Raw genomic sequence first — 237,170 nt, 5'->3', positions numbered from 1 at the left:
CTGACGGAAAGAGGGAAGGAGAAGGGGTGAGGCGGAAATATATATACGCGGTGCAGCACTGGGGGCGCTTCGCCACTGAATCTGTGCAGCTTGCAATGTACACAAACGCGTCTATAGCGTAAACGTGTTGCGGTCTACGAATAAAGCCTCGTTGTTTTCACAGATCGGATCGTGTTACTCAGTCAAAACAAAACGATCGATCGAGTCGAGAGAAGAAGAAAACGTCTAACGTGTCACTGGATAATGGCCTGTCAATGATCGATGCACGCCCGGAGGCTTTCAAAGTAATCAACGTTCATGTTGTTGTTGTTGTTTTCGTTGTTCGGTGTTTATATAGAGTATGCTCGGTATTAAGCGGTGCGCGTGTGCGGGAAAGATGTTGGTAGCGCGAAAGAATAATGGATGGTTGCGCGAATCCTTACGCGCGCGCGCGAGGCAACTTTCACCCGATCGTCGTCGTGATCGTTTGGATTTCCAAAGCTTCTTTGTGAAATTTCGTCACATTCGTCATCGAAATCGTTGTAGTAGTATTTATATACATACATAGTAAGTCGAGGCAGCGCAGCGCGCAAACGTCGCATAATTACAAGTTAATAGGCGCGAGAGAGTAAGAGCGAGCGTACACATAATAATATAGCGAGCGATGAACTCGAGGATAAGAATTGGCGCTATCCACGCGCGGAGAGACGTGCTCGATGAGCACTTTTTGCTACGCACGCGGATTTTTTCTCCATACGTAACGGAAGAGACCGGTAGTCGCCGTCGATAGAGAGAAAGAAGCAAACAAAAACCAAATCTAAAAATTTCAAGTACGCTGTTAGAACTTCATAATCGAGATCGAGGCAAACGATTAACGCAATGCCGTAAGGCCTTCCGCGATCGCGTCACATTGGCTGCGATTTCATCGGATTTAACTCGCATCTATAGCAGGTCTTGGATGTCGAAATCAAATGGAAAGACAAAAATAAACAAACAAATAAATATATCGATGGCTTTGATAATTCAATACATATACACATTGTCTTTATGATGTTTTATACAGGTATACTTGTTCACTTCTGGATAAGATAAGCGAGAAGTCTATGAGAAGCTTCTTATAGACTGCTATGCTCGTTCATCGACATTTATCACAACGTATAAAGTATCGAATTATCTCGTCATTGTGTTCTTCTGGCGCTCGTGGCTACGTCAATATTTCTCAACGATATAATCCTAGCTGAGATATCTTTTACTTTCATCGCGACGCGTAAATATTTAGATATCGTATACGACCGTATACAATAAACGAGGAGTTTAAAAGCACCGACGACGGCTCGTTTTCTTTCATTCAGAATTATTTGCAAACACAAGCTCCCCCCGCACATGGCATACGCGCAATAAAATATCGCGAGCTTCCGACTCCTATACTCGTTTTCTTGAGTGACGTATACGCTCGTGGCCTTACGAGCTGAGTTTGGCTAGATCGGGTTGCGTTGATTCAAACCTTAAAAGCCTGTTAAACGTTCGAGCGAGTTGTGACATTTACGTATTATACTCATTTACTCTTTTCGGGGACATAAAAAGGCAGCCAGTTTTGAAACGAAAAGTCGTAACGACGCGCGTTATCAATAAAGGTCGGTAAGGAAGAAAACGAAGCCTCGTGGAGATAATATTCGATAATAACGTCGAGTGTAGATGCAGAGAAATCGGTTTCTCTTAAATTATCGATTATTAGTTTAACTTGGTAAAATGCTCAACAGCGATAAACTCCAAAATGATCGAGTCGCGGGAACACGAGGAGTTTGTCGTACGCGCGCCAACTTCGCCGAGCCGCTGTCATTCGAGAATCGAGCTCTCTCTCTAGTAAGTACGGAGGCAGGCACGACGGCGCGCAGTTCGCACAGTACACAGCTCTGCCTCTGACTACTGTGTCGTCCCCACCCCCGTTGAAGAACGAGTCGTCGGCTCGTGCAAAAAATCCGTATGCGAATTCGTAGAGGCGCACAGGAGCAGCCCAGACGAACATTTGCCTACTGCTACGACTGCTCCTACACATTATATACTGCTCCACGCTGCTCTCTCTCTTTCTCTGCCTCGTGCAGGCCTATCAGTTTTATTCGTACACAGTACTGTAAGTCTCGCAGCGTATAAAGTAATAAGTTAGCGTGTTGAGAGAGAGAGAGCGAGAGGCACCTTCGCTGCTCAGTAGCATCTCGCCTTGGCAGTAGTCGGCTACGGTCGATTCTCTCTCTCTCTTTCTTTTTCTCGCTATATATCCGAGATTCGCGACTTTCGAGCAGCAGTAGCAGCGAGAGTTTGTGAAAACGTCCGAGCGAGTGTTTTGTCGTTATACAGTGCCGAGAGTGGTGAGTCAGTGACAGTAGCAGCAGAAGAAGCGGTGGCGGCGGCGGCGCGTGCACGAGTGTTTCGGAGCCGTTGCTAATTGCGAGGCTGCAGCGAACAACAACAGCACAACGACCATTTAAACTCGGTGTTCCGTTAACCCAGTGACCTTGGGCGTCCACGAGCCTTTTTGTACGCTCGTGTCCGAGGAGGGAGACGCCGAGTGGAAGAGATCATTTTATCGCATCTCTTGCCAATGATCAGAGCGAGAAGCACCATTCATTAGCCGACGCTATTCGCAGATCGCCATTCCATACGTATACGCACGACGCATGGACCGAATTGCACGAATGATCGACGCTTAACCTCAAACGGACTGATTCGCGACCAGACGACCGAGAACAGAAGGTTCGTGCTCCTTTAGCTCACGTTACCATTGTTTTGTTCTGCAAACGTCAAAGCTCCCTCGGTCTTGCACGCGCGCCTATATAACGTAATTATCGCTCGGGGCTCTCTCTGCTACTTAACTTGCTTATAGCCGACTAATTAAGCATCGAAGGCCGCTGCAATCGGTGCCACAGACAAATCGATTCGTTTACCGCCTGGCATGCTACTTTTTGTGCTCTGCATGAGTGTAGGTCCCAATCGTCGAACTGATGCGCAAAATTCATAGGCCAAAGCTCGACGCGTTGCTGCAAGTGTACTCGAGAATCGACGGTCGAGGGTCGATAAAACCATATGGGAGAAGAAGCGATGCGAATTGCTTCAAAGTATATGCACGACTCGCTGCTCGTGCAACGAACGATCTCGTTTTCTCGGAAAGTCATCAAAGCGCGAGTAATTATATCCAGGCTCGCGGCATTGCATCGCGACGCGCAGCATGCGGCTCTTGAAAGGCGCGCTATTACTATATACTCTCAGCTGCACACTGGCATTACAAGCTCTTTATCGATCAGCTGTTTGAAAGCGCGCAGATTTACTGCGAAAACTTTGCGACTAACGATTCCGTTCGATACGGCCTTCAACGCGAGAAGCCGAGGGACTGATTTCGATTTTACGCACACGTGCGTAGCTCGAGCGAGCTTGCGACCGAAACGAACGCGTGCTCTTTTCTCGACTTACGATCCTGCAACATGTTGCTTTTATTACGCTAACTGGGATGTAAAGTTATTTCGCTGTTTCTGCCATCAGCACGCTGTCGCGATTGATGCAACGGCTAGAGTTCCAGCAGTTTCTCGGCATTTTTTTCTTTTTTCTTCTTTATTTTCCAGGTCGGGGCTTGGAAAAGTTTCGTGCCCTCGCGGCCGCGCTCAATTATTGACAAGCGCTAAAGTCGCTCGGTTGTAAAGCAGACCATTTATACACTTTTGCGCCTATACCGACTTTCGATCGGTCGCGTATAAATGCGAACACTCGGCATATCGTAATCAGCGGATCGAATATAGTCGTCGTCGTTTTCGTAGTGTATGATTGCGGAGCGCTGATCACTGCTGTTAGAGCGTATACTTGTACAAAAGAAACCGCTGAGCGATTCCCACATGTGCCGCTTGGAACGATCTTATCGATTACTTTTCTTATAAGATACGAACATCTGGCATCGTCGTGTTGAACTTCATTTTGGCGATTCGCCTCTTGAACGTTGCCGGCTTCTGTATAATTAGTTCGAAAGAGAGTCAAGAGCAGCCGCGTAAAATGAAAAGAATGTCCCGTTCGAGTGGGCGATATACAAGCGAATAACATTATACTGGGACTCTGTATAGCTTATGCCGTTCTGGTAATTACAGGTGATAAGATATAGAGGTGATCCGACCATTGATTCTGCACTCCAAGCCTGTTCAAGAGGGACAATCGACGCGTCGATTCGAGTGTGTCGTTTCGGTGATCGCTTCCGGCTCTCGGCAGCTCGCGGGGGACAGAGAGATATGCGCGATGGATCTCAAGAGCAAGTACTCGGCCACCAAGCGAGCCAGGAGAAAAAGCCTCTGCTGAGCAGCCATCGATGCGCGACCGCCAGTCAATGAGCAATGAGCCGCCTACACCTTCATTATCAGCCTTCCCTGCGTACTTTTGAAGATTACGTGCACAGAAAATCGGCCTTCTTGTATGCTCGCCGCCGTGGAGTCGAGATTTATAGTTGAGCATCGATAAGGTGAGTAGTACACGATCGAGCTCGAAAAATAAAACCCGTGTGGAGCGAGGTATAGTGGGCTTCCACGTGCGCGGTGTTTTTTTTTAAAGCTATTTCAGCGCTCGGCGAGTCGAGACTTTTCACCGTTAACGGCTCCTTCGTCTTATTTTCCAGCAAATGCTCATAGCGAGACGACGAGATGTCGCGCCGCATGACTTTCTACTGTCTGCTGCTCTTCGCGACGCTCTGCATATTCTTCCTCGCGATAAGCCAGAAATCCAACAACTACATCGAGCACCGGCTCCAGCCCCTCATATCGGTAAGTCCAGCCTACTCTAAGCACGAGACAATTATACATGGAGTTCGAAGCACGCGTGCAATGAATTATCATCGATTCTGGTGTATGGAAAATCCGACGCTCTGATGCGCGTCGACCTCACACACTGCTATATAATATGGTGGCTTCCAACTGTCGTATGGAATAATAAAGCTATATCTCTCGGTTTCTTTTACTTGTAATTGCACGCACTACGCTTAAATTTATTCTATCGACTATTACAAATATATCTGGGCTCGATACGAATTTAAGCGCCTGCGCGTTTAATAGGCGCTCTCGACGGTGATTTTTGGCTTTTTATCGTTATAACGCAGCTTATCGCACATGCTCTTTTTTTTTTTGAGTAACGGTACCGTGAGAGATCGACGTCTGCGACACAGAAACACGCACGCTGCGCCGCGCACTGTAATAAAGCAAACGAGCACATTTCCTTCGGCACATATAATTGATGCGATCACGACTGACGAGCTCCAACTCTACCATAATAATCTCTATATGTTTATATGTGTGTGTGCGCGTGTATCATGACAATATTGTTGTTGCACGCTGATACTGTTTATTAAGAGTTTCACATATGTGAAACGCTATAACGCAGAGCACCGTACGTGCCTTCACCAATGGACCTTTGACCGACGTAAGGCGCAAGCTCGTTCGACCTATTTAAGATAGGAAAACGGAAGCAAAAAAGAGACTGAAAACCGCGCGAAATGATTAAATGCTCGCGCTTATCTAATTGATAGACGGAAATGGAGTAACGACGTTTTCATCTCGAGGAGAGCTTAAAAAATTGCAAAAATTTGATTAGGACTTAACATTCAAAATTACCCAACGCAGTGATGACTCGAATAAAATTTAAGTGTGTATAACTACTATTTTTTTTTATTACATCAGGAACCGGCGTTAAATGTACATTACAAATATGAAGAAGCAATGACTCTACCAACAACTGTCAAAGATGACGAAGACGATCCCTTCACGGTAAGTTTAAATGGATGACAATTATTTTATCAATTCCTGCCCGAGTTCAATTAGAAAAATGGCCCAACAGCCAAGAAGAAATATCGCGATCTCTGGCTTAATTTTGTAAATTGCATCTGAAATTAAGTTGAATTGGTCGTCGTTTGTTTTCCGACTAAAACTGATAGCGTAGAGCACTGGTAACAGTTATACGTATACATTTCGCCTCGATAAAATCTCGCCGCTGTACGTGTGTAAATGAGTATCTCGAATGCGGATGTGCGAATTCTTGAAATTATACTATGACATCTTACTTATTATACGACACGCGCCAACTATATGAGCACCGCAAGAGACTCGACGAGCCACATCTATGTCTGCCACGAACTCGACATTTCCAAAGAATGTCCACGCCGCTTTCAATAACTCTCGACACTCACGTTATCGCTGATGACACTCTCGCACACGCATCGCATTTTGTAAACAAAAAAAAAAACGCAATGGTTGAAGGTTTACTTGCACGACGAATCACTTCTCTCTCTTTCTCCCCTGTCTCTAATACATGTATGTGATTCATACTCTGTATGTTTTCGATTTCCAAGACTGCAACGCACGATTCTGCAGAAATAAAAGCACTGCAGCTTCTCTCGCGCTTGGCAATAAAAAAGAAGTACGAGTTTTTTTTTCTTCTTACTACAGTAGTAATATGCGTGCAAAACGAACACGTCAGACTGCGCACGAGGTGCAGCGCGTGCATTATCGTCGTTTATCGCGCTTTGTTTTCGTACCGATTAATCGCTCGTCTGTCACATTCGTCTCGGACTCTCTCGATCGGCGCGCGAGCTTCCATAAATCCGCGCGCGCCAGCGAGTCGCCGCCGCACCGAGTCCTTCGATTCCGACGCAGGAATTATGACTCGGCGTTACAGGCTAATGATGCAATGTGCGGTTGATCTTGACGGGCGTGACATTGGACTATACCGGATAGCGTTATTTTTCTCTCGATCGCTTTTAATTGATATACTGCCCCGCGAGTGTGGATCCAATTTGCCGATCGCTGTGTAATATCGAAAATTGTAAGAGGCTTAGGGTCGATTACAACCAATCTAATTTGTACGATGCGAACCAAGTCAAAATTATTATCCTTCGATTTCTTTGGAACTGAAATCCTTAGTTTATTGATATCTTTGACACCTCGGTTTAACTAGATATTATGCAAAAATAAATTATTTTTCTACCTCATTTTCAGTAGCGCAACTTTATTTCGTAGAAATTAATACTAATCCATTAAAAATCGTGTTTCATCGCGCTTAAACGTGATTGGGTTTACAAAAACAGCTTAGTCAGTTTCACAAGAGCCTCTTCTAAGCTATAAAAATTACGCGGCTTCTTATTTTTTTTAATGATCTTCGCAGAGCTACATAAGAGGCAGAGGCTTCAGCATAGAAAACATCACCCTTATGGAGATCGACGATGTGGTGGATCAACAGCGACGCATCATCGAGAAAGAAATGGAAAATTATGTGTATCCAGACGGCAGGTACGGCAACTACGCAAGGTATGTATTATCTTCATTAAATTTTCTTCTCGGCTTGATTTTATCGCTTCGTTTACAAACGCGCCGATCTTGAAATTAAACATTAACTTGTCCGTATTGGCTATTCCGAGTGTCCGATGTTTTTTATGCGCCTGCAACGTAACTGTTTATTTTATAAACAAGGATTAGTCTAAACCGTACTTATAACGCAAGTATTTTTTACCGTAAACCAACGCGGTCGTTATTACGTTGCGTTAAAAATGACGCTGCGTCGGAGCTATTTTCATATACATTTTTTTCCGCCTCACGAGCGTCCAAGTGAAACATGTCAGCTTCGCGGAAAATTATACTACTGTTATGGTTTAATGATACGTGAAATCTCTTTTTTTAACGACTATTTTATCCTTATTAATGATTGTAACGAATGAAAATTTCGTAAACAGCAAACTCGATGATTTGGTGATGACGCAAGGTGGAAATCCAATCCGCAGCATCGTACTCACAACCTGGCGAAGCGGAAGTACCTTTCTAGGTGACATTCTCAACTCGCATCCAGCCAATTTTTATCATTACGAGCCACTTTTACACTTTGGTATAATTCAAATTCGGGAGCCACCCCTCTCGGACGAAGCCTTAGATAATTTGGAGTCCATGTTTAAATGTGATTACTCGAACTTAGGTACGGTCTTATTTCAATTATTTACATTAAAGAGCTTTGTGAAAGTTCGCATTTGAAATACAACGCACATTTCAACTTTGCTTGCAGAACGCTATCTTAGTTTTGGTAAAAATGCCCATCCATGGGTCTTCAATCACAATACGCATCTGTGGAAACAGTGCCAACTTCACAAGCGTATTTGTTGGGATCAGCGATTCGTAACCAAATTTTGTAAACTGTTCCCCTTTCAATCCATGAAAGTCGTTAGATTAAGACTGCAACCAATGGAAAAGTTTCTTAGTCAAAACGAGTGAGTTGCTCTCTATCAAAATGGTAATTTTCGAAATTTTGCAATCGACTAATTACTTCATGTTTTCTACTCAACAGACTAGGTTTAAAGGTTGTGCTACTCATTCGTGATCCTCGAGGAGTTCTTCAGTCACGAAAACATCGTGAATGGTGTCCGAATGAACCCGACTGTTTCGATCCGACGACATTGTGCTCCGACATGGTTTCCGACTACAATGCTGCAGTTAGATTTTTAAAACTATACCCAGATTCATTCAGGTAAGGATCGATGCTAGTGATTCATTACAAACATCTCGCTTATTGAATTTAATCAATCATTCATTTTCCTCAACAGCGTCATACGTTACGAAGATCTTTCACTGGATCCGTTTGCACACACGGACAAGCTTTTCAAGTTCTTCGGGCTTCATTACCACGAAAACGTCCAACATTTTCTAGAAACTCACACGAAAACCGATATAGGAGGTCTCTCCTCGACCTTTAGAAATTCAAAAACTGCGCCATTCCATTGGCGCACCGAACTCGACTTCGACGAGGTCGACGAGATTCAGCAAGAGTGCGATCAGGCCATGAAACTCTGGGGATACGCATTCGCGCGTAACGCCACACACCAAAAAACCTTTGATCCTGTTACTTCTTGCAAACTTCTTGATAATAACAGAGTTTAGCTGTCAATTTCCGCGTGGTTACTAAACATTCATTATGCCAGATGGAATTGTGCTGAGCAGCTATTTTATGTTGTTGATTGAATAGATCTGGTAAATGATGCAGTGCGAGTAATTGTACATACATATCTTCGCATTTGTAAAAACTCGGCCTGCGATTCAAGATTAATTGCGCTTTCTGTGATTTTTATATTTTTAGTAACATGTTTAAACTTAAGTTCCAACCATATAATTCATATTCATAAGAAACAGTATTATTTTAATAACAGTTTAAATGTGCATTACGAACGTCGCACTTACTCATGCATATGTTACAGCTCTCTATTCAAATGAATTTTAAAAATATTTAATATCAAAAGAATTGTATATACTTTGTACGTAATTAAGTTTTATACATGTTAAGCTGCCATAATATTTATTAAATGAAAAGCAGTCGTCCTTTTTATGAGGATACGAATCTAGCATCACATTTAACTTTCTCAGGAAAGTTGTGAATTGTACATAATATTTAATTTATACAATATCATAAAATAATATGATTCGTGATCATTCGTCCAATTTTATTATCATTAAATAAATTGGTAATTGTAATTAGATAGAAAAAACGAAAAAAAATTGTATAAAAAAATTTGTGGACATCGCACGACACATTAAAATAATTTTTACTATAGTTTTTAGTTAGTTTAAAACAAAATTAAGTCTTGATAAAGATAATTGTAATAATGAATCACAAGGAAAAATACTCAATAATTACTTTTATCATTGCACTTAATTTTTTTCTTCATGTCTCTAATCGTGATTATTTTGAATGTCACAATCAGACTACGTAAATTACATTAGAATTTTATGCAAATTCAACCCAGTTGAAACTAGTTTTCTGTTATTTTATTATGAATTGCGCACAAAAATGTTTTTTCTAATAAGTTTTTGTTTGTACAATAATAAAATATATCAACTTCTAAACTTTGAAATATGTTTTACCTTAGAACCTAATCATAGTTTTTTTTCAAAGCTTATAATTTTAATTTCATCAATTATCATAAATTCATGAATGAATATAGTCACCAAGTAGTTTGCATAATCTATTTCATGAAGTTTGATAAATGTTTGTTAAGTAATTTAATTAGATAAGTAAGTATAATTTTTGTGGGATCTCCGACAAGGTGAAAAACAAAAAGAGTGAAGTTTTTTTCATGTAAAACGAACATCTAGAGGTGACATGGTATTTTTAAAATGCTCAGTCATCTAGTAATTTTATGATGAAATCAAGTTTTACATATCTAATTTTTTGAATGTTTGATTAGTTTGTGCTTAAAAATACACTTATGTACATAGAAATCAAGCAACTCTTTAAAAAATTTTAACGTCAAAAAATTGCAATTCAATATAACACAATCGTAAACGATAAAAATAAGACCGGTTTATTAAATCAACAATAATAAGCGCCGATATCAGAACTAGAGATTACACGTGAATCAGAACACTCAAGATTCCCTATTAAGCTTGTGGCGACTGCCACTCACCGACGCGCACCCTAGCGCCACACGCGCAACCGCCGTGCCATTGTAAGCGACGCCTGTCGCCTCATCATTGTAAGCGACGCCTGTCGCCTCGCACGCTGCGACGTGCCACTCACTCTCGCTCCGACTGCTGAGCTGTAAGCATCGCAGAGCAATAAATACTTCTCTACTACTTAACCTATCGTGTCAGTGTCTTTGTCTCTCTCTCTCTACCTCTTCACCTGCACGCGGTACGAAGCAACCCCTTCTGACCAGCAATCAGCCGTCAACCTGGCGACGGCCAATGCTTCAAGCTTGAGACGCGTTTACAAATCGTATACTTGTACGACAGTCGAGGACGACGGTCGATTGTGCAAATTGTGCGGTATACTTGGAGCAGGTTTGAAGCGCCAATATAGAAATGGCTAATCCACACGTCAACGTGAATGGTGGTCGACTCAAAGGTTTTACCATACGAGATTTTGAGGGAAAAAATTATTACGCTTTTAGGGGAATACCGTACGCCAAGCCACCTCTTGGTGAACTCAGATTCAAGGTATTTCTTACGATTTGATGATTACTCTTACGAAAGCGAAATGTATTCAAATTGTTGCGAGTTTTTAGAATAATAGAAAACAAATGTGCTAATGGATTAATTATATTATTTTCCTCAATTTTCGCTGTTTTTTTCAATATTACATTGTATGAATTGAGGGTTCGTCCAACAAATAATGAGTTATTATCTAATCAGAGGCGTATTTATTCAAGCTTTATCGGCAGAAATAAATTATCGACTCCAACAAGGAAAATCGAGACAAATTGAATTTTTAAGAAATGGATTCACTTTTGACTGTTAATACAATCTTTTCAAACACATTTTCTGAGATTTTCACAAAATAATTTTTGAAGAAATTCTATTTTTAGACATCCGCGTAATTTTTTCAGGAACTTTTCATTTTAGTATCGATATTTCATTAAAATTATCGTAGGACCCAGTACCAGCTGAAAAATGGATTGGTACCCGAGACGCTTTAAATTTCGGTCCAATGGCGGTTCATTTTGACATCTTCAAAAAAGCCATCGTTGGCTCAGACGATTGCCTCTATATAAATGTCTACACAAATGCCATCGATGACTCTGAATTACGACCAGTTTTGGTATGGATTCATGGAGGTGATTTCATTTTTGGATCGGGTGAGGACGATTTTTACGGAGCAGATTATTTCATGAGGAAAGATGTGGTCCTCGTAACGTTCAATTACAGACTCGGAGTCCTAGGTGTGAGCCCAAAATTTTACCATCGATTTTTCGTCGCAGTTTTTTCAATTTTTCAACGAGTCTACGTCATTTATAGGTTTTTTGAATTTGGAGGATGAAATTGCACCGGGTAATCAGGGGTTGAAGGACCAAGTAATGGCTCTCGAGTGGGTGCGAGACAACATCTCGAATTTTGGCGGAGACCCCGATAATGTAACAATTTTCGGCGAAAGCGCTGGTGGAGCTTCTGTGCATTATTTGACTCTCTCACCTTTGGCCAGAGGTCAGTCCTTAGATAAATGAAAAGATTTTTAGTTTTCAACTCGGAAATAAATCCAACAGGTCTGTTCCACAAGGCCATTTCTCAGAGTGGAGTGGTACTGAATCCTTGGGCAGCGGTACCCGAAAATCCGAAAAGCTACGCCTACAAATTGTGCAAAATGTTGGGCAAAGAAACCAAAAATTCCAAGGAGATCGTCGAATTTTTACGCACCATACCCTACACCGAACTGATGATAGCACAACAGAAAATGGCCGAGGCAAATGTGAGATTACTAATAAGAAAATAACTTACGTTCATGTATTTAAGAATCGATGTAAGTAATTTTAAATTTAATCAATGTAGCTAGATGATAATCTGCTCAATCCGTTTGGACCTGGCATTGACGCGAAATCATCCAAGCCTTTTCTGCCGATCGAACGCGAGATAGCCGCAAAACAGGGAGCTCACGTACCGTACATGATTGGCCATAACGATCGCGAAGGAACCATGTTATTGAAAAGTTTGTGGGCTACTTAATTGATTCTAGGTTTACAATTTTTTTTTACCTATTTTAATGTTTACGATTGTGACAATTTTTTCAAAGTGTTTGGAGCTCATGCTTATGAGAATATCAATAAGAAATTTGAAAAAACCTTGCACCCATTTACTCGGCGCACATTCGAACATTTATATAATTTAACGCCACTGGAGCTGAAACAAATATACTTCCATGGCGAAGAAGTATCCAAAGGAAAAGAGGCCAATTTCATAAAATTTGTCAGCGACATGAATTTCATTCATGGTATTCACCAAGTCATTAAGGCTCAAGTCGAAAGCAACTCCTCATCAACGTACATGTACGTTTTCACTTACGACGAGGAATATTCTTACGTTCGTTCGCTATGTAATACGGATGAACCAGGTGAAAATCTTTTGCATACATTACATAATGTTGGTCAGTTGTCCCTTACTTTATGTGACAAAAGCTATTCTATACAGATATCTCTTAGGACTCATGCCCAATGACAAAAATGATTAATTATAATAACTTTTTTATTGTATCTCAGAATAGTGTTAAAACTAAGAGTTTGTTCTACAGGTGCTTCACACATGGATGAGCTCCGTTATCTATTTAATGCTAGGCCTACGGAAATTTTTAAAATAAAAGCCATCGAGAAATCGACAGTTTCGTATAAAATGATGGAGACGATGATAGAATTGTGGACTAACTTTGCCAAAACTGGGTATGAAAATAACTCAAATGTCAAAAAGGAGTCAACTTTATACAATCAAGAATGTACATTTTTCAGAAAACCAACTAAAATGCCTAACGATTTGATATCACTGCATTGGTTACCAGTGACAAATGGAAAAGTTTTACGTTATTTGAACATTGGTAAAAATTTGCGAATGGAAAAAATGCTCAATATAGAAGAGAAATTTAATTAGAATCTGATTCCAATGATTCAATGTTTTAAAGTGATTTTTTTCTAATTTTACTTATCATGTATAATATATAAATAAAGGGAATATGAAGAAATAATAAAATGTAATTTTTTTTAAAAAAGTTTCTTTATTTTGTTTCATTATAATAAGTTATTTAAGTCATAGTTAAAAACTAAGCTTTGAATGCTTTCATATTTCTACTCTTACCTTAGAATATTTCTACTCTTACCTTACTCTTATCTTTGTGGCTCTAGTTGTAGTTTGTTTCTGAAACATAAAAGTTTATTTGTTAGTACATTCATTTTTCGTTGTCAATCGTTTTTTAAAATTATAATACTGTTCAGTAAAATGTTTGATTTCATAAAAGCTTTCGTAGCGTATATTAAAGCATCATAAAAATTAATGTAAAATATTATTTCATCAATAAAAAAATATATACCTTCAATTAAATCAGCGTCACTTTCCAAAAGGTTCACTGGTCAATTGAACATGAAAAATTGGTTCTGAAAAAAGAAAAATTGTGCTTAGAAATAATGTTTTCCAAAATTAAAACTAATGAATAGTATTTGGTTTTTTATCAGTGAGGGCAAGTAGTATTCATTAGATAATTCATAATAGCGTATGTATTGGATCATCATATCAGTTTGTTAATATCAAAATTTAAATTTTAAAAATGTAATAATTCTTACATTGTGGAATGCAGCTGTAGTAGCATCGGTGGCAAAGAAAAGTAGTTTGCCAATAAGTTTGCCATGTAGTTTGCCAAGTAGTTTGAAGTTCCTGTAAATGAAAATTACATTTAGTAAAATGTAGACTTTGATTATTACATAAATATTATAATATATGCAATATCAGTGAAAAAGTGACATCAATAATGATCAGACATATGCTTGTCAATAAATCATCACAAAAAAAGAAGATTCTATTGGTGATAAAATATACTAATAGAATTTTTATTACCTGTGTAACTTTTGAAGTGGTTTTCATTGCTACCCTCAATTTCAACAGACTTCAAGCTGAAAAAAAATTTCAAATTTAATAATTTAATTTCAACCTTAGGGCAAAAGTTTGTTAGTGTTTTAGTTATCAGCGTAGTATTTTCACCATGGTCATGTAAGACAGGGATAACTAATAATTCATCATAACAATGGATAGAAAAATGAGTTACATAAAGAATCAATGTCTTACCTCGAGTGCAAATTGGCATTCATGCATATTTGTGGCAAAGAAAAGCAGTAGGTCAAGGTGTTCAGAGTTCCTGTAAAATAACATTACTTTAAGTAAAAAGTTGATATTTTTATCATTTCATTAATATTGCTACGTATATAATATCAGGAAAAAAATGACATCAATAATGATCAGTCATATGCTTGTCAATAAGTCATCATGAAAAACTAATGAGAATCTAAAATGTTAATAGATTGTTCATTACCTCTGTGTCATTAGAAGTAATTGTCATTGCTACACCTCATTTGGCCAGGCTTGAAACTGTAAAAAGAATTGACAAATTAGTGATTCAATTTATTACTTTTGGGTAAAATTTAATAAACGTTATAGTTATCAGCGTAGTGTTTTCACCATGGTCATGTAAGACAGGGATAACTAATAATTCATCATTAAAATTGATTGAAATATTTGTTTCATAAATCGATTTCTTACCTTGATTGATTATTGAGTCTTTCGAGCATATTTGTGGCACAGAAACTTCAAGATAGTCTTCCATGTACAATCAATCTGAAAGTAAAATAAGTGGTTAACTTTTGTTCATTGTATCAAGGAGTATATAGATTTATTTCTTTAATTTTCAGGAAATTAACATTCGTCACAACATCTCAGTTTGACTAGGGCGTTAATGGTATTCATCATAGACAATTTATAAAAATTTAAAGGAAGTCAAGTGAAAGTGACAATATTTACCATTCATGCTTGTAGGTGTTCATCATCCTTTGAATAATTGTATCACCCATTTACAATTGATAGCTGAAATGAAAAAAGATTATTAGTTTTGAAACATATTAACCATATAAGAGATATGTAGGTAATAAATTTTTCAGAATAACCGAATCAGTCACAGACTTCAGACTGGGGCGGTAGAGAAATCATCATTTCAAGTGTAGTTTTTATTTGTACAATACAGCTTAGCAAGCAGTAATAATAAGATATTAAAACTAGAAACTTTCCTTAAGTTTTAAGCTGAAGTCAAATAGGATAGTCTATTTCAGTATTAAAGAATAAATTGTCAATTGGTAAAATAACCTACCTTGCACCATGTGTGAGAGAAATTCCAGTTGATTCCCATAATGAAATCATCATTTTATACATTTTTCATATATCTGAAACCGATAAAAAAATAAATTATTGCAATTGTTAAATTGCCTCATACTTTGACTTATTGAAAGTATATATTCAGAAACACTGAATCAATCATAAATTTCAGACTGGGGCAGTAAAGGAACATCATATGAAAGTTAAAGAATGATCATAGACTAGAATTAATTTCTAGTAGAGAAAAGTAAAAAATTTGTTAAGAGTTTACCTCAAAGAAAGTGCAGTGCAGTCTGATGATTTTAAACCTTGTCATGTGTATATCAGTTCATTAACTTATACATTTCGATTTTTTGTTAGCGAAATGCCCTAAAAAATAATATTTTTAATATAATTTGAACGTAAATTGGTTGAGAAATAAAAAAAATTTTTCAATGCTTCAGTGTTGTGTTTCGAATCATAGAATTCATACGAACGAGACAATCATTATCATCATTAAGGAATAAGGACAGAAACAGTTCAATTGATATTGATAAAAAACTGAGACAATACTATTAATTTTCAAGCCTAATTACAGTAAGTAATGAAATGATATAGACAATTGGTTTTAAAAAATTGTACTTAAATGCATTCGGTAGCTTAGCGGCAGTAAAAAAAGATGTGAAATAATCAAAGGAACCGGTCCAATCTGTAATATAAAAATGAAAATCTTCTAACATGCATTGAATATACTCATTGTACTCAATAAATAAAAGAAAAAAAGAAACGTTTAGTAGTTAACTGAAGCAGTAATTTGTGTAGAAATTTAAATTATAATCGAATCATGAAGAAGACATGTTTGAAATTATTCATTCAACGCTACTTTGGTACCCCTTCGATGAAAAAGTTTAAACAACAATTAAATATGTAATTAATAATACAATTAAAAAAATTAAATGCTTGCCAACAAGATGAGGAATGATTGAAACTATAAACGTTATTAGATAGAGCCGATGAAATAAATTAGAAACTGATGCACGTGGATTAAGATAGTTAGGTTAGTAACGTAGTAGATGGTGGAGATGCTTACCCTATTTCCAAGTGCTGCGCCCATGGTGAGTGCAGGTATGCAAGATGAGACTCAAGTTGCAACTGCCTCGACCAGGAGCTCGAGAAGGAGTGATCGAATCATGGTCTGACTCGAGAGAGGTTCACTCAGCGCCAGCGGCGAGCGGGTCTAGAGCCGCCGCATTTTACAGGGTGGGAGAAGGTTCCGGTCCGGCGCATGAAGCCCGAGCAGTTTTACGCTACGAATCGTCACATTACGAGTGCATTGAGCGCGTTTTGCGGTGCAGCATACGCTAGATTTGAACTTGTGACGTTAGTCACTAACTATAATTTATGAAGAAGAATGTCACGCGGGAGTCGGGACTCGGGATAGGCAAATTTGATCTGCTATTCAAAGTCCCGATCCATTGTGTTTTTAAATCGTATATAAAAAATTTATAGAAATTTATTCATAAAATATAACTTTATAAAAACTAAACATATATATCTCGATTTTTGAAAAAAAATACGGCACAAGTTGTTATTTCCCCTGGCATAGTATCGCTTGGTTTAATCACAGCTACCTAAGAGTTAATTTTAAGTTACTAGACTTTAATATGTGCGCGCTACGCGCGCATGGAACTCTTATGAGTATGTAATTTAATATATGAAAGATATTATTAACTACAGAGGGCGTATGTAGATGACACTAAAATATTTCTTGTACTCACATGAAGTTGGCTCTAAGAGGGTTCAATTCGATCTATAATCGCAATGGCTCTTATATTAATTAGATTGAAATTTATTTGGAAAACTATGTTGCAGTTGGCAAAAAATACTTGTAAAAATAATCAAGCAGAAAATGAAACTTTATAATTATTACTAACACGTATGATATGTAAATGTGAATATAACAATGATTCTTATAAATTATATGAATGATTGATTATACTTTATTTATATTTATTTATTTAATTTTTTAATGTAATTTTTATACTAATGAAATTCAAATTGAAGAATTTTTAAATTATAGAAATATATTAAATATTTATGGGTTCATTCATGCGCATCTCATAAAATACAGGAATTGTAAAAATGAATTTCATCGTTAATGTATTTTGAAATTTGTATTGGCCTCGGAGAATCAGGAACCTCAATCGAAATATTATGGAAATAAAAAACGAATATTTTTACGCCATTTATTTTGAACTAAAAACCTTTTTTTCAGTTGAAGCCCATCAAAATCAATATAGCAGATAACCTTCGTACGAGAGTACAAAAAATGAATTTTTGGTTCTCTAAAGCGCACCATATTTGCACTACGTTGTTTAGTTGGCTTCTTAAAAAAATAATAAGCGTATCAAAGAAAGTATTTCTCTGTGGTAAAATTCATGAAAATTCATAGATGAAATTCTCAGAGATATCGAATAAATATCTTTCTACGTGGATTTTTAGAAAGCTTAAAAATGAAGGAATCGCATGGCCACGTGCTAAACAGCGAACATGACTGGAAACGTTCAATTTTATCCTGACTTTGTTAAGCTCTCGATATAAATTGTTAGAACAAAGTTAACATTAATTTTTATCCAGTAACATGTTTTTATGAAAAGAATATTGATGCAAAAGTTGTTATATGAAAATCATTTGTGATAATGAGTTATTTATTCAACAGCCATGTGGAAAACATTTTCTTGTTTCGGTCGGCCCGGTGATTTTTGAACAAATATTCGGTTAACATTTCAGAAAAAATGTTTTCAATTTTTAATAAAGCTCTTCGATTCAGTCGACTACTTTTTTAAACTTTTTAGATCTATTGAAAAATAAAAAATTTCAGTATTTAGCAAAGGTCTTTTTTATCTTATCTCATATGTTTATGAGTATAATGTCTTTACGTGAAAGTGAATCATAATAGCTCAAAATGTATACATATTAAAAATGATCGCAAAATTGTATTTTAGCCGTCAGCGGTCAGATTCAGGTCGACAAATGTGCATGGCGTGAGGCAAAACATTACCAAAGTTCACGCTTACTGCAGATTAACTCAAACTTTACAGACCTCGCATCTTCGGAGTATTCCACATTTCACTTAAATTGTATATCTATGTATGTATACACACTATATATACATAATACACATAACACAGTACAGTTTGCACTAACACACAGGCACACACACGAAGTACATTGTAAATCTAAAGTGGCCGATGATGGCTCAGAATCAGAACGGCTGTGATCAGTGATGTGATGTGATTTATGTTCTTTTATAAGAAATATCGCAAATTTCTTATACTTTAAATCAGGATTGTTATCCGAAACAGCTGTAAACTCAACTCTGGTACTGTCATTCTAAAAAAACTTCAAGTTTGACGCTTCTTTTTGCTTATATTGACTTATCAATAAACTTCGACCAAAATGGGAGTCCCGAAGTTTTTTCGATATATTAGCGAAAGGTATCCATGCCTTAGTGAAAAACTCAAAGAATATCAGGTATATTTTTCATTTTGAATCATTATATTATTATAAGATTTATTATCTCTGTTCACATTATTATTGTTATTCAATTATAATGTTCATTATCTTTATTTGTTTTACTTTCTTAGCTCTCAAAAATATACTACATTTACATACATTTAATGTTTTTAATGCACAGATAATAAATTTATTAACAAACTATTTATTTTCCAATAATTAATTTTTTTATTCAATGAGAATCCTAATTATTTTTCATAGGTTAGTTTATGCCCTTGACAATTGAAAATATATAAATAATTCATATTCAATTTTTTTAGTGTCTATTTATAAATTAAATTCATTGTTATAAAAAGCTACTGGTCATCCACATAAAAAGTAATAACTATCAACATTAATGTAACTTATACAATATTTTAATTTACAGATTCCTGAGTTTGATAACTTGTACTTGGATATGAATGGAATAATACACAATTGCTCTCATCCTAATGATGCTGATGTTTCATTTCGAATCACTGAAGAAGATATATTTAAAAATATATTTCACTATATAGAAATACTATTTCGCATTATTCAGCCTCAAAAATTATTTTTTATGGCTGTTGATGGTGTAGCTCCTCGAGCTAAAATCAATCAACAAAGAGGTAGACGTTTCAGAGCAGCCAAAGATGCTGAATTGCAAGAAATGAAAGCCAAAGCTAAAGGTCAAGAAATACCAAAAGCGGCAAGATTTGATTCTAATTGTATTACACCAGGAACAGAGTTCATGGCTCAACTTAATGAACAATTGAAATATTTCGTTACTTATAAAATGTCAACTGATGAAAATTGGCAAAAGTGTAAAATAATTTTAAGTGGACCGGAGGTAATTATTAATAAAAATTCACCATGTTTGACAATTACATATAATTTATTTTGATTGCAGGTACCTGGTGAAGGTGAACATAAGATAATGGACTATATAAGATACATGAAAGCTCAGCCAGATTATGATGGAAATGTTCGACATTGTTTATATGGTTTAGATGCTGATTTAATAATGTTAGGTTTATGCTCGCACGAACCCCATTTTTCATTGCTACGAGAAGAAGTAAAGTTCGGTAAAACTCAAAAAAAAATATTGACTCCAGAGGAGACAAACTTCTGTCTTTTACATCTATCATTAATGAGAGAATACCTTGAGCATGAATTTTCACCAGTTGCAAGCAAGCTCAAATTTGAATATGATGTTGAAAAAATAATAGATGACTGGGTTTTAATGGGATTTTTAGTGGGAAATGATTTTATACCTCATTTACCTAATTTGCATATTGAAAATAACGCATTAACTATTTTATATAATGCTTACATGGACGTGTTGCCAACCTTAGATGGTAATAATTAGTAATATTAATTTGGAAAAATTATTTTTTTATGCAATATTACACAAATAATATTGTATTAAAATTTTTATTCCAGGCTACATAAATGAAGCAGGTACTTTGAATCTTGCAAGATTTGAAAAATTCATGGAAAAATTAGGCCAGTACGATATGGAACAATTTGATGAAATTTATGCTGACCTCAAATATTTCGAAGCTAAAACAGGTAGAAGAATGTACGATAATGGGAAAGGTGAAAAAATAATTCCAGAAGAAACTATGTCACCTGCAAAGACATCCAATCATCCAGCTTTAGCTAATCTGATTTTAGCAACTGAAAATGAGGTTAATATAGCAATGATATTAAACACAAGAGCAATGCTTGATACTAAGGACATTTTTTAAATTTTAGCTTGGTGATGACGAAGACGATGAATCTGAAGAATCTGATGACACTGATGTTGATATGAAGATGGAATTTGTATTGCATAAGCGTGACTATTATATGAGTAAAATGGAGTATGAACATGTTGATGCGTAAGTAATTGATCTTTTTCTGCATTTGACTATCATATGAACAAATTGAAAATTAGTTATGTGATTGATTTTTAAGTGAAACAATGCGATCCCAAGCAGAAGGTTACATTAGAGCTATTCAATGGAATCTTCATTACTATTATAATGGATGTTGTAGCTGGTCATGGTATTACCCTCATCACTATGCCCCATTCATATCTGATATTAAAAATTTCAAAGATTTGAAAATAGATTTTGACCTAGGAGAACCATTCTTACCATTTCAACAGTTATTAGCTGTCCTACCAGCTGCTAGCAAAGCTTTATTACCAAAAGCTTATCACAATTTAATGACAGAAGAAAATTCTCCTATTATTAAGTACTACCCAGTAGATTTCAAAACTGATTTAAATGGTAAAAGGCAAGAATGGGAGGCTGTGGTATTGATTCCTCTTATTGATGAAACAAGTTTAATAGAAGGTTTGTTAATTTTTGTTACAACTATTATATTAAAGTGCTGAAAGATTTTTAACAATTTGTTTTTAATTGGTAGCTATGGAACCATGCAATGAAAAATTAACTGAAGAAGAAAAAAAACGAAATAGACATGGTCCCATGGCAATATTTACACATTCAAAGAAAAATTTGGGGATTTATAAGGCTCCTCAGTACTTTCCGGACATTCGAAGATATGCTAAAATGCAGCTTATTCAACGAGAAGAAATTCTTGTTCCCATTGAAAAATTAGTGAAGGGATTATGTAAAGGAGTTAAACTAAGTGTTTATTACCCAGGATTTCCTACTCTTCAACATGTTCCTCACACTGCTACCTTGGCTAAAGCAAAGGTTCTTTTCTCATTTAAAAAACATGAAAATGTTGCTTTTCAAAATCTATTTATTGTATTAAATGTTCTTAGGTTAAAGTATTTGAACAGCCATCACGACGAGAAAATATGATATTGCGTGTATTACCAAAAAAAGAAATTCCACTTCTTAACGATATTGCTCAGAAGTATCTTGGAAAAACTGTATTTATCGGCTGGCCACACCTTGTTGAAGCTTATGTTGTGGGTGTTTCAACAGTAGATCAAAAAATAAGCATTGTACATCCATCTCAGCAAAAAGGCTTACCAGAAGCCAAATTAAATTTTTGCATTGAAGAGGCAAACGATTCATATGTTGCAGGATGGAAAGTACAAAGAAAACATATTATTGAAAAGTATGCATTTTTCCTTTATAATATATTATAGAATGATTAGGTCAAAAAATATAATTTGTGTAATAAAAAACGATTGGTATAACAGTTACAAAAGTCGCTTGGGCATAGAAGTCGGGGAAACAGAAGTACTTGTTCACGCATGTCCAATGGTTGGAAGACAATATGTGTACAGCTCTCAAGGAAAAATGACTCTTGAAAAGCAATGGAACGAAATTTCAGTGCCATATGCATATCAAGTGGTACTCCTTGATTTAACTGTACACAACCAAGACTTCATTCAATTTACTTCTATCGTCGATGTTTACAAACCAAAATCTACTTGTTTCATGCTTGGTCATCCCCATTATGGGGCAATGGGAGAAGTGAGTTCTTGATTAATGTAATAAGAAATTGCATTTATTTCAAAGTATATATTTGTATTAAAAAACTTACTTCAGGTTACTGAACAAGGTGTAGACTTGAAAACAAGCCGAATCAAAGTAGCCATGCGAGCCATACCTGAGCCGAACTTCCAAAAAGCTCGTCAACTTCAGCACGAAGCTAAACCGAAGTACATGCCTGGAAATATAGCTGCTCAGCGTCTTGGTATAAGCAGTCACTTGTTGAGCCGAATAACGGGTTGCATATTTGTCGTTAGTTGTGATGCCGCTGAACCGGGTAGAACCAATCTGGGTTTGAATTTAAAGTTCAATAAGAAAAACGAAGAAGTAATAGGTTTTACTAAGAAAGACAATAATGGAGCCTGGTTGTATAGTGCAAAAACTGTTTCGTTTTTGGACGAATACATGGGCAATTTTCCAGAACTAGTTGAACAAATCGATAAAAACTTAGTGTCATCGGACGTTTTTCAAAAAGAAGACTTATTTTCTCCAGGATTGTAAGTATTATTATTTCTGTAAATTTAAAATTGCACAATTTACAATATTTTGTTTCATGTAAGATATGCATTGTATTTTTCAGAGACTATAATATTGAAACAGTTGCAGCTTGGCTAAAAGAGCAACAAAAAGCATTAGGTACTCAAACTAGAGTCTGTGGTACGGAGGAAATTGAGGACGACGTTGTTAAGATGATTGAACAAGAAGTTGAAGAGCTTGATACAAACACGAGTAGGACAGTACTCATGCAAGTCAAACCACATTTACTCTATAAACCTGGACTTAATACAGGTAGTCTTCCTCCGGATCCCAGAGCATATCACAGACTGTTCGATCGAGTGGTTTGCGTTCGAAATAGTTTCACGGTACCTCTTGGTTACAAGGGTACAATTATAGGAATACAGAAGGCAGATACTCCTGCCGCTTACGTTTACGAGGTTTTATTTGATGAGCCATTTGCTGGTAAGAAAAATATTCTTTTTCGGGGGTATAATATAGCTTGATAAATTTCATAATTGTATCTATTTTTAGGAGGATTAGTTATTCATAATTGCTCACCTAATCGAGGGTATCGATTAGCTTGTACAGATTTCATAAATATAACTTACGGTCAGCGTGCTGAAGATAAAAATGCTGTTAAATCTAACTTACCAGCTCAACAAAATTGGCGTACTCAGCCGCAATCTCAGCCCAAACAGTCTGCTTTAAAACAACCTCAAATTAAACAAGTTCAACTTAAACAAAATCAACCCAAACAAATTCAAGTGAAACAATCTCAATCGCTGCAACGCAAATTGCAATCACCTGCTACAACGGCGACTGACTTCAAGATGGCCCCTGATCCATCAATTCTCAATAGTATTCATCCAAAGTTTAGTAAAGATGTTAAAAATGAGAAACAGCAACAAATACCCAAAATATTGCAGAGGCCACCAGATGCCAAAAAAAAAGAATCACAACAAAAACCAACTGTTCTGAAAAAAGAAGATGAGAGTCAATACCAAGCTATATGGAATGAGCTTAATAGCATTCAGGTACATTTTTAATTGTTGCATGCATTAATTTTAAAATAACCGAAATAATCGAAAAATGGTTTTACTTAGGACCAAAAACAAGTCAATGCTGTAAATGAGCAAATCATGCAAATAATAAAGTCAAGCCCTCAACATAAAGTACCGGCGAAACTCCAAACGAGCGTGAAATCGGATGTAAAATCTGACTCTTTAATGAACGAAAAATCAAGTACAGATACTGTAAGTAAAAATAATAAGAACTACCATCAAAATTTGTATAAACTTTGTCTAAAAGTTATTAAATAATCATAATGTTTCATTGCACACAATTAACATATTTAATACATATTTTGAGAGAGGACCTTATATATTTGAAAAATCTCATATCATATGAAAATCAATCACTTATTGTTAAAATGTCTTATCAATTTTTTTATCTTGCAAGCTTTCTTGGAATAATCAGAATTGGGTAAATTATCTTTATTTTTCAAAAGTTTTAAAAAGTAATAAATTAGGATCTATTAATTTTTATAATTAATAGAAACACTAGCCGATTTTTCTATTTAAAACGTGTTGAATTTTTTCAATCTTTGACTTTTACAACAAATGATGGGTTATATTATGAAAATTATAATTAAAATATTAATTTTTAACGGCAGCCACAAGATCCAAGTGCATTCTTAAAGGCAATGTTGAAAATTAGTGATGACAGTCCTAATACATCTACTCATTCATCGCATCAAATGGTAACAACGACAGCGTCTACAGTTTCAACATCTCAAAACATCAGATCATCTAACATTAATTCGAGCTCAGTACAAGATGCGCCACCATTAGTTCAACAATTGTTTGAAGTAAAGTTTGATTTATTTATATAATCGTTCTATTTGAAAACAATTCTTATATCAATAACTCAAGCTAAACTATACACTAACAAATACATCTTTTCACATTTCTTTTACATACAATTTTACTGAAAATTTCATTGAAAAATAATAGTTCTAATACTTAGTTAATGTAGGTTATAAAGACAATAAATCCTTACTAACATTTGCAGGGATGTGTACTATTCATTACTGTAAAAATGAATTTTTTTTCTAATTCCAGAAAGCAAGAAAAGATGAATTGAACCAAGGCAATATCTTTTATTCTACACGAATATTGTCATACTATCAGCTACTAGGACAGGGTTTTCCACGTTATATTTACCTAAATAAGGATAATTTGGTATCAGCCCAAATAATTTTGCCCGATATGCGCGTTTTTCAAGGAGATTACGTTCGATCGCACTCTGCAGCTGCCGAGTCAGTGGCTAAAAAAGTTTACGAGGTACTTATAAAATTGTATTAGTTATAAATTATATCTGTAAATACTAAAATAAACAAATTGATAGTGTTTCACAAAAATTTTAATTTCTTATTTCTATTAAAAATTTCAGGAACTTCAATTAGATAAAATCCCGTATCCGCCAAATATTGCGCGATCTTCTGCATCGCCTATGCCACAACCTTCACCAACTCGACAACCATCACAACAACTTCAACAAAAAAATTATCAAGCTCCGCAATGGTTCAATAGACCACCAATACCTGCGGCTGGAGCGAGACCCATGCTACCTGCTGGTTTTCCCCCAGTATCTCTTATGCAAATTCCCATGCCAAAATGGAGTCCTCAGTGTCAACAAGGTCCTGGTTTTGTTCAGATGTCCCATTCCAACAATCCTCAACAGACCAGATTTCCGCAACCACCTTTCCAACAACAAAATATGCAAATACCTCCACAACAGATGCAGCAGCAGCAACAGAGCATGCCAATGCCTCCACAACATAGGCAACAGCAAAATATTTCAATGCCTCTTCAACAAATGCAGCAACAGAATATGCCAATGCCTTCCCAGCAAATGCAACAACAACAGCAGCAGCAGATTAACATGTCAATGCCGCAACAGCAAATGCAGCAGCAGAATATGCCAATGCCTCCTCAACATAGGCAGCAACAGAATATATCAATGCCTCCTCAACAAATGCAACAACAGCAACGAAATATGCCTATGCCTCCTCAACACAGGCAACAACCGAGTATGCCGATGCTTCCTCAGCAAATGCTGCCGCAGCAGAATATGTCGATGCCTTCGAAACAAAGGCAGCAACAAAATATGCCGATGACTGCACAAAAAATGCAGCAACAAAATATACCCTCTCATCAACAATTACAGCAAAATCAAGTGCCCCAGAAATTACAGCAAACCCAAAAAGTGCTGCCACAATCACCACAGTTCCAACAGGTCCAGCAAAATCAAAGAAAATTATCGCCTTCGCAAACAAACAGGAAAAAGTCAACCCCGTTTGTTCCATTGCAAGCTCAAAAGAAGACTCGAAAACAACATATTTCTGATGAAATGAAGCCATCAAAGGATAAAGATAAAAAAGATAACAAATCATCTTCACCCATGGAACAAAAGTTAAAATCTGGTGCAAACAAGGTAATTTCTTAATTTAATTAGTTAAGACAGTTTTTCTTGGTACTATTTTCAACTTATTATAAGTTCAGAAGCCCAATAATATTTTTTGTTTGTTTTTAGGAGGAAAAACAAGATAAACAGTCAAGTAATAAGTCAAATGAGCATGCATCTCAAAATAACCAAGCTCAAAATAATGCATCAAAAGGTCAAAAATCCAATGCTCAAAGACAAAGACGATCTCGAGTGGCAGCCAAGTTCATGGCTGATCCTATGGCCAATGGCAGTGATCGTCATTAAAATCGTTGAAAATTCATCAATTTTACGTATTTTATTCTTATACAAATTTGTAAAAACATTTTAAAAATTTTGAACGTCGGTGTTGCGATAATATGGATCCAATAAGAGTTTGAAGACAGTATGATTACAACTTTTCATGTAGTATTTTCTTCTTTATACCAATTATTTTTCATGCTTGTGAAAATGATTCTAGTGTGTTAACGAAGTAACACAAATGTGTTAGAATTAATATGTATTTCCGACGAACATTTTTAATTTAAGTTTTCAAAACGAATAAAATTAATTTTATTTTTGTAAAAACAATCAACACCACAATCAATTTAAGGCATAGTGTGAATTAATTTAATCTTTTTATGCATTAAAATGAATAATAATTGTTTATCACGTATTTTTATCTTAAAATCATTTTAAATATCTGAATGTGATTTAGATTATTGCCCAAACCTATCGATATATTTTCATTCTTAGGCTAACCGCAAAAAATTTTTTTTAAATGTAAACTTTTAAATTTTACTTTTAAAAATCTCTATCAAAATTAGGTAACCCAATATAATACTTAAAAAATCAATTCGATAAATTTATATTATTTATTTTATTTATAAAACAAAAGAAAATGTTTTGTTTTTAGTGTTAATTACACTCTGTAGTTATTTTCCTATTATATGGCGCTAAAAATTATGAACACAAATTTAATACATAGGTTACATGTAAAGATAGAACAAAATTTTATTTTATTTTTAATTTCATAAATTGAGTCTTACTATAAAAAAATTTTATGAAAATTAAGATTGCAAGTTCATATGAAACAAACCTATCTAGAAAATTCGATAACTACGTCTATGAGTATTCATCGGACTAAGCAAAAATTAAAAGAAATAACATTGGATTTAATAGTTATGATATCTTAATTCTAATTATGACAATTTTTTCATACGCCCAACTTATACTTTACAAAAGTAGAACGATACAAAAGTTATTCGTCAATTGTTATCACACATTGGTAGATAAACTCATTAAATATCATTGTTCATTTTAATTTTTAAATATTGAAAATTTGACCACAGTTTACTTTGCTCCCGTTGATTGTCGACACAGCAAACTAAAATCTTGTAGCTTATTGTAAAGACGACGCTTATTTGTTCTTTCGCGTAGTACATCCTGAACAAACATGTTTCGTTGGTTTTCAGTCACTGCATTGGCCTGTATGAGCGCAATTTGTAGCCACTCAGCTGTCCATTCGAAACAGGTTTTATTTAAAGCAAGGAGCACTTCTGCGTGGGGCTCAAGCTGTGATCTTGGTGTAACGCTTCCTATAAATATTTTATTATTATAAGTAAAGTGTAAAAAGACATACAATAATTTTATGGTAATTGAAGTAATTACCGATGCATTGTAGGAGAACACAAATCAACTCTTGACCGACAGGGTGTATAAAAGTTTGTAAATGTGGACTTGTGGTAATGGCATGTGTTAAAAAGTAGCCAGCAGCCTTAACAGTAGCATATTCAGGTAACAGTAGACAACCTATTCCTATAAGGTAAAAGTAATTGATAAAAATTTCATACATTCAAACAAACTAAATTTTCATTACTGTAAATTATGTTTTAATTTATAATTTTATATTCTAACTCACTAAAATTTTTCAATCTCTGCCACCTCAGACTCTGTTTATTACATATTTTAGTTATCACGCGTCAACTTTATCCTTAATTTGTCCCATCATTTTTACTTCATTTTTCTTTACTTGACTAAATTTCTTTTTCAGTCCCTCAATAACTGACAAATTGTTCAGCAAAACATTATTGTAAAATGCTTTGAGCTCTTGAAAAGCAGCCTCGTGTTCTTTTAATAATCGATCTACATGTTCATTTTTTCTCTCTTCAACTTCAGCAATCTCGACGTTGTGTCTGAGAGAAAAATTTTTTCTGTAAGCAGCTATTTTTTCGTCATATTTATCTTGCATGTCCAGGGTATTCCGTTTGAATTCCTCTTTAGCTTCTTCCAATACTTTTCTATGTTGCAACTTTAGAGCTTGTGTTTGAACGAGATTATCTAGATTGGCTTCATTTTGAATTTTCATGGCATTGTTGTTATTGTTGATTATTTCTGTTTTTTTCTGCACAAAACGGTTTTGGAATTTCTTCAAAGCTACTAAGTGTTCCACATTAATGGTCGCTGCTTCCGTTTGATAAGTATGAACGAGGTGGGTGAACTTTTTTCTCGATTGTAAAGCTTCATCCTCAAATTTTTTAGTAAAATCATGAGCTTCCTTTTTTAAAACACGATTAAGTGATTTTGATTCTTGCAGCTGCTGACGAGTTATATCCCAAAACGTTTGTATATTGTCTCGTTCGAGTTGGAAATAATTGCGCTCTTCGCGTTCGCGTTCCAATTCTTCGAGTAATTTGGCCGAGTAAACCTCCAGTTGTTCTTTGGTCATTTTGGCAATATCGACGCCGGCACTGTTCTTTCCGGCGCCTCCCGATCCCTTACCTGCTTTTGGCATTTTGACAAGGTTTTCGACCCGAGGTGGCAGAGAGTAAAAATTCAAATAATTTAGTTAAGTTCACTCGAGTGACGTTTTGACCGAATGAGTCAGCGTGCTTGGAAAAAGTCATGGTTGTTATGGTTACACGATCAACAATTTTAACGCTTTCCTGAGTAACGTCAATCAAGCAGAACAAACAGGTGTGAACTTCAAATTATCTTTTATGTGTGATTTTTAAAAATAAATGCAAATATATTTTTTAACTTACCGCATCTTAGCATTTCGAGTAACTGATCCGATACTTGAGACAATAGTCCCGGATTTTTTTTACATATATGACCAAGTAACGATAAATATTCTTCCAATAATTTCGAATAGTCTGATATACAATCACCATTTGCTCTGCAAGTTGCGACTGCTTGTAACGTTATTGAGTTAATTTCTGCAAAAATAGGTCCTATAAAATGTGCTTGAGCTCGACCAAACATCAAAACTGATAATTTTAGAAAATCTAAAGCAGCTGGATGAGGATAAATTTTATAAGATGTTAAAAGTATCGAGAAAAGTGATTGAGCATCTTGTTCCGGACATTCTATCGTTGTGATCGCCTTCTGCGCACAATGAAACATTGCTTCTATAATCTTTTCATCCTTTCTCCAAACAGGGTGACTAACAATCTATTAATAATAAACACAAGATCCGTATTAAAAAATTTGAAAAATGATTTATATGAATAAATAATTACGTACTTCTTGAAATATTGGTATCAAAACATTCAATACTGCATTACCAATGTTTTTTTCTAAACTCGAAAAAAACGTAGTGATCATTTTAAAATTATTAATGACACCAAATTGCGCGTCATTGCTCGATGACTGCAAGAAGTGTTTCAATCTCATAACACATAATCCTACTGTTGCGTCCAAATGCTGTATTCGGTCGCTTTCTAGCGACAGAGAGTTCAACAACTTTCCAGCTGCATACATTAATCTCAAGTCTTCACCTCCTCCTGGAGTAATGTTTGGTAATGTTCGGCCGATAGTTTGAAGAATAGTGGGTGCAAGAGGCTCCAAATGTTTATTGCACTCACGACATATGTCTTTTAAAGCCAAACTGGCTGCAGGCGAAGTAATAGGACCTGCTGTTAGGCCTAAAATAACTAAGTGTAAGGCTCGTTCTAACCATGGCTCTGGATTATTATAGATCCATTCAGCATAGTCACCCATTGCTGAACAAGCACTGCATAAAACCTAAAAATTGATTTAGTAATGATTATTTAAATATTCAAATCAGAATCATATTAAGACTTCAACTCACTTCTCGCGGAAATATGTCATAAGGTATATTTGTTAACAACAAATCCATTATTGCAGCAATATATTGGTTATCTTCATCAATCACATGATCACAAATTGCTCTAAAACCATGTATAGATGCTTCAACTTCATTCCATCGAGAAACATCATTATTGGGAACCATTAATCTTTGGCCTAAGAGTACCAAAAGATCTTGTCGCAAAACATTAAAACAGTATATTAAAGTATCACTGATATCTTGCCTATAAGAATGATTGAAAATATATTATTTGCAAATTATTAAAATTGTACTGGTGAAGTTTTAATTACCTGTAAATTCTAAACAATTCTTTATCTTCTTTAGAACCAGCCTCATTTGGTGGTGGTAAAGTTGACTTTTTAAGCAATGTATGAGTTAGTCTAGTGTAAATTGGTTGTAATTCATTTTTAGCCAATATATCTATTGGTGTTTCCAAAGTGTCTAAATCATCTTGTAAAGCATACCAAAATCCAAGGGGTATACAACTTTGTTTTTCTTCAGTCGGGTACCGCCCAGGTGTATCACAACATTCAAGTAGATAATCAATGACCTTTTGCGATAACCATTTGTGTTGTTCATTTGATACAGTGTTGTTTTCATGTTGAGGTGTAATAGCTAATAAAATAGTTCTGCTATGTGTTTCACCTAAAGATGAAAGTAGATCGTAATAATGTTTGGCACCATGATCCTGTACCATGAGGATTAAATTTTGTGTCCATTCAAAAAAAAGTAATGGCCTCTTGGTTAATTCTAAATTAACAATACTCATTGTAAGGCACTCAAGAGCCAATTCCCACCCATGTGTAGCATCAGCATCATCCATATCTTCGCTAATTAGTTTAAGTTTGAATTATTAAATTATCTCATTATATTAGATTTTTGAAAAATTTCTTCTTATATCATGAATATTGAAGTGAAATCTTACCTTTTTGGTAAAAATCGACTACATCCCATTAAAAAATATGGAAACAAACGTTCCACAGTGTCCAAAGATAAATAGTCAACTTTTAACCATGATGCTGCACACTCTAAACATAGAATATAAATAGAATTGCTGGAAGGATCATTAGACTGACTACAAGAGTGGAAAATTTGTTGAAGAAATTCTGCAACTTTTCTCCAATTGCGGGAAATGTTTTGGCGATTTTTCAACTCATTATGTTGTTGGCATTTATCAAACTGAAAAGAAATTAATTTAAATGTTTGTAAAATTTACTTGTTTCATTACTCATTTATCGAAGAAATGAAAAATTACTTCGCTGGGTAAAGCTTCAAAAATTTTCATGACCAGTTTCGTTGTATCTGGGGTATCACAAGGTAATGAACATATTACTTCATCTACAGCACTTCTATTCGTATCTTCATAATTAGCCATGAATGCTGCTAACTATATAAATAAAATTTAAAATACAAAAAATTTTAATGGTTTTTTTTTATATTTTATTCTTACAGCTTGACAGAGCCTAGATGCAATGATTTTTGTTCCACTAGAATGTTTGAGTGCTTGTATTATTTGAGACTGCAAAGCAGAATATTCAGATTTTGGAACTTCGCACCATTGTTTTGAAATTTTACTATATAATGTATTTGCAGCATAAAATTGCACTTCTGGTGGCTGTAAAAATTTTATCATATTGACAATTGTCAAGTTGAAGATAACTTTTAATGAAAAATTAAATTTTAAAATATTATTATACTTGAATCCATACCTTTGAGGAATCTAATAATTTCCAAACCAATGACCAAGCTTCTTGTGATTCTTGTAATCTGACTAGCCAAGAATGAGCTTCATTATTTCCACTGGCATAAAACGTTTTGAGAGCATCTTCGATGTTTAGTGTTTGAGTTTGATCCATTTTTAAATAATTCGATGTACTCTTGTCATAAAAAATAAAAACTTCTTAAATCAATGATAGCTGTAAAAAAATTAACAAAAACATTATTATGACAAGTAGTGAAAAATTGAAATAGACACATAGTGTTTTGAAAATTAACATTAACCTTACGTTCAAAATAGTCGGCTAAATTTTAGGAACTCAAATTAGGTAAAGAATTTTTACGCAGAAGTACGTTCGCATAAAAATAAGTATATTTAGACCTTGAAATAAGGATAAGCTTCAACATAGCTGTGTGTAAATGAAAAAAGGTCGTTTTATATTTAGTATAATGTATTTATCTATACATGTGCAGATATCAATGCGCACCTCTGTGGTGTCACAGTAGTAGTAAAAACTGTCAGCTCATAAAGAGTCTAATACTCTAATGCTGTATAATGTGAAGTCCTAGAATCAACTTACAATAATAATGTGCTTTTGAGAAAAGTGGACTTTGCTTGATCACCTACAGATGGCGAGTAAAAAAATATAACTCGCTCTATTTCACATGTTTCGATTAGTGTATGACGAAAAAAGTCTCGTACGGCAGATATATTTCATAATATTACGGGGATGTTCATCCCGGCATAACTAATTGTTCAAAGGTGACAAAGTAGCATACACACTCGCCGATCAAGAATCTCATTTAAATAGTAACCAGTAAAAATATCTGTAACAAATTATAGATTGGTTTTTTTTTAAACAATCTGAAGTTCCATAAGTTATTGTCAGATTTGGATTTTTTTAACGTTTCAAAAGTGCAAACGGTAAAGTGTTCTTGGTGTTTTGTTTTAACCTGTTTTTTACGATACTGTGTATTACCGTAATTGATGGTATTTAATTATTTAAAACGAAAGAATACCGACTTATACACTATGGATTGCACTCCAAATAAAGGTACTGTATATTTGTGTTTGCGAAATTGTTCAAAAATTTTTTATATAAATTCACATTTTGATTGATTTGATATTGATTGCAGTGGCTTTAGTTGAGAGAAACATGGCTCCTCTAAATGTACAACTAGTTGATGCAAAAGCTATAGCTAAAAAAGCTCCCAATGATCTGGTTGAATTAGCTATGGAAATACAAAAGGTAATTACATCGATTTATAGTCCTTAAATAGATACCAATACACACGATACATTTTTTCAAAATTTATTTCACAGGCTGATAACTCAGTTAAAGTAAGTGCCTGCAGCAAATTGCAAGTTATTGCGGAACAAATGAGGTTTTTACAACAACAAGCTCATCGTATTTTGTTGGAAGCAAAAGAAAATTCATCAAGACACCATGCTGCATGTAACTTTGTAAAACATCCAGGAAATATATATCATCTATATGAAAAAGAGTCAGGTCAATCATATTTTTCCATGTTAAGTCCACAGGTAATAAAATTTTATAAATTACTTGAAAAAAGTTAAATTTTGCTCGATATTAATGTAATATTCAAATATAAATCATGTTTTTCAAGGAATGGGGTGAATCTGGACCTAAACAGACTTATAAGGGTTCATTTAGATTAGAACATGACTATTCTTGGACTCCAGTATCAGAAGTTGAAACCAAAGATAAAGAACTAGCATTAATAAATAGACTCTATGAAAATAATGAACTTTCTTCAAATGTTTCCTTAACAGAATATATGAGTATAAGTGACAGTTGATCATATTTTTAGTTAATTTCTTGTTATAATGTATTGCAAGAACTTTTGACTTGAAAGAGTCTGAAACACCATTTTTATACATATTGTAGTTATTTCAATATTGAATTAAATACTTTTGTTGAATTATTTTTTATGGAAATTACGTTTTATTATTTAATGGAAAAAAATAAAATAACATTTTGATGGTTAGTATTATGATGTTCAACAATTATAAAAAAGTTTATTCGCCCTCGTTTATCTAATAACATAATAAGCTACATTTTGTATTATAACACATAACAGCTTGCTTTTGTAGCAAAACTTGATGATCAATTGTACAATTTATTACATAACTTCCACTTCTATTTCAACTTCAATTATGTTTCAGTAAACATTTTTTCCTGCAATAAGATCAGTGCATAGAAAAGCGATTTAATTTGATCAATAAAAAATAGTTTTTCCACCATTTCTGCGCATTTTAATGAGTTCCTGGCGATTTCAAAATTAATTTTTACAGTACTTTCATTCTATTGTAAGTCAGGACATTAAAAATTTTTAACATGCATGAGAATTCATAGAATTTACAAATATTCACTGTCAAAAATAGTATTTATACCTTGTTAAAGATATCCTAATTTTTTGCCACACACAAAATTACTTTAAATTTCCTATAATCAATTTGATAGTAATTGTTTAACTTTGATAATTTGGTTTCATTTTTTAAACAGCCATTGGAATAAAGAAGTTTATATACTATTATTAAACAAAATTTTCAACAATTGATTCTTTAGTAAAGACAGGGATTTGAACAAAACTTATTATAAAAGAATCAGTTGGATCTCCATGGCAAGTAAACCAAAGGATCGTTGCGACCTTTGGTTTCATGGGTATTTCTCCTATGTCATGTGGTGTTTACACGATGAGCTAAAAAAGAAATAGCAATTAAGGAAGCATGAAAATATAAAATTAAAATTTATTATTAAACATACATGGTTTTGGTATCCTTAGAGGTTCAGCATCTTTTACTAAACATTCATGAGTTTGCATGTGGAACAAATACTGCAAGAGTAACTGCTTATCTTCTCCAACACATGGATCATAGAAACCAGGCAATTGGCTCTAATGAAAAGTAAAATGAAAATTTCTCAATTTTTACATTATAGTTACGATTGAAAACAAAATATTTTACCTTGGACGCATTATGTAGTACGAGTTTAGAATCTTTTACGAGGCACTGCAATGGAATGGTCACGTCAATTATTTCATCTCTTTGTCCAATAGCAGCTTCTTCGGCAGGACTCGCACCATGAGGATAAACAAACCTCCCATATAATGCTTTTGTTATAACTAAACCTTTCCTTTGTTCTTCCTCAGCTCTAATTCTACTGAAAGTAGCTTTCATCAAATCTATAGCTGCTTTAGCTTCTCTTTGCTTTTCCAATTTTATACGTTTATTCGCTTCTCGTTGCTTATCTCTGTCTCGTTGTTTTCGTTCTCGAATTATAGGATCAACAACGAAATTTTTCAAAAGAACCCAACTTATGAGAGGAGCTACTGTAGCATAAAACACTGGTGCTGGATACAAATCGTCGCTCAATCGGATAGGAAAGTTATAAGTTTGGTATGCTCGTTTGAGTTTTATTCTAAGACTAACTCCAGTAGGTGTTCCAACATGTACCATTGCGGAAACTGTTGTGTGTTGAGAAAGTTTTTTTTCTGCTCCATACTCCACAAACCAGCCAAATGTACCCAATCTATAATTTAATTATTTATTATTTGATTGGTTACTGAATTTTAAATTAATAAATACACATACTTTACACATCCTTTAAGGTCTAATTGTCTTTCCTCTAATTTATGAGTGTAGCTAAGACTAACAAATGAACGCAGTAGTGCAAATTCAATTGAAAAGGCAGTGTATGATTGAGGAGTACTTCTAACAATAGTTGTATTCATTCCACTTTGAATTCCTGCTCTGCATGTAAGGTATCCAATTGTGTGAGTATCTAACTGCATTGTAAGAGCTGTAAACAAATGTTGATGTTAATTGTTTGATCAATTTTATCTATATTAATCATAAGTTAATTTGGCATACTTCCTACAAATCCAGGAGTTATTTCATTTGGATTGACTCTTAGTACAGTTCCACCATTGAAAAAAATCCGTTTAGTCAATGACCTATATCCTCGAAAACCCAACGTTGGTCCACTTCCTGCACCTACTTCTACTTCAAACCAACCTCGCTGAGATACAAGACGCCTAACAGCAAAATTGATTGAACCAGAACCAACACCGTTTTTTATGCCTAATTCACCTCCTAGTACAGCTGTATCTTTTAATGTTAAAGGGGCCTCAATTGATTGTGTTAAAGACATTCCACTGACTTCAACAGCTGAAAATATACTGTTCCTAATAATAAAGTATTTCTCTTAATAATAATTATAAAAATGTTAGAAGAAAAAGGATTATTTATGAGCAAACCTAGCAAAGCCATTCCTACTGCATGGAGTAGCAATGAAAGTATTAATATTAATAATTACATAACATTCTTCAAAAAGAGTTGATTTTAAAGTAAGTGTTAAATATACCTTAAAACTATTAATTATGATTAAGAAACTAGTCATATTTAGTGTTATTAATAGTGCTTAATTATGAGTTACATCATAAGTATTAGTTATTTTACAAAATATAAGTACATTAAAATTATGAACAATTACATAAAAATAAAACTTACCCAACATCATCATAGTCTTTACTATAATCATCAGTATATCTACTGAAAAAGTCAGTTGCATTAATATTGACAGTAACACTCCCTTTTGGATTAGTACGCATTAACAGTCTTCTTTCTTCTTCTTCTTTTGCCAATCTTTCGTATTCTTCTCTCAACTCTTGAGGAGTTTTGGTTCTTAGTGCAATTTCCCATCCTTCTGTATCTAATCCTCTAATTCCTAGTGAGTCATATATTGCTCTTTTATGTGGATCGCTCAATACTGAAACAAACAAATAAATACATTATTTTATAATCAGAAGCATCATTGATAGAAAAATAATATACATTATAAAGCTCACCTTCATAAGCTTTACTGGTTCTATTAAATAGTATTTCAGCATCTTTTTTAAGATTTGGATCTGTGTGCTTGTCAGGATGATAGCACTTACTGAGTCTTCTATAGGCATTACTAATTTCTTCAGGAGTTGCCTGATAACAAAAATTTTTAAGAAATTAATTTTAATAAAAATTATCTTAAAATAATGCTTGGATTGTAAGTTTTAAAAATAAAATTTCATGGTGGTTTAGAAATGCAAAATAGTAAAATATGTGAGATGGTTGATTGAAAATGAAACATACATGGTCAGCTACTATCAAATCAAATTGATCATATCTAACAATATTGGACAAAAATTAATGAATAGAAATAAAATTTGATAGCATTCAGATGGTAGAGATCTAAAATAATTGCAGCCAATTTATAGTATTTTTGGCTATAACTGATTACTTCATCTGATTAAAAGAATACTCGAGTTATGAGACGAGCTGTGAAGAAATTGATAGGATTTTTATAATCAAACAAAACAGTTAAGACGAAAACGACTCCTCTAGTTTGTTGTTTATGTCCTTAATTTTTTGTATCAGTGCATAAAGTCAATGTTACGTCAGCAAATCGCAGACTTGCCGGGGTCACGTGGAGAGATCGATTTTGCAAATAAACCCTAGTTTAATAGGCAGGTAAGGGACTGTCCGCGAAATAGGCATCATTGAGCTTACATTTCTTGGCACATTGAGAAATGTGTAGAAATCCTCCTCCATGCGGTGCGGGTCTCGCTCGTCTTCATCCATGCTCGCACACGATGTCACACAGGATTTGATGCGCTCTAAAGAAGGTGCGTGTTGCGAAAAGTGATATTCGCGCTAGCAGCAGCCGTACACCTTGGGCGAGTGCGACTCGGACTTGGGATGCCCGACGTGAGCTTGCTTCAACTCACACTCTTCGAGTCTCTCTTGCTTTCTTTCTCTCTCTCTTTCTCGCTTTCTCTCTTTCTCTCGCTATCTCTCGCAATCTGAAATCGTGCTCCCCGCGGTCGACTGCAGGCAGATGTCCGGCAAGGCTGCTCTGCTGCACTCTGCTGCTGCTGCTGCTGCTGCTATTTAGCTGACTGTATAATTTTGCTTCGTCTGCTGCCCAGGTCGCGCGAGCGCACGCGCTGGCAAATGTATCCCACGACCCACCCTCGCAGTAGGCAGCCCGCGGAGCACTCGAGCATCGGCTCGTGCACTGTTTGCCCCACGCCGACTCCCCGATGCCTTTGAACTCGTCTCAATGCGACGTCATGATGTTCACCGATTCTCATGTGGCGCTTTGCAGGGTTATGTTGATTAGCGAAAAGCACGAAACATCTTTAATTAATGCTATTCTCGAGCAAAATTTAGAATATAGGGCATCGATTTCATTGCCTTATTACCAACCTCATCAATTCGAAAACGCGAAGCAAATTTCAATTTTGATGAACGATTTAGATGAGAGGTGGCAGCACTAGTATAGGAATTGCGGCGTTGAATTTAATGAAAAGCGCAATTGGAAAATCGAACTTGCAAGGCGCAACAGTTTACATTTTCAAATTTTATCGAATTGTTTTGCTAAACTACATTAAACGACTCCACAGTTTCGTTCAACCCATCGGTCGGTTGTGAGCAAATTTTCCTTCGTATACGTTTAAATTGATTTTTCGTTCACAAAATGTCTTTCGTGCACAGCCTGTTCTCTTACGATAAAAATCAACCCAAGAATCCATTACAGGTATGTTGGCGTGCAGCTACGATTCCCAATTACATCGGGAATGGAAGTAATAAAGTTTCGAATGCAGAAGTCGATGCCATTGACCTCGTGGACTTGTGGTATACACCCTTTCTTTACTCCTGAGACGAATTATTCATTATAATTAGAAAAATGCGTGACGATTGCTCGATGTTGACAGCAATCAAGTTCGAGCTTTTTTCGATGGGGAGAAAAAATGTCACCTCTACGTTTTGGCCCAAATTATGTACGGTGCTATGCGAATTTTCAATCAACAAGTAATATCGCTCGAAGGTAACGATAATTTCTTTGCCAAGCTTCTCAGTTATTTTTCCCTATCCATTAAGTGTGAAGATTTTTTTAAAGACGCGAGTGAAAAATTATCGACGAGAATCGAAGAGGAAAGTGCATCCGTTCAAGCAACGATGGACGATTTTCCCTCCTTGGACAAATTCATCGTTGAAGAAATTCCGCAAGCAAATGTAGAAAATTTATTCTCTCCTGAATCACCGGTCGATACTAATTTGATGGACGAAACTAACTTAAATCAGCTATCGGGAATGGAATTAGTATGTTTTTTTGCATTATTTTTAGCACTGATTCAATCAAAATAGTATCATAGTTTCTTCTCTGTATTTCATGCGATCAGGATGAACCAATTCATAATGATTTTGAAAATGACGATTCATCTTTGCCTGAAATAACATCGAGCCCACCCGAAGATTTTCTAATTGCTGTTATTAGTCAAGAACGCTTTGATGAACCGGATTTCCCCATACGATCGCAAAGGCACACATTCTCCTGTCCTGTAAGGATTAAATTAATTTAAAGAGATTTGTTGCATCGTAAATGAGTCAATATGTTTCATACAGACTGCAACATTAGATCTGTCATCGATATCCGAACAAGCACAGACTGCTGCTACCCCTCCGAAAAGGCCAAGGTTGAGCACGTGGCAGCCAGAATTACCTGCATCGCAAACCAATGTGTTTTTTATCGATCAATATTTAGATTACGAAGAGACGATGCCGGACGCCGATCTACCGCGTATAGAAGCGACTCAACTACCCGACGAGCTTGTAGAAATCTCTGAGGTTCTTCCCGAGATAAGTTTAAATTTGCCGGAATCGGAAGCAGAACCAACGCTACCTGCTATACACGGTACATTTTTTTTCGTACGTCTTTGTCATTTATTATCCTATGTACAATATTCACAGACGATAGTACGATAGCATTGATCGAACCTGCATTGATCGAACCAAATCAAGCGCCTTCGGAACAACGGACGAGCCAAGGGGAACACATCGATGCACTTACAAAGAATCATACCCACCGAGGAGGAAAAATCAAATTGTTCGACGGAGAAGAAAAATTATTACTTTCTAATCCGCAAAATCTTTCGCCTCGGGTACACACTAGAGTACGCAATTATAGCACGAAATTTACGCAATTTTGAATTGATCATTAATAAAATAATGTTTTGATTATTTTTAGAAACGAGACATCGTTCGGATTCGCCCGGAGTCGTCCGAGATTCTCCATTTGCCAAGCACCATGTCGAGGACATATGGCTGTTCATGGGCTCGTTCGATTTTCAAAAAATTTTGGAATGAACTACGAATGCGTATAATACCTGAACCTGTGCAGGGTAATTTTATAAACGATTTTAATGATATTATTTATAAGATGCTCAATAATTTTATAAATGAATATTATATTAATTTAAACATCTTTCATTAAAATCTTAGGACAAGCAGTGGATTCAGCTTTACCTGCAGTTGTCGATAATCATTTGATACGCAGTCCACGGATAAATCTTGAACCAATCGACAATCTCATCTTAGCAGCGAAAACCGACAAAGATCGACTAGTGATGGAAAATGTAAAAACATCGATTGTCGAGTCGATTGATTTTGAACCGGTACAATCTCAACCGGTGTTGACCAGCAATCATTTGATACGCAGTCCACGGATAAATCTTGAACGAATCGACAATCTCATCTTAGCAGCGAAAACCGACAAAGATCGACAAGTAAACCGAAGTGAAGAAGCGTCGATTGTCGAGTCAATTTATTTTGAACCGGTAAAAACTCAACCGGTGTTGACCAGCAAACATTTTATACGCGACATCCGTATAGTTCTCGAACGCATAGATAATCTTAACATAGAAATGAGCAACGACAAAGATCGACGAGTAAACCGAAATGAAGAAACGCCGATTGTCCATTCAATTGGTTTTGAACCGTCACAAGCTCAACCGATGTCAATTGACGAAGAACCTGAGATAATCGATTCGGAGTGTGGTTCGGTGCGGGATCGCGATGAAAACTTTTACGACGAATTATTGCCACCGGCGAAACGATCCAAAATTACGTCTCCCAGAACTAGTTCAGCGCATCAATCGTAAGTATTTTAATAAGTAAACTGTACCTATCATGAAAAAAAAAATAATTTTCAATTTTTAGTGAAAAAGTAAACTGTACCTATCATGAAAAAAAAAATAATTTTCAATTTTTAGTGAAAAAGTTGTCGAAAATAATGAAATAATTTTGGAACGAATGAATTTTTTCCGTACCATTCAAAAATTGTGGAGGAAGATGTCAACACGCGTGTCGTTTCAAACCGTAGTCAATCCATTAAATAGTACTCCTGAACAAGCCTATGATAATTTTATTCATTGCTTATGTAAGTAGTATCATATTTTCATTGTTATTTATTTACTCCCCAATTGAATTCATAAACAAGGTTCTTACTTTCATATAATTTTTTTATAAAAAATAAAAGTTTACCGTGGTAACAATAAACATTTTACCTGTGACTTATTGAATTTTATGTACATATAAGAATTTTTTTTTCAGATTTGGCAACATATGGAAAAATAAAATTGTATCAAAAGCAAGCATATTCAACAATTTTCATTCTAAGGCCGTAAGTTATGATCAGTTATATTTTATGTTATAAAAATCTCGAATTTCAACTGGTTTATGTTCATTGAAACGAATCGTTGCATTTGTAATCATTACATGTGATAAATACACGTACATGCGCATGAACTCGATTTATTAGAAAACAAATTAAACAAATAAATGTTAATAGAAATAAAAAAAATTAAAATCGAATAAATATTTTTTCTCTCCCTCGAATTATATGAAAATCGATATACTTGATCTCTGACAAGACCTGCGTATGGGTTAAGAGTTATGGCTTTAAACGCGCGTATAGGTGTATTATATTATATATTGTACGCGCTGTGCGTTCACAATGAGCTTACTCTGATTTCGACGGCATAATGCTCGTCGTCGTTTTTCCTGGAAGGCTCAATAATGAAATGAAAGCTGCGATTTGTTTCTCGGAATAGCGATATACACGCTCGTGCACTGCGGATCGTTAAGGCTATTAAAAATCGACTTGCTGAAATTTCCTTCTTCGTCAAGATTCATTTAATCTCTTTCTTTGGCTCTTGAGGTCGAGCTTTATGTTTCCTTATCGATTCGTATATTTCGCTAATGTTCGCTATTCGTGTATTCGTATACTTCGATTCGGGTCAAATTTAAATTTTTTCAGTATTGTTAGGACGTAATTTACTTACCGATCAAGTCTTGTCACTCGTGCGATCAAGTTGAATCGCGAGCAGATCGATCCACCACCGTCATCGCAAAGAAACGTTTTTGATAGTTGGACGTGTAATGGAACGTTGAAGCTGGACGAAAAGTGCAAATGTGGCATTCTCGAGCGAACGAGCTCGATGTTAATTATTGAAAACAATTCGAGCGAAGCGATCGTCGATATTATACACCTGTTCCTGTTTCCTGTGGCCTCGGGGGCTCAAACGACATTGATCGGCGCTCGTCCACACGTCTCTCCGGGTTTCGGGTATGATCATTATATTATTTAAACAATGCAAAGAAGAGCGAACACGTTCTCGTGCACGGCGAGGAGATACAGCCGCGGGCACAGAAGATCGTCGATTATACACTGCACCGAGTTACAATTGGAATATCGCGAGAAAGAGAGACAGAGATAATCACGGCCACGAAGCGATTCGCCAGATAGGCACTTTTTCATTTTCTTCTGTACGGCCGAGTCGAGCTTTGGGAGGCGAGAGACGAGTGGACGTATTGCACGCAAGCTCTGACAATGACCTCGATTCCTTCGTACACACAGGATTGCTCAACAATTTTTTTTGTCGCCTCGAAATCGCGTAGCGCTTATTATATACATACGTAACAAGGTTGTGCGAATTTGGCGAATCGACATATGCGCTGCCGCCAACTTAGCAGAAAAGTCATTTTCAGCTTTCCTGGCGCATTTTTGACATACCAACTAGAACCTCGCTAGTACACGTATCGCCGATAGCAGATGCTTTAACGAATCCATCGTGTTGCATTGTTTTGAATAGCGCTCAAGGACACGTTGGGTGTGTAGGCGCTCGAAGTTGTCGATAGCAGTGTTTACAGCAACACACAGGAGGTAATCATCGATCGAGAGTCGACATAGGGAAGCTCGCGTGTATATATCGCGATAGAGAAGAGTATACAGGCGTACACACGGAGCGGAGGCATAGCTTTCGTAAGATGTAGTCGCGGGCTGGCTGTAATATATAGAAGCATAGAAGCGGTGGAGGAGGAAGGCGGCGTCAAAGGTAACTCCGCCCGCTGGCGCATAGCTCGGTAGTACTTGCAGAATGCAGCTCGTATATAGTGCAACGAAGTAATAGGGGTCAGGTCTGGTTGCGGCACGGCTTTTCTTTCTCTCTTTTGGCTTGCGCAAGCGTCCCCGTATATGCTGCTGGCGATGCACCTCCCACTACGAGTGCTATACGCGGCTCCGTTGCTGCGATCAGCGAGAGAGAGAGAAAAAGAGACTCGAAAGAGCGCGGGGGTCGACGCGACCAAGAGCTCCGTCGAATAGCCGCTACTACTGCTACCGACGATCCGACGATCAGCGCCGAGCGAGGACTCCGGGAGTCGACTCGTATATACACGAGCGAGCGATCGAACTGAGCCGGCAGCACATTTCTGCATGTCTCTCAAACACATTGCGTAGCTTGACTCGAGCGTATCGGCGCGGCTACTACTATATACCAAATCGACGACGAGACAAAAGTGTCGTGTGCGCGAGCGCGTGCCACTGCGCACCGGATGCCAAACGTCTTCTTCGGGAACGAAAGCTCGGTAGCTCCTGATCCCGTCTATCAATCGCTCGATCTGTCAGTGTTGTGTTCGAATAAAAAACATAACGGAATCTAAGATATTCCCAGTGGATTACAGTAAACTGCAGTGGTTGCGACACTTTGTTCGCTTCTTTTTTTGGAGCACTCGAGCTCAGTGTGAATCGAGCCTCGATGTTTCGTTCCTTTTGCGTGCACGATTAGGAGGGAATCGCATCGCCGAGTGCCCATTATTCATCGACCAGTGCAAAACTTTAACTCGTACGCCTCTGCAAGCTCGCTCAGCTCCGATCGGAATAAACATGTAAGTTCATGATTCAAAGTTTAAGTGGGAAACGAGCAGACGATTGAGATGTATACGAATAACGAGACGATACGAGAAAATACGTATCGCGAGTTTTTAGCAGTAATTGGTCGTTGCGAGCAGGTTATTGTCTGCCTCGCCCAGTGCATCGCTACGTTTCTCATACGATTCTATTCGATCGAGAGATGCGTTTCGATCGAGTGCTCTCCTCGGTAATTTAGATAAAGCCGGAGCTCTCTTCTCTCCGAACGAGATAGCTCGTAAGAGCGAGGCTGTGTGCTACAGCTTTATCAAACACTTATACCCGCGATTATTGTAGTTACGTCAAACAAAACTGATTTTTTTCTCATTCTCGTGTGTATAGGCAAACTGACATCGATCGTACGACGGTGAGATATTGACGTTTCGAGATGATCGCGGTGACGTGATTTTATTATGTGTGTCAAACTTACCTGTGCCACTTTTTCTTTGTTGCAACGCCGCGCGTTAGACGCGATTAACACACTTATTGTTTCGCTCGTATGTGTTACGTACGCTCGTTTCGATGAATATCGTTTTGGTGCCTCGAATTGCTGCGATCATCAATTTCGTTTGCGATTTCGACTTATCGAGTTAGCGAGCCTACATCGCAATACTCGAAGAAAGCTCCTCGCATTGTCCAAGTGCTACGTCGAACGAGCAAGTATCGTAAGCCCTTATTGTGTTAAGAGACTTGAATTTTGCTTTTAAGCTTCGCGTGCTAAGATTGCTTACTCGTGTTTCGAGATGCGATTCGTGAAAAAAGAACGACTTAAATCTCACTTGCGTCGACACGGATCCTGCATACTTAAAAAGGGTTGTGTGATGCGCTCAAGCTCGTGGTCCTGAAGCTCGATTCGAGCCATTAATCTGGAGCTTCCGACACTTTGCAAGCGCTCCGAGGCTTAGCGACAATTAATTAGGTCTCTCTCTTTCTCTCTCGCTCGTCGTGTAAAATTGCCATCCGCCGCAGCGGAGCAAGACCGCGTGTGTGTATTTGCGCATTTTATATACACGCGCGCCTACATATTTATAATTTATCCCTTTCTCTGGGCGCATCAAAGCAAAATAAGAGGCAACAACGATTTCTCTATAGGCGCCGCTAGCTTCTTTCCCTTTTTTTCTCTTTCTCTCTTCTTTCTTTCGAGTTACACGCGCGCCAACGACTTGCGGATTGTCGAGTAAAAAAAAAACCATAATTAATCGCTACATGCGTGCGAGGATGAATTTTATTCGGATACATACTACGTTAGTACGTAGGCATCATCAAACGGGTCGCGCGCGCACGTACGAGCGCGTTTCATCCGTTCCGCTACTTGGGCCGGATGCAGCCCTCTATAATATGGGCGCTGGCTAGAATGCCATCGGATAATGTTGGGCGCCCCCAATAGATCATTTATACCTAGACACCGACGACTCGAGGCATTTAAATATAAAATTCTCCTACTTATTGTGCATCCACGCGACGACGACGACGCCTTGGCTAAGCGACGCACCGATGAATTATGAGCTTCGATCGTGATCTATTGGGGGAGTCAGTACGACGCACGACCACTTCTTTTCTGCCTTTTTATTCTTACTTTTTAAATAAAAATCTGAATCATATCGGTATTTTAATATTAGAAAATAATGTATTGCTTCTCTATAGAGAAAAGGGAGAGAGAGAGAGAGAGCTTACGTTTTTATCGATATTGTTTTCATCGCTCAAATGACAGATATTTACAACTCGTCGTGCGGCGCTGTTGTCCGAGCTTTTTCGCTTGTTTTTCGCGCTTCTTTAACGCGGCGAGATAAAAACTCGACCCGAAAAGTTCACGCGTCGAAGCACGAGAGGTTCGCGAGTTCCTGCTATACGAGAGTGAAGATGCCGCTCTCTCGGCACTCTGGGCACGTGTTGACGATTAGAAAAAAAAAAGCAAACGGAGAATTAGTCATCGCGTTCGAGTGATGCACTCCGCGGCTGCAGTTTACTCGCTGTCTCTCCCTCTCTCTCGAGGGATATCTTTACGAGCTTGTAAAACTATGGTGCTGCGCGTAAAATGCACAGGGCGAATGTGCGTCGGCTCGTAATTTTTACCCGTCGCTCGCCGAGATAAGCTATAAAAAGTGAATTCTTTGATCTTTCTTTATTTCCGAGCGTCATCGTCGCGCTCTTGCTACCGAGACACGTATAAGCAATAGATTAAAAAATAATGGATTAAAAACAGCCGTCACCGACGCTGTTTTTTTTGTCGTAGCATCCCGACTCGCAACGATCATCGGGAAGCAAAGAACGAGTGAAATTGCGCCCTCGGATCGCCGGCTTTATACACTGTTTGTCATGGCAAGCATATTGTTTTGTCACTTTTGCGACACTTGGTGTCTCCTCCGTAAGCCTATTCGGCAAGTCGGTCAACTTTAGATATAAAATAAGCTTGTTTTGTATATCCCGATCTCGTTGCATAAACAAGCCATTTTTTAAACTTGGCTAAGTTTTTCTCGCTGACGACGAGATTGCTTGCGTCGTCGTCGTTGTCTATTGGCGTCAATGAGGCTCGAACGCGAAGAGACTCGTAGCAATTAGCCTAAACTTTTTGACTTTTTCTCGAGTGAACCGCGCGGGTGGACGCGCAGCCTCCTACGCGCAGCTATATAACTCACACTTGAACCTATTATAAGTAGGCAAGATTTATGGGCCACTAAATAGGAGCGATTGTAAGTCGGATATTAAAAAAACCTTAAGTGCCTCGTTTGAGGTACAGCTGCAGAGACTAAAATCGTTGGTTCCGTTGCTGCATTCTTCCGACACGGCAATTGCTTTTTCGATTTGCGATATTTTCGGCGACTCTTTCACGACGAGATTGACGATACAACCTTGAATAATTCGACCGCTAAATGATAGACCAATATGGACTTTTGAATAGTCCCATTGAATCGCAAATCACGAGCTTGTTTGCTCTCTTTCATCTTGGGCGCGCGTCGATGAAAATTTTTCTATAATTAATTTACCCCGGAATTTATGGGCATCATTTCACTTTCCACAGATATACCTCTTCGCGTAAATCCGAATAAAAATAGACCGTCTCGACGCGTCTTTCGAAAACTTGAATCCGATTAGTGTGTTTTAGTAATAATTCTCGTTAACATCACTATTTGGTAGGGTCTATTACGTCTGGAAAAATAATATTTTGATGTCTGCTTCTTTAAAGATAATAACTACACGTAATTTAGATACTTATATTGTCGAGTATTGTTTTTCAACAAAGTAATAGATCTTCACGCGTAATAAATCCACTCCAAGTTATTCTTATGAGCTAACGAAAAGTAACAAGGTAAATTATTTCATATAAATTGGCATATATATTGGCTACTTGTACAGCTTGTTATTGGAAAATTGTATAAATCTCAAATGAACCATTTTTTTCATTAAATATTTGTAAAAATAATGTCGAAGGCGTAAAAAAATATGATACTTTCTCACGAGCACCGTATATTGTTACTAATAAATGTTTATTTGTCTTTTTCAGAATATAAAAGCTAGAAAAATTCCAATGGAGCTTAAATGTATTCAAAATTTCAATGATCCCACCAGAATCAATTAAAATTTTAACAAAGAAAAACTCGATTGAAACGAGCGAGAGCAAGCGTCAGTCCTGGTCTAAAGCTTACAAGCTCCACGCAGTTTATACGAGTCGACCGACGGCGGCTCGTGACAGCTCGCGAGAAAAGTGGCTTTCTCGGCCACTGCCGCTCTCTTCGAGAACTTGGTAGCAGCCGAGCAGCTGCACCAACAGCAACAGCAGCAGCAGCATCAGCAGCAGCAGTACCTGAACTCTTACATGAGCAGTCGGCACGCCTGTGCTAATGACAGCTACTTCGACGAATCACTGTCAACAACGGCGGCCACAGTAGCGTCGACGACGACGGCGGCGACATCCTTGGCGGCGACGGTAGCATCTCTGGACGGGACCAGGATGGTCTCTCACGTCATACCCGTTAGCTCTGGAGTTGGCTCATCCTTCGGCACCACGATGAACTTGCACAACGACCTCTATCATCATTACGTGAGTCGTTTGTTTTTCTTTTTCATTTCTTTTATTTTCAAATCTAATTTTACAAGCGCGAATGCAGAGAAATTAAAAATATATATTATATGTGAATCCGCTTTTGTTTGTATATACTTGGCGAGCTGTTAACTGCTCGCGTGTAATTTATTAGGTATACGATAAGATTGCGTCTCCAATAATATTAGTAAACATTTATAACATTTTTTAACGATAGTGTAGCTTTCGGACTAAGTTTATCAACATTGGCCACATACTCATGAGAAAACAATTAGAATCTCATTATTAATTGTATACGTTCGATGCTCCCCGCATTGATTGCAAATAAGTTCATACAGATAATAACAAATAACTTTTTCAGTAAACGCATTAATTTAGATTCATAAATTGTTGACTTTTTGAATTATTTTTAGAAAGAAAAATTCAAAATATTTCTAGATTGATGATTTTTGCCTCGTTGCAAAAGAACATTCATTTTTATGACTATTTTTTTCAAATTTAAGGTATATTTCAACAAATTTGTGCAGATCCTTTGGTTTTATCATTTATCTCTTTGATCTACGAGTATGGCAAATACATTTTTGACGTAAGATCATGTATCCGTAGATATTTATTTTCTACTTGTTGCGTAAGAGACAAATAATTTATTACTTACTGCTCAATACGTCACCAATGGATGAGTAGAGCTCCACAATCGTAATAAATATGACGGACGATACGGCGATTTTTCGTTCTATTATGTTTATAGCTGCTGCTGCTGCGTTCGAAGCAAGTACGCGTTTTCATTGACCGTTACTCATCTTTGACATTGCTAAGCTTTTCACTCGTGTGCATGCGCGCATTGATAATTAATATCTTCATGCCTTTGCCAAAGTACTCGATCGAGCTGCTCGCGCGCAGTCGATGATAACGTCTCACTGATATAGTTTCGTACATCGAGCCCTCGACGGCCTAAAAATACTCAATCAATTTTTTGTACAAATTGAAAATTTCTTTCATTTTGAAAGAGATATTTATTCGGCTGCTTGTAACGGCGAGATATTTGGTTTTCGCAGAAACGTTGAGAAAAATCCACCGTCACAATTAAGTTAAGATTAAATATGACGATAGAACATGTTTTCGTCAAGTCTGGAACTGAAGTGATGTTTGGATGATCGTATAGTACAGAAAAGTTGGTGAAAAATCGAGCCACTACATATCTCGGAACGGCAAACAAGTTTAAATGTGAGCCATAAGCGCTCTATTACGTCAAACATGCTACATGAGAATTTGCGCATTATTATTTCGATGCAATCAAAAACACGCGATATCGGGAGATGATTTTTTTTCCCCCTCGAAAGATGTTGCACTCGGCGTATTATTACAGCTCACAGCAGAGGCTCGACTGCGTGTGTAGTGCATCTTTTCTCTTGTTGCTCCATACGATTCTCGACCAAGGACTATAAATAGGTTCTCATGTTCAAAGCGATAAGTTAATAAAAAGATTTTTTTTCTCTTCGAGCCGCGAGAAAGAGAGAGAGAGAGAGAGAATTAACGATAAATTAATTTACACAAATATTGTATGATTGTAAAGCAGCGGCTAAAATGCGAAGAAGAGAAAATTCGAAAGGCACGAATCGGAGCAATCGGCAATCGTTTTTCGTTATCGATAATACGCCGCATATATGCTGATATGCAATGGCCGCTGACGCACGAACTTGACCAGGCAAGAGCAGCAGCGGCATAAGAGCTTTTGTAATAATACGAGTTTTAACGTCGGCTTGGACGACGATTGTTTTAGTTACATCGACGCCAACGATAAGCTTTGTAAAAAATAGCATAATTCCACACGTTGGAAACGCGATAGAGAAAAGTTGTATTAAATTTCGCACGCAAGCTGCGCTCGGCATTGATATTCAAATGTCTAATATAAAATAGAATTAATATTTTGTCGGTCCTCGCGAGAGCGCATGGATGTATAGTATAGGCGAAAGTACCAAAGACTTGACGATGGCCTTTTTTTCCCTCGTCGTAAGGAGTATACGCAAACTACCGAACTGATAAGTGGGTTATCGAGCGCTTTTATCAGCGACCAAGGTCTCCTGGTCAGTAGTATATCAATTCGTCTTGTATCAAGAGCTGCTCTGCCGGCCATGTAATACGCTCGTGCGGCTCTATACGAGCGTTACACGCACACGTTGCGCTCGAGCACGCAGGCGAAAATCGATAGAAAAAATCAATGTCAGGCTCGTATTGCTCGCTAATAAATAATATATACGCACACAGAGGCGGATGCAGCCACAAGCTCGCGTCGCGTAAAAGAGACTCGAGGAAAAAAACTGCGCAAAGTTCCAAGAGTCGCGAGCAACGAGCGAGGCTCGCGCGATTGATTTCTTCTCGAGTTGGCGGTTCCGCGTACCTGATCCATTGTAAGTAAGCGCAAAAATGGGTGAAAGTCGATCGCGCGATCGTCGCCTGCGTATATGTTCGAGCGCGGCGGTCCTTCGCGAGAACGAGAGGCCAATAATAGCGCAATTTCGCGAGCCTCTCCACTGCAGCAGGCGCTTTTAGGCGCGAGAGCTAATATATTACACGAGCTCGCTCGTCGTCGGCTAATCTCACTTAGCGCGCGCGTCGTCCTCGAGTAGTCGTCGTCGTGCTCGCGAACGCGATTTCTCAGTCGTGCACTCGGTATGCAGTTTTCTGCGCAGTTGTGTGCAGCAGAGCCCATTAGAGAGTCGCTCGCGTCCGCCCATCAGTCAGTGTCGTCGAAGGCGCGAGATCTGCTGCACTTGTGCTCGAGCGATCTCTCCGCGGCGTTAAATCTTCGAGGGATTTGCGCGCACACGCCTCGTCGGCGATGAAACCAGCCGTCGCGAGCCCGATCCTCGCCCGTAACACTGCTACCGTTGCTATTTGGATCCGCTCGGGTGAGAGGGTGGCGCAGAGCAGAGTTGCAGGGAGGTCGAGTGGCAGCGGCGGACCCAAGTTACACGCTTCTTTCTTTCTTTCTCTCTTTCTCAGCTTCTTTCGAATCTTATACTCAACGGAATACGAGTTTACTCTTTCACGCGACATTTGCGGCCGTTTTATAAGCTTGTTAATTTTTTCTCCTCCAGCTTGTCTTTGCACATGCATTCGCTACTCTCGCTCTCTACTTTTCTTTTTCTTCGCCACACTGCACGACATATCTGACGATTTATTTTGCGCCTCCTGCAACACTGCACACGCATATCATTCTCAGCCCCTTGTTCGACTCGAGCCTTAACATTTTAATTCTAGCTCGTTCAACGGATGCTTGGCTACAGACCACTGACATTTGACACAACGATAAGGCGCGCGTGAGCTCTTTATAATACGCCTATTGCGCATTGGTTAATCCGAATCTCGGTTACTCGTGCGTCGCTCGTTCCGTTTTTCCTTGTTTTCTTTGAGATATCCTTGTTGCTTAACGGAAAAGCCATTGCTTCAAAGAGCACGCAACGAAAATCAAATGCAACCATGATACTTCTTTATTTTCTTTCGTTCTTTGCACCGTTGAAAAAAAAGCTAAGAAAAAAGATATGTCAAAATTAACGAACTCTACTAATCCTAGCATTTTTTTATACCTTTGAACTTGATACTCGTACAAAGCCTGTCAAAACAATTGCTTCGTGTTTGTAAGCTTCTTAACTGACACAACTTCAAACAAAGTTCAGTAATGGAGCAAGTCCTCACGTGGATTCCCTTTTTACAACTCGTTCCCGTCCGTCAACAATGGTTTTCAGTGTTTTTATTTTTTATTTTCATTTTCATTTTCTTGCATCGTCGTAAATCATTTTATCTATTGACTTATTACTACTTGATCTTGTTGTTTATCGTAAATGTTTTGGTACGCGTGTATATAGTTATTATATAGCCAGTTTACTTTATGACCCGAGACAGATGCACGTTTACCGGTTTTATGTCATAGATTCCAAAATATTTTCAAAGACTCGCAAAAACATTGTTAGGTACGCCGTAATGAATCGGTGAAAATATTTTGAATGTTTCTGTATTCTGTTTATTTTAGCGATCTGTAGTGAAATGAATAAATAAATCAATGAAACGAATGTCACTTTCGATTAAATCCGAACTTTTTTCGTGTAGGATTTGCAGCAGGGAAGCGGCGGTCTCAACGGGCCTGGTCTCAGCGACATGCAGAGTTCGATTCATCATCTGAAAATTAAACAAGAGCCATTTCAGTTTTCGTCGACGGCGAGTCTTCCACACATGCATCAAGGTGAGCAAAATTTGTTACTACGCGATTAAGTTTTATTTTACTATTCGTGCGCCGGGGTTGTAGCACTGCACAGCGTCATGAATTTTTATTTATTTAGGAGCTCCCGTCGGATATTTTTATCAAGTATAAATAGGATTTTTTTTTAATAGCGCGTGATAAATCGATAAATAAAAATACATGCGGTAACATTCGTCAGCGCAGCTTGGCACGGTCAAATGATTTTTCATTGCGCCTGCGAGAGTGTCGCGGAATTTTGTCGTACGTTCGTAGTAGCTCCTCGACAAAGTGAAATGAATACGCTCATGAGTGACGACATCTAAGAAATGGATATACTCAACGCGTTCAATTTTAATATTTTCTTACTATTAGACGTTCGTTTTATTATTGTTTATTCCTTTCCTTTTTATATTGAAGAGCTAGAAACAAAAACAAAACAAACAAACAAAAAAAATATAGTAGTATACAGATGGCGTGAAATTGAAAAGAAAAAAAAATAAAGAAAAAAAAAATGCCTCGAAGACATCGAGGCATCGATCACTTGGGTTAATGCTTATTTCACAAGTATTCGCCGGTTGTAAATGTTTCGGTGCTAATCTTTGCCTCATTCCGGAGCTTTCAAAAAAGCGTCACAGAAGTAGCATATAAAAGCAGTGAAGCAGTGTGGCATGGCGCGCCGTTGCCGTGCGTGTAAGTGCCTCTTCTTCTTAGTTTCTAATAATACGAAGTGGCTGCTGCTGCTACTGCTGCTGTATGGTAAAAAGAGAGCCACAAAACGCCGCTGACAATAAGAGGGAGGAAACAAATGAGCGAGGCGTGCAACATTTCGTGTAAATGTATGCGTGCATTAGCCCGAGCAAGCTTGATCTATGGCTTGCATGCGACTAACTCGATTATATTACGCCAACTTTTAGCCCGAGCAGAGATCGTCAGATTTTTTATGAACCGAAGATATTTGCTGTCCCCACTAAAATTATTCGAAAGGCAAGCTCTCGATGCTCGTATGTTTTTGATCGATCATTAATCGTTATGATTATAAATTGAGTTCACGAGAAAACTTTATGATAAAACTTCAACTGCAAATTAGGAAATAAAATAAATCATAAGGATGTACCCAGAAAATTCAATGTATAGTCTGCTTTTGCACGACTTTATATTATGCGGATGCATTACAAAAAGCGTCGCGCGAGCTGCATTTCGAATGAATGAAAGTGTACGTTCGCGCTTGTTTATATCGTTCTTTGTTTTACGGTTATTTAATAATAAACTCTCAAACAAGTTGCATAAATCGGAGCATATATATAAATGATGTATCTTCTGGGAGTAAGTTATGAATACATTCGCTAATCGTTACGTAAATATTTATAATTTTCTTTTGCAATGTTTTTCCTTCGTCCGATTACGATATTTATATCGTAGATTCTCGTGTGCGTGCGGCTCTTCGGTTGCAACGTACTTTGCCATGAACGTGAACGAGTAATTACAGCCGCGGCTTTTTATCATTAAAAACAAACAATAGCATTGCCTCTTCGTCGCTCGGAAAAAAGATTCGACGAGTCGCGCGTTCGTGATCGGTTGTGTTACGATATTTTTTTTCCATTCTTTTCGACTTTACTGAAATTGAGATTCGTTATTTTTGGTTAATAACTTTTAGGCACAACAAGCAGTAAACGATAAAGAAAGTCTAATTCGAGGAGTACATGCGGCAAATTTGTTTTTCTCAGCCTACTGCATAATATACCACATAAATGACAAATACGAAACTTGAGGTTAAAATACTCGGGTTGGTCTTCTTTCAGTACAGCTCATCGTTTTTCTAGATAAAAAAGTCCCGCGCGCGCTCCAACTCGGCTCATTATAAAACATATTTGGCGTGTACTGTAACACTTTTTACGAAGAAAGCTCGGCGAGCTTCTGCTTAAATGACTTGTAATGAATAATTGTTGGAGAATTTATCACATTTCTACATGTATATCCACACATTCGTATTATATATAATGCAGGCTGTATGCAATTATGTGTGTACATTATGTTGTGAAGCAAAAACACGTGTTTGGCGCGCATAAAAGAAAAATTTATTGCCCTAAAGATGTGGGTGTGCGTGCGTGTCGCGAGCTTATACGCCTCTCGACCAATAATATTGTTTGTTTATTTTATTTTTATTTATTTATTTCTCTCAACTTACGTATTCGACGACGTCTTTAGCGAGTCGATATCGATACAATCGCTGAGTTATTCTTCTTCAATTTTTCGAGTTCATTTTATGTGCTTACAGGCGCTTCTATATAAGTGGAGTGGTGGTCTATAAGCACTTACTACTCGGACTAGTGATTCTCGGGCGATTTATTATGTATACAGTGTCAGCGATGTTAGCAAATAATTTGATGAATCTTGCAAGTAATTAAATTTCTTAGCCATCGATCAAAATGCCCCACTGGCGCGTGCTCAACGCTATAATACTCGTATACATATATAAGGCCTGGCGAGTCGTATACATTATTTGATAATTTTTGAGGAAAATATCTCTTAATTCACCGCATGGCATAAAAATAAAAAATTCTAGACGTCTTCTCTCATAACTATATCAAAAAAGTGAAGAAGTTCTAAATTTATCGCTATAAGCCGCTGGCGCGCATATTTGCGTGAACTCGGAAGATCATCAACAGTTTTAATAATTTGGACACTTTCTCCGTCGAGTCGCAGGCAGAGATCGAGAAGAATCGCGCGAATAATTTCATCGAACTTAAAAATAGACCCTGGACCGCTCGGTTGTACTATCGCTATTACTAAGCCGAGAAAAATTCGATACATCGAGTCGAAAATCAAATGTGATTTTACTGCGCCGCCACTATTTTACATTTTCTCTTGGAGATTATAAACAGAAACAATCCTATCTATCATCCGCGGCAAAGTGGCAAAATGTTATCGTGTGACGCGCACAACCCTCGTCGAGAGATGAACATATTTAATATCGCTCGGTCAAGTTTCGGCGATTAGCCAAAGTCTTTTTTCATTGATGCCTCGGTCGGTCATTATACTCTATCCGTCCACAAATTGTAATGCATTTCGCGTTGCTCGTACGTTTCCCTTGTAAGTTTCAGCGGCTCGGTTTTAGTTCGGAGATGCTCTATCTCTCTCCATGTTCGGGTTAATAATATATGAATCTAAGACCCGGAGGATCAGTGAAAACACGATTTTATGTATAAATATAGGAAGTAGCTATTTAAGCCGTAGACATAAAGAGAGAGGCGTGAGTTAAGCGTGCGCTCGCGGAGCCCACAGTGTATGTTGTAACCTGACAGGCCTTACCCCGCGAGCTTATCCCCGCGTGTTCGTTCGGGTTTGCGGCTTTACAATGCACACGCGTAGTGCTGCAGCAGGTCTATTTTGTGCTTCGCGTCGTCGTCGTCGTCGCTACCGAGGGAAGATTTTCTCATGCGGGCGCGAACGATCGGCCTGAGTATGCCGCGACGAGCTTCGAATTCCGCAAGCAGTAGCGCGAGATAAGTGCAAGCTACTTACATATGCAAACATCGAATGTGCTGGCCTGTGCGCGGTGATTCAGCAGTGAAATTGAAGCAACGCTTCCTGTTGCACACACGCCTTGTATATTATGCTGATTTCATGCCACGATAAAAGTGCCGAACGAATGACACCTACACCTTTCGGAGCGTCGCGATGCAAGGCGAAATTTTACACGACTCCCAACACGACTCGTCACGTACGAATTTTGTCGAGCGCATATATACTCTTGTACGAGTACAGCTTCGTCTGCCACCGTACAAGTTGAATCAATTATTTCACGAACTAATCATTTTTTAGATCATCTGAAAAAAATCGAGGAGTAGCGTGTCGATGCGTGGCGCTGAAATATTATAACGTTGAACGATCTTCCAAAATATTATGGCATCCGTCGAGCACATGGACATTAAATTGCTATATTAATGACACTCGTGGGCAGACACGCAGCGATGGCCAGGCCAGCACGCGTCGTGCGTGATTTTCGTCGGTTCCGAATAAACGCATAAAATCGGCAATAAGACAAATTTTTGAAAAATTTTCCTGTATCGTTTCTAATAATAGCCTCGAAGCAGTGCGTTGATACGCAGCTGGTGCATATAAAATCGCGTATAGACATTAAAAACGAACGAAACTCGGCGTTAGGCGAGGACGCCGACGCTATCAGATCGACATTGACGTTTGGTGCAATTCAAGAACTTTGGCAGCAGCATAAAGACTTGTATACAGAATCATTCATTAATACGAGCATCTTAATAACTATGAAAAAGACTCGTACGAAGCGATTCAGCTGCAAAGGAAGCAAAGGAGGTGAGACGAAGACGTTGGATACCGATTGGCCGTAGCATAGTATGTCGTAAATATACGCGCGGATCGATACTGGAGCGACTATATACATAAGCCGAGAAAAGAAAAACACGTGTTCCGAGCATCGATCCGCGCGCGTCATACGTGCAGCGAGCCGTGACGGCCGTGACGATCGGCTACACACACACACACTCGTACTCGTGCTACTCATCATCATCGCACTGTATAGTTGAAACGCCGCACGGAAACTGCGATCGAGCTGCTGCTCGTGTGCAGATAAGTCCAGCTCAGCTCCGCGCGTATCGGGATTTTTTTGTTATCGGAGGCACGCGGGTCTCTCTCTCTCTCGCTTGCAGTCGCGCATAATACACATGTGCGCGAGGCTTGCGAACGACGACGACGCCAAGTAGCCGGATAAACTCGAACTTGCCCGCGATGACCCCCTGGCCCGTCTTGGAGCAGCGTGTATATAAGTATAAGCGAGTCGTTGGCGTGTTTTCTCGCGCGATCTCGAGTGCGTTTAACGATACTATACGTCGATGCAGCGCAGCGCCGGGGAAAGCCGGAACAAGTGCCATACGCACGAGATACGTATAATTAGATACGGGCGCGGGCCATATCAGTGCTCTATATATGCACCGTTTTTAGTGGCTCTCTTTTTCCTCTCGAAATTTCTGCTGCGCAGCCGGAAAATTGCCGCGGGGGCCCGCGTAGGTGTAAGTACGCAGTAGTAAAGCTCGATTCGCGCTCGTTTATCTATACTTTGACTATATACTCGTACGTGCCTCTCGCGCTGCACTCGCGCGGCTAATTGTAGCTTTTGCGCGCGGAGGCCGTAGGCGCACTTGGCTCGGGCTCATTATATTCGGGCTCGTGCGCAAAACAATCTTTTGTTCGATATTCAACTTATTGCTCTGCCATACGTATATAGCGCGAGGCGGTATCGTATCGCACGCATTCGCATATATAGCTGGCACACGCAGACGAACGAAATGGAGCCTCGCGCTGGATATTACATTGGCGCGTAAGAGCGTATATAAACTGCAGGCGCGCGCGCCTCGCCTCGTACGTGCGACTAGTGGCAGCAGTAGTATCCGTCGAGCGGAAATCCAACACGATAATTCGGTTGGGCACGGGGCACGAAACTATAAACAAAGCGCGAGCGTGGCGCGCGCCCGTCCCCGCCCGCCTCTCCTGCCCTGCCCTGCCTGCCACCGTTCGCTATAATATACGCTGCTGCTGCTGCTGCTGCTGCTATATGTACGCGCGCGCGCACGCACGTATATATTCGTCAAAAAAGTCGTATATAATGCTGAAAGTGTCGGGTTTCCTTCGGTGCCAGCCACGCAGTAAATTACCCTTCGGCTCGCAAGAGGTCCAGAATCACGTAGCCACTTGCCTATATGCTATGTGTGTTTCTCTCCTCTTGCTCTTTTTATGCCCATATATTCTTTCTCTCTCTCTCTCTATGTAAGCCTCATGCCATCCGAGCTTTTTTGCGAGCGGCCAACTTTTACCGAGACCGTTCCTATTTATACGCGAATACTGCACGCTCGTGCAGAAACCGACCAATAGAGAGAGAACGAGAACGACTCGTGAAAATATCTTTTACCTTCGCTCTCGTCTCTCTCTCTCTACATGTTGTATATTAATAAAAGCACGAGGCAAAATAACCCATTACTCTGTATCGTGCTAATTGTTGCAAATTGTGCCTTATCGTCACGACTTGGCTTATACTTGAACACTCGCCCGCCCACACCCTCTTGTTGCACTCCTTACTTGAATTTTATGCTTTCGCTTGTTTTTCAACTTCGTTTCAAAAATTATATAAATTTTTGATCTACATGTTCATCTCAGTCGGATCTTTAAAATGGAAATGATCGACCAATGATTGATTTCAGCCAATGCTTTTAATGCACGTAATTTCTCACGTAAAAGCATCACGAAAAGTTGATCGATGGGTGAATCATCGTTAGTCGGTCTAAAAAGGTGCATCGCAAATGAACGCGCAGAGCTGCATACACGATGTAAACGCGCGCGTGAAAAGTAATCGCAGTTGAGGTATAAAATACGACGCTCGCGAAGCGTCGAGTTGCACATCGCTTGTACGATATTTGAGAAAGCTCTCGAGCGAGGACTTTTCGCTTGTTTCGTTTGGAAAACGTGCCTCATTGGCCGTGTTGCTGTCTCTCGCTCTCTTTTTCTACGTGCGTTCCCACCTCCGCGCGCGCGGCTGCAATTAGAGCCCCGAGAGACCAGTGACTCATGCCTCGGTGACTTAATTACGAATCTCGAGCTTCTGCGACGATCGCACGGACCGAAAGCGCTTCGATGCTTGGATCGAGCTTGTGCTTAATGTACGTATCAAAATGACCGAAACCCGCGCAGAGATGTATAGCGTAACGCTGGATTTTCAACGAGGACTCGCCAACTTCCGAGTCCGATAAAAACGAGGTCAAGGTCTTCCAAGCTGTTGCTGTTGCTGCTGCTGCTGCTGCTGCTGCTCCAAAGGCGAAACAAAACAACCGAGACAAGGGAATGCGGGGAACACTACACTTTTGCGAATGGCCGTAAAAGCACGAGGCGTCGATTCGCTGGAAACCGGCCATTATTTCCAAATAATCAGCTGCTGCCGCGCGGGCTGAGCCAGCAGTCCTGGCATTTTGTAATCTCGCTCTTATGCAATTATCGTGCTCGTCGCTTGTACGTCCGACGAAAATTCATTGTTCGCTCGATCAATACGTGTATCGGTACACGGCATTACATTCGTCGATACAAAACGGCCTACGTTGAAAAATGCGTCGCGCGGATCACGAGCTACTTTCGCCTGCACAATCTCTGTTCGACCCAAATACAAAAACCCTCGATTATAAGAAAGACAAATGAGCAACCGTTGACGGGGTAATAAGGATCGTCGTGGCTATTGCTTGTCGATTGGCTAGCAAGTCGAGCTTGCGCCTGACCAACGAAACGCACGAGACAACCAAAAGTGCACGAGTTTGAAGTTTACGAGAGCTCGTGCGGGTGTGCGAATAAAGCTCGATACGAGTAACGGATAGCAGCTCGAGAAACGAATGCGCACGATCGTGTCGTTTCTTCGAGTGTCGAATTTCGCTCATTGGGCCCGATTCACGGCGCATGGAGTAGCTCATCGAATTGCTTTTTCAGCAAATTTGTAATATATTCGTCGAGGGCTCGAATCTGGTAATGGTATACTTGTATCGAATCTAGTGCATCGGTAATGAGCCAAAATTACCAGTACACAGTCCAAGTCTCTGCTGTAACACTGATATATGCATCAGTTTAATGTGTATCGCGCGCATTATTATGTGCATTCGACTCCATCAACTGTGCTACTGGCTCGAGCCGAGCTATCGCGCATTACAAAACATCCTCTTGATCTATTATGACAAAGTGTACAAGTGACAATTTGTACGGTAGTAACAACAATATACCCGAGCCACTCGCGCAGTCCGTATCTTAGCTTATGTTTTTTTTACCAGTCGTGTTTTTCAAAACACTTTCGATATAGAAGAAACTTGAACGCACCATCACGAATGCGTGCACGCCATTAGCAGCAGCGGCAGCTGTAGTATCGACGATGACGTTTCCTTTCGCGACACTCGAAAGCTCATTTTCTAAATGCTCCGAACGATTCGATTGTTTTATGACTTCTCAACTGCAATGGATTTTTTTGATCTTTTTTTCAGATCAACTTCACAATTAGTTTGACACTTGAGATTTTTTAGCCGATTGCCTCAATTGCATCCGCTCTACGACGAGCTCTGTCGGGGGAATTTTTAAATCGCTCGACAAATCCCATTACTCCAAAGAAGGAGAAAAAACATTGCGTATGCAATAAAAAATTTACTCTTACGATTAGTGTAATAAATATGTACCTGCGTAAGTCGCTCACGCATTTTTCGTTGCAGCGCGGAAAATTACTTATACAAACTTAATAATTTGACATTTATATATAAATAAAATGTCCGAAATCATAAATAAACGATAAGACATTGAGAGATTCTACTTGTGCGTGTTGTATATCGAATATCATATTATATACGCATACAAAAAAAAGCACAAATGAGCCGTCAGAGAGATAAAAGTATATTTTTCAAAGCTCTCGCAAAGAGAGAGAGGAGTTGTCGAGGCGTGCGATAAGTCGCAGCAGCTGCAGCAGCAGCGGAGCAAAGAATCTGGGTAAAAAAATGTTGCCACCTCGGGGCATTTTCTCTCGTAACCCAAGAAGACCAATGCGTATAATGTGTAAGCTCGTTTATGCGTCAGCGATCGCAGCACTGCACGCCGCCGCCACCGTCGCAGTCGTACACGCTTATCAGTCAAAGACGATGATCCGAGCGCGAGAGTCCTGACTCGTTGCGACTGCGCACGTATGATACATGAGAATTTTTTTTCAACGATGGATTCAAAACGACTTACTAATGCGAGCGATTTCATCGCAATGTCGAAATTATATAATTAAACGATGCCAAATGCATCGGAGGCAATGACAAAAAATAAACTCGATGGTTTTTACGAGGTCCCGAAAGCGCCGTAACTACTGGCTAAACAGCCCTTGAGTATACAATCTGTAACATACGAAACGAATCGAGCTAATTGAGCAAAAGCTCGGCGTTTTACCGATTATACGGCTCCGTTAGGATCACGCACGTGGCGCGGCTCTCGTTACCTAGAGCGCAGTGCGCGAATCAGTTACGAGCCATTAATTTCAATTAAGATCGTAGCTGCAGAAGTATACGTTACAGGCCAGGAGGAAAAAAAAATCAAAGTCTCGATCACGATTACATTATACTTTGGGTAAAACGCCTGCAGTCTTATCGACGAATCGATGGATTGGTTGCACGCGCGGATAAGATATATCAGCTAATGCGGCCAGAGAGGCTCGGATTACGCTCAGCATCGGGAATTTTCTGCGCTACAGCTCGTTCGCTCGTTGCTTCGGTGTATTATACTCACGTAGTGGAGCCTGCTGCTGTTACGCTTGCACACCTCCATTGTTCTTTTGTTGCTGAAACGAGAGAAAGAGAGAAATGTTAAAGAAAAAGAGAGTAAATGAGAGAGAGAAAGAAAGAACGAACAATGTCTTTGGCGCATAAAATGAAATAAAATTAAGCGAGCGAAAAAAGGTGGCCCCATAAATTCTCGAGCAACAGCTAAAAATTAGTCGGTATGGATTATCGAGTCTGCTTCGAGCACGGCATCCGTCGCGATGTGATCGTGCTGAAATTCATTGGACCCATATCGAAGCAGGACAAACCAAACGTCCGCGAGAGCAACTGGACGTACGTTACAGCTGCCAACAGGCGATACCCCACGTTTAGTCTCGATCGGTTGCTTTTTTCCAAACTCGCGCGTATATGTATATTATTGTATTAATCCTCGTGTACGGCCTGATCGGTATACGTACGAGGTGCGATAAGCCATTACTGTATGCGCGTGCTTTCGGCCTCGAATCGCCCGCGACACGTTTGCCACGGCCGTAGTTGGCATTGACGTCGCGACGATATCGATTGCGTTATAGACTACGGTCACTCAGCCACGATTAGAAGTAAAAGCTCGCTCCGGTATAGGTCGAAATCTCCAACATTATACCTGTTATGGCTGTTGTGAGTAGTGTTTTTCATTCTCCATACACCATCCTTTCGACGAATCACAGCCAGACCCGATCATTTTTCCGCACACACCGTGGTTAACGTACTTCAGGGAAATCGCTTCGATATTTCATTGTGTCGTCGCCTCTTGTGCATTGTTCGATCGGTGGACAATGAGGCGAGCTGTTATTAGATTCCTCGCTTATTCTATATCTCTAAATCATTATCCATACTTACCACGAGCTATACGATCTTACAACTAAATCATCTACTATGAAGTATAATTTTGAAATTGTTTTTTATGATCAAACAGTAAGCAGTTTCGTATCGGAGCCCCTGTCGAGTCCCTGCATGAGTTCGCTGACGAAGGACCTGAACGCGTCGATCGGTGGCTCGCCCCTGGACTCCTCCATAGTCGGGAGCACGAGCCTCCAAGATCAGCATCAGCCGCTGCGCAGCCCGGACTCGGTGGCTTCCTTGGCCAGCAGCAGCACCACGACTCACGGCCTGGTCAGCAGCAACTCTCAGCAGCAGCATCAGCAGCAACACAGTCGATCGGTAAGACTCTTCGAATACTCGTCGTTAATTCGCTCTCTCGACATTTTCCTGATCTTCACGATTCGAAACACCCACAGTTGAAGCGCAAAGGCGAGGCCGGACTAGCTCTCGACGTGGTCGGCAACTCGAGCAGCGACTCGCTCTCCTCGCCGGAAAAGCGATCCCGCGGCTCGTTGCGCATGTCGTCGGACGAGGGTCCCAACAGCAGCACCGGCAACAACAACAACAACAACAACACCCCGACGACGTCGAGCAGCTACTCGTCCAATGCGATCGCGACGACCACGTCGAGCGGCGGCGCCTCGAGCTTGTCGCCCGGGACCGGGGCCAGCAGCAGCGACGCCAATCAGCAGCCGAGCTCGGCGGGCCAGGGCAACGACGCCAAGCCGCCTCTGAGCTACGTGGCCCTCATCACCATGGCCATACAGAGCAGCGAGCACAAGCGGCGCACCCTCAGCGAGATCTACACGTTCATAACGAGCAACTACCCGTACTACGAGAAGAACAAGAAGGGCTGGCAGAACTCCATCAGGCACAATCTCAGCCTCAACGAGTGCTTCGTCAAGGTGCCCCGGGAGGGTGGGGGCGAGCGCAAGGGCAACTACTGGATGATTCGTGAGTTTACATATAGCTTATTGTTGCAAGCTCGAGCTTTTGCGAGTACAGTACAGCACGTGTGGGATGAATTTGCAGACCCCGAGGCGAACGACATGTTCGAGCACGGCAACTGGCGGCGGCGCAAGCGCATGAAGCGCAACTTCCGCAGCGCCACTTACCCCAAGGAGCTGTACAGCGAGCGATTCGGCGGCCTGGGCGGTCACCTGGGCGCGAGCACGCGCAACTTCTTCGGCCACTCGCCGCCTGCCTACTCGACCTCGGCCTATCCCCGCTACGATACCAGGTAAATCGTCGTTTCGAAAGGCCACACCTATTATTCGCACCTACACCTTCTCCATCGTAGCCATCAGCCCCCTACTACCGCACGCTCTGCCCGAGTTCGCACGCGTACCACGCGTACATTTCTATTTATCCATATAGCAGCACCCAATACTATACCTGCGAAAACGTATTTCGATGAATTTATATGAAAGCCAACTCGGCCAATAAACGTTATCGGCTCTTATCTTACCCGTTGTAATTTCTCGTTTCAGCGCCTGGGGTCTGCAACAACAATCCTTGTCGAGCTACAGCCACTGCCAGGTAATCGAAATTCCTCTTTTTTCGCTCGCTCGCATCGAGTAACTTGGCTATAATCTCTTATTTCGTCTCACTCGTAGCTTCAGCAGCAGCTACCGATGCAATCCATGCAGATTCCAGCAATGGGCGGCTACAGTCAAATCAGCTCGTCGCTAGGTGAGTAAGAGCAACAGCGCCCGACGCGTAATACTGATAGAAATGAAAATCTAATGCCAAGAATCATCTTAAAATCTTGCGGAAATAATCGATCGATTCTCTCTGTTAAAAGACCGAATTCCTGCTGCAAGATCAGGATGATTCTTGGTGTTTAATTCCGACCTTTACACCTCAGATATCAATTCAAGTCGGCTGCTCAATGATGCATTTGACTTTTGCTGGTATCAACTCGAGCTGGCAAAGGTCTCAGAAGCATGACTGCAACTTTGATATTTCCCCATATTGATCTTACAGCAAGAATTCGGTATTTTAACAGAAAAAATCGCTCGATTCTTGCGGCAAGATCAAGATGATCCTTGGCATTCGATTCTTATTTCTATCGGTGTAGGCCCACGCGGGCCAGCCCCGTGTCAACGTCCCGGTCAAAAAGCCTTTCAAGGCAATTATCTTGATGTTCCAGGCGGCACGGGCAGCAGCAGCGCGGCGGCGATGAGCGGCAACGGTTTCGCCGGCGGATTCTCGGCCTGCTCGAGGCGCCACGACGCCGCTTCGGCGGCAGCGGCAGCGGCTGCGGCGGCCGCCGCGTCCATGACCGTCACCGAGGCCGTCTCCAGATGCTCCTACTGGCCCGACAGTCAGTATTGACTCCACCTTTAAAATTTTACCGTTTCGTTCGATCGATCGTGTAATCGTTGGAATGCTTTTACAGTGGTCAAGGAGGACCCGGCGAATACGCCCGTCTCGCCCAGCAGCGTCAGCACGGTCGGCGTGTCGTCCAACGTGTACGGCTCGACGCCACCCTCGAGCGTCTCGTCCATTGGCTACTCGCCCGTCGACTTTCAGACTCGTTCCAAATGCTTCATGTGAAATATACGCCTCATAAACCAGACTTATTCTACATTTTTACACGCAAAACGATCGAGTCTCGACCTTTATTTGCCTTGAGCTCACTTTTTTTGTTACCTTCTGTAATTTTACTTCGATATTTTCCCCCCCAGAAACCGTTACGTTACTTCGATTATTGCTCCTCACATTGATGCTATTAACTATTTTTAATCGAATATACAATTTGGAGAAACAGTTGAATTGTTTATTCTCTTTTTTTCATAGCGTTCGTGTGGCTGTTGGACAGTATTTTATGCGCTTAAAACTTTAGGCGTTTATGTAGAATTATTTTTAATCTAATCTTTAAATGTTAATTTATTATAATCATTAATCAAAGCATCGTTGCATAATTTCTTCGATTTTTAATTTGTTTGCCTCATTTTATAATGTAGTGCCAAATTGTACACGTACATTTTTATAACAAAACGCGCAACGATTTGTCTTATTAATGAGACTATTTTTGATTTGGTTCCAAGTTAAGAATCTTAGAATTTTTTTAAATTACGAATATTTCGAATTTTCTAGGGTAGCAATTCACGAAAAAAATGAAAAAAAAAACATGTAAAATTGATTTCGATAATTGTTTTATGCAACAACAATGTAATAATGATTAATAGGGAGAAAAAGTTGTTGAAAGAAAAACGTACACCCGAATGCACGAATAAAAAATTTTAGTTCTTGAGTATTCAAATATCAATCGGGTAGTTTTAAGTATATGCTACGTAATAATAAAGAAGTGTACATATTTAATGCAATTACTATTTTAAGTCAAACAATTGTAATAATTTTTAAATAAATTTTAAGCGTGTTAGTACACAAGTGTAACTTTTCAAATGAAAGATAAAATTTGCATTGTGGATAGTACAACATTGTTTAAATGTTAAACGTCGTTCATATTTAATGATAACACCTATAACTATTAACGAAAAAATCAGTATCATAATTAATATTTTATCCGCAAAATTATTGTTGTTACCTAAATATTACGATATATTTAATTATAGTTATGAAAAAATATCTTGATCTTGTAAACAGTAAGATACCAAAAAATTCAAATGGCAAAATATATTTAATAGCATGACAATTTGTTTCAAAGACATCTAGAGTTATTGCTTTTGCACATCATAAGAAATTGATACCAAATAAAAGTAACTATTTGTCGTCATTTAGTTGTACGTACCTTCATTTCTCCGAACTGAACAAAAGATAAGCTTGCTCGTCGGCAACTTCATTCAATTTAATGAAAAAATGTAAAAGCTGAAAAATTGGCAACATTTACGACATTACAGGAATTGAAAAGTATACCAATGAGAAAAGATTTTTATGCATAACGCACTGTGAAAATGAATATTTAAAAATTCCTACCATTTTTGATTTTAATGATAAAGATGGCGCTATCGATCGAGTGAAGCTAGAGTGCTGACAAAGCCTGCGTTTTTTTAAAATAGAATGTGCAAGGTGAATTGTATCCCCCTCCATCCCTACCCGTCGGGCCACGATAACTCCTCAGCTCGAGCTGCCTCTTCCCGTTGAAATTCAAACATTACGTTGGTCAACGTGCGCTGCGTCGGCGGGAAGACGCTCGTAAACTCCTTCAGTTTCGAGACTTTGAGGTTTGAAAGAATCAAGGTAGATAAGAACGCAATTGTAAGTGGTTGCATCGTGTGCCGTGCTCTGAATATTTATGATGGAACGATGATTCGGAAACTGTAACGACTAACTTTGCGACTGTAAAGGTAAGCAGACAACTCTTGCGCACGTATTATACATGTCAAAAAATTTGAAGCCCCACCATTATCATCATAGTGCAATATAGAAGTGTCAGTTGTTTCACACGAATGCCTAGACCAGAGTGACCATATTCGTAAATGTATCGGCGCTGCCGACACGTGTGTGCCTGCTTGTGTGTGTGGCTCGTAAGCCTACATAGAGAGAATGAATCGCAGCGTGTTCGCTCGTGCTTAGTGTTTACATCCGCGCACGAAGGAGAGCCGCGCTGATTTTTCCACCAGTCTAATCTTGTAGTCGGCGCCGAGCACATGTTAAAACAAAAGAAAGCCGCCGAGACCGTTAGTTTTTTCTGCATTTCTTGTCACGTTGTGATTTTTCAGAATTGTTCTTAAATACCTACGATGATGTGTTAAGCTTCTGTTCCGCGAATATTGCTAGTCTAGTTGACCGTATAGCAGTTCACAAGTTTTTTGAATTTCTACACCCTGCCGATATTTGTTATTCAATTGCAAATTGTGATCGTGACAGTGTGATGCTGATGAAACATGTTGCCCCAGTACAATGAAACTGAATTTTGTGAGCGAGTCAACGACAAATACGACGAGTACAACTTCAACGTAGCCGAAGTGGTCGAAATTGACAGCTCGGCAGATGATGTCGAACTCTATGAAGTCCACAACGACTGCCTGTTGCTCGGTGTTGATCAACGAATTTCTCCTCGAGCACCTGCCGCCGATCTCTACTATGACAGTTCCCAAAGCCCAGCGGTAATTATTGACTGTTTTTTATCCTGAATCCTAATGTACTTTGCTCGAAATTATATGAGTGATATTAAATTGACTACGTTTTATTTTCCCGCTTTTTTTATCACGCCTTAGCTGATCGCGCCTGAAAAAGGAAATACGAATTTTTTCAACAAAGCGAATACCGATTTTCCCAGAATTGATGAAGTCACGTCATACCATGACTCTTCTTCTGTACCAGAACTGTATCAGATAAATAGTTATAGTAGTAATCTTCAAGAAATTGATCGGGACGATGTTGTGGCTCTTTACAGTTCTGAGGATTTGAATAAAATAGTGCAGTCATTTGATGATAACCAAAATGAGTCTATGTAAGATTTGATCATATTTTTTATTCTGAATATTAAGAATTCAAATTCTCAATTTTTTTTTTTTTTTTTGATAGGTTTGACGAATTCATTTCACCGATATCATCAGACCCAATGGATGTCGACTTTTCGGTACGTTAAAATAAAACACATATTCGTTTCTATAATACAGAGGACATGGTAATCATTGCTTATTCAAAATAATTTTTTGATTTTGCGATTTCTTTCGAGTTTAAAAATAAAAATGAAAAACTTATTTATAATACTAAAATTATTTACAACTTGAGATAAACGTAAAATTTAAATGCTTCATATCAAATTTTTCTTTCATATAATATTTACTATTTTAGCTTTCAAATGGATCTACTGCTATGCCTCCTGAAAATGATATTTATGAAATAGGAATTTTTCCAAAAAATTCAACTTTGGTGGAAGAAACTACCATAAAAAATAGTTTCTTAGAAAAAGCAAACTTTGGATCGCTAACAAACAATAATGAAAAGGAAGAAAAATATTTATTTGACAATGATGCTGAAAGTTGTAGTAAGTCTTTTTCAAATTTGAATAATGATATTCATTTTGAGCATTGTAACATTGCAACCGAAAGAACCAACCAAGAAGAGACTAGGATCCATGAGGCACTGACAGTATCACCTACCTTATTTCCTTCTGCTACACAGTAAGTGTATTACAATTTTTAATGTTTCATTTTTTTGTACCTTGTAATATTGGAATTAACTGAACAATTTTGTTTAAGAAAATCTAGTCCAAATACCATTGATTTAAGTGATAGTCCTATGGTGAGTGATATCTTTAAACTTCATCAATATTAAATTTTTAATAATCAAACAATAACTTCTATATTTTCAGAATGAAGAAACTAAAAAGACCAAAAATGGTAACGCCAAAATGTAATTATGAAAATTTGACTTTGCACTCAAATAAAGTACATTAATTGATGAAAAAAAATGTTATTTGATATAACTAACAATAATTTATATTAATTTAGATTAGCAATATATCCAAAACCTCCTGCCAAAGGAGGAATATGTATTACATCTGAAGATTACATGTGTTTGGCTGCTGGTGAATATCTTAATGATATAATAATAGATTTTTACCTAAAATATGTACAAGAAGAAGTATTGTCACCAAAAGATCGAGATCGTACCCACATATTTAGTTCTCATTTTTATACTAGATTAGTAAAAGTACCAGATTCTGTGGATGGATGCGAAGATATTAGTTTAGCTGAAAAACGGTACGCTGGAGTTCACAGATGGACTAAAAATATTAATATTTTTGAAAAAGATTTTGTCATTGTCCCTATTAATCAACAGTAAGTATTTTTGAAAATAATCAACAGATTTCAATATTAATTAATCTTAATAATAATTTTAGTTGTCACTGGTATCTTGCAATTATTTGTTTTCCCGGCTTGGTTCTTGTTGATGATCAAGAGGTCAATACAAATATTGGAAGAAGTTGTAACCAACAAAGGTATTTGTAAAATATATTATAAAATCCAATTTTAATTATAACAATTTAATATGATTGTAATTAATTTTCACAGAACATGCATCCTTATTTTTGACTCCCTTTCTAATGCTGTTAAAAGCAAAGTAACTCGATTATTAAAAGAATATCTTCAGCTTGAATGTGCATATAAAATCAGTAGAGAAAAAGCTCATAAATTTAATAGCATTAAAACTTTTTACCCAGTATCACCAAAACAGACAAATGCCACTGATTGTGGACTATATATGTTGCAATACGTTGAGAGTTTCTTTGAAGTAAGTATTTGACTCTTTCTCAGCAATAACTTAAATCTTGATTTGAAAAGAAAATTAATATTTATCATACAACCTCAGATAGCAATCATAATCATAATTATCAAAAAAGTAATTTTCAATTCAAAACATGAAATCTGCTTTTAACTTCTTATATTATTACTTCAGCTATTATAATTATTCTTTATTTTTGAGTTTCGGAAGAATAAATGATTTAAGCAAAAAAATGAACTTCTTATACTTATTTTTTTATGAATTGTTTTCTTTAATATTCCAGGACCCCATAATTCAATTTTCATCTCCAATAAGAAATTTGAGTAAATGGTTCTACAAAAGTAAAGTAATTGATAAACGAAGAAATATTGCTGAGATAATAATGTTGTTAATGATTGATTTTCATGATGGACAATCAATTGATTTACCAACAATCAATTTTTCAGATGAACTATCAGAATCTTTCTGCGATAATTCAAATTTATCTCCCTATAAAAAAGGTTTTGATAGTGAAGCTAAAAAAAATAATTTGATTGTTGATGATGATGATGGTATTGAAATTTTTGTTCCAAAATCTAAGATAGCCTCCTCTAAAAATTTAAAATTATCAAAAAGTTTATTTGAAGAATATAGACCAATTAAAACCAGTGATCGAAATAAGCTTAAGCTAAGCAAAGATAATTTTTTTAAAAATGGAAAACCTAATATTGTTGAAAACGTATATACAACTTTAAGGAACAAAAAAAAAACAAATCAAAATTACCTTTCAAACCAGAGAAATTTAAATCACTCCAGAGAGAATTGCTCAAGAACAATGAATGACAATAAAGATTCAGTATCATCCCTGAAAAGTAATTCATTTGGAAATAAAAGAATAAATGCTAGTTCTTGTGACAAAAAGCCTTGTGGTATCTCAGATCAACCAACCATGATTTTCAAACCTATAAAAAGAAGACTTTATACTGAAACAAAAAGTTCTGAACCTGTCAATATTTCTCCAATAACACAGGATAAATTTTATAACTTTGATTTCAATAGGATTAAAAATGTAAGTGATTACATTTAACAATTCATTCAAAGTTTCTTTTATTTCAACAAACGACTTTTTTCAGGAATCAGGAATACCCCACACTTCATCATTCAATGCTTTTAGTAAAACATTTAAAATTAAAAAAAAGGAAAAAAGTATTTAGAGTTACATTCTACTAAGAATGAATAAAGTTCATAATACTGATCTAGCAATAACATTTTTTGTACGTGTAAAAATTATTTGTAAAATAATCAACATGTGCATTGGTTTGATTACAACATGGAAATTATTGAATTAAGCTTTTGAAAATTTAATTAATTTTCTGTTAGTTACTTGTGTTATAATGTATTCTTATTTTTTAATACTTCCGAAAAATTATTGTTACATCCCATTTATCCTACTGAGCACAAAATATTTTTTAATAAGATAGATATTATTTTTTTAAATGCGAAATGCATGACTTAATTATTATAAATTTATCAATAATCAATAAAATTGGTTTTTGTTCGAATAAAAATTTTTTTTTGCACTTCATGTATTAGAAATGATTTTAATCCTTATCTTGTGATTTAGTATCGGCAAAATTATTCGAAAAAAAGTATCTTCGAGTACGTTAAACCCTGCGTAAAATTGAAAATATTTTTCGTAAAAAACGCATTTAAATTCAATGAAATTAATATTATTAATTTACTTATATAACACATTTATAACATCCTGGATACATTTTCAACTGTCGTTCATTTTGATGTGATTGTGAAGTGCACCATAAAGTTTTTTTTGTATTTAGAAAAATGTGTAGTTTAAATTTCAATAAAAGATTTGAAATATCTTTATTTTTTACAGTAGTTTTGGTATTTTTTATCTGTATGAAGTTATTCATGAATTTTTTTTGCGATGAAATATTTTTGATTTGATTACTAAGCAAGTCTACGCTGATCAAATAGTCCCATCTATTTATACATTTTTTATGTAAAAATTATAGAAGATTGAGTTATGAATTAATAGTTACATGTAAGTAACTAAACTTAACTCAATAGTTTAAAAAATTACGAATATATTTTGACTATTTTTTTGCCTGGCTCTGAAGGCATGTGAAACATTCTTGAAAACAATCCTTACATTAATCAATGACAGTATATTTTACATTAAATTGTATGCTTGAATTTGTATTTCACGAAAATATTTTGCTTGAATAGGCATTGAAATGTTTGTTACAGTCCATTCTCGATTGCTTGATAAAGTTTTGATTCACACATTTGATTTTATAAACTTATTGTAAAAAATATTCAATTTCTTGATGTATTTTGGTTTTTCAGCACAGGTTTACGGCTTGGTACTCTCAACGAACGTAAGATTTGAAAGATATCATTAAATGAAACTTTATAGACATACCAGCAATGAAATGAGTTCTTTTTATATTAAAAAAATGGTAAACCAAACCAGAAATGAACAGAAAATTAACATTAGAAAAATTGACGATGAGAAGAGAAATGATACCAATTTACTTGAAATTACTGAAAAAAGAATGATATCATTCCACGCGACAGACAATTTAAAAAATGATAACAAAATGAATATAAAAAAGAGTGAAAATTATTCCAAATGCTTTGTTAAATTGGAGAGACTTAATTATAATGATCGAAATGTTGACTACAGATTTAGCGATGAAAATACATCATTGGACAAAAAAAATTATCCAACAAGCAGAACTTCCAGGGGAAAATTAAATGACCAAGCATCTACTTATGAGTGTCATAATAAAATCGTTGGGAACAAAATACCAACTGTTGTTCTTGAAAGATTGAGTTCTATAGATACATTGTTAAAAAGTAATCAAAATTTTAACTTTAACAATCGTGTCTTACCTACGGCAGATGCGATTATACTTGAGAAAAAAAATTATCTGGATGTTATTGATTTGACATGTGAAAAAGATCAAAACAATTTTGAAAATCATTTTATTCGTGTTCTAGAAGATAAAATTATAAGTAATATAAAAGTCACTTTTATAAAGAAGAAATACAATAATGAAGAAGTCAAAGTACTTATTCATTTTTCTCAAAAGCAGCAAATTACCATGTGCTTCACAATAAACGGAAATAATGTTCCAGTATCAGAACTTATGTTACTGGTAAGTAACACTTATCCTTTCGGAGGATCGAGATTTTGAAAAATTAATCGCTGGTGTGCTTATGTTTGTTTATTAATAAATATTAAGCATTTAAATGTACATTTCAAAAAATTCAACAAACTGATTGAATGTGAGTTTTTTTGTCAATCTGGTGTTGAATGAACATATTTTACTATAAAAAAAAATTTCCACTATTTCGATTTATATAGCTTTTTTTAGCTGAAGCTAAATTTAAGCTTTTAACACAGGTCGGTCCCCTTAAGCGCTAATTTCAGCAGGATGCCATTCACAGAGTGAATCGTCGGGGCCTCCTACGTTTGATTCATGAATGCGTGCCTCGCTCGTGGTGCAACGATTGGTTTTCGCGTTAAACTTGTAATTTTTATCTTACGTTCCTCATAAACCTCACGCTTCATCAAAAAGGGTTTTCTGCGCACATCATTCTTTAGAGATGCAAATTTAACTCTCAAATTTATCGTGTACTGTGTTATGTTTTAATATTCGTAGTTATATACAGGGCGCTAAATTCGGTCGAAATGCGCGTTGCAGATGTATCTTACAGAATTTTCAACCAAGCGCCGAAATAAGACTTGTTGCTAAGAGACGTCAATTTATCTGACAAGGAGAGCTTTTCAGGTTCGGGTCATGGATTTGCTCCAAAATTTTTTTGCGGTCTCCTGGTACCCAATACTGAAGTTCCCTGTGCTTAGTTTGATACGATGGGCCTCAGGTCCCATTTTGTAGAGGATTTTCCACATTATGAAAAAAATCTTTGTTATTTTCTATATCGAAATAGAAGTACTTAAACGAAAAAAATGGGACGATCAAAAGTTTTAAAATTTTTCAAAGAATCCGCTTGAATTTTTTCAGAATTTTTGGGACCATCTACCACTCTCTTTACGAAGTCCTAAAATCTACTAAAAAAAGCGTCAAATTTGAGCCTCTTGAATTAAGTGATAGATGGTCCCAAAAATTCTGAAAAAATTCAAGTAGATTCTTTGAAAAATTTTAAAACTTTTGATCGTCCCATTTCGTTTTATTTCGTTTTATTTATGTAGAATCATCATAAAGTTAAAGTTCTGATGATGCTTTTGTGCAAAATATACTCTTGAAGATACTCCAAAATTTTGTTGAACGTGTCTAAAATTCTTGGTTTCAAAAGTCCAAAGCAAAAAGCTTACAGTTTGTTATAACCTTTTTTCATACTATTATCAAGTTTGATGTTGAAAATTCACCAATTCAATGTATATACTATTTGTTATATGTACATTAAAGAATATGAAAGTTGACTCAATCACAGAATTTTATTTTTTTTAGGTTTATAAAAACATTCCCCACGAATACCATAATATTTATGAAGTTGATGATCCAATCAGCAAGTTTAGTTATGTTATTACAGCATCTCCATTAGAAAATAAAACATGGTTTTGTTTAAACGAAGATTCAAATAAAGAGTAGGTTTATTTGTCATACTTTACAAAACTTCAAGTAATGTTTCATGCTTTTATTTTTCATCTTTTTCTTACAGAACCACAGAAATACTTTGGATTTCAACTTGTTCAAGCGCTAACAAGTGTATCTGTGTATGTATACTAGTAAATAAATCATAAAGTTTTAATTCAAGTTTTAATCATAACTTTTTCATAAATTATATTAATCTGTTTTGTCTACCGATTTTAGGACCAAATAAGCAGTACAAAAAAATTAACGTCAGATTTGAAGAGAAATAGTAGTGTGTAAGTTAAACGTTGGAATTCAAACATTTTTGATAATAATCCGGGCTCTATCTATGGGTTAAGCAATTGTAACGCTTAAACTAACTAAGCGTTTTTTTGTAGTTCTAGTGCACTGAACACAAAAATAAGATTTTTTTTCGAAAAAGTTTTGTAAAAAAAGTTATAAACAAATTTATTGTTTATAATTTATAAAATATTTTTTAAAAAATCTGAAAAAAATTACATGTTTTCTTTGACTAATTTCAAGTCTTTTCTATCTTTTCTAAGATTAAAAAATATGATGACTTCCAAAAAAATTTAAGCGTAAAAACCACCTTTACGATTTTTTATCTTGATAAGAAATTCAAAAACTCAAAGAACAAAAAATCGGACAATTAGTCAATGAGTACGTGTGAATTTTTTCGAAGATTTTACAAGTTAAAAACAATAGATTTCTTAATAACTATTTTCATGAAACTTTTGTGAAAAAGCTATTTTCATTTTCGAATTCAGCACACAATAAAACCCTTGGTTACATTGACCTACCTGCTTGACCCATAGCTATAGCACCCGGGCTGAAGTTAATGCCCTATTGATGATAAGTTTAATTCATTTTATATTTTTCTAGAATTTTGTCGTATCCACCTCCACCTATTAAGTGGGAAGCAAATATTACCGTTGATGACTTCAAATGCCTAGATCCGAATCAAAATTTAAATGATGTTATAATTCATTTTTATTTGCAATACTTAATGCATGAATTATTATCAGATGAACTTCGAAGAAAAGTTCATTTATTTAATACTTTCTTTTATACAAGATTATCAAATCCAAGACTACTGGAAAATCAAACGGAATTGACATTAGCAGAGAGGCAATACAACGAAGTAAAACGGTGGACAAAAAAAATCGGCATTTTTGAAAAAGATTTTATCATTATACCAGTGCACCAAAAGCAAGTATTTTAAATTGAATTCATTTCCAACTATGACCAAAAAAATATGAATAAAAATTTTACGCTTTCTTAATTTGTAGATCTCATTGGTTTTTGGCTATCATATGTTATCCAAGTTTGATAAAGAATAACTTGAAAACATTTGACGAATTTCATGAAAATTCAAAAAAGTAAATTAAACTAGGTTTTATTAAAATATTTCAAAGTATAAAACCACATTTTTTAAAACTTCTATATTAAACATTTCAGACCTAGTATAATGATATTTGATTCTTTGACGAAATTAAGCGTTGGAAGGTCTAAAGTGGCTAATGATATCAAAATGTATTTGAAATCTGAATTTGATTCCAGAAAAGATTACAGTCAGAGTTTACCAGTGAACGATATTAAAATAATTTATCCTAATGTACCTCAACAACAAAACTGCAACGATTGTGGATTGTTTTTATTGCAATATGTTGAATCTTTTATCAAGGTAATGATAAAAAAGTTTTTACTCTGTGCTAGCACATAAATTGTTCATGTTTTTTATTTTATAGGATTTTATCGTTGCCGAATCTCCAAATTTTTCCTTAATCGAAGACTTGACAAATTGGTTCGACCACAATGAAATAAGTGAGAAGAGAAATAAAATAAAAAGATTATTGGTAAAATTGAAAACTAGTCCGAAAATTAACTAATTCAAATTAATAACATTATCTCATAAAGGTATTTTAAAATTAAAAATTTTAAATTAATTGAAGTTGAAATTTTAGTGGGAGTCCCGGAATATATATTATTTTAACTGTATCAAACAATTAAATACGTGTTCAGTGTGTTTAAGTGCAAACGATTAATTTTTAATGTTTTTGTTTATTTTTAAATGTTTTACGAACTATTCATCAATTATTTTTGATGAAAAATCTTAATAAGTAATGTTCAAGGAGATACAGAAACCAGACTAAAATAGCTAATTTCAAATACTTTTTTCGAGATTGCCTGTGTATATTTTTTTAAAAAGTTATGATGTTTTCTTTTTATTACGTTCTAAACCTTTACATGGCTTTTAAAAAATAAGTTGCGTAGAAATCTCAGAAAACGTTTACAATATTTTGTTCTGTCCTAGCTTCGGATCTCCTAGCGATAGGTTGAGTTGTGAATTTAGATTATATGAATAATATGGATTAATCAATCTTGTTTTTAATTGCAATTAATCTAGTTTTGAATTGTTAAAGTATATATTATTATATGCCATTTGTTGCAGTAAGTAGAAATAATTATATTTATTGTGTGTTAATGTGATTGATTAATTAAGTCCTAATATAAATTATTGAATAAGATATTATAATTATGTATTATTCAAAGATAGAGTAGGGTAGTCAGACCAATCATATGAAAAACAATTAAAAATATATTTATATGTACGTTATTCAATTCTTTAGTGAACGATGCATCTTTTTCACGTTCGATCATAATTTAACAAGGAAAAACAATAGTTATTGCACATCCAAAAGTGGTCATTTTACTGGTCGAAAGCGGTCAATCACTGGTAAAGTACCCTATCTTTATATTAGGAAAGCAAAAGACATGAATTTTTTGCTTTGCTCTGTACTTTTTTTTATATTGTCCCGGAAAAGTCTGTAAATCCTTTTTTAATTATTGAATTTCCTTTACAATTACTCATCGTATAAAATTGTATGTTTATCAATATGAAAGGGATTTTGGATCAATTATTTTAAAAAATAATCAAATACATAACTATAATCTTGATGCTTTTATTAAAATACAGGAGTGACAAAACTCATATAAATTATATTAGACTTAATATGTATGAATTAAATCATAAAAAGTGAATAAAGAATATAAATTGCATGACCACCATAATGATTAATGTATTCAAATACTGATTTTGTACATATATTTAAATGCAGACACAATGATTTGTATTTTATAAACATTAATCATCATGTTATACAGCTGCGCTGATTAAAGCCGTTATGTTCATAATTCGCTAGCTTTAATGCTCTTGACGCGGATCAGTGTCCAATTTACTTTTAATGTATACTATCAATTGTATAAGTAATTTATAAGCCTTTATTGTACATACTTCAACTGCATGTCAATGAATAAGGAATGACTTATGTGATATCAATTAATTCTTTTAAACTTTAACTTTAGAATCCTTTATATTCATCAATCATCCAACAAATCGTCATCCAAGTTTACATCCTGTAAAAAAAGTCAGATTATTATATTAGGATACTTTATAATTTACAGAGAATCTAACTCTACTTTAAATTTTAAATAAGTTTAATATTATTACTAGCAAAAATCAGTTTAACAAAAGTTAAAAAAATTTTAGTACAAAGAATTTTTTTGTTCTGTATTAATTTCAAACTAATTAAAAAAGTACTTTTAAATTTTGTCTGAAATATAAGTTGAATGATTCAATTTTAAAAATCTTGTTGAAACCAAAAAGGAAAAATAAAACTATACTTTGTTTAGCTCCAGGTTAATTTATAGTAATAAAATAGTGATTTTTTGCCCAATTGATCAGTGCTATTTATATACCAAGATGTAATTAATAAATAGTTTCGTGAAGATACCTTACCAGGTATATAATTAAATATTGCTGTTAATTATGAAGTTATCTTATCATGTGAAAAAATTTTTTTCGCAAAATTCGAGCATAAAAAAATTAAGGAAAACTTTAGCATAAGTCATAAAGGTTTTATGCAACTTGGTACATAGATTACAAAGTATTATTTCTGAATCAAAAATATTTAATTCTTATTATTAATAAAATGATTTTATTGAAATGAGTTAACAAACATATATATCATTTAAAATATACTCACAGTTGTATCAATGTTTTCATCAATTTCTAGATCTAGGTCGAGATCGTCATCATCCAATGTTAATGGATCTTTTGTGGATAAGAGTTCGATATTGGATGCTGCTGGTTTATTGATGTTCACATTTCTCATCTGATCCACTACTGAAAGTATTTCATCTGACTTCTGTTGTAAACCATTTCCAAATGATTCATTTGGTGAATATTCACCCTTTGCTATTGCTTGCATCATTTCTTCTTTAGCATTGCGATTAATATTTGGCTGTTGACAAAAAATGTATAAAGTTTCAGTAACTTGTAACATACAATTTTCCAAAACCTAATGGTAATAAAGAGGAATATCTTTTAAATGCGTACCGTCATGTTGGGATAGTCACTTGCTGGAATTTTCTTCTTATATTGCTCACGCATAAACTTTTCGACTTCAAGAGCCTCCCTGTAGCCTGGAAATAGATTTGGGTACTCTTCAGGATCAGCTAAACTAGTTGCTGCTTTTTGGTTGACTTTGGCTAATTTCTCTTTCCACAATTTAATACACTCTGAAATTCTGCTTGGAACATATGACCTCGCAAAGAAAGCAGCCTCGGGTATACGGTCAGTTTCGATTAAAATATTTAGACACTTATCAATGTCACCCAATAAAAAGTGGGTTAAAAATGAGATGTTATTTTTACCCAATTGATCGGTAGTTTTTGCTAAAAAATTAAAATTTTTTCTCATTTCAGAAAATTGACATTGAAAATAGTTAATGAAAAAGATATAAGATTTTAGGTGTAATTATTACCTATTTCTTCAACCAAATTAGTATTAGCAGTACTAGTTGCAAGTAACAACAAGCCTGCATGATCTTCAGCTTTATTTAAACATTCTTTTACAAGATTAAGTTGACCTTGTTGTGTTGCAAGAGATGCAAGTTGTCGCCATTTTTGTTGACTATTGGCTTCTTTTGCTAGTTCATGAGCTACTTCTAAATCTTCCAATGATAGCGCAAGTTCAAACCTATGCTCTGGATCTGTGGATACTGCTAAAGCTTGTTTCTTAAAACCTTGTTTTTCCAAAAAGTGAGCAACTCTAGTACGATGTTCTTTGGGAACAGTCGGCAGAACTTTGTTTGCAGTGTCAAAATCTTTTCGCATAACAGCAGTTTGATACTCTAGAACTGAGAGCAGTAAAGAATATGATACCACGGATAATTCTTTATCACAAAGGTATAAGCGATTGTCTTTTGGAACATATCCCAGCAGGTACATAGGTCTATCCAAGTGAGATACAGTAACAACTTCACCTCCTACAAAATAGTTTACTCTGTTGACACTGTTGGTGTAGATGAAACAATCACCAACCCATACACCAGTCTTAACAACTTCATTCATTTCTGCTATCATCTGCAAATATTAGAAATTATTTTATGACAAATTAATAATTTATTGTATCAAATAAAAAATTTAAGTATACCTCAAATGCATCTTCTATATCTTCAGCATTTTCACCAGCCATTTGGACAGATTCAACGTTATATTTAAGAATGAAATACTGTTCAGTTGTTGCAAGGGCAACAAGTGAAGCATTTTCAGCCCAATATACATGTGTAGGCTGAATATCAATACGTCTAACAAGTTTCAGAGAATCCCAGTCATAAAATGAAAGACCAGAATTTGAATAAATTCCCAATAAATGTCCACCAAATATACCTTGATAAAAAATTTCAAATTTCAATTAGATACTATGAGAGTATACATTTTTACACAAATAAAAATAAAAATCAACTGAAAATTAAGCACTAATTTACTTACTATCAGCTCCAAAATCAGGTTTAAAACTTTTTTTTTCCTTAAAATTTTTAAATACTTTAACTGTAGTTGAACTTTCTCTTACTGCATATTGACTTGAATCTGCAGCCCATACAAATTCAAATGCTTGTCCAAATGCTTTATTTCTGAGTGCCATTGATGTATAGATGATATATTCACCATCTCCACAAACTACTAAGAATCTGCCATTAGGATTATGTTGAATAGTTTGAGGATAAATTTCACAAGCACCCATATCTTTTACAATTAATGGTAATTTTTCACCATCTTGTGCTTCTTCTTCAAGAGCTTTTAAATTAACTTGTTGGATTTCACTATGTTTTGCCCAAACAATTTTACCTCCTACATTAAAATAATTTTAAAAACGTATAAATATGTAATGAACATATTATTTTATTTAAGAACTTAATTAAAATTTTTCTAACTCACCCATTGAATCCATTGAAACAGCAGGTTCTTCCCTTCCTACTTTGACCATGACACTACCTTCATCATATCCAATTGCTACATTATTAGATCCTTTCATGCAAGCAATGGTCCATACTCTTTCAAAACCATAATTTAAAGGTGATTCAAGTCTGTAAGTTCCAGCATGCCAAATCCTGACAGTTCCATCTTCAGAACCAGTTAAAACAATTGGTAATTCTGGATGGAAACATACTGCTGAAATATTTTGAGTATGTCCTTCCAATGTTTGCACACAGGTTTTATTTTGATAATCCCATATTTTTACATATCGATCATCAGCACCAGATATAAGATATGGTTTATCACCACCATGATAATAATCTACGCAATTAACTCCTTTTTCATGACCTTCAAGTGTAAAATTTGCTGTCGATGAACCAAGTTGCCAAACTTTGAGGGTACGATCAAGTGAAGCACTTGCAAAAGTATTATTATCTTTAGGGTTAAATACTATTTGCATAACATAATGTGTGTGTCCATCGAAAACTTGCTGACAGAGCCACTGTTTTTCCCAGTTCCAAAGTTTAATCTGCATATCATCTGAAATGATTTTCACAATTTTAGGGTATAAATTAAAAAAAAAAATTTAATTTTGATGCATGAATTTCAAATTAATTAAGAGTTATGTTCATTTTCATTTTTTTTTCACGTAGTAAAGTTCACAAACTAACGTACCACTGCTTGTAAGAATAAAAGGTTGGACTGGATGAACAATAATACACCTCACATAATCACTGTGTGCTTCAAAGGCATGCACTCTTTCCAGTGTGTTATAATTGAAAACTCTGATCTGCATGTCATCAGAACCAGTAACAAGCCAATTTTTTCTGGCAATGAACTTGGCAGACCTAACAGGAAGGTCACAAACTTCAAAAGTTTTGACAAGTGTTTGGCTTTCATGATTCCAGATGTTAACATTGCCTTGATACAATGAACACAGCATCCATGGCTCAGTTGGATGAAGATCTACACATTTCACCCTGTCTGACCTGGCGGTCAGCTTACGTTTAATGTCTAATCTTAGAGGCTGAAAAATATTGCAATAATAATTAGACTAAAAATTTTTGAAATATTATATGTAATCATATTTAATAAATAGATCATATAAAGCTGTTGCATTAATTTTCACATAACCGATATAAATGTATACATTATAAATGACGCACCATTATAAATAACCACTAGAACTATAGGTCAATCCCAAAAAATTTTACAAAATCTGTGATTAATTTACGTCCTGTTCAGAGCAGCAGCAGAAGGTGAATTATCAGTAGCAACAGAGCTGCGACACGACTGACGTGTCTAACGCTCGTAACAACAATACATCAGCCCAATTACTTATGAACGATCATGACTTTTAAAACTAAGCATATGTTATAATAGCTTGATACACACCATTATGAGAGTATTATCGATGTTCGTAAATAATTTTTATTAATATTAATGAAAAAATAATATGACCGGCGTTATATTACAGATCACCGCCTGCCATCGGAGACAAACTACGTGGCGCTAAAGGCGCGACTCATGTACACATTTTGCACGATTTCGCTCAAAGGCATTATTCAAGCTGATGTGGTGCTTTCACGAATAATTATTAAAAGAATAAGGTTCGGCTTAATTAAGATAATTCAGTATAGTAATTGCATTAAGTAATTTATTTCATTATAAATACAACATAATTTCAATATTTTTCATTGAAATACTTGTGCAAAATTAATATATTTTTAACAGTCAAACGTAATCTGTCAAAATAGAAATTTCTTTGTTAGCGTGAAAAAACTGTATTAGATAACGAAAACTTTGAAATAAACTTTTGTATGCTGCGAAAAATGTTAAAATGCAGATGTAGTCAGAAATTCAAAGAAATACATTTTTACCATTGTTATAATATCTGTTCACCAGATGTCATGATAGTGTTGCTTACATATGTGTGGTGTATGCAAAAAATATAAGTGTTAGGTTTGGCCTAACGCCGTTGGGTTAGTTTTTATTTTGGAATTTGGATTTGCATTGTGTAGTGTTTACATGTACTCCACAATGTGTCATCTATTATGTGCATAGGTTTACCATATCAACAACCTGTGCAATTTTCATTCATTTAAATAAGGCCCCGGTGATTTAAATTGCATGCGGTCTTCACATTGTTTAACTCTGCTGCTATTTTGATTGAGTGCGACTTGTTATGAATTTGTGATAGCAGTTCGTTCAACTTCAGTCATTTAAAGGGATACCGAAGCGAAAGTAAATTTTTTTAGAAACTCTTTTTGATATTTATGGTTAATGTTTTTAAAAAATGTACCTGGTTGCTTTTTTTTGTTTTTTTAGACAGCGACGCAGCTTTTTTAAGTAGTTTAATTTTATAAAACAAATTTGTATTAAAAATTGATTTTTAACATCAAATTATAATATGTTTAAAATGATGCAATATCTAAGCGAGGGAAAGTAATGCACTAAAATGCTTGATGTTATTTTTATATTAAGTAGTATTAAAATTAAGTATAAACATTGCACTACTTCTAATTATTTTATAATAATTTATTTTAGATCACCAAAATGGCATCAGAAGATCCCAGTATGTCTAATATAACACCAGAAAATATTGGACAAGCTAGCTTAAACTCAGTTCAAGGACCAAGTCAAAATGCTGGAGGGATTAGTGTTCCAAGACCAGATCAAGCCTCTAGGCAAAACAATCTAAATCGCATTCAGCTACGCAAACAGCAATTTTATAATTTGCCTCAAGTGAAAAAGCTTTTAAAACTTGCTAATTATAGTGCATGTCAAATTGATCAATGTAAGTGCTCAGGATGGAAACATCCACAAGTAAGAGTACCAAAAACTGAAGCCCCTACAATACCAACATTTGGAGAGAGTTGCAGATCCTGTAGTCATACTCTAGAAAACCATGTAACACACTTGATTTCATTACCAGAAGAAACAATCAATAAGTTATTGTCGATGGTTGTTGATGTAGATAATATTTTCATGAGTATGTATGGGGAAAAAGATCAAGACACAAAAAAAGTTTATTTTTATTTATTTAAACTTTTACGTAAGAGCATTATATCCAGACAAGAACCATTGGTTGTAGATGGTCCTCTTGGTAATCCACCTTTTGAAAAGCCAAGTATTTCAAAAGCAATTACAAATTTTGTTCTTTATAAATTTGGTCATTTATCCCAAAGAGACTGGTTATCAATGCATGATTTGGCAAAAATATTTTTGCATTGCTTGAATAATTGGAATTTTGAATCTCCAAATGTTAGAAAAACAGCTACAAGCAATGAAGAAGAAGCATCAGCTTATAAAATTAATTTCACGAGATGGCTTGTATTTTGTCATGTGCCTGCCTTTTGTGATTCATTACATCACCATGACTGCACTGCTGCTTTTGGTAAAACTCTATTACAAGCTGTTTTTAAATTAGTTTGCAAGCAATTAATGGACAAATGTCACAGCGAAAAAGATAAAATGACACCAGAAAAAAGATTTCTTGTTTTAAACCATTTTCCCAGGTTAGAAATTGTCATTTTTTGTCTTTTCATTTTCAAAGTTGTAAAAATCTTTTACATGAAAATAATGTTATTTTTTACTTCAAGGTTTCTCTCGATGTTGGAAGCTGAAATTTATTCAGAAAACTCACCTATTTGGGATCCAGAATTTAAACAAACTTTACCAGCTCATTTACAAATGGTTGCAGAACCAAAGGGTAATTCAAATCGCCGACTTGCAGGTGAATTTGAAAAAGTCATAGTTGCTCCAAATGATAAAGATAATTTTACCACAATCAATTTGAGTCCTGGAGTGAAAAAACTTCTAGGTAAACGACCTCACCCAGAACCACGGCAAGAGCTTTCAAAAAGGAAAAAAGCTGAAGAAGTTTTTGAAGACTTACCTGAAGAAACAATTTTAGATATATTAGCAACCATTAAAGATCCCAATCATATGTTTGGCTTAGACGCCATATTTCCTCCTAATGCTCCCAGAGATGAAACTCCAAAATTAGAAGAAGCTAAAAAAATTATTGAATTTCACATTGTTAGAAATAGTTTAACTCAACCTGTATCAAAACAAACTATGTTATGGTTAATTGGATTACACAATGTTTTTAGTCATCAGCTTACAAGAATGCCTATGGAATATATTTCACAATTGGTTTTTGATCCGTAAGCAATGACTTTTAATATTTAATCTAAATATACTATATATCAATTGTTATTATTTTTGCATCTGTTATAATTTTACAGCAAGCATAAGACATTAGCCTTGATTAAAGATGGTAGACCTATAGGAGGAATCTGTTTCCGAATGTTTGGTAGCCAAGGTTTTACAGAAATTGTTTTTTGTGCTATGACATCAGAACAACAAGTTAAAGGATATGGAACCCATCTAATGAACATGTTGAAAGATTATCACATTAGGCATGGCATTTATCATTTCTTAACTTTTGCCGATGAGTTTGCTATTGGATATTTTAAAAAACAAGGATTTAGTAAGGAAATTAAACTACCGAAAGCAACTTATCAAGTAAATGTTTACAAATATTTTTGTTTATTCAACTTAGGTTTTTTGTTTAAAATATTGAAAACTAAAAGTTTATTCATTATCTTTTTGCAGGGTTACATTAAAGACTATGAAGGAGCAATGCTTATGCACTGTGAACTAAATTCTAAAATTGTGTATACTGAATTTACAACTGTTGTTCGTAAACAAAAAGAAATCATAAAACAACTTATTTATAAACGGCAACAAGAGATTCAGAAGATTCATCCTGGTCTAACATGCTTTAAAGAAGGAGTTCGAGGTATACCAGTGGAGTCCATTCCTGGTATACATGAAACTGGATGGAAAAATTGTACTCAAACTCGCACTCGTGGTGTAGCTAAAGGTACTCAAGGTTCTGAACCAATTGAAGCGTGCATGGATGTAGTTGACTCTTTATATAATGGATTGAAACAGGTGCTATCAAGTGTTAAGGCTCATAATTCTTCTTGGCCATTTTTGAAACCAGTTGATAAAAATGAAGTACCAGATTATTATGATCACATAAAGTATCCAATGGGTATATAATTATATTTTCGTTAATATATCTCTCATTTGAAAGTGAACGTGTAAATAATATCTAATAATTTTTTTTTCAATTTACAGATTTAAAAACTATGTCAGAACGTTTGAAATCAAGATATTATGTGACAAGGCGATTATTTATTGCAGACATGACGCGGATTTTTACCAATTGTCGCCTGTACAACGGTCCAGATACAGAATATTACTCTTGTGCTAATTCACTCGAGAAGTATTTTGTGACAAAAATGAAGGAATCCAATTTGTGGGACAAGTAGTCGAAAATTGTTCTCATCTAACATTATAAATAAGCTAGGATTTTATAAATTAGATGTAAAAGATAATTTTTTTGACAATGCATGAACATCTGTCAAATGAAAAATTTGATTTATTGCTTTGTAGTTTAGTATAATTAATAATAAAATGAATAGTATTCATTGTATGTTTAGGAAAGTGACAAAAATATGTTTATGTGGATATTAAACACTAATTTATTAGCATTATTAATCTTTTCAAGGATTCTCATTGAATATTACAAATACTTTATTGCATGAGAAAAAAAAGCTTTTTAATGAACTAAAACTTTTCCAAATATTTCACGATTAAACAAATTGAAACATTTATAGAAACAGTTTCAATTTCATCTTAATTTTATCATAAGAAAATAAATGTCATCAAATAATTTGAACGTGAATTATTAATAAACGTTCATTTTTATAATAAATTGTATATAAAAAAATTGACCCGATAATTTTGTAAATATATTTCGTTTTGAGCAGAATTTTAAAAGAAAAAATTTAAAATTAATTTTCGTAGAAAGTAATATTTATCTATCAAATTCTCTCTTACAGATGTTACATTATTCAAATGTATTTAAAAAATATATTTTTTAATTAAATATACTTCAGTTTTTTAATACTGTGAAACTAAATGGATATGATTCAATGGTATATTGTTCTAAACTTTTATTTTTTAAGTCATCGTTAGCTGAAGTACTGTAATAAATATTGCATTTATAAATGCACACTTAAAATCATAAAGATTCAATCATTTCTATCATAAACAGCCAATAAAATTTCCTTCATAAGAAACTTTTAATTCAATTGAGTTTTTACATAAAAACTTTCATTAATTGCTTTTGCTGTTATTAATAATTACTTTTAGCTACTTGGAAAGGAATATGAAGAAAACAATTCAAATAGTAAAATAAATAAGAATATATTACATTTTCAATTAATTCAATATATAAAGTCAATATTTTAATTCACATTTCTAAAAATAACATGATTTTTCAAATTGATTTATAGCAACTCTTTTATCATGGTTTCTGAAAGAAAGTACACATGTATGTCCTGCAGATGTCAAGAAAAATTACATTTGAATTTTATTTTTCAATTGCAATAACTCAAGGTGTCCATTTTTTTCAGTTTACATATAAATAAAACAATATTTAAAAATGCATTATGTCACCATACTCTGAGCTTGACTATTTGTTTTACATGCACAAATTTTAAATTATTTTTTTGTATACTCAACACATCGAGATGGATCAGTTGGATAGTACTCTTGACATTTTGTCATAAGCCTTTTCAATGCCTGAATATATTTCCGTTGAGTTTCGTCATTCATTACATGAGCTACATTTTTTGAGAAAATTTTTTCTCTACCAGTACGAGCGTGAATACCAACCATGGTAACACCTATAGGCCATGGAGAGTTACCTATCGCCATTTGAAGATATGCGTCACTTGCATAGATATAGTTTCTTTCTAATAATCTTTTAACAATATCTGTCAAACTGTCTGTTATATCTTCAGGTAGGTTCTTTTTTTTTAACTTTCTGATTAATGGCTTTAAATACTCTCTTGTTTGTGCATAAATAGCGCCATCCATTTTTCCTTTGGTGCTCATTTTTTCTGCTCCTGATCGACTATTCAACTGATGACCCCACATTTTGACAAGAAATTGTAAAAACGTCATAATTATGTGCATGTCTGTCTCTCTTCCTTTTCTTTGAAAATCTTCAGCCATTTTTTGAATATCTTCATACGTTACTTCTTCTTCAGAAATGTAAACGTCATCTTTTCTTTTATGTTCTTCTTGTGGTTTAGATGATTCTAATAGTTCATCAAGATAAGCTTGATCTACTTGTTCCATAGCTTCTTGGAAATCATTTCTGAGTCCTTTGTTAACTTCAGGTTCAAGTATTTCACATCTGCGTAGCCTTTTGAAAGAATCAGTTTCTGATTCACCAAATAGGGTTATTGGTTGACCTCTTTCTCTGAGTTTGCGAATAACTTCAGTTCTGGGCAAGGTATTTTGTGAATTGTCTTTTATCATGTTCTCTGTATCCGTGGTGTTGTCACTGCACTCTGTGCTATTTGTAGAGTTAACATTGCTAGGAATTTTCACTTTTACAGCATCCAGATCTCCTCTTCTAAAGTATTTTTTATTATTTGTCAGTAAGTTTTTATCTTCGAGTTCTTTCCGTTTCTTTGCTATTTCGGCCCTGAGAATATCCATGCTGAATGCTAAGTAAATGAATTTAATTTAATACTGTATCAATTGATGGTTGATTTAAATTATAAATACAAAATTCAACCCTAATGTACAGTGTACACTTGGATTCAATGGTATACGTTGTGACACGGGCGACTGGCGTTTGACGACTGAATGCAATGATGATATAGCAGTAGGATAGCACATGTTGTATTTAGAGTTTACACACAAATCGGAGGAGGGAGATGACGCGTCACGCGGCTGTCGAAGTATCAGAACTTCGTTTGTAGACGTTCCACGCATAATGGACATAGCTATATTGAACTATGAGATGAGACAAATTATGTTTAAATATTTATAATTGTAATTATAATGGTAACCACATTATTATTTATAAAAATTTATAATAATATTTTTGTAATAATTATAAAGTGCTTAAAGAATGTATAGGGTAAAGTGGACATTTACGTGCCACCAAAGAAAAATTTTAACTTTGCTTACTTATAGAAATTGTATTAACTATTTACGTTGCAAAAAATGTAAACTTTAAAATAAATAATTACACTTCATAAAAAAATGCTAATAATATTTCTTAAGAAATTATTAAAGCAAAAAAATGCTCAAATTAACTATGTGATAGGGCACGGATTACTTTACTGAGCTATTAGTGACCTTGAACTCAGAGCTCAATTATATTTTTATTTTTGAATCCTAAAAACTTAAAAAATGAAATACGTGCTTCGAAATGTACGAGGAAACTTCTATCGGCAAAAACTTTTCGCTTTATCTCCTGATGAATAACAAGTACAGTTTTTATTTTCCGATAGCTGCACCATCTTCCAACTCTTTGAAAAAGCTCGCCGCTCAAGCTCTTCAAAAGGTTGTCTCCACACTTGAAAAACCCATAGCCAAGACAATAGTATCACCGCCACGTGTTGCCATGGCATGACATTCATTGCTTGCCTATAAGCGTTTTTTTCTAGTAAAGTTCTTTCTCATTCATATCTGTAACTGTTCTATATCTGTCAATGCAGCTAGAACGTGTATAGTTGTTAAAGTGAAGTTAAAGAAAGTTGGAAAACCCGATAAATTAGAGTAAATGTTTTATCTGTAGAACGTTACTATCCTCCTTTTTATTTTCAAAATTTCCATAGAATTTCAGAATAATGAAATGTCATTTTTTATAGACTCAAGTTCTTCAGTGCAAACGGATTGAACTACAAGTAAAATATAATACAAACTTTGCTTCATTATATATGTCACTATCACTTGCAATAATTTTCAACCTCAAAAGCTTTGGGTGAATCGTAACAATTCTAGGAGCTCTTTATGCCAAAATTTTTCATTAGTTTTTCTAAAATCGATGTTAGTTTTGAAATTGTACAAATTTAACGAAAACAGTTTTAAAATTTCTGTAATTTGAAAATCTGAAAGTATATTGACAAAATGTCATCAAAATTCAACGAAATTGAGTATTCGATACGCAAGGTGAAAAGAGATGATTTTTCCGCTATAAATACTTTGTTAGAAAGGTACTTTCATCCCGAGGAGACTATTCTCAAGTGCCTTTTGTCGCTCGAATCCATCGAGGCATCGAGATGGCAGCAAATAAACACAGACCAGCGCAACATAATCCAAGCCATGCTGCAGAATCATCCCTGCGACGTAGTCGTTCACAACGAATCTAAAAAAATCGTCGCCGTAAACATCATGATCGTCAGTGAAAATCCAAGCTCGCCACCGTCTCAAGAACCGATCGTCGATGTTTACCAGACTCATGCTCCGAAAGATCGACTAATGGTCGATTATTTTCGCTACATGAACGACATGATCGAGCAGGCTGAGATCTTCACCAAATTCTCGGAGGCGAAGCGAGCTTTGGAATTTTACGCCGTCGCAGTGGACGCGAATCATCGTCGCAAAGGCTTGTCAACCGCTCTCATGAGTCAGGGCCTCGAGTACGCTAAGAAAAACGAGATCGATGTGGTTTTTGGCCTGTTCACGTCTCCGTACTCCAAAAGAGCCGCCGAGAAAATTGGATTGAAAAATATTTTCCAGCTCGACCTTCTCGAGTACTCTCCTGTCGGCGAGGAAAATCGAGGACTGTTCAAAAATTCCGTGCCTCACAATTACGCTTCGATCATGGCTATTTCAACTTAAATAAAATTCTTGTTAATTACTTTGTATCAAAGACATAATTTATTCTACCGAGTTTCGTAGTATTTACTCAATATTTGCTAGTTTTCTTTTATTTTGTATTACTAACAATCGTATTATAAAATAAGTAAATATACCTTTGTCTAGATCAGGTATAAGTCCAAACGTCTGGAATAACATGTATTACGATCAGCGCCTGTAATAACGTGATGTAAGCGCGAATAAGCTTCAAAGTAACGCTCGAGTATAGCCCGGCAGAATATAAATGAATATAACAGATGTTATTGCCGCTTCATTTACCAATTACGCTCGTCGGTGCTCAGCGCGAAGACCGCTCACACCTCGAATCTAACTGATTTTGAATTTTGAACACACGCATCTTTTATCTTATCATCAGTGAATTATAATCTACCAAAAGTGTGTAACATAGTGTAAGACACAGAGCCCGATCGGCACGAGTATATCGGCCCCTTGAAATTCGAGTAAATAGAAAAACTTTTCTAGATTCTCTAGACATATTGAAAAGTACCTGCCTGTACTTAGTCGTCACGCGCGATCGAGAGTGTGTAAGTGCGGTGTGCATAATTAGTGCAAAAGTGTAATTATACTCGAGTGAAAAAATGTCGAGGGGCGATTGGACGGAAGAGTACGAGATGCGCGAGGCCCAAACGGACGACATGCCGGCCATCCTGACCTTCGTGAAAAACAACTTCGACTGGAGAGAGACGATGCTGCGCTTCGCGCGCCAGTCCCTCGTCGATCCGACTCAGATGAACAAGGCGCGATTTCAGCAGATGGACCTGGACCTGACCAACTTCGTCGAGGTGATGGTCCGTTGCCATAGCTGTCAGTTGTTCATTCACAAGGCCAGCAAGGAGATCGTCCTGTTCAACGCGCGCATCATTCACCAGGGCCCGACTCTGCAGGAGTTCCTGGAGGACGACTCCTGCACCAGCACCAAGCTCACCACCGACCTGCCCCAGCCGAGGGATCCGCTCTTCAAGGCCTTCTTCCAATTCACCCGGGACACGATCAGGAACGCCAAAATCTTCCAGAGCTTTCCCAGACTCGACCGGGCCATCGAGTTCGTCGCGGTGGTGGTGCACCTTCAGCACAGGCGCAAAGGCCTGGCCTTCAACTCCATCAGGGAGAGCATCAGGTACTCGCAAAAAAACAACTGCGGTGTGATGTTCGGTCTGTTCACTACCAAATACGCCAAACGGTCGGCCGAGAACGCGGGCTTGGTCGAGATCCACCAAGTGGAAAATATCCTAGATTACAAGGACGAGACGGGCGAGAAAGTATTCGAAAATTTGCCCGCGGACAGCGACATTAACATTATGGCGATAACCGTTGATCACGCCTGCGATAAGCATAATATACACTAGATTACGACTATTGTCAGACGATATTTTTAATTTTTTTATTGCAGAAATCTCCTTTTCCCGCCATGTCTTTCTCGTTTTAGGATTATAATTGTAAAGTTAAAGTTACTAGAGCAGAGTCTGGTACGTTAGATGAGCAAGATAAACGACCTTGATTATTTGGCGTCTTGTAAATACGAAATTGTAGCTATTAATAATCTCTTTCTCATTGTCCTTCAAGTATTTTTTCAATGAACGGCACAGATCTCATGTATTTATAGTAATCAGACTTGTATTTACAGTTTCCCATGAATTCTTTGACAATAACAATTCTTGGTCGTTTTGTTATGATGTGATCGATATGACTTTTAAACTGAAACTGAAAGAAATGTCTTATTTTTAAATAAATATATTACAAAACAAAATAATTTTCGTTCGGTTGTTTATTAAATATAGAAACGTAATTGTCAATAATTATAATAGATCATTTAACTAAGCTTCATTATGTCTTATTAATGTACTCACGTTATTAAACGCTCACACCATTCAAGTAAAGACGGTTAATTGCGTTTTATTTTTTTTATGTCGGGTTAGTGACTATATTTCAATCATTAAAGTTTAGTGTCATTTTGTTTTCGCTTAAATTTAATTAATCGTGTGAAAAAGTGAACTATTTAATTATTTGTGAAAGTAGTTCGTTAATAATCTATTACTCATATTATAATTAATTAATTGACCATTTGTATTGCAATACACTTATCATCTTGACTATTTAATGTTTTCAAAAGGAAAACCACCGTAGAATAAAACTAATGAATTTTGAAAAAACGATACAAAAACTACAGCCCCTCAAGCAAGTTAATGGAAAATTTTTCATTTGTGCGTACGTGCACACATCAAATTTAAAATAATCCTGTACATAAAATACACGTTTTCAAAAAATATGGCAAAAAATGGTTATCACAGGATATGGCAAATAATAGTAAGCGTGAGGAGGCTGAAAGATCTGCTACGAACGTTAGTAATCGAAGAGATGTGAGATCAAGTAGCTGCTCATAAGAAATCAGGTATTTATTAAGACTTATGCTAATTTTAGCAACCTGGGTATTTAATAAATTCACTCATTGATGCTTCACTCAATTATTTTATGATTCACAATGCAACCCAATTTTAATTTATATGAGCCGAGGACAAGCATGTGAACGATTATGTAACTTATATTGAAGAAAACTATGCTGTATTTCATTGACATATACACTTTTATTTATTATACTGTAATAATTAGGATTATATACATATTATAGAATATTTAAGGCTGATTTGAAATTAGAGTGAAAATTAAATTAACTGATTAATGAACGGAAAAATAATCATGATCAGAGAATTCCTTTGTTACATGTGACGTTGAATTTTGAACCTAGAATTGGTTTGTCTACCAACTGGTAAAAAACAATTCATTTCCATTAAAAATTATTCAATGATTTTATTACATATTTTTCTTACACAGAGCCTTTCTTATTGAGAAAGGTTTTCATTTGTTAAGTCAAATTATTACATCGGACGGTCAATTACACAGTAATTACACCAATCGCTTAATTTTACATGCACGCGCATCGAGAAATTTATGGAGTTTGCATGAAATTCGAATAAATATAACCTAAATAAATTGATTCTAAATACATAATGTTAATGGCGATTCATAATATCGTTATCGACATTTTTTTCCATGTAATACACTCATTTTACACCCTACTTTTCCTCTCTTTCTCGCTCTCTTTATATTACTTTCAATCTTTAAAAAACCATAAATAAATCAGTATTAACTGGTGTATATTATTTGTAAAAAATAATATACCTATATTTATATATTTACATACTTGAACCTGACAGTAACATCACAGCATCCTGTCTAACAGAATTCATATATTTATAATCATATTTACTATTCTATCTATACATAATACATAAATACTATATATTTTTCATCTAATTCATTCTTTACAGGCCCACATTTATTTATTTTAGTCACATATTTCACAAGTTAACAATTACGTGAATTTTCTTTAATGATAAAATTGAAGCTTGAGCAATTATAGAGATTTCAGAATTATTTCTCTCTCATATCATTATCATTTAAAATAGTATATTGCGGACCTAAGGAGGTACAAAATAAAATGTTTTAAATCACATTGAAATTATAAACCTCAAATTTGTTTCGGTTAATGAATATGTGTTATAAACCATTCTTTTTTATTTCACCTTAGTGCATATACTTTTTTTCTGGACACCCTTCACTGAAAATAAAATTTTCGTTACACCTGTCGGGTCGAAAATATTACTCTCGATTGGGGTATCAAGAAATAAGAAATAATTTTATACGATTATTGACTGAAATTTAAGATGAACAGAGAACATTATTGAGTGATAGTTACATTCATTCAGCATAGCAGATATTAAAACAATATTTGATATTGATTACAAATAATTAATAGTACAGAAAGCTCAACACATACTCCAATGTGAAATTTCAATTTAAAGATTATATCCGAAAAAATTACTTTTATAAGATTTTTTTTAAATTCGGAGGTGTATTGTGATTGGTACAAAAATGATCTCCAAGTATTAAAAAAATCTACTGTATTGTTTACAAGAAGTTTCTCTATCTCATACATGACAATTTCTATTTTATGAACCTGGTGGTAGATTTTTTAAATTTGGAAAACATCTCTTTACTAATAAAAAATACGATAATTTACCGCAAATATCATGAAAATCATATGGAATCATGTTTATCGATGTAATACTTTAATATATGAAATGATGAAGAAAATTCTCGAGTTTAGAGCTGTTTCACGCAAAATGTAGTTTTGCTCTTTAATAAATAATTTTTTTCGTTAAAAGAATTCAATTTACAAATTTTTGTCCATAGATATTAAATCCATACACATATCATATATATATAATTTATTTCTACATTTATACAATAATTTCTTTTACTCAATAGTTATACTTCTTTTAGCTATATGAGAAAATTCGCAGACATTAATCAATGTTATCTTTTGTGTAATGATAATTTACCAAATATTATGAAACTTACAATATATATTATTTTATGAATATTAATCATAATTAATACTCATACAAATTTGTCACAGTATAAAATGATAAAACGTTAATCTTGGTTGCAATATTCAATAAAATTAGTTAATATCAGCCTACAGTTTTCAATGACACTTCAATAAATGTCTTAATCACAAAATGAGCATCCAAAGAAAATCGAATTGAATTCATAATCATGTATTGCATTCAATTATTTTGTTCAGAAAAAAAATCAAAAAGTATAGGGCTATTTAAAATAAAAGTTCATCTTTGGTGCCCTTTTATATCTTGCCACAATGCACTTTATATAAATAAAAGATTATAGCTATAAACACCATAATCTATTTTGGTGTAAATTCAAAAGTTTCTTATTAATTTAAAATCACTTATACACTTTTCACACTAAAGTTTATCTTCTTGACTTTTTTCTTCTGTTGCTTAATCTTTTGTTCCTTCGAATCTTTGATTTAGCGTTGATGAACCAAGGTAAAGAAAATATGCTAAAAACGATAGTTATTTAATAAAATTTGCTATTGTTGATTAATTCATATTTCTCATGAAAAAATCTAACTAGATAGCAATGAAAATTTACCAAAGTCATTAGACATGTACTTTTTGTTTTTCAATTATTAAGTTATTAAAAGAGGTACTAGGCTTCGTACAAAACTGCAACTATCAAACAAAATTTTTTGTGCTGGTCACGATTTGACATTCATTTTAAAAATGCCCTAATAACTGATCAATTGAAAAAAAAATCTGAACCTAATGATTTTGATAAATCTACATTGCAGATCTAATAGATTTTTTTTATGAGAAATGTGTATTTATCTTGGAGTACATTAAAATAGTTTTCATATATTACCTTGCTGTATAACATGGAATTGAGGATCCAAATGCAGAAACAGGTATATAGTCGTCAACTTGAATGCTTTGCAGTTGATCTATTTCAGGCCATAAAGTTGTTACATTATTTTCCTCCGTGGCTGATAAACATGGTCCACTATGATTTAAATTGAGACATGCAGCGTGATGGTTTTGTTTTTCTTGTCTTTGTTTCAATTTTTCAATATGCCTTTGCTCTCTAAAAAAATGAAAATGTACTCAATGTATAACTAATTGAAGTATTTTTTTATAAATATATAATCATTACCTTATTCGTTGAACATCCCATCTTTTTCTTCTTCTTTCATCATTTTCTAATTTTAGATGTCGTTTATTAAAAATTTCATCATCTAAGTTTTCAGTTCCTTCCATGGTATAACAACTTGTATAAACCTTAACTCTCCAGTTTGGGACTTCCAAGTTACTAGAAGTGGTATCTTCAGGGGATACTCTACTTTTCAGACATAAGGAGTAATTAGGTTCTCCTACGGCTGTGTAATATGGTTCTTCAGAAGTTAGAAATGATTCTCTTTTTGTCAAAGATTTTCCTTTTTTTTCTAACTTTCTTAAAACTTCAAAATTAGGCCCTTTACCTCCCTAAAATATTTTATAAAATTGTATAAATTTATAATATTTCATCAGCATATATCTTGATTAATATTTTATACTTACAAAAGATTCGGGCACTGTAGACATAGTATCATTGCTGATTGTAGAAGAGCTTGATATGCCTCTTTTTCTTTTGGCACAATTATTTACAGCTGTCAACTCAGATTTTCTTCTTTTTTTACTATCCCAGGCTTCCTCGTTGGATTCTTGCTTGCAGTCAAGCTTGTCTGGAGATTCTTGTTTTACAGGTGTAATGCCGCCACTTGAACTTAATCTAAATTTAAAACTTTCATTGTGTTGAGAACTTATACATTCAACTAGATTGGAATCTTTGTTACGATCACTTTTTGAAGGAAGACTATTGGGAGATGCGTTCAGATGTGGCGGCGAACAAGGACCTGACTGATCATTTGCATTTTCAGAACTGTCAGATCGCATTTTTTGTAAATTAACTCGTCTGTCCATGCGTTCCAAACGCATTTTAAGCTGAAATGAAATTAAAAAATGTTAGAATTATCATTCGTTAAACATTTTCCAAATGCTTGTACTTCATCCAACTTATGGCATCGATTTTGATAAAATTTTTTAATTTAATAAGAATTGTCATATTATTGAAGTACTTTTGACATTACAGCAACCTATACCTAACCTAAAATATTATAGTACTGCAAACAAAATAGAGGCTAGTTTTGAAAGAGAAAATAAAAAAATGACATTCATACAGGGCGTAATGCTGATAAAAACGGCATCTTGGCTTTTCAGTGATTTTTAGATCTTTTGTGATTATTATCAGCAATCTTTGAATTTGCGCGCCGCCTCATATTATCACTGATACTGCCATCTGGTCTCTTAGTGTAAGGTTGTGGGGTTACTGGACATTGTAACCTTGGCTACCTGCAACCATCATCTCATATCTGTTTCCCTTCAACTTTGATTTTACTTGTTACACTTGACAAAAAACCATGTGATTTTTTCTGCTTCGTCATTAAGAAAACGACAACACCATGATTTATCACTAATTTGACACGATATATTGACACAAAACTCAAGGATTAATGAACATTTACTGTCACTAAAAAATTTACTAAAAATGTAAACTATTAAAATGAAATGAACCGGCTTGTATCGAATGTTGTGTAAACTAACAAACACACGCTTTGATGATTACATTGAACTAGCCTGAAGCGACATCTGGCCCGCCTTTTTCGTAAACCTTTAAAGTGGCGTTGAGCTCATATGAGAATATAAAACTTTGAGTTTTTTCCCCCTCCTTATTTGCTATCTAATATAGATGTATACGTGTATGTTATATACATATATGTGATGTGCTTGTGCGTATTACTATAAGACATTCAATTCTTTGACAGCACAAAATGTAAATACTGTGTAGTAAGGTTAGAATTAATTGCAATGACATATAAGCTAGTATATAAGCAAAGCCCCTAATCACTAAGTCTATCTTTTGAGTCGTTGCAGAATGCCTGATAGTACAACAATATTTGGATAAATATGAATTTTATATAATGTATAAGCTTGTATAGCTTGTACAATTTTAACTATGTAATAACTATTTGTGTAATTTGTAATTGCAATTTATAAAGCACAAAACTGATAAAAATAAATTATTTATTGCTTATTTAAAATTTTTTAAGTAAAATTTGACTTACATTTTCATTTTCTTGCCGGAGGGCTGTCAATAATTTATCTTTCGTAACTATTTGTTCAGATTGTTGTTGAATCAAGTCCAAATGAAGAAGAAGAAGTTCTTTCAAATGTTTAACTTCAATCAAACTATTATGTCGAGTTTCAGTGTCTTTTAAAGAACCACTTCCTAGAGCTGATGTTGCTGTGGATGATTCTCCGTCTATCATACTGGCATACATGTGATCGAAATCACAAGGATATCCAAGTATGCTGACAACTTTTCTGTTGTCCGAAATAATAGTATTATTTTTATCTTTACTTTTCAGCTCTTTTATCTTTGAGCTCACTGTCGTCAAACGTACACTATTTGTTGTCGACGATGCTGTAAGATGTTCATTCATCGCCGCAACCATGTTGTTAACAACAACTTCTCCTTTAGTTTCCTCTTCAACTTTGGCTAGGTAAAGTGATAAAATCAGAGAGTTAGTATAAGAATGAATAAAATATTAAATTTTATAAATTTAATTTATGAGTTGATAAAAATATTTTGGTAATTGTATACATAAAATTTTGATATACTGAAACTTGAATCAAGTTCATTGTTAATATTTTGAGATAAATAAAATATGATTTCTAGGGTTAGGTGTCTAGAGTGCAATGCGTTTACAAAGCAGTGGATAGACATGAAATTTCTTAATTTCAAATTCTCAATAAAATCTTACATTTTGAATTCTTATTGAGAAGAATTGCATCTTCCAAAAAGTCGAGCTGGTTAAGCTTACATCAAATTTTGCGATCGACTCTGAAGCGCACGCTCGAAAATGAAATGCTAAGTGATGATCTAGTGGTTGCTGTCATGTTGACAACAAGAAAACGTTAGCACACATCCATTCAAGTATTAATGAATGAAAATGTCAAAACAGGTATTTATTTTGGACTCATTAAGCGTTTGTGTTTATCTTATGTTTTGATGTAGATGTAGCCAGTTGAAAAACTAAGCAGCTGATTCGGAATTTATGTCAAAGATGATTTATATACATAGCCTACTTTATCACTCGTAGGTAAGTTTAATTTCAACTCGGATCTGCCAAATTGAATTTTAAATACGAAAAAAACTTGGATGGATACAGCAATATTGGTGTACCAAGACAGATTTTTCCATAAATTAATTCTATTTTCGGGAAAATTTTTTTTTTAGAGTAGTCATCTTGAAACTTGAAATATAAAAATAATCAAAACGCTTTGTCTTTGCAAGTTAACCTATGGCTGTCTACCGAGTAGCCCAAAGGAAGCACTATGTAACATTATTGCATCAATTGCATTTCAATATAGTTGTATCTATTAAAATGGTAATATTTACTGAAATTACTCGGTCGGTGGATCGTAAATAATGACTATAACCAAAGCATTCATAAAATGTGGCATGTCATAATTGAACTAACGGATTGAATGAATCCATTGCCTTTGACGTTTTTTCCTTAGCACGAACTACTTTGACGTACAGATCATCGATGACAGCGACATATAGGATTCAAGTGTTTGGGAGCATATTTTTGAACGTTTTCATACGAGTATAATTCGTAGGAAAATTAAAAGTAAATAAACAAATGCAGGCGTCAGAGTAAATAATATTCAAGACGAATGCTAACATTGATAATTCATACCGTGAGAGAGCCTGGCAGCGTTGCGCTGCCTCTGAGTACTCGAGACGACGCCGTCCAGCGGAGCCCTTGACTTTTTATGCGAAGACACTGGCAGCACTGGAGCCGGCGCTATCGCATCACTGGTCGTTACTTCACCGTTCAACACTTTGTTATGCAGCAACTGCTGCTGCTGCTGCTGCTGTTGTTGAGGCGAGGGTGATCGATGCTTGGGTAGTTGTTGTTGTTGTTGCTGCTGCTGTTGAGCAGCCGGCGACGACGACATGCTATCGGCCGCCGCCGGCAGCAGCGGCACGGCCCGTAGCCTGCCGCTCCGTAGCTGCTGCTGCTGGTTTTCTTGTTGACGCCCAGCATCCACATCCAAGCGGCTTGACTTGCCGGCCCCGATGCCTCCGGCTTGTTGGAACAATCGACAACAAACAACAGACGCGCGAGATTTCAGCGACAATCGAGTATCGAGCTAGCGCGAAAGAACGGCCAAGGTCGCTGGTAGGAGCACTTGTGCGTGGCGCGTACGACGTAGCGTGTTGCGGGCGGCAGAAGCCTGTGCTGCTGCTGCAGGCTCGCGTCGACTCGTGTCGCGAGTTCGGAGTCTGACTCTTTTTTACGATAGGTACGAGTAGTATCCTGTATACCTATAGGTATATGCGTCGAGTGGGTAGACGAAAGGACGCGCAGGATGCCGAGCTGGGCCTAGGGGTTTCAGGATCGCCGCTGATTCCGTCTACATGGCGCTATGCATTATGCACCGACAATACTATCGCGCACAATCGAACGTTGATAAACGCATTACGCGTCGCGAGTACACTTCACAATTATGATCGAACGCCCACATGTATAGGTGCTCGAAGATGCTACGTAGTTGTACGCGTTTGTGTATATGTCGTGGCTTGGGCTGTTTTGTACACCTCACTGTAAACTCCGATAGTCGGTACACACACGCGTGGTATAGGTATAACGGAAAACAAGCGAGTGTCGACTTACTGACGCTGTACGCGTGTATATGTGTGTAACGCGACGGTAAGTACACAGACTGTACACGCAGCAAGTTCGCATACATTCGAACGACGACTCGAGAAGTCTAGCCGCTGCCCGAGCCCTGCGGTCTGCGGAATGACGCGCGCACGATTATATACGTGTGCGCCAGAAACGACAAACCGATAACTTCGTGCATTTAATGTGTATGCGACTCTGAATTGCGAGTAAGCGTGTATGCACGATTGATGATTGTGTTATAATATGCGACGTTTGGCGAGAAACCACTTGCTATCGAGAGGATTTGACAATAGCCAACGCCGGACACTGGACGTCGATACGTTCGTTGTGCGCACGTTATCCGTACCAATACGTAACAAAGTAACGTTACGCTTTTTTATTATAGATCTTTGGTAATGTTCTTTTGGCGACCCGAATTCCGAAACATAGTCACCCTTATTTTTCGGGGTAAACCCATTACCCAGCTGCACGCAGTCTACAGTTGTCGCTTGTGGTGCCAAGCGCACTTTATGCATCTTTTTCCTAACCCCTGTTTTCTGCGGCAATCGCGAGCTAGATTGATTCGCGCCTTACATTCAAGTGTCTGCGATATCATTATCAATCACGAAGTCGTTTCATTTTCACTACTTTGACTAATAAACAATACTATTAAACTTTGAATTTTCTTTTCATATAAGATTGAGGAAAGAATCAATGATAAAACATTTTGAATTTGGAGAGATTTAGAATATCGTGTTAATAGTTTAAAAGTTTTGTGCACGTCCGTTATTGATGCGTTTAACACAAATGCAATTCATTAAAAATTAGGTTATAAATAATCGCGTAGAAGTTGTTGTGAATTAAATTGTATTTTATCAAATCAACCCGTTTGATTGAATAAGTTGTAGCGTAAATCGATAAAGTAATTGAAGAGCTTAGTTTTATTTGGCCGTTGTAATATTGCTTTGAAAACTGAAGTATTCGAGACAACGGAATTTTATCTCTCACGCTTTTGGTCGTAACAACGAAATGGAACGTTTGAAACATCCCGAGCTACACGTTATAGGGTGAGTAGGAAAAACACATTCTAATTTCTTGCATTGCGTGAAAAAATGAGAGCCGCTTGTCAACGGTCGAGCGAAGGAGTATTGCGCATCCGCGAGAAGCTCTCGTAAATGTTTTAAAGTCAGCTCGACTCTATAGGTATACAGTGAACAGTCGTTAGTTTTCAGATACGATGATAGCATGGGACGAATAAACATGAGAATTAAAGTTGCTCCGATTTGAAATAATGAGGAAACATCTCGACACGTATACGGGTGCACGCGCGGGCATGACTTTTGATTCGTACGTCGAAAGGTAGCAACGCAACCACCGCACAAGTGCTCTAACACTGTATATATATAAATTAAAATATATGTTTGTATACACAGTAGACATGCGTGCGTGTGTACGTGCGAGCGTGTAGGTGGAAAAACATGCACTTGTGTGGGTCAGGGGTGTGCATATAACATTGTAATGACAAGTTGGAATATATACAATCGTCGTGCTGTTGTTGACGGCTCCTCGTTGTCGGCGAGCCGAGCCTCGTCCTTCTCCACGTCAGGATAGTCGTCGTGATGGTTTTGAGCTTACGAGCCGACCACTTGGTACGATGCTACGACGTCAGCGAAGGAGAGAGAGAACGAGAGAGGGAGGCGGAGAGTCAGCAGCCAAAGCTCGCAGATGCCCGCGGTACTCGTGTGCACGGCAGTCACGAGGGTGCACGTACAACAGGCGCGCACACACAACTGACACACTCGCGCGCGTACTATTATCACTCGTCGCGGTGGAAACTTTAATTCTTGCGGCCGATTTGCCGCTTTTGCTCGCGAGCTTCCATACGACTCGCGACAAAGGCGTTCGCTGCTCGTCTCTTTTTTTTCGATCGATGCCAATCGCCTACTTATATACAGCGAATCCTCGTCTCTATACCTCTCGCGGCCGCGCCAAGGATCGAATCGAGCGCGTAGGACGACACTTTCGATTGCACTGCCTAATCGTTCATGTCTCGAGCATGTGTAAGAAACGCGTGTCTAGTCCGACGCTCTATTATAAACCGTAAAGCACGAGTCGCGATTTTGGTTGGAAGGGTGAAGTATCAGATGAACGAGCCCGAATCGAGCTTACGATGAAAAACGCCCCCTATTGCGCCTCCATAAAGCTGGACGTAGTACAGCGAGCACTGCTGATGTCGGTCTGCGCTGCGCACTCGGCTGCGGGGGTGGGGGAGGCTCGGGTCAAGCTCTGCAATAGTCAATGGGTAGCTGAACCGAGGCAGTGCAGTACCCCTGCAGGCTCTACATAAATATAAGAAACTTATGCTCGAATTAATGCTATCGACCCTTCTGGACTCTAAAAAAATTTAAATCATTTGGCTCAGACTTGTACTGTTGTCCTTTTACTTGAACGATTCATTCGTTCGTGGAGTCGGCAACTTAATCAACTTGACATACGCCAATCGAGCCGAGCTTTAAACGCGCGGGAACGTTCAAAGCTCGCCGTTCTGTAGAGCCACGTGCTCTTTTGCTCTCTCTTGCGCTATCTTTACCCGTGAGACACTTTTCTTTCCTTTCAACGAGCTCTTGAGCAACGAGCTTTGATTCGCCTAATGCATAGAGTATTTCTTCAAATTTAGACCCTAAATATATTGTGATTTATTAGTGATTTATTATAACAAGCAGATCACGTCTATTAAGTTATACCTAATGAATAATCGCACCAATTTTTGCGGATGATTTTATTCTATCTAAAATTAGCATTAGATATTACAATTTATACGTATTATCAAAGAATAAGTGAAAACCATCAAAGCTTTGACATTTATTAATGGAGTATTAAGTATATTAATAAAATAAAGACATGTCATTAAAAGAGATTATTTTTGGATATTTTTGGAAGATTTTGTTTATTTGATTAACAACAATATACGCAATTTCATATTCATATATCAGCATCAAAAAGTCTATGGAGTCGCAACTTATAATCTACGGTATGTGATCCTCAACGATAAAGAAACACAATTGATTACGCGTGTTTTCATTCAACAAGTCTGTACGCATCGAATAACATTATACACTTGAAATGGTATTAAAAACAACATGTCGTAACTAACAATGTGCATTCAGTATCGTATTTTATTTTAAATGTAAAACAACGTATTGTTATTATGTAAAAAATATAGTATACATTTAATCATGATTGGTTTCGTAGAATCGTCAACATAGCATTGCATAATATACATTCCGTGCGTATTATTCGGACCAATAAATGATTTTTTTCTACCGGTCTCAATTATAAAAAAGACGTCGTAAAAATATCTTTAAATCTAAATGATTTTACATTAGTGCGATTACACAATAAAATATGCGCATAAAACTTCAATTCAACTTATGGATTAATCAACGTTGTAATTGACCAAACAAAACTTATGGAATAAACGAATTTTTATAAAAAAATTTCAATTTAGCCAATAGTAGAGATTTTGTTTGATTTTCGTCACGGGCACTTTTTACGCAAAGTCAAATTAACAACTTCGACAATCATGCGGCAATGAACTTTTGAATGTTTCTGCGCTGATTTTGTGCCGAAGAAATGTAGCATGGAATTGAAATTCCAACAAGGCACACATTTTCGTTTGAAATTTTCAGTGCTTCAAGTTTATTTAAAAATCTTTTTAATACACGATATGCTGGTCACTTTAAACATTATTCATAATTTTTACTTAATAATATTGGGTTTGAACTGTCAGGCTATAGTAATAAGTTCAATCCAAAATCTCTACAAATCGCTTTGAATTCACAAAACAAAAATTAAGCCTCTTGGCTAATTTTTTTTCCTTTTTGACACTACTTAAATATTTATAAATACTTTTTTTCTGCGTTTCAAGTTTAAGTATACTAGTTTTAAAGTATCCACAAGGAAAAAATAGTATTCAATCGTAAACTAGTCAATCTGGTTGCAGCTTTTTAATACATTTTAATTTATGTTACGAAAAATTTGAATATTTCGAATGTAGAGTTCACTGACGATGAAAAAAAAATTAATTTAGCATTGTTAAACGAATTTAATTTTAGCAATAAAAATTGCGTAACATTTAGAGACGACAACGAAGACGAAGACAGTCTAAGACTGTAGCTTTTTACGATTTTGTTGCAAACCACTCAACTTTGGCTTGCATATCTCTCCGGGAGATGTATATATTTTGTTCAGTTTCGTTCAATAATGGTCAGAGCACTAGACATATAGAAATAGAATATTTTTTTTATTTAACTATACAACAGAGTTAGTCTAACATTGGATATATTTACAATTATTATGACACGGATACTTTTAAAATATTTACGGCACGTAATAAAATATTCAACTAATTTCTTTTTATTCTCTTTCAAAATCTTTCTTATTTAGGATACCCGCCATAGAATTCGTAAAATTGTTTCTCTTCTTCTTTGAGCTCGACACGAACTAAAACATTTTATACGTGCACTCTCATTTGTATTTGTGTACGAAATATTTTTTTTTAATTTTTGTTTCATTGACAAATTGCAGACTAGAAGTTGGCTAACAAATTTATAAAGACTTTTCGAAGTCGTTCAAATTATTTCGTTCACAAATTTACAATTATAAAAAGCTGAACAGTGACATAACGCCATGTATGCATTTAAAAAGCGACACTTATATGTTTTGAAAATTCTCAATTATGCTGCAGGATTGATGATTGCGATTTCCTTACATCGATCAATAAATAAAAAAGAATAAAATTAAACAAGTGTCGCAGTCATTGAACTAAAAAATAAATTTAAAAAATCATTTTAGCATTCGAATTTCGCTTCATATGAAAAAAGTGTATAATCGACGGCGCTTCATGCTCGTGTTTTGTATGTACAATATACATTCAGTCCCGTGACTCTGATGCCTGATTCAGTACTTTCATCGAATGTGAAACGAAACTGTTTTTCTTTTAGTTTCTCCATACAACTAATACAACTAAAGGCTAAAAATTAACTTGCTTGACCGAAGAAGCAAGAGACAATAATGATGATTATCATATCTATATAATAATTATATTATTGTTATAATATGTACACGCGCACAACTGTGATCGTTGCAATTATACTCGGGAGAGAAAAAAGCGCATATATTAAAACTCAGAGACAACGTATTGTACATTATTTTTTTTTCATAATTTTCAGTAAAAAAACTCGTGAAAAATTGCATAATCATAAGAGAAGAAAAGTTGGTTAACGATAATTAAAAAAGCGCGATGACGACAACGAAGAAAAAGATAACATTTTTCCTAGAGCAATCCATCGTCGTTCGTCTCGCGGGCCTATCGAAAATCTCTGATTATTAGTCTCGTCCGGATTGCCTGAATACTTGACGCTCGAAGATCAATTTCGCGGTTGACATGCTCGATCGACGAAGTTCGTGTGTGATTGTATATACGTGTCTGTCTGCATGTGTGTATACTCGTGTTTGAATGTATGTATGTCTATATTTCTATAAATATGTATGTATTTATATGTAAGAGACACTGACAATGGAAACAATGACGCCAAATTTCAGTCAAAGTTTCTGGAATCTGTCTCGCGCGTCGTCGGCGTGCCTGAAAACACATAGGAACTAAGTTGACAGTTTTTTTTTTGCATCTTTGCTTCGCAGTTCAGTGGCTGCGCACTCGTCGATGCTCGAACTCCGACGAGAAAGAGATATTACATTTATACATTGTACACTTATATAAAGCGAGCGAGCGAGGAGGTAAAGGAATGTACTTTCCCTTTGCCGAGGGACGCGTGCAGCAACGGCACGACGGCCCCGTCTCTCTCGCTTGCTTGCTCGCGGAGATTGCGCGCTTTTTTACACACTCAACGGGAATATAAGATGAAAAATCGCAGTTTATGGTCGCAGCCGCCACCGCAGAGCTTTACTGGTACGTTCTCTGCCTGAACATACTGCTGATCTCCTCGATGGACTTGTTTCTGGTTTCGGGCACCTTGAACCAGATGAACAGGGTGAAGAAGCACTGGAGGCCGGCGAACACGAAGAACACGGAAGAGTCCATGAGCGCCTTTACGGGCGGGAAGCCGATACCGACCAAAAAGTTGGCGGCCCAGTTGATGGCGATGGCGACCGAGCTGGCCGTTGGCCGGGCCGACTGGTTGAACAGCTCGGAAACCAAGAACCACGGGATGCTACCGGGTCCCGACGCGAACAAAATGATGTACACGATTACCAAGACGACTGCCATGATCGAGCATGCCTCGTAGTCCTGAAAAAAGAGACACGCAAGGTTGAGTTTTCCTAATCTTCACTTGAACCAAGGTGGACATAAAAAAAAAAAGGATTAAAGATTACTCACGCGGAAGATCAAGCAGATAGCTAAGAGTGTCGTGACAATGGTCATGCCGAAGAAGCCGATGAGCAAGAGGGTCTTGCGGCCGGCCTTCTCCACCAAGATCATCGAGACGAAGGTCATGAGTACGTTGACCACGCCGACGCCTATCGTTGCATTCTGGGCCTTATCTCCCGTGAGATTGGCCATCTCGAAGATGCTCGTCGAGTAGAACATGATGGCGTTGATGCCCGAGAACTGCTGGGCCAACATCATCATGATGGCGATGAAGATGGGGATGCGCAGGGAGGGGTTCCCGAAGAGCTCCCTCAATGTGACCTTGGGCGTGAGCTTCATGGTCTCGTGCTCGATGCGCATCTCCTCCATTTCCTCGTGAACTTCGATCGTGCCGCGAAGCCAAGTCAGAGCTGTCGAGACAAGAAAACGTCTTGATAAACGCCCGATACGAGAGATTGGACCACTGCCAATCGCTGATCGTTATTTCGTCCGGTTACTTACATCTTTGAGCGTCCATATCCTTTCCCTTGCTGAGCAGCAGGTACTTGGGACTCTCGGGACAGAAGGGCAGAGTGACGAGCTGGACGACGGCGGGTATGATGGTCAAAGAGAATAGGTACGGCCAGAGCTCGGCGGTGCCCATGAGTTTGCTCATACCGAGGACCTGAGCCACCAGGATCGAGATCGTGATGACGAGCTGATAGACGGTACCCACGGCACCTCGCAGATTCAGCGGCGATATCTCCGACAGGTACATGGGCGTCAGACCGGCGTTGAGGCCGGAGTTGATACCGATGAAGAGTCGACCGACGATGAACAGCTCCCAGCTGGCGGTCGGTTTGGCTATCGCTTCGAAGATCACGGCTAGCACGACCAGGGCGTTGTTGATGAGGAGACCGCCCTTGCGACCGAAGCGATCGGCCGCCCAGCCGATCATGCATCCACCGAACATACCACCGGCGCAGAATACCGATACGGCCATGGCCCACAGCATGGTCGCGTGGTCCTCGTAACTTTTCTGCGTTGCTGCATCGGGGTCGGTCACGTTGTCGCGACTTTTCGAGATGTCGGTGATCCAACTTTTCATTACCTACGCGTAGTTGGCGCGACAACAACAAAAAAGCCGACATTTTTTTATTCCCTTCCTCGCGAATACTTTTGATTTTCACGATTGAACGCAAATAAATGTGCACTTACGGCTTCTGGCGCATTGACGACTCCAGTGTTGTAGCCATGTTGAAACGCAGAACCGATCGCAGCGGCGCCGATCGCAAACGCCAGATGTGGATTAAAACCCTGTTGACAATAAGAAAAAAGATCTCAATCAATTGCGAGGATTATTGTTAATCTGTTTATTGTGTTGTACTGCAACAACTGCTTGCATAATCTTTTAAAATATTCAGAATCCACGTAGTTCGAAAATCGGGTCTTCAAAAGCGAATTTTTTTTTACTTTTTGGTACTTATGATCGAATCATGTATGTCATCGAATAATCAAAGGATGTATCATAAGGCAGAGCCAATACACAGTGATGTAAACAATCGCGTTGGCTATTAAAAGCTATCGTTGCGAATTGAAACAAAACCATCGTAATCGATGAAAAAGTGTAGGGAATCACGCGTACGTGAATCAGACCCTGCGTCAGATAGAACGAAGAGTCAACAACGAAAGATCTCGAGAGAGGGTTGAAAGCTCATCGTGAGTGTGTGTTTATACGTAACGAGTGCACGATCGAGAGCTCGTGTGCGCGTCTAGACTGCAGGGCAACGAGCTGACTTATTGCCTTGACACGCCGAAGCCGTAACAAATCAACGACGCGGGAATGACCGCGCGCTATCATCGGGCTCGCAGTGTAATCTTTCGCACTGATGCTCGTAAAAATTCAGTCTCTCTTTCTCGATCTCAATGCGTATTGTTTACGCTTCGATCTGTGCGCGCACTGCACGATATTAAAAAATCTCCATTTTTAATAACGCTAAAAAAAAAAACATTTTTTTGTTGTATTCAATTATTTTATCCGCGAGATATGATCGAGGCACAGTTTTAATTTTGAAACGCAAAAGTGCTGAGTCAAAGTCGAGATCCTATTTTTCGTGATATTCAATGTAAAAAGTTGAAGTTGAGCATTAAAGGCATCATGCATTGATTCGAAACGCTTGCTCGACGTATCAAATTGTCTTTTTCCAGAAAGCGCCGCCGAGGCCAAGACACAATATTATCAATAAAATTATATTTTCTATTGGAAACGCGATTTCTATTATCATACGTATCAAATAAACTTTCGATCCATAAGTTTATAACGTTTTAGTTACGTAAAATATATAATTGCGTCACTCAAATGTTCAAATCTATTGATTCTTCCGAGAAAATATGCATCCTGGAAATTTTTTTGACGTCTATAGGTAAATTTGAGTTTCTAAATTATAAAATGGTCGTACATTTTTTTTAATTAAATGCGGAACACGACAATTTGCGCATGCATCCACACGTGCGCATTATAATTTTTTCGTTGTCGAACGTGGTTGCATACAAAAAAATGAGCCAGTAATTGTCAGGCTCGTCACAGCGAGGATTTGAAAGTAAAATATCTGCCGTATATCGCAGATGCCGAGAAAAAGACTGCATAAACGAGTACTCGAACTCTTGAAAAGCGAAGCGAGAGCTGCGGCTCTTGTTTGCTTGCTTGCGCGCGGGTATCGGATGTCCGTTTCAAGGGAGTTCGAGAGAGGTGAGTGAGGAGAGAGAGAGAAGAGCTGAGCCGCACGAACGTCTGAGGTGACAAGTGCATTTGTTACATGCACGTATGAGCGTACATTATGCATGTGTAAGTCGCGCGTATTCGTTTACGCAAACTTATACATCCAAGTCCGAGTGTTCGCAAGGATATTTGCAATATTTTTGCTTTGTTATTTCGACATCGTCAGCGTATATAAACAGTCTCGTGGTTAAGACTTTGACTCGTCTCCCAGTCGTTCGCGGGTTGACTTTTGTATTAACAGCATGGAACTGAACCGTAGCCAGACGTTTTCGACGAAAAATTTTGGCTTGTCCGAAATTAACTAACAAAAAAAAACCAGATGAACAGAGAATAGTACCAAAACTGTACTATTTCATAAGAAGCTCGATAGCCATTATATTTGTTGGTATAGGATCAAAAAACTTACTCGAATAGGCCTCTTGATGTAAGGCATCCTTCCCTAAGAAAAGCTCGGTTCGAGTCGAGTTGTTGTGTTTTTTTTTCACGTGGCAGCCCGCAGCTCGTCGCACACAGCCGACAATATCGATTCGTTTCGATCGGAGCGAAGGAATATTGCTCGAGCCGACGCGCGCGTCTACCGCAGCACTGCGCACTCTTTTGCTTTTGGACTCTCGAGTCGCGGAAACAATGCACTGGCCAGGCCGTATAGTGTCGTTGCGCTTATAATTGTGCCGAGTGGAATTGCGAGCGATATTATATATACATGCACGAGAGAGAAAAAGAAAGAGAGAGAGAGAGGAGTGCGAGGCGACGAGAGGCAGCAGTGCAGAGCACAGGCGAGCAACTGAGCGCAGTATAATAACGGCGCGGCGTTTTTCCGAAGCAACACGTGCTTCTGCAACTGCACTGCTCGCGCGGGGTGCTGACCGGCTCTTTATATACAACCGTGCGCGTATCGTCTGTTTGCACAGCTCCCATATGTGTAATGCACACATACACACGAACGTTTTAGCTAAGTTCAACTCCATCGCTTGCGTACATGAGCGATCCCTACTCTTGAGCTGCTACGAGCGCATTGTGAGCTTTCGGACTCGTTTATATAGATTGTAGCAGGCAGGCATTCCGAGTCACTGGCACCAACACGGGTCGATACTCATTGGCGAGATTTTAAGCAGCTATATTTCAGATCGATCGAATTACGCTTCCTATATCAAAGCTCAATGACTTTGATTCGAATCCACTTTCGATTAAAAAATCCTTTTCATTTATTTGAAGTTTTATTTCCATGAAACTCATCTGTTTGTTGGATTAATTGGCATACTAGACTTTTTTTAAACTATTCTTTAAATGTGACACAGTAAAGACGAAAGAAGTTACAGTGCGTAGTGTACAATTGAAACAAATTCATATTTAACTGACACGGCCTGCATTGTCGTTAGTTTCTCGATACGTCGGCATGGCCCGTACAGTTCTCGATAGGGTCTTCGCTTAAAATAGATCTATTTTTCTCAGATCAAAAATATTATTATTTTTATCGAGAGCGGCTTATTTGATTCATCAGCCGCTTCGTACCACGAGAAAGCGATAAAACTCAAGATTCAGTTTAAGAGGCCTGAGCAAGTGGTTATAGCTGGAAACCATTGGTCTCATATTTTCTCATACGTCCACATATTCGTTCAATAATTTATATTAACGATGTACTGGTACTTTAAATAATAAATGACAAAATGAACTAGACATTTTTAGCAGGAATATGTTATTTTAATATTTGTATAAAGTTTTGATCCTTTGTACAGAATTAATTCCAAGTTGAACAACAATGGGCCTTAACTGAGCGAAAGTTGAGAAAGAGATCTTATAAGCTAAGAAAGTATCCGAGTAATTGTTTGCAAAAGATTAGCGAGTAAATAGTTCAAGTAAAGAAAATTATTACTCAATAAATCAAACAGAGCAAGGCAGACATTGAGCTTGAAACGAATTGCTTTTCTAGGATTACAGAGCTTTAGTGAATAAATGTTTGTTTTTTTACAGTTTACTTAAAGATCATTACTAGGATTATTTCCTAGCTTTTTAATATTGTATGTTTTCAATTAACTGGATTTTTTTAAATCCATGATAATCGATGATTATTTAATCACAATTCCAGAATTATTATAATAATACGAGTTTGATTAATTTAAAATTATTTTGCCAAAAATGTGAGTTCACTAAAAATCAGGTTCTTTAAAGTTCGAGAATAAACAATCGTTATACTTTTTTTAAATTCTTTTACAAGATTAGTCGTTAAAAGCTCATTGCATCACGCTATATAGCTTTTCGTGATAACATTTGTTTGGTAAAACTATCTCAGGAATCCACTTATTATAGGTAGCTTATACATTGCATACGTCAGAAGCATGTAAATGTTTGCTTGTGTTATAAAATTTGGAATTATCTCTTGAGTTAAGTCTAGACATTGTAATATACATTTTGATACGAGCACGCGCAAGTCTCAGGCGATATAATATGAGAGCAACGTAGTGGATTTGCTCAAAGTATACACGGCAAACCGAAAATTAATATTGGAGTAGTTCGCGATAGAGCGGGCAAGTAATTGGATAGACTCCGAGTTGATTGAAGGATGTTCCCCGTAGAAACTAGAATAGGACGTCACTGTGGTGTTGCATCGACATTTCGCCGTGACCGGATATTAAATTATTTATCGCAGTGTAGGCCATAGACGACGAAGCTGCGTTGTACGGTACATTGTATTGCAAATGTGCGTACGAATATGTGTCTGCGTAATATGAGCATACATAAAAATTGATTCCTAACGAAGCTTTTGAGCATCAAGATTTGCGTTGTAATATAACGGTAGCATAATTGTAGCCGGCCGCAGCGAATAAAGAGATAAGGATTAATTGAGAAACAGAATATTGCTGGCGCGCATGACTTTCGAGTAGCTCCTGCATAAACGTATACCGACTATCGCGCTATGTTTGAGTCGCGATTAAAAAAGTATTGTTACTTTGCTTGTTAAGTGCGGGAGAACGTATAGACAAGCCGCTGCAGTAGCGACAGTGCCAAGTCGTACCGGTCGTAAACGCATTCAATTCGTTTGCAATTCTTTGCCATAGGATATATATCTTTCGTCATTCCTTTTGTCCATCTTCCCGATCGCAGTTTATAAGCTCGCGTATAATAGAAAGACCCGAGCGTATAGTCTCTCCCGCAGCGTTTCGACGAAACTCGACACGCCACTTATAAGCAGACGGACACTGCTTTTGAAAAAGAAACGAGTCGCCAGATGGAATTTGCGAGGCAGCCTGCGGACACTTTCGGCCGTTCCTGCTGCTGTTGCTTGTGCAACGTGCTCAGTTTTGCGCTTGTATGTGTGTGTGTATGTGCTGTTGTGCGCACGGACTGCCGGCACTCGGATCTTTTATTGGAGGTGTGACGCTCGTGGAGGATCGCCATTGGTCAGCGATTCGGACGAGCCTCCGACTCGTCGCATTCGCATACATAATAACAGTCATAGTCCAAGTTTAGCGACTATAAGCGTGCACGAACTCGCAACTTTGAGCCGTGTGGCAGCAGACTTTTAAACGAGAGGAAGAAGCCGCGATCTGCTTTACGTATTTCTCGAGAAAATATAATATATATCCTAGGAATTTCGATTGATTTGGCCGAGATTGAATCGTTATCTCTCTAACTGATTATACCCACGCGGCTACAGTTATCTTAATGAATTGACTGTTGATTAGCCTAATACAGCCAATAAAGCCCCAAATTTTTATCGCTCTCCTAAGTTTCATTGATAAAATACCATCAGATTTGAGTGTGCAACTGAGAAAAAAACAGCAATTATATGTATCATGCTTCTTCTATTTTCGGAGATAAGCATTTGACGCTTTTTCATTTACCTAAAATTAGAATTTTTTAAGTACTACTGCAATAAAACGAAAAACTAAGAACTGAAACGATCGTTTGTAATTTTTTTCAAGACAGGTCAGTGAATATTAATTGCTTAAAAGGTCTAAAAATTAGCTTAATATTCTTTTTTGACCGATATAAGAAACTATCGATCTTATCCATCAGCAATGTCTCGACCCCGGCTCCGACGCTCATTTCAGCACCCAATTTTCAATGGCTCACGATCGAATAGATAAATAGCTCGTATCAATTTGACAATTGCTTGACGTATTCTTTCGGAGCGTCAAAGAAAAAAAGAACACGACGCTTTTTCAATGAGACAGCGCTGACCGAGCGCACGCACTGCCTTGCACGCGCTAATAAAGGTTAACAAGTTCTGCTTTACTTATTTCGCTCAGTAAAGATCAATTCCGATTGCGAAGAGAGAGCTCGACTTGTTAGTTCGACACACTGACTTTGAGAGCGTGTATTCTTAAACCAGCGCCGTTGGCCTTGATTTTTTAACATTTTACGACTGCATGGAGCAAGTTATTTTTTTTCGTTTAAAAAGTAAAAGTTGCACAAGTTTGGAATGCCGAAAAAAACTTGCTAATTACATTTTTTCGCGAAATATTACACTATTGGACGGTTTGAATTGCGACGTACTGTGTTATGGTTACGCTCATCTCCGTCAATTTACACATTTCATTGTCATCGCCTCGTAGTAAGCGAATTATGTCAATAAGGCAGAAAACATTTACCCAACAAGAGCGCACGCGAGCAGCTGATCAAAGATCGATACATTTTCCGCGATTTTTTCGCGGGAAATCGCGCGCAGGAATCTTTGTTTCTTGTACCGCCGAGTATATGCCGGAACATTTCGCGCGATGCAACGACGATAAAATGCCCCGCAAGAGGTAAACAAAATGAGAAATGACTGTACGCGATGCGATTGCTGCAACCGAGCGAGATGCATAGAGGAAAAAAAGTGCGCGGTCGATCGGTTCGAAAATCGATACGACATATTACGGTGCGCGAGCGAATTTCGCCTCGGTGTGCATGTGGTTTTCGGACGAGTTTCGTGGGTAAAAATAACCGCGTACTGTCGTGGATCGGTCTCCTCCTTTCTCGAGTCTGTATCGCGTACACTGACGCAGATTAGGATGATCGTTGCGTCAGACGTTTGGTATATACGAAGGGTTGTCGCGGGCGTCCAGCTGAAGCGATCGCTTTCAACTGCTACACTCGGTCTCAACCGATAAAAAGCTTGTTATACGAGATTAACCTTGAACGTATCGCGCCAAGTGTCGGCTCTTCCTTCGGTTTGGCTTTACTTTAATTTATACGCAGGGGCGTTGAAAAATGTAAGATATGCGTTTGCCGAGAGAAGAATGAGAGACCGAGGGGGGAAAAAACGAGCGACCGATATCATTTGCCTTTTTTAATGGAAGCATCAAGGCCACGAGCTTTGTATTTTACGATCGAGGCACTTTATTTTACTTTTTTTCAAAACAATTTAACGAATTCGAAGCAAATGTTTATTTATATCGGTTATCAGGCGAGTGTAAATTTTGGCGGCGTTATAGGAGGTGACGAAAATCGATGAACTTTTGAACCGCCCGCGCGAGGGTCATCGAGTTGACAAAACAGCAGTGGGCGATTTCACGCCGTCAAGATACTTTGCACTCGTTCTAATGCTTTTTATGACTTTCTCGGAAAAATTAATTTTTCCGTTGCCATAGGCGACAGCCTAGACGTTTCAAAGACGTGAAGTGTCGCAATTTCGATGATAATTCAATGTTCACGGCTGATATGTTCTCTCTGATAAGCTACTTTATTACTTTACGTTCGCCTTAGCCAATGGTAATTACACAGCGTGGTCTATGCCGTCGTTAATGAGAGACTAATTTGTTCATTAATTTACGATCCAATCAGGTTAAGACGACACGCCATTAATATCTTCGTTCAAATTAAAGGACTACCGTATAAACTTTTAGTTAAAAAAAAATAGGCTAATATTCGATACTATGCGACACAGGGACAAAAGAGCAACTCGATAAAAGTCAGGCAAGTAATAAAATTGTCTGTCAAGTGCCTATCTATACATGCGTGCATTTTGCACGCGTAGATATACGTCATGTGTCATCGTGAAACAGGCTAATGTGTGACTACAAAGCAATGTACAAATGAGTCAAACATCATAAACCAATTGTAGAGCCGAATTTCCAATGAAATTTTTTCAAAGAAAGAACTTGATTGTGTTGATGGATTTTGCGCTTGCCACGTTGTCGCGTACACACTACATATTCCTAGCCCCCATGAATTCTATATCAGAATTGTCAGTTGTATTTACACAAGCGATATGTATAGACAGATTCTTATTCGGGTACCCACGCACCTATACAAGCAAGGGTCTCACGCGCGCCGTGTACATGTGGACGAATCAATGAAACAAGCCCCTTCGTTTAAATACGAAACGTGTTTTTGAACAGATCCCACAGCTGAAAGAATTTCTAGGTCAAATTGTACATAAAAAATTTTTTTTTCTTGAAAAAGTCAAATTAAGAGGCTCGCCTGCGCGCCATTCACGGGCGACTCGTAACGGTCTCGGAATTTCTATAATTTTTTTTCGCTGCATTCAATATGCTTTGTCGAGAGCCTCGTTATGTACCTCGTAGCAAATAATTTTTATCGTTTGAATTTAGAGGTCGACGACCCGCTAATGAAGCAGCGCTCGGTGTATAGGTCAACTAGCGAATTGTTATGTAAAGCGATTTTTTTCTCAAAAACTTTGAATGATTTTCGGATTTCACGTGAAAGCGTTCATCAAACCTACGGAAATTTACGGCATTTTGGTTTCGCGCTTCAAGCTTTCGATTTTATTTATGGACATTTTTTTATGGTCCTTGTTTCGACTCGGCATGACATAATTCAACAAGGAATGGATTGTCGATAATCAAGCTCATACAAAATTGTATACTACTTGTTATTTTTCGAATTCTTTATATAGTCATTCAACTAATTGAATCAGAAAATTAACATTCGCGCGTTAACTAAAGTTTATAGTCATTTTGTATAGCTAGCGTTACAGCTTAATCATTTCCGTATTTGTCATTTGCTTGACATTGGTTTTGACAAGTATTTTCGAGGGCGGAAGGAAGTACTTTCCGTTAAGATGAAGTTTTTTGAAGCATTTTGAAATGTACGAGTGGGGGCCCCGCGGCAACGAAAGCGTGAAACATTCCGGTATTTCGGCAAGCGAATTCGACGAGTGAACTCGAGCGAAGAATACTCGTTGCAGCATAATCATCGAGTGAGAAAGAAAGCGAAAGAGACACTCGAATAAATTAAGAGTCTGCGCGGCGTTGCTCCCTCGTCGTCGTCGTCGTCGTCGAGTCTTGCACGACAAATGTGCGAAATATGTATACAGGGTTATCAGGCCGGCCGATTTCGAAACAGCTCACGAGTGCGATAAAAGTGTATAATATGAAAAACGACATGGAGCAGTTGCTATACACAGCTAGCCACTGCCGCGGATGCGTATAATATGCAGAAAGCCTCGACTCGAGATATCAGCTGCTTGTCGAGCACCGAGAGCTGCGACTGCTTTAATGGACTTTTAATTTCTATACGTACTTTGATTTGGAAAAGCCTGCACGATCGTTACGTAAGGTAACGTTTCCTTAATTGCTTTCTCGTCAATTAGTATTATGATTTTTTCTAGATCGGAAGACATCGCGTGAGAAGAGGAGAGGACAAATAGCTCGCAATCGTGCGCGCTCTTTTCGGATGCAGTTCAGAAAGTGGCGTTTAATTCGATATTTCCTATGGATCCGACGGTATATTTTTAGCGAGCGATCGTTCGGAGGCAGACAGAGAAGCGAGAGAGATGCGATGCGATGGCGAGTGTTTTATATCCCACATGAAATAAAATTGTCATGTGCGCACGCACGTAGCATCATTTTTCTCATCAGCTGTTGCGCTCTGCGCTCCGGCAGTTGCAGTTGCGCGCCGCCGATCCGCAATTTTCGTATTAGTCGCAATAGAAGTACAATAATAATAACTGTACTTCAATCGCATGTAATGGCCTCGTGTGTTTGTGTGTGCGCGCGCGTCTACACACATACGTGTGTCGAACTTGGAAAATGTATGGACAAATAGTCGAGCTGGCGCGCGTATTGTCGGTAATTTTTTCTGCTACGCTCGTCAGCCTCCGAGGTGCATTAAAGGCAAGTTTGAAAAGTATATTATCGGTTCGCGCGCGGCATTGTTCAAGTGCAGCTGCTCTTGCCGCTACGCTTGGCGCCCGTAGCCGCGCTATTGCCGAAGGAATAAAAAAAAAGGCGAGCTATTTTTCAAGGATCGGGCCGAATCGATCGCACAACTCGTTGTTTGTTGTCGGGTGCACATTACGCATCGTCGTCCTTTGACCACTGGCAGGCTCGGTCGCTCGTGTGCAACTCTATATCATTACGATTCAAAGTTTTGCACGCGCGTCTCAGCTGTATACAACGACTCACCTCGCCGCTAAACGGTAAAAACTTTTTTCGCGACGCTAATCGCATTCGCGGGCGGCTCGTGCTTACGTAAAGTCACAAGCTCCGAGGCACGAAAGTAGCCGAGAGCTTGACTGGGATCTAATTGATTTGCAGCAGCAGCAGCAGCAGTCGATTTGCATCGCGTCGCGGAAGAGCGATAAGAGGACACGATTCACGTTAGCATCGTGCGCGGATGATGCCGATCGATTATCAAAGACGCGCGGACCGATCGGATAAACAAAGCCGTGGCTCGCGATTTGACAATCGCTGTCGAAATTGGTAAGCACATTATTCGACGCGAGTCAGAAGCGTCGTTTACATCGATAAAAAATAATCGTAAAAGCTCGTTGGAATATTTACCCTCAAGTGAAAGGACGACCTGTTTCTCTCCGTCTTGGACATGATGAAGGAGCGTTGCCGTGGGCACTATACAAGTTAAAAAAACTGGCACAAAAATATTCGCAGGTGCTCGCTCTCGTGTCTCTGCGTGCGTTGTGTGGAGCTGCGTGCGCGGGCGGCTCGACTGGAGCTGTCTGACTGACGGACGCTCTCGCTGCTGCGCGACTCGTTATTAAACTACTGTGTGTATACCACTGGAGCACGCTGGGCCACGAAAAAAGCCTATCTCTTTTTCTCTCTCTCTTTCTCTCTATCTTTCTTTCTCTTTCTGTACGTATATGATACGAGCCCGCAGACTGACACACACGCTACTGCTTCGATGTGTATGTATACGTAGGTGTGCGTGTCGTCTCTCTCGCTCTCTTTGGATCCGAGCTCTGAATTTGTACTTGCGTGCGATATCGAACGAGAAACGAGCACTGGAGCCTTCGCCGATTGGCTGTTGGGTACGAAACTGAGGCTCGAGCGAGCTCCACACGCACCTATATCTTTCTTTCTCTCGTGAGCGCGACCGGCGCTCGCCACGGCACACACACGAGCACGCACGTACACAGTACGCACACCAGCAGCAAAGTATATAAATTTATTATGTACATACACAGAGGCACACGCACACCACTTATCGAGGCGACTTCCCCATTTTTCGATTGTGTGTATATATAGATATACAGAACTCGAGCCGCATGCATGCGTGTGTAAAATGCGCGGACAATACACAGACGTGCCCCAATACGTACGATCAGTACTCGTAGGCACGGGTGACGGGGGCCCCCTTCAAGAAAGCCCGAGCCATTCCGCGCTAACACATGTTTACAGGCAGCTTTGTAATATTAATACATGTACAGTACAATCGCTTGCACACGCACACACACATATTATTGGCGCTCGCATAGACGCGAGACAGGAACGAAGATAATAACAACAATTGCGGAGCCGAGTGCTCTCGGTTCTCTAACGGGCTTTGGACTAGGGTTCCGGAGCATATACATAGACCGGTTGGACAGCTGTCTCCTCCTCGCTTGGCCTACTTGGGCCGATTTCCTGCCACCGCGCCGACTTCTCCTCGGATCCGAACGTCGAATTATAATATCGACACGTGGTCGCCGTCACGGCTGCTTAGTTCATCGTTGTTATACTCGCGGCAGGTGATCTTGGAGTACGACGCGCCCGCACGTTCCCAAACTCTCGTTATCGTCGAGACTCGTGACGATCGCTTTTTCCCCGACGATACCTCCATGTCACGATGATTCGTTCGATACCGCGCTTTCGTCGCGATCTTTATCGATTATCGTATGGCATGTGCAATCTGTGCTGCATTCTTATGTCATGCACCGTGAGCTTGTCTCGTACACAGGGCAAAGGTCCCCGGCAAAATTGACCTCGGGAACAAAAGTCTCCCATGGCCTGGCTCTTGGAAAAGACCCATTTTGGAGAAAATGATTATTTTCTCAAATAAATTTTTTTTAAAAATTATTAGTAGCCATTTTTGTGATTAATAAACAAGTCTGCCAGTAGATAAACAAAGCCAGAATATATAATTGTAATCTTCCCAATGATACTTGTTATTTTGCACAAAGTGTACCTGCATTAATTATCAAAACACTAGAGATTTTTTGAATGATCGAATAATAAACAAACAAAATTTCTAAAGAAACTTCGAAGCTTCTTTCGATAATCAATTTTAATGTTTTGAACTCATTATTGGAAAACTCGATTGTATACCATGAGAAAGCTGAAGAAAACCGCATAAATGCTGTATTTTTATTTTGTTTTCGACTTAAATTACAATGTTATACACGCGAGATATTATTACAGCGAGCCTCACAATACTGAAATCCGCGTGGCTGAGCTAGTCTCGCGTATTTTACGTACTTTTTAATAGAAATACACATTGAAAACAATCCTATAACCGATGTAAAAAGACCTCATCTTCAGAACAAAATAACAATCGGCAAAAAGTGTCATTCTTCGAGATATTGAGCTATGTATGTTTGCTGGCCATTTTTCGGTAACAACATCGGAAAAATTAAGAAATTTCCTAGCAAAATCATTAGCCGGTTTTTTTTATTTTTCTAGACTTTGAGTTATGTGACCAAATTTTTCCCCGAGGCAAACCGCCAGAACAGATCACGAAATTAGCCCCATATGCACGAATGCGTTAGCGATCGGATTTCCTCGAAGAGATTTCAGCAAAGACAGAATTTTTCGCCACGTTCAACGCGTGAATGTATGATAAAGTAAGTTGGCAGTTGTATTACAAAAAAAGGTGTGAAAAAGAGCTCAAAATCCTCATCATTATCTCACGGTTTTGCAACCTGCGTGTATATTTGAACGAGGCAGGCGCCTACATTTAGAGCAATATAATGAGTACATAAAATGTTTATTGAACAATAAAAATCTCGGTAACATGGTTCTGATTGCGAATCGTCGAGAGCCCCTCTCAAAGCTACGAATAAGAAGATGCTCGATAAAGACTTGAGCTTTTATATTTACAAAAAAAAAGAAGATTGCCGCATGATAATCGAATAATTACAATTCAAAAAAGGCTCGTACATAGCAGTATTACTAAAGTTGTATAAGTAATAACGATAGCAACAAGTTTGCAATTCTACGGAAGATATCTGCGTACATACCGAACCGGACGCGAATCGTTAATGATAGAGCAAGACTGCTTACGACTCGACAATTTCGTAATTACATTGTACATATCGAAGCTTTCGTCGCTTATATATAGAAGCTGCGGACGCGTCTGTACACAATATCTTGGGCGCTATGGCTCGAATTCGCACGCGAGTTACTGCCAATTTTCTTAATTCCATGCGTACAATAACGTAATTGATTACTGTGTGATTTAGTTTTACGGATGACGAGTTTGGTAGTTCTGAGCCATCTTTGGACCATTCAAGCTAATTAATTGGAGCACAAGAGATCGACAAGACTGACATTCAGTTAATATAATCAAGCCTAAAGTTCATTTAATGATGCATTAAGCAAAATTTACGATGCGTTCTTAAAAAAATTTATAAATAATATTAATCGAGCTTTATCATTTGAAATATAATTTTTCAATACTTTTCAAATTTTTTTATTGAATAATTTATATATGCAATCGGTAAAATACTCGATTAGTTTTTGCGACTATCTGAAATCAAGACAAAACAAATCTAGGACAATCCGATAGAGTCGTTCATCTGGTTTTATCAATGTTTACATACAAGTATGAATATTGCGTCCAATAATTCCATTAGTTACTTAAATGCACTATACGCAACGACAACATCGTGTTTTTACAATTTTATTTAATGCAAGCACGTGCGTATGACGACAATGCGTTGCGAAATATACATAGGAAACGGCCAACGACCCTATTTATACCGTCATTCGTTGGTGCCAATATATTTACTGTTTCAACTATTCTGTTTTAACCTTATCTGTTTGAATAACAGTGCCGAATAGTTTTGGCAAATTTATTACTTGTAAACAGATTTTTATATAAATTACTTTTTGATGCTCACGTCCGCTATTTTCTTTTCAAAAGTTTGTACAAATGGTTGTGATATAAAAATTAGGTTAATACTAAGTCATGTGATTCTTAAAATTTTATTATCTTGAATGAGTCGAGACTAAACTAGTGGAAGTCGGCACCTATTGAATAGAAAAAAGACATCAGAAAGAGGCTTATCAAACTTGCGTATACGGAATCAATGTCGATATGAGAACATTATTTTTATTTCAAGTACTATGAAATCTTTGCTTGGTGATACATTTTGTCATTTCTACGGAGCTTGCGAGGAATTCAAGAAAAAATTTCAGAAAATAGCATCGTTCGAGTAAACACGGCCTGCGAACAAAGCATCTATAATTATCATGATAGTGTAATATTTTTGAAAAAATTCAAGTTTGTAGAAGTACGCAAATTTCCAAGCAATTAACGGACCAACTCAAAGTACTTGATTGTAAAATTTTACAACAAAAGAAGTCATTCCTAAATTGTCTGCCCATGAGTTGAAGGCTTACTGAAAGAGCACAATTATCGAAAGTGATATATGGCACAGGTATTCGAAACAAGTGTATCTTTCCATCGGCTCGAGCACGAGCTTCTTTGGAAGTCGCAAGCGAGCAGTGATTTTTACTCAATTGTTTTCAGTGGCGAATATCGCGAGCAATTAGCGCCGGCTAGGAGGCATCGGTTGAAATATAAGCTGATCGAAGAATATCATGCATTAGCGCCGATTATCGATGATCGGCCCGATGGCTATCGGAAAGACCGTCCGAGTTAGAGCTCGATTTACTTACGCACTCTATTGCGTCGTCATTTGTTCATTCGTATCTTTTATCGCAAAGATCGACGCACCTACGGCACGTATACAATTTGGGCCTAGTTGCAAAGATTCATTATTGTTTTTTTTATTCGCGTGCAGCTGTAAGCTTAAACTTAATGAAATCAAATTGCTTCAATTGCGATAGCAAATCATTTAATTTAAATTATTTCAAGATTATCGTTCGGAGCTACAAAAACACTCCTTATCTCGGCTGCGCACTCTTCGTGAAAATAATAATAATACGAATGTAGTGGTTTTTACGATTATAAGTTTCGCTTTTGGAGATAAATTCTACGTCCCCGCTAAATCTCAAGCGCGTAATCCAGAGAAAAAAAACCCAACGCATTTGTGCCGCCATGATTTACAAAACAAATTGACGAATCTTTATATGCATATGAATTTTGAGTAATCGTTGCTGTACGTACCCCATCCTTATCTGTGGAGCGTGGCTGCTTGCAAATTGACAAAAAAGTGCTCAAGTTAGTCCAAGACAAAACAGTTGTTAAACACAAAACGAAATTATTTTTCAACATAATAATACATAATAGGAGTAACGTTAAACATTGCCTTGCGCTACAATTGACACTTGTACTTTATTATACATCCGAGATTATGCAGACGCGCGTGACAGTCTCCGCATGCTCGCGTACGCATGTAGGCTTATAATAATACATATGCCTGATGCGCACCGAGCAATGGGCTTATTTACTGCATTAAGATAAGTACAAGATTTTGTTTGAATTTTAAAATAGTCGCATATATAATACGCCTACCTTGTCCGACGGAGCTAGAGCCGTGGGCGTCGAAGGCTGCTCTTGATTTTCTTCTCTCGACTGTTCCCCGTGAGCAAATTTATCAGGAAAGAGTCAAACATTTGATACATTTCTTTTTATTTAAGAGTCAGTGCTTTGTAATCAATTTCCGTAAATAAAAAAACCACGATCTTCAATATTATGCACATCTATAATTATTGTTATTCAATGAATCAAGATTGTTTGTAGTATTAATAGCTTACGTTGAGTATTGTTTGTTCGATTATGTATATAAGTTGTGAGGCTTGATTTACTGATTAATGAACATTTTACTTAAAGTTTTCTTTAAAGAGTCAACAAAAGAAGTGCACAATATTATTTACTTAGCAATAAGAATATTCAATTATTAATGTTAATCAGCAATCATTTACATGCAGTTTTCATGATTGTGTCTTTTTTCTGTTATTTGAAACAATCTCTTAATTTAGTTGTGCTAAGTAGAATATATTACCTTATCAATATCCATTGCCGCTTTGGAGAAAAACAATAAAAAATGTATTATTTACAACATATAAATGTAATTATTCGATGCGTTTGGGATCGATGAATGTAAACTGTGTACTAAGATAAGGCACATGAAACTCTATTTTCAAAAGCCATATTTGAACATTTTATTTTGGTATTTTTAATTATTAAAATGATTTCAGCTATTTAACTGAGTTTTTAAGAAAAAATGTTGATACTTTATATATTATGTTATTACACTTGAATCCGGTTAAAGATGAATAGCATACAATGATTAAATTGAGAATTTCTAAAAAGAAACCCGCATAAAAAAACATCCAAACTTGTTCAAAACTTTGAATACACGAAAATGTTACCCACTTTTAATGCAAATACTACGTGAGTGAAAAGCATGATGCAAGTTGCATCTGTTTTTCGATCAGAGTGAAGGTTCAACGATTCTTTAAATCGCCACAAACGAAACGACGATTTTATTTTAAAATGGTTAATTAAATGAAATGTACAAAATAAACTGTAGAATCGGAGAATTGGAAATATTTCAATGGACTGATAAAATCTGCAGTACTTCAAACACAATATGAACGATGCAGAGACCTTAAAATTTTTTTAATGTGACTAATGCATAATAGGTTGCAGTATCGTTTACTTATTCCTTACACGATTGTTAAAGAGTTTGAAATCTTCATTTAAATCTCTCGATACGTCTGAAAATTGCAAACATCGCTCACTTGTCTTTAGCAAAATCATCAAATATCGTTTAAATTGTTTTTTTAACCACTGTGTTCGTTTACGCTTTAACAATAAAAACAAGTGTAATGCAAAGACAATCTTTAGTACTTAGTCATGTTTTGAAGAATAGTTCATCAATATTGAAATTTTAAAAATTTTTTCCGCATTTCAACAGCAAACAAGCAAAGTAAATGTAGAGATAAAATGAAGTTTGTAAAAAAAAATTGAACTATAATATTTAAATCCCTTTGTATTATAAATTGGCCAAAAATCTCATTTTTTAAGGTCTCTGGCCATGTGAGCATAAATTAATTGTATTCGTACGTTCAATTTATTAAATATAGTTGCTTAGAGAATAGTTTAATCTCGAGTTCCGAAGTAAACCACTGCAGCTGCGATTGATTATATAACTCAATGGTATAGACTAACTAGTGATCACTAGTGTACTATTTAACATACAGAATTAAAAATGATGTAAAAATAACCTAGAAAAAAGATGCACCCTCGGCGCGAGAATGACTGACCTAAAAAAGCTCACGCCTACGAAATGAATCCTCTAATCATAAAGAACGGCACGCACAGCTTGTGTGAACTACCCGCGTCGCATTACAGGCTCGTGCACCGGCTCAAGCTCTAAGCTTTAAATCTTGTCGTATTCGTTACGTACCAAGCAATCTTTACGTTGGGTCGAATCAAGTTCTGCTCTTTATTTCAGCCCTTTGCGTGGACTACGTGGCCAGACTCGTAGTGCGAATGTCGTTCAGGCCTCGGCGAGAGCTTGATACACGGTGCGAATATAGTCCACGTGCGTAGACTACGGAAAGCGAAAGTACAGAATCGAAGGTGAAGGTAAGGACGAGCTCAGCCGCGTTTCTGACTATACAGCTGCGAGTATGGAGTGATTTTTTCACGCGTCGTTCGCGCACAAGGTTGAGCTTGCGACTGCTGCTGCTGCGGCCTACGGAGTGTGCTTCGATTTCCCTGCTTGCGTACTGTGTAAACGAGGGTGCGCAGCAACCCCTTGGCGCGCGCATGCGCAATTACCTTCTGCGCTGCAAGTTTTGACTCTCGATAAGTTTCTTGTGCTTCGTGAGGTCGATTTGATCGTGGCGGGAAAGCGAGCATGTTGCGAGCTTGTTTTTCTGCGACACTAATTTAATAAGGTATTAACCAAGAAAACAAGTGTCGCCAATTTTCTCGACTCGAAAAAAAAATGTGAACAACGCTCAGAAAGATGGACAAATTGTACGCAGATATTTGTAATTCCATAATTGGGAAAATTAAAAGAACGTTAATGCCCTATCATTTGATATGAAAAACTCGGCTTGAGAAGATTACATTCAGTATTGTTCGACATTGGTACTGATTATCTCGACGAAAGCTGTCACGTCGGCGAGCTGTCGTCGTTTAAACGAATGCCTCTATACGTTGGTTCGAAAACATTTTTCTCTACGATGTATGACGCGCGGTCGAGAGCTGCAATAACACACAAATCGACAGGACGTCGGTGGTGGTAGGACACGGCAACTCGGATCGATATCTCAGCGCCCGCGTGTATAGATTAGATAGAATTCTTTATATCGCGACGCGCCCACCGCGTTACACATGTATACAGAGTCTATATAATACAGCTTGATCTAGTGGTATTATAAGCCGCGCGCAGTATTATATATAAGCGCCGGATGACGTAGAGCCTGACTCTCAGCTGACGTCAGAGGGTACACTCCTCCGTCGAGCGGCTTGGCATCGCGATGTCGTCGTCGCCGCCGCAACGACCGAAAGCTCGCCCGGCTCTGCCTGCTGCTGCTGCTACGACGCAGATGTTAGCAATCCTGCAGCAGCAGCTATACATTATACAGTTGCGAGTCTAATTGAGTCAAAGCCAATTTACGATTCGCGACTATTCGATAATTTTCGAATTCACGCAGCTTTTTTATTCGTAACGTTATGCTGTCTGCGGCGCTCTTCGCTCGGTCAAATGGTTGTGCTTAGCTAGCAGTACAGACCGCCTTTAAAACGTGCGACTGATTTATCGTTGCATATGACGATTATACGAAGTGTAGCATATCAGCAACGGGGCTTTGCTCGGGACTTCCGTATATCTGTATATTAGCGTGGTACTTTCGAAATTTGTATGCCCACGATTGTCTTATCGGCTCTTAACACCGTACTTAAACGACTAATCGTCCTTCCTGTCGTGTATCGCGAGCTAGTACTCCAACTCGAGGATATTGATACGTACAAGTCGATATTTTGGCACGCTCGACTAATTCCTGTCGCGTTTTTGCCATTTACTCGACTCGAACGTAGCTATAGACGCTAATTCGTGTATATATAGGCTCGCGCGAGTATCCATGTGTGAGTAAGCGCATATTTTTATATATACAGTGTATGTATAGGTCCGCGTGCACGACATCGGCTATGCCCGTGAGACACGTGATACCGATCACGTAAGCTGTGCTGCGTGACGTCGTCGCACTCATACAACTCTCGAGCGTATACACACTAAGATAATAACCAATGCGACTAATTTTATATTTACTCCATCCGCCCTGCCATGGACTCGAGCATGAGAGTCGAGCATTCCATCATATGGATCATCGACGAAGATTTTGTATTTAGTTTTGCAATTTATTTATCATTACTATCCTAAGTACTTTCGTTTTCATGCCAATCGCACTTTGTTTAAATAACTCATATTTTTTCGACACCTACATTAATGAACAAAAAAAAAGAGAGGAAATTACAAGTGGTAGTTTTCGCATAGTTGTCTTATCATAACACAAATACATTATGCTAAAAAAAGATCTTAGCTTACGAGTGACTAATTCAGACTCTTTTCTGAACGATTTGAAAATCTTACGAAATTCATTCGTTATTTTCGCATCGTATTCGGTTTGATATAAAATCGCATTTTACTTCCGTTCTACACAAGTTGAAAATTATGTCATTTTATTTATTTCTTATGCGATTTCATCTTTATCGCTACAGACAAAAATATTGCTCATCAAATATTTCGACAAAAACAGTTTTTCTTGAAGAGTCATCCATTTGTGGTTTGCCTAACTTTATAAATTCGCCAAATCAAGTATATTGTAAAAAATTTGGTTTTTCATATCAATGATAATAAATTGATTTAGGTGAGAGATTCATCTGAATCATTGAGATGCTCGAAAATACAAATTATATTTTCGCGAAAATGAAATAAAACGAGCTTTCGAGCTGGCGCCTGCTTACATGGCAACAACTCGCACACAGACGTGGATGACGTCACGCACTGCACAGGTTGACTAGTAGTATATTATGAGCAGCGACGAGCCTCCACACGAGCCCCGTCTTGCATCAGCCAACGGCGGAGCAGCGCGGGACACTTCGAACTAATGACCTTCACCTGACGAGCCTTACCTCTTGCATCATTTTATTTTTGAGAAGTTATTACTGACGCATTATACGTGCCTCCAGTCGAGAAGCGCACAAGTAACTTGTTGAGTCGACTCGTTAATTCGATCGATATCTACGCCGCGTATGGACAGATAATTTCTTTTCTTAATTGACTGCTTTAATCAAACTTCTTAATGGCTTTGGACGTTTTTGGGCGTTGTTTACAAAGCGATGAAAGTATTTAGTGATAAACAAATGTTGTTTCGACGTTTTCACAACATCTTAAAATTTACGGCAAATTGAGAGTTTGCAAATATTAAATAAGTTCGCTACTTCAATCGTGGACACAGAAGCTGCCCTTCTTTTATTTTTATTAAGATTCGCGTCTTTTTATTGTTCACACATACGATACTGAGTTATATTTTCTGAGTTGATTAATTAATGCGAGTCTCTTACGTTTAATACAGTTACCGTCGGAATCTTTAAGTTATTTACAAATTTATTGCTACGATAATACTGGTACATCATGCTAACTTTTGAAATTTTTATTAAAATTGCTGATACTGATGATTCGATTTATTCAAGAATTGAATTCCGTGAAATCAAAAATTACTTTGTAATTTCATGAAGCTTACATAAATTCGAAAAATGCTACTAATAAAAACTTGATATTATTACATGTGAACCTGCAACACGAGGCAACACACAGAGACGTTGTTAGTCTCTCGGAAAATGTTCTTAAACGTGGCTAAACTCATTCCATTATTGCCATCTTCCAAATTTAAAAAATGACGTTTGTAAATTGTTTATTATTGTTCCTTGCTTACATGTAATGTTTTCGCCAAAGCCCATCGAAATTCAATAATTCATATGAAATTTTTATGTCGAATAATTGTTTATATTTATAAGAAAAATGATGACGACGTGTAGATTGAACTTTGACCCATTATTCATAGGGGCTCGTCGCTATCTTCAATTAACGGACAAATAAACTTATCATTATTACCGCGCTGTATCATATCATATTGCTCAGTTTAAGTTGAAAAGACTGATTATGAGAGAATAGAGATGTTTTCGCAATAACGCAAATGACTTGCTTCTTATATACTTATCAATCAATTGGGTTTTCATTCATACGAGCATCGAGTGAATAATAACTTATAACTTTAATTATTAAAAAACATGCTTTTTTTAACCTTAAAACATTATAAAAACTTCGTTTCGCGCACGGGATAATGAAAAATATCGTATGCAAGTAGTGCACGAGGAAGATGACTTACCCAGAAGTCTTTGCTCGCTCGTTTATTACGCTTGAGCCAAATCGTGGATACATAGCCTACTATTACTACGCTCATTTTAATAACTATAATCAAAGTTTTATCTTGATTCTAATTATTTGGTCATTATAAAAAACGTATAATTGTCAATGAAAATGAGTTTTATATAGTTCATTATTAACTTAACACGTTGGACCAATTTTCCTATAATTTTAAAAAAGATCCAAAAGTAAAGTATCGCATAGATTTTTTTTATTGTACACGAATAGTTGCAAGCTTTTTACAAAATAAGACACTATTGCTATTACTAGCTACGATTGGTTCTCAGATATTGCGTGGCACGTCGATTGAATGTATTTGTCATTGAATTATACTTGCGAGGCGTTCAGTTCAGTTCACTCATAGGGAAACAAGCTCGCAAAGTGATCGATACAAGCAATAGTTTTTCAATAATTTATTTTGAAAAATAGTCATCTTTGATTGAATTTTTATGCCATCCGAAACTTTCATAAAAAAATATTTCATGAACAAATCACTTACTAATTTTCCTGATAATGGTATCGTCGTATCTCGGGTGTAAATTGGAACATCCATGTCGGTGACGCTGCTACTGATACTTGGTGCTCTGGATTCTCTCAAGGGTACATTTAAATGCGTAGGCCTCAGAGGATGCGACTCCGCAATGAAGCCTTCCCCATAATCATCTTCCTCCATCCTGTAACAATCATTTCAGCGGTATTATATATTTTATTATAAGATGCTTGAAATTAGTTATCAGAAAACTTATTTCAAGAAATTTTTAAAATTTTAATGTCCGATTGTGACTTAATTTTCAAAAATAACATCTCGATACACACGATACATTGTAAAATACTCGCATGTTGTTTTTACTTTCTTTAAAGTAATTAAAGTAATTTTAGGGGTATAATATTTGGATATTGCATAGCTCTTTATACTAATTTTTACATTGTTATTAAATTTCTATAGAATGAATTTTAAAAGTAATAATATAAACTAGTTTTGAATAACAAAAAGTAAAACCATTTTTTGGATAAAGATATAATAATATCTAGAAAAATACCATCACAAGCATTGTAAATAATTCCAAATCTTTTCTCATTTACATAGTAGGAAACGTAACTATGTATTTTGTCTTTCAAGATCATCTATAATTAAATATCATACGGATACCTAAAAGAGAACCAACAAGAGGTCAATGGCAATCTATTAGTAGCTAAATGCAATGCAATTATAATCTCATGGGTGTGCTATCGTAAGAAATGAGGAATTCTCTAATAATTATATCAGGATTTCACGTGGCTTATTTTTGCAACTCCCACCAGTTCAACGATTTTTTTTCAGCTCCTAAAGAAATTTACAAGCTCTGTAGAAAACAACAAAGAATGTTTTGAAATTCTAATATATCATCTCAACACTGTTTCAATATGAATTAACTATAATTACGCATGATACATTTTTTAAAATTTACATTTAATATGTAAATAAATAGATCAATTAAAAATACAAAAATTAAGTTAAGAAATTGCATTTCAACCTATTAGAAAATCAAAAGACATCGAGTGCAGAATGAATTTACTTATTAATTTTTTATCGAATTACCTTTGGTTCATTACTCGGTACCAGGAAACATGATCTGGTGACCCTTGTCTGCAACGCCAATTCACGATATATTTTAAAAATTATGATTAGAAATTAGAATTGAAGGTTTTTACATTCTCATGGTTTCAACTGAAAAAATACTTGTTTGTTATCTGAAACATTAGGTATTTCACTCCGAAGTAAACATTTAATCTCTCAATCCGTTTTCCGGTTGATTCAATTGCAATCAAAGAGTTTGAAAATGATGTAATAAATAATTAAAAGATTCGTGTTTATTCTTCGAGGAAAAGTTCTTATATATCTTGGCAAAATCCACCAGCAAAATTGTTTAAACTTTTTAAATCATTGAACTCGAGATGCAATGTGTATATGAGGCAATCCACATATGTATATATTGTCACTAATGGCTAACAATTGAAACGAATAGGAGCGTGACTAGAACTTAACCTGCAGCTGATGGATTTGTTTTTCATTCTTGACACGGTTACACTGTTGCATATTTTCCGATCAATTGAGTCTTCTTTTCGTAGCTATTGATACTCGATACTAGCTCGTTAGGTCGATTCATAAAAAATATGTATGAGTGTATTCGTATTTTCTTTTAGTCGTGATACCATTCAATCAGATGAAAATGGGTTCATTAGCTTTGGAATGAATTGTTTCTGATATTGAATTTTCATGAGATATTTTTAAAAAATGCTGAAAACATACTAAAAGTAATAGCTTACAAAACAATGTGTCGTTTGTATTAAATATTTTTCAAATAACGATTTATACAGAATCTTGCAAACAATAAGCCTCAGCTTGCCATTGAATTATTTTCAAAAATATTTTAAAAAATTGTGCCAAACTCAAAGATTTGGCCGCATTAGTTGAAGCATATTTTTCAAGAAAGAATATTGATCTGTATTGGCCGATGGAAGCACGTCCATTGCTCGTGCAACGAAATTTCATGAAATTCTCGTGGCTTTTAACGGATGGACTTATATAGGGGTTTACGCGTCATCAACGAAATAGAGAGATAAACAAGTGGTCCGTGATGGGAGTTTGTTTTCCCAAGTGACGGACGGCTCGAGCGGTGCAGACTTAAAAAATGACAAAATTATTTTTGACTCGGCAATCGGCAGAAAATAACACACACGCGACTCAGTCGAGGCGTATACGCAAAGCATGCCTGCTTATACTCTGACATTGGCGCTCAGCACATTTGTTTATGCAACACGCTCGCCGTGAGTTTGTACGTATCGGGTCTCGACCCATCACAGCCGTAACATAATCCGTGCACGTTGCAAAAAAAAATTCATAAAAAATCCCTCGTCGCTTCGTCAACGCACAGCCACCCTTCTTCGGACTGGAGAAACCGACCGAAAGTCGCCTTTTTTCACAAGTACACTGCTGGGAAGGTGATAGTTACCTCACGTGCTGCATCTTTCTGACTTTGGCCAACTACCAGCAGCACAGCAACAGCAGCAGTAGCGACGGCAGCAAATGAAGAAGAAAAACAAAAAATACACTGTCACCTCGCACCACTGGCGGGTATCGCACCATATACCGAGGCCGATCCTTGTCTCTTGCGCTTCTCCTCGGAGGATTCGTATAGGATCTTATTCCAGCACTAGCAAGCAGCACGAGAGAGAGAGCAAGAAAAAAAGAAATTAATTTTACAGCCACGCGAGCGACAAATGCTCTTGAGACTGAGCCTAGAGGACGGGATGCTGCAGCTGCAGCATGCAGTACCGTCGACGTCGACGTCGTTGCAAGCGCTAGATTTAATTTTAAATCCCCGCTAACGTCTTCGAGTACTATACACCCAAGCCCGTGTACACACGCATACATTCGCGAATCTATAAATACGTATATATACGCATATTTTACTACTCTCTGATGCAGTAGACAATATATACTTTGCAGCTTCGATGCAGTTGGTCAGCGATGCAGTCGTGCATCTTCGCGGGTCCATGTGCAGAGCTTGCACACATGACGAGCTTTTGCGCTCTATACTTTCGTGTTTTTGGATGCGACTGAATCGGAATTGTAAAAAAATTGAAGATGATAAAAACGGAAGCGCACACTGCAACAGTATTCAAAATATTTATGAAGATCAAAAGAAGCCGAAGTAAAAATTATAACTTTCAGATACTCGTATTTTGATCAAACTTCAATATTATAGTTCATATATATTTGATTGCGTTTTTTTGTTCTCTAGAATTCTGCATGGAATTTCAGAAAACTCTCAAGAATTAATTTAAAAATTTAGCTTAGAATTTTCATTTTGATGTGATTTAACCTGGTTTTGTCAGCTCCCTATTCTTAAATATTAATTGAGCTAACGAAGTGTTCACGTTTTTATTAAAATTAATTTGTCAAATGAAAAATCAACTTTTTTAATTCCATCAATCAAGTTTTCTACTGAATTCATGATTGAAGTTGTGCTTGAAAATCGAATTATTTGGTTTGTTTAAAAATATCCGACTTCAGAAGTAATTAGTAGTTCAATTTATTTATACGTTCGAAAAAATTTGAAAAGTTATCGAAAAAAATTCATGTTGAAATTGAATATGATCTCCGTAATTATGAGCATGTGAACGCTAAAGCTTACCTATTGTGCTGTCAAAATTCAAAAACACCTATGCTACCACTCTGTTCACGAATGCGCCGCAAAATATCGTCTGCTCAGTTAACCGCATGTACCCACTTCAGTTATCAAAATAAAAATTTTATTGAAAACAAATATGACATAAGCAATTAGAAACCTAAAAAAGTTTGTCTAACAATTATATTTTAATATAAAAGTTAATGAGTTTTACTAGACAGTACTTGTTGTGTTTAAAGTTTCTATTTTTCTTGTAGTAATAGTTTCCAATCAAAATGGTTAGACTTACTACCATTTTAGGTTATGCTAAAAAAGTGCAGAAAGTAAGTTTTTCATGATATAAAAGCAATCATTAATTAATTTTATTCATCTTTTGTTAAAGTAAACGTTAAAATTGATATTATTTGTTACGCAGCCTTTGAGGAAGCATTTGAAAAGTGGCTACCTCGATAAACTTAGATTTCATGTCAAAGCTGGTACCGGAGGATCTGGTCTAGCTCAGTACGGTGGAATTGGAGGAAATGGTGGTGATGTTTACGTTAGAGCTAAAGAAGGTTTGTCTCTCAAGGAATTATCTCAAGTTGTCAAAAAAAGAGAATTGGTTGCAGGCACAGGCTATGATAGTTCTAAGCGAGGTATATTGGGAGCAGCAGGAGAGGACCTAATTATTAATGTGCCTCCTGGAGTTGATATTTATCAGGATACTGGAAAATATCTTGGTAAATTGCAATTACTTCATTTTGACTTTAAATTGAATTTTAAATTTTACAAATAATTATTTAATTTTTTATTGATTGACGATTTTTCACAGGCTGTGTTAATCAACCTGATAAAAAGTTAATTGTAGCTTTTGGAGGAAAAGGTGGTTGTAAACAAACAGATTACAGTGGACAAAATGGAGAAAGTCATCACATAATTTTGGATTTAAAATTAATATCAGATGTAGCTCTTGTAGGATTTCCAAATGCTGGCAAAAGTACATTATTGAAAACTGTATCAAATGCCAAACCAAAAGTAGCTGCATATCCATGTATGATAATTGATATTTTATTAATAGTAATAATATTTATTATAATTAGATAATAGATTTATAAAAAAATTATATATTATTTTAGTTACTACACTGAGGCCTAATCTTGGTCAAATACTTTATCCCGATGACAGAGAAATCACGATGGCAGATTTACCTGGTCTTATAGAAGGAGCTCACAAAAATATTGGAATGGGACACAATTTTTTGAAACATTTAGAACGTTCAAAATTGTTGTTATTTGTAGTAGATATTCAGGGTTTTAAGCTTTCACCTCGTCACACATGGAGAAATTGTTTGGATACTATACTGTTATTAAATAAGGAAATAGAATTGTACAAACCAGAGCTTTTAGACATTCCTGCTATCCTCCTTGTAAATAAAATGGATACACAAGGTGCAGGTACTATTTTTGAACGTTTCAAACCTAAGTTTGAAAATTTAAAGACTGCACTTTCTGAATACCCAGAAGACATGTGTCCTGAGAAAGTTTTGGAATTTGAAGATATTTTACCTATGTCTTTGATAAATAAAGACAAACAAGAAATCAATCATTTTAAAACAATTTTGAGAGAAAATTTGGATAAAATATTTGAAATGGAAGCACTGAAATTAGAACAAGAACTACCAGAACAAAAATTAGTTGAAAAATTGAGAAATCAATTAAAACTTAAAGCTCCGGTTCTTGTTTAAAAAAATGTAAATTTACATTTTGTAATATACTCTTTGTAATATACTCAATAATGTTTATGTTGACAATTTTTTACAAATATGTACAAATTAATCATATTTTTAGTTTTAATAAACAATGTTAATCAATTAATTCATTGAATTTAAGTTTAACCCATTTTCTCTTTATACCTTCTTTAGTAACTATATCAGTCCAATCATCACCAATCGGTGACTTGTGCTTTATATCTATTTTTTCAATGTCATTTCTGTTTCTCACTACATCAAGATCAACCGCAAATTTTTCAACTCCATTCCATGCAATCATTACACCATTATCAGTACATAATTTTGGTGGAGGCCTAATAAATTTAAATCCAATTTCTTCGCATACTTTTGATAGCGCTTTTGCAAGTATGTTATTTGATGCAACACCTCCAGACACAACCTTGAAATAAAGAATTCTTTAATCTCAAATTATAAAAACTTTCATTCATGATAATTAAATGCAGTGGATTATTTAGAAATAATAAATAAATTAAAGGTTCAAGTTTTGTGTGAAAATGACACTAGAAATATCAATAAAATAATTACCAAAGTTCTTTGCTCTTCTGGTATCAGTTCATTTTTCTCAATAAATTCCATAGCTCTTTGAACTCGCATACACATGTGTCTAAAGTATGCCATTAAAAATCCAGCACATAAGTTGTTTACATCTGGTATTATATCTGCACCCATAACATTGAAGTCCCTTTCTTGTTGAAATATATGTTTTTGAGCTTTAGTTTTTAGTCCAGAAAAACTAAAATTACAATCTCTATAGTGAGCTAAGGCTGCTGGAAAAAAGAATTGATCAGGATTGTCAGCTTTACGTGCTGCCATTTCTAATGCTTGACCGCCACAAACATTAGCATATTCTGGAATATTTGATAGTTTTAATCTTCTAGCTACCTAGTGAATAAAATTTACAATTATATTCATTTGATTTTAATTCATAATTTTAAAGAAATTACCTTATCCATAGCTTCTCCTGGAGCATTATCTAAGGCTTGACCTAAAATTTTAAAATCATTTACAGACTGAACTAATGCTAGAATACAGTGTCCACCAGAAACAAGAAATGCCAAGTATGGAAATTCAACCTGGAAAAATGAGTTTACACTGATAAATAATTCTTTAGAATTTTCTAAGACTATTTTGGTTTACATTTTTTATCATTCTGACTGTTAAAGCATGAGCTTTCATATGATGAATCGGTATTACAGGCTTGTCATATTCTTTTGATAGTTTTAAAGCAAAATCTCTACCAATAGTGAGTGACATAGGTAAACCAGGTTCAACAGATACAGCAATTGCATCAACATCATCCAAAACTAAATTTGCAGATGTTAAACATTCTTCATATACTTTTTGGATATTTTTTTCGTGTAGTAAACGAGCTTCAAGTGGATTGATTCCACCTTGTCTAAAATAATAAATTTTTTGATAAATACATGTACAAATTTGAACTTTTGAACAAAGTCAGAAGAAATGTTACCTAAGATGGAATTGCATTTGAGAATTTATAGCTTCACCTAAAATATTTCCATTGCTATCCACAATAGCAAAGCCTGTATCATCACAACTTGATTCAATACCCAAAATTTTTATAGTTTTTTTCTGTGTACACAAGCCTCTATTCAAATTAGCGCAGTTCTTTCGGAATTCACATAGTTTTTTATTAAAAGCTTTGAATCGAAGTAGATGACGCATTTTCGAAGCTGCATCTGGTTAATATTTTTTAAAATCAAAATTAAACGACAGCTTTTATACTTGTAATAAACCCGTTTAAATCCATTCATATGACACGATGAACTATTGTGTCTTCTGCTTCACCAGCCATGTGCGTCAACACAAAACAAAACCTGTATATGGGGCAAATTTCCTGAAGTGTCCTAGCACTCTGCCGCACGGCATTTTTTGGCCGAATCACTCAATTTCTAACTCGCTGTAAAAGTATCAAAACGCCCCTCAAAAAAATAACTAACTAATGATTTCGATAGGAAATTTCCTCAGCTTTCCGATGGTGAGGTCCAATTTCCTGGAATTTTCCATTTTCACCCGGAAAATTGTCATTAAACATTCAGAGCTCAATATCTCGAAAAACGCCACTTTTTTTGCTTTTTTTATTGTTTCAATCGAAAGATGAGGTCTTTTTACATCGGATATGGTAGTTTTCAGAGTGTATTTTTGATGAAAACTAAGGAAAATACGGGAGGTTTTAGTTAGCGCTCGGCCGCTCGGCGTGATTTCCAGCCTTGCGCGGCTCGCTGTAACATGTAACTCGCTCTTATGAGATAGTGATTTGGCTGGAAAAATAAATAAACATATGTTTTCGATAGGAAATTTTCTCAGCTTTCTCATGGTGTAGTTGGATTTTCCAATAATTTTCATTTTCACCAGAAAAAATGGACTTGAAGGTTTATTTTCTACTTTTTCTAATGAAAATGAAAATTATTGGAAAATCTGACTACACCATGAGAAAGCTGAGAAAATTTCCTATCGAAAACATATGTTTATTTATTTTTCCAGCCAAATCACTATCTCATAAGAGCGAGTTACATGTTACAGCGGGCCGCGCAAGGCTGAAAATCGCGCCGAGCGGCCGAGCGCTAACTAAATCCTCCCGTATTTTCCTTAGTTTTCATCAAAAATACACTCTGAAAACTACCATACCCGATGTAAAAAGACCTCATCTTTCGATTGAAACAATAAAAAAAGCAAAAAAAGTGGCGTTTTTCGAGATATTGAGCTCTGAATGGTTAATGACCATTTTCCGGGTGAAAATGGAAAATTCCAGGAAATTGGACCTCACCATCGGAAAGCCGAGGAAATTTCCTATCGAAATCACTAGTTAGTTATTTTTTTGAGGGGCGTTTTGATACTTTTACAGCGAGTTAGAAATTGAGTGATTCGGCCAAAAAATGCCGTGCGGCAGAGCGCTAGGACACTTCAGGAAATTTGCCCCATATATACAGCAAGCTAGTCAAATAAGCAGTGTGCAGGGGCTTGTAGCTAAGTAGCATGTGGGTAACCGATGAGCTTTTTTATGTAAAAAAATGTGATTAAAAAGCTGAACTTTGCTTAACCGACACGGTTAAATATATAGCGCATATTATATCGCTTTGGTGCGATGCGTTGTCGAGCTCGTCTTGGACGCACACTACCACGATCGAAAACAAAAATAACTGCAGATGACAGATCTCGTAATTATGTGCGTGCAATCGTCTGCGGTAGAAGACGCTTCATGCATCGCGAAAAAGGAGGATCGTAACAGTAAAATTGATTGATTTATGTATAAATTTGTATATTTTTGTACAAAAAAGTAAATTTACAATTAAAGCCTTAGTTATAGTACACATGACTTATTCAAATACGAGATGCCCAATCTAGCTTTATCATATCCGCTGCTTTTTCAGCTAGGGCTATAACTGGAATGTTGGTGTGAGCTCTAGGTACCATCGGCATAACGCCTGAATCCACCACTCTCAATCCCTTGATGCCTTTAACCTGTGGCGAGAACGAATAAAAATAAGATCAGTCACAATTCGCCGAGGAAAATTGAAGAAAGTAAGAAAATCAAAAGGCAGAGCGAATAATGTAATTACCAAGAGTTTGTTATTGACGACGGCGGTGGGATCGTCTTCGCGACCCATCTTGGCCGTGCCAGCATAGTGCCACAGCGTTATGGAGTAGGTCCTGATGGCGCACTCCCAGTAGCCGTCGGAATTCCAGGGATACCTCTCGCAGCCGGGCACACCGGGATCGTAGAGCCTCGAGCCGTACTGCTGCATGGCGTCCGTCTGGGCCACCTCCATGGCGATCCTGATGCCCTTGATGGTCAGCTTGACGTCGTCCGGATGCGTGAAGTAGCCGGCGTGGATCTTGGGCAGGTCGAACGGATCGGCGCTCCTCAGCTCGATTCTGCCGCGACTCTTGGGTTGCAGCACCAGGGGCCAGATCAGCCAGCCGTTCTGGCCCGTCAGATTGCCGAACGATTGCTGATAATGCCTGTTGGTCCAGCCAAACGGTTTTTGGAGCGACGGATTGATTCCCAAATGGGTGCTGCAGAACAGCAGTTCCAAATTGGGTGGCACATTTGTCTTGAGCAAATTGTCGGTATCGACGAAACCAATGCCCTCTACCGAGCCGATCTCGGTCAGAGGTCCCTCGCGATCGTTTATGTATTGACCAATGGCTGGGTTCTTCATGATTGACACGATAGATTGCACGTTCGTGCCGACTTCCTCGTCGACGAGGAAAGTCAGACCTCCGTAAACGACGTGATCGATGAATTTCTTGCCGACTGGCAGATCTTGTATCACCGGAATATTGTGACTACGAAGATGTTCCGCTGGTCCGATACCGGACAGCATGAGGAGCTGCGCCGAGTTCAAGGCACCGGCCGACAATATGACTTCTTTCCTCGCGAGTACTTGCATCCTTACTTTCTGGCCCAATGCGTTCTGCTTGACGAACTCGACGCCGTAGGCTTGTTTATTCACCGGATTTATCAAGATCTTGGTCACTCGGCTGTCCATACTGACGACCAGATTTTTACGATTTCGAATCGGATGCAGGTATGCCCGATTGACGCTCATTCGCTCGCCGTTGATTTGATTCGCTTGGATGTAGTTGAAGCCAATTTGCTGCTCGCCGTTGTAATCCGTTGGCGCGTAACCCATTTCCATTCCCGCCTCGACGAAAGCGTCGGCCAGTGGCGAGTGATACTTGGGATTGGCGATTCTCACTGGCCCATTGAAGTTGTGGTACTTCTTATCGATTGGGTCCAGTTTCACGTCGTTGGTTTCCAACTTTTTAAAGTATCGCAACATATTCTCGTAGGACCAGCTATAATCTCCCGTCTCCTCGGCCCAACTATCGTAGTCGGCTTTATTACCTGATGAGAACATAGAAATAATAAAAATTGTAGATATTAAATGTCAAAGTTTTTATTCCCTGTTAAATTTATTTGTCATTTTCAAATTATTCAAAAGATTTTTCGAGACGATTTTGTAGGCACGATGTCACTTTATGAAGATGTCTCTTTGAAAATCATTAAAGTGCAATTAATAGGGTGTTTGATCTTTGTTTTTCTTTTTTTAAATGCCAAATGCTCCCGAATAAATGTTTGTGCAGATGTATAATCGGTTGAGCATTATTTTGCAATACAAGCAAATCAGCTTGTCATAAAGAAAACAAGAGTATACAGCTAGATTACATAATATTTACGAATGGCATTAGAAATAGGTAATGATTTTGCGGTATTGCCTGCATAGTAAAATTATGAGTCGAGTACTATATTTTTTCTATTTATTAATAATGTATTATTTCAAACGTACCTCTTACTGCGATCATGAAGTTCATGACGCTGCTTCCACCCATGACCTTGCCCATTGGCAGCAGACATTTCTTTCCAACGCGACCGGTGCAGTGCAAATTCGACGGTTCCGTGTAGTGATGCCAATAAATGTCTTTCTGGTACCACTGGTGAAGAGCCAGCAGGGGAATGTCGTAGAGAAGCGCCTCGTTCGAGCCGGCCTCGAGCAACAGAACTCGGTTGAGCTTGTTCTCGGTGAGCCTCGAGGCCAGGACGGCGCCGGCACTGCCGGCCCCGATGACGATGTAGTCGTACGTCTCCAAGTGACGCGGCGTTCGGTTCGGTACCTCTCTGTTGGAGAACTCGATCGATTCTTGGAGAAACTTTGCGCCCCCCGTCACAAGGGGTAAGAGATTCAGTATGTTTTCCAGGAATCCCGCCTGTACCGTCGTCAGAAAAACGACCACAAGAGGCAGCAACCATTTGTACCGCGTCATTTTGAGATGTTACAATGGACGAAGAGCAGTACTAATGTTGCAAATCACAGACGCCGCACCGTTTTTATAAGATAACTTTATCAAAAGTCTTATCTAAACCATTAGCTTTGTTTTACACTTTATAATTTTTGCAAGTACATACGTTCTACATAGGCATGAGAATTGTTTGATCGGTTGTTTGGGTAAATGTTAATCGATTTGGTACTAATTTTTAACTCAACAAAATCACGCTATTTCACGTGTAGACCAGAAATGACTATAAACGAGGCGATGTTCTATCATGCGAAAAAAATGAATAATCAGCTCAATCTCAGTGACATGAGAATCATCATAGGGTAGTGGATAGTGATTTATCATCTCCAATTGGTAAAAATCATTCAGTAAATGCTAAAAATTGAATTATTGGTAGATCGTTTTTAAAAGACTTCAATAGCTTGACGGCCTTTTATGTAACTCGTTTCAGCTGTAACAACAGTGTCCAAATTGACTGATTTAGCTAAGTGTTAAACAAGCGACCGAAGTATCGTACGGCTTATTCCGTAAATTTTATATTTTCTATGACGAGACGTCGTTGTAAGATGATTTTTCAATCGCGCTTTTGGCTAAAAATAGCAAAAACATTATAACAATACATGTATCGATAGCAGGTATGAATTTTTAAATTTTTCCTAATGTACAGGCACGATTACTCGAAATTCGAAAGAATAAGAAGCGTTGTAATTTCGAGCGAGTGCCGGCGAGGACAAATAAAAGACGATTATAGCAGCTCGAGCATGTGGTATATACGCGGGAATGGTAAAACTACCCATAAAAGAAACGTAGCTGCAGACGTCGTAGCGGTAAAGCTTAGGGCTTGCGAAGCAGGAACTTTTTAACTACCAATCGAGCTTGCAGCCAGTAGCTCTACTAGCGCAGCAGCAGCAGCAGCTGCAGCATATAGGCAGTGGAGCAGCACAGAGAGTCGCGTTGGCTCGTGCTATATCCAGAGCTTGGCATGCTGCGCTCTCTCTCTCTCCCTCTCTCCATCTTGCTTTTTCCTCTCATCTCTTCGAGAACAAGTATAAGAAAATACAGAGGCGAGAAAAGACAGTATTGGCTGCTCCGACGGCCCCGTTTGCGCTTAGCCATGCCTCGGCCAGCAGTTACTTCCGCGAAGCTTTTCTACTCGCTCGCAGACACATACCTTCATGCGTACGTACGTATACATTCTTACGTAGGTACGTGCATGCCCATTGCGCTGCTCGTTGTGTAGCGCGTGAAAACACACACACTGGCGAGAGCAGCGGATTCGTTCGCGAAGGGCCAGTGATTAGGGAACTGTCCATCGATGTCGGGGTGCTTCGAGTGACCGACCGATCCGCCGTACAGAGTGGGTGTAGAATCGAAAATGGGCAATGCCCAGAAGAAAGTGGCCTACCAGCCGCCCAGCCTGCACGTACCCTACATACCCAATAGCACCGTTGGTAGCAGCGGCAGCATACCTAAGAAAGTGCACTGGGACAGACCAGGTACGAGGTGGAACTCTATATACGCCAGTAACCCAATCGTTTGCTCCGCATGTCTGGATATTTTTTTCTTTTTTTTTTACGTATTTCTTCGATCGTCGCATTGGTTTATGCTACATTTCATTTCTGAGAGATGCTTCGGGCTTCTTATAAACATAGGTTCATTTGTCGCGAAATTTTGGAATTGGTTATTTTTGGCTTGTCTGTGCATAGTAGTCTCACGTATCTTTATATATTTGATCATCACTTCTAACATTTATTAAAATGTCTATATTGATTCGCGCGAAAATCGTTAAATTGAAAAGAAATTCTCGTTATTAGACAAAAATTGGCAGCAATTTTTTTCATTATTTTGGTTCATTTCAGTTAAATTTATTCCTTTATTTTGAGGCTTTCCAGCAATATTTCAATTGCAAGATTAACATAATAAGGCCGATCTACTTTATTTATTAATTTTTTTATTGTAATATCACTTGAAAATCAAAAATTTATTGAAATAAAATTTCAAGCTCATCTTATCGAGGGATTGATTAAACAATGAAGAGTATCGTATATCATTAAAATTAGTTGTGCGAACGAGCTTGTAAGCTTACGTCGATTACGTGTATTTCTCTACTTTCTATTTTCTGTGTCGCATGGCAAACGCACACCGCGCGGGTGCAATATTCGCAATAGCTGCTCTTTTCTCTTTGGCTCTTGCAACTGAACGCATGTGTTGACCAACTGCTTGCTTCAAATGTTCAAATTGACGAGGACAGATTTTTGTACTTTCATTTTGTTCTATCGATCGATTAAATTGCACATTATCATTATTGAATTCGATAAAGAAGTATTTTCACACAATTAAAACTATTATATCAATAAATAAGCTTTCTAGCTGTTATAATTTCGTGGGTAAATTTTTCTTATCAAGTCCAGTAGTTTGGTATGTCAGAAGATTGTTGATATAAAAGAGGTTAAAGGCAATTGACGTTTGTTTGTACCGTAAAGCTATAATTAAGCTTATTTGCTTTATCAAATTACTCGAATTTACATACTTACATAGTTAATTATACAATCATGACGGAGAAACGTGGGGGTTTTAAAAGTTGACTACGTGATCAAATCAATTTTTTTCCGATTTTGTGAGTGTTGTAAAAATAAAAGCTATTTGTCATCGGCACGATTCGGGCTCTGAGTAAAGTTTGTAAAGATAAGTACACACGATGTTAAATTGCTCCGAAAAAATGATTCGCGCTAAATTTTCTACAAACTGTCAATGCGACACATCCATTGTTTAAAGCTGTATTTTCCGACTTGGCTCTCGTCTCGATTTTGCTTCATTAGCGTAGTGCAGCGGCACTGGGTAAACGGATACCTATACGCGCACAGTGTGTTCATGCTTGCGCGCGTGTGCTGCACCGAACACACAAGGACGGCAAACAAAAGGCGTCTTCGTCGTCGACGTCGTCGGTGCGCGCCGCAATAGGTTGATATACGCGAATCGTATAGGAGAAGCTGCAGCAGCACATGGGCATGCGAGCGAGCCATCGAAAGAAGAGGCGCAGACACGCAGGCGCAACCGCTGCTGCAGCTTCTCTGCCTCGCTCGGTGCCGCAAATTTTATTTTCAGCCCAGCCACGTGTGCTGACTCTCTGCCTACCTATGCGCTAAAAGCTGCAGCTCGTGCAGAAATTAATCCGAGAGAAAACTAGCCGTGCCGATTGCAGACTGCGATCGGCAGTGGCTGCGGACGCGCCCGACTAGTCTTTTGTCTGTCTTTGATGACTAATCAGCTGCATCAGCTGCCTGCTAGGGATCACTGTAACGATGGAGGTATACTGTTCGTCAACGCACTCGGTGACATCGTGTAAATTTATTTGTTCGTCATTAGTGAATAGTTTTTGACACTCATTTTCCGATTGTCATTGATCTACAGGTCGTATAGATCGAATTGCCGATTGAATGGCTGACTCGTACTCTTCAAAATGTACTCTAATACTTGGGCATTAGTTTTCAATCGTGACAAGTTATATTCTGAAATTCATTGATTTAATCTTCATTGATCCTCAAATGTACTCGATAAAAGGATTAGATCGGTCATTTAATTTATTTTTAAATCGCTCGTTGTGATCTTTCAAGAGTACATGATTTCTCAATAGAATTTCAATTATTTATGCTAAGGACTTTGTGCTGCTGTAAAGGTTACAAATTAATAACTGTATACTATAAAATAAATATGACACAAATGCTACTCATTCATCTTTTGTCGTATATAATCGCTCAAATAATTGTTTTAGAGTTATTTACACGAATATACATTTTTTGTAAAAGCATCATAATGTAAATGTTTTTGTGCTCATCCAATAATCGCGGTCAGTTTATCGATAAATGTATGCATCGATCATATGTTTCGTCCAATGTGTAAAATGTACACGAGATAAAAGTGAAAATAAATACGTTATTGTAATGATTATTAAAAACAAAGTGACACAAAAACATTTTCAGGATGAGATTGCGCCTCGAGTCGAATCGCCTGGACGTGATTCCACGCGAGCATTGCTAATTCGCTTACACAGCGAGGTGAGTCGTACCTTACTTTGCATGTCTGTTCTGCAAGGCCTGCCAGCGCCACCGGGAAAGCCCATTCTCATACCGGGCGACGAGGACTCGCAACCGGATGTCGTGGGCATTCGCTGGGAGCGCTCGCCGAGCAACGGGGGCTCCGCCATCATCGGCTATCACGTGGAGCACCGCAAAGTAGGTTTCCATCACTGGGTGCGCTCGGCGCCGGTGCTCTGCACCTTTCCCGAACTGACGCTCAGCGGCTTGGAGCCCGGATGGCGATATCAGTTCCGAATAAGGGCCCAGAATGCCATGGGCATGAGCGAGCCAAGCGAATTGTCCGATCAATTGTCGGTGACTTTACAGAGAACTGCGGCTTTGCCACCCAAATTCGATATAGAACTTCAAGACTGCGTAGCTCTGGAAGGTCAACAGGTAATTCAAATTGTGCAGTTATTTATAAAAAAAAAAGAGATTAGATCATTATCTCAAATAAACTTATCTTAGTGAAAGTTTATGTTCCGCTATTTTTGAGCTTAGTATACATTTTTAGTATTTTTTCCCCTTCGAGCAATCGTCATTACTCGAATTTTTTAATCATTTTTAAAATCCTTAGCTTACTTTGATTAATTAAAAGATTAAAGTCACTATTGTTTTCAATTTCATCTGTATTAAAATTACAGTTTTAATTATTTTTTAATTTATGCAAATTTTTGTATAAATCGACTCACATATCTATAGATTAAAAAAAACTCATTTGATTTTAGTTTACTCGCAATAAACTTTGCAATCAATATACCGTCATTATTTTTTGGCCGGCCAAAATGACTCATTTACTTCAATAACAAAATCGAACTATTTCCGTAAATTTTATCTCGATTGAGACTTTATTAATCATGGCAATAGATATTATTGTAAAATATCATTGTTGATGTGTCGCTTATGTTAAAATGATACGTGCTTGGTCTCACGTACCTGCCCAATGTACTGTGAAATATAATCGGTATTTAATGACTTTTTTCTCAAAGAATGGTAGCAAAAATGGTGTGGATTTTGTGATTTCCCACATCTGTTGAGTAATACTTTATTATTTTGAGAAGGTAAAAAAGCAAGTGCTAATATTTATCCACGGTGTATTCATTTAAAATTAAAGTCATATTTTTAAATTAAAAAATTCAATGCGAATAAATTGCATACTTTTTCTAGGCTAAGTTTACAGTGACGTTTTTGGGAACACCCGTTCCCAAGATTTCATGGTACAAAGACGATTTCGAAATCTACAGCAGCGGACGAACGACAATTACGACCGACAGTGGTAGTAGTATTTTAACTATACACAATATAACGATCGATTGCGAAGGGGAAATAAAATGTTCAGCTACAAACAGAGCTGGACACACGAGTACCCGAGCTAAACTGATAGTCGAAGGTAAAAATGAAATTTTATTTGTTCGCGTGATTAATTTGAGGATCAGAGTACATTTTCGTCGTTTGCGATTGCAGCTACCCCTCGTGTTCGAATACCTCGTCAATACGAAGAGGGTCTACTATTCGAACAGGGAGAAACGATTCGACTAAAAGCCACAAACGGTGGACGGCCACCGCCGAGTATAACGTGGTATCACGATGGCGATATCATTATTGCCGATGAGCGACATAATTTCGAGTCAATTACCGACAACGAGTCTATTCTTAAAATTCTTGATGCCAATCGACAAGATCGTGGCGAATACTCCATACGAGCCATCAATAAGCTCGGCGAAGATGTAGTATCGTTTTTAGTAACTGTTACTGGTAATTAATTAATTTTAGTAATATTAGCTTTTAAATGAAAAATATGTTTATAGCGATAAATTGAAATTACAGATCGTCCATCTGCGCCAAGTCAGCCAAGAGTTGTAGGAACTGTTGGAAAATCGTTCACATTGAGTTGGAACGAACCCGAAGACGATGGAGGTTGCAAAATTGGAATTTATACGATTGAATATTACAGAGTTAGTATATTACATGTTATTATTCGTTTAAGATTCCTTTAAAAATGAGGAAATAACAATTTGCATCTGATATCCTAAATAGATCGGATGGGACGTATGGCTAAAAGCTGCGTCATCGAGGCAAACAACGGCAACTCTCAACGAATTGATCGAGGGTTCTCAGTACAGATTCAGAATAAAAGCTGAAAATCCTTATGGGGTTAGTGACCCCAGCGAACCGAGCGAAGTTGTCTTTGTAGCTGATCCAAAAAGAGGGTAATAATTATTTACGTTAAATCGATGAATGACGAGCATCAAAAGTTTCAATTACTACAAATAATAAGTATTGATTGCAGAATAACTGAACCCAACATGCGGGCAAAGTCAGCGAGCCATCGGGATATTCCGCGTGGACGAAGCGAAAGGCGTGAATACATTGTTCGTGATTCAGGCCAGAGAACTCGCAGTCTCACTCGCGAGGAAGCCAATAATCGTGAATCTATGAACGCCTACGATAGAGCCACGTCCACTCAAAGGTTGAACGCCTCGGGAAGACCGTCCCGCGCCGACAGCCGAGTGACGTTTGCCCTCGATACGACCAGTGGTGAAAAGAATGAGCCCAAGAGACAGTGGTCAAAGGAACTTTTACCGCAGCCAGAATTGAAAAGTTCAGGTATTCGTTAGAAATTATCATGTTCTAAGATTCAAGCTTTTCTTGAAATAATTTTCATTCTTAAATTTTCAGGTCTTTCGAGATCGCTTCAACCGATAGTTGTCGTCACGCGAAATGTCAATGATACGGGAGGTCGAAGCCCCGCGACTTCTCCAACGCCTCGAAATTATTTTTCATTTCCACGAGAACACAGTCCTTTTTCGTCTCCGCTTAACAATACCGCAGAAAATTCGGCCGAGAAGCAACAAATGGAAAGAAGCGATCGTTCGATTTTGAGTCCGCCTAAAGTACCTCGTCGTCGGAGAAGCAGCGTCGATATGAAAAACTCGTCGGTTAGCTTGCACTCATTGAGGAGAGACGACGAAGATAATATGCTGCACGGCAGCTCTGAGTTCATGCTCGTGCTTTATCCTGAAAAGCCGAAAAGCGAAAAACAAGATAAGAGCAATCTCAACGTCACACCACGAGAATCAGAAATGGATAAAAAAATGTTGCTCAGTGAATCGAACCAGGAGAAAGTCAATCAATCCGCTAATGAAAATGCCGAAGATAGCGCGGATGAAAACTTCATCCTGCCACCGATGTCTCTTTCATTGCCCGAGCTTTTTAGCGCTACTCATGAAATTGTCGAAGTACTTCGAGAGGCAATCAGTTCCACCGAGCTTCTTCACGAGAGAGCTATGGAACGTTTTTATAAGGCAGTCGAAGCTGAAAAATCAGCGGAACAGGCTAAACGCCCTTCCAGCTCGGCGTTATTCAATAAACGCCCTCCAGACGGAGACTCGTATCCGCTGTTCGGCATGAAAATTCAAACGGTAAAGCGAAAATTGTCCAACAGCGGTGCCAGTTGGCAGGTGAAACGCGATCGCCGTCGATCCAGCGAGGGACAAGCCAAGATCTTCGCCTTGAAGAGCACCAAACTGCCCAACGAGGATATTTTGGAGAGCGCCATTTCCGACCCCAATCTGCCGACGAGCAGCGAGATGCTTGCGCATCCGAAGGCGGACCACCCGTGGACTAAGGGGGTGGGCGCAACTGCCAGTGGGATGGAGGACAGCGTCGAGCGTTTGCGCAGGTGGCACGAGCCCGGTATCGATCTCAGCAACGAGGCCTCCATCGCCGAAATTATCGACAAGCAGCATATTGACGATAATGAAAAGGACATCTTCAAGATACCTGAGCCGCTCCATATCAAAACAACTGTATGTTGCATTTATAATCAATATATTTTTTTTATAACTTTAGTCAAAATTTTACTTTCAGTACATTTCTTTAAGTTAAAACTTTTACTATCTAATTTTCATTCTTTTGTCTTATGGATTTCATTTTATGATTGACGATAAAAGTTAAAAATTAGAATCTGAATAATTATTAGCGATCTGGGTAAAGGGTATTGCATAGATGGTATTGATGAATTTTTATAAAAAATTTTTTTTACAGATATCACAGCAAAATGCCCATCTTTACGATGAAATTCCAATGTACGATGATGAAATTTTGGCCGAAGACAGTATAGAGACATCGGGGGCGAATTCTGACGCTGCGAGCAGCGACAGCGAAGATATAAAGCAATTAAAAGCGCGAATATTGGCCATACCGGTAATGGAAGAGCAGGAAACGTACCACCCTCGTGGTCGAATAATTATGCAAGCAGAGCACAGCGAAGTAGATACTCCTCCACCGATTCCACCTCATCGAGTTCAATCGAGAAATCTAATGACACCACCCCCGGTGCCCGAAAGAACTCATTTGTCTCCGACTCGACTGTCACCTGCGCCATCCCTGCCCGAAAGAACTAATTTATCACCGACACGACTGTCACCGGCTCGACTATCACCAACTCGGCAGTCACCAAGTCGGTTATCACCAGCTTCTTCTGCGAACAGCATTTTGCCGAAATCTATTCTGAAGAAACGCAATGAAATCGAAGCTGTTCCGGTTAACGATTTTGGAAGACCCATCCCTCCCGAAAAACCTCTGCGTAAATCAATGCTTCATGATGATTCTACGACGAATTCCTCAGTTTTCAAGTTAGTATTTTATTCTAATCTTTGACTATTCAATAATGAGTTACATTTCCACTGACTAAATTTAATATTTTACAGTAATAGATCGATATCGAGTCCAATCCGAAGTCCAGAGGTAACGCCAAAACCTGTAGAATTTTCGTCTCCTCTACGTCCAACGAGCCCAATAGGACATTCATCTTTTATGGCAACAACTACAGCTTCTACTTCGCTTTCTTCTCCGGTAGAAAAGTTCGCAGAGAATACAACGGTCACTTCCTCGATTAAGCCTCAAGTCAAGCCTCTAAATTCTTCGATTGCATCACCTTTTGTAAATTCGTCAGTTCCGTCATCGGCAATCAATGGTAAAATTATTGAACCCATTGAACCAATAATACCTACAACTATGGGTAAAATGCTAGATTCGAGCCTACCCATTGTATCATCAGCCCTTTCAAATATTTCATCTCCCGTAACGTCAGCGTTAACATCTGCAGTAACATCGAGCATATCTTCGGACAAGCATTCATCGAAATCTATCAACGATGCCGACGCAGACCTTGATAAAGAAGCAGTTATTTCTGCCGCCGAAGCAGCCGTGACAAAGAGATCTCGGATGAGGCAAGGTTCGAGGGGGCTTTCCCTTGAAGAAGAGCAAGAAATCAAAGAAGAAAAGAAGGCCGTTGTCAGCCATTACACGGAGCTCGTCCGACAATATTCGACGCCCGAATTTCGTCAACGTTCGCTCAGCCGCGATAGAGAGACGAGGCGTTACACAGAAAGCCCTTCGGAATCGAGGCTGACATCTCCTGGGCCCACAGGCTCGAGTCGCTCGTCCCTTACCAGAGACAAGCTGCCGGTTACACCGGGAAAAATTATCGAACCCATTCAGCCGATTATACCTCCTTCGATTGGTAAAATAATAGAACCCATTCCGCCGATCATACCAGCGATTCCAATACAGAAAGCCAAACCAATCGCACCAGAACAGAGATCTCGACGCGAGAGCTTAAATAACGACTCTGCTGGATTGGATTTGGAATCTCCGACGAGTAAGCGAATGTCGAGACGCGATTCCGCCAATTTGTCGCCTAATCTAAGAAGCAGAGACGACGCATCGTTAACGAGAATGGAATTCAGGCCTTCCTCTAGAAACGAATCAAATACTGTGAGATCTCGAAAATTTTCTCGAGATCTAGAGTACAACGACGAGTCAAAATTGACTGTACCTAGCGAAGCTGCTTCTACACAAATTCCTCCTGGAACTAGAAGAAGTCGATCGCGATCGAGAAACGCTTCAGTTGATCATTCAAGAGCTGCTACTCCATTGGATGTGAAATCTGAAGTTACTGATCAAAAGAATCGCAGTGAACAATCTTTAAATAACGATGACAATAAGATAGAAGACAGGAATAAAAAAGTACGCTTGGCTACGAATTTCATTATTGATTTTAGTCTTCTTATTGTCGCCGTGTATGTGTACTTGTTCCAAAAAGAAATTTTTGCTATTCCATTAATTATTATACTACTGTACAGACAAATACGAGAAGAATTAAATCCTTACTTACCTGAAAGATGGAGGCATTAGATTAAATCATGCTATTAATTTTCACAATGTTGTAACTTACCTATATTTTTAACGAAATCAGAAAGTATGTAATATTGGAATTTTGTCTCAGACTTTTTATACTTTCAACTCTTGGTTATTTCCGCAGCCAGAAAGCCAAATATGTACAATATTTTTTCTTGATAGGTCAAAAGCAAACTGATTGATTTCAAATAATAATCATATCTCGAACAATTTGTCCATTTTCAAAGAGTTAATTTTAGAGGTGACTGAATTAATAACTCAATAATTCGCATTTAAAGTATGTACAGCCAAAAAATTAATAACTTCGATTTGTATACCTCTTACAACATAACAAATATTTAATTATTCTCTAGTCTCTTTATTTCTATGTGAAAAATATAACAATTTTATTTGTAAATATGTAAGTTTTATGAAAATCGTGTAAAGAAAAAGTTAACCAATCATTTTAATATATTTCATCAAATGTAAGTTACGATTAAATAGATTATATACTTATCCTGAATAAAAAATAGAATATTCAATTATTTTGTTGAGTTTTCCTGAATCCCCTTCAACCTTTTTTTATTCAATTTTGAAGGAAAATCCGGACTATATTAAAGTAATAATCTCTTGAATATTATCGTTCTTCTACAATTTTATATTTAAAGTAAGTTTAATATAGTAAGTTGGAATGCATTCAAAGCTTGAACAATTAAGTAAATTATGTACATATGATCTTACGTTTAAAATTATTCGCACACGTGCTTTTAACGTATGTAATAATTCCGCCTCTTTTCGGTCTTTAGAATTTTAATGTAAATAATATAATTGGTTTTATTAAACAATTTTGAGAATGATTTTCAATTTAAGAAACATAAGTTTGACTGATTGAATAAAATACAAAGCACTTAACATTAAAAAAGACTTTATTAAAATTATAACGAATTTTCTGATAAGGTATAATGAATAAAAAATATTATATAGATTTGTGAAAATTTGCTCTTATGATTATTCGTCTGCGAGAATATGAGAATAAGAAAAGGCAGCGGATGCAATATATAGCGATATAGCGAAGCAAATGTATCACGCCGCTTTTAGATCAGAGCCCTGCTGCCGGAGAAGAGCTCAGGTTCTCTTAGCATCTGTTTAGTTCGGAGTTTTAGCTTTCCGCTGCTGCGCGTGGTTATTCTCTCCCTCAGCTTGTCTCTTTCTTTCTCTTGCGCTTTCTCTCTGCTTCTCTCTTTCTTTCGCGCTCGTGCGTGAGAGAGAAAGGGAAAACGCACGCGGAAGCTCGTTGAAAGTGCGCTGCAAGCTCGCTCATCCGCAGTTTTTTCTTTCCGAGAGCATCGCGTGTGCGCGTTTTTTCGTCGCAGCTATGATAAAATTGAAAGTCAAACGACGTAAATAAACGATTCATTGCGAGCGATTGCAAAAAAAGTTATGGCTTTTCCAGCAGGTAAGCCGATTTCTATTGCTGTCTGCTGGACTGATTATTTTAGAAGTCGTAGCCCAATATACTGGTACCGGTAAAATCTATGTTTAATATGGATGCCAAAACTGTGATCTGAGTGTGTGCTGTGAGTTGAGGGTGTACAGTGACTTCAGTTCAGTGCTCAAATAAGTATTTTAAGCGTCAATTAGGCTTTTAATGAACGAATGTAGTAAAGGTGTGTCGTTGAAAAATTTCAAAATTACTTTTTTATAAAAGTAAAGTAAAAGTTAGTTAAAATTTCCATTTTAAGTTATTCAAAGTTGATATTCTTAAATTGAAAGATTAAATAGTTGTACCTAATATAATTTGACTCATTTTAACAATAAAAAGTCATTTTACTTTATAAGTTTTTTTTGATTTTTTTTCCAATTTTTTTTTAATATTAATAAGTTCTGATGAATCTTGTTTTTGAAATGACAAATGAATTTAAATGAATGAAGAAAATCGCGTCAAAGATCCATTTATGTGAGGTAGAGAAAAAGTGGTGAAACGATACACTTGTAGCAGCAGTGGTCAGTGATCGAGGTGGCATCGTTCCGTAAAGATTTGGAACGGGCGATGCATCAACCATCAGTGTCATTGTCGTTATTTCAGGGATTTATAGTCTATGCAATCTATAGGGCATAAAAAAGCCGATGGCTGCTTGAAAAATATGATCGTCTGACAGAGAACTCGATGGGAAAATATTTGTATCTAGAAAAAGACCCCACGGCTTTATGATTTTCATTGTCATACGCGTCTCACGATAATAACAACGGACTTGACATTCTATTAAAAACTACCACCGACGACCTTGAACGGGAAAGTTTAAATTTTCAACGTAGTTCGGAACTTTAGTCTAAGTTTTAGCCTAAGTCTATCATTAGTAGATAGGTACGAGCGCCGTCTTGAGAACTAGAAAAGCGACCACGATCGCGCGGAAAAGTCGCGGATTAATCGATAATAGTCCGTTAGCAATAGGCAAGGCTGTTATTACAAAAACGAGCAGATAAGGTATGCAATGTTTGTATGTACTTAAGCTCGGTGTATAAACGAATCTCTGCCAAATAGCTGAAAATAGTTCGGAGTCTTTCGCTCACCGGGAGTAAGCCAGGCGGTATACTTGAAGCCGTTAATGCGCACGGCGGTCAATTTTTTCCGAATCGAAAGCTCATAATGGATCGGTGACCGCACACAGCCGCGCGTCGCGTCATCTCGTTGCGAGACCTCGCATTCGAGAGCATCGCCGAGTGAGTAGAAAACCTCAGCGGCAATTTATTGCGAGGCTCGAATCTCGCCTATGTTTCAGTTGCATTTTCCAACGTTACGAAGCATTCTTATGTATTCGTGGCGCGAATTTTTTTCTCGCCTTCCCCTTATCTTCTTTTTCTGATTTATAATATGTAGTAGTTCGTGCGCGGTCATAACACGCGGTCATTTGAAGATGATATTTTTAGAAAAGTCCGTTGCCAGACGCCAATGTATTACCAAGCTCGCTTAGGTTGTACACGAGCGTTAAACTTTGCCACGGTGGTATGTTACTTTCTTCGATGAGCGCACACCTGCTTTTATTGTTGAAGCTTCGTGATTTTGATTAGAAATTGATGAAAAAGTTTCCTCGCATACTTCGGGCAAAAAATGAATGATTTATTACTCGTGAGAAGCATGAATGTCACGTGGAAAACTTGCCAATAAATCATCTAGTATTTTAATATATTCCAATTCGGAACGAGCCCTGGTTCTAACCATATTTATTTGTTTACGTAATTCATCGTTATACCTATAAATTGATTGGATCGTGATTCAGAAATATAATTGACAGATCAATAGATACGATCAATGATAAAATTTAAAAATTTATTTTTAGATCCAGTTACCATGGAGAATCAGTCGCCATGGGAAGACGACGATGATATAAATTGGCACTGCTGCATTGATGGCAATTTTTCTGCTACACTCAATTTGCATCAAGCAGCTAAATGTGAAAATTATCAGTTTGAAATGTAAGTTGATCACAGTGTTTTTTAGAAAAGTAAAGAAAAGTAAACTTATCTTTTGAATAAAATTGCATTAATAACTTATACAGTGTTGAAGATGCAATATAGAATTGAAATCAAAATTTCGATTTTTAATACTCCATTTGATCTGAGATTACATTATTTATGTTTTACGAATACTTTCACTTAACTTTTTTTTTGGTCTTAAGTGCACAACAGTAGTTATTTTTTAAGGCACATTTCTTGAAACATTATTTCAAGAAATATTTAGCTCGATTTTCCGAGGTCAGGATTATTCTTGTCGTGTTTCCAACGAGTAGACTTGGGTCCAACTTTTCATTGCCATGGCTAGGGCATATCTGTGTTTATGACTGGAATATAATTTTAAGATGAAAAGGGGAGATAATGGGATTTGAAATTAATTAAAATAATTGTCTGAAAAAATTGATTTTCATCGATTGGATATTTTCATAATAGGCTGCAGAGTAAACGTTTTTCATTAATGCGCAAGCGTGAGTAGTTTTAAGATTACGAAATGCGTAAAATGCATACTGATTCTAAATTTGACGCCAAGTGTGCCAATCGTGTCTGTAGTTTCACTAGACTATATATTTTTAATAAGAGAATATTATTATGCAAGAATGAAAATTTTTTTAACACCAAATTCATCACAATCGATCATTAATGAAGATTATTATCATATAGTATTAATATCATGCGTTAGCTGCAATTTTTCAGTTTATATAATATAAATTTTACGATTGGTACTTTCTTGTAAAACTATAAAATGTTATTATTCACCAAATTCTTGACTGATTTTATTGTAGTTGAAGATTAAAAATTTACGCGTATATTTTTTTGTCTAAATTCAGAGCCTTAGAACGTGATCAAAAAAGACCGTTCTTGACCCGTTTTAAATACCTCAGACTTGGTGCTTAAACTTGATTTTAAGATAAATCTAAATGTTAAGTTTTGTTTTCTCGTTGAGTGGATACATGCCCAGTGTAATGCTTGTAGATATAAATATTTGAGGTAGTTTCACGATAATATTTCCTTCGTATTTATAATGTACATTTTATATTATTACATAAGATCGAGAATGTAGTATTGAAGAATAAAAAGTAGAGTCGCGTTATGCTGATGATTTGTGCGCGTACAGGTCATTCGTACAAAAATATAGGCCGGAGCTGTTTGGTGGCGCGGACAGCCGTGCCGCCGCTCGCGCTCCATCTTTTCTCTATCTCTCCGTTAGAGCTTTATAACTAGGCAAGCTCCACTGTGACGTATTGTGCGACGCCCCGCGGTACATTTCTCACGGCTCGTATGCTCCACAAACAACAAGTTCACTATCTTGCTATCTTCTATCTATCCTTTATTTGTGCTAGTTTAGTTTTTGGCATTTTTACCTGGGTGCGCGCTGCGACTTTGTTTTTATTTTTCATGTTTCGTTGTACTGGCGCCAAGAAACTCATCAAGATTTTGAGCTTTCTATTCAAAAGGAAAATGTGACTTATGAACTTCATTGTGTGTAGTGATTGTTAAAAAATATTTTGTAAAGGTTATGGAAAATTTCTTTAAACGAAATTTCAACCTTGATCTTAGAAATCGAAAATCATCGATGGTTTTTCTTCAATCAAGATAGTTCTTTAAAAAGTATCGCGTGTAATATAAATTTTAAGGAGAAAACTACTAATATATAAGTGATAGTGAATAATAATCATGGGTGGCCAATGCTGCAAATGTGATAAGGATCGAAAAAACCACATGTTCCACGTGTGGGAATCTTCGCAACGATCAATAGGGTAATAAAAAATTGACACATGATTGATAACATAATTTTTAATTTGTTTTAAAAAAGTTAATTTTATTCTCAGTAAGTTCAGCATTTACACATATTATCAATTAATAATAACCCTTGATAGTCAATTGAGACGTGTACAATAATATATAATGTGATTTACGAAAACTTATTGTAATTTAAAGAATCAATTAGATTTTTCTATAAGAAGCCATTTTTTTCAAGACTTGCAGTTTTCAAATTATTCAAGCATGTATAAAAAATGTTTTTTGTAAAATTTGTATAAAAATCGTTAGAAATGCGATACACGTGAAACTTTGTATATGAGCGTAGACATAGTTAATTTGGTAATAGGCCACGGCCGTTCATTGATTCGAATAATTCTATTTCTAATGTGTCAAAAACTATAAAAGATTATGAAGACTTTAAAACGAATTAATTCGATTATTAATACCTGAAGATGTAATAATATAAGAACCGTATGTCAAAAAAGAATAAAATAAATAATAAAAGTAATTTTTTGTGTATGATTTTCAATTTTGAAAAAATGATCACTTTTATTAACGAAAATCGAGTTATCGAAATTAGTATTACAATTCGTTAAACACTGATTTGCTATTCAATCTCTTGAGAATTACTATTTACTGAAAGTTTTAAAAGTTTTAAAAGTATTGCTGTTCATCGGTTGTAATGTATTATTATACTTACTAAAAACAGTAAGATATTTATATTTCTTACTGGGAAAGCCAGCTGTTGTCCGGATATAAATGTTTTCGTTAAAAAATTAGTATATTTTTTTTAATTTTTGCAAAAATAACTTTATGAATATGATAGATATCGTAAAAGTCTATTGCTATTCGCAATTAAATTCGTTAAGAACCTATCTAAAGATACACATGAGATAAACATTTCGTTATTTTAGAAAGTTCGTTCTATTTTATAATACTCATTAAAAATTGAATAGATGATTGTCAATTACTCGAATTTCACTTGATAGTTGATCCTTAAATATGTTATAATAAGAATGGAGACTCAAGATAAATGAAAAATTCTCACCAATACTCAATTTTTCACTCATTTGATTTTTATGGTTGAACAGATTTAAAGGGGATGCCCCGATGCCATGCGAACGATTCAGAATAGAGGCTCGTAGCAATGTGGTGCAACTGACTCTGGAGCATGCGAGTAGAAGTGACACTGGCCACTATTCTTTAAATGCCAAGCGTCATTCCAACGAAAACGAATCCGAGCGACTTTTTAAACGACGAGTTTACATGAGTGTCGACGAACCGTCATTTTTCGAAGAAGGCGATCCACCTCTTTTTCTCCGTAGACTTAGCGATCTCACTGTTAAAGTTGGTACGAGGACGAGGTTCCTTGTTGAAATACGTAGTACGTCTGAAACTAAGGTAGCATACCATCAATTAGTTATTTTCATTTTATTTTTGTTAATTAATTTTATTTTTTTCTGGTTTTAGTAAAAAATGCTTTATGAAAGCTGTTAAGTTTTAAAATTGTCTGATTACCTATGAAATACTCATGAACTCTTGATTTGGTCAAATAAAACTGTACTTGATTCAAAAATCTTTTCACTTTTTTAAAGGTTACATGGCACCGAAACGATGAACCGATTAAACCAGGATCGAGATTCTCTTTTGTGCACGAAGGGAATTTTTTCTGTGTCGATGTTGCCCCCGTGACTGTGGAAGATCAAGGACATTGGACGTGCATGGCAGAAAATCGGTCGGGTCGTTCATCTTGTACTTCTCATTTAAATATTATAGGTATCATGTCAATTATAAATTTTCATTGGTAAAATTATCCAAGCCAATATTTAATGATTTAATTTAATGATTGGCTTAAACAAATTGCTAATCACATCAAGATTTAAGTTACAATTTAATAATTTTAGTACCAAAGGCTTATAAAAGACCAGAATTTGCCAGTGAACTTCGAGCTTTATTAACCGAATTTGGTTCAGTATCTTTGGAGTGTAAAGTCATAGGAGTACCAACACCGGTTTTACGATGGTTTAAAGATAATAAAGAAATTAAAGCTGGTGATGTATTTGCTCTTTCTGCAAACCCAGATGATCCGACATCTTTGGGAACTTACACGTGCCAAGCAATTAACTGTATGGGAATAGCGTATTCATCATCTAGAGTAAGAATGGCTGCAAATTATAAATTCGTAACGATGCATATAGTATTTGCAAACTAATTCAAATTTTTATTATGTTGACGAACAGGTTCATGTTGTTGGTAAAGGAAGCAGAGAGGGATCACTGAAACCAGCAGACGCTTTGATAGTTGCTGGAGATCCACCTATTTTCAAAAGATCGCTGAAAGATGATTGTTGTAGAATTGGGGATTCACTCTATTTAGCATGTCAAGGTATGACTCATACATTGAATTTGAGTTATTATGAAAAATCGTATTTTTATAAAAGATATATTTTCGTAAAGTTCAAGTACCCCCGTGGCCAAAAGAGATCGCATGGTATAACAAAGAAGGACATGTTAAAAGTGGCGATAGGTATAAAATAATGGAGGATGGTTTGGGAGGCTATTCGATTCAAATTCAACCAGTTGAAGCTGCTGACGAAGGAGAATGGAAATGTGTTGCTACAAGTCATGAAAATATTAAACAATTTACGACATGTTATGTCGCGATGTCCAGTAAGATGATATATACAATCTTTTTCGCAATTACATACAAAGTTTAAAGATAAATCTAAACTTAAAATTTGTTTGCAGTTCCTAGAAATTACAGAAAACCCCGTTTTATGGAAAGCTTAACTGCAGTTTTAACGGAAGAGGGTTTGGTTTCATTTGAATGTAAAGTAGTTGGCTTTCCAACGCCATTATTGAGATGGTTCAAAGATGGCAAAGAACTGAAGCCAGGAGATGTATATCAATTGACAGGGACTAATTCTCTCGGTACATCATTATTGTTACCATGTTGCTGTAAAAATTTAAAAGCAATAGCTTATTGTGTTATTATTTAATATAGGTACATACTGCTGCGTTGCCAAAAATTGCATGGGAGAAGCTACGAGCACGGCTGAACTTACTCTCGAAGATATTAAAAATCAGTTAAATGATGAAGAAAGGCTACAACTGCTAACGATTAATCAACCTCCGAAGTTTATAAAAGGTTTAAAGAGTTGTGAGGCCAAAATATGCAGTGATTTTAAATTTACTGTGCAAGGTAATATACTACATAATATCTGCAAATATCTTCAAAAATAAAACGTCTTTTTTTCACTATTTTCTTGCTTTGATTTTTAGTTAGCGTTATGCCAGTACCAAATTTCAGCTGGTATCGGGACGATCATTTAATAGAAAATGAAGATCGATATCAAGTAGAGAAAGAGAATACCGGTGTTGTCCATTTAAATATTCTTAAGCTTGAATTTTGCGATCAGGCTGAATGGAAATGCGTAGCAAGTAACGATTTTGGACACAGCGTTACCTCTTGTTTCTTAAAGCTCATCATTCCAAGGCACTACAGAAAACCAAAATTCTTAGAAAATTTACGTGCTATCTTATCTGAAGGTGGAGCTGTTAATCTTGAATGTAAAGTAATTGGCGTGCCACAACCTACATTAAAATGGTATAAAGATGGAGAAGAACTGAAGCCTGGTGATATTCACAAAATCATATCTGGTCAGGATGGTACATGTTCTTTAGGAACTTACACTTGTGAGGCAACCAATTGTATGGGAACAGTTAGCAGTTCTGCTTCATTGCTGGGTTACGAAGGTAAATATTTAAAGTCAAAAAATGTTTGAAATAAAAACTAAAATACATTGAACAATTTTTAAAGATCGCATTTCACCTCGTCAATCGGGCTCAGCAATTTCAGCCAAAGTTGAAAATGAGCTTGAACTGGCTCGCAACCTTTCGTTATCTACCATAAACGAAGAGAGAACTTCTCAACTTTTGGAAACAGCATTAACAGATCAATCTATTACTGAACGCGGAGAAATTTCTTTCACTTTTGACGGAAAAGATGTGTCTGTGAGCCTTTACGAAACACCTGATTTAACTGAAGAAGAGGCATATCAAATTATCGAAATGTACGCTGATCAACTTTCTGAACATGTTTCTGGTAATTGTGTTTTTACTTATTTTATTATTATTAAAAAAGTTTCGTTTATTTAATTGATTATTTTGGTTGTAGAACACAATGTTGTTGAACTACCTCCTATGCGTTTCGTAAAAGAGACTTCAACATCTGGGAATTTGTACATGCAGGCTGTTGTCATAGATGTTTCTCCTGATTACTTTGCCAGTATAGAAGAAAATTATGATCAACGAACAGAAGCTGATTTAGAAGAAATATCAACGATAGATGTCACAACATTTTCTTCTCCAATGTCTGGTTCATTCGATGATGAAGGTACTCCAGTTCGACCACCGCGACGAAATTCCGAAGCCATTACCTCGAAAGTCCAAGAACATACTGAAAGTTATCACAGTGCTCCTGAACGAGATATTTCATTGAATTTGCCCGATAATATTCTCAACACTGAAGCAGATACCAACGCTGAAACCTTTATGGATGCACTTTCACGAGCTCAACCTTGTGATTCTGAAACTAGGAAGAAAGATCACTCTAGGAAAAGATCGAATAGTGGCGATTCTTATGGTACTGCTACCGATTTACTCTTAGATCAGACTTCGAGTCCAGTGAAGAAAAAAAAAGAAGAAATGACATACCACACTGAAACAGAAAAACAGTTTGGCCAAAAATGTGATTTTGAGGAACCAAATTTGACTTTTGTCGATCAAATCCCAGAAGATGTTATGCATCAGCGTTCATGTTCATCTATGCATTCTGAAAAAGAAAAACTATTTTTGAAAAACGATGAAAAACAATTCATTGAGTTGCTTCGAAAAATAGCTGAACCGGTGTTGGTCGTTCGGAGAGCTTTAATTGATTCAGATTTTATTTTTGAAAATGAACAATTAATCAATTCGTTTGTGACAGAAAACGTTTTGATCCCCATTCAAAACCTCTATGATACAGTTACAGATGTGGAATCCAAAGCCTTAAATAATGCAGAAGATCGATCGTTTATTCGTGACATAAGTATATCAATTTTGGAAATAATCGGTGGACCTGCGGAAGAGCTTTTACGAGCGTTTGAACTTATTCACCAAGAAAATAGCGATGGTAGCATTCGAATAAATTTGTCCATTTTGGAATCCTTAGTGGACCCAGTTGATGAAATACTATTTGGATTAGCAAAATTAGAATTTGATTTATGTGACCAAAGTATCAGCGTAAATCCAATCGTCCTAGATCGAATTATTCGAACTACTAGTAGATACAGAGATACCCTTCAAAAAAGTGATGGTAATATAAATGAAACCATGATGACGGCCTTACAAAAAATTCATTCAGCGTTGAGTACATATCTGAATAAAATCTCCGTTAATCAGGTGAGCTTAAAAATTACATTAACGTTAACATTGATCAGTTATTTAGACATTCATTTTCTGGTAGTTAGTAGTAGGTTTGTTATTATTTTAAACTATATTATTTTAAAAGATAGAAGAGAATAGTGATTATATTTTTTTTAAATCATAATATTTGATACTTGCAGTTTGGAATATGGAATGAGAATATTGATGCTGTTCTTGTTGAGTCTCTTGCCCGTCCACTAGAAGACCTTCAACGAGCTTCAGAATGCATTTTGTTAAATAACTCCATAGATAACATGGAAAAAATGTTAGAAGTCTTCAATGAAATTTTGTCACGTTTAGAAGCATTAGTGGTGGCTCTAGAAGGTTACGAAGGTGATTACAGAGCTAGTTTCGTTGTGGATCTAAAAAAATCAATAGTTATAGCAGCAGAAGTATTATCTGAAATGAAAAATGACAAAATGATATATTTATCCAGTTTACCAGAATTAATATTGGATAATCTCGTGGATACTCAAGCCTGTGTTAATGCTGTTATTATTGATTTAGAAAAATCTCATGCACAATCATCATCTAAACTTATATCTGATTTAGTGGAACTACGAGAACACCTGGCATTCGCAGTTCATAAAACAACGACTTTGAAAGCTGAAGAAATGATAGCGGCACTTGGTAATTTAGAGAAACCTCTGATCAATTTACGATTATCTTTGACAAATATTTCAGAGCCTACGGAGTTTACATCGATACGAAATGTCATTCAGCCACTAATTACATTACAATCAACATTTTCAACTCTGTTACAAAATATTGAGACACAAGAAGAAGATGATGAAATTTCAACTAAACTTCAACCCGTTAATGTGATTATTGAAGATTTGAAAAAAAATGTATTACTTATTTCAGACGAAATTAACGTCACTAAGTATGAAAGTGAGTCTAAATTCGATGAGCAGCGGGAAATTGAAAGTTCGGTGCCAGAAGTATTATATGAAATGCAATTTGCTTCGCAATTAGGGACGGTTCATTATGAAATAGCATCAATATTGGAAAAGTATGAACAACTGGAAGGAGCTGATACATCATTAGTATTACATAATTTAAATGAATTGAGAGCGAGTATTGGAAATGCTGCAATAGCCATAGACTCTATAATTAGTTCATTCAAATTGAACATAGATGGCTTAACACATGAGCTTTTAGAACTAGAAATGCCACTAAACAATGTTAATGATGTTTTAATCAATGAAAAGTATTTGTCAGTTCAAACTGATGTTTTAGTTGAATTACAACAGCCAATGGAAAGGTCAGGGTCTTTGTCAATTTAATTAATTTTCACTTATAGTCTATTATAAATAATTAAAATATATTATTTTTATTTATTTCAGGTTGAAAATTATCATTCAAAATTTTGTAAAACAAATAGATCAAGAAAGTGTAGCGTCTCCAGTTGTTGAAGCAATTGTTAATATTCAAAAAACGTTATCACTTTTTATGAACTCAAATTTTCCAATACCCAATGATAATTATGATACTACAGATTTTGCAAATGTTACCAAAATACGAGATCCAGTAAGTCAGGAAGATAACAATAAAGAATTTATAGAATCTCATGGTATAAAAAGTCATGAAAGCGAGAACGATGAATTTTTGGAAAAGCGTACAGCTTACCCGGAAGATATTTTTTTTGCAAAAATATCACAGTCTTTAAATGAAATTGAACAGAATATAGTACACATTTTAGATAAATTTGATCAAGAGTTAGTTCTTGTTAGTTCACCAATTGCGTCGAGACTTGCCGAAGCTTTAGATGGTTTGCGTAAAACAATTTTGGTAGTTCGATCAAACTTATCTAAAATTGCTTTAGAATTTACCGATGTCAAATTTGATTCGTCACAATCTGACTCACAACAAAATACAGAATGTATTTCTTCAGCATTGGAGGAATTATTATGTCCTATTTTAGAAGTACGAGAAGCTTTGACACAAACTGAAACATTTAAAGCCCCTGAAATGCTTATTTTAAAACAACTAGATCAGCCAATGAAAGCTATTGAATCAAACGTTCTCTTTTTAGCTTTAGAAGCACAATCGCGCGTAATTGATAGTGGTAAATCATCAGGTCGAGCGTGTTTAGATACAATAGCTCGAGTATTAAAAGATATTGAATCACAAATACCGATAGCTCTGGACGCAGTAAATCATCGAGAAAAAATGTTGAGTACTTTGTATGATAATTTAAAACCACTGGAAATAATAAAGGATAGAATTTCCGAAATATTATCTGACTCATCAAACGGGGACAACATAGAATTTGATGTCGCTGATATTCTCATTAAACCAGTTGATTCGCTCAAATTAATATTACATGATTTCTTCGATCAGATTGACGCAGGTGGAGCCTTAAGTTGTAAAGATAAAAATGTAATATCATCATTAAATGGTTTGATTGAACCTTTTATTGAATTGCAAAGTGCTTTATCGGTAGTTAGAAATAGTAGAAGAACCTCCATGGTTGAACCTGCTTTACAAGATGAGAAAAAAAACGTTATATTGAAAGCTGTGAAAGAATTACGATTAGGCATTGAAAATATTCATTTTAACGTAAAAAAAGAAGAAAATGATTCGGCTGCTAATGCGACGCCAATATTGGTTTCAGTAGATGATTTAGATTCAGCGTTGCAGTTGGTTCAAAATCGAATAAGGTAGGAAATACATTTAACTTGAACTAAAGGTCGGGTACATGAGACTTGACGTTGACATTGCTATTAACATGCTATCTTATGAAGACCGTTGTAGAAAAGTGCCCGTTACCACAACGGGTATTTTAGGGATAATGGCGTCCACAATTATGCACCTACCGACATATAGTATCGTATGCAAACGGTGTGGATATTCTTTTTCAAAATGAGACACAATCCCTACTTTAAATTGTTACAGAATAATTTTGAATAGTTTGTAAAAATAATTACATAAGAATGAGTTTTTGAAAAAGCCGATAACACCATAATGAAGGGTCGGCAAAAACCTACTGAAAAGTATCCTAAAACTTTTTAATTATATTGCATAAAGCTAGTTACAAAGCTAGCGATCGTTGAAAAAAGGTTTCATGCATGCGAGTAGCTGGAGCTCTTAAGGTGATGCCGAAGTCCCGATTTTGACCGACCGAGCATTATTGAATTAGGTTTTCAAACTTAAAAATTTCGATCCCGTTTTCCGGAAAAACTGTTGAATGAAATGGGATGAAATTTGATATAGTTATGCACAGCATCAATACGGAGGGCTCCACAGAGCCATTTTTCGAAAATTGGTCTAGTAAAAAAGTTATTTAAATTTATACATTTAATGCTCGGTCGGTCAAAATCGGGATTTCGGCATCACCTCAATAGAAATTGCCATATTTTTGTTTTTATTACAAAATACGCTCTTTACTAGATCATCTTTTTAACAACACTATCAAAATTACAAAACATTCATTTCAAAATAGCAGTACCGTAAAACATAATAATAAATCAAATCCTGGAGTTTGATATTATACTAATAATTGTATTTTTGCAGTGAAACGAAGTATATCCGACGGCGAAGCTGTTTGCGAAGTTTACAGGAACGAGTGTCTATGCCCTTGAAACAATTGGAACAAAAAATTAAATTACTTGAGAAAGAACTCGATCACCAGATATTAAATTTAATATCAGAATCATTAGAAACATTATTAAAACAAATTCAATCGGTGCAGGAGCAATTCATCGATTCGTCTACCCAAGTCATAGACGAAGAAGCTATAATTGAAGGGTTTTTGTATCCAACACAGCGGCTTTTAACTTCTTTAGAGAATTTGGAGCAGAATAAAGTATTATCTAGAGTGAAAAATCATAAAATATTTTTGAATCATTTAGCACACTGTATAGCTCATTTTAGTAACACTCTTTTAACTTTGAAAAATGAGTTAGTTCAGGAAGGTGTCAGTGAAAATATTTCAGTCATTGAGACTTTAAACGCTGTTCTTATTCCAACAAACAAGATAGAAAAAGTTCTTTATGAAATAACAAAGCCAATTGAAGATGAAGAACAAGACCATGAAGATTCTATCGATAGCTTTCAAAAAGTTGAAATGAGAAGTGGTGAACAAGTTTCTACTGTGTTAACTACAGTAGAAACAATCGTTGATGAATTCATCGAAGTATCCAAACATGAAACTGAGAGCCTTACGATGATGAAAGTTGCGACAGAAGACAACATTGATAATGAGTATAATTCTGGGTTACTTCCGCTTGAATTAGGTTCTGATTATTGTGAATTTGAAATGCATTTGGAAGACATTGAAACATTGTTACCAAATTTGAAAGCAAATGAATCTTCTGCGGTGAGTACAGTTCAATCAGATAGTGGAATAAGTGAAGGAGTTGATAATACTAGTATGCATGTGATTGGATCAACTCCAAGTTTTGTCGAAGAGGAACAAAGTAGTATAACAGCTCTGTGGTCTTTAATTAAAGAACCATTAAATAAATTGCAAGAATGTATTTCTACAATCACGAATGTTCCATTTACATTAGAAAGCGTTGACAATAGAGACGAAGAAGCCACGTACGAGAAAAATATCATCTCTTCACGCCTCGAAAATTTGAAAGAATCAATCTCAGTTATGGAAAAAATAGCTCTAGAAGGAACAGAGCAAATAAATTTATCATCTTGGCCAGAAAATAGCTTACCTGCGTTACAAAACTTAGCTTGGTCTTTAGAAGAACTTGGTGAAAACTTACCTATAATAATATCAAAATCGCAAATAACACTCGAGGACTCTACAGAAAATGAAATGTATCAGAGCATAACTGCTATGAGTGCCTTAAAAACATTGATAGCACCTTTGCATGACCTAAAACAACGATTAGGATTAATAGTAGATGAAAAAGATCAAGAGCAGTCCCAAATTATTATTGAAAGTGAAGTAAATGACATGGAGCGTGAAAACATAAAAATAAAGCATGAAAAATGTGAAAAAAGTATTAGTAATGAGGAGAAACCAATAATTGAAGAATTAAGTGAGACTAATGATTTGAATCAAAGTCATAATAAGAAGCAAAAGCTTGAAAATTATGAAATTTACGAGCAAAGAAAAGGCGAAGAAGAAGAAGAAGAAGATAAAAAATACAATGAGCCTCTCGAAAACGATGTGAAACAAACCATTTTTACACAACATCAACCGACTGAAAGATTAAAAAATCAAGAAGACGACAGCGTGACGGAAAAGACGACGAACAAATTAAAAGAACCAGGAACAGAAAAAGAGAAGAAAGAAGAAACAAAACACGTAAAAAAGGAGGAAGAGAGGAGTTGTGAGTTGAAAAAGGACGAAAATTTGAAAAAAAATGAAAATAAAATACACGAAGTTGAAGCAGCTAAAGGTTTGGAACTGGATAAAGAGACAAATGAAAAACTCGGTGAATCTAAAAAGTTATGTCTAGTCACAGAGGAAAAGAAAATTGAACAAGAATATGATGGATACGTGGAAAAAGAGGAAAACGAAAAACGAGAACAACCTCAAACTGAACATCCGAAAGAAGAAAAACATGAGCTAGGGCTAGAAAAAGCTGAACTTCCATTAGAAGTAACAAACGAACCGAATGAAATCAAGCAAACTGAATCATTACAAGAAACAGAACTCTTCTATCAAGAAAAGACTGCAGATCAAAATTACGCAAAAGAGGATAAGAACGAAAAAAAAACAAATGATAGTGAAAGTTTGAAACAAGAAGATGTGAAGCATAAGCAAGTCCAATCAGGTCCATTGGAGGAAGAACAAAAAAAACAAGAAGAAGCTCAGGCTGAAAAATTGAAAACAGAAGAAGACAAAATAAAACAAGTACAAGCTGAAATGTTAAAGCAAGAAAAAACAGAAAAGGAAACAGAAGCTGAAGTTGAACGTTTGAAACAAGAAGAAGAAGAACATCAGAAAAAATCGGAAGCTGAACGTCAAAAAAAAGAAGAAGAAGAAAAGGAAATGCAAACTGAAACTGAGCGATTAAAACGAGAAGAAGAAAAGCAAAAACAAGCTAAAGCTGAACGTCTGAAAAAAGAAGAGGAGGAAAAACAGAAACAAACTGAAGCTGAAAATCTAAGAAAGGAACAAGAAGAAGAAAGGGAAAAGCAAGCAGAACCTGAACGATTGAAACGAGAGGAAAAAGAAAAGAAAAAGCAAGCTGAAGCTGAAGCAGACCGTCTAAATAAAGAAGATGAGGAAAAGAAAATACAAGCTAAAGCTGAAAAGCTGAGAAAAGCAGAAGAAGAAGAAAATGAAAAGCAAGCAGAAGCTGAACGATTAAAACGAGAGGAAGAAGAAAAACAAAAGCTAGCTGAAGCTGAACATTTCGAAAAGGAAAAGGAAGAAATGCAAAAGGAAGCTGAAGCTGAAAAGCTAAGAATAGAAGAAGAAGAAAGGCAAAAGCAAGCTGAAGGTGAACGATTGAAAAAAGAAGAGGAGGAAAAACAGAAACAAGCTGAAGCTGAACGTTTGAGAAAAGAAGAAGAAGAAGAAAGGGTAAAGCAAGCAGAAGCTGAACGTTCGAAACGAGAGGAAGAAGAAAGGCGAAAGCAAGTTGAAGCTGAACGTTTGAAAAGAGAAGAGGAGGAAAAACAGAAACAAGCTGAAGCTGAAAAGCTAAGAAAAGAAGAAGAAGAAAAGCAAAAGCAAGCTGAAGCTGAACGTTTGAAAAAAGAAGCGGAGGAAAAACAAAAACAAGCTGAAGCTGAAAGTTTGAAAAAAGAAGAGGAAGAAAAACAGAAACAAGCTGAAGCTGAAAAGCTAAGAAAAGAAGAAGAAGAAAGGAAAAAGCAAGCTGAAGGTGAACGATTAAAACGAGAAGAAGAAGAAAAGGAAAAACAGGCTGAAGCTGAAAAGCTAAGAAAAGAAGAAGAAGAAAAGCAAAAGCAAGTTGAAGTTGAACGTTTGAAAAAAGAAGAGGAAGAAAAGCAAAAGCAAGCTGAAGCTGAAAAGCTAAGAAAAGAGGAAGAAGAAAGACAAAAGCAAGCTGAAGCTGAACGTTTGAAAAAAGAAGAGGAAGAAAAACAGAAACAAGCTGAAGCTGAAAAGCTAAGAAAAGAAGAAGAAGTAAGGCAAAAGCAAGCTGAAGCTGAACGTTTGAAAAAAGAAGAGGAAGAAAGGCAAAAGCAAGCTGAAGCTGAACGTTTGAGAAAAGAAGAAGAAGAAAGGCAAAAGCAAGCTGAAGGTGAAAAGCTAAGAAAAGAAGAAGAAGAAAGGCAAAAGCAGGCTGAAGATGAACGATTAAAACGAGAAGAAGAAGAAAAGCAAAAACAGGCTGAAGCTGAAAAGCTAAGAAAAGAAGAAGAAGAAAGGCAAAAGCAAGCTGAAGCTGAGCGTTTGAAAAAAGAAGAGGAAGAAAAGCAAAAGCAAGCTGAAGCTGAAAAGCTAAAAAAAGAGGAAGAAGAAAGACAAAAGCAAGCTGAAGCTGAACGTTTGAAAAAAGAAGAGGAAGAAAAACGGAAACAAGCTGAAGCTGAACGTTTGACAAAAGAAGAAGAAGAAAGACAAAAGCAAGCTGAAGTTGAACGTTTGAAAAAAGAAGAGGAAGAAAAACAGAAACAAGCTGAAGCTGAAAAGCTAAAAAAAGAGGAAGAAGAAAGACAAAAGCAAGCTGAAGCTGAACGTTTGAAAAAAGAAGAGGAAGAAAAACAGAAACAAGCTGAAGCTGAAAAGCTAAGAAAAGAAGAAGAAGAAAGGCAAAAGCAAGCTGAAGCTAAACGTTTGAAAAAAGAAGAGGAAGAAAGGCAAAAGCAAGCTGAAGCTGAACGTTTGAAAAAAGAAGAGGAAGAAAAACAGAAACAAGCTGAAGCTGAACGTTTGAGAAAAGAAGAAGAAGAAAGGCAAAAGCAAGCTGAAGCTGAAAAGCTAAAAAAAGAAGAAGAAGAAAAGCAAAAGCAAGCTGAAGCTGAACGTTTGAAAAAAGAAGAAGAAGAAAAGCAAAAGCAAGCTGAAGCTGAAAAGCTAAGAAAAGAGGAAGAAGAAAGGCAAAAGCAAGCTGAGGCTGAACGTTTGAGAAAAGAAGAAGAAGAAAGGCAAAAGCAAGCTGAAGCTGAGCGTTTTAAAAAAGAAGAGGAGGAAAAGCAAAAGCAAGCTGAAGCTGAACGTTTGAGAAAAGAAGAAGTAGAAAGGCAAAAGCAAGCTGAAGCTGAACGTTTGAAAAAAGAAGAGGAGGAAAAACAGAAACAAGCGGAAGCTGAAAAGCTTAGAAAAGAAGAAGGAGAAAAGCAAAAGCAAGCTGAAGCTGAAAAGCTAAGAAAAGAAGAAGAAGAAAAGCAAAAGCAAGCTGAAGCTGAAAAGCTAAGAAAAGAAGAAGAAGAAAGGCAAAAGCAAGCTGATGCTGAACGTTTGAAGAAAGAAGAAGAAGAAAAGCAAAAGCAAGCTGAAGCTGAAAAGCTAAGAATAGAGGAAGAAGAAAGGCAAAAGCAAGCTGAAGCTGAACGTTTGAGAAAAGAAGAAGAAGAAAGGCAAAAGCAAGCTGAAGCTGAACGTTTGAAAAAAGAAGAGGAGGAAAAACAGAAACAAGCTGAAGCTGAACGTCAGAAGAAAGAAGAGGAGGAAAAACAGAAACAAGCTGAAGCTGAACGTTTGAGAAAAGAAGAAGAAGAAGAAAGGGTAAAGCAAGCAGAAGCTGAACGTTCGAAACGAGAGGAAGAAGAAAGGCAAAAGCAAGTTGAAGCTGAACGTTTGAAAAGAGAAGAGGAGGAAAAACAGAAACAAGCTGAAGCTGAAAAGCTAAGAAAAGAAGAAGAAGAAAGGCAAAAGCAAGCTGAAGGTGAACGTTTGAAAAAAGAAGAGGAGGAAAAACAGAAACAAGATGAAGCTCAAAAGCTTAGAAAAGAAGACGAAGAAAAGCAAAAACAAGCCGAAGCTGAACGTCTGAAAAAAGGTGGAGAAGAAAAGCAAAAACAAACTGAAGTAGTTGGTTTACAAAAAGAAGAAGTAGTAAAACATCAGCTTAAAGAAGTGGATCGGGAAGTAGCCGATAGGCAACAACAAGCTGATCTTCAATTCGCAAAGGAAGAGAAGGACGATAAGCGGATGCACGGTGATGCCGAATTAGTAAAACGAGGAGAAGTGAAAACTCATACCATTGCGGAAACTGAAAGTTTATATCGAGATAACGAAGGAGACGTAAGAGAAGAGGCGCTGAAGCATAAATCTAATGAAGCTCTTGTTTCAAAGTCAGAAACGATTCAACTTTCTGAATCTGTTATAGTTAATTTAATGGATACAAAAGCAAGTCAATCAGAGTTGATCAATTCAAAGAAGAATGAAATTTCGGAAAATTCAATAATTTTTTTGCTTGAACCTCTAAATAGTATGAGAAGAACTATTTTTGATATGTTGTGTAGTTTTGACACGATGAAATGTATAGATAATGAGAGTAAAAGTTCTGTAAAAAATTCACTTTTTAAAGATTGCTTGAGCGATCTACATTACGCAATATCAGAAATAGTTGATTCAGATATTTCTTCAAATAATGAAGAAGTGAATTTAACCAAATTACATAATCTTATTAAAGCTATCGAACATTTTAGCTCTTTCTTTCCTTCGCAAGTCGTTTATGCAAATGAAGCTTCAAATGACTCAAAAAATGATGGTAATTCAGATCAAAAAGTATTTTTGAATATTTCATCTGCTTTAATGAAACCCTTGCAAGATCTTAGAGATCATTTAGAGTTTATATTGATTGACGATAATGCGCTTATATCAGATTCAGAAAAATCTGATATAGATATAAGTAAATGTTTATCATCAAGTCAACAAAAAAATGAAGTCAAGAATGAAATAGATGATGTAAAATTAGGACAAATTGAAATAGAAAAAGTTGATGAATTAAAAGAAAAACGAGTTGAAAAATGTTCAAATCAAATTAAAAATAAATCAGAAATAATGGACTTGAATGATAATTCTAAAGAATCAAGTAACAAAAGCAAAAATAGAAAAAAAAGTCTTGATAAAAAAAATGATTCCATGAATCATTCTAAAAAACTTTTGAATAATCAGAAAACGAAAACTTCTGACTCTTCAGTGCAATTGCCGATTGATGATACTCAGATTTCTGAAATGCTAAATAAGAAAAAAGATGTGTCTATTATTAATCCAGTCTTGGATAGCGATACGGAGATTTTAAAACAAAATTCATTGACACAAGATAAAATATCGTCCAATAATTTAACATTGGAATCTAAAAATGTCAGCTCTATAAAGCGTTTCATACGAGAATCAATTACTCCATCGACATGCTACGAGTTTACTGCGGGTACGAAATCAAAAAATAGATTTATCTCAAAGTCGAGGGATGATCTATTAAATCTCAGGTACAATGATGCTCCTTTTCTGTCTCCGTTGTCAGTATCTAGTATACCTGACTTATATTTGACTGGAGAATCATATGACACCAAATTAAAGTCATGTCGTGTAAGTTCTTCAACATATTCCCTTGATCAAAGATCCAATTCAAATCTTAAATCGATGAGCTCAAAAATGTTTGGCAGTGCAATGAATTTTGATAGGCCTAGTTATACGCCTAAATTAATTGCAAGGAATGAACATTCTCTCTCTGTAGCTGATAGTCTAGCCTTGAGTCGTTCTCGTCGAAGATTTGAATCAAGAAATGCGGCAATTATTTATAACGAAAAATCAAAATGGGAGTCTGTCTTCAACGATAAATTGTCAGATGTAATAATTAATAATATCATTTTATACAATTAATTTTAAAAAATGTACATTATGATGAATTTTTCAGCGTGGAAGGTGTCCATCATTCTGTACACAATTAACAAATAGTACCGTAGCTGAAGGTTCTCGTTTACGGTTGATATGTACTACAATTGGAATGCCTGAACCAGAAGTATATTGGACGAAAAATGGAGATCGAATTCGTCCTGGGGGTAGAGAAAAAATTAAATATGAAAATGGTATTGCAACATTAGAAATTTCACCGGCTGAATTAGAAGATGCAGGTTATTACACTTGCATTGCAAAAAATTTAAAAGGACAAGCATTTACGGAAGCTACCGTCAGGATATATTCTGTTTATCATACTTTATCTACTGAAACTACATCGAATCATTTTTTGAGAGGTAATAATCTTCTAGGAATATATTGATAAATTGATAGAGAGCTTATCCAATTATAGTAACCTAAGAAATTGAATGTAATTGATTTCATTTTTTAAGAAAAACTGAATCGATCAAATGTGAATACTTCACTTCAGTATGGTTCAAGAGTTCGATCAACACCACATCTTCCTTATTTACACGATGGTGAAACTTTTCGAAGTGATGTGTATAGCCAAACTTCAAATCAGATGCATCGGTTAGATTCATTCACTGCCATTAGCAATCAATATAGAAGTAGATCAACAGCGCATAAAATATACGATAAATCCTACAATGGTATTTATATTATACAGCTCATAATTATGAAAAATAGTTGGATTATTTTTTAACTCTTTATAATTGATATTTCAATGAATACATTACAGTTGACACAAAACTTCCCCAAGTATCTAGTGTACTTACTGATCATAAAGTACCTGCTGGGGGAACTATTGCACTGCAAGTGGAAATCAAAGGTATTCGAGATTTATTTTTTATAGTTACAAATAAATTACTTATCAATATAGAAATTAATTCAATAATAATGAATTAAACCTTATTATTTCGATTTACAAGACCGATTCATTCCAAATGTAACGTGGTTACGAAGTAACGGAGAAAGAAAAGAGATAATTTCAAGTCCTAAAGCTAAAACTTTTGTCGAATCGAACATTTACACGCTCGTAGTTCCAGAAGCTACAGAATCAGAGGCTGGAACGTATGTTTGTAGAGTTAGTAATGCATTTGGGCACATCGATACTAGCGCTACCATTGAAGTAATTTCTTCCAATAAAATTGATGACTTTGTAAAACCTGCAATGTTCGTTTCGCGCCCTCTTGAAAAATTAATGCAGGTTATTGAAGGCGAATCAGTATCCATATCTTTTAGAATGAGTGGAACTCCAAAACCTCGAGGTCAGAAAAATAACTTTGATATATTATTAATTATAATATAATTATAGGATATCGCGCTTTAGAAATAGACTTTTATTCTTAAGGACGCGAAAGAAGTCAGCTCAAAAATTATAATCTGTTTTCTAAAGCTTCTAGTGCATATTTCTTAAAAAAACTGCACTTTCATTTTTATTCTTTAAGGAACCATAGAATATTTTTGAGTAATAATATCTAGTAAAACTGAAATTTGATTTTCAAGTTGGCTTCATCATGCTTTAAATTAATTTTAATGGTTTAGGTATGCGTATTCTGTTTTGCATACCACGTCGTAATATTTTTTAAAAAGTAAATGTGCTTATTTTCGCCGATTTACATATACTCCTTCATAAATTTGATTCAAAACATTTTTTATTTTTAGTTACATGGATGAAAGGCTTAAAAGATATAACAGATGGGCCGCGTTCACACAAAGATATGATTGATGATTATGTTCGATTAAGTTTGTCCAGAGTCACTTTAGAAGATGAAGGTACTTATTGTATTCTCGTCAAGAATTGCTACGGATGTGATCGATTTTTCTTCACATTAAAGGTATCTTGATATAAATATGTATAAATGAAAGCTAACTTTTCAGGGCTTGCAGGAAAATTTAAATCGAAAAAAAGTTATTCAGCTTTTATAAAGGATTTTTCTTCCCATTTCAATAGCAATTTTTAAAATCCTAAAATGTTGTTTTTTTCATATACTTCACGGGTTAAATTTTTTTTTAGTTTTTTAGCATGTTCTGTAGTCAATTAATAAAAATGTAAAGAAAAATCCTGTGTTAAAAATAATAACAATTTTTCTCATTTTAATATTTCTATATAATATGCCTTCGAGAAAGTTTATTTTAAAAACGTACTTATTTAAAGCTTAAACTACGAGCAAGATCTCTAACGCCGACCGCTGAAAAACTGAGTTTATCAGAGCATTTATCCGATATTCACTGTAAAGAGCTCCAGTCTTATCTAAAAAGTAAGTTTTTTCGTTAATACTTAAAATGTATATCGATTATGTTTCCTCTGTTTAGGATACATGTATAATGTATAGTACATTGTACATCAGAGTATACATTTTCATTCATAATTACATCAAATTTTAAATTTCGTGTAAATAGTAATCATCATAATATTGCGAACGATCAAATGAAAATCAAATTTGCAGCATATTTTCTATACAACTTCCCCACAAAGGAAGCTTTGAAATGGATTCGAAATGCCAATAATTACTAAAAATTTTCAAAGCGTCCTCAAAATATTAACGACTACCTCCTAACTTTGTTTAATGGGTTTCCAAATATTATTACCAGAAAAAATCAAAGAGTATCAAAAACGTGAAAAAAACGTCAATATAAAACCCAATATAGCGTAAACTCGTCAAAAATAGTATGTTTTCATTCCACAACGAACTGATGAAATGTGACATTTTCCACAGCAATTTTTATAATTTGAAAATAAACATTATTTACATTAACTTTTTTTCGATTCACAAAGAGGGTAGACCAGACGGATTTTAATAAAATGCCTTGAAAGAGGTCAGAGTAATAATATATCAAACTAGTTCTTATTCCTTGTATACGGAAACACCCCTCCAAACTATTTTTACCTATCTTTCCCACCAACGACTTGTTCTATTCAACTCCCTCGCTATGTTATTTCGAAATTCAGTGCATAAGAGTCAATCGCATTTGCGGCTAAACGTTCAAACGGTCAACTTTTGAAATATACTCTATGTAATTGTACAATTTAAATTTCTAAATTTAATTTAAAAGTTGAAGTTATTTCATAAAATTTTAAAAAAGTAATAAAATTCCCATTGCACACGACACTCTATGAGTTTGAAATATCAACAAATCAGTATATAAAAAGATTAAAATTTAGAAAATGAAACTCATTTATATGAAAGTACGATTACATTTTTGGACAAAAAATTGCTGTGAATATATTGTGCAAATTTGAAATAAAATACTACCTATTCTTTTAAATATTTTGAAGATGTTCCTGGGCCAATCAGTAGTGGACCTATCGTCGTAGATGGAGGCAGAAATTGGCTTTCACTAACTTGGGGTAAAACTGTCCAGCGAGGACCAGCTCCAGTTATTGCTTACCGAGTAGATGCTTGGCAAATGGGTGAAGAAGGCGGTGCTCGATGGATTGAGGTAATAATACTTTTTATTTTTATTAATCATAATATCATCGCTGGATCTGACGGTATAAATTAAATTGAAATTTGTCAGCTTGGAGTCACACCAATAAATTCCTTTGATGCGTTTAATCTTCGGCCGGGTGGCGAATACAAATTTCGAATAACACCTAGAAATCGTTACGGTTGGGGTGAATCTGTTACAATGAGTGGTTCAGCTACAGTATGTGATAACATTGCCATACCCGAGTTTACGAAAATTCTTCCTGATCAACTAAAAGCTTTGATAGGTTCGACTGTTCAATTAGAATGTGAAGTGAGTATTTTTTTAAAAGGTAATATTGTAGAAAATAATTCTTATTCAATATATGATTAGGTACGAAGTGATTCAAAGTATATCGTGAAGTGGTTTCGTGAAACAATAGAAATAGATTCCAGCTTAGATTATCGATATACTGTACATAATGAATCAAATAAATGTTCTCTTACTTTGAGCAACATACAAGAAACGGATTCAGGTAGATACATCTGCGAGGTTTCAAATAAAGCTGGCCGAGTATCATCGTATGGACGAGTACTAGTCGTTAGCGATCCAAAAATTTTGAATGCCGATGTTTTTTTAAAGAAAAGGTTAGTTAGCATGCTGATTTATTATAAAAACGGATTTTTGATCACATTTATTTTGTAAAACAGGTTTCAAGATGGGTTCACGGAATGTGGACCTCCACAGTTTACAATGAGACTAAGAGACAGAAGAGTGCAAACTTCATATCCTGTACGGTTGACGTGTCAAGTCTACGGAAGCCCAGAACCAGAAGTAATTTGGTTGAAAAATGGACAAAGAATTTCTCCAACACGTTCGTATTTTAAAAAATTATGCATTTTTTTATAACATCAAGAATATTGTCGATTATATTACAAATTTTTTTTTAATACACAGCAATACATTCCATTTATAAAGATGAATCACATTTTCATACACTTGAAATTGCTCGCTCAAGTTCCGATGATTCGGGTACCTATTCTGCGTGTGCCAAAAACAGCAGCGGTTCAGTATCTTGCCACTGCGAATTGGTCGTCGATAAGGGAATAAGAGCTTACATTGCTCCCCAATTTTCATATGGTCTAAATGCAGATTATGCAGTGAAAATTGGTAGTGAACTCAGGCTAACAGCACAAGTCGAAGCTTATCCTAGCGTTGGTATAGTATGGTAATTATTGCAAAGTCAAGTTTAACATATTGATAATAATGTATAAAACGTAATCAATATTCCTTGAACTTTAGGCATCGCGACGGTGTGCGTTTACGTCCTCGAAGAACCTCCATTATGACGCTAACGCATGATGGCACTATTGAGTTACTTTTAACCAAGGTAACAAGCAGGGATGCTGGAGTTTACACTTGCACAGCGACCAACGAAGTTGGTAAAGTTGAAACGTCAACAAGAGTATCGATTCTTGATCCTGACGATAATGTATCTTCGAATATGAATAATGTCCAGCCACATGTTATCATAAATCCTCCAGAAAATGATATTCCGTAAGTTTCAAAATAATAAACTTATAGTATTCATTATTATCATACCAATAAAGATTACGCTAATGCATGCCTACGTCGATTAACATTAAATTTCCAGAAAAAAAATGTATGACAAGTTGAAAACAAGTTTAATAAAATTCATCGAACAAATGTTTTTAAATGAAATTCATGTTAACACTTTTTATTTAAAGATACTCCAAAAAGCCTGAATTCTTAACGAAGCCCTTGTCAATTGAATCAGAAGAGGGTGAAACAGTTGTAATCCAGTGCGAAGTTGTTGGTGATCCGAAACCTGAAGTGATGTGGCTGCGCGATTTCTTGAAGGTATACATTAATTTTTTGTCATGAAAAGAAAAAGATGAACCGCTTTTTATCAGCCTCGTGTGTTAAATTAACAACTGCTACTTTATCTAATTTAACATCTGCTATGTAAATTTTTTCAAATTTTAACTTTATTTTATAGTGGAATTTAGAAAAAAGAAATTCTATAAACATATAAAAGAATGCAGTTTGGTTAAATTAATCAATGAAAATATTTAAAATCGTTATAAAATCACCTCTGATACTACTTAAATACTAGTATTAGTTTTTATGATAAATAAAAATTAACAAAACAATGATTCAAAAGTGAAAATATTATGATATAATTTATGTAGTAGAGACACATTGGCAAGCTTTTATTAGACTTTAAAGTAACTTCTTAATTCCTCACTTAAATTCACTTTAATAGTTTATAAAATAATAGAAATATATAGCAAAAATTGTAAAGAACAAAACCATCGTAAATATTACGTGTCAGCTACTGCAACAGAGTGCTACATCACGTAGAACCACGCGTACAATTTAGGTCAAGGAGTTGCTAGTTCACGTTTAAAACGAGAAAAATAATCATATTCATTATGCCCGTATTGGGTTAATTTTCTAAGATCGAAACTTCTGAGCTGCCAACTAAGGAAGCTCTTTGCGTCCTTCACTGCTTTCACTTTTATCAAAATTAATAATAATGATGGTAGATATTACAGCCACTGCATAGTCGTGTTTTTTAGTCGTGTTTTCGATCAGATTTTTTAATACTTTTATTTCAGATTTTAAATAAGCATCTGGTCACTCAACTTTGCTTTTCCTGAAATCTATTTGTAGGTAGCACTCTTGAAAGTACTGTCAATGAAAAAATAAAAATGAATTAGTTATATTATAATTGAAGTGATAATCTTATTGGAGGAAGATGAAACGAAATTGACCTTCACTGATGAGATGAGCTTAACATTAATATGCGTAGGTGCTCTTGTCGACCTTTAGAAGTCGCAAAGTATTACCTTATACATACGCTAACAAGCTATAGTTACATTTATGTACAATGATCTAACAATAGGTAGAGACTCAAAAGTAATATTTAGAATTATTTTTTGAATATTTTTTAAGAAGGCTACTGATCGTTTATAAACAACTCAATTAAAAAATGTTCACCAGTTTTGCTTAAAATAGATTATTATTATTTATTTTAACAGGTGTGAGTAGATCCATAAATCAACGTACAGAGTCAAAAAATCATATTTTTAGCAATTCCAAGTTTGTCCATTAAAATTACAAAAATTGAGTTATAGATAAAAATACTCTTGCGATGTGGAATATTCATTTATTTTATAACGAAGCAATATTTCATATCTGCTTTAAAGTAACGTCTAAGCTTAAATCATCTATTTTTTATATAGATATAAATGTCAAATGACAACAAGCCATAAAACCTAGAGTATTTATTCTTTATAAAGCAGCGAATCAGAACGTCATTATCCCCACAAGCGACTATTCGCTTTTTTGCAATCGACTACGCGTCGTCAAATCACCCACATTCAAGCAGCTGATTCAGTTTTACTTAGAACTCGAGATTGATTGGCAATGGTGCAAGTGTCAGTGTTTTCATTTTTTTTTAAATAATAATATAAATATTATAAACAATAAGCAAGTACATAAGTTTAGAACTTCAATCTTTTTCAGTCGTACTATAAATACGATTTATGTTGTTCTTATGTGTATATTCGAATCATTATTCATTTTTTTCTCGGTTGCACGTCATATAATAATCTTACATTTGAATAGTTCTCAATTGGAAGTGATTACGACAATAGAATGTTTTGATGAAAGACAAAAATATTGAGGCATTGTAGTGATGAATAGAATTATCGAATGCTTGAGAAAGTATTTGTAAGTTCGGTATTATCTGCAGTATTGATGTATTTTGTTATACAAACTACAACATTTTACAGATAAATACTCACACTGATATGTTAATTATATTAATTTCCAAGATAAATATTTTTAATTGATTGAATTTGATTTTCATTTTAATAAAATGATACATCGAGGACAAATTTTTTAACAATTTTTACCAAATTACTAATTTAAATTTTTTTAAGACTTATATTATAATTATATTAATTGACATTGAAAAACAATTTTGACAAAAGCAAAATTGTTTGTCTGCAACAGATAGAAAAATTCTGCGTAGAATTAATTAAATTTTAAGAACTAAACTCAATATTAGAAAGACATCGAAATTGATTGGCAAAGCCCGGATGTATTTTTTATTTTTTTTTCATAATCAATCCGAAAAAATGATCAGAATTCGTTTTTTGACGTACTGATGCCATAAAAATCTATTTGAACGAGAACATTTTTTTTCCTAGGTTTTATTTATTTCTATGGTTATTTTTACTTGCAGCCAGAGTATTATCGAGACGCACCTCACTTTCGATGTATTGGTGTGGGGCCACAATACCTTCTGGAAATTCCTCATGCTAAATTGGAATACACCGGCACGTACTCTGTACTAGCGAAGAACAAACATGGTGAAGCAAAGGCCGTGATATCCTTACAGATTTATGCTAAAGGTACCTACCGTACTTATAAAGTAATTTAATCTTGCAGATATTGTAATTCTGTATAGTATGCTGAAAAATTACTGATTGCAATGTTTGTTTAACAAAATTAAAAATAAACAAATACAATTTAAAAAATAAAAAAATTTTTCTACATCAAGTAAATATCTTACATTTTCAGGGCAAGGTAAATGTACTACAATGGATCAAAACCGAATTAAAACAGGGTGAGAATTAAAAATCTATGTCGAACAATTTAATCAACTATTAGTTAAAGCTTCAACTAAATTTTTTTCAATTAGCGATGTCATAAGTGTCCCAAAAATTAAAAGACCTCTAACAGATATTCGTTGTTGCGATGGCGATGCAGTTACACTAGATTGTTCAATTCATGTACTCAAAGAGCTTCCGAGTATACGATGGGAAAAATTTGGCAAAGTAAGTAACCCCAATCATACTATTTGTATTAGAAAAAAATCATTTGCCACCCATATTGATTTATCATTCTGTATCATATGGTTTCAAAGTAAGAATTTCTAGTTTTTGTTAGAAATGTGTTGTGTTTTTTCGAGTTTTTAATTATTTTGAGATATTTCAATTTGTAGGCTATTGCGTTAGATAAGGATTTCTCGACACATTTTGATGGCGAATCAGCTAAGCTTATCATCAAATATGTTTATCCAGAAGATGAAGGAGAGTATACTTGTATTTTTAGTAATGAGCTGGGAAATGCAATGACATCTGCATGCCTTATTGTTGATGGTATGAAATATTATTTTTATGTATTAAATAAATTATATTACTTGATGATTTATCATATTATTATCAAGAATTTTTGAATTCAATAATTATGCCATTTAAAGTTAGCTGAGATATTCAGAGAAACACTTTACTCGACATCCTTACTTAAATGAAATCTTTTACAGTTCCAGAAGGCAAAGAAAATACATTGAGTCGCACTCTCGTTACAAAGCCACAAGGGCTCAGATCGGTTAATTCTACTCCAATGTCAACGCCTAGGTCCACCCCAGTTAGGAGTTTATCTCCAACATCAAGTTAGTATGAAGTGTAATCAAATTTTATTCATATTAATAAAAAAACATGAGATAAATTTAATTCAAAATATACTTGGATAGAGAGCCGCAATCTGAAACCATTGATTTTGCCAAGAGCAGTAGATAGAATGAACCTCACAAAACGTAAACCAAAAATATGTCCTCCTAAATTCTATTCTATACCTCATAATAGAGTAGTTGAAGAGGGCGAGACGGTTAGATTTCAATGTGCCGTATCTGGACATCCTCTACCTTGGTGTACCTGGGACAAAGACGGGCAACCATTAACTAATTCCTCAAGAGTGTCCATTACAGAAAAGGACGACATACGTACGGTAGAGATTTCCGACGTTCATTTCGAAGATGCGGGATTGTACCGAGTTACATTAGAAAATGATGTTGGAAAGACTGAAGCGACCGCTCGTTTAGAAATTATTAGTAAGTAATAATTGTCGAGTTTTAAAATTTTAAAATTTTAATATTAAGTTGAGATAAATAATTAAAACTAATGAGAAATTATATTTTTATTTAATATATTTTTTGCGTACAGTTCGTGTAAAAGAATATTACTACAGTTTATTTTTAAAGGAGTTCGAATAAGATAATTTTTGATCTATATTTATTGTACAGTCCATTTTAAGTGATTCTCCAATTTCGAGAAATCTCAAGAGTGTTGGATTGGTTACCGGTACCCAATTAGTTTTAATTAAATTAGAAGCATCGATGGTTGGTCTTCTGTAATAAATGTTAATAATGAACCATAATAACCTAGGATAGTATAACACTATTCTGCTAGGAGATTCTTGTAAAATAGTATGAGCATGTACGAAGCGAAAAAAGGCTTAGAACACATGTTTATTAGCCTCAGATTCGCTTTGAAAATTATAAAAGTAATCCGAGGCTTTTTTTTCGCTCAAGTACTTCATCACCTATATCATACGCAAAGATATAAAAAAATACTCGGTGATTTATCAGTCCCGATTTCATAATACTTTACGTGCGTTGTCTTGTTTTTTGAAATTAAAAAAAAAACCGCCAGATAGAAATCAAAACATTTTGAATGCCCCGGAAAGTAGTAAAAAGAGTATAAAAACATTAAAATAATTAACACGTGAAATTGGAAAAAACTGCAGCTATTTTGGATCGAAAAAAATTAATTATTTTTTAATTTAGTTTTATTACTTTTTCGATTTTTCTTAAAGAGAGTGAGAAGCATCAATAGGCTCTAAATATCATAATTAGGCCCATCGCTTGGTAATTTCCGGGTTATTTATTGGCCATTTTTGCTTAGATATTTTTAATTTCGGTAAATTATTCTGAAAAAAGTTACTTTTCATGGATGAAATGTTCAACTGACTGTCCAGTTCTTGAAACGTGATGAAAAAAGGCCAACAAATTTTTATGATTTCTAGTCAAGTAACCATTTGTGGTCATTTTGAAATATTTGTGAGTATGATTGACTTACCCGAACTTAGCAAAATTAGTCCACATTTCAGTCATTTGTTCCATCAATCGGTAGGATTCAGTTCCTTTCTGAAGTGGTTCAATTCCCAATAATTCATTGAATCTCATTGAAAATAAGTATGAAAGTTCATCAAAATGAGAAGCACCTCGAATTAATTAAGACAACAAATGAATTAGTGAGTTTTAGAGAAAGTATTAAATGGATTAAAATTTTCAAAAAGTGTAACTTACCTCTTCTTTGTATGTTCAACATTAATTTTGTGAATGATACACCTTTATCATATGTGAATTTATAATAGTACACTGGTGAAGTGTTGTTATTAACTTGGTGTTTAATCATTCGATGTACTCCTTCAACAAGATACATATCTTCCAATAAGTCTGCAATTTTTTCACAGTAATTCTCTTCTGTTAGATCATCATCATGACACTTATACAAAGTTCTCAAGTCATATGGAGTTAACTTATGTTTTTTCAATGTAACTTTTATATTGGGATGCAAGTATTCTACAAAATTTTTACATATGTCTTTCAAAGGGTGGCTCTTCACAGCTGAAAAAAATTCAATTAGTTTTCTTCGTTGGTTTTATCTCACAAAAATCATTCCTTACTATAATACGAGTAGTTTCCTTCTTTTTCATTGAATCCTACAAGGTAAGGCACATTCATTCCATTTTCTGCTGCTATTTCTATTGGTATCGGCATAAATGGATTTTTAGCTTTACTATCTGTTCCGGGTCCGAATGGATACAGTAATTGAAATCTTTCCTAAAATAATATATTTTTTTAAATAAATCATTTAAAATAATTCATGAATTCAGTATTCCGTACTTCTAATGTTCGCATTTTTTCTTGCATCTTTGCTAATTTTAAGCAATCAATTTTTCTTAAAAATGCAATGGCTTCACGAGAATCATGTAGATCTTGGCCTAAAATTTTGCACAACTTAAATCCATAACTTCGAGGATTAGGAGTTGATGCCCACGTATTTAAAGCAACACCACTTTGAGAAATTGCTTTATGAAAAAGACCTAAAATATATATCTATATAAGACTTTAAAAAAGTGTTTTTTAAAATTAACATTCAAAATTTATAATTTTTTATGAGCGTTTGTGTTTGCCTTTTGCCATAGGTGATAATCCCAAGTAATTCACAGATGCGCCCCCTGAACTTTCTCCAAATATGGTTACATTTGAAGAATCACCGCCAAATTTAGAAATGTTTAATTGTATCCATTTCAAAGCAAAAACTAAATCTTTCAAACCTTGATTTCCCGGTGCAATTTCATCTTCTAAATTGAAAAAACCTATAATTTTTGCAAAAATTATAATAATTTTATAATTTTTAGATTACATTAAAGAGAAGACGTAATTTGTTTTTTTTTTACCCAAAACGCCAACTCTATAATTAACTGTTACCAACACAATATCGTTTTTTAATAAATAATCTGATCCATAAAACATATCATCGCCGCAGCCAAAAGTATAAGCCCCTCCGTGAATCCATACCATGACAGGTAAAGTCTTTCTCAAATTTTTTGTATAAATATTTAAATATAAGCAATCATCACTACCAATAAAAGTTCTAGTTAGTTGGTCGAATTGAGCACAGGGTGATCCAAAGTTTTTTGCTTCGCGTATTCCCTCCCATGGTATTAAAAGCTGTGGTTCCTATAATTTTTCTCGTCAAATTTTATTTTATAAAATTATAAATTATTGAAATAATAATAAAAATAGTTAGATAAAATGTATGCAAAATAAACGATCAAGATGATATAAGGTGATATATATTGTATCAAAATTCACACAGCTTACCTCAAATCTAAGATCTCCAATTGGTGGCTTAGCATAAGGTACGCCTTTGAATGCGTAATAATTGTAACCCTCAAAACTTTTTTCAATCAATCCACATAACTGGCCATAGCTAGTACTTACAACTGGTGATTCCATCGTGAATAGCTTGTTCGACTAAATTTTACATCATAGCTTGATGAACCTACTCGTGATCTTTGCTTGACCATAACAATTTGAATACAGTGGAAAGCTCGAATACAATGTGTAACGTTTGAACTCGAATTTGCATAACATTACTTTAAAATGAATACATTAAGTTAAGGAATATTCATGACTGTGAGTTCAGTAACTTTGAAATTATATAAAGCGTTCGTTTAATGTATACCATTTATTTATTTTTTATTTTATTCTATATTTTAGGTAATTATAAAATTAAATTCTTATAAAATAACTTTGCATCACCGCCGTAAACGAAAACCGTTCATCCAAAAATTGCAGCGGAAACAACTCTTCTAAAATTTTCATCGATAACGGTCATTTTTTTTGTACCCGCAAAGTATTGCCACCAAAATATTATCATTAAATAGAATTACGTGATATATAATGTCAGAGAAAATTATTATTTCTTAAATGTCATCCGTGAATATTATTGCAAATAATTTAATCGCTCCAAATAGTTAAGTCATACTAATCTTCTTTGGCAAGAATAATATCTTACGTACATGCCTTCTTCTTTTATTGCATGAAATATGGAACTAATTATTTTCAGTAACACCTCTTGAAACTTTTTTTTTTATTCATAAATTTTCAGTGACAAAAAAAAAACAATTCAAGTTTTTTTGTGACTTTCATAAAAAAAGTGTTATTTCGTGACACTTTTTTACGTGGGACATTTTTTCAAACAGCGTCAATATATTGGATGTCCAATAAAATTATTTGTATCAATGTCCAATTTATTGGTACAGATGAGATTAATTGTATTAATTTATCAATAAGAATTAATAGATTATTAAATCAAATAATAATTCTTTGTACATAACGTTCTCAATATAGGGTACTTATACCAGTGATTGACCGCTTTCGACCAGTAAATGACCACTTTTGGATGTGCCATAAAAATAGTTTTTCCTTGTTAAATTATGATCGAACATAGAAAACAAGATGCATCGTTTACTGAAGAATTGAATTACGTCCATACAAATACATTTTAATTGTTTTTTATATGATATTTTCCAAAATGGTCATTCACTGGTACCCGGTCATTGATTGGTCTGACTACCCTATTAGTTTTATTTAATTTCTTTTTGAACTAAAAGCTTTGAATTTTTCCTCTATATTTGGTATAATTTCTGATTTTAATTCCTTATTGATGTTCATGCAAGTAAAATTTTTAGTATCATCAACTGGTTTCCATTTAATACACTTTTGTTCAAAAAATGCAGGAGTAGGATCGCTACAAAAAAACATTATATATTTTTAGTGTCAGTAAACTAAACGATGACGTATTATTATATAACTTTACCCATGAATAGCAAAATTGCTCCATAATTCAGTGAGATTTTCCATGACCTTATAACCAGGTGTTCCTTTACGTAAGGGTTGAAAACCACCAATTTTTCGAAACTCTCCATTGAATAAATATTCTATTTCATCGAAATGACAAGCTCCTAAATTAATAGTTTTTTAATCATGCATCATTACTTTTTCACAAAATAATTATTAAAAATTGATTTTGTTACCGGAAATTTCTAAATTGAGAATATTTTTACTCGTAGATATCTCATCGTCATAAGAGAATTTATACAAATAAATTGGACTAGTTTTTTTTTGGACTTGTATTCTAATAGCCTTATGTATTCCTTCAACAAATTGTAAATCGCCAGTCATATCAGCATAAATGTGACAATTATCCAAAGAAATTTTTTCGTCATTGAAATATAATTCTCTAATATCTTTTGGTTTTAAATTATAACTCTTTAAAAGCTCCAAAATTCGTGGATTAAGCGTTTTTTCAAAGTTCCTATCCAAATATGAGAATGATTCTTTCGAGTACGCCTTGAAATTGTTTTGATCTAATTAAAAATTAAGTATGATGTTTACGAAGTACAATAAGTGCATACCTGTTAAATAGCATATTCCTTCTCGACTATTATATCCTATGATAGCTGGAAAATCAATTCCGTTTGCTGCAGCTTCTTCAAATGGTATAGGTAAAAATGGATCTTTTGATTTATTATCTATAGAGGGAGAAAATGGAAACATTCCCTGAAATTTACCCTGTGAAAGAGATAAAAAATATCAGTACTAATAAACCATTAATACAGTACAATAATTGGAAACCGCTGACTTTGCCAAATTAAATATAAGTATAATAAATTAAATTATGTTTTCAGCTAAAGAAACGTTTTTATAAAAATTTTACTTAAATGATTACATACTATATTTTTTCTAACTTGTTCTTGAGCTTTCAGTAAACGTGGGGCATCGGTTTTACTTAGTAAATCAAACATTTGTTTACTATCTTGACTATATTTTCCCAAAAAAGTACATAATTTATAGGCAAATTTTTTTTGATCATTAATTCTAGCTCCTGGATTGAATCCCGAGCTGCTTTGAAAAATAATTTTATGAAATAGTCCTGAAATGTTTATTTTATTTAAAATTGTTGTATTAAGTATACTTGAATAAAATTAGACGCACACCTTTGGACATAGGAGAAACTGCGTGATAATGTGCAGAAATGGCACCAACACTTTCACCAAAAATCGTCACATTGTCTGGATCACCACCAAAATATTTAATATTTTTCTTTACCCATTTTAGAACCATTGCTTGATCTTTAAGACCCTGATTTCCAGGCGCGATTTCATCATCCAAGCACAAAAAACCTAAATAATCAATTCATCGTAAGCATTAACAATTACAACTAACTGATCAAAATGCATTACCCATAATTCCGACTCTATAATTGAACGTCACTAAAAGAATATCTTTTCTTAAAAGATAATCGGGTCCAAAGTGCATGTCATTTCCAGAATCGTACAAAAAACCACCTCCATGTATCCAAACCATAACAGGTTTTAAATTATCTGAACTTATATCTTTTGTGTACACATTTAAATATAGACAATCTTCACTTCCCAAATATTTTCGCATCACGGCATCAAATTGAACACATACATTTCCAAAGTTTGTAGCATCTCTTACTCCTGACCAACTTTCACAGGCAACTGGGTCCTTAATAATTATATAATCAACAAATAAATTAGTAAACTATTGTATAAAAAAATAAATCAAATCGCTGGAAAACATTTATTATCCATAATATATAAAAGTAAATAAATTGAATTTTTACATGGATAATTAACCAAAACAACACTGAAAAAATTAATCCTATCCTAATGTATAATTTTAAGGCAGAGCAATGCTAAGTGATGCAAAATTTATCAGACAATCTTTCAACGTTACATGTAAATTAAAAGAAAAATCAAAATGATTGTGCTGGTTGTTTATTTCGAAAGCGTATTTAAGCTTTTATTTTCAGTATTTATAATAAAAATTTTCATTTTTAAAATTTTTTCTAAAGAGCTAAATGTATAAAGATGCTCTTAACTAAAAGTATCGTTTTTCCGTTTAAATTTACATATAAACGTGCTACTCTTCATAACGAGCATCAATATAAAATTTAGTGAGTCTTTACTCTGAAAGATAAATCTATCATCATTATTGAATTAAGGATCAACTGGTGACGTCAGATTTTATTGAAATTTCCTTCATATATCTACCGAATAAATGAGATATAAACTTACTTTGAATCTTAAAGGTCCGATGGGTGGTTTTGCATAAGGTATACCCTTGAAAGCATAATAATCATACCCTTCATTGCTATGAATTATTGTACCGCGAATTTGACCATTTTCAATTTTTATAGTTGTTTTTTCCATTTCGAACGTTTTACTGCAATAGATAGTCGCACTGATGAAGATAGTCTCACTACTGAATGGAAAACAAAAAGAAAATGTTCGACTCGAACGTCCGATAGAGGTTTCCTAACTAAACGATTATCACAAAACCAGCATAAATACATCTTGACTATGCATAATGTAAGCGCTATTTCAACAAAAGAAGAACACTATGATGTCACATAAACAGTTACTTGAAAAAAATTGACATGTACATTATTAATCAATCACAAACATGTTTTGGCTATTAGATAGTTCTGTTAAATAGTATTTCTTTGACAATGTACCCGAAGACGTAGATACATACGTACGTAAAATACGTAGTACGTTACATAAAATAGTACAACTAGAAATTCTTATGAAGTAATGTCATGAATAAAACATTATTCTATATCGGAAGAAAAATTGTTTCTTTTACCATACGATAAGTTGAGAAATTTAAATTCAAATGTTAGTAGAGTAGTTTTTAAAAGATTTATTTTATGACTTTCTTCCTAAGTAATTTTCATTATAGGTACAAAATTGGCTATGTTAAGAAAAAGTCTACGAAATTCATATTTTCAAAGACAGTATTCACTATCCGATCAAACTTGTATGTTACAGGCGTGTATATGAGTACGTAAATGACCGTAAAACTTATTATCTCAATAGCGATTCTTAGTAAGAGGCGAATAATTTACTGTTATTTTTTTGAAGATACAGATTGAATTGATAATTTGTAGCTGCTTTAGTTATTTAATTTTTTCGCTTGTTCCTTTCTTAAAGAAATCATGTGAAGTCGTTTTATTCATCACCTTATTGGTCGACCAGAAACTGCGCTTCGCTTCATGATTAGTCGAAATGTTTGGTCGAACGTTCATATAACTTTTTTTGGGAAAATTAAATGTGGCATTCGCCAAAATTTCAATTTTCAATAAGTCATTATTTATTTCAATTTTCTAAATTTTCTAATTGTCATTTTGTCATTTTCATTTAATAAAGAAATAATCATCAAACTTTCAATCTTATTTCAATCTTATTATCAATCTTACATAGTATAAATTTTAAAATTACGAGTTCTCAGTTGTATTTCCTGCAAAAAATTAAAAAGCCTGCAGAAATAATTTATTACTCAGGTAAATGCTATCATGTTAAAGTAATTTCCATTCCATGAACTGGAGCGCACCTCTTTTTTGTTCATTAGAAAAAAAAAAGTAACAAAAATACCCATTTCATATCAATGAGCAAAATATATTATTGAAAAACTGAATTGCATTCGGAAAATTTTTCTAAAACTTATATATTCAATAGATTAACATTTGTAATCGCATGAAATTATTTGCAGATCGAAATACATTGATTTCACAAAGAATAAGAACTCGCAGTACATCTCCTCGTACTCGTCCAACTTTCAGCAAGAGCCTTATGAATACGGCTACCCGAATTAATGGAAAAATGGAATTACAGTGCAGTGTTCAAGGAGTGCCCAATCCAAATGTATCATGGTTTAGGTAAATTTAAATTAACGATTTTATTATAAGGTAAATTTTCTTATTACTCGAAAAAATTGAAAAAAAAATCAACTTAAAAGAACTTTAAAATTTAAAAAGAATAATGTTTCCATTGCTTTTTTGAATAGAATTTTCGTCAAGTGGTTTACGAGATTATGCTTTTTTGAATTACTTACTACCAAATTACGTTTATTTACTTACTAGTTTACTAGAGCTCTTGAACTATTTATGTTAATAAGTTCAGATTTTAGGCATTTTCCAAAATTGATGTATACTCTAGAATAATCAGCATAAGTATAGTTAAATAAAAATATGCATATAAAATAGTTAAAATGAATTTTTTATTTATTTTAGAAATGGAAAAAGAATTGAGTGTACAAATAGAATTAAAAAATTATTTGTGGAAGGTAAAGCCAAACTTCTAATATCAGATATCGAGTATAATGATTCAGGCGAATACGTATGCGAAGCAAATAATTTTCTAGGTTCAATAAGAAGCAGTTGTAAGGTAAGTAACTTATGTTTTTTATTGTTTTACGAATAATACTTCATCCAAAATTAAATTTTTTAGGTTGAAGTTTTAGATAAGGACGATGTATCAAAAAAAGATCAATTACCTCCGAAATTTGAACAAACTTTACCGAATGAATCAAAAGTTATAGAAAATAATTCTTATGAACTTCAAACTCGTCTGTTAGGTACACCACCATTTATGATAAAATGGCTCAAAAACGGTCGAGAGGTTTCAGATAACGAGTGCCATCAATACATTGTTTATGAAGACAGAATTATTACTTTGAGATTTTTTAACGTTCATCAATCTGATGCTGGAGAATACACTTGTATCGCTAAAAATCAATATGGTGAAACATTTTGCCGAGGATTATTAATTGTGCAAGGTGATAAAATGTTAATAATGATTGTTATTTGATGAAGTGGTTTGAATATTTCTTTTTACTTTTACAGATTGTAAGAATCATTCATCAGACTTGACATTTTGTTTTACAAAAAAACCTGTGCCTGCATGCGTAGCAAAAGGAGAAACCGCCTCTTTCTGCTCCAGAATTCAAAGTCAGCACTCTGTTGATATTGATTGGATAGTAAATGGAAGAAGCATACACAATGATCATCGCTGCATAGTAAGTAAAAAATCGATTGAAATTTTTACCAATTAAATCATTTAATTATCGATAAATTTCATAAAAATAGATTGAACGAGATGGCCCAACGAGTATATTAAGAATTTCTGATGTTACGCATCAAGATTGTGGGGAAATACGTTGTATAGCTTCTATTAATAAAGGTCTTTACATTAGCGCTAATACACAGCTGCATTTAAGACCTTCAAATCTTCGTGATAATAGTTTCAAACGTTCCAGAGATAGATTTTCAAGTTTAACGAGATCTACACAGAGCAGTGAACGCAAAAAAATAGTTTTATCGATGCCACATTTAAATGTTCATAAAAATAATTTGGGTGCAAAGTCGCGAGCATCAAGTTTAGAAAATAAATCTAGAAATAATACTAGTAGCTGTCCTCGATTTAAAAAAATATGGAATGATAATAAGGAACTTATTGGTCAAACAAAGAAAAGATCGACAAGTATATCACCTGTTAGAAATAAAAATTTAGGCAATCAATCACTGAGATCTTTGTCTATCACTGGTAGAAATAGAGATAATATGAAAGAAAGTATCATAAAAATTAAAGATAAAAATGAAGAAATGACATCACTAAAGATTACACCAAACATAAACAAAGCAAAATTATGTGCACCTATTATAATGCCAAAAACTCAACATGTTCTCACAAAATTATCGAAAAAACGTATTGATAAATCTGTTAACAAGAAAATTGAAAATATAGAAAAAGAATTAGACAATATTCAAGCAACTGGAAAACTTCCTGCCTCAAATATTTATTACAATACAAACGAAAATTGCATCGTTGATTTAAATTATCATAAAATGAATAGTACTGATAATTTGAAAAAATATTCTTCAAACGAAAATAACAACTTTAAAAAAGTGAATGGGGGAAACAAATTATTCCCTGATGTAAGAAAGTCCAAAATTACGCAGTTAAAAAAACAAAAAAAAATGAAATCAACGAACGAAGTGCCCGCCCTTGTATTAATTGCACCTGAAGATACAGTAGCTATGATAGGATCTACTGCAACACTGGAAATACGTTATCAAGGTCGGCCTGAACCTACAGTTATATGGACGCGGGCAGTAAGTTATTATCATTTGTTTCATTTAGTGCTTGACGATACGAGACGATATCGATATTTCCCCATTATCGATTATCGTATCGAATAAAAATGATCCATATCGTATCGGTATCGATATCGACGATATCGAGACGTTAATAGATATTTACCGAAGAATTTCGATATTTTACACACACTGGGTTAACATCGATTCTGTCCGGTCCAACAAAGTGGTGGAACGTGTTCAAGTATAGAAAATTCCGTCGTTCCATCAGACAGAATCGATGGTAACGCAGTGTACCTCCGTTTATCGATCGATATCGATATTTTCGATATTATCAACGTCTAATTATCGGCGATACAATAATATCGTCAAAAAAATTTTTTTCGCCTATCGTATTGATCTCGATATCGTCAAGGGATGTATTGTATCGATTATTGTATCGTTTTCGATACGATATCGATATTTGTATTGAGTATCGTGAAGCACTAGTTTCATTAATCATAGAATTAAATTAGTTATGAGGCAATAAAATTGAAATGATGACACAAAATAAATTTTCACGTAAAATGTATTGTTATTTGAAAAAAATTATTCGTGTACAATATGATAATAATTTCAAATCGTTATAAAAATTTAAATAGGAAATTATTTTCCATAAAGTTCCACAACGAAATCGATTGCTCGAAATCTTTCGCTTTCGAATTTAATGGTGACGAAGTTAAATCCTACACCACCCGAGAGAAAAGTAGCTGTAGCACCATGTCCATTTGTATGTTGGTCTAAAGCTCGAATTTGAGTGATTTTTGAAAATCCGTCGCCCGAAAAAGTTTTAGATACTGTCACTTTTTTTCCAATTTTACTTGCGTCTTTGAGGATTCTTTCTCGTTGAATAATTCGGTCTCCAGGTTGTCGAGCTCCAACAATCACATCATTTGGTCGAGAGGCTGCTAGTGTTTCAGCAATAACAGCCAAAAGAACACAAACCAAGACCAATCTCGGGGAAACCATTTTTAATAATTTAAGCTGTTAAATTGGAATAACAATATGAAATTAAAACTCAAACTTGAGCTTAATAAGGCTTTTTATGAAACTATTGCAAAATATACACTTTTTAATATCAGAAAAATACGAAAGACTTGACTTTATACCTCTAGATGTTTGTGTTGGTCACTGAGTCCAAACTTTCGAATTGATTCAATTTGTTATGAAGCATTGCTTTATATCTTTAATGAAGCTGCAGATAAGCGCTTTTATAGATCTGACTCATGTGTTAACAGGTATATACGGTAATACAAAAGATAAAATGAGAGATAATACGTAACGTTGTATTTTTAGTAATTTGCCTATATGATCTCATAGGTATTAATATTTAATCTTTCAAAATCACTTGAAATGCAATAAACAACCATTTACTCAATATTTTAACAAATTAATAGAGTTGAATTGAAATAAAATAATTTTTTTTTATTAGAGTGGGCTTTTCACTTAATTTATTATGGTTTTCAAATTTTTAATATTGAAATTCGTGAAGACTAGAACGTTTATTAAAAACCTGAATAAATATCAACCATATGTTTTCTTTATAATGTTTCATATTGTTTAAAATAAAATGTATTCGCATAGCATATTATGGATTTTTTAAAAAGATTATGATACTTGAACAGAATTTCATAAGTATTGTTACGATTTATTTTTAATGAAAGCTTTAAAGAACACATTTTGTTGGATTATACTTCTTCATTAAAATTTTACAATAACATTTATTCAATTTGGATTTTTATTCAATGCCTCTTATTATTTTTTGAACAATTGAAACGTTTGAACATTGTTTAGAATTTCGTCACTCTTGGTCAATTAATGCAGCACTTTAATCAATTGGGAACTCAGACAAAAAGCTCTATTAAGTTTCACATATCCAATCATAATTCCAATGTAAAAATGTACCATATATGCATAAGCCTTTTAAGAGATTATTGAAAATTTTTTTTTATATTTTATTCGTGCATTTGTTAGTAAATATAATAAAAATATTTTAAAAAATGTTCGTGAATTTTACAATGCAATGATTTGATATGAATAATAATACCAATAATAATGAGAGCAATCATAATAATAATAGTACTAAGACAAAATATTACAATAGAAAATTTGAATCTTAAAAAGTAGGCTTCAATTTTGAGATCTTATGACACTCACAAAACAACGTGTTTCATTGATTTTCGAAAGTGAGTTCATTCAACTGAACGAGAGAATCTTCGCTCGGATAACCGTATATATATGCGCATTCCATCATGGGTCTGTTGCTTGTTGTATTAATTTGTATATCATCACGCGCGTGAGTCGAAAAGAAATCGTAAACGCGTGACGTGAGTCGCTCTCCTACCGGCTAGTAAGTATTCAAGAGTCAGTCGTAGCGCACGCGCTGGCCTCTGCTCGGTCATAATAATGGGTGATTTAACCTCGTATCACAAGATAGTTCGCGTTTGTATTGTTTTGTAACAAATTTGACTTTTGGATTTACTTAAATTTTAAGTAATTTAAGTTGTGAGTGAAATTGTTTAGTGTCATAATTAAAAAAAAGTTTTTAACTATTATCTTAATATTTAAAAAAAATACTACAGTATTGTTTGAAGTGCATTCATTGGTAGCAAATAAGACTTTTTACGTCATATAGCATTGAGAATGTGTAAGTTTTTGATTCAAAACGCAGTTTATGTACGAATCATAAGATTTTATGATGAAAAACTTTTGATTGCATTCAATTCCTGTCATGTGTATTAGTTAATGATTTTGCCAAGTAGTTTACATAGATACTTTTTTGAATATACCGATGTATCAATAAATAAGTCTTATAAAAAGACGTCTTTATTCATATCCTATGATATGATAGATTATGATAGAATGCGTTAAATTTTTAAATTTTAATGTTTATAAAATATAATAAAAGTTGCTTATCATACTAAAATATAATGACCAAAAAGAAATATCATTTAAAAAAAAAGAATTAATTGAATAAATAATCATATTGAACGAAAAAGCTCGAAAAAATCGGTTTGACCTTGATAATGAATAAACTTAAATATGTTTACTCAAATCATATATTACCTTCAAAATTATTTCTCGTTTTTACCAAAGTTAATTTATAAAATTAAACTGTAACGCAGTTGATTTTATAAAATTATTTTTAAGAAATTAGGTTAATATAACTAAGCCAGTCACAACGAACCTTGCAACTCGAAACGTTTGATACAAAGCTTGGTTTGTTCTTTGACTGATACTTAAGAGGCGACGCAACAAAAAGGTCTCTAAAGACGGGGTGTTGAATTACTTACTTGTTAAATTTGACAAAAGAAGCCGCTTTGAAATTGTCATGCTGCATTCAACGTTCAAATCGTTATTAAAATTAAAAAATTTAATTTTATCGTAAAAATTTCGAATAATTTTTAAAGATTTGATTATTATAAACTTTGCGTTTAATTAAAAATACAAATTAAACAAGCTTTTTAATAACCGTACCAATGTGCTAATAAATTTTATTAATAATTTGCGTTAACACTGATGAATTAATGGTTTTTGTAGGGTCGAGAATTAGAAAACGATGAAAAAACATTCGTTCATACTGCAGATGGTATTTCAAGGTTGACACTTATAAACATCACAGCTGATCAGGCTGGAAAATATGCAGTTGTAATTGAAAACAAACGTGGTAGCGATTGCCGATTTACAAGTGTTGCTGTTGAAGGTAGGACGAACATGATACATTTTTGAAAATTACAGTCAGTGAAACGAAAATAGTCTACAATTATGAGATTAACTTTAAATTTTTATTTCAAAAGAGGCACACAATACATACTAGTTCATTTTGTTTAGTCTCTTTGTATCCTAAGGATCTCTGTATCATGAAATTTTAGTAGACTTAAAAGTCGTAGCATGCACGAATTTGAGTTGTAGTATTTTTATACGCAGTAAATTAAAATTTTAGCTCAAAGTAGAAGCTTCAGATATTGAGAAAAAGTGAACAAATTAAACTTACCATTTAATTGAAACTTATTAAATAAGATTTTTTGAAATTTCATGACGTATATAGTAAAATTATGCAGAGAAGGCTGGGGTGAATATGATTTTAATAGAATTTGAATGTTTCTTCCTTGAATATAGATATTTACTTCATGTTTCACATTGACTGATTTTGTTATAACTTATTTTGTGGCAGGACCTCCTTATCCGCCTAGCGAAGCACCAATCGTGACACTGCATACTCGGCGAGAATTAGGCGTAACTATTAGCTGGGGATCTCCAATTTACGACGGTGGCTGCGCATTGACTGGATATACCGTTGAATGTCGAAGCGTTGGTCAACTTCATTGGCAAATTATTGCTGAGAATTGCCATCGCTTGAGCCACAATACTACTGCTCTCAAGCCAGGTGCCAGTTACATCTTTCGAGTTCGGGCCCTCAATGTACATGGGCCTAGTCAACCCAGTCCTGAGTCCGAGATTTTTAAGTTACCTTTCTTTGACGTGGCTGAAATCGAAGATAAATTCAGTATGGAAGACGATTTTGAAAGCGCGAAAGATGGTAATAATTTTTTGCTATCAAATTTGTGAAAAAAAAACAAAATAATTTTTTATTATAACTAAATATTAATATTTTTCAATTCTTTTTTTCATAAAAAAAGTATATTTGGAAGACAATAAGTTTTTCACAGAACGTTACACGTTGCACGAAGAACTAGGAAAAGGTCGCTTTGGCATTGTTCGCAGAATAGTTGACAACAGAAATGATAAGTCTTATGCGGCTAAAATAGTTAAAATTATTAAGGCTCGGGATCGGCAACAAGTTAAAGATGAAATGAAAATCATGAATATACTTCGACACCCCAAGTTATTGCGTCTCACCGCAGCTTTTGAAAGTCAAAGAGAAATAATAATGGTTACCGAATAGTAAGTAATAATACAATTGATAGAAAATAATTTTTAATTTATAAGCGATAAACATTACTGCTTTTTTAGTATATCTGGAGGAGAACTCTTTGAAAGAGTTGTTGCCGATGATTTCACGCTTACCGAGAAAGATAGCATAATTTTCATGAGGCAAATTTGCGATGGTGTTAAATACATGCACGAAAACAATATTGTTCACTTGGATTTAAAGCCAGAGAATATTATGTGCCATACCAGGACGTCGCACCGGATCAAACTCATTGATTTTGGCTTAGCACAGATACTTAAACCAGGCGAAGATACACGAGTGCACTTAGGAACTCCTGAATTTATTCCACCCGAAATCATCAATTACGATCCGATCGGTTTGGAATCCGATATGTGGAGCGTTGGCGTAATTTGTTATGTATTGTAGGTATTGTTGAATAGTTAACTAAAAGTTTCTATTTGAAATAAATAATTTTTATGTTTAGACTCAGTGGATTGTCTCCGTTCATGGGAGACAATAATCACGAAACTTTTGCTAATATTGTAAGGGCTGATTATGATTTTGACGACGAAGCCTTTGACGCTATTTCTGAAGATGCTAAAGATTTTATAAGTAATCTTCTGCAAAAGAAAAAGGAGTGAGTCAAAGAATTTAATTTATTCATACACCTTTGATTGAAAAAAATATTTTTAAGTACAATTTTTTTAAAGATTGAGAATGTCTGCACAAACTTGTTTAAGTCATTCTTGGTTAGCACAACATACAGAAAATATGAGCAGTATCGTACTACCAACGGATAAATTGAAAAAGTTCATCATCCGAAGAAAATGGCAGGTTCGTATTATAATTTTTACTAATAATTTGAGTTTTTTGACTTGTGTGTAATTTTGTTAATTTAGATTGACATGAAAATTTGGTTTGTAATTTAACCGTTTTTCAACCAATGTCACGTTTTTAATAATATTTTAACACTACGCTATAAATTAACGTTTGAGAGTGTGCTTGCCTTTTTTGCCATCCCTTACAGAAAACCACCAACGCCATTGTTGCTGTAGGACGCATGGCAAACCTTACAGCTAATCGACGTAGTCCTTCACAGTCACTTACGTCTAGTAAACCTGTGGGTGTTGAAATTTCTCGATCAGATTCTGAAGATATAAATAAACAAGTCAATTTGGAAAAAGCAACTACTTTCGATACAATAACTACCTCAATTACGGACGAAAGTTCTGAGACGAATTCACGCCTATTTAAAATAAAAGAAGTAGATATTTACCCCAAAGACAAAGAAGAATTATTGATAGAAAGTAATTTATCCGGAGAAGAAATTACTAACAATGATACCAAATGTCTGACCATAAATGATAACATTTTAGCATCGCCAAATTTATCTAATAAAAAAAATGATGGGGATGCAACGAATGTAGAAAAAGAGAATCGAGTATTATTTGATTCGGTAAACTTGCATAGTGCTGACTTTTCAAATAGAAACCTTGCCAAAGAAGTGTCAAATCTAGATAGTGTTATAAATTCTAGACTATTTGATAAAACAAACGATTCTCAACTCAGTGAAAATAATTACTTCGACGAACAGAGTGAAGAAAGGAAAGAAAAATGTTTAGATTCTTCAGAAGAAAAAAAATTGACCGAAAAAAATAAGTGTAGTTTGCAACATAATAAGGATAATGACAACAAAAAAAGTTGTATACCATTGAAAATAGAAAGTAATTATTCATTGCTTGAAAATCCTTTAAAGAGGCACAATAAAATCAGTACTAAATTTGAAGGTTTGTTATGTTTTTGGTTTTGATTTTTTGAGCTTATTTTTCAATTTTTCATGCATCGAAGCTTCATTTTCCTAATACTAATAATTAAAAATAAAAATCTAAATAAATAGCTAGTTTAATTATGTAATTTGATTACTAATTTACTTCACATATATGTAAAGCAGTAACTATGAATGCAAGAAATTTAAAAACCACTTTTTTCAGTCATCGCGAACAGTGAGGTTTCAAGGATGAATAATTCTCCTTCAACGTATAGTAGGAGATTCATACCAACAGGTAATGTCAGTCGAACGGCTAAAATGTTTGAACAATTGGATTCAGATCACTCAGAAAATGCCAAAACTTCACTTAACACATCATCCATGACAGAAAGTAAAATGTGTAGCGATCGAATCCAACAAGCCTTTGCTTTTTGGAAAAAATAGCCTTTGACCTGTAAAATAATTTAACATTTCTTAGTAATTTAAATTAAAGTCTGAGTAATCTTGAACGCGATTGTTAAGTTCAAAAAACATTTATCAAATTCTCTTCGATTTTTTAACAATAATAAAAAAAGTCATTGTAATTCTTATGATCCAGAGAACTATAAAATTAAGACAACCATTAAAAATGTAGGTTTTGATTTTACAAGAAAAAATATTCTGTTTAAAGTAAATGCAATAATATATAATAAAATTGCATTATTATGTAGTCGAAAGAAATATCTCATTTTTTATTTAGTTTATTCATAAGTATAGTATTCATAAAAATAAAATTTATGAAATTTTAGTGTAGAAAATAATTCTAACCACAATGTTATAAAGTCTGATAAGTTTATCTCAGTCTTCAAATAATTATAAATGTAATACTCAAGCATTAAATGATCTGAATCTTAGAATTTATTTCAATCGAATAAAGAAAATACTTATAAGTAAAAATGTTGTGTTTTCATTTCATTATATTTGTGCAACAAATCCAAGTTCCAGTTCGAAATATTTCAAAGTTTTTCTAGTTCTCCTGCAATGAACTTAATTTATAAAAAATTGTATCATCAATGTTTATAAACTTGTGTGAAACGTTATTATTGATATCACACTTTTTGTAAAGAATTGCCGATACAATTTTATGGACAATTTTCTCCACATCTGTAGAACTAAAATATTAATATTATTATTAAGATTATATTATTATAATATATAGTACGCAGTTATTAAGTACAAAAAAATGTAAGCAAAAAAGTAATATCAACAGAAATAAATAACTATAAAAATTTTTATTTTCAATAAACTGTAAAAATTACAATATATTTCAAGAAATAAAGGAAAAACATCAAATTTTTGTTTAAAATACACTTAGAGAGTAGAATTCTTATGAAGTTTAGTTACAAAAAAGTATATATTTGTCATTAATTATTAAGTTTTAAAAGTTATGAAATAAAAAATGTAGCAAAATAATAATTGTAATTTCGATATTAATCTTAGAGAAGAGTTCATGAAATATTTTGTGGAATCTGTTTAACGTGGATATGAAGTCTAACAAGTATTCTGTTAAAAAGAAAAAGTGAAGCTATTAAAAAATACAGAAACAGGTTGAAGCTGGCAAGGGAGAGAGAGAGAGAGAGAGAGAGAGAGAGGAAACGAGGAAGAAAGAGAAGGAGAGAGGCATAGAGTCCAGCCATAATTGGTGCCGGGATACCGTTGCATCTGAATGGGCTTGAAAGCGTGAGCGCGTGTAAAATGTAAGAAGAAAAGTTGAGAAGTTAGTAGTTGGTAGCGGGTACCTACACGAAACAGAGTATCTGCTGTAGTTGCCACTCGTTTATGCTAGTTCAACTGTACATCGTACTTATCTATTTAGTTATGATTGCTAACATTTTTTAATAAAAAATAATTCAAGTGCAAAATAAATAAAATGGCTTTGTAAAAGATAGTCGTAGCTTTGAAGAATGTTATGATATTTAAAACTATGTATTAAAAATAGTACTGAGACATTTTCACCCACAGTAAGTTTTTATTTTATTAGTATTCAATATCTACATTCATACTGTATAATAAATACCTAACAATTAATTAGTATTTTCAAGATTTACATTTGTATGTTAATGTTATGAAAGTCAAATAAAATGTAAATGTTTTTTTTTTAATCCTACAAATATTGTTCATATCAATGTTCATCAAAGAACGTACATATTTCTTATCCTTATATTTTATTAAAATATTTTTGATTAAATTTTGCATATAAAAATATAACTTAATGAATTTTTGTTAAATGAAGAATCTATAATTTGAAAAATAAATTATTTCATGAAAATTTCGTTAACATGTAAATCTATAAAGTATAAATGAGTGACAGTACATACGTAAGAACAACATTCGGAAGTATACGATGAAAAAATAAGCTCGAGAATGCGATAGACCCTGCAGTATAAAGAAGGGGCCTGCAGGTTGGTTCGATAAAATGCGGTCACGCATGATCGAGCAATAAGTATAGAGTGTAGTGAGTGCAACAGGCGTTCTTTGAAATAAGTAGAAGAGATGTAACAAGAAAAAGATTTAAATTTAAATTATACCTCATCGATTTTATTTAAAATCTTAAAATCATATAAGGCAAAGCATTTGTGGTATCTGCATTGTCTTTTTAGATAAATATATTGTCACATATATTGCTTATTTATGCAGACAAATGCGACCAAACGACTAAAATCATGTCCATCAACGACGAAGACAACATCATTTATTTGCAGCATGAAGCAGTGGATATCAAGGAATCTCTTGATTCTGAGGTTGCATACATTTCAGGCGGCAGGGATCGAGAGAATCGACCCCTAGTTGTTATTGATATTCCTGCGGTCGGTGAGCCTACGCCAGTTACTCGAGATAACTTGGATGTGCTCATTGAATATTTTTTATCCATTTTTAGGTTCGTATATCTTGATATAAATAAGTAAATCTCAATTCCCAAGTCTACTCCGAGTAGAGAAAAAATCTATATTCTTACTTTCCGATTTTATGTTAATTATTTTCAAATGAACGAAAATTGTTTAAAAAATTACTTTTGAACTAAATAAAAATATATTCCATATTAAACGCATTCCATAATTGCCTCTCGAAACATCTTTATACAGTTTTACGCATTTTTTCCTACATAAATTATACAAGCGTATTATAAATAATAAGATGCATGAAATCATTCATTACTCAAATATGCTTATGATTAAAAAATATCAGTTAACCCCTTTTTTGAATAACAATTTTTTTTTATTCTAAAGTTTTGAAACAAAATCTTCTGGTTTGACACTGCTAATTGACGCTCGTTCAACAACGTGGCGCACAATACGTACTTATACTCGTCGCGTAATTCAACATCTCCGCAAGCTCTGTCCAGAATCACCATCGCGTGTTATTGTCGTAAGAGCAGAAGGTTTTTGGGAGAAACCAAATGTTGAAAACTACTGCATCAGATCAAGTCGTGAAAATGAGGTGAATATTGTTTTGTACGACGACGGTCCCCACGAAGAGTAACACGTTTGTGTGTTAATTTAAATGAAAACGTGTTACTCTTCGTGGGGACCGTCGACGAATACCTGATTTTTTCAAACCGAAAAATCTAGATGAATACAAAAAAAATATATTTCATTAAATTTTTAATAAAATAATCTGTTAAATAATGAGCCGATGAAATTAAGTAAACTAATAATTTTTTACTTTAAAGCTTACTTTTTTAATTATATCTTTACTCTTATAATACCAATAATATTTTAGTTACAAATAATTGAATACTAAAGATAATTGGCTTTTTTGTAGCAGCCAATCTACGTTTCTATGAGTAGACTCGAAAATTATGTCGATAATAGCCAACTTCCATACAAATTCAGAGGTTCTAAACCTTACAATCACAGGCTTTGGATAGAAAATCGAATGGTAGTATTTTCAATAATAATAATAATAAACTTTGGTAGATAATAATTCATGTTTAATTTAAATTGTTTTTAGAAAGTGGAGAAATTTATAAGAGATTCTAAAAACATTATTGATACATTAAATGAGCAGCAAATAAAATTATCTAATATTAATTTTTCGCAAATACAAACACGAGAGGAAAATTTGACGAATAGCTATCAGACTAATTTTGAAATAGCAAAGAATGTTCACCAAATACTACAGACAGGTCAATATTGTTTCTTTAAAGTTTTTAAAATTTTTTTTCGCGAGTAGCAAGTAGTATAGTAGCCTATTATGAAATTTTTACAGGTAAATTTTTCATGAACGTGATGAGTCGCGAAACTGCTCAAGATGTAATAGATACTATGAAATACATCGATAAATTGATCGATTCGATAGAACAAAAGCAAGTGAGTTAGATACGTGCTTTTTAGTTTTGATAAAAATATGGTAATTTTTATACTATAAATGAATGATTTTGCAACAGATAGAAATGGAAGGTGCACAATTAATCGTGGAAAAAAATGAAGATTTAATTGCAGAATTTAAAACTTTAGAAGACGCTGTTGCTAGTGTGACAAATTGGATCTTAGGTCCAGCTGATTCAATGCTCAATGCTCATTATCAAATTGGGTATGATGTTATTTCAGCTGAGACATTACGAGTTCAACATGAAAAATTAGAATTAGAGTGCAGGGTAAGGATAACATGCATTTTTGATATGCTTTTTGATAGCCAAGACAAAATTAAATTAATATTATCGAACCGGGATGTACTGAAGCAGAACGAACTCTTAAAACTTTTTAAACTTGTTATCTGAAATTTTTATTGAAAGATATTGTGAAAATCAGAATTGTAAACTTTATTCAGTCTTTCCATTAAAGTACCATGGAATTGAAATGGTTGTCGACATAATTGTTGCAATTTTTTTATACTTTTTCATGACAGGAGGCGTATGGCAAATATGCAGAGATATTATATAAAATTGACAGCATGCCAAACCAACGCGAATGTGGAGATTTAAAATCCCAGAGAGATTTCATGGACTTTGTGTGTAGAAGTTTTGCAACCAGACTTGAAAGGCGACGAAATGTTCTCATAACTTCTCAACGATTTTTTCGGCTTGTCTCAGAAGTAAGTCATTATAAATTTCTAATTATTGAGTCCCATATTTGAACTTTATTTTTTTACAGTATTTCGATAAGACTAGTGATGTATTTGATAAATTAATTATGGGAAGCCGAACGGGCTGCTTTTTAAATGCTAACATTAAGTTTCTAGAACTTGAAAAATGTCAGCAAGAATTAGGTTTGTCATAAATTTTTTTTAAATTAAAGTTCTTTTAATTTCATCAGAGATTTTTTAAATAAAGCAATTCTTAATTTTTTAGAAAAATTAGAAAATGAATTGGTACGTGAGGGTGAAAAATTATCGGACATTCTTTCGATGCCGGTGAAAGATGCCTTGTGCAGGGATGTTCAAATAGATTATACTGAAGATATAATAAACATACGAGATGTTCTGGATGCAACAAACGCAAGAAAGAATATTTTTAACGATAGCGTTGAACTTCAAAAACTTACTTTGAAACAGGTTGCTTTGATTCTTACTTATGAAAATGATGCTGAACAAGTAAGTACTCTTTTTTTTGTTGGAAAAATCTAGTAATAGTTGAATCAGTAAAAAAAAGAGTTTTCATCTTTTAAGGCAATCGAGTGGATCAGTGATTTGTATAATGTGTTCATTACGAGTTACTTAGAAATTGGATGCAACGTAGAAGAAATACAATCTCAAAAGCAGCAGCTTCAATTTTTCCAGGAAACTTCCAAAGTCGGTGATTCATAAAAAAATTATAATATTATATTAAAATTAAATGAATGAATTTTTATCCTTTTTTGTTTTAATTAACTAAAACTATTTATCTATTAAGGGAACTTATGAATATGGATGTCAGTTAATAAATGGTGCTAGAGTACTTAGAATCTCTTGTAAATTAGATCTTAAGCGTAACATAGCACTAATGAATAGATTACGTTCGACTTGGCATCGACTTCGATCAGTGACTCAGGAGCAGTTAACGCGTTTAAGAGTTTGCGTTGTTTTCCATCGTAATGTTACCGATGTAAGATGGGCGATAAGTTATCTAATGGTAATATATTCTGCAAACTTAAAAGTATGAATTATTATTTTCTAGCAATGTATCGAATTACAACAGTTAATGGAGACGGCAACAGTCAATTCTTCAAGGAGAAACAGTCGATCTACTTTTGTTTCGCCTCCTGTTCCAATAAATCAAGATTCAGTAGATACTTCTTTTCTTTACCGTACAGAAATTCGCGATATATTAGCTAAACGAGAAAAGTTATTACTAGAAGTGGGTCGTATGGTTCGATTAGGAAGATTGTTAAGATCACGATTGAAGGAGCCTCTGATTTATCAAAGGTAAGCTCATTTTTATTTGAATTAGATCATGATTATTCAATATGCATGTGCAATTCAGGCTCGGTTTCGCCTCGATTGATTTCACGACAGAAACTTTCGAAGTTTCGAGAAGCAAAAAAAGAAAGCCTCAGAAGACATGTTGATCAGCTTAAAAAAATTTCTGACTTCCGACCTTTTGTTTTTTTTAATAAAATTTGTATTTTTTCTGATATATGACTCTGTCTCATACGTTGATAAAGAAGCGTGCAAAATTTGGTAAAGATCGGCCGAGTAGATCCAGAAATTAACTGATTGCTTTTTACGAAGACAGTGCGTTGTCCAAGAAAAAAAACAAAAATATATGAAAAATGGTTTTTAATACTTTTTTCTACCCTTCACATTGAGCGTAAGAAACTGCACATAAATATTTAATAAATGAGCTGAAAAGAAGGTAAAAATAGCTTTTTTATTTACGTCATCTAATTAAATATAGCATTTTTCACTATCACATAAAAATTTATTTTATCGTGGATAATGATGATTAAGAAAATGATTACATTTATTAATAGTTTTACCTTTCTTACCACATTTTGAAACGTATATTGTATGCAAGCTCATGTTTAAATTCTCTTATGGTAGCCTCATTCGCTGCTCTCCCACGGCTGCATTTTCTGAAAGACAACTATTTCTTGCCCTAATTAAGTAAGCCACGGGCACGCGGGTAACATTTGACTTCTTCAGTTTGAGCTACTTTGCGGTTCCATGCTTTTGACCATCATACTCGATGTATTAAATTATATTTATTCAATAAGCTAGTAGTTTTAATTTGCTGACGTTAACTCGAAAAGTTTCAGAATGATGGATACAAAAAACGAATTTGTCGTTGGTGATAATGACAACAATGCATCAGCTGTGCAATCGATTTCGACCAAATTATTGGAAGTAACAAGATTGGCTGAGAAACTCGATACACGACTTTGTGAAGCAGGCGCTAAAAGCAAGTCTTTAATCTCCACTGAGGAAGATTGTTCTAAGCATCTAAGTGATTTAAAAAAGTTGAACGATGAACAAATCGAAATACCAATTACGTCTAAAGGGGAAGAAAATTATACCGAAGAGAAAAAGCTCTCTGATATAATACAGGTGACTGACTTATTTATACAAAATAAAAATAAGATTATACTTATTAAAAATGCTGAATTTTATATTTTATGCAACTGCACGTCATTTCGTATACCATCTATTAATAGTCGTAAACATTTAATAGTCGTTTAATTAATAGTGAGAAATATTTTCTGTTTTCGAGAGGGAACGTTACAGTTTTACTGAACTCAATTTATATCAAGTGTAAGTTTTTAAAAAAGATTTATTGTTCAGGTTTTCGTTAATTTTTTTTATTACGGAGTATAGATTGTTTTTGGTAAAAATGGTTTAATTAATATTTTCTGTAAATTTAATTTATTTTCATTATAAGTGAACCAAATATTGAAAATTCTATGAGTTATACCATTTTTTTAGGACTTTGTCACGAAAACTACTATTGATGATTCCAACCATACTAGTGGTCGTGTAAGCATTACAGACCAGGATTCGGTAATTGAAGAGTATATTACTGCAACCGAAGGTTCTTCTACACCGATTCAAAGGTCTCGGAGCGAATCATTCCTATCTTCAGAGTATGAGGATGCTTTTGTTTCTTTAACCAGGTAATTTTATACTTGAACGTAAAAATTTTTGTACTATACGGTATCTTCAGATGTTTTGTTTGAGCCTTTATAAAATTAAATGCACAAATGAAGATTACTTTAAAACTACTGGTATAGTGTAACTATAATTTTTAGCCCTAAAATGGATGAGAATCAAATCATAAAACGAGCTGATGTTGTCTCCATAGAAAAATCTGGTATAAAAAAACCTTTAAATTCGAGTCAAGATATTGTTGATGATTGTATAAACAAAGCTGTAGTCGTAAAAAAAGCCATTCAAGTAAGAATAATATACATATTAATAGTATAAGTAGAGTAAATATTGTAAATAAAAATTATCTCTATTAATTGTTACAGGATTTTTCAGGAAAAATTGTTAAAGAAACTACAGAAACTAAAACGTTAAGAGTTTCGCAAGATACACGTTTCAATATTAAATCGTACCAATATACTTCTAATGAATCGCTTGACCATGTGAAAGGAGTTGATCATCATCAAATCGAGGATTTAGAATGTTTTATACTTGATGATAATTCTTCATCAGCCATGGCTCCAATTAATATTGAAATTGACTATGAAGAGCAAAATTACGTATCACCTCAAGTTGCAGTGACATATAATAAGTCTGTTGCAACGGGTAATCATTATGATTTTATTGGAATTAATACAGAGACTAACCAAGATGTAAACAATTTGGAAAGAATAAATGAAGGGGAGAGGGTAAGTTCAAAAGCTGAGCTTGCGACAAAAACCCATTCGCAGCTAACTACTCTAGCTTGTAATGTAGCTTTAGCAGAAGAAATTTCAAGCATATCTACAGCTATTGCGCTATGTGAATTCAATTAACAAATTTTGAATGAGTCATTTTTATAAAACTTGTAATCGACTTTATATTTATTGAAATTAATTGTTCAAATTTTTATACTAAAAAGTGCCATGTAAATTTTTTTATTAGATAAGGCCAAAAAGTATTGTTGAGTAATTTTAATTGTAAAGTTGCGAATATAAAATGAAACTAATTTAAAAAAAAGAGATAATTATAAGTTTGATTATCATTAATTTGTGTCACCATCGCTTATTTCATACTAAATTGAAAAAAATCATTGTCAAACTTTACTTTAATATTATAATACGTTAAATTATATAAAGTTAATGTGTGAACAGATAATAAAGGTTTAAAATATCATACAATAATAAGTCATTATAACATACGGGGCCGTATGGGGTTTATACCCCACGGTCCCAATAATAAACAAATTAAATAATCAAATAAAAATTGTGATTTTTTTATCAAATCAAAATTTTGTTAGTATTTAAGTTTTATTTCTAAAAAAACTATGCAATTAATAAAATGAAAATATTCTGGTTTTGAAAAATAATGAAATGTATAATTTGGATTGATTTGTGTTAAACAAAAACTTTAATCAGCTGCTTTTTCCATCACTGTTACTTTTACTTCGTGACATTTCACAAGCTACTGTTAATTAGACGTAACATATTTTTCATTGCAATATTCCGTTAAGACCGATGATGTAAGCTTGCAGTTAAATGAATATGTTTAAAAAATTTTATAAATTATTTTTAAACATTTTTTATCGCAAAAATCGAACTTCTTTTTCCGATTAAATATGTTATCTTCTAATTCATTGAGAGTACGTGAAAAGTAAACAATTCTTTGAAAGAGTTAAAAATACTTACGGGTTTTTGGTGTTTGGTTTGAAAATGTCAGTGTGAGAGTTTATAAAAATAACATTTTTGAAGACTTTTCACTTTTAAGTTTTTAGATAATTATTTGACTTTAACTTTTTAAATTTTTTCTTTTGATAATTAATTTTTAAAATTTGATTATAAATATTAGAATAGGTGTGGACTATAAATAAATTATACTTCTATTATACGTAATTCTACTGAAATGCAGGTGATTTCTCATACTCATTTTCATATTGTCCCATGAAAATATTAGTTTTAAACCCATGTAGAACAAAGAATCGAAGATTCGAGCGTAGTGTATGTGCCAACACGTTTTATACGGGAAACATCATCTAAATTTAGCTTAAAGGTTTACACCGGAGAATGTATTCCCTTTGCCCTCCTATCTTTATCCGTCTTTAATGTTGCTTTTGCATCGTACTTTTCACGCGAGACGGCGCTCTAAGGTCTGACTTCATTCTCACGAGCTCAGATGCGATTTAGTGCCGGTTTGCGCGCCGAATGGACTGAACTCACGCGCACATTTGTCCAGTAGTTTAATAGTGTATATATGTGATATTCATTGTGCTACACGCCGTTGTTTAAAGTTATAACAAAACTGATTTACATTCATATTACAATAATATTAAAATTCGACTAATACATTACGTCAGTTTCAAACAATAGTTTTTACTGTTAGATTATAACAAACACTTCGTTTCATACTTTATGTAAGTATACGTTTAAGGTGCTGTACATCTGAAAGCTTAATGTATTGGTTAAAATTAAAATTTTATTTGAAATATTTATGAATATGAGAAAAAAGCTCAACATACATCTTTCAAATAATATATAGCTTTATTTCAAGAAGTCATTTTTGACTCAAAGTACACAGAACGAAATTAGAATTCAAACAGTAACATTCTCGATAAACATGCGTACTTGTATTACAGTTTATTTTTGTATCTATAATCAAATAGATAAATAATTACTAAGAAACTTGTATTATTATTTTTCACTACATTATAAATAATAAAAACAAAATACGAATTATTATTAATAATTTTCCGGAAAAATATTTTACGTCTTTATTTCAATCTCACTGTAAGGTCAGTGAAGATTACGTACATAGTTTCAAAAAAAATGAAATTACATTGTTTTTTATTAAAACCGTTTTAATAAAAACCCAAATTCAAATATTTTTCTAAAATAACATGAAAAACTGAAATTTTAACTTTGATAGTTTAAGGGTGTGATGAATGGACCTTATATTTTTACACTTCAATAACTGAATTAATACTTTAATTTTGGGGTGTATGACGATACAGAACATATACACACACATATAGCGTAAATCCACAAAAAAGTACCACCAGTCAGGCCGGTTTATGAGCTGAAGAGAAAGCCCAATAATGGGTTACGTCGAAACTTGTACGTTCTACATTATTTGATGAATACGATGGTCCAAAAAATTTATTTTTTTTGTTAGTACCAAAATAATATGCAACCGGTAAGTTATGAGATGCTTTAAAGGAAAATTTAATAAAAAAATTTGCATAATGAATATTCTTCTAAAATAATATTGACTTCGTGATGTAGTGTGAAATTGTATCAATGCACAAAGCATAATTTTGTTTAATTAAATACATTTGAAGTTAGTCTCAATAAACAAATTGAATCATAAGTTTAATAAACAATTTTTTAAAAATTAATTTTTATTTGATTAGATGAATGAAAAAATTTTGTATTTAGTTTATAAATTGTCAACTAGAGCTAAGATATTATCAATGATGATAGAAAAAGTTAACATTAGTATGTAACACATACTAGAAGGGAGAGAAGCACCTTAGTGTAAGAAATCAGAGAAGCCACACAGATATCGCCGATTAAAAACGTATGAGTCGTAAAAGGCGCATACATGCCCTTGTTTTCAGTGATATTATTGATGGAAGCATCAATAATATCACTTTGATATTCTATTTCTTTTTTTCATTTTAAAGATACTTAAAGAAAAGCATGAAATGGAATTGTAATTTATCAAAGATATATTAATTGTTAGCTTATAAATGAAGAGAAAAATACAATAATAAAAAGAAAAAACACTCATTAAAAATATGAGGATGTTCCTGATTGAAATGAGAATTCTTTAATTTTTTACAACTATTTGGATATTTTGAAAAATGTGACTTTTAAGTTTTTAAGTAATACGCACGTAAAGAAAAAATAATTGGGAAATGTAAAGTATGTGTAGGTCATGGGCTACATTGCATTTTGTTACTTCATTAATTGAATCATTTCTAAAGTATTATTTATTTAAGCAGATGAAACTTATTTGTACTATTTATTTAGAATTTTACAACGGGGATTAGAATGGTTAATGACTGCGGGCAAAGCAGTCAAACATCTAATGCAAATAATCATCAGCAATCCGGAATAAAAAACAGTATGACACAAATAACTTCAATACAAAAGCAGCAGTTTCCAAATCTTGAAACAACAACTATAGGAACTATAGCCTTGCAAAGCAATGATACCAGAGTTGTTATTGCTCTTCTTGAAGTAAGCTTACAATAATTTTTTTCCGATACATGAGGATTTGACAATGCTTAAATTGCAATTGGTGTAAAAATAAGCGTTGTAAAGTATCAATATTTTTGTATTAACACTCTAATGCAATTTTGGCAATATTGTTAAATTTTCCAAAAATCACTGTATCTTGAAGATAGATGTTATTAAGAAGGCCTTCATTTGAATTTAAAACTCAAGTATAGAAACAATAATTTTTAGACCACTGAACTTGTTAAAAAATCCATTTTTATTTAATTATTAATATACTTTCATTGTATGCAGCAACGTAAAAAACGATTGTAATTGATTTTACAATTAATTGAAAGAGTTAAAACTGCGAATATTTTTAAAATTATGATTGATTTGAAGACCTGTAGGGTGTATATTACGAAGATCCCAAAAGAAACTATGATGCTCGCTTGGCCTTATGCCAATGATGAAAATGAAGAGATGAGTTTCCAATCACTATAAATATATTATTATCCTGAAATAAAATAATCGTAAAGTACATTATTACCTATTGTATGGTTCTTTTGAAATTATTTTTATCTGCAAATAGTTGTACAAATTTGAAAATGAAGCGTAACTTGAACTAGTTTAATTAAATGATTTCATATAGTCAATTGATATCATATAATAAATAAACTTGATAAAAATTAAAAGCTTTATGAAACTCAACTGAAATTTTGTAGAATTACTATATTAATAGTTAATAATACTTATTATAATTTGCTTGTAGCTTTTTGCAGAAATTAAATTTATTTATAAATGAGGTTTTTAAAAAAATTCTCTAATAGAATGAAAATAATTATTAAATTTAAATTTTTAATAGAACGGTGAATATTTACGGTTGAAAGTACTGGAGATTCAACCAGCTCTTACACATTTGGGTGAAAATCAAGAAGATGCAAAAGCATTACTTCATGCTCATGATGAAGTGCTTGAAAAAATACAGGTAAGGAAAAATATATGAGAATTTAAATTCTTTAATACTTTCAAAAAAATTCATTTCAATTATTAGACAAAACAAAACCCAGTTGACGAGATGTGGAGGCAAGCCGATGATACATTGTTATCTCAAAAACCGCTATGCGCAGCTATGGCTGAAAACTTATCTCATGCTTGGAAAGATATTTGCGATTTATTGGAAAAACGAAAACTTATTTTGGAACGCAACGTACTTTTTCAATGGTAAAAAATTCTATACCGTTTGCTTATTTTAATTTAATATTTTTCTAGTAACTAAATTATATAATTTTTATACACAGTCGAGCTGAGGAGTGTAAAGAAAGTATGAGACATTTAGAAACTGCTTGTAATAATATGCATTTACCAATTGAAATCGATATTGTGAAACTATATTTAAAAAAACTGCATGGAACTCGAAAATTAATGCTCGAAACGTTAATGGGTTCACTGAAGGATGGAAAAGCTTTATTAGATAGACTGCGAGATATAATGAATGAAGGAAGCATTGATTCAAGACCTGAAAAATTAACGCTAGATGCTGAATCAGGTATATTTTCAGAAATTATAGAAAGGTACGGGTCAAAGTATCAACACAGTATAAACATATTTTTTAATTGTTATAGCAATCCATAAAGTTGAAGGTTGGTTGGAAAACTTGCACGATCAGCGTAAAAGAATCGAAGTAACGTTTCAAAGGCGTAAACAGCAGCTGGAACAATGCCTTGGTTTAGCTATATTAGCCTCGGATCTGAGTGAACTTGAAAATCGTCTGACAGATCGATCAAATAAGCTGGCAGCTCGAAGTGATCAATTAGGAGATTCCATAACTAATACAGAGTTACTTATATTTGAAATTCAAAAATTACAAATAGAGGCAAAGGTAAAGAAAATCACTAAATTAATATTGATTAATTTTATCTAACTTCTCTTATCGAAAAAACACAAAAATTTTCCATTTTTTTACTTTCCATTTATCTTACATTTTTGTTTTTTTGAATTTATTTCTAAGACATTAGACATTACTTCCACTTCTAATGAGAAAAAATATTTTTTAAAACCTCTACATATTTAAATAGGACTTTCAAGATAATGCTTTAAGAATAACAAAATCAACAGAAAGTTTGATATCTCCAGACATTTCCAGTTTTCAAACAGCCAGTAAAAAAGCTTACAATGTATTAGAAACAGCTGCAAATTATGTTAATGATCTCAATCAGTACGAAGTTATCCTGAACCAAAGCTTAAATTTTTATGAATTAGCAGCATCGGTATGTTTCAGAGGATAAAAAATTTTCACTTACTTTACCGTACTTTTATGGTTAATTTACTATCTACTAATCGTTTTATAAAATTATAGGCATTTACAAAATTGGACCAATTGGAGGTCCAACTAGCTACTTCGGAACATCCAGCTCGATCTGCAAGCCTTATTTTATTGCATTCTAATACGGCCAAAATTGTGAATGAAGTAACAGAGCCAGCATTGACCACAGGACATGCATTGCTTGAACAAATAGAAAGAAAAACAACTGGACTTGATGTAAGTCTGATGTAAAAGAATTTGAAAGTTTTCTTTTCTTCATTAATTTTGGATTGAATGAAATTCAATGGTTTTTTTTATAAGGAGTTTATCGTGCTTTTTATTCCAGGGTGTGAGAAAAACAGTTAAAGACATTACCGACAGAAAAAATCGTATTCTTGAACAATGTACAGCTCACTGTAGTGAAAATCTACGTCTTTCAAGATGTTTAGATGATTTCTCTGAAAAGCATGAAGAACTAACATTTTGGCTGAACGATATCATAGAATCTTTCTTAAAAGGACATCAAGATATGGGAAGTGATCTAGTCATGGCACAAGATTTTTATCAAGTAGTTAAAATTTTTCATTATATTATTATATTATAATATAATTATAATATAATATATAAATAAATAATTTTCTGATATAAATGCAAAAAATTGATTGATAATTTAATACTTTTAAGATTCACGCAAAACTATTGGAAGAACTCAATAAAAAAGAAGAAGATGTAAATCGTTTAGATCAACAAGTAATTCAAAGCAATATTTTGCAACATTTACAAGAACAAGAACACACTGAAGTTCTTGATAAGATAAGAACACTTCAAAATTCTTGGATTATGGCTCGTAGTACTCTAGAAGGACGTCTTCAACTGGCCTCAATGTACTTCGAATTTCATAAATCTGCTGCAGAATTAGAGACAGAAATGGACCAAATAGAATACGAGATTCGCCAAAATACAGATTATATGAGCGAAGAAAAAATAAGTAATCTAGAAAAACAATGGGAAAAAATGCAACCGTCTTATTCAAACCTTACCACCATTGGTAAACAATTCTTGGACGAAAGCATAAAGGTTTTTAATACTATGATTATTAATTTTCATAAATGTTAAACAATAATGGAACAATTAACATAGAGAATGGGTTACCTTTTTAGGTCGTGGATTCTTACCTTGATGTTCCACGCGCTCGTCTTTCTGCAGGATCCATTATAGAAAAATTATCAAATCGTCAATATTTAATAACACAGAGTTATGAATCAATGAATACAAAGGTAGCATTAAAAAAAGAAATTATAAAAAAACAAATGCAACGTTATGCAGAAACCAGAGAGGTAAAAAAGTTAAAAACCTTTTTTTAACTCATTATTCTGGAACAAATTAAAAAAATAATTTATTGTTCGTTCTATATGTAGAGGGCAAATGTATTGAGAGAACAATTATATCCTATAATTAAGTGTGATTCAATTGAGCCTTTCGAAATTATCAAAAATCTGAGAGATTCACGGGTAATTTTTATTCCGAAGCTGGACCACGCTATTTTAGAATTGGAAACTGAGACTGAAAAAATAGGGATTCCTGAACCCAAAAGTATATTGATGAAATGCTCCCTGATTTTTTTATTTGTCAAATCATAAAATAATATTTATTCTTACAGATGATCAATCGAACTTCACTATCGGCAATAATACATGCCAATTATTGGATGAGCTCCGAACATCAACAGCCAGTTACAAGATCGTTCTTGATGATCTTATTGATCTCTTTGACAAATTATTACAGGTACACTTCTACATCCATTCTAATTTAATTGTGTTTTTCTGTCAATTTTGTATCAATATCGATTCTTAGGTGGAGCAAAAATTAAGTGACAATTGTTTTAATACTAAATCCTGTACATCTGCAAACCACGATTCATTGCATGAGGTTCGTGATTTATTGGAAAAACTTGATACATTCAGTCAATCTATTTCCAGAATATTTATATCTGCCAAAGAAAAATCGAAAGATGTTATAATTAAAATTCAGAATTTGGAAACTACTGATCTTACGCAGCAAGATTATGATAAGATCAATAAATCGTTCAAGAAAGTAGTAGATCACTGCAATAGTTTCATCACAACTACTAGAACGGTATTGCAAGAGCGTTTAAACTTTTGCTTATTTGGTGACGATTTAGATCAAATTAATGCGGAGTTGCGTGACTTAGAGAACCAACTTAAAGCAATCTCTGCATGGTTTGGAGAAAGTTCGACAACTGCGAAAAGCGTTTCACAATCGTTTTCTCAATTTGAAAAAACATTGACTGTAATAAAAAATATTTAGAAAATTTGAAGCTACGATATGAAAGTTTTATTTACTATTTGCTTAATTTTTCAGATTTTAGAAGAGAGAATTAATAAGTTTGTTGCTGCTACTAAAATTAATGCTGGGCAAAAACTACCAAAAATTGAAACTGAACTGAATAATTTACAAGATAAGTTAAGAACTTTGAAAAACCTTACGAAAGAAACTAGAGAAAAAATTAATTCCAGTATACAATATTTTACGCTCTTGGAAGAAGCTCAACAATGGTTCAAAGAAGGAAGCCAACTACTTCTCACTGCAGCTAGAAAAGCAACATCAATAAAAACTGTTGAAGAAGCAGCAAACTTATTGAGTGAAATTGATACCTTTATAAAAACCGGTGAAGAATATCAAGAGACAAGAATAGAAAATATACGTGTATTATCTACTGAAATATTTGGTTAGTAGTAGTAAAAATTTCAAGTTTTCCATGATAATATTTAAATTTTTTTATGTAATTGTAATAGTTTTCTTTCATTTTTTTCATTTAGGAACCAATCGCTTATCTCAATTCAATGATCTTGTAGTTGAAAACCGTGAAATGTTAGATTCATTTGCTAACACATCTTCAGAATTACGTAGTTTATTGTCTGATTTACAAGGCACAAAAATAATTTCAGAAAAAGTTAAGGTTAAAGTAAATCAGTCTGATGCTTCTCAACCGATAGCTTCATTAAAAGTAATAAATAAATCAGAAAAAGATGAAGTTAAAGAAAAAAATGAAGAAAAGAATAGTAATAATCAAACGGAATTGACAAGTTGTATGATTAATGAAAATATCAGTGAATCAACTACTATCACAAATGTTCAAGTTGAAGAAAAGGTAAATATTTATAAATATAAATTGTTACACTCAATGTTTTTGAAATTTTGAGATGGATTCTTCAGCACGAGGATCAGTGACACACGTCATGTATTATACATTTTGTACATGTATATTGTTTATGCATTTGTACATTGTATATTGTTGATGCATTTTCATACGTTTTTATGCATCAATATGCATCGTTTGGGACCGTTATTCATATTGATGAATAAAAACATACTCAAATGCGTGTATTTATTGAAGTAGCGTTATATTTATGGGTAAAGATTTTTGATTTTTTACGAGTGAAGGCCTTTGCACATAATTAAATAAGCATTATAGAACGTTCTGTCCATGGAGAATTCAGATCAACGTCCTCAAAAGTTCACAATTTATACTTAAAATTTTGCGAGTTTATTTATGATCATTTTTCATAAAATTATTGATCATTTAAATTATTAAATTATTTAATTTATTCAGATTGAAAAGGAAGAATACATTTCAACAATCTATCAGCAAGAATCAAGCAAAATGTGTGATAGTCCAGTGCAGAATGAAGAAACATCAATTATCCGAAAAAACAAAGGAAAAGAAACATCTGAAATTCAAATTACAGTCAAACCGGAATTTATAAAATTATTAAAAGATGCAAATATTTACGAGGGTGACCAATTTAAATTTGAATGTCATGTTATTGGACAACCTCGGCCCAAAGTTACTTGGTTTAAAGATGAAATAGAAATAATGCAAAATCCAGATTATTCGATATATCACAATGATGATGGATTTTGTAGTTTAATAATCCAAGAAACTTTTGCTGAAGATTCTGGCATATTTAGTTGTAGAGCAACAAATTCTGCAGGATCGACTGAAATCAAAGCAAAATTAGAAGTGAAGGGTACGTATTATCAATAATTAAGCTTCTTTCCATCCTATCATTTAATAGTTACGTAAGATAATCATAATTATTATTTATAATATTTAGAATCATCAACAAAATGCCCATTTAGCCCTCCGGTATTTATCACAAAATTTAATGATGAACCTGCAGTAGAAGGATCAAGATACGAGCTTAGATGCAAGGTGAAAGGCAATCCAATGCCAACAGTGCAATGGTTCAAAAATGATGATCAAATCAGTACAGAATCTGAATATGTCTCTACGTACAAAAATAATGGCGAAGCTATTTTAGAATTTAAGAAGGTTCGTGAAAATGATCAAGATCTTTATTCGTGCGTAGCTAGTAATCGAATCGGTAAAGCTACACTTTCAACTAAACTGAAAATTTATTGTAAGTGTTGACTTTGCAATTTATTAATGATATTGACACCATTATTTTTGTTGTTAAAAATGATGTTTAGTTAATTAATAATTGCTTTAAGGTTCATTGAAAGAAAAAGCTATTTTATATGAGTTACCAAAAATTATGAAGATTTCAAAGAATGTTACCATAACAGAAGGAGGTACGATAACTTTAGAATGTGAAGCTTTCGGATGTCCCATTCCAACATTTTTTTGGAAACACGATGGCCAACCATTAGATGAAATAAAAAATTCAACGGTAAATATACTCAAAATGAAATAAGATTAAAATTGTGTAAATACTGCAGCTTTTTTTTTAAAAATGTAATTAGATGAATTAGCTCAGAGTTAATATACTTCAGATCGCATATTTTTATGAATTTCATTCAATCTTTTTATTTCCTACAGTAACCATAAAAGCATTTAATTAAACTACACCCCAGTCCATATAATAAAAGATCGTGACGAAGAGCATGTCAGTCATGTTGATTATGTTCGGTCTAATTTCGTACTGCTTAGCTCTCGCTTTCAGTACACTTTGACTAACTATATTTTTAGCTCCTTTTTTTCCTTTTATTCATCTTTCGCTATGTCATATAAAAAGAAAAAATGGACACATGACCGCAGTTGTGTTTTTGATTTCATTACAGATACGTCTAAGCGAGTCAATCAGCAAATGTTGTCTTATAATACCAGAGGCCTCTTCCGAAAATGCTGGTAGATATGAAGTTGTGGCCAAAAATGATGCTGGTCAGACTCGTTGCTTTTGCGACGTTATAGTTAACTGTAACTCTTTGAATCTAATTGATTCAAATTCAAAACTAATTGGTAAAAGTATGGAACTAACAGCACCGAGAATAAAGTTACCTTTAAAAGATTTAGCCGTAGAAGAAGGTGCAAGTGTTAGATTAGACTGTGTCATAATTGGAAAACCTGAACCCGAGGTATATTTTAATGACAATCATATTTTATGAAATTATTCATTTAACAATATTTATAACTTATTCAATTCTATTTATAAATATGTTTAATATATTTTACATGTGATTCGAACAGGTTATATGGTATCATGATACCCAGCCGGTAAAAGAATCATCAGATTTTCAATTACTTTTTCAAGGAGATCGATGCTCTCTAATTATTCAAGAAGCTTTTATAGATGATGCTGGTACTTATAAAGTGGTAGCTATCAATTCTGAAGGAGAAACATCCAGTGAATGTTTACTAAAGATCACACGTATGTATTTTTTTATAATTGTATGGGTTTAAAAAATTTGCAGATTTATCAAATCAATTATTTGAATATTTCATTGAAATGATATTAATTTTAGGTGGTGCAATAAGATCAAGTGATACTTCCCCGAAATTTATCAAGCTTCTATCAGATTTATTGGTAGCGGAGGGGGAACAAGCTATTTTCGAATGTTCTGTTACTGGTGAGCCTCGACCAATTGTGGTTTGGTATTTGAATAACGAACCATTGATTGAATGCGAGCGCATTAAAATTTACAATGACGCGTCTGGAAGCAATATTCTAAAAATAGAACCAACTTTATCAAAAGATAAAGGCAATTATACTGCAAAAGCCACTAATAAAGCTGGAGAAGCAAAATCTTTTGCTAAATTAGTAGTTAAAGTACTGAATGATTTTCAGCGAATTGAAAAATCATCATTAAAAACTGAAGAAAAACAATTATCAACAGGCTTAAAAAATAGATTCGATAATATCGCCCTGAAAAAAGACACATCTTCAAGTTCTAAATGTATTATAGAAAATTCAACATCTAATGTAAGATTATATTATTATTTAACTTATATTTTACTAATTAATAGATAAAGCATGATATTGTTTTTATTTATTAACTTATATTTGGTGGCAGTTAAAGAATGAAGATTGTATTGATTGTTATCATCTAAAAACTGGAAATAAGCTTTATCACGTGCGTTTAATACTTGCAACTTTTTATTAATTTACTTTTAATCTAAGTTTCATTTTCACAGAATCATTTTCATTTTAAAAGGCAATTCTTGTAATATAAATGATGTTTTTGGTAGAAATGCTTTTATCTTGTCAATACACTTTTCAAGACGAAACATTTTTTGTTCATCTGCTCAATTCATATTATAGCAATTATATTATAACTTAAACTGCATACTTGTTATAATTAAATGAAACTATTTCAGCTATAAAGCCTAGATTTCGCTTTACTAAACTTCTTTAAGATAAACGTAGTGATTGAACCAAGTAAATTTTCTCAGTATAACTTTAATACCGTTAATTATTTACATTATGAAAATACCTACGTAACTCAATTTTTAAATTGTGGGTTCAGTTACTATATCAGAGTGCGTGTGATCATAACCATTACTGTTTTCATACATAGTACCAATATATATTATATTCATGAATTTTAATAAAAAATTGATTAATTACTTTCAGATCAATGAAATATATTTTTAACTAAGTAGTTAATATATATCTTTATAAAAGAGAAAGATATTTCGTGATAATTTGTATGGTGCTTTTATAAAGCTATTGTATATAATACGTTTTATTGATTTGAATTGAGAAATCATAATTTTAACTAAATTAAGACTCTTGATCAGTATATATAACGTCAATATCTTAATTAGTGAAAATTTGATTCAATCTGAAAATTCACTAATATACACTAATCGGGTGTTTTACGTTATATAGTATGAACAATAGTGTATGAAACAGTCAATATATTTAATGTTACGAAAACTTTCAGAGTCCTCTATATAAAATTTAAGTATTTATTTTTATTTCTTTGAACTTTTATTCCTAGAAGTAATTTCCAGAATTGCTAGAAAAAACAAATTCTTAAAATATTACATTAAATTTATATAACATTTCTCGTTTTAATAGTATAGATATTAAACTATTTCATTGTGAGGGCATGATGCTTTATAATATCGATCGAATATGTGCCAAAAATCATTTTGGCTTTTCTCAAGCCTTCATAGATATATCTTTTTGTGAAACCGTTCAAATCTTTTAGTTTGCACCGAGACTTGAAACAGTAATGCTTATTTTCATTTTAGTCTTTATTACTTTACTAATATTCGTAAGTAATATATAAAAAATCGTATAACATTACGAACGTATTAGAAATAAATTCAGAACTTATGAATACCCTAATTCTAATATATAGCTAATGATATATTTTTTGTGTTCGTATAAATTTCGCCTGTGAATTGTTATTTGTAGTAGATATTTTTTTAAATTCAATGTTGTCATTTATAGCAAATTTAAATGATAATTAATAAATGTTTATTTCAATGGCACTTTTATAGATTCAATGGGTTTACAACGAGAACACAGTCAATTTAAAAAATGATATAGTTCCGAAAAATGACTCCCAAGTTCCTGCTTTTGCTGAAAAAACAAATACCCAAAGTGAAAATACACCGTATGTAGCTGAAAATAGTATCGAGAAAGCAGAATCTAAAACGGATATTGGTAAGTTTTACAACTTTACAATCTCTTTCAAGTATTTGAAATTTGAAATTATGTGCAATTTAAAATTCAGAAACACAACGTAATAATAATTTTAAAATAAATTTCCTCTAATGATCGTGAAATAGACTTTATACAAAATAAAATGGAATCTAGGAAAATTAATGAATTAGCGAGATTAATTTGCAATTCTTTCAAGTGTCTAAATTTTGAAAATTTATAAAAATCTCAAGACACTAGTTAAAAAAAACAGCACAGAAATAATTTCGTATATTTACTAACGAAAAATGCATTTAAAATAGGGTACTAGTTTATTGAAGCAAAAATAACGTTTGAGCTCAGCATTAAACAAGCCAACTTGCGATGAGTTATTAATAATTGTGAGCTTTTCATTTATAAGAATTTTTATAGTTTTATTTTAGCTTTATGCAAGTGAATGTACTTAATAATACAAAAAAATGTATAATTGAATTTGATAGCACTACGTGGAAATAAGAATGATACAAGTATAAGCATCTTTTTCTACTTTCTTTATTTTAAACAAGATCAATGTAAAAAGAAAACTCAGAGACTTTTTCCATGAAAAAGGGCAACGTGCTAAATTTCGTTTATTTTTCAACTGATACTGAAATGACACGCTTTCTCGAGTACATTTACCTCGGGGTTTCAAAGAAGTGTGTGTATGATGATCCGGCCAAAAAGACCATGTATTCTTGCCGAGAAAGTGGGATATCGGAGTCGAAGAAGATGAAGAAACCGAAGAAAAGGAAGTATGTGAATAGGCACATTAAGCAAAGTTAAATGTGTGGAATATACATAGATATACTTTATTTTTGTCGACACAAATATCCACGAAGACTTGGTAGCCACGAGCGCAGCTGACGGTCTATCATCCGTGTGGAAGAGAGTAAGGCGTGCGCAAGAAAGACTAGGTAAAGGTTTAACTGTTTTGTTTCTTCCGATTGGTATTTGGTAAAAAAGGAAGTTTGATAAATCGATAAAAACAATAATTGAAAAACGTGATTTTTTAAAAATGATCTTCAAAATGTGACCAACGAATTCACGTACATATTTAACTCCGAAAATCGCGCGCAAAAAACTGTGTCAAGTATCGTCGACGGCGAAAGTGTGTCTTGTACGATAGTGCAGAGCAAGGAAAAGTGGTAATACGAGTGCGAACGCAGTCAGTAGTGCACAAGGCAAAACGGAAGTGAAAATATAAGAGCGCGTATAACATACGTTCAGTATGCAAGTATATATCATCGACGACTGAAATTGCATGATCGGCGATATTGACAAGGTTTGTTTTTCAGCCGGCCCTGACTCGGCGCCGGCGACCACAGAGCCATCAATGTATCAGCGATGCGTGCAAGCCTCAATTGAGCGGCTAAATTCGTCGGTCTGATCGTCATGTCCGTGCATTTGAACTTTCGAATAACCGAAATAGCGAGAGCCTCAGATTCGTCTCTCATCAAGTGTGTACAGTTTTTGCAATAGCTGTCTTGACCATCGATCTTTATTATACATAAATTTGTCGAGGTAAGGAAGATAATAAAATTGCGCCAACAAAACCTTGAATGGATACAAATTCATCTTTCGAGTACAAATAATATTAAAGTATTTGAGTGCAACGTATGAATTAAATTAAGTGTTTTAATCAAAAAATTTAAATAGAGTTAGTTTAAAATTTACAAAAACAATTTTACGCAATGTATATCCATTTTATAAATGAAGAGTAAATCAATTTAAAACGTACAAAAATGAATTGTAGCAGTGGTATTATGATATGAAAAAATAAGAGATAATTTTTCGCCAGGGTGCTGCATAATTTAGGAACTTAAATATCAAAATTTGCAATTCATCGATGAATTTTATTCATTATAAATATTATAATATTTAAATATGACATTATTGTATCATGAAAAATTAATTTATTGAGGTGTGAATATGCTATACCTTAAGAACAGCGTCTTCGTCGTCTAAATAGCTTAAAATAACATCAATGTTTTATCAAGGCCTGAATTCAAACTGTCGAATAGGCCTATTTGAATTCAAATCGATTTGACTATAAGTATATACTAGAGTACAGTCTTACGTTAACAAATTTGTATTTTATTAGTAACTTATAATATTTAAAATAAAAAACTTGAAATAATTTTATAAAAAAAGTAAAATAGCGAATACATTAATGTGAAAGTGCGGTGTAATTCATTAAAGAGTGTGTTTCATGATTCATTTTTAACTTGAAATCAAACGAGAATTAATAAAATGTACTGCGTGAGCTAGGTAATTTTATTATTTTTAAATTTTATGAGATAAATCGACATATCAAATCTATGTAGCAGGTGTGATAGCGTGCGCCCGTACCACTACTGCTTGTTATTTGACAAATCGGGTCGTCTATTTCTGTACTATACTGTCAGCTCTTTTAACCCCGAATCAACAGCTAGGTGTGTCTACATCGACGGAAACTGGTGCTAATTGAAACAGTCAATAATTACCATTATTTTATAAATTTTCAAAATAAAACAACATTTTTTTACGACATAAAGTGCTTTTCAATTAAAAAGATGTGCTTTTTTATAAAAGAGAATGAATTATATTAATTTTCAAATTTCATATTTTTTTTTCAAATATTTTCAAAGACTATTCATTCATTTAATAATATTTTATCAATGTTCATAAGCATGATACATAAAAATATTTAAAGTTCATTAGCAATAACATGTGCAAAGTTGAACAAGGACCATCACACAATCAAGTTCATACTTGAACATGTGGCACCCTACCTTTGTTCACATTCTCGTCATTCTCACATATCTATCCACTTTGCTTCATTGATAAATCAATTAATCTTCACTGTTTGTTTTATAATCGTAGGAGAAGGGGTTAAAGTACAGGAGGGGCAAATTGACACTATTGAAGTGCCTACGTCGAACTTTGAGATGCAAGCCTCAAGCAGTTGCGACAAGTACTTTGCGAGTGAGAGGACTTCAGGAGAGGGTGGTAGTCTGTCTGATAATCAGACCATCACAAAAACATCTTCGATCATGGAATCGTCATCAACAACTCATACTTCCATGAAAAAAGAATATATCACCACGACGAATTCATCTACTTTATCTACTTGCCCAGTTCATCAATCAAATTTAAAAAAGACATCGCACACTTCTGCACTCTCAACTGATTTTAATCGAACTGCGCCTGTTATGCAGGTTGGTTAAGTGAATTTCCAGTTTTTATCTCGATAAAACGTTCTAGTGATTGAAATTTTTGACATTAAATATATTTTATTCTATAAAGCTAGTTAAAAATTAAATATTATCTATTTTAATTTTGAATGAATTATAAACTATTGCTAAACCTTGTTAATTTTTATTTGACTTCGATCGTTTATTGTTACAGTCAAAAACAATTGAAGAATTCGAACGAATTGTGCAAGACGTGCCAGATGGTGAGTTGCGCCAAGAAAAGACAGTGATTGTTACTAAAGATCTAGGAGGCTCTAAACAGAAGGAGTGCAAACACCAAATACAAATTCAAAAACCATGTCGGAAGCAAACTGCGCCACGATTTGTTTCTCCAGTCACTGGGATGATAGTTGATCAAGGAACGGATATTGTGTTGGAAGGAATCGTTGATGGTATGCGCATTTCAAGTTTTACATTATTTTTTTTTACGTTACTCAAAATAAGTCTAATCATTAATGATATAATAAGGTTTTCCACTTCCCCAAATCATCTGGACGAAAAATGGGCAAGAAATCGTGCCTAAACATGGAATTAATATGAGCTATGATCACAATCATGTAAAACTAGAAATTAAAGATGTCAAGGTAAAAGATGCTGGAAGATATACGTGTACAGCTAAAAATGATGTGGGCAATGCAAGCAGCACGGCAGACTTAGTTGTAAAAAGTATGTATGAAATAAAATTATTATTTGGAAAATTAAAGTACACGCGCTTATAAATTATGTAATTTATCAATAGAAACAATATTCCCACCTGTCTTTGGCAGAAGACTTCAAGCTCAAGTAGTAAAAAAAGGAGATAGAGTAGTAATGGAAGTTGAAATTACTGGCACACCAGATCCAGAAGTCACTTGGTGGAAAGACGACGAACCATTAATTCAAACAGAATTTAGAATGAAACGACAAGGAAACTCGTATTATTTGTTCATAAATAAAGGTAGTTATTATTTACTAATACTGTAATTTATTAATAAGATTTATTGTCAAAATATGACATTTTAAATTATGATTCAGCTGAAAAAGAACACGCTGGAAAGTATATGGTTCGAGCAGCCAATGCTGGGGGAGAAGCACAAAGTATTGCGGATTTTGCAGTCTTCGAACCAACTCCAGATACCATGGTAGAAATGCATAAAACCTTCGTTTATGAAAATCTTGCGGATAAAAATGCTAAAAAGGTTTGTTCATTTTCTTCACAGAACTTTATGCAACAGGTGTTGATATTCTTTTTCTGCAAAGTTTGGGGTTACAAAACAAGTCAATAGCTTGATTAGATGAAGCTTTTTGATAAAAAAGAATATTTCTACAAGTTGCATACAATTATTTATAATAATTTACGATACTCGTCCCATAAGTAACACTTTATGTCACAGCGTCCTGATAGCTAAAAGTGTCCTCAATAATACGAGTATCGTACGCAATTTTATAGCAGTGGGCTAAGTTCACATATATGCCCGCTTTACCGAGATTTAATTCGTACATTTTGCTGGGGATCGAAACAGCGTACCATAAATGTGAACTTATACTCCGCAATGCTATACTAGTAATTAATTCCAGCATTATAGCTAAAAATTTATTCTAAAAATTCTCTTGATAAAATTTAAATCTTGAAATGTAAAAAATTAATTATTTAATATATAATTATTCGATCATAGCCTTGTTGTGGAGTACCCACCGAAATACCTAGTGCAAATTTAACCACGGAACAAATTACGACGACTATGATACAGCCAAGTGCAGCTATTAAGACACCGATTCCAGCTACTTCCTCGTCATCTGCAATCCGAACTATAAAAACTGAAACTACTGACGGATCTCAAAAAGCATCGCGAACAGAAATGATATCGTCTTCTGTTGAATCTCATCACACTGAAACTAAGTCCGAACAGAAATTTCACATGAAACTAGAACATAAACCAGCACCTTTGGATGCATTTAAAAGGGAAGAAAAAATTGAAAGAATAGAAAACACTGGTGAAAATGAATCAAATATTCAAGAAAATTCTGAAGTAACAGCTAATGAAAACATAGAAACATCCACCATTGCTCGCAAAGACGCACTTAAATTTTTTGAATCTATAACTCAAGGCAGTGAAAATTTCGCTAGAGGTCCTAAAGAAATGATTAAGCTGGTGGACGAAGACGACGGCACAGGACCAGGTTGCGATGTTAAAGTGAATCAACTATCGAAAAATTATGAAAAATCAACAAGATTTGAAGATGCTGTTAAAGACCAATCTCGCGCGGAAACCATTAGTAGTAAAAAAGCCGTTCAAGATATTTTCAATAAATTTGAAAAAGGTGCTTCAACTCGTGGTATTGATAGTTCAGAGATAGATTTTCCTTTTGAAGAACATAAATTGCCCCAATTGCAATGTACGCGAACTATACTTGAAGATGTCACAGCTTCTGGGTCACCTATCCATGGAACACTGACTATTTCTAAATTAGCAGCTCAATCTGAAAGTGCAGAAGCAATGTTGAAAGGATTTAATCTTGTACCAGAGCCCCCACCAGAAATCGGATATGCACCAAAGCCCGAAGAAGTAGCTAAAAAACGTTTGGATGTTACGTTAAAAGCAAAACAATTGCAAGAATCATTTGAAAAAAATCGATGTCCTATGGATGTTCCCGTCGGAGGCGTGAAAACTTTCCCATCATCTGTGCCATCACAGCACCAATTGAAACAATCACAAAAAATGCCACCTCTCTCTATACCACCTCCGTTTGATCTCGTTAAGCATCAGGATTGTCGTATAAAAGACTCAGTCACTACTTATACTGATAAACAAGAATGGAATGTCCCGAGTGATGATTACAAAGTTTCATCATCCGAAACTAAACAAGAAATAGAATTAAAACCCGATTATCGAATGACACAAACAACTGTAGAATCATCTACTACATTAGAAAAAAAATCTCAAGGATCTAAAGAAACTCATGTAACGGAAAAAAAATTGGAACCGCCACCACAGCTTACAAAACCAAACCAACAACCTATAATATATAATGCTGAAACAATTAAAGTCGATCACACCATCAATACAATTGAAGAAAAATCAATTACAGAAAAATACGTTGCTGAATGCGATGTCCATAAAAGTGAAATTGTACAAAATAAATATGAATCTACTAAAAAACAAACTGCTAGACCGTGGCCGGATGATTCTGGTTGCGATTTAAAATCACCAGGTTTGGTAAAAAATTTATCAAGATATTCCAAACCTCGAGTGAAACTTTATCATGGAACTCCATCGTCATATTTAAAACCTGGTTCTCCTCCTGAAATGGCGTATACTGCTGGACCTCCTGGTCTTGACAAAAAATACGAGCAAACATTACAGAAAAATATTGTAGAAAAAACTTTGCAAAAATCAATCGTTCAGAAACCAGCATATATAAATTCTACTACTGAGCAGCATACTAGTGGATGTAGACAATATTCAGCTCCCACAAAAACATGCAATTTAAAATCTACAGAGTCTGAACCTTTTTCACAAATATCTGCATCTCAGTCTAGCGATCATCAGTACGTCGTACCTTTGAAACCAGGTTCTCCTCCACAGTATTTGCAGACGTCAACGTCATATTCTACTAAATATTATAGACCAGAATCTCCTAAGTTAAAAAGCAAATGTTTTCATCAAGAAAGTGGTTATATGGCTGACACAGAGGAAACACTAAGAGGGCATGAAGCAATTTCAGAAACACACTCTTCTTCCTTCAAAACGAAATCGAATTTTTCTGATTGTAAAAGTTCTCAATCACAAAAATGTTGCGATGCATGTTTTTGTTCTCATGTGGATTCTTGCAGTTTTTCACCCAAAACTGAGTCACAAAGAACTTCCTGCATGGAAAAAACCATGGAAAAGGCACCGCAGACAAAATGTAGATCGACTTATGAAAAGGTTTGAAAAAGTTTTTGGATGTGTAAAAGTTTTATTTTTACTTTGACATAGTTTATCTGGATTTATTATGCTTCGTGTTTTGTTTGTTTAATAACGCTAATATGAGACATTATTGAAAATAGTTTTTGTAAGTGTGTTCTATAATCATCTGTAGGTATTTAGTGTTACCTGAATGCATTCATCCGATCTAATCTTAAAAAAATTAATAATCCCCGTAAGATAAATACATGAATAATTCATCAGAACTACAGTCAATTACGCAAAATAATTCAAATTTTTAATAATATGATAGTATTAGTATAGTCTTTTAGTATACTAAATGATGTGTTGATGATCAATTTGAATTAATTTCTACTTTGAAAGATTTAATATGCACTGTAAACCAAAATCACACTAATTTTATTTGTTTTTTGTAGGAAAAAATTTCTGAATCACAAGGCTTTTCACGATTTTCGAAGGGTGAGTTACGAGAAAGCGATTATGAGAGTGACTGCGATTCAAACAAATATTCATCATCATTGAGAAAACAATTAAGTTCATATCAAACCGTACCAGACATCAGATCGTCTTCATCAACTTTCAAAACTTCATTTAATGGTTCAGGTTCGTTAGCATCTCGCCCAAAACGTTTCTACTTCTTCTAAGGTGAATGTCCCAGCTACTTGATCATCAAGTGGTATGAATTAGGAATAAATGCCCGCACACTTGAAAGACTTTGTATTATAAAATTTAATGATCTTTAAAATCATATATTTTTGTAATCACGTGCGAAAAGTATCCATACATAAATTATGTCTTGTTATCAAACACAAGAACCATTAATAAAATACAATGCGCAAGAATTTGGGACATTTTCCATGCATCACGCTTCTCACCATATTGCTTTATTCTTTGTATTCATAAGTTTCATTTCCAGTATATAGTTAGTAAAGCAATAAAAACGTTAACATTGATATTTTTGCAGTTTTTCCTACCCTCAATTTTTTGTTTATGCTTATTTAATTCACAGCTTTGTTGCTCCACATGCTTGAACGCCACTTTTATTTATCTATCTGCTTATCTTTTCTCTGCCTTAGGTAGTCAACCTTTTTCTGAAATAGCTTAAGTCTACATTTTTGCTGCATACATCTAAGTTTTAAGAATTTTGATGAGTTGCTTTGTTTTTCTACTTTGTTTTCAAAATGCATTATTTCGCTATCCATCACATAGTTACATTTTATTTCGAATAGGAAAATCAACAATGGCTCCTTCAACCTTTGTCAAAGCAAAAAATGAAAAATTTGAAAAAAACAGAGAAACAGTTAAAGACGCTACATATCGACCTAAATCCGTATTAGTCCCCGGTTCTCCACCCGAAATAGCTTACGCGCTACCTGTTAGACAATCTTACTATGAAGGCTGCAGTAATACACCTTATCATGATGCGGTAGGTGCTGAGACTAAGCAAACGATGCATTTGGATGAATCGACGACCAATACGAGAAGAATAATAAAAGTAGAGCAGACTAGTAGAGTCATAAAATATGGGGACAGTCATGCGCATCAAGAAACTTGCAAGCTACCCTCTAAAATAATAGAAAGCAAAAAGCAAAAAGATACGTATTACGTCCCGACTCCAAAAAAGTTTGTTCGAGGGAATGTTTACGAATCCGACTATGAAAACGATAGCGATAGTAAGAGAATTCGAGCGAAATGGGCACCGAGTGAGAGCGAAAACGAAGAACCGAAATATCGAAAAGTCAATGCACCTAAAATTCAAAAAACCAAAGTGCCTGTTATTACCATGCCTAGCGATACAGAAAATGAAAAACTGGAAAAATACAAAAAATCTATTATTAATGAAACATCTAAGCGTTGCCAGGTGAATGAAGATCATGTTTTGATACCTGGTTCTCCTCCGGAATTTGCTATTGCACCAGCACAAAGCTACAGAAAAACTGTAAATTGTAAGATAATCTCATATTTTTAATTCGGTTTCTATACTCAAAAATAATGACATGAACACCCGAGAATAGCATACTATTTTCACAGTTTTATTCTATAGATAATTTTTTATTTTTAATACGATTCGCAGATATGGCTTCTGAAAATATTAAAAATATGAAGAGTAATTTTAAATCAAAAACCGAACATTTTTCGAATCAAATACAATCAGATTTAGAAAAGAGAAACAAACCTATTCTTAAACGTCCTGCGTGTACTGACAAAAGCACACAAAAGGCTCATGAATCAAGTGTCAGTAGAGAAGAGTCAAGGGTTTCACAATATGGTAACTCTATTAATTTAATTAGTTTAATTGACCAGTAATAAGGTTATAATTAGTGACTTGATGTAATAAATAATTTAAAATGTTTAAACTCTAATGCAAAATTACTAATAACGTTGATGGCACAGAAAATATTTGAATAATTAAACCAATGATATTATTGAAATTAACTAATTTTTAAAATTTAAATAAATGACTAACCTTATGTGAGGCTTCTTTAATGTTGTGAAGCCTTGATTTCTATATTTTTATGATTGCGTGCTATGATTTCATCGTGATCAACAAACCAAACAATTTTTGAAAATTCAAGGCACAAAACAAATCGATCCAACGACGGGTTTGGTTTACTTCAAATATGATTTCGGATATGAGTTTGGTATCGTGCTATCCGAGGAAACAAAAAAATCGGAAGTGAATAAATTACAAAAATCAGTAACACGAAAAGTATCAGAGAGTGACATCGAAGTACCAGTTATTCACGAGTACGATTCTCGACAAAGAAGTGGTTCCAACATATCTGACCATCAAAATTACCATACCTTTCCTCGAAAATCATGTGGAAAACTCAGTAAAAGTGTTAAATGGGAACCAAATTCAGAAAGCGAATTTTCTGAATTTGAAGATTTTAAAGGATCCTGTGGTAAAACACCTGACCTTTCAAATGCTCTTGAATCTAACTATTCAATCTCGCCTCGCTGGAATCACACTTCTCCAAGGCCGACTTCTATTAGTCCAAGAATGTCTAGCCCAAGACATGTTGGTATGATAGTTAATATCGATGAATCGAGGCCAGGTATTTTGAATGACATACATCATAGTTTAGAAGTATTCCCCAGAGACTCAACTTTTATAATAATAAAAATGACCGCATCAAAGTATATGATGGCATAATTTATTTAATAGCAATTAAAATATTTCGAATTATAAATTTATTTTTGAGTTAGTATTGATTAAAATTCTTACATTATTTATCAAGAATCGCACTTTTTCATATTACTTATATTTGTTAGGTTTTTTCATGATTATATAATTAAGAATTGTATTCATTGTTCATAATCATAGAGCTTTCACTTTCCAAAATATACGTCAAAATGATAAAATTAGTTTGAGCAGTTACACTAATCAATTTTTTGGTATACAAATAAGAATATATTCAATCGTTTCTCATTAATTACGCATTTTAGATTCTCCATGGTCTGGATCCAATAATGAGAGGATTATACCTGTTACAACAGAAGTTGTAAAACCTTATATTGAAATATTACCAAAAAAGGCTCCTTTGTTTACAACTGTAAGTACATCATGTTTAAATGATAAATTTGGTTATTTAATTAAATTTTGAAATTATTTCTTTCAGCCTCTAAAAGACATAGCAGTAGTGAGTGGACAAAGTGCTCGATTTGAATGCATTGTTCAAGGAGAGCCACAACCGAAAATTCAATGGTCCAAAGATAGTGAAATACTCGGGAATTCAACAAACACTGATATTTATTACCGTAACGGCGTATGTCGACTCACTTTGAACAAAACATCAATTGGTTAGTATTGCTTAAATTTAATTTTTATTATTCAGTTTTTTCACTAAAAAAATCCAAGAACTGATAAAGATCGTTTTAAATTATTTTTTCTTTTCATTTTTACAGTTGATGCCGGAACATATATTTGTACAGCTACAAATGGTTTAGGATCGACGGCAACATCAGCAATTTTGCAAGTACCAGGTAATAGACGGTCGATATATGGGGTTAACTAATTTACGTCCGATGGAGGATCGGATGATGCAATCATATTTAGTTTTATTTAACAATGGTATGGTGGTGGTGGTGTAGAAGAACAAATACTTTCATAATAAATTTATTGGACTAATTTACATTCTCCATATTAATTTTTCAATAGTTATATTTTTCCTTTTTAAAACGATTGATCATGTTATCATTAAGATTGATAGTAACTATAAAACGTTGCAAGTTACTTCAAAACATAAATCTTCGAATCTCTAGTCTATTTTTGATTATAAAAAGTACATATACAATATATAAAAGTAATGAAAATGTAAGTTATGTTTCTTGAGCAGATAATGCTTCTGTTTCAAACATAAAATTGAAATTGAAAATTTCATAAATAGCAATTTGATATTACATAAATGTACGATATCCCTCTGAAATAGAGGAAAAAAAGTTAAATGAATATTATTTTATGGGTTACCATTGCCTTTTCACTAAAACGAACGAATCAATTTTTATCATAAGCGATTAGGATTATGGATTATCGAGAAAAATATTATACCTATAAGAAAACTTTTGAATTTTTATACAGCAATGGAAAGTTATATTATTGATGATTTAATACGTTTACTTAAAACTATTTTCAAAAGGATTCAATTCGACACATAAATCAAAATGTCTCTTTTACTTAAAAAATAAGAATGATATGATTTTTAAAAAATTTCTTCAACCATAACAAAAATTAATTCTTTAAATTTCACTTAAGCATTCATTTAAGCCCTTCTTATAATTCTCAGATATATTTATGATTCACATTGCCTTATAATCGGAAATATGAAATATTAAGATACTTTTAATTTTGTATTGAATTAATCAAAATCTTTCTAACCTTCAGAGGACTGACGTTTAAAACCAATGTTGATTTATCTTTATTAAAATCCAGTACACAGGTTTTCCGTACCTCTGAAGGTTAAATGTAAAGAAAATTAGTGTCAATAATAATTGATTTGTTAGAGTAAAATTGATGTTAATAACTGAAAAATGATTTTTTCACTTCAAATAAATTTAAAGGTTTCATGTTCCGAATTCTATCTAAGATGGATTTTAATAGAAAAAGCCTGCACCCTTTTAGAATTCTAGCATCCTACTTAGAAAACTTATCAACCAGATTATTCTACACTGTAAAAAATGTAGTGTTAAATACTGGTTTATTTGAACCAAATAGACTTTTTTCAAATTTAATAAATTAAAACAAATATTTTATTTAATTTAAATAACTATGTATTCAGCCCAGTTTTTACAGTGTAAAAAATGTAACAAAGAATATATCCTTTTATGCATAAAATATCTTAAATTTTTCAATTAAATTCACAGCTTATTTTTAGCTGTATTTTTGAAAAATTATGCGCTATGACTATTACAAAAATCGAAATAATATTTAAAAAATGTAATTTTTAAGTTTTGTTTAACAATATAAAAAATAATGTAAATAAAAATGTTCTTTTCTTTGAAATAGATGGTATTTTTTGCCTTACCTTTTTTCCTTTTAGAAAATATATATTATAAATGAGCATTATTTCATATAATTGATTATTTTTATTTTGAATAATAACCACTATCCGTTTCATAACCGTATATATGTCTTAATAAAATTCAGATACTCACAATTTATAATCATTTATTCATGATTCATGACCATAAGTTTCATTTGATCATGGATATTTAATTCTCTTTCAAAAGTTCGATTTGTTCACTAAATCGTTAATTTTCGTATCAATTTTTGCAAATCGAATTTAGTTATAAAATAAAGCAATAAAAAGAAATCCAATAATTTATGACACAAAAAAATTGTTGATCATTTTAGAATAAATATATTGAAATATGAAATGAGTAGTTATTACAATCACTAAAAAGTAGTAAAAGAAATCATATTGTACCAGAGTAGTAAAACTACCTTCTATAATTATTAAATTGTGTTTTGGCTGCTTGAAGAAAATGAATCATAAACCTCTGAACACTATATACTTTTCATTATAATTCAAATATAAACTAAAAGAGGTTTTACATGTTTACATATATCCTATCAAAAAATTGTTATTTACTTTTTTAATTAAAATCAAATATCAATAAAAATAATAAATTATAGAAAAAAATTTATTTTGCATTGTGAAAATGAGGACAAAATAATTCGGTAGTATGAAGTGTAGTATGCAGTTGGTAAGTTGCAGTCATCCTACCCTTAAGATGAATATTTTTTTTTCAAATGAATATTTTAGTTAGATTAGAAAATATTTAAATTATATCAGAGTAAATATTTAAACAACTAGATTGGCATTTATATATCGTGTTGGATAAATTTTCATAATTCATCTAAACAAGCTAGATTATTGTTTTTCTTGCTCCAGCACCTTTTTAAATAAAATAGAATTCACTTTGTATTGACATAAGTTTATTACAAGATTTCTAGTAGAGATAGTCACTAATTGACTTCAGGTTGACGATAAATTTCAGGACTATTGTAATCGCACTATTTTTTTAAGTTGTTCACATGATAATATCTGTTAAAAATTTATTTTCACTTACCTTACACAACCAACAGCTACAATTTTCATAAATATTTTTGAAAGAATTCAATTCTAATATTAGAAAAGAGAATAGCATTAAACAATACAATATTTATGTTTTTAATGACTCAGATTGGAATTTAAAAATAAGTTCCAATTTCAATAATGAAATGACTTATTAGATTTCTTCATAAATACATAAAAATAAAGGAACAAAATATTGACCATACAACTCATGTACGGATAAAACTGATGATTCATATTTTACAAATTTCATTACATGACAAGATTATTTAAAATTTTAAAAATACATTATTCGATTTTCAACCAGAAATTCTTACAGAATTATTGTAATAAAGATTTAAAATCGTATTTTGATGAATAGTTATCGAAATAATTGAAAATTTTGAGAAAGTTTTTATATAGTTTCACAAAAAAATAATATGAATTTGAAAAAAATGTAGTAAATACCTAAAAAAATAAATCTCTGTTAAAATCAAAAATATTTTATCAATAAAATTTTATTGAAAATAAATTCAGATTTCTGCTTTAAAATAATCTTAATTACACCTTTAATCATTGCTTTAATAACTAAAAAAATTATTATTATAGTCATCATTTGTAAGAAGGTAAATATAATTTAACAATCACTAAATGAGACACAATCGTACATAGTACTAATTTACATAAATTTCGTAATATAACGCAAAACAACAACTACGTCCGTAACAAACAGGTCACAGTAAGTCTACTGTGGTTATTTTTAAAGTGTGCCAAATCACCCTTCCTGAATCACGTCGTCACGGGCTTTCTCCAGTTTCCGTTTTTTACGATATCATAATAATGTGTCAAGCCAAAATTAGTTTTATAAGAAAGATATTCAATCAACATTCAAACTTATTTTAAATTCAAGGCA

The 237,170-nt window shown here is 34.9% G+C and overlaps 25 protein-coding genes and 2 non-coding genes across 50 annotated transcripts; 14 read left to right on the top strand and 13 right to left on the bottom strand.

Moving 5' to 3' along the window:
- Positions 1-1,906: 1,906 nt before the first annotated feature.
- On the top strand, positions 1,907-9,458 carry LOC106652451 (carbohydrate sulfotransferase 4-like). Of its 2 annotated transcripts, XM_014371413.2 has the most exons (9): positions 1,907-2,730; positions 4,107-4,471; positions 4,625-4,769; positions 5,679-5,765; positions 7,159-7,301; positions 7,724-7,959; positions 8,047-8,248; positions 8,326-8,505; positions 8,582-9,458. In XM_014371413.2, the coding sequence occupies exons 3-9, from the start codon at positions 4,650-4,652 to the stop codon at positions 8,913-8,915; spliced, it is 1,302 nt and encodes a 433-aa protein (XP_014226899.1). In that variant the 5' UTR covers positions 1,907-2,730; positions 4,107-4,471; positions 4,625-4,649; the 3' UTR covers positions 8,916-9,458. The 2 variants fall into 2 exon arrangements, with proteins under 2 accessions (XP_014226899.1, XP_014226900.1); XM_014371414.2 differs by lacking the exon at positions 5,679-5,765.
- A 1,071-nt stretch (positions 9,459-10,529) lies between these two features.
- On the top strand, positions 10,530-13,472 carry LOC106652443 (esterase FE4-like). 2 transcript variants are annotated; one of them, XM_014371395.2, is made up of 8 exons: positions 10,531-10,967; positions 11,401-11,689; positions 11,766-11,951; positions 12,011-12,213; positions 12,294-12,450; positions 12,535-12,852; positions 13,030-13,174; positions 13,241-13,472. In XM_014371395.2, the coding sequence occupies exons 1-8, from the start codon at positions 10,833-10,835 to the stop codon at positions 13,377-13,379; spliced, it is 1,572 nt and encodes a 523-aa protein (XP_014226881.1). In that variant the 5' UTR covers positions 10,531-10,832; the 3' UTR covers positions 13,380-13,472. The 2 variants fall into 2 exon arrangements, with proteins under 2 accessions (XP_014226880.1, XP_014226881.1); XM_014371394.2 differs by having other exon boundaries at positions 10,530-10,967; positions 13,030-13,472.
- A 1,948-nt stretch (positions 13,473-15,420) lies between these two features.
- On the bottom strand, positions 15,421-15,489 carry LOC111693851. Its single transcript, XR_002763500.1, has one exon. It is a non-coding gene; the product is annotated as a small nucleolar RNA SNORD31 (small nucleolar RNA).
- Positions 15,490-15,776: 287 nt separating this feature from the next.
- Positions 15,777-15,844, bottom strand: LOC111693852. The gene has a single exon (XR_002763501.1). It is a non-coding gene; the product is annotated as a small nucleolar RNA SNORD31 (small nucleolar RNA).
- A 3,016-nt stretch (positions 15,845-18,860) lies between these two features.
- LOC106652427 (5'-3' exoribonuclease 1) lies at positions 18,861-27,272 on the top strand. 2 transcript variants are annotated; one of them, XM_014371354.2, is made up of 17 exons: positions 18,861-19,154; positions 19,564-20,004; positions 20,065-20,512; positions 20,598-20,845; positions 20,913-21,037; positions 21,114-21,496; positions 21,570-21,862; positions 21,934-22,235; positions 22,321-22,597; positions 22,673-23,112; positions 23,196-23,575; positions 23,645-24,147; positions 24,217-24,366; positions 24,786-24,980; positions 25,234-25,455; positions 25,565-26,608; positions 26,708-27,272. In XM_014371354.2, the coding sequence occupies exons 1-17, from the start codon at positions 19,080-19,082 to the stop codon at positions 26,882-26,884; spliced, it is 5,703 nt and encodes a 1,900-aa protein (XP_014226840.1). In that variant the 5' UTR covers positions 18,861-19,079; the 3' UTR covers positions 26,885-27,272. The 2 variants fall into 2 exon arrangements, with proteins under 2 accessions (XP_014226840.1, XP_014226841.1); XM_014371355.1 differs by lacking the exon at positions 24,786-24,980 and having other exon boundaries at positions 19,080-19,154.
- A 192-nt stretch (positions 27,273-27,464) lies between these two features.
- Positions 27,465-32,921, bottom strand: LOC106652431 (importin-13). 2 transcript variants are annotated; one of them, XM_014371368.2, is made up of 11 exons: positions 32,709-32,921; positions 32,417-32,623; positions 32,158-32,322; positions 31,963-32,094; positions 31,633-31,886; positions 30,998-31,537; positions 30,690-30,930; positions 30,122-30,622; positions 29,641-30,049; positions 28,268-28,414; positions 27,465-28,194 (listed from the first exon to the last, which is right to left on the bottom strand). In XM_014371368.2, the coding sequence occupies exons 2-11, from the start codon at positions 32,561-32,563 to the stop codon at positions 27,950-27,952; spliced, it is 2,781 nt and encodes a 926-aa protein (XP_014226854.1). In that variant the 5' UTR covers positions 32,564-32,623; positions 32,709-32,921; the 3' UTR covers positions 27,465-27,949. The 2 variants fall into 2 exon arrangements, with proteins under 2 accessions (XP_014226854.1, XP_014226855.1); XM_014371369.2 differs by having other exon boundaries at positions 32,714-32,921.
- Positions 28,525-29,585, bottom strand: LOC111693847 (growth arrest-specific protein 8). The gene has a single exon (XM_023459713.1). The coding sequence runs from the start codon at positions 29,388-29,390 to the stop codon at positions 28,572-28,574; it is 819 nt and encodes a 272-aa protein (XP_023315481.1). The 5' UTR covers positions 29,391-29,585; the 3' UTR covers positions 28,525-28,571.
- A 74-nt stretch (positions 32,922-32,995) lies between the features above and the next one.
- On the top strand, positions 32,996-34,689 carry LOC106652458 (uncharacterized protein C1orf50 homolog). The gene is made up of 4 exons (XM_014371432.2): positions 32,996-33,478; positions 33,561-33,673; positions 33,748-33,966; positions 34,053-34,689. The coding sequence occupies exons 1-4, from the start codon at positions 33,412-33,414 to the stop codon at positions 34,242-34,244; spliced, it is 591 nt and encodes a 196-aa protein (XP_014226918.1). The 5' UTR covers positions 32,996-33,411; the 3' UTR covers positions 34,245-34,689.
- Positions 34,368-38,358, bottom strand: LOC106652441 (dnaJ homolog subfamily C member 11). Of its 3 annotated transcripts, XM_014371384.2 has the most exons (9): positions 37,993-38,358; positions 37,296-37,425; positions 36,958-37,216; positions 36,705-36,722; positions 36,319-36,632; positions 36,040-36,247; positions 35,413-35,977; positions 35,213-35,342; positions 34,368-35,147 (listed from the first exon to the last, which is right to left on the bottom strand). In XM_014371384.2, the coding sequence occupies exons 1-9, from the start codon at positions 38,062-38,064 to the stop codon at positions 35,125-35,127; spliced, it is 1,719 nt and encodes a 572-aa protein (XP_014226870.1). In that variant the 5' UTR covers positions 38,065-38,358; the 3' UTR covers positions 34,368-35,124. The 3 variants fall into 3 exon arrangements, with proteins under 3 accessions (XP_014226870.1, XP_014226871.1, XP_014226872.1); XM_014371385.2 differs by lacking the exon at positions 36,705-36,722; XM_014371386.2 differs by lacking the exon at positions 36,705-36,722 and having other exon boundaries at positions 36,319-36,626.
- A 5,609-nt stretch (positions 38,359-43,967) lies between these two features.
- On the top strand, positions 43,968-65,601 carry LOC106652438 (forkhead box protein E1-like). 3 transcript variants are annotated; one of them, XM_014371382.2, is made up of 10 exons: positions 43,968-44,493; positions 48,018-48,554; positions 52,662-52,794; positions 63,046-63,290; positions 63,368-63,905; positions 63,984-64,191; positions 64,442-64,490; positions 64,568-64,643; positions 65,104-65,277; positions 65,353-65,601. In XM_014371382.2, the coding sequence occupies exons 2-10, from the start codon at positions 48,330-48,332 to the stop codon at positions 65,508-65,510; spliced, it is 1,806 nt and encodes a 601-aa protein (XP_014226868.1). In that variant the 5' UTR covers positions 43,968-44,493; positions 48,018-48,329; the 3' UTR covers positions 65,511-65,601. The 3 variants fall into 3 exon arrangements, with proteins under 3 accessions (XP_014226868.1, XP_014226867.1, XP_014226866.1); XM_014371381.2 differs by having other exon boundaries at positions 65,083-65,277; XM_014371380.2 differs by having other exon boundaries at positions 65,074-65,277.
- Positions 65,602-67,093: 1,492 nt separating this feature from the next.
- LOC106652369 (sentrin-specific protease 7-like) lies at positions 67,094-76,680 on the top strand. Of its 2 annotated transcripts, none has more exons than XM_014371297.2 (9): positions 67,094-67,264; positions 72,501-73,315; positions 74,633-74,769; positions 74,844-74,898; positions 74,996-75,051; positions 75,659-75,985; positions 76,066-76,155; positions 76,235-76,460; positions 76,525-76,680. In XM_014371297.2, exons 2-9 carry the CDS (start codon positions 72,557-72,559, stop codon positions 76,663-76,665), a joined length of 1,791 nt encoding a protein of 596 aa, XP_014226783.1. In that variant the 5' UTR covers positions 67,094-67,264; positions 72,501-72,556; the 3' UTR covers positions 76,666-76,680. The 2 variants fall into 2 exon arrangements, with proteins under 2 accessions (XP_014226783.1, XP_023315511.1); XM_023459743.1 differs by having other exon boundaries at positions 74,844-74,910.
- On the top strand, positions 67,472-71,651 carry LOC106652437. Of its 2 annotated transcripts, none has more exons than XM_014371379.2 (11): positions 67,472-68,026; positions 68,138-68,373; positions 68,448-68,502; positions 68,721-69,049; positions 69,137-69,170; positions 69,241-69,281; positions 69,380-69,709; positions 69,772-69,870; positions 69,944-70,163; positions 70,438-71,202; positions 71,267-71,651. In XM_014371379.2, the coding sequence occupies exons 1-11, from the start codon at positions 67,805-67,807 to the stop codon at positions 71,345-71,347; spliced, it is 2,412 nt and encodes an 803-aa protein (XP_014226865.1). In that variant the 5' UTR covers positions 67,472-67,804; the 3' UTR covers positions 71,348-71,651. The 2 variants fall into 2 exon arrangements, with proteins under 2 accessions (XP_014226865.1, XP_014226864.1); XM_014371378.2 differs by having other exon boundaries at positions 67,473-68,026; positions 69,128-69,170; positions 71,267-71,650.
- A 24-nt stretch (positions 76,681-76,704) lies between the features above and the next one.
- LOC106652433 (coatomer subunit beta') lies at positions 76,705-82,592 on the bottom strand. Of its 2 annotated transcripts, none has more exons than XM_014371370.2 (9): positions 82,493-82,592; positions 81,773-82,124; positions 81,059-81,637; positions 80,612-80,971; positions 80,274-80,509; positions 79,603-80,203; positions 79,176-79,513; positions 78,823-79,080; positions 76,705-78,193 (listed from the first exon to the last, which is right to left on the bottom strand). In XM_014371370.2, exons 1-9 carry the CDS (start codon positions 82,493-82,495, stop codon positions 78,158-78,160), a joined length of 2,763 nt encoding a protein of 920 aa, XP_014226856.1. In that variant the 5' UTR covers positions 82,496-82,592; the 3' UTR covers positions 76,705-78,157. The 2 variants fall into 2 exon arrangements, with proteins under 2 accessions (XP_014226856.1, XP_014226857.1); XM_014371371.2 differs by lacking the exon at positions 82,493-82,592 and adding an exon at positions 82,264-82,374 and having other exon boundaries at positions 78,158-78,193.
- A 43-nt stretch (positions 82,593-82,635) lies between these two features.
- On the top strand, positions 82,636-86,848 carry LOC106652436 (histone acetyltransferase KAT2B). 3 transcript variants are annotated; one of them, XM_014371376.2, is made up of 6 exons: positions 82,636-82,707; positions 83,645-84,615; positions 84,700-85,266; positions 85,348-85,627; positions 85,718-86,162; positions 86,249-86,442. In XM_014371376.2, exons 2-6 carry the CDS (start codon positions 83,654-83,656, stop codon positions 86,440-86,442), a joined length of 2,448 nt encoding a protein of 815 aa, XP_014226862.1. In that variant the 5' UTR covers positions 82,636-82,707; positions 83,645-83,653. The 3 variants fall into 3 exon arrangements, with proteins under 3 accessions (XP_014226862.1, XP_014226863.1, XP_014226861.1); XM_014371377.2 differs by lacking the exon at positions 82,636-82,707 and adding an exon at positions 82,994-83,079; XM_014371375.2 differs by lacking the exon at positions 82,636-82,707 and adding an exon at positions 83,015-83,341 and having other exon boundaries at positions 86,249-86,848.
- Positions 86,849-87,416: 568 nt separating this feature from the next.
- Positions 87,417-88,914, bottom strand: LOC106652452 (pre-mRNA-splicing factor 18). The gene has a single exon (XM_023459683.1). The coding sequence runs from the start codon at positions 88,685-88,687 to the stop codon at positions 87,680-87,682; it is 1,008 nt and encodes a 335-aa protein (XP_023315451.1). The 5' UTR covers positions 88,688-88,914; the 3' UTR covers positions 87,417-87,679.
- An 894-nt stretch (positions 88,915-89,808) lies between these two features.
- LOC106652457 (dopamine N-acetyltransferase) lies at positions 89,809-90,944 on the top strand. Its single transcript, XM_014371431.2, has one exon. It carries the CDS (start codon positions 90,110-90,112, stop codon positions 90,821-90,823), a length of 714 nt encoding a protein of 237 aa, XP_014226917.1. The 5' UTR covers positions 89,809-90,109; the 3' UTR covers positions 90,824-90,944.
- A 3,216-nt stretch (positions 90,945-94,160) lies between these two features.
- LOC106652440 (male-specific lethal 1 homolog) lies at positions 94,161-101,135 on the bottom strand. Of its 2 annotated transcripts, none has more exons than XM_023459705.1 (6): positions 100,083-101,135; positions 98,442-98,875; positions 96,838-97,260; positions 96,434-96,762; positions 96,146-96,364; positions 94,161-95,783 (listed from the first exon to the last, which is right to left on the bottom strand). In XM_023459705.1, exons 1-6 carry the CDS (start codon positions 100,342-100,344, stop codon positions 95,693-95,695), a joined length of 1,758 nt encoding a protein of 585 aa, XP_023315473.1. In that variant the 5' UTR covers positions 100,345-101,135; the 3' UTR covers positions 94,161-95,692. The 2 variants fall into 2 exon arrangements, with proteins under 2 accessions (XP_023315473.1, XP_023315474.1); XM_023459706.1 differs by lacking the exon at positions 100,083-101,135 and adding an exon at positions 99,141-99,389.
- A 2,826-nt stretch (positions 101,136-103,961) lies between these two features.
- Positions 103,962-133,254, bottom strand: LOC106652442 (solute carrier family 2, facilitated glucose transporter member 3-like). 6 transcript variants are annotated; one of them, XM_014371390.2, is made up of 8 exons: positions 125,964-126,231; positions 124,554-124,573; positions 124,064-124,123; positions 123,716-123,742; positions 108,640-108,738; positions 107,944-108,532; positions 107,452-107,852; positions 103,962-107,361 (listed from the first exon to the last, which is right to left on the bottom strand). In XM_014371390.2, the coding sequence occupies exons 2-8, from the start codon at positions 124,566-124,568 to the stop codon at positions 107,017-107,019; spliced, it is 1,536 nt and encodes a 511-aa protein (XP_014226876.1). In that variant the 5' UTR covers positions 124,569-124,573; positions 125,964-126,231; the 3' UTR covers positions 103,962-107,016. The 6 variants fall into 6 exon arrangements, with proteins under 6 accessions (XP_014226876.1, XP_014226877.1, XP_014226874.1 ...); XM_014371391.2 differs by having other exon boundaries at positions 123,716-123,739; XM_014371388.2 differs by lacking the exons at positions 123,716-123,742; positions 124,064-124,123; positions 124,554-124,573; positions 125,964-126,231 and adding exons at positions 130,495-130,669; positions 131,575-131,622; positions 132,989-133,254.
- A 992-nt stretch (positions 133,255-134,246) lies between these two features.
- LOC106652511 (GTP-binding protein 10 homolog) lies at positions 134,247-135,989 on the top strand. 3 transcript variants are annotated; one of them, XM_014371507.2, is made up of 5 exons: positions 134,247-134,335; positions 134,425-134,490; positions 134,583-134,886; positions 134,979-135,197; positions 135,283-135,989. In XM_014371507.2, exons 2-5 carry the CDS (start codon positions 134,443-134,445, stop codon positions 135,888-135,890), a joined length of 1,179 nt encoding a protein of 392 aa, XP_014226993.1. In that variant the 5' UTR covers positions 134,247-134,335; positions 134,425-134,442; the 3' UTR covers positions 135,891-135,989. The 3 variants fall into 3 exon arrangements, with proteins under 3 accessions (XP_014226993.1, XP_023315443.1, XP_014226994.1); XM_014371508.2 differs by having other exon boundaries at positions 134,269-134,335; positions 134,407-134,490; XM_023459675.1 differs by having other exon boundaries at positions 134,253-134,490.
- On the bottom strand, positions 135,906-137,719 carry LOC106652509 (probable tRNA N6-adenosine threonylcarbamoyltransferase, mitochondrial). The gene is made up of 5 exons (XM_014371506.2): positions 137,404-137,719; positions 137,073-137,331; positions 136,880-137,008; positions 136,461-136,817; positions 135,906-136,314 (listed from the first exon to the last, which is right to left on the bottom strand). The coding sequence occupies exons 1-5, from the start codon at positions 137,616-137,618 to the stop codon at positions 136,009-136,011; spliced, it is 1,266 nt and encodes a 421-aa protein (XP_014226992.1). The 5' UTR covers positions 137,619-137,719; the 3' UTR covers positions 135,906-136,008.
- Positions 137,720-139,274: 1,555 nt separating this feature from the next.
- LOC106652367 (glucose dehydrogenase [FAD, quinone]-like) lies at positions 139,275-141,722 on the bottom strand. Its single transcript, XM_014371296.1, has 3 exons — positions 141,248-141,722; positions 139,514-140,805; positions 139,275-139,415 (listed from the first exon to the last, which is right to left on the bottom strand). The coding sequence occupies exons 1-3, from the start codon at positions 141,720-141,722 to the stop codon at positions 139,275-139,277; spliced, it is 1,908 nt and encodes a 635-aa protein (XP_014226782.1).
- A 1,194-nt stretch (positions 141,723-142,916) lies between these two features.
- LOC106652563 (muscle M-line assembly protein unc-89) lies at positions 142,917-152,331 on the top strand. Of its 2 annotated transcripts, none has more exons than XM_014371573.2 (10): positions 142,917-143,230; positions 145,827-146,206; positions 146,978-147,200; positions 147,275-147,565; positions 147,638-147,765; positions 147,848-148,020; positions 148,101-148,417; positions 148,490-149,619; positions 149,858-150,447; positions 150,523-152,331. In XM_014371573.2, the coding sequence occupies exons 1-10, from the start codon at positions 143,110-143,112 to the stop codon at positions 152,009-152,011; spliced, it is 4,842 nt and encodes a 1,613-aa protein (XP_014227059.1). In that variant the 5' UTR covers positions 142,917-143,109; the 3' UTR covers positions 152,012-152,331. The 2 variants fall into 2 exon arrangements, with proteins under 2 accessions (XP_014227059.1, XP_014227060.1); XM_014371574.1 differs by lacking the exon at positions 142,917-143,230 and adding an exon at positions 144,971-145,042.
- Positions 152,332-153,342: 1,011 nt separating this feature from the next.
- LOC106652566 (titin homolog) lies at positions 153,343-171,765 on the top strand. Its single transcript, XM_023459719.1, has 20 exons — positions 153,343-153,449; positions 155,332-155,467; positions 158,359-158,668; positions 158,863-159,043; positions 159,172-159,422; positions 159,508-159,652; positions 159,724-159,936; positions 160,015-160,197; positions 160,271-160,468; positions 160,549-161,022; positions 161,087-161,371; positions 161,444-162,708; positions 162,873-163,996; positions 164,079-165,395; positions 166,249-169,381; positions 169,574-169,681; positions 169,781-170,066; positions 170,127-170,258; positions 171,042-171,653; positions 171,749-171,765. The coding sequence occupies exons 1-20, from the start codon at positions 153,434-153,436 to the stop codon at positions 171,763-171,765; spliced, it is 10,386 nt and encodes a 3,461-aa protein (XP_023315487.1). The 5' UTR covers positions 153,343-153,433.
- LOC106652366 (myosin light chain kinase, smooth muscle-like) lies at positions 171,593-200,727 on the top strand. Of its 2 annotated transcripts, XM_023459741.1 has the most exons (33): positions 171,593-173,413; positions 173,481-173,817; positions 173,914-174,132; positions 174,222-174,311; positions 174,412-174,750; positions 175,148-175,320; positions 175,641-175,743; positions 176,763-176,926; positions 177,005-177,226; positions 177,287-177,540; positions 177,604-177,767; positions 177,851-178,121; positions 178,196-178,450; positions 178,642-178,774; positions 181,170-181,338; positions 181,508-181,553; positions 181,629-181,764; positions 181,932-182,088; positions 182,253-182,381; positions 182,463-182,819; positions 190,926-191,091; positions 191,446-191,599; positions 191,663-191,990; positions 192,058-192,230; positions 192,301-193,326; positions 196,888-197,050; positions 197,522-197,887; positions 197,988-198,252; positions 198,322-198,663; positions 198,726-198,878; positions 198,952-199,075; positions 199,269-200,028; positions 200,233-200,727. In XM_023459741.1, the coding sequence occupies exons 1-33, from the start codon at positions 171,770-171,772 to the stop codon at positions 200,451-200,453; spliced, it is 9,603 nt and encodes a 3,200-aa protein (XP_023315509.1). In that variant the 5' UTR covers positions 171,593-171,769; the 3' UTR covers positions 200,454-200,727. The 2 variants fall into 2 exon arrangements, with proteins under 2 accessions (XP_023315509.1, XP_023315510.1); XM_023459742.1 differs by lacking the exon at positions 199,269-200,028 and having other exon boundaries at positions 200,233-200,362.
- Positions 182,931-185,916, bottom strand: LOC106652565 (esterase FE4-like). The gene is made up of 8 exons (XM_014371577.2): positions 185,661-185,916; positions 185,234-185,516; positions 184,967-185,152; positions 184,677-184,876; positions 184,457-184,613; positions 184,077-184,397; positions 183,847-183,991; positions 182,931-183,116 (listed from the first exon to the last, which is right to left on the bottom strand). The coding sequence occupies exons 1-8, from the start codon at positions 185,793-185,795 to the stop codon at positions 182,951-182,953; spliced, it is 1,593 nt and encodes a 530-aa protein (XP_014227063.1). The 5' UTR covers positions 185,796-185,916; the 3' UTR covers positions 182,931-182,950.
- LOC106652564 (esterase B1-like) lies at positions 186,897-189,873 on the bottom strand. Its single transcript, XM_014371576.2, has 8 exons — positions 189,449-189,873; positions 188,588-188,876; positions 188,342-188,527; positions 188,078-188,277; positions 187,760-187,916; positions 187,379-187,711; positions 187,162-187,306; positions 186,897-187,092 (listed from the first exon to the last, which is right to left on the bottom strand). The coding sequence occupies exons 1-8, from the start codon at positions 189,581-189,583 to the stop codon at positions 186,933-186,935; spliced, it is 1,605 nt and encodes a 534-aa protein (XP_014227062.1). The 5' UTR covers positions 189,584-189,873; the 3' UTR covers positions 186,897-186,932.
- Positions 200,728-210,410: 9,683 nt separating the features above from the next.
- LOC106652365 lies at positions 210,411-235,052 on the top strand. The gene is made up of 36 exons (XM_023459740.1): positions 210,411-210,495; positions 212,114-212,323; positions 213,165-213,287; positions 213,354-213,523; positions 213,601-213,848; positions 213,925-214,181; positions 214,378-214,569; positions 214,659-214,841; positions 214,951-215,172; positions 215,289-215,681; positions 215,765-215,941; positions 216,023-216,197; positions 216,265-216,389; positions 216,459-216,914; positions 216,987-217,353; positions 217,445-217,776; positions 218,239-218,656; positions 218,744-219,049; positions 219,141-219,319; positions 219,711-220,004; positions 220,117-220,297; positions 220,392-220,849; positions 222,379-222,544; positions 225,422-225,756; positions 225,947-226,184; positions 226,261-226,458; positions 226,532-226,729; positions 226,807-226,970; positions 227,448-229,700; positions 230,117-230,303; positions 230,930-231,646; positions 231,775-231,969; positions 232,277-232,759; positions 233,151-233,257; positions 233,324-233,504; positions 233,610-235,052. The coding sequence occupies exons 2-36, from the start codon at positions 212,135-212,137 to the stop codon at positions 233,717-233,719; spliced, it is 10,977 nt and encodes a 3,658-aa protein (XP_023315508.1). The 5' UTR covers positions 210,411-210,495; positions 212,114-212,134; the 3' UTR covers positions 233,720-235,052.
- The last annotated feature ends 2,118 nt before the right edge of the window (positions 235,053-237,170 follow it).

Source organism: Trichogramma pretiosum, unplaced genomic scaffold, assembly GCF_000599845.2.
Source record: "Trichogramma pretiosum strain Unisexual culture from Peru unplaced genomic scaffold, Tpre_2.0 scaffold32, whole genome shotgun sequence".
NCBI classification, from domain to species: Eukaryota; Metazoa; Arthropoda; class Insecta; order Hymenoptera; family Trichogrammatidae; genus Trichogramma; species Trichogramma pretiosum.
Note: the sequence above shows the minus strand (reverse complement) of the source record. Positions and strands in the feature narration are given on the sequence as shown.

Bases quoted from the DNA above. Each gene is read 5' to 3' on its own strand.
- LOC106652443 (XM_014371394.2), top strand. From the start codon at position 10,833: ATGGCTAATCCACACGTCAACGTGAATGGTGGTCGACTCAAAGGTTTT. The intron at 11,690-11,765 runs GTGTGAGCCCAA...CGTCATTTATAG, and splicing joins TTACAGACTCGGAGTCCTAG to GTTTTTTGAATTTGGAGGAT. The intron at 12,214-12,293 runs GTGAGATTACTA...TAATCAATGTAG, and splicing joins AGAAAATGGCCGAGGCAAAT to CTAGATGATAATCTGCTCAA.
- LOC106652442 (XM_014371388.2), bottom strand. The intron at 130,670-131,574 runs GTAATTCGATAA...TGATTGTTACAG, and splicing joins TACCGAGTAATGAACCAAAG to GATGGAGGAAGATGATTATG. The intron at 108,533-108,639 runs GTAAGTGCACAT...AACTACGCGTAG, and splicing joins TCGTCAATGCGCCAGAAGCC to GTAATGAAAAGTTGGATCAC.
- LOC106652441 (XM_014371384.2), bottom strand. From the start codon at position 38,064: ATGGATGAAGACGAGCGAGACCCGCACCGCATGGAGGAGGATTTCTAC. The intron at 37,217-37,295 runs GTGAGCTTTATA...TGTTTGTTTCAG, and splicing joins AACCAGTAAAGCTTATGAAG to TATTGAGCGATCCACATAAA. The intron at 36,248-36,318 runs GTATGCCAAATT...ATTTGTTTACAG, and splicing joins AACTCCTGGATTTGTAGGAA to CTCTTACAATGCAGTTAGAT.
- LOC106652436 (XM_014371375.2), top strand. From the start codon at position 83,654: ATGGCATCAGAAGATCCCAGTATGTCTAATATAACACCAGAAAATATT. The intron at 85,267-85,347 runs GTAAGCAATGAC...ATAATTTTACAG, and splicing joins TCACAATTGGTTTTTGATCC to CAAGCATAAGACATTAGCCT. The intron at 86,163-86,248 runs GTATATAATTAT...TTCAATTTACAG, and splicing joins TCACATAAAGTATCCAATGG to ATTTAAAAACTATGTCAGAA.
- LOC106652437 (XM_014371378.2), top strand. From the start codon at position 67,805: ATGTTGCCCCAGTACAATGAAACTGAATTTTGTGAGCGAGTCAACGAC. The intron at 69,282-69,379 runs GTAATTATGAAA...ATATTAATTTAG, and splicing joins AAAAATGGTAACGCCAAAAT to ATTAGCAATATATCCAAAAC. The intron at 69,710-69,771 runs GTAAGTATTTTT...TAATAATTTTAG, and splicing joins ATTGTCCCTATTAATCAACA to TTGTCACTGGTATCTTGCAA.
- LOC106652457 (XM_014371431.2), top strand. From the start codon at position 90,110: ATGTCATCAAAATTCAACGAAATTGAGTATTCGATACGCAAGGTGAAA.
- LOC106652431 (XM_014371368.2), bottom strand. From the start codon at position 32,563: ATGGATCAAACTCAAACACTAAACATCGAAGATGCTCTCAAAACGTTT. The intron at 30,931-30,997 runs GTAATTAAAACT...TCATTCTTATAG, and splicing joins GAATTGTTTAGAATTTACAG to GCAAGATATCAGTGATACTT. The intron at 30,623-30,689 runs GTGAGTTGAAGT...ATCAATTTTTAG, and splicing joins ATGACATATTTCCGCGAGAA to GTTTTATGCAGTGCTTGTTC.
- LOC106652563 (XM_014371573.2), top strand. From the start codon at position 143,110: ATGGGCAATGCCCAGAAGAAAGTGGCCTACCAGCCGCCCAGCCTGCAC. The intron at 147,201-147,274 runs GTAAAAATGAAA...TTGCGATTGCAG, and splicing joins AGCTAAACTGATAGTCGAAG to CTACCCCTCGTGTTCGAATA. The intron at 148,418-148,489 runs GTATTCGTTAGA...TTAAATTTTCAG, and splicing joins GCCAGAATTGAAAAGTTCAG to GTCTTTCGAGATCGCTTCAA.
- LOC106652511 (XM_014371507.2), top strand. From the start codon at position 134,443: ATGGTTAGACTTACTACCATTTTAGGTTATGCTAAAAAAGTGCAGAAA. The intron at 134,887-134,978 runs GTAAATTGCAAT...GATTTTTCACAG, and splicing joins GGATACTGGAAAATATCTTG to GCTGTGTTAATCAACCTGAT. The intron at 135,198-135,282 runs GTATGATAATTG...ATATTATTTTAG, and splicing joins AAAAGTAGCTGCATATCCAT to TTACTACACTGAGGCCTAAT.
- LOC106652564 (XM_014371576.2), bottom strand. From the start codon at position 189,583: ATGGAAAAAACAACTATAAAAATTGAAAATGGTCAAATTCGCGGTACA. The intron at 188,278-188,341 runs GTGTGCGTCTAA...TAAACATTTCAG, and splicing joins AGTTTCTCCTATGTCCAAAG to GACTATTTCATAAAATTATT. The intron at 187,093-187,161 runs GTAAAGTTATAT...GTTTTTTTGTAG, and splicing joins AGCAATTTTGCTATTCATGG to CGATCCTACTCCTGCATTTT.
- LOC106652365 (XM_023459740.1), top strand. From the start codon at position 212,135: ATGGTTAATGACTGCGGGCAAAGCAGTCAAACATCTAATGCAAATAAT. The intron at 216,390-216,458 runs GTACACTTCTAC...ATCGATTCTTAG, and splicing joins TCTTTGACAAATTATTACAG to GTGGAGCAAAAATTAAGTGA. The intron at 232,760-233,150 runs GTATTTTGAATG...TACGCATTTTAG, and splicing joins TATCGATGAATCGAGGCCAG to ATTCTCCATGGTCTGGATCC.
- LOC106652451 (XM_014371413.2), top strand. From the start codon at position 4,650: ATGTCGCGCCGCATGACTTTCTACTGTCTGCTGCTCTTCGCGACGCTC. The intron at 5,766-7,158 runs GTAAGTTTAAAT...TGATCTTCGCAG, and splicing joins ACGAAGACGATCCCTTCACG to AGCTACATAAGAGGCAGAGG. The intron at 7,302-7,723 runs GTATGTATTATC...TTTCGTAAACAG, and splicing joins AGGTACGGCAACTACGCAAG to CAAACTCGATGATTTGGTGA.
- LOC106652367 (XM_014371296.1), bottom strand. From the start codon at position 141,722: ATGACGCGGTACAAATGGTTGCTGCCTCTTGTGGTCGTTTTTCTGACG. The intron at 140,806-141,247 runs GTACGTTTGAAA...TGTTCTCATCAG, and splicing joins CTTCATGATCGCAGTAAGAG to GTAATAAAGCCGACTACGAT. The intron at 139,416-139,513 runs GTAATTACATTA...TTCTCGCCACAG, and splicing joins TCGTCAATAACAAACTCTTG to GTTAAAGGCATCAAGGGATT.
- LOC106652452 (XM_023459683.1), bottom strand. From the start codon at position 88,687: ATGGATATTCTCAGGGCCGAAATAGCAAAGAAACGGAAAGAACTCGAA.
- LOC106652427 (XM_014371354.2), top strand. From the start codon at position 19,080: ATGGGAGTCCCGAAGTTTTTTCGATATATTAGCGAAAGGTATCCATGC. The intron at 23,576-23,644 runs GTAAGAAAAATA...ATCTATTTTTAG, and splicing joins ATTTGATGAGCCATTTGCTG to GAGGATTAGTTATTCATAAT. The intron at 24,981-25,233 runs GTAAAGTTTGAT...TTCTAATTCCAG, and splicing joins TAGTTCAACAATTGTTTGAA to AAAGCAAGAAAAGATGAATT.
- LOC106652566 (XM_023459719.1), top strand. The intron at 160,469-160,548 runs GTAATATACTAC...TTTGATTTTTAG, and splicing joins TTTTAAATTTACTGTGCAAG to TTAGCGTTATGCCAGTACCA. The intron at 161,372-161,443 runs GTAATTGTGTTT...TTTTGGTTGTAG, and splicing joins ACTTTCTGAACATGTTTCTG to AACACAATGTTGTTGAACTA.
- LOC111693847 (XM_023459713.1), bottom strand. From the start codon at position 29,390: ATGCCAAAAGCAGGTAAGGGATCGGGAGGCGCCGGAAAGAACAGTGCC.
- LOC106652433 (XM_014371370.2), bottom strand. The intron at 81,638-81,772 runs GTACGTTAGTTT...AAATCATTTCAG, and splicing joins TTTTATTCTTACAAGCAGTG to ATGATATGCAGATTAAACTT. The intron at 80,204-80,273 runs GTATACTTAAAT...TAATATTTGCAG, and splicing joins ATATAGAAGATGCATTTGAG to ATGATAGCAGAAATGAATGA.
- LOC106652369 (XM_023459743.1), top strand. From the start codon at position 72,557: ATGAAACTTTATAGACATACCAGCAATGAAATGAGTTCTTTTTATATT. The intron at 74,770-74,843 runs GTAGGTTTATTT...TTTTTCTTACAG, and splicing joins AACGAAGATTCAAATAAAGA to AACCACAGAAATACTTTGGA. The intron at 75,052-75,658 runs GTAAGTTAAACG...ATATTTTTCTAG, and splicing joins TTGAAGAGAAATAGTAGTGT to AATTTTGTCGTATCCACCTC.
- LOC106652438 (XM_014371380.2), top strand. From the start codon at position 48,330: ATGAGCAGTCGGCACGCCTGTGCTAATGACAGCTACTTCGACGAATCA. The intron at 52,795-63,045 runs GTGAGCAAAATT...ATGATCAAACAG, and splicing joins TCTTCCACACATGCATCAAG to TAAGCAGTTTCGTATCGGAG. The intron at 64,491-64,567 runs GTAATCGAAATT...TCTCACTCGTAG, and splicing joins CGAGCTACAGCCACTGCCAG to CTTCAGCAGCAGCTACCGAT.
- LOC106652458 (XM_014371432.2), top strand. From the start codon at position 33,412: ATGGTATTTAATTATTTAAAACGAAAGAATACCGACTTATACACTATG. The intron at 33,674-33,747 runs GTAATTACATCG...TTTATTTCACAG, and splicing joins TAGCTATGGAAATACAAAAG to GCTGATAACTCAGTTAAAGT. The intron at 33,967-34,052 runs GTAATAAAATTT...ATGTTTTTCAAG, and splicing joins TTTCCATGTTAAGTCCACAG to GAATGGGGTGAATCTGGACC.
- LOC106652440 (XM_023459705.1), bottom strand. From the start codon at position 100,344: ATGTCGTCGTCGCCGGCTGCTCAACAGCAGCAGCAACAACAACAACAA. The intron at 96,365-96,433 runs GTAATGATTATA...TCATTTTTTTAG, and splicing joins TGGGATGTTCAACGAATAAG to AGAGCAAAGGCATATTGAAA. The intron at 95,784-96,145 runs GTAATATATGAA...TATCGTTTTTAG, and splicing joins ATTCCATGTTATACAGCAAG to CATATTTTCTTTACCTTGGT.
- LOC106652509 (XM_014371506.2), bottom strand. From the start codon at position 137,618: ATGCGTCATCTACTTCGATTCAAAGCTTTTAATAAAAAACTATGTGAA. The intron at 137,009-137,072 runs GTAAACCAAAAT...TCATTTTTCCAG, and splicing joins CAGTCAGAATGATAAAAAAT to GTTGAATTTCCATACTTGGC. The intron at 136,818-136,879 runs GTAATTTCTTTA...TTTATTCACTAG, and splicing joins CAGGAGAAGCTATGGATAAG to GTAGCTAGAAGATTAAAACT.
- LOC106652366 (XM_023459741.1), top strand. From the start codon at position 171,770: ATGCACGGTGATGCCGAATTAGTAAAACGAGGAGAAGTGAAAACTCAT. The intron at 173,414-173,480 runs GTAATAATTAAT...TGAATTTTTCAG, and splicing joins TCAACGATAAATTGTCAGAT to CGTGGAAGGTGTCCATCATT. The intron at 173,818-173,913 runs GTAATAATCTTC...TCATTTTTTAAG, and splicing joins ATCGAATCATTTTTTGAGAG to AAAAACTGAATCGATCAAAT.
- LOC106652565 (XM_014371577.2), bottom strand. From the start codon at position 185,795: ATGGAATCACCAGTTGTAAGTACTAGCTATGGCCAGTTATGTGGATTG. The intron at 184,614-184,676 runs GTACGGAATACT...ATATTATTTTAG, and splicing joins AAAAAATGCGAACATTAGAA to GAAAGATTTCAATTACTGTA. The intron at 184,398-184,456 runs GTAAGGAATGAT...AATTTTTTTCAG, and splicing joins AGGAAACTACTCGTATTATA to CTGTGAAGAGCCACCCTTTG.